The following is a 255,000-nucleotide window of genomic DNA, read 5'->3' on the forward strand; positions in this document are numbered from 1 at the left end:
AGAATCAATGTTATTTGTGTGTAATTCCAGGTACATCATATAGTTCTCAAAGTTTTTTTATATTTAAATTCAGGAAACCCTGTATATTTAAAGGAATAGAAATTTTAACTTCTTACTTAGGAGTATCAAATAGTAGCGTTTCCTAAAAATTTATAATAAACATATTGTCAATCTTCCCAATTCTTAATTGAAAACGCACAAAGATCTATACATTAACGATACAAACTACGCGATTTTTGTTTTAATTGAATATATTTATAACATTTTTTCATTCGTTCTTATCAAGGAAAATCAATTAGAACTTTCCTCTTTCTTTCTTCATACGAATATAACTGTCTATACAACTGTTTATTAGTTGCAAATATTGCTGTCGATTTTGTGGTTACGAATGTTAGTGTACTCGATCGTATTAGCAATCGAGTACACTAATCTATAAGCTAAGATTGTACTACTTAACTAACTTAACATTGTATTATTTAATATTCAGGCGGCAACATCTTCCCAGTTTTGTTATCCCGCCGTGTTCAACACGTGACGCAATGTAAATTATAACGCACAACCTTGCCATTTATAAATCGGTAAACACCTTTTTATTTAACTCAGAAATGAGGGCGTTAGGACTTGAAATGGGTAGAGAGCACGAATAATCACGACATATGAAAACCGTTGCCCGATCTTTCTGTGGCTTCATTCTTTTAACAATCATGTTCCTATCAAACAGCACGTTGTCCCGCTGCTCAGCATCGGCTAATATAAGTACCCTACCGGGTATCAGACGCGAGCGGATTATTTCCAGCATTTCGAGTGTTTCCTTGGCATCCGTTTTTCCTGTTACATAAATCTGAAAAGAAAAATTTATTGCAGAAGTGTCAAGTATTTTCTCACAAAAGCACTGTTGCTAGTGACAGATAAGAAGCAGAGACATGCACCTGTGTTGGATGATGGTATTCGATCAGTGCTAACATCATTTGTGGACATGCAGCCGGACAGCTCACAAGTTTGTTGCCAAACGCGCACAAGAGTTTTTCAGCTTTATTCCTGAGATCGTCACGATCTAAGTAAATCGCTAAGCGCAGCAGATTGGAACATGCGACTGAATTACTGGACGGCAACGCACCGTCATCAGCTGCAATCAAGAATATTAAACACGATTAGAAAGTTTTGAAGAGCTATATATCAATACTACGATAATAGATATGTAGATAATAGATAGATATTCAACAAACAATATTATTTCGAATGTGACAATCTTAAATTTGCGATAAAGATATTTAACAATTTAAATTATGAACTAAAATTATTGGAAGAGCAGCCAAACATACAATCTTTTGTCCGTGTAAGTATCGGGGACTCCTCGGCCATAGCGAAGTACCCGCCGTCCTGCGAGTCCCAGAACAATCGATCTTGAATATTTTGTAGCTCTTCAGCAAACTCGACCCAATGTGGATTAAAAGTAGCCTCGTACAAGTCGAGTAATCCCTTCACGAAGAATGCATAATCCTCATGGAAGCCAAATATCGGGGTGCTCCTATAAATCGTATCATAGATTTCGCATCGTAATACAAATTGATACAGAAATAAGACAATATTTACCTCTGTACAATTTTGTCGTCTCTTCTGCGGTAACAGCTACGAAGTAATATACGTTTCTTTTTGTCAAACAGATATTTTTCCACAAATGTGGCAGCTTCAGTGGCTGCTTCAACATATGTCTTATTTTTTACAGCTATTCCAGCACGCGCAAGACCACTTATCATAAGACCTATAAATAGATCACAAATTAGATGTTGCAAAAACGTGTTAGACGTACGTCATGACACCCTTCACGGCGTAATTACACAAGCTTCACTCATTTAAAATTCATTACCGTTCCATGCTGTGACCATCTTGTCGTCCAGTTGAGGCCACGGTCTATGTGTTCTGTCTTCAAACAATATAGTACAAGCTTCCTTGAGATGTTTTTGTGTCTCTTCTACGCTAAGCTTAAAATGACTAGCAGTATCTTCAATTCCTGCCTGCATCGAAAATACATTTTTGCCTGTAAGCTCGCCGTGAGGATCCTGCATTGCAGAATAATCGCATTTACAAATTTTGTTTTACATTCCTTGTTTTATATTTTCGATTATAAAACATACTTGTGGGCTTTCTACATTTCCCTCCTTTCGCACTGAGAAGTGTCGGCAGATAAGGTCAAAATATGTAACATTGTCCTTACCAGGTACTTTCTCTTTTTTCAATAGAGTTTTAAGTCTATCATAGGTCCAAACATAAAATGCGCCTTCCCGTTTCGCTGTGGCGTCGGACGTAGGTAGCGAATCCGCATCCTCTGCACTGAAGAAACCACCTTCCTGAATAATGTACATGCTGTAAATATTTTATATCCTCCCACGTTTGTTGCTATGTGCAACACGTTTGATTTCAAAAAGTCTAAGCGAGGAAAAATATTTCTTGTAAGTTGGAATAAGCATTGTATCTGGGGCAAACATTTAACATAGCACTAATCGAATAAATAAAAAGTAGTATAATACCATGTGTTGCAGAATACGTAGGACGTACGTCGCGATGTCGTCTACGATATCGGAATAAAAAGAATCTTTCGTGATGAGGTAAGCGTCGGCGTAGCATTGTATTAATTGAGCTTGATCATAAAGCATTTTCTCAAAATGAGGCACTTTCCATCGAGCATCCACAGTGTACCGGTGAAATCCCTAAAAGATAAACAAATTTAAACTATTTAATTTTTTTCTCATGTTGTAATAGCAGAAACGAAAATATAAGTCCTACTTTTCCTATGTGATCGTGAATTCCACCGTAAGACATTTTCTTCAAGGTATTCAGACATGCATTTAAAGTCATCTCAACCAACATGGAAGAGGTGCTTAAAACGTGCATACTGAGAAGAAAATTCAAATTGCTCGGTTCAGGAAATTTCGGTGAGTTCGGGTTAAGAGCGGACGAACTGCCAAATCCACCGTATTCCGAATCGTATATGTTCATTAGAACGTGAGCGCACAAGAAAGCGCTATCAATCGTGGGAACTCCGTCGTCCTGTATCGCAAAATCAATAAATAAAATACAATATTAAAATAATTTAAAGTTTTTAAATAGTATTTGCTCACTTTTATATCCTCTCTGCTCGTTGCTAATTCCTTTAAACGTTCTGATATAGTAGTGGCAGATTTGACTATTTTGTCTTTTCCATCTGCCCACTGGAATAAAAGAAATTATTTACATACCTAATTTTGTTCTACAACACGAAAATCAATTTAATTCCTACAATTATATAAAAATAAATTAAATATAAATTTTAAATATAAATATTTCAGATAAAAGTATCGTGTATTATGTGCATATACCTCCTTCACAATTCGTGTCAAATACAACGTAAACATTGCAGAACTGAAATAGGTTCCACCTGTTATCGGCATTAAATCCGGTGTCAGGAAAATACTTAGTGGCCAACCACCATGACCTCTCAATCTCTATCAAATGTAGATATCTTTGTCAGTATATTCATCAAAGTTAATATATTATATAATTATTAAGCATTTATAACAAACTTGTGTTCGCTTAGCTTATTCTTACAATACCAAGTATATATATATACACACACACACACACACACGCGCGCGCGCGCAAATTAATAAACGAATATGTATTTCGCGTAATACGAGGCAATAAATTTGACACTTGCCTGAATAAACATCATGCACATCATGTCGATATCGGGCCTTTCTTCTCTATCCACCTTGATATTAACATAGTGCTCATTCATGATTTTTGCGATTTCTTCATTCTTAAACGACTCCTTTTCCATCACGTGGCACCAGTGACACGTAGAATACCCGATCGACACAAAAATTATCTTATTTTCCTTCTTTGCCTTTTCCAGAGCTTCGTCACACCACGGATACCAGTCCACAGGATTTGTCGCATGTTGCAATAAATACGGCGACCTCTCCGAACCCAAACGATTTGTCTTCACTTCAGGCTTCTCTTTCTCGCTGTCCTGTCGAGATGTTGACGGCACCTTGACGGACGACAGAAAAGGCGGCGCAGTGTGGTAACTTAATCTGGATTTTTAAAAATATTTGTTAATAAAGCTTTAAACTTTAATTTTTTTCAAATAGTGATTAATATACTAACAAAAATAATAAATACAATAAATTAAATAATTGCATGCATGTATAATTGTCTTACTTCTTCATTTTGCACTCAACAATGGGGAGTAGAACACTTTCAGCGAGATAAAAATTTTTCCGATAATTGTTTATTCCTGTACTGTACTGTTCCTTGGACAGCTTACATATGCAGCGAATTATTGTTGACGAATTACATCTTCCCGAAATCATAACACGTTTCACACAGAGAATACACACAGGAAGAATAAATCTGCATAATAAATATCAAACATTATTAGATAAACAGTAATATAATAGCGTTTGTTCATTTACAGAATGCAGGCGATATTAAGTAACTTTTCAATAAACAGAGAGAATTTAGAAGAAAAATTCTAATTTACATTTACATTCAATAAAAATTTAAGCAAAAAGTTCTTCCTTTTTATAAAATTGTCTAACCAGCAATTTTTTGTTTAAAGTCTTTTAATTGAAAATCAAATGCTACAGAGTACATTTTTTTATTGTATTAGTCTTCCAATAAAATATAATGATAATATGTTTAGTATGCAATTTTCATGTTGATTAATAGTCAGCTGTCAGATACAGTTCGCTTATGTATCAGTCAACTTAACTGTATTTAGTGACTGCATGATAATTAATCAACGCACTTAAAAAAAATATTCATGAGATGAATAAAAAACACTATCTACCACATGTCAAATTGTATATTACCTAATATCAGTTATTTTTATTAATTAATGATACTAATATTAACTAATGACACTTTTTATGAATATAAAAAAAGTAAGTCAATTAAGTAGATTGGATTCCATTTCCTATTTCCGATTTTTTCTCTTTTTCATGATTTTACATATCTCCATAAATTATTACAATATATTGCTATTCAACAACTTCAACAAAATAAATGCAAAAACGCATATTTATTATGGCAGAAAGATGCAAAAATTTATTTTATTTTTACAACATTCGAAAATCGACTTAAAATTACAATATTTTTAATCTTTGCATTGTGTGAATATATTAAAATTAATATACATGTATAAAATTACATGTATATAAGAATAATTTGTGTATATTAATTTTACACACAGATATTAATATACAAGTACAAAATTAAGGTACATGAATTATTCATATACATTTGAAATAAATAGCTTGAGTAATGCATTCTCGAGCACATACAGAGTGGCTCATTTCGATATTTATTTCATTTAAAAAGGTACATCGAATTTAAAACTTTCGAATTGGAAGTAAAAACGTATCAAAGATCCATCGAGAGGTAAGTGCTTTATAAGATATGATGGTCGCAGAGGCCGCGGCAGAAAGTCAATGTATTTAGAAGTACCCGCGAGGAGAGCGGAGGTCAAAATTCGCGGGGGCACCCGGTATAAGGTGCAAGTACAAAAATATGGCGGAACTACGTTCTACGAGCGGTTATCGCGCGACAGATCGATACTCGCGGGACGATATTCGGATGATCGCGAAAATCGCTCGAAGTCGCGTGCACCTTGCAACAAGCGTTTGGCCAGCCTTTCAACGGCAACGATTAGATAAGAACATGCGATAACGGCGACACGCGTTACATACGGGGACTCGTGAGCATCCGGTCCAGGCAGATGGAGATTCGTCGCAGTCCTCAAAAAATTCTCCTAATTCACTCGTCGATTTGCGAGAGGGCGCGGCGATTGTCGGAGTAATTGCCGCACGCTTGACAACATGCGTCGGACGGAACTGTCGGTAGCTCGGCGGTTCTCGCGACACGCACGTGGTCTAGTCACGTCACCCGTCACGTCACGTGAACAGGCACATTACGACACCCGCCGTGCCACGAAGTGGTATATAGAAAAATGTAAACGAGAGATACGTAAATGATTTTTCAGAAAAAAAGTAGAATGTTAAAAACCAGTAATAAATCTGCAATTATAGAATTTTTTAGAACTCAGCCATGTTCTTGAAAATATCAAATTCTTGAATTTTGAATGGAAATTAATCAATTAAGCAATAACAATAATATAAGCAGTAGCAAATAAAAGATGTTAATTTCTTTACTGTCTATGCTTTACTGTTAACTGTTTTTCTACATCATTAACTCGTGCAAACAGGGATCATGAATGAGAAAATGTCTTCCTATTCTATTATTAATACCTAATAATAATAATGTAGTGAGTAATAATAAAGAGAAATTATATTGATAGTTCAATGGAATATGTCTATTATATTTTTCTACTTCTAATATAAATTAATTTCAATTTCAGTTTATTAACACTTTACTTTCTCTAGTTCTTTAGTTCTAACTTTAGTTCTAAGAATTAAAAAAAGGACAAAGAATAAATTTAACTGATTGTGAGATCTACATTTAGTCTACATTGATAGAAAGAGCAACTTTAAATTTTGTGTTTAGTTAATCTAATTCTTTTTTTTAATTGGTAATTAGTTCAATCCTAAAGGAAAAATTTATACTTGTATATAATTCTTTGCCTCTAATCTTTTATCTATATACGTTAGGTGACAAAACATTTATAACAAAACTCTCTATGTTATTAAAATAATATTGCTAACTCAATCGCTGATTAACAGATACAACACATCCTTTCGCTTTAAATAATCTTAATGTTAATAGCTTATGATGTAATAGCGTGTGTTATAAAAATATTGAATATCTTTAATACGTCAACGTTGTAAGACGCAATAAATGAACAAATGCAGCGCCAATTGGCGAGACTCAAGTGAACAGAAGGAGAGAGATATCATATTTCTTTAAAAACTCAATATTTTCAATATATTCTCGATACTTTCTCTCTCTCTCTCTCTCTCTAAATATCTCGTTCATCATTTCGAGTACGAGATGCAAAAAGATGAAAACATACAAAAATACGATCCTCTTACCTGACATAACATTAACATTTTAATCGGTAGGATCCACATGTTGGAAACTACGGCTACGTCTCGCGATTAACAGATCAATAAGCATCAATGATCTAAAAGGCCTATGCCACGTGCAACTGCAGCTGTCATGCACTATTTACGTTTCAGGAGGATCCACAAACGTGGGCCAACGTGAACAAACGTGGATAAACCGCTCGCCGTAAACTCCACCGCCGTCCTGTCGACCGATCGATAGACATCTATAACCGTGCGTTCCGAAAAACATTCTTTTGCGTCATTCCTTTGCACTATTATGGCTCTGGCACACTAGACGCGATAAGCGACGAGCGATAAGCGACGAGCGATGAGCGATATCCAATAAGAGTTCTGCTTTTTCCAACATGGCGATGAAATGTTCGAAAATGTAGAGCTCTCATTGGATATCGCTTGTCGCTTATCGCGTCTAGTGTGCGAGAGCCATTATGGCTCCAGCAGCCAGCGCGATTCTGTCGCGCGCGACGCGCGATGTCCAATGAGCGACCGCCTTTCCGCTCATCTCTGTACGCCCATAAATTTATCCTAACTTAACTAATTCAGCAATCTGATTGGTGATGTCCGTTTCGATCTATGCGCATCTGGGACTCACTCTACGCTTTGGTGCATGTATCAGACGATCGCCAAAAATCGCCTAATATGATCAAATATTAGGAAATAATACTGATTATAATTTTAAAAATAGTTTAAAATTTCTTAGATCCAATATTTCAAAAATTTTAAAAATTGCCGAATTTTAAAGAATTCTAAAGTTGTAAATTCAAAGGTTTTATTATTATTTCAGGAACTGATTTCAAAGAAAATTTAAAAATTCTATGTTTTTTTCTGAAAAGAGAGATTTAAAAACAAAGAACCAACGTTTGTGAATAGAGGCCAGTCTCACCTCGGCTGCGTTCCGTTTCAACGCATGATGCGCATTATGCATTATTCGTCCTTGTTTAACGTTTGACAAACAAGGATGAACGATATGCATCATGCGTGAAACGGAACGCACTCCTACTCAATTGTTAAATATTTTGGTAAAAAAACTTAATTGCTCAAGTATTCATATCCCTTTGGTTTAGCGATAGCCTAATGTATGCTTGGCATTCTTTTTTTTCTTTTACAAGCAAATTAAAATTTCCATAGATGTTCAGAAGAAATCTTCCCTCCCATGGGTACGACCTTGTCGTGGTGGGAGGGCTCAGTACCCCCCGAGGGCTTGAATGCTTGTGGGGGAAGCTAACTGTACCCATTGCACTTATTAGGAATTGGTTTTTATTCCTGCACTGCTGCACTAGTGCAATAAGTAAGAATGAGAAAAAATATATTTGTCTTATTCTAACTTATTGTACCAGTGCAGCAGTGCAGAAATAAAAAACAAACCTATTACACGTCGTCGATCGTAAAATTGTGGTTCGTCGCGCCGCGTTAACGCGGTTCGGGAGTGCCGACCGATTGAATTGAAAACGAACCGTAGCCGGTTTGTCGCGTCGCGCGTTTACTTCGAGAGTGCCGAAGGCATTTTCATCCTTTAACAAAAGGATTAAGGCATCCTTTAACAAAAGGACTTTTTTACAATTAATTAGTCCTCGCGCGATTGTAACTTCAATAATCGCGAGTGTTTTTCACGAGTGTCTTGTGACAAGAAAGAACAGACTGTTCTGAGAGGAGGAGGAGGTCCAGGAAGGGCATCGGGCATCAGCGGAGCAACCTCGGGGTAAATATTTTTTATTTGCACAAATAATTTTTATTATTTATTTATTTTAATATATATAATATAATATTTAATATATAAATTATAAAATTTTCAAAAATATTCATTATTTTAAGCACTGTTTTAATTTGAATCTTATATTTGTGTGTTACAGTATCATCGCAGCTTCGTGGCCGAATAACTCCGCTCGTTGCGCATCGGATCGGTGAGTGACAATTTTTTTTATTGAACAACGAATCTATGAAATTTATATTAAATGTTTCTTTATGTATTATAAATAGTATATAAATGCGATTTTTCATAGATTCGTTGTTCCAAATGTTTTTTGTTTGCATTTTTTCGTAGTGATATACTCGATTGTGTTACCCGGTAAATTTTTTTGGTCATTTTTATTAAAACGAGTATAAATGTATATATTTAAATTATCTGGCTGTCATGCAGCTAGAATGAATTTGGCCAGGATCAACGAAAGGTGAGTCCAATCTGGTCAGAAGAAAGAAAAAGAAATATTAAAAGTTGAGTGTTAAAAATTAACGTAGGTAGGTAGGGATACGGGTAGGTAGGGATGTGTGAATAGTTAATGAATAAATTGAAATAAACGGGTAGGCAGGAAAATCTCTAATTTTAAGTTTTGGCGGCTATTCTTTAATTCCTAGCAGTTACGAAAGAATGGGGAATTTATTTTTCGACGTTGATAGCCCTGGTTCGGGAATTTTCTCGTTTCTCGTCGTAAACGCAAAATCTCAAATATCAATTTAGTGTTCGAATTGAGTTAGCTGCTTCTTGCTTCTGTCCGATCCGACACTTTCCAAACAATGCGATAGATCGTCGCGGAACGCTTTTCGTTCATTCACATCGGCAATTTCGCCAGAGGAAATTCGGGGAGGAGAATATATCGTGATAACCGACAAGAATGGCGGCTGTACACCGGGAAGCGATACAAAAACAGATTCAACAGGACTGGGCTAACCGCGAATACATAGAAGTGATCACTGGCAGTATTAAAAAGATCACGGACTTTCTTAATTCTTTCGGTAATTCGCCATTAAATCCTTCAATCTCGAATTAAGGTCTGGTCTACAATACATGGAGTAAGCAAGGAGTAAGAAGTAAAAGTAATGCAAGGTCTACTGCTCGGTCTACAATGTCAGTAGGAGTAATGGAGTAAGGAGTAAGAGTAACAATTAACCAATTAAAAACCGGGAGTAAACGAAATGGGCAAATCTCATTTCATATTTCTTACTTCTTACTCCTACTCCATTACTCTTGCTGATATTGTAGGCCGCGTGAGCATAAGAGTAAGAAGTAAGAAATATGAAATGAGATTTGCCCATTTCGTTTACTCTCGGTTTTTAATTGATCAATTGTTACTCTTACTCCTTACTTCGTTACTTCTGCTGATATTGTAGACCTTGCATAAAGTAATTTCCTTCTGCGCTGTGATTAACCGAGTGCTAAGAAAAGCAGGAGTAGGGGTAAGACAAAATGAAAATTATTTTGCTTACGCCTTTACGCCAGTTTTCTTACACTGGATTAACCCTTTTACGCCTAGTCGTACTTCTCACTCCATGCTTACTCCAGCTATTGTAGACCAGGCCTAATACTTTTATCTTTATGTTTTGTGTACAATAATATCATTTTTTTTCAGACATGTCCTGCAGGTCAAGAATAGCAGTCCTTAATGAAAAGCTCACGACTCTTGAACGAAGGATAGAGTACCTTGAAGCATGTGTGAGTGAGAGTATTTTCATTATTTATGTGTTAATTATTCCATAGATAGTAATCTGTTCTTATCGTACATAGAGCACTTCTCTTGGATACATTTTTGTTTTTTTTCCATTCTTTACTTTATATCGATAGTTTCATAATAATGTTTGTTTGCTTGACAGGTCACAAAGGGCGAAACACTGACGTAATACTTCCATGTGTAATACAACATCTTTTTACAATCCTTTTTATTTCCTGCACTATAATCTAATAAATACATGATAAAAGCGAAAGCTATGTATTTCATATCTTCTTGTATCATCGATTATACAATAAGACTTGACCCCATTTAACTTGTACATATCAATGGTACTAATCTTTTTTCTTTTCTGTACATGAAATATCTTTATTCCCAGGGTCTACGTCCCCTAGGATCCTTAACAAGGGTAAAGTCCCAAGGGAAAGTGGTGAATTGTTGACGCACCCTTACATCCTTTTCACGTATTGGGAGAGGATTCCAGTTGTTCAAATCGCCATACTTCTTGATCGCGGACAACGCTAACAATATAACTGTAAATTGATAAGCGAATTTACCATCTTTCTGCCAACGATAGCAAATTCCACCTGTGGCTAATGCTGCAACAAGCAAACAAAATAAAATACGACAATTATTCCTATAAGTCTGATTTATAACTTCTGATGACAGTTCGATATTGTTATAGTGTCATATTGCGTACATATTATATGGCAAAAGATTTGCGTAACAACAATGTGACAATACTGAACTGTCGTCAAGAGTTACAGAATAGGCCTAATTCACTAATATAAGTTTATATAGGCTTTTCGTACAGGCTAGAATGTAACTGAGATAGCCGTCTTTCCCCCGGAGTTTCGTCGTCGTGTACGCCACGGAGGCAAAGGTGGCGCACATGGCAGTGACAGGTACTACCCAGTAGGACAGGCAATTTGCTGTACTCCAGAAGCCCGCTGTCTGAGAGAGGAGTATGGAATCGTATATGCCCACCCCGAGACTAGCGGCGAATCCATATTTCGTCAGTCCAACTATCTTTTCAAACGGCTGCTTGCCCTCCGGGGCATTGCTGTACTTCCAATTATTCCAAAAATATGTTATTAACATGGTTAAGGCTGAAAAACAGATGTGAGCGTGAGAATGCACCATACACAGTAAAGAATACAAAAAATTTTTTTATGTAAGGGGGGGGATTTTAAAGATGCTTCTGAGCATCGATATTTAACTTAGCAACTGTGTTTCAAAACTGACGAAATTGTCAGCAAACAGTTCATATGAATATTAAATTAATAAAATTATTTTTAGTGTCAAGATCCACTGTAGACCAAATATATGATCTTAACTTTATCTACATGTTTAAAACATTTATTGGTCAAAGAATTAACTTACTACTATTGTAAAAAAAAAATTTTTGGAAACTACAGGTCTACACAACATTTTTGTAGTCAGTCAAGAATTCTGCTAGATTTCCAGTATTTCAATTTTAATGACAATAAGCAAAATAGATTGACAACTACAATGTGTATGAAATGTACAAGTATCTACTAACAAAATTTGATTAATCGTCTGATTTAATTTACTGCTTACTAATGGCAATATCATGTTTGTGATAACAATTATGAGCACCAATCTATGATAGTAGATAATGTTCATTTTCACCAATGTAGATTAGCTTAAATTTGGATCAACTTCCTTTGTATTTCTAATTTTTAATTCTTTTCTAGAACTGGAAGATAAAGTTAAACTAAAGTCATAGTTAATTTACATTGGTGGAAATAGATGAGCCTTTGGCTCTAAGATCTGAGCTTTGATGTTAATTAGTCTAACTCCAAACTTTAAATTTGACAATCGAGATCTGATCAGGTCGTTTAAACCTCAGGGGTTAAAACTTGTGATTTAAAGCAGCATCGAGGAAAACACTTTTTACGAGGGGAAAAAATGACGCAGCTTAGAAATCGGAGCAAAAATAGAAGCTTGACTTATTGCTGCACTTACTATAAGTCGAAGTTTGGGCAACAATTAAAATTATTTGTTTAGATCTTGAGTGACAATAGCATCTTGTGAACTACATGCGTTTACGGCATATCTTTGTCGTAAATCGACAACGGCAAATGTGCGCGCGCGAGAGAGAGAGAGAGAGAAAAGCGTCAAATGCAAAAACGGAGATGTATATTCTAGTCAAGGGTATGACATAACATCAGTAGCTAAATGTATATATACATTTGTATACGCACCGCAAGTCGTAGGTCGAACCTCGCCGACTCAATTCGCCATAAAGCAAAAAGCAGGCAGTGGCACGTTGGCCAGCAGGTTATGTCACACCGTGATTGGAAGATACTTTAAATATATATTGTATATTGTAATGTGCGTGTGCGAGTTTCACACAGGTTTACTCGTTCCACTGTGCTTTAAAATAAATTTGCTGCTGCAGCTGCCAGTAAAAAGATGTACAGTTGGCAGTAGTGGAAATTACAGGCATTTTGTTTTTCTTACTATGGAATCAGCTGATAGGAAGAGGGCGATTTAAATTTGTAAATTGTTAATTGCAAAACTTATAAAACTGATCGTCCCTAATCCAATTTTTAACTAAAAAATTATTTATTAATTAAAAGTATTATATTTTACATAAATATATTATATATTTAATAATTTCCTGCGAAAATGGACAAGGAAATGTATGTATTATAATATGATTAGTTTAAAGTTTTGCCGTTGGCAATTCATAAATTAAATCGGAGATATCTATAAAGTTACAATAAGAGAAATAAATTTTTATTACTTGTATAAAAATAATGTTTATTTACAATATAAGATATATTTGATAAGTAAATGTTTCAACATTGACTAGATTCAAAAATATATCAATTCATGCCTGCCAACTGCAAAATTGAAATTTCTCCACGTGGAGGAACGAAGGACGGAATTCATTGTCAAAAGGGTATTTAGATCCCTGTCAATTATAATCGTTTAATAATTATAATTCGATTGTTGTGTTTACATAATCATTACGAAATGTTGCGCACGACTACAAGACAAATACAGGTGCATATTCGAATACGGTTTTATTAAAAGTTTTTAGCTTATACACAGCTTAAACTTTTAACCTGTCTGTTTCGTAAGCATTTCAATTTGTTGCTGTTTTTAGGGTATAACAATCGCTTCTTTACGGGCATTTAGCGCACAGGCGAGTACCAGTCAGCCCTCAGTGAATACTAACGTTCCAGGTCTCAGTGAGAATGTTGTCAAAATACCAAACACAAGTAAGATTAAACATGGTATTATTTTGTATTCACTGAAAGAGAGGTTTTAATTTAAACCTAAAATTTATTTAGCTGTAGGACCCAACGCCTCTAAGGATAAGGAATACAAAAATCCCGAGTACTTCTGCTATCACGTGGCTTCGTTTGGGGAAGCAGAAGTGGAATTGGCAAAGTACAGATTACCAGCACCATCTAATAAGAGACAGTAAATAAACGATAGAATGAAGACTCATGAATCATAGTACGAACGAAATAGTGAATTTAATAAGTTGGGAAAATGTACAAAAAGAGATGGCAATAACAAGCTGTGTGTTCAAAACTGTGTTACGTATTATTTAAGAAAAATATGTTTAATATATCATTTAGCTGCATGAGATCTCTCATTGTTTTCACTCCTAAAAATGAAAATGCGTTTTATTGGGTGTCATTGAGGATGCTACTTGTAAAATGTATGAAAACAAACATTGTGTAAAATTTTTTTCATTCTTATAAAAATTTTTCTTAGAATTCTTCCAAATTTAGATCAGTATTTTATTTTTTAAAGTACTATTAACGCACAAAAAGGGTATTAAATTTTTGTACATTTTTTATTTATTTTATGATTAAATGTTGTTTATGCTAGTAAAATGTAAAATATTGATGAGATACGATTTATAATTGGAACACATTAGAAGTAATGAGTGCTAGAATTCTAAGATATTCTAAGATTTTTAAGATTTTTTATTCCATAATTTCTGTTGAAATTTTATTATATCTGAAAAAAGGATATTTTTTTTACAGGATAAGGAATCTTAGAATATTTCAGAATTCACTTATTCAATTCGCATGAAAAATTTGAGGCAAAATTTTCGGCGGATTCGACGGACTTTCAGGGCGATCGTGAGATCTCGCTCGGCACTGGGAACTGCTATTTTAAAGCGTATATTTTATATACGAAACTATTAGCGACTTCCACTGGCACTAGCAGCACTGAGTGCTTAAAGTGTATATAACTCCCTCGTCGCAGATCGGAAGATCCCCCCTTCCCCCCCCCCCCCCGCGTCGTTTGTCACAGCTGACTCCGTAGAAACGTGGAAACCAACCATATGATTCTTTGCTCCGTGGTATAATGAGGCGAACGCGTATGTAACGATGCCGGGCATGTCACGACTCACGACACAAGTCGTGTAATGTCGACCAGGCCAGTATCCGTCGAGTGATACGCGAGGATCAAAGTACAACGAGGAAGGTCCGTGTACCTCCAATCACTCGGCTGACGTCGCCGTCGACCCGTCCATTCCTTTCTGCTCCAATTTTTCCTCCACCTGTGTTCTCTTCGTTTCCCTCTCCTTTGTCCCCTCTCCCCTTTTCCCAGCCGGAATTTTTCTCCCCCGCTCGCCGCGTGCCGACGGCCGCTGGCCGTTCGACGAGAACGAGATCCCGGGTCCATCTAGTCCGGTCGTGAGTGCTCGACTCGGAGTGCCAGGTTCAACATCGTTGTCGTTAACGTGAATCCGGGTGGTCGTTTTCTCTTTTCGCAGAGCACGAGAGTGTGTTCCAGCAACTCCGGGCCATGTCGTCCGTCGCGCGGAACCAGTTCCCGTGGGTGCTCGGCATCGCGCGGCGCCTTGCCGCCACCGCCACCGGCCACGCACACGTCGCACACATGGGCGTGCGCCGCGGGAACGCGGCGTGCTGGAGGTGAGACAGTAGCGTAAAATCATCCCCGTGACGTTCGATTATTTCGATCGAGCGAAAGACACTCGGAGTGTCAATCGAATGACTCTGTCAGAGGAGGGAACTAAAAGAATGCGTCTTAAACTGTCGCCCCGATGTTTCACAGGGAAAGCACGTAGGGAGTAAAAATAGCGAACGGCGAAAGAATTCGTCGCGAAGAAAGAACTTTTTTTTATATAAACAAGAATGAGAAATCCAATCGATGAAACACGGTTTTCTTCGAGAGGATCTTTTTATGTCAGTATAAACTTTGGGTGAATCATTAAATCAATTTTAAGAATTAGAAAAAGATTAAAATTGATAGGTAAAGTTAAGATCGCCTGTTTAGTAGTAAAATTAAGCTAAATATCAATGCTGAGAAGCAGCTTTAAAATTATCTTTTACCCGAAAAAAACTGTAAATAATTTATTGCAAAAAATAATACCTCAGGATTACTTTTTGCACTGAATTATTTAATTTTTTTTTTTTTTTTAGTAAGAAGAGATTTTAAAGATGCTTTTGCGCATTAATATTTAGTTTAGTAACTCTGAAAACTGACAAAATTGTCGGTGCGCAGTTTATATGAACTGAGAGTATTAAAGTAATACACAGAAAAAAATGCTGTTAATATCAATTAAATCAGTGTAATTGAAATTAATATTATTGAAGTAACATTAATATTAATGAACGAAAATCAGCAATAATTGTTTTAATAATCGTGACAGTTTAATAATATCAATGCTTTTGGAAAATTTGATGGAATGATCGATATATTTATATATCTCAATTACATGTTTTTTAATTATAATTGCATATGCAATTAATAGTTTTGTTTATCTGTAGTTGAATTCTATGTAATTCATATAATTATGTCTGTTGTCAATTCAACTATGTAAAATAATAAAAACAAATCAACGTAGTTGAGGGTACTTTAATTGATTCAAATGCATTATTTTCTTAATTTAAATACAATGTATTTAATTTGTATATTTTTTATATATTAGAACAAATTAAGAATTTGTCAGAGATGTTATATTGACTCCTTATTGCATTTATGTAAAATTATATCTTTAGAAGAAATGGAAATGTGTTTATCTTAATTACATATGGGCTTGATACAATCAACACATGTAATTATTAATGTTGTTGTGTACATGTAGACAAAAATATTATTAAGTACACGTTTTGATTGCATCAAGCGTATGTGTAATTATTATAAAATCTTTCTGTTCCCTGTAAATAAATTAATATATACGATTCAATAATATTGAAGTAAAATATATGATTCAAGTAATGCTGTCAACTTAATTACGTGAAATGATTAAAACAAAGCGCGGAAGAAAGCGAGATTTTGCCATCAATATAATACTAAACTGAAATATGTCAGTTTATAAAAGAGAATGAGAAGGACAGAATTATGAAAACTTTTATTTAAGAAAAATGTTTTAATTAAATTAAATTTATTTTAGATAAAGTAGAAAAAACTTATTGAAAGAAAAATTAACATTAATGCAAGCACATTTAGTGTTGAACCAATGCAATATTATTCTTTTATTAAAGCAAATTTTGTTTTTAATTGTGTGTAAAAATGTTTTTAAAACAATCACTTTTTTATTTTTAAGAATTAACGCTTAATTCAATCATATGTATAAATTATGCAAATATATAACTTATACATTTATTTATATATTTAATCAAATCAAATATAAGTTGGGATAAATTGCAACCAATGACAAATGAATTGCATGAATTATTTATTTAATTGGCAGCCCGCAATCACACCGTTTAATTGAAACAAGTTGCTTTTTCATTAATTTTACAACATTTTTTTTAGTATAGAAAAATGATATTCAGCACCAAGATTTGCTGCAAATCGAATGGGCAATCTTAACTTTATATTTAAAATATGTATTGGAGAATTAATTTACTGTTAAAATAAATGTTCACATTTGTATAAAAATAGAAAAAATGTTAGAAGTATAAAAAGAGTAAATCGATAAGGTTGATCTACGGTGGTAGAAATCAATGTTAATTAGTAACGGATTATCATAGATTTACTGCTTATTTTATTATTCATGCTCGCAAAAAGACCCATCGATAAGGATATGGTCGATAAAGTATTCAAAACTTTTCGATGGTTTTTAAATGTACATTCTTCTCTGATCAACGGCTAATCTTTATTATAAAACTGTCCTCAATTTTATGAGAAGAATCTTGCGAGAGAACACGCAATTTCAGCTTTGATCGAGAAGAATGATATTTCGTCATTAGCATCTCCAGAATGCATTGACATGTAAATCATTTATGACAGAAAAGGTTTGTATAATTTACAAGCCTCTCTCTCTCTCTCTCTCTCTCTCTTTGTATTTATATTTCGATTTCTATCGAATACACTTGCGAGAAAGCAAGAAGTCCCGCCCTAAACGGAAAGGTCATTTGCAAACATTTATCGAACACCTGCGTGCTGATCTCGTGTTGATTTTTCACGGCATTCGAGTCACGAACACAGATTGCCACAGACGTACGAGAATGAAACAGGACATCATTTTTACGATTCGTAAAATTCTGTAGAATAATTCCCCGTTGCGAGAGCATTCAGATTTTTAAAATTCTGTTCTATCCGCATCAACTCGCTCGTCGATTGATTTGAATAATTTTGCCTTACAACTGATCAATTAAAATTTCTTTGGCTACAAAATATTCAGTTAAAATTAATTAAGCTGATTTAAAATGCGGGTTCTTTGTTTGATAGCGATTGCCTAGATACTATTATATCTTGACCGTTTTAACGACAAATAATACGAATTATTGTGGAAATATATATGTATATAACGCTGCATATTGTATTAGAATAAGCAAATTGAATACAAAATTTATTTTATGAATACATCTACGATTAAGAATCAGAGGTCATTCTAGTAGGCAAGAATTGTAGTAATATTAAAATAATATTATTTTTTCACAACAAAATTATTTACAATATTTGGGAGAAGAGGGGGAAAACAGATGCTTGTTAGCATCATTATTATTATTAAATTGATTGTCAATTTAATGTTGTGATATTATTAATCTTATAAGTATTATATATATATATAGATATATATATTCAGAGTTCAATGAACTTTGAAAGATATATAAAATCGCACAAGTAAATATCAGCACAAAGATTGAGGCATATTCTATATTAATTGTTTTTTACATAATCAGTCCAGATTTTCTTATTTTAAATAATATATTGTTCAAACATTTTAAAAAGTTTATTTGATTTTTTTGAAACATATTATTGAAAACACATTACAAAAATTAGTGATCTCTTCAAGTGATCGAAGTTTGTTTATATTGATATTGTATGCAACAAATACATCAAATACAATATTACGTTATTGGATGTCGTTGTAATAACGTTGATAATAATGATTTTATATTTACTGTTTGTATGTGGCTCGAAATAAATTCAACGAATCAGGAATAAACTTTTACAAATTAGTCACTTGTAAAAATCAATTTAAAACTTGACAAAGAAAAAGTTCAAGTTTTTTCTTCAAATAGAACAAGTAGAACAAATTTTATAAACTTCTGTTAACTTCTCGATCTGATTCGCTTGCGTTGTTGCAAGTACATTTCCAGCACTTGCTACTTGCAAGACAGCCGCAATTAGATTTGTTTTACCGTTTGTTAATTGCAGTCGGTATTACATATGTATAATTAAGTATGATTGGTATTAAGTGCACATATGTAACGTAAATTTCTGGTAAACTAATGAAGCCTTCATGACTCAAGGTGATAACGATTGGCAAGTTATTTTCAAATAAAATGTATTTTTATATTAGGTTGCCCCATGTAAAAAGATACGTTGAATACCGCACATCGAAACGCATCTTGTTAGATCATTGATAAACTTGTTTACTCGAGGCTATTCTACGCTCGTGCATCCCACCAGAAACGGCGCTGCGCGTGATCCGCAACTTGCGCTCGCATTTATTATCGTGGTTATCACGTGGAACGTTGGTGCTGGATAAAGATAAGCCGATTTCTACGTTTACCTTTCCGCGTTATTCGCTTTTGTTAGCGCTCTTTCATCGTCCATGGCGAATAAGCGAAGCCTCTATTGACACTATTATCGCTCCTGGCTGTAGACTTCCGTACTTCCGACTATTAGGATTCCTGTTGAAAAAATTTTTCTTGAAATTTTTTTACAAATTGGAACGCCGTTTTTAGAAGATCTAAGAAATTTTCTAAAAATAAAATTATACAGAGAAATTATAAAAAATTACATCAAACATTTTGAGAGAAATTTTATAACTCGTAAAATTTTTTCCGCAAATTTTTAAACCTAATTTTTCTGAATTTTTACATAAACTTTAAAATTTTTCAGAATATTTTTGTATAATTTTAGGTTTTAAAAAGTGTTGCAAAATTTTTATTCACATCTTTTCACAGAATATTTTAAAATTTAATATCAAAAATTCTGAGAAATGACATAGATTTTTTCAATATTTTTCAAAAGTGTTTCAACTTGAATAAAAATTTTTCAATTTGAGAAAAATTTTTACCAAGGATAACGTGAGCAATATAGCAACAATATTGCAACATCTTGACATTGCAAAAACATTGCAAAATTGCTGCAACATTACCGGAATGTTTTATGCTGTATGAGTTCTTACGAGAGCTTCAGCAGCGGTCTTAAAAATATCCAAGCAATTATATCGAATGTACCTATGATGCTACTGTTTTTTCTCGTTGTATTGAATTATGATGTAAAAAATCGCGTGAATTGTTATCTTGCAATATAAATGGCTGATAATTTTTTTCCTCCTCTCTTATTTGTCTCCACGTTGAACATGCGCGGTAACAAAGAACAGTTTTAATGTAGCGTGAAGAGGAGACTGGTAATTTCGACGCTTTTGATTATAGTGCTGTTGTAATGAGGAAAAATAAAAATTTTGGAAAATAATTTTGATAGCATGTTAAATAATATTTTAGCTAAAACACGAAAATGTTTAATGTCCTCCAAGTTTTGTTTCGGTTTAGTCGTTTGAGATTACATACACAGCTGAATCCAACATTTTGATAAACGATGATAATAATTTTTTTCTATTAATGTATTCTAGTAATGTAATTATATTTAAAATAAGAATCGCTATATTATATACAATTTTATTAATATTCCTTTGCAAAAGATTTCTTAATCAGATTCGAATAGATCCGAACAGATCTTGCGGTGTTTTCAAAAAATAATTCAGTCTTTATTCTGTAAATAAATTTATTATTATTTATTCTAGTTATTTATTTCGACAAAAGTGTTTATTAGTCACTTGAATTTACAGGCAAACTATCTTTATGTATTCGAGATTTTATTTTAGAATTTTAATTAAGTGTATAAGATATTTATTTCGCAGAAATGTCAAACACAAAATTCTTTTTAAAAACAAGTTGATTTTGCATTTGTTCAATGCGACGACGTAAATTGTTAGTTATTAGTCTCTATTATAATCTCTTACTAGAGACTGATCACTAACAATTTATGTCGTCGCAATGAATAAACGCAAAATTGACTTGTTTTTAAAGAGAATTTTGTGGCCTTTATACTTAATTATTGTATATTATAACGTATATCGTATTGTCGTACGTCGTACAATATTATCATTCGAAATATATTGCGTATTATATTTCTTAAAGTGCAGCCTGTAATTGTTTATAACAGTCGAGCGTTAGCACGTGAATAGTTCCAATAGGTCGTTATTGCAAATGGACTCGATAATTATTTGTGCATGCAAATAAGCGTTTGTTACAGTTGACGAAAGTGTTACATTACACAGATCGCGCTCTGTTTATTCTTAGGCTTTAGTTTATTCCAGAGCATTTCATATTATTTTGATAAAGACATACGTCGGTAATTATCTTTTTCTATTGTGTGCACATTTAGAACGCGTGCCGTTCCGCTATCGGGATCTTACCGAGATCTTCGCGAAATAATCATGGTTACGAATCAAGTTTGAAAGCTCATTATTCTTATTCCACGATTCCCCTTGACATTGTTTACATTTAGAGGCGTAATGTATTCGCGCGTTGCGTGCGGCAATTAATTGTGACCTTCGCGAACACTTCCGCGCTTATTCGCGATCGCCGGTGCTGCTGTTGCATTTCCGCACCGTTTGAGAAACTCGGTACGTCGCATCGCACATTTCGAGTTAAACCGCTGTTTTATATAAATAAACCTACGGAAGTAAAGCTGTAAAATAAAAATCTAAATTAAGCCTCGTCTAATATGCAAATAAACTTTATTTTACCTGTGTATATTATTATTTCCCGTTCAATCTTCGTGCTTATTTGCGGTCACTGCGTTTTCGCATTTTGTTTTTCCGCTCATGTGAATGCACTCTAAATAATAAATCTGCGGAAGAGTGGATGTAAAATAAAAATCTCTAAATTTAACTTTGATTAATAAATTTTACCGTTTACTTCATCTATGTTGTTATTTCTTGATTAATAACTTATTAATTATTTTTCAAGATTAATCTTTCCCCAAATAAATGTGTCGATCGAGTTTAATAAACGTAACGTCTTGATGGACGGGAGGATATTTTGAACCCGAATGTTTCAATAATTTTAATTAGTAATAAAAATTTATATTGAATAGAAATTTGTTTTCTGACCTATTCTGCTGCGTCACGAGTTTCATCAATATTCGATTTTAAATACCAATTTTGAATTATTTTTGAATTATGACTGCATTGTCGCTTTAGCATGAAGTCTTCTCATATATTTGGATTTTTTATATGTTAATTTATTGTACAGGAAATAGCAGATTACAAAAGTTGGTTTAAATAAAAAATTATTTCAACATTTACATAATAATTGTACAAATGCTTTTTGCCAAGCACAAAAGACATGTAGATAACCACGCGTAATTGTTATTCTAATATATGCATATATGTATGTACGTATGTATGTATATATGTATATATTTTATATGTATAAAAGTAAAAAAAGATATTTTAAGTCCTTTCGCAAAGTTTTCTCTCTCTTTTTACAAGAAGTTTCTTGTAAGACAAGATAAAAGGCTGGGCAAAGTGAAAAATATTGAGTTTATTACAAAAAAAATTATAAATACGAATAAAATGTGAATTTTAAAAAGGAAACAGGATGGAAGATTAGCTTCATACTTTTTTCTGTTCTTTCTGTTACTTATTTGCGCTTGTATAAAAATAATCGTCACCATTGTTACTGTCATCTGATATTTACCGTAATATTTAATGTTTGTTACGTTTTTAGAACGTTGATGTGTAATGCGCGAATGGTTCATTCCGTGACACAGCCGACATGGTCAACAAGCAAGGAAGAAAGCCGAGAGATGATGGCAATATGGCCGGACGTTGTTCGCGATCTTACAGATGTGCCGAAGAATTTAAATATTCCGGACGTTACCAAATGGATGGCAAAAGTAAGTCGTTATATTGATAAAAATAATTACTAAAATGAAATATGAAATTAAAATTTATATATACAAATTGATCGGTTTAAAAAACGGCATTTAAAATCTCGTGATACGTTTGGGTAATATTAATGCAGGTGGTATAATAAAGATCTCATGACTAATCATAAAGTGGTGCCATGTTTTAGGAATTAAAGAAAGTCTGCAATTTTTACTTTCAAGATAATTTTTTCTTTAATCACTTATACCTCGGTCAACGATCGCCGCACAGAAAAAAAGACACATTTCAAGTCCTAGGACATACAGAAAAAATATTTTAAGCCTTGAATAATTTAAGGATACTTTTAACTTAAGAATATGTGGACATCTTTAAAGTCCCACGATTATTTTAAAAGTAGCCCCAAATCTTTAAAATAAAAGAAAATATGCTATTTTTACAGTCAGCTTCAAAATGGTTTTTAAACAATAGAAAATTTTTTTATTAAATAAGCAAATAAAGGATCTTAAATTAGAGGTTTTAGATTTTTGAATCTTTTATATCGTAATTTCTATACAACCATTTTTGACCACGTTACGAATGTTTAAATTTTAAATGCCGTTTTTTCTTTGATTGTTTATAACTTGTTCAAAAATAATCGTAAAAAATTTAAGGAAGCAAATTTTAAAGAGAAAAATCAAATTTACAAAAATTTTTTATCAGATTAAGTAAAAAAATTATTTTAGCCCATGGCTAAATTTTGATGCAAATTAAAGAAAATTGTGCTTTGTCTTAAAAAAATGGTTACGTCGCAAAATTCAGTTTTTAATCAAAAGATTAAAAAAGTATAGTTTAAGCTTTCAAATGCTCTTTGGTTTGTATTTCTACAATTATTTTTTGCGAACATGCAAAGATTTGAATATGACTTAAATTTTCTTCACATTTTGAGTGTACCGCTTTTTAGGGAATTAGGTGTATTTTACTAACAACAGAAAATCTGAAATAATAAAAAATTAAGCAACAAGTCATCAATTTGAATAAATACATAAACTGACATATCTTTTTGTTACACAGGTATTACAGTACAACGTTCCAGGAGGAAAGAAAATTCGCGCTTTAACGTTAGTTTATACTTATAAGCTATTGGCACCAAGTGATCAACTTACGGACGAAAACATTCGTCTAGTACGAATTTTAGCATGGTGTGTGGAATTGGTATGTAATTTTGTTTTTCTTTTCTTCATGATACCGATATTTCTTAATAAATTAATTCTAATTAATCAAACGCGAGATGTGATATTTTAATTTATAACATTTTAAATTAAAGATAATTTAATAATGTACAAGTTATTTGAAATAAAAACATATGTACTAAATATATTATAATGAATTATATACATAAATATCTTATAAATCTTAAATTATAAAAATACATTACGATTAACATGGAATATATGGATATTATGGATTATAATGTTGAGACAATAATTGTTACATAGATGCAAGCATATTTCATCGTAGTCGACGACATCCAAGACCGATCATTATTTCGCCGAGGTCAACCATGTTGGTACCGGTACAATGATATAGGTTTAATGGCACTCAATGATGGTATAATGTTAGAGAACGCTATATATTATCTCATTCGAAAACACTTTAAAGGAAAAGAATACTACGTTAATTTGTTAGAAATATTCCAAGATGTGAGTGAGGATATCTTTCTTCTAATACTTCATGCTAACTTGATTGTTCTTTTTTTTTTAATTGAGCAATTATAAAATTATTTTTATAGATTGTATTAAAGACAATAATGGGCCAATGTTTGGATATGCTTTCTACTAATTTTGGAAAGAAGCCAAATTTGAATCTGTTTACCATGAATCAGTATAATTCCATTGTTAAATGTAAAACATCATATTATAGCTTTCTGCTGCCAGTAATTTTAGCAATGCACCTAGTAAGTGTAACGTATAGATTTCTTTTAATCAAATGTAGTTTTTTGAAAAGATATCGCTTTGATCGAAAGTAAGTAAAAAATTTTCGAAATTTCTGTTAATTTCAACAAACTTTTTACTACTAATTTTGATTAATTTTTAAATTAGAAGTAAACGGTTTTTTAATTAGTCTCCTAAAATGATATTACCGGAAAAATATTGATATAATTATATATTTGATAAAATGTAAAACTATATATGATAAAACAAAAATGTTGAAAAATATATATAGCAAATTTCCACTGCACTTTTTATATACAAAAATTATTACACTTTTTAAATACAGTTAAATTTTTATTACTGAAAAATGTTGAAATTTCGATTTTTTACAAATTTGAAATTGACAACTTTTTAATATTAACCACGTCAAAATAATATTGTTTTAAAAAACTATTTTAAACTGAATTTATGCGCAAAAAGACAAATTTGTTTTAATGATAATAATATATTGTGACACATTACTTGTGTAGGCTGGAATAAAAGACCCAGAGATATTTAGGCAAGCAGAAACCATTTTATTAGAAATGGGACATTTATTTCAAGTCCAAGATGATTACTTATCTTGCTTTGGGGATTCAGAAGTCTGTGGAAAGGATAATACTGATATACAGGAAGGAAAATGTACGTGGTTAGTTGTTGTGGCTCTTCAACGCGCCACTCCGGAACAGCGTAAAATTTTAGAAGTGAGTATTGCTGATTAGGTGCATTTTAAATTTAAAACTTTCGGTCATTGAAATTTCCGGAAAGCCTTATTTATGAAAGAATTAATAGATGTATTATTTCATTACACTGTTGTATTAAACTTTCATTTTTCTTCTGTTTCTCTCCATGCAGGAATGTTACGGAGTTTCGGATCCAGAGAAAATAAAACGCGTGAAACAGCTCTTCATCGATCTGGGTTTACCGAACACATATTCCATTTATGAAGAAGAGACATATAATCTTTTAAATGTTCATATACAGCAAATATCACGCGGACTTCCACATAGCCTTTTTTTAAATTTATTAAGGAAGCTTTATCACAGAATATCATAAAATAATCGTGTATATTGAAGAAAAAATCTAATGCATTAATATTATATTAAATACGCTGAATTATTAAATTTAAATATTTAATAATGCAAAATAAGAAATATTCTGTTAATGTCCAAAAGTATGATATATTATTTGAAAGTAAAAAATAACAATGTATCTTTTATAAAATTTTATGTATTTTACAAGAAAATATTTTACTTCAAAAAAGTAATAAAAATTTTTAAAGAATTTTATATGAATTCTTAATTTACTTGTTAAGACCTCCAACGGTCTTATAAAAAAATTATTTTATAAAGTTAAAAAAGTATTAATTTTAATTATGTAAAAACTAATGTGATATAAACAAATTAATATATCCAGACAGCACACAGACTTCTTATAAAAAAATACTATTAGACTATTAGCCTATTGAAACTAATAGTGTGAAACAATAATATTACTATTAGTTCCAATAGTTTTCAGTAGTTTTTTGGCGAATAATCCAATAGTCCAATAGTACTTTATTTTTCATAAGGGACGTTTTAAAAACGTATTAAAAATGCACATGTTGGATGTTCCGTATTTAAAACATATAAATCAGATTCTCAAACATTTATAGAACGTTTTAAAGACGTCTCGTGTTACTTTTTTGAACATTTAAAATATGTCTATTTTAAGCACTGAACGAACAAAATTGGATCTTTCAATTATTTACAAAATTTTAATAAGGATAAGTGTATTATATGCGTAAGCAATTAATAAATTGCTAACAAATTTTCTATTTTTTTATGATCGAAACAAGTTCAATTTTAGCATGTTTACTTCTAAATATACAACAAATATTTTAAAACCAATTTTTAATTATTAAATAATCATATTAATAAGTTACATAATTGAAAAAACTCATGTTGTCATTGCTTTAACGTTTCAATATCAATAATAAAAAAGTGCAATAAAAATTAAGAATTCTATTTTAAAAATTGTATATTTTAATACAATTTTTATATTATTAATTAAGATTAAGTAGCGCGTCTATCCTTTTTGTTTATTTTTTATTTCATTTTATCAAGGCAACGGAGAGATGATACAGATTCGTGAGTTTGTCAAGATTTTGGGCCTGATCTAAGCCAATTTTCAAGAAAATATTTTTCTCATGCTTGCTATTATTTGCATTACACGTTAAAAAGTATTGACAATTATTTTACACAAGAAATTTTTGTAATGTACGTAAAATAAACATTTTAAAAATATCTAAATAAGACATATTATAAATGTTCAATAGTGTATGTTCTTAAAACATTTGTGTTACATATTAGAAGCATATATAGAATATTTGGATAAAATAAAGACCAAAATTATTGGAGGTGCAATAGATGGTTGTGTGTTGTCTGGATATAGGATATCCCAAAATTATATGTTGGATAAAAACTTTGAAAGGGTGTAGAGAATTGATAAACTATAATAAAAGTTTATTTTTGCTTCTTGTTTTGCCTTATTTTTATATCAGATATGTCAAAATTTTCATTGCGAGTTATGGAACAACCTGTACATACATGCATGAAACATTTCCTTAAAATTGCAGCAATGTTTTAACGTTGTTAGTTTTTAAATTGGCTAATTTCAGCGAAATATTACTGGACTTCTTTGCAATAATTTGATATAATTACGAAGAAAATGTTCAGGTTTTGAGATAATAAAATAAAGGTACTTCATTATTAAAAGGGCACATTATTGTTTCTAAAAAGCCGATCGATTAAGTTATTCAACTAATAAAGTGTTACATACTTGAAAACCATAGATGTTTTTTTATCAAAAAAGTAACTAGTTACAGTTACACGTTACCGATTAAAAAAAAAAACTCTTTGTAATTACAGTTCCTAAAGAAGTAACGAGTCGTTACTGTTTTAGTTTCTTTTAGGTGCTTTTTTCTTAAATAATTGTATGTATGTACATATATTATTCTAAATATAAGAAATAAGAAACTATATATATATATATATATATATATATATATATATATATATATAACATTTTATGCTTTACTAAATGTTGTATATTACATGCTTAATTATTACGTGCTTTATTATTTTATGTATACTAAATAAGAACTTTATAAAGGCAAAAGACTAAGTCATATATGTTACTGTTATCAGGATTTAATAAAATATAACGCTATTTCAGCTGTCTTACATTAATTTATACATTCACTTTGTCACAAATTTTTAATAAAAATTTTTATTTTTTTAAATAGAATTTGATAGTCAAATACTTCATTATTAAGATAATCTCTTTGTGGCGTCATAGAGGCACCGATGCTAAACATACGCTCCACAGACAGAGAACTCGGATTATCTGTGTTATAATTAATAAAAGTTTCTTAATTGTAGTGTAATCATTTAGCATTTCTATTAATACTGCAATTATTTGATTAAGAATCGATATAATTTCTTTTAGATGTAGACTTGATATTACCCAGTTGCTGATTAAGAATTTTACTTCATGTTTTCAAAAAAGTAACTATTAAAATAAATATTAAAGTAATTATCAAAAAATGTAACTAAATTAAGTTACAATTACAAGTGGGGAAAAGTAATGAGTTAAGTTATAATTACCGGAAAAAGTAAATATAACTTTCTTACAAGTAATTCGTTACTTTGCAACTCTGTTAAAAACAATAAAATAAAATAAAAATATAAGTGTATTCCTTTTTCTTTTTACTGCAGAGAGATGGCTTTGCCGATAACAATACATGGCCATTTTTAATCTTTGTTTCGATATAATTCCATTGCTGAATGCAAAACAACGTTTACTGAGCCAAAACTGTACATAAATGTAAAAAAATATTTATTGTACCAATAAAAATTTATTAATATTAGTCCAAAGAATTATTTTATTATCATGATCCTTTAAGCTTTATGTTAATAAATTCATGTTTACATTAATAAATTTATTTATGGCTAATAAAAATGTTCAATGTAATATATATATACTATTAAAAGAAGGTTTATTGTATCAATGAATTTTAAGTCAATAAACGTTATACATTAATGAGCAACAATTTTTTTTTAGTGTATATTCGTATTATTTATTTCTAGTGCCAGTAATTAAAACATTGCATTTAATAAGTGTACTTCAGTTCTTTTTACTAAAAAGAGTGATTTACCCAGTGAGAAATAGTACATCGAATCGACACTTTTAACTTACTTTTTATAAATTTTAGAATTACAATAAGATAAATAAATTAAAATTAATTTACGTTGGTAGAAACGAGCGTTTTTTTTTAATTTTTGGCATAAAGTCCAATTCATTCATAAACTGACATAAGCTGATGCGTATACTTTAATTCTGGAAAAGGATTTCCAAATCTGTAAAAAAAATGCATACAAAATGATCAAGTTTGTCGGGTACTTTAGCATCCCCAAGGGTAATTTTAAACACCTAAAGAATGGTTAAGCAATTAATTAATTTATAATATTCTAACCGACCGTAATATGTTAAACATATCAGTGAGTTATAAATCTGACCTATAACGGTCAGACATCGGATCTTAATAATGGATATGATTTTTTTCCCTATTAATTTTTTTTTAGCTTTTATTTTAAACTGTACAACGATTAAATATAGGGAGTATATATTACTAGCTTGGGAAACAAATCATTAATGAAAGATACAAAAATCTTTAACGCATCATATCAGATATAATATCGTTCGTATAGAATTGTTTGTGTATTATATAGCGTAAAAGGTTTTTAATTAAAGTAAAAGGTTAATAATTAAAGAAAAAAATTGAGGATTGAAAAATCATTAGGTTGTAACATCAACCAAGCGCAAAAATAAAAGTATAAATCATAAATAGAATTTGAAAAATATTCAGTAGATATACAAAACCATTGTATTTACCCACTCGGCATGTAATATTTCTAAAACATTTTATTTGAAATATTACACCTTTACAACAATATCATAGAAATATTTCATGACTGTTTCTGCAACATTTCTGCAATATTTCAATGTCCGTGATAATTTCAAATACAATCTTGCTGAAAGATTTCTGCAATATTTTGGTAATATTTCTGAAACATATCAATGTAAATTATTATAGAAACATTTTAGAAAATTTACATCTATTATAGCTTAATTTCTACAATCGGAAAAACGGTCACCTATCCAATTGTTAGCCGCCGTTAACGTTGCTTGACCTCGAAGATCGTACGCGGACTAACATTTTGTGATGATCCATGATGAGTACTTTAGGTTTACTGATACATATATATTATAGATCAGTTTAATAGATGTTAGAAGAATTTAAAAAATAAAAAATTCTGATTAATTTAGAAAATTTTTAAATATTTCTAAGTATTTTTAAGAGTTTTTGAGAATTGAAAAAAATGTTAACAAAAAATTAAAAGTTCTAAATTATTTCTACGATAATTTTGTAAGAGGAAAAAGACTATACATGTTTCAGCCAAGTAACAGTCGTATTTGTTAAAGTTAAAGCATGTTTAAATAAGGCAACGTTTCTTTATTTTTGTAGATAACACTTTTAGCTTTTTTTATTTGAAATTTTAATTTTACTTTGTAAAATATTCTGTGTGTTTTTTGCAAGTTAATGTAGATAATTACTAGACAAAACGTATCTAGCAAATATACGCGAGTTAAATTCTTTCTAGCGTTTGGCTAAGAAAAATAAGCTGAAAAAACTGGCCGAGTGTTAGACCCAAACTAGTTTACCACGGTCAAATTTTTACACGGAAAGCAATAGTCAAGCTTTATGTTGGAACTCACCCACCTGATGTAGCAGTCAGACTCAAAAAATAATAATTTGCCAGAATAATAATACTCCTCAATTGATTTAGTGAAGAGGATAAGTAGCATTAATAGAATAATATCCTGTACGTAGTTCCAAGTGGAGAATTAATAAAATGGCGGATTATTGTGCGTCGATTTCACTTCAGATTTAAGAAATATCTATATTTCTGTGATAAAGTTATAGTCTCGTAATATTGTAATATCAGGATGATAATACAAGCCGATTCTTTTCAATAAATAGATAATAATGTAGAAGACTATAGATATATAATAAATATAAAGTACGTTGGAATATGTAACTCAGAATTCACACGTCTGTATGGATCGGAAGTCGACGAGCGAATCTCCGGTACCGGGTCGTTTCATATGGTCGTATGACCCGTCCCCATTTCTTTCTGCTCCAATTTTTCCTCCTTCTGTGTTATCTTTGTTTCCCTCTCCTTTGTCACCCCTTTCTCACCCGGAATTTTTCTCCCCCGCTCGCCGCGTGCTGACGGTCGCTGGCCGTTCAACGAGAACGAGACCCCGGGTCCGTCTAGTCCGGTCGTGAGTGCTCGACTCGGAGTGCCAGGTTCAACATCGTTGTCGTCAACGTGAATCCGGGTGGTCGTTTTCTCTTTTCGCAGAGCACGAGAGTGTGTTCCAGTAACTCCGGGCTATGTCATCCGTCGCGCGGAACCAGTTTCTGTCGGCGATCGGCGTCGCGCGACGTCTTACCACCAACGCCGCCGTCGCCGCCACCGCCACCGGCCACGCACACGTCGGACACATGGGCGTGCGCCGCGGGAACGCGGCGTGCTGGAGGTGAGACAGTAGCGTGTAAAATCATCCCCGTGACGTTCCATCATTTCGATCGAGCAAAAGACACTCGGAGTGTCAATCGAATGCGTCTGTCAGAGGAGGGAACTGAAAGAATGCGTCTTAAACTGTCGCCCCGATGTTTCACAGGGAAAGCACGTAGGGAGTAAACATAGCAAACGACGAAAGAATTTGTCGCGAAGAAAGAACTTTTTTTTATATAAACAAGAATGTTTATATAAAATTAATTAATATGAAATTAATAGGTAAAGTTGAGATCGCCTGTTTAGTAGTAAAACTAAGCTAAATATCAATGCTGAGAAGCATCTTTAAAATTATCTTTTACCCGAAAGAAAATTGTAAATAATTTATTGCAAAAAATAATACCTCAGGATTACTTTTTGCACTGAATTATTTAGATTTTTTGAGTAAAGAGAGATTTTAAAGATGCTTTTGCGCATCAGTATTTAGCTTAGTAACTTTAAAATCTGATGAAATTGCACAGTTTATATGAACTGAGAGTATTAAAGTAATAGAAAAATGATATTCAACACCAAGATCTGCAGCGGATCTGCTGAACATCATTTTTCTATTACTTTAATACTCTCAGTTCATATAAACTGCGCACCGACAATTTTGTCTACAATAGCTAGAGTAAGTATGGAGTAAGAACACTAAGCTCAAAAGGGTTAATCCAGTGTAAGAAAGCTGGTGTAAGGGCGTGAGCGAAATAAATTATTTTTATTTTGTCTTATGGCTCTCGCACACTAGACGCGATAAGCGACGAGCGATGAGCGATATCCAATGAGAGCTTAAAATTTTCGAACATTTCATCGCCATTACTTTTATTTCTGCTTTTCTTAACGCTCGGTCAATCACAGCGCAGAAAGAAATTATTATCTTACTCTTACTTCTTACTCCATGCTTACTCCAGTTATTGTAGACCAGGCCTAATACTCTTAGTTCATATAAATTGCGCACCGACAATTTCGTCAGTTTTCTAAGTTACTAAGCTAAATATCATTGCGCAAAAACATCTTTAAAATCCCTCCTTATTATAAAAAAAAAACCCTGAATAATCCAGTGCAAAAAGTAATCCTGGCTAAGGTATTATTTTTTGCAGTAAATTATTAATAGTTTTTTTTGGGTAAAAGATAATTTTAAAGATGCTTCTCAGCATTAATATTTAGCTTAGTTTTATATATAGTTTAGCACCAAATCCGCTGCAGATCGAATGGGCAATCTTAACTTTATGTTTAAAATATGTATCGGAGAATTAATTTACTATTAAAATAAATGTTCTCATTTGTATGAAAATAGAAAAAATGTTAGAAGTAAAAAAAGAGTAAATCGATCAAGGTTGATCCATGCTGACAGAAATCAATATTAATAAGTAACGGATTATCATAGATTTACTGCTTATTTTATTATTCGTGGTCGCAAACAGATTTGTCGATAAGAATATGGTTAATAAAGTATTCAGAACTTTTTAATAGTTTTTAAATGTACATTCTTCTCCGATCAACGGCTAATTTTTATCATAAAACTCTTTTTTCACTTATAACCGACTAATTAAAATTACTTTAGCTACCAAATATTCAGTTAAAATTAATTAAATTGTTTGTTAAAACAGCTGATTTGAAATGCGGGCTCTTTGTTTGATAGCGCGCGATTGCCTACACACTTTTGATATCTTGAACGTTTTAGCGAAAAATAATACGAATTATTGGAAATGTATATGTATGAATTGTGCTGCATATTGTATTAGAATAAGCAAATTGGATACAAAATTTATTTTGTGAATACATCTACGATTAAAATTCAGAGGGCATATTCTAGTAAGCAAAAAACATTGTAGTAATATTAAAATAATATTATTTTTTCGCAACAAAATTACCCGCACAGCATTTTATATTTCAGATAGCCGATGCATAAAATTTAAAATGTTGCTATATGGCAGATACGTAGCAATACATATGAATCATGTACTAGATACATGTTTAATACCGGTGAATATCCGCGGTCTAGATACGTAATGTACGCTACGTATCAGATACATATGACAATATTTATTCGATACGTGTTAAACACGCGCAAATTATATGTATTTGATACGTACCTGTAATATTGCAAATACGCGTTTATATATAATGTTCTGTCATATATCCATACAGATATATAATATATTAAAAATAGTTTAAAGTAATAAAAATGATTTTATACTATTTATATTTTTAAAAGTGTTAGCATTTCGACATTCTTTTATACGTTCGGCCGATGGTCCAAAATCAGTCACATCACTGCTTGACAATTCTAGGAACAAATAATCTTTTTCCGTTTCTTCTTGTGTTAATCGTCTCTTATGCCTCGAATAAATATTACGATAAATAATAAGAAACATATTTATTGTGTAAAATTAAAAGTATGTGCACGTTGCGTTTCTTTTACACTTTTTTTCCAGTTATTCTAATAATTTAACAGTATACTTGAATTAACAACAGCAATATGTTAAAGTAACAAGCAAATATGTTAAATTTTAACATAAAAGTTTTAACCACGATATTTTATAACAAAAAAACACAAAATTTTCTACTGTGTAAGTATGTGCACATATGTAACGTAAATTTCTGATAAACTAATGAAGCCTTCATGAATCAAGGTGATGATAATGATTGGCAAATTATTTTCGAATAAAATGTATTTTTATACTAAGTTGCTTCATGTGAAAAGATACAGGAGGTACGTTGAATACCGCACATCGAAACGCATCTTGTTAGAGTTAGATTATTGATAAACTTGTTTATTCGAAGCTATTCTACACTCGCGCATCCTAACGGCGCCGGGCGTGATCCGCAACACGTGCTCGCATTTATTACCGTGGTTATCACGTGGAACGTTGGTGCTGGATAAAAATAAGCCGATTGTTACGTTTACCTTTCCGCGTTATTCGATTTTGTTAGCGCTCTTTCATCGTTCACAACGAATAAGCGAAGCTTCTATTGATGCTGATCAATTATTGCTCCTGCTCGTAAACTTCCGTACTTCCGATTATTAGAAAAATTTCCAATGAAAAAATTTTTCTTGGAATTTTCTTACAAATTGAAACGCTGTTTTTAGAAGATCTAAAAAATTTTCTAAAACATAAAATTATACAGAAATTCTAAAAAAATACCTCAAACAGTTGAAAGAAATTTTATAACTATATATAAAGATTTATATCTTAGAATATTTTAAAATTTAACTATAAAAAATTCTAAGAAATGACAGATTTTTTCAGTATTTTTTAAAAGTGTTCCAATTTAAATAAAAATTTTCCAATTTGAGAAAAATTTTTACCAAGGATAACGTGAGCAATATTGCAACAATATTGCAACATCTTGACAATGCAAAAACATTGCAAAATTGCTGCAACATTACCGGAATGTTTTGTGCTGTATGAGTTTTTACGAGAGTTTCAGCAGCGGTCTTAAAAATATCCAAGCACTTATATCGAATGTACCTTTGATGCCATTGTTTTTTCTCGTTGTATTGAATTATGATGCAAAAAATCGCGTGAATTGTTATCTTGCAATAATAAATGGTTGATCTTTTTTTTCCTCCGCTCCCATATGTCTCCATGTTGAACATGCGCAATAACAATTAAAGAATAGTTTTGACGTAGCGCGAAGAGGAGATTGGTAATTTCAACGCTTCTGATTATAGTGCTGTGTAGTGAAGAAAAAGAAGAATTTCAGAAAATAATTTTGATAGCATGTTAAATAATATTTTAGCTAAAACACGAAAATGTTTAATGTTTTCCAAGTTTCATTTCGGTTTAATCGTTCGAGTGTACACACACAGCTGAATCCAACATTTTGATAAACGATGGTAATAATTTTTTTCTATTAATATATTCTAGTAATGTAATTATATTTAAAATAAGAGTCACTATATTATATAAAAATTTTATTAATACTTTTCTACGAAAGATTTCTGAATCAGATTCGAATAGATCCGAACAGATCTTGCGGTGTTTTCAAAAAATAATTTAGTCTTTATTTTGTAAATAAATTTATTATTATTTATTCTAGTTATTTATTTCGACGAAAGTGTTTATTAGCCACTTGAATTTACAGGCAAACATCTTTATGTATTCGAGATTTTATTTTAGAATTTTAATTAAGTGTATAAGATATTTATTTCGCAGAAATGTCAAACACAAAATTCTTTTTAAAAACAAGTTGATTTTGCATTTGTTCAATGCAACGACGTAAATTGTTAGTTATCAGTCTCTAGTAAGAGATTGTAATAGAGACTGATAACTAACAATTTACGTTGTCGTATTGAACAAACGCAAAATTGACTTGTTTTTAAAGAGAATTTTGTGACCCTTATACTTAATTATTGTATATTATAACGTATATCGTATTATCGTACGTCGTACAATATTATCATTTGAAATATATTGCGTATTATATTTCTTAAAGTGTAGCCTGTAATTGTTTATAATAGTCAAGCGTTAGCACGTGAATAGTTTCAATAGGTCGTTATTGCAAATGGACTCGATAATTATTTGTGCATGCAAATAAGCGTTTGTTACAGCTGACGAATCGCAAAGTGTTACATTACACAGATCGCGCTCTGTTTATGCTTAAGCTTTAGTTTATTCCAAAGCATTTCATATTATTTTGATAAAGATATACGTCAGTAATTATCTTTTTCTATTGTGTGCACATTTAGTGAAGATTAGTTTTATACTTTTTTTTGTTCTTTTTGTTACTTATTCGCGCTTGTATAAAAATAATCGTCTCACCATTGTTACTGTCATCTGATATTTGCCGTAATATTAATGTTTGTGACGTTTTTAGAACGTTGATGTGTAATGCGCGAATGGTTCATTTCGTGACACAGCCGACATGGTCAACAAGCAAGGAAGAAAGCCGAGAGATGATGGCAGTATGGCCGGATGTTGTTCGCGATCTCACAGATGTACCAAAGAATTTAAATATTCCTGACGTTACCAAATGGATGGCAAAAGTAAGTCTTTATATTGATAAAAATAATTACTAAAATAAAATATGAAATTAGAATTTATATATACAAATTGACGGGGAGAGACCGGGAGAGACGGGGAGTGACAGGGAGAGACAGGGAGAGACGGAGAGAGACCGAGAGAGACGGGGAGAGACCGGGAAAGACGGGGAGAGACCGGGAGGGACCGGGTGAGATCGGGAGAGACGGGTAGAAATGGGGAGAGACGGGATGAGACGAGGAGAAACGGGTAGAGACCGAGAGAGACGGGGAGAGACCGGAAGAGACGGGGAGAGACCGGGAGAGACGAGGAGAACGGGTAGAGACCGGAGAGACCGGAAGAGACCGGGAGAGACGGGGAGAGACCGGGAAAGACGGGGAGAGACCGGGAGAGACCGGGAGAGACGGGTAGAGACCGGGAGAGACGGGGAGAGACGGGAGAGTCCGGGAGAGGCGAAGAATGTTTCTATTGTATTTAAATTAAGGTAATAAAAAAATAAAGATGGCTGTTCTTTTATTGAAAAAAAGGAACTTATTTAAAACACCAGTCTTTTGAATGGATTTCTAAATCTATGGCAGCTTTTAGAAAAAAAAGTTAGAAGTACGTAAATAAATAAATATTAGATTTATTAAAAATAGATAAATGCTTATTCAAAAATAAAATAAAAAGAGCAACAGTAAAGCAAGTCTCTTGAAAGTTAAACAACGAAAGCAAAGAAAATTTGAAAAAAACGTAGCATAAGAATAGAGAGCCACAGCAACGCGTGGCAGGGCATAGCTAGTTATAATATAAATATCAAATTTAAATAAAATTTTACTTATAGTGATGTTGTACAAATTAATAAAAATAAATAAAAATTTAAATTTACAGATATTAAAAAAAACATATTAATAAATAAAAATTAGTAAGATTTAAAAAATATTAATGTCGAGGATATTTTACTAACATAACTCAGTTCCTAAAAAAGCGGTACATTCAAATGTGAGAAAAATTTAGGTCATTTTCAAATCTTTGTATCTTCGCAAAAAATGATCGTGGAAATACAAAACAAAAACCATTTAACAGCTTAACTCTATAGTTTTTGAATCTTTTGATTAATAACTTTGAGTTGTGCAATATGACCTTTTTTTTTTTAAGACAAAGCACAAAAAAATGTTTAAAAATTTGCATCAAATTTGAACATATTCATTGACTAAAATAATTTTTTTTTACATAATCTGATAAAAAATTTTTGTAAAATAAACTCTACTCTTTAGCTTCTTTTTTTAATTTTTCTTACAACAATTTTTGACTGAGTTATAAACGATCAAAGAAAAAACGGTATTTGAGATCTCGTGATATGTTTTGGGTAATGACTGTGCGGCGATCAACGATCGCCGCACAGAAAAAAAGACACATTTCAAGTCCTAGGACATACGGAAAAAATATTCTAAGCCTTGAATAATTTAAGATTTAAGGATACTTTTAACTTAAAGAATACGTAGACATCTTTAAAGTCCTACGATTATTTTAAAAGTAGCGCCAAATCTTCAAATAAAAGAAAACATGTAATTTTTACAGTCAGCATCAAGACGGCTTTTAAGCAACAGAAAATTTTTTTATTAAATAAAGTAGAGGTTTTAGATTTTTGAATTTTTTATTGTAATTTCTCTGCAACTATTTTTATGCAACCAAGTTACGAATGTTTAAATTTTAAATGCCGTTTTTTCTTTGATCGTTTATAACTCAATCAAAAATAATGGTAAAAAATTTAAAGAAGCAAATTTTAAAGAGAAAAACGTAATTTACAAAAATGTTTTATCAGATTAAGTAAAAAAAAATTAGCCCATGGTACGTTAAAAATTGATACAAATCGTGCTTTGTCTTAAAAAAATGGTTACGTCGCAAAACTCAGTTTTTAATCAAAAGATTAAAAAAGTAGAGAGTTTAAGCTTTGAAATGCTTTTTGGTTTGCATTTCTACGATCATTTTTTGCAAACACGCAAAGATTTGAATATGACCTAAATTTTTCTCACATTTTGAGTGTACCGCTTTTTGAGAGACTGAGTGTATTTTACTAACAATAGAAAATCTAAAATAATGAAAAACAAAGCAAGTTATAAATTTGAATAAACACATAAACTGACATATCTTTTTGTTACACAGGTATTACAGTACAACGTCCCAGGAGGAAAGAAAATTCGCGCTTTAACGTTAGTTTATACTTATAAGCTATTGGCACCAAGTAATCAACTTACGGACGAAAACATTCGTCTAGTACGAATTTTAGCATGGTGTGTGGAATTGGTACGTAATTTTGTTTTTCTTTTCTTCATGATACCGATATTTCTCATAAATCAATTCGAAATAAGCCCATTTCTATCAATGTAAATTAACTTTAATCTCGGATTAACTTATTCTTTATCTCTTTCTAATTTTTGGAACTAGAAATAACAAGTAAATTAAACCGAGATTAAAGTTAATCTACGTTGGTAGAAACTGGCCTTAAAGGTTGTATTAAACGCGACATGTGACATTTTAATTTATAACACTTTAAATAAAAGATAATTTAATAATGTACAAGTTTTTTAAATTAAAAACGTATGTACTAAATATATTATTATAATTTATATACATAAATATGTTATAAATTTTAAATTATAAAAATATATTGCAATTAACATGGAATATATGAATATTATGGATTATAATGTTGAGACATTTATTGTTACACAGAAGCAAACATATTTGCTCGTGATGGACGACATCCAAGACCGATCATTACTTCGCCGAGGTCAACCATGTTGGTACCGGTACAATGATATAGGTTTAATGGCAGTCAATGATGGTATAATGTTAGAGAACGCTATATATTATCTCATTCGAAAACACTTTAAAGGAAAAGAATACTACGTTAATCTGTTAGAAATATTCCAAGATGTGAGTGAGGATATCTTTCTTCTAATACTTCATGCTAACTTGATTGTTCTTTTTTTTTATTGAGCAATTATAAAATTATTTTTACAGGTTGTATTAAAGACAATAATGGGCCAATGTTTGGATATGCTTTCTACTAATTTTGGAAAGAAGCCAAATTTGAATTTGTTTACGATGAATCAGTATAATTCTATTGTAAAGTATAAAACAGCACATGGTTTTCTGTTGCCAGTATTTTCAGCAATGCACCTAGTAAGTATAACGTATTGGTTTTTTTAAATCAGATGTAGTTTCTTGAAAAGAGATATCGCTTTGGTCAAAAGTAAGTAAAAAATTTTCGAAATCTCTGTTAATTTCAACAAACTTTTTACTACTAATTTCGATTAATTTTTAAATTAGAAGTAAATAGTTTTTGAATTAGTTTCTTAAAATGCTATTGGAAAAATATTGATATAATTATATATCTGATAAAATATAAAACTATATGATAAAACAAAAATTTTTTAAAATATAGCAAATTTTCACTACAATTTTTATATACAAAAATTATTACACTTTTTAAATAAAGTTAAATTTTTATTATTGAAAAATATTGAAATTTCGATTTTTTACAAATTTGAAATTGACAACTTTTTAATATTAACCATGTCAAAATAATATTATTTTAACAAAACTATTTTAAACTAAATTTATGCGCGAAAAGACAAATTTGTTTTAATGATAATGACATATTGTGACATAATACTTGATGTAGGCTGGAATAAAAGACCCAGAGATATTTAGGCAAGCAGAAACCATTTTATTAGAAATGGGACATTTATTTCAAGTCCAAGATGATTACTTATCTTGCTTCGGGGATTCAGAAGTCTGTGGCAAGGATAATACTGATATAGAGGAAGGAAAATGTACGTGGTTAGTTGTTGTGGCTCTTCAACAGCGCCACTTCGGAACAGCGTAAAATTTTAGAAGTAAGTGTTGCTGATTAGGTGCATTTTAAATTTAAAACTTTCAGCCATTGACGTGTTTTCGAAAGCCTTATTTATGGAAGAATTGATATATGTATTATTTCATTACACTGTTGTATTAAACTTTCATTTTTCTTCTGTTTCTCTTCATGCAGGAATGTTACGGAGTTTCGGATCCAGAGAAAATAAAACGCGTGAAACAGCTCTTCATCGATCTGGGTTTACCGAACACATATTCCATTTATGAAGAAGAGACATATAATCTTTTAAATGTTCATATACAGCAAATGTCACACGGAATTCCACATAGTATTTTTTTAAATTTATTAGGGAAGCTTTATCACAGAATATCTTAAAATAATCGTGTACATTGAAGAAAAATTTTAATGTAGTTAATATTATATTAAATATGCTGAAGCATTAAATTTAACGTATTTAATAATATAAAAAAAGAAATTCTGCTAATGTCCAAAAGTATGATATATTATTTAAAAGTAAAAAATATTAATGGATTTTTTATAAAATTTTATGTACATGAAAATATTTTACCCCGAAAAAGTAAATAAAAATTTTTAAAAAGTTAGATATAAATTCTTAATTTACTTATTAAGTCCTCCAATGGTTTTATAAAAAATTTTATTTTGTAAAGTTGAAATATATTAATTTTAATTATGTAAAAACGTGGTATAAACAAATTACAACTATACCCAGATAGCACACAGACGTTTTAAAAACGTATTAAAAATGTACATTTATGCTGGATATTCCGTACGTATTTAAAATATTCAAATCAGATTCTGAAACATTTATAACATTTTAAAGACGTCTTGTGTTACTTTTTTAGACATTTGAAATATGTCGATTTTAAGCACTGAACGGAATAAAATTAGATCTTTTAATCATTTAAAAAATTTTGATAAGGATAAGTATATTAATATATGCGTAAGCAATTAATAAATTACTTACAAATTAATTTCAAGTTGCATTAAAAACAATCACTATACACTTACGCCTATCTTATTTTTTTATTTTTTTATGATCGAAACAAGTCCAATTTTAGTTTGTTTACTTCTAAATATACAACAAATATTTTAAAACCAATTTCTAATTATTAAATAACCATATTAATAAGTTACACAATTGACGAGACTCATGTCGTTATTCCTTTAACGTTTCAATGTCAATAATAAAATGGTGCAATAAAAATTAAGAATTTTATTTAAAAAATTTTAGATATTAATACGATTTTTATATTATTAATTAAGATTAAGTGGCGCGTCTATTCTTTTTGTTTATTTCTATGTCGTTTTATCAAGGCAAAACACCGAAAAAACTGGGTGGTAATAGTTACTAAATATATTTAGTTGTAATTTTTAGTAAAATATTTGGTAATTATTACTACATTTGATAATAGTTACTACATCTTGGCAGTAATTGCTAAATCTTTCTTTGGCCATTTATTTGTTTATAGTTGAGTCAACCAAATGATTTAGTAAAATATCCAAAAAGAAATAAAATATTCAAATAAGACGTACTTTAAATGTCCAATAGTGTATGTTCTTAAAACGTTTGTATTACATACATGTTAGATGCATAGAATATTTGAATAAAATAAAAACCAAAATCGGAAGTGCATTGGATGGTTGTGTATTATCTGGATACAGGATATCCCAAAATTATATGTCGGACAAAAACTTTGAAAAGGTATAAAGAATTGATAAACTATAATAAAAGGTTATTTTTGTTTTCCGTTTTGCTTTATTTCTAGATTAAATATGTCAAAATTTTGATAAGCAAGTAATGGAACAATCTGTATGTACATACATACATGTATGAAATATTTCCTTAAAATTGCAGCAATGTTTTAACGTTGTCAGTTTTTAATTTAGTCATTGACCAATTTCAGCAAAATATTACTGGATTTCTTTGCAATAATTTGATATAATTACAAAAAAAATGTTCAGGTTTTGAGATAATAAAATAAAGGTAATTAATTATTAAAAGGGCACATTATCGTTTCTGAAAAGCCGATCGAGTTTAGAATAAGTTATTCAACTAATGAAGTGTTTTTGCACACTTGAAACCAGAGATGAGAAAGTTACTTTAACTAAAAATAACAAGTTACAGTTCCAGTCATTAAAAAAGTAACTACAGTTACAAGTTACCGATTTAAAAAAATAATTTATTGTATTACAGTTACTAATGAAGTAACGAGTCGTTACTTTTTTAGTTTCAGTTGCTTTTTTCTTAAATAATTGTATATTATTCTAAATATAAGAAATAAGAAACTAACATTTTATGCTTTACTAACTGTTGTATATTACGTGCTTAATTATTACGTGTTTTATTATTTTATGTACACTAAATAAGAACTTTATAAAGGCAAAAAACTAAGTCATATATGTTACTGTTATCAGGATTTAATAAAATATAACGCTATTTCAGCTGTCTTACATTAATTTATACATTCACTTTGTCACAAATTTTTAATAAAAATTTTTATTTTTTTAAATAGAATTTGATAGTCAAATACTTCATTATTAAGATAATCTCTTTGTGGCGTCATAGAGGCACCGATGCTAAACATACGCTCCACAGACAGAGAACTCGGATTATCTGTGTTATAATTAATAAAAGTTTCTTAATTGTAGTGTAATCATTTAGCATTTCTATTAATACTGCAATTATTTGATTAAGAATCGATATAATTTCTTTTAGATGTAGACTTGATATTACCCGGTTGCTGATTAAGAATTATAGTTCATGTTTCCAAAAAAATAATTATTAAAATAAATATTAAAGTAATTATCAAACAAATGTTACTAAATTAATTTACAATTACAAATAGAAAAAAGTAACGAGTTAAGTTATAATTACTGAAAAAGTAACTGTAACTACAACTTTCTTACAAGTAACCCGTTACTTGTCAACTCTGTTGAAAACAATAAAATAAAATAAAAATATAAGTGTACTTGTATCGACTTTTTTCCTGTTTATTGCAGAGAGATGGCTTTGCAGTAACAATACATGGCCATTTTTAATTTTTCGATTAATTCCATTGTTGAATGAAAAACAATGTATACTGAGCAAAAACTGTACATAAAGGCAAAAAAAATTTATTCTACTAATAAAAATTTATTAAAATTAGTATATTAAGAATTATATTATTATCATGATTCTTTAAGCTTTATATTAATAAATTCATGTTTACATTAATAAATTTATTTATGGCTAATAAATATGTTCAATGTAATATATATATATATATATATATATATATATATATATATATATATACTATTAAAAGAAGGTTGATTGTATTAATGAATTTTAAGTCAATAAATGTCATACATTGATGAACAACAATTTTTTTAGTGTATATTTGTATTATTTATTTTTAGTGCCAGTAATTAAAACATTGCATTTAATGAGTGTACTTCAATTCTTCTTTTCACTAAAAAAAGTGATTTGGTTTTATTGCTAATATCATTTAATAGCTGAAATAAAAAACAGATATTCGAGAAATCACAAAGACCGTCCTAGGCCCGTTTCTACTAACGTAGATTAATTTTAATATTGCTTTAACTTACTTTTTTAAATTTTAGAATTAGAATAAGAAAGATAAATTAAAATTAATTTACGTTGATAGAAACGAGCGTTTTTTTTATTCTCGGTATAAAGTCTAATTAATTCATAAGCTGATATTAATGCGTATACTTTAATTCTGGAAAAGGATTTCCAAATTTGTAAAAAAATACATATGAAATCTTGTTAGTGATATGCACATGAATGATTCTACATTATCGACTCCGATCAAGTTTGTCGGGCACTTTAGCATTTTCAAAGGTAATTTAAACACTTAAAGAATAATTAAGCAATTAATTAATTTGTACTAACAAGACAGTCTATAAATTGACTAAGAGTATGTCAAACTCGATAAATAAAAACAGATACATATTTATCTGATAGATAAGTTTATATTTCCTTTCTGCTACATTCAATATTAGTTTCGCAATAAATTTCGAAATCTCTTAAATAATTTAAATAACCTTCTATTGAAATCTTGCCTGAATAAGTAAGTTTTCAAAAATAACAAAAATGTTTAGAAATATGTTTTATGTAATTAATAAAGTATCGTCGTATATTATTTCAATGTAAAAACGCCAGTTTTAGTTAAAATTTAATGCGTAAAGTAATATTTTAGTTAAAAACAATTATTTAAAAAGTTTGAAGTTATTAGAATCATTATAATTATAATTCTTTGTAATTATTTTATACAAAACAATTTTTTTCATCTAACACAGAATATAGAAACACATTTAGTTTATACAAGCTTTTGAAAGTAATTATTTTTTTAGAAAAATATGCAGTTGTTATATAATAGAGAAGAATCATGTTTCATAAAATATTCAAATTTAATTATAAATAATAATTTTAAGCATTATAAAATCTATTGCATAATTTTAACTGCGCGATCTGCGTACATATATCATATATTCTGATTAAAAGTTATAATAATAAGACTAAGCCTTACCTTTTCTAACCGTTTCTAAATACATGTTGATATAAGAACATTTATTAAAATATTTTATTTTGTTTTTATAATTTAATATTTTTGTAATGACGCCGTAATATCTGTGGGTTACAAAGTGTTAATATTAGATTATTCATCCACTGATGAATTATATATAAGTATTATATGTAACACATATAAAAAGTTTCCACGTATATATGGTACAAGTTTTAAACAAATTTGTTGTCCACATATTCGATACTTCTTATACAAAAATTGTTTTAAAAAATTTTTTATATAAGAAGTATGGAATATGTAGACAACAAATTTGTTTAAAACTTGTACCATATATACGTGGAAACTTTTTATATGTGTTACATATAATACTTATATATAATTCATCAGTGGATGTATAATCTAATATTAACACTTTGTAATCTTGTAAAAGAAACATGATTCTTTGATAATAAAGATCGTACAAATGATAATTTGCCACTTGAGTTAAAAAAGTCTTTTAATATTTATGTGACAAACATGTTATCAAAGTACAGACTTTCTTCATAAAAAAGATGTTATATAAAAAGAACATACATATGTATTGTTATTCAATGTACTGAATATACATCAAAGCATAGAACAGATCTATGTTTAGTTCTCTTTCGTAGTTTCAACGTAGGTTCTGGAAAAGCTGACAAAATTTAATCATCAGGTATAAATAAATAAAATCAATAAAATTATTTGGTACAAAGTGTAAATATAAATAAGGTGTAAATATAAATTAAATAAACAAGGAAACTTTTTTAGTTCATAGATTTTTGTTATTAAATTGGTGGCTTTTATTTTATTTATAATGTAATTTTATTTATAATGTAACTAAATTATTGTTGCTTGTTATTTGTCAGATTTTTTAGCACATTGTAGCGTAAATGACTTATTCCATCACTCAAACAATGTGGTTAAAGGAAGGTGAAAAAATGATGGCAGTGTGGCCAGACATTGTTCGTGATATCAAAGAAGCGATTACAAATTTGGACATTTCCGATGTTCCTAAATGGATAGAAAAGGTAAAACATTATTGATTAAAATACTATTATTATGCAATAGGCATGCGGAACGTGAAAAAGAAATCAAAAATTGCAATTTATTCAGTAGATTGGTTTACATCATACAAATAGTTTACATTAAAATACATTCCTGTTAAATAAGTCAACATACCATAAAATAATCTTCATAAAACGTAAATTCCAAATAAATTATTGTAAAAATTTTAAGAAATCTAATAAAAAAAATAACAAAATAAGTAAATAAAAGCAATAATAATTTGTAAAAGAGAAAAAAATAACAATCGTTTGTTAACGATGTAAACTGAGCTTTGTATAACATAGGTATTAAATTATAATGTCCCCAATGGAAAGAAAATGCGTGGCTTAATATTAATTTGTACCTATAAGTCGCTGGTACCTAATGAACAATTGTTAGAGGATGATGTTCGTCGAGTACGCATTTTAGCATGGTGTGTAGAACTGGTACGTATCTTTGTTCTTTTCTTCTTTGTAATACTGATAGTTTTTATAAATTAATTCGAATTATAAAAACCGCGGGATGTGATATTTTAGTTTGTAACACTTTTAAATTAAAAATAATTTAATAATGTATAATTATATATAAATTATTTTAATTAAAAAAATATATATTAAATATATTATAATAAATTATATGTATAAATATATTATTAAATCAAAAATTATAAAAATTTATTGCGATTGTATTGTAATGGATTACAAGGATATTGTAGATTATAATCTTAAGACATTTATTATTACACAGATGCAAGCATTTTTCAACATATTAGACGACGTCCAAGACCAATCTTTAGTTCGTCGAGATCAACCATGTTGGTACCAATACAATGATATAAATGTAATGGCAATCAATGATGGTATGATGTTAGAGAGCACTATATATTATCTCATTCAAAAACACTTTAAAGGAAAAGAATACTACGTTAATCTGTTAGAAATATTCCAAGATGTGAGTGAGGAGGATATCTTCTAATATCTACTTCATGCTAACTTAATTGGTTGTTCTTTTCTTTTGAAATCGAGCAATTATAAAATTATTTTTACAGAGTGTATTGAAGACAATAATGGGCCAATGTTTAGATTTGGTCTCTGCTAATTTCGGAAAAAAGCCAAACTTGAATCTGTTTACGATGAATCAGTATAATTCCATTGTCGAATACAAAACAACGTATCATACCTTTCTATTGCCAGTAACCGCAGCAATGCACCTAGTGAGTGTAATGTACAGGTTTTTCTTGTTAGTAAGATGTAATTTCCCGAAAAGATTGTTTCGATCAAAAATAAATCGAAAATTTTGAAATTTCTATTAATTTTAATGAAGTTTTTACTACAATTTTGATTAATTAATTTGTAAGTATAAAGTACGTGAATCAGTTTTCCAAAATGATATTGGATAAATATTTATAATATTATATATATATAATAAAATATAAAATTATATATGATGAAACAAAAATATTGAAAATGAAAAACATAAAATTCCCATTACACTCTTTATATACAAAAATTTTTATTTCTTAAAATTGTTCAAATTTCAAGCTTTGACAAGTTTTAAATTGACAATCTTTAATATTAATGACGTCAAAATAATATTGTTTTAAAAAAACTTTGAACTGAATTTATACAAAAAAAATGCAATATATTCAATAAGATATGTTATTGCGGGCTGCCAATTACAGATATACTTAATACAATAATATATGTTATTGCAGTATCAACATTGTACTTGCATTAATAGCAAATATTATTGTATTGAGTATTTTATGTAGTTGGCAACCCGCAATCACATATGTTATTGGCTATATTACATTTTTTTGTATACGCGAAAAGACGAATTTGTTTTAATGACAATGATATATTATTTGATGTAGGCTGGAATAAAAGATCCAGAGATATTTAAGCAAGCAAAAACTATTTTATTAGAAATGGGACATTTGCTTCAAATCCAAAATGATTACTTATCTTGCTTCGGGGATTCAAAAGTCTGTGGTAAGGATAATACTGATATAGAGGAAGGAAAATGTACGTGGTTAGTTGTTGTGGCTCTTCAACGCGCTACTCCAGAACAGCGTAAAATTTTAGAAGTGAGTATTGCTAATTAGGTGCATTTTTAATTTAAAACTTACGGCCATTGAAATGTCCGGAAAGCCTTATTTATGGAAGAATTAATAGATGTATTATTTTATTACACTGTTGTATTAAACTTTTATTTTTCTTCTGTTTCTCTCCATGCAGGAATGTTACGGAGTTTCGGATCCAGAGAAAGTAAAACGCGTGAAACAGCTTTTCACTGATTTGGGTTTGCCGAATACATTTTCCATTTATGAAAAAGAGACATATAATCGTTTAAATGTTCATATACAGCAAATATCACACGAGCTTCCACATAGTCTTTTTTTAAATTTATCAGAGAAGCTTTATCACAGAATGTCATAAAATAATTGTGTATATTGAAGAAAAAATTTAATGTATTAACATTATAACAAATGTATATACAAATGTATTAATGTTATATTAAATATCCTGAAGTATTAAATTTAAGTTATTCGATAATATAAAATAAGAAGTGTTATGTCAATGTCCAAAAATATGATGTATTATTTCAGAGTAAAAAATATTAATAAATCTTTTATAAAATTTTATGTACACAAAAATATTTTACTCCGAAAAAGTAAATAAAAATTTTTTAAGAATTTAAGATGAATTCTTAATTTATTTATTAAGTCCTTTAACGGTCTTATAAAAAATTTTATTTTATGACGTGCAAAAATATTAATTTTTTTATTATGTAAAAACATGGTATGAACAAATTACAATTATACTTGGACAGCACGCAGATGTTTTAAAAATGTATTAAAAATGCACGTGCTGTATGTTTCGTACGTATTTAAAACATCCAAATCATATTCTTACACATTTATAGAACATTTTAAAGATGTCTTGTTTTTTGGACGTTATTTTTTTGGACATCTAAAATATGTCCATTTTAAGCACTAAACAAAATTGGATTTTTTGATCATTAAAAAAATTTTTAATAAAGATAAGTGTATATGTACGTAAGCACTTAATAAATTGCTAAGAAATTAATTTCAAGTTGCATTAAAAACAAACACTACACCTACACTTGTTTTATTTTTTATTTTTTTAATTTTCGAAACAAGTCCAATTTTAGACTGTTTGCTTTTTAAATATACAACAAATATTTTAAAATCAGTTTCTAATTATTAAATAACTATATTAATAAATTATACATTTGAAGAAACTCATGTCATCATTGCGTTTCAATGTCAATAATAAAAATGTGAAGTAAAAATTAAGAATTCCATTTAAAAAATTTTAGATTTTAATACAATCTTTATATTATTAATTAAGATTAAGAAACGCGTCTATCCTTTTTATTTATTTTTTATCTCACTTTATCAAGGCAACGGAGAGGTTCGTGAACTCGTAAAGATGTTGGAGCTGATGTAAACCAATTTTTAAGAAAATATTTTTCTTATATATGCTATTATTTTTATTAGACATTAAAAAATATTGGCAATTATTTTACACAAGAATTTGTTTTGTAACATACGTAAAATAAACGTCTTTAAAGTATCCAAGTATGAACATATTTTGAATATCCAATAATGTATGTTCTTAAAACATATGTATTACATACATATTACATACATAGGATATTTGGATAAAATAAAGACCAAATCGGAGGTCCATTAATGGATTTCCAACATTCAATTAGATGTTGTATGTTGTCTGGAGATACAGAGTATCTCAAAATTAAATGTCGGACAAAAACTTCGAGAGCGTATAGAGAATTGATAAACTATAAAAACATTATTTTTGCTTCTTGTGTTACTTTATTTCTAGATCAGATTCAAAATTTCGTTCGGGAATTGGATCAATCTGTACATACATGCATGAAACATTTCATTAAAATTGCAGCAATGTTGTAAAGTTGTCAGTTTTTAAATTGGTTTTTGACCAATTTCAACAAAATATTACTGGATTTCTTTGCGATAATTTGTTATAATTACGAAGAAAATGTGTTCAATTTTGAGATAATAAAATAAAGATAAGTAATTAGTATAAGTGCACATTATTGTTTCTAAAAAGCCGATCAAGTTTATTAGAACAAGTTATTGAACTAATGAAGTGTTGTTGCATACTTGAAAACCAGGGATGGAAAAGTTATTTTGTAAAAGTAACAAGTTACAGTTCCAGTTTTTTCATCAAAAAAGTAACTAGTTACAAATTATCAATTAAAAAAAATAAATTATTACAGTTATAGTTACTAAAAATGTAACGAGTCGTTACTTTTCAGTCTCTTACTCTTAATTATTTCTTAAATAATTGTACATTATTTTAAGTATAAGAAATAAGAAACTAACATTTTAGGCTTTACTAACTGTTGTATATTACGTGCTTAATTATGTGCTTTATTATTTTATGTACACTAAATAAAAACTTTGTAAAGGCAAAAGACTAAATCATATGTTACTGTTATCAGAATTTAATGAAATATTGTTTTACAATCATGTAGGGTTTTACAATCGGCTCAGTACTGCGCCAAAAGTAGTGAATACTGGTCGTCGGAGTTCGGGTACTGGTGTGGTACTGGAAACACTATTGGCGCAGTACTGGCGCAATGTTGGATGATAACTTGGGTCGAATATTGACAGACAGTACTGGTCCAGCCGTCGTAGCCAGTACTGCCCCAATACAAACATTATACGATTGCCCCGGTACTGAGCCACTACCGGTTGCCAAATTTTCAATATCGGCGCACTACTGGTAGCATTAACGGCTTAGTACTGGTCGCAGCATCGGATTACAACTAGTCTGGATGTCGGCAACCTATGCTGCCCGAAAATCAGAATTTTCGGGTCCGCAAGGTTGTAAGTTAAGTTACAGTTGCAGATAAAGAAAAGTAACAAGTTAAGTTATAGTTACCGAAAAAAGAAATTGTAACTGTAACTCCGTTACAAGTAACTCGTTACTTCCCAACTCTGTTGAAAAGAATTAAATAAAATAATAATATAAGCGTACGCGTATCGACCTTTAGTTTGCAGAGATTTGGCTTTGCAGTAACAATACATAACAATTTTTTATCTCCTTTTCGATTCTAATTCCATTGTCGAATGCAAAACTGTGCATATTTGTATTATTTATTTCTAGTGCCAGTAAAAACATCACTTTTAATAAGTGTACTTCAGTTTTTCTTTCCATAAAAAAAATAATTTAATTTTCTGAATAATAATTTACTAATATCATTTTTATGGCTGGAATGAAAAAGAGATGTTCAAGCAATCAAAGTCCATCCTAGGCCCGTTTCTACTAACGTAGATTAACTTTAATTTTAATTTAACTTACTCTTTATAAATTTTAGGAGTATAATAAAATAGGTAAATTAAAGTTAATTTACGTTGGTAGAAACGATCGTTAGATAAAGTTAGGACTAAAATTACAAGTTAGATAAAGTTAGGTCTAAAATACAAAGCCCAAGACCTTGTTTGTTTAGTCAATTCTTATTTGAAGACGTCTTAAGTAAAAATGTCTTAAAATGTTAATACGGCTGTATTATTGATTTATGACATATATCTTAAGAGGATCCAAAAGTCATCCATTTTATCAATATTTTTTAAAGAAACATTAAATTTATCAATGTTTGAATTGTCTTTATAGAATTACAAAATTTTTTTACAAATTTTACAAATTTTTTACAATTTTTACAAAATCTAAAAGAAAAAGATCGAGTTTACCTATATCAAAAACAAAACAAAGTTTTAATACGTAGAGGTGTCACTTGATGACAATATTTGATTAAGATACAAACTCTACGATATATATGTACAAAATAAAACCTTATTTCTCTAGGGATAACATAGGAACAATATCGTGCAATTTAAACAAAGATTAAAAGTTTAGAAAAAAGATTAGTTTTATAAATTTTTTATAATTGGTAATCCAGATATAGGGTAATAAAAAGAGCAGTCTGAAAAAGAATTTCTCATTCTCGGTATAAAGTTCAATTCATAAGCTGATATTAATACATATACTTTAATTCTAGAAAAAAATTTTTTAATCTAAAAAAAATACATACAAAATCTTGTTAGTGATATGCACTGCATATAAATGACTTTACAATATAGAGTCTACATTATCGATCCTAACCAAATTGACGGGCACTTTAGCATTCTCAAGAGTAATTTTAAACATCTAAAGAATAATTAATTATGCAATTAATCAATTAATAGAAATTAAGACAATCTGAAATATATGAATTGACTAATGGCGACTTCGGTTGGCTGCAACAGTGCGCATTAGTACGCCCTCGTTTAGTGTTTCGTATTCTGTTGGCTTGTATTCAGAATGGGAAAAACTAAATTGCACTAAACGAAGGCGCACTCAGTGCGCACTAATGCGCACTGGTGCATCCAACCGAATTCGCCTTAAGAGTATATCAACTCAAGAAGATTATTTAAATTACTTAGGGTATTTTAAAATTTTTAAAACATTAAAACTACTACTGATGTAGAAGAAAAGAAATTTAAACTTATATGTTAGGTAAATATGTATCTGTCTTTAAACGTTTAAGAAAAAAATGAAGATACACACATATGCTTATAGGCTCGATAGATAAGTTTACCAAAAAGTTGGAACAACCAAATATTAGAAATGTTAATTTTTGATTCTGAAGAAAGTAAGTATAAAATACTAGCTCTTTATTGAAGTAAGTATGTTTATTTCGATTACGAGAAGAATGTTTATTCTATTAAATAATAACAAACGGCAGATGTAAGAGGCTTTCTCGTGGTTTCTTCCAGGATTTATATTAGAAAAAATGTTTGTTGAAAGTATAATATCATAAATACAAAAAACAAATGGATTTTTTAATCGAGCACGTAGGCAACCTTTGCAAAATTTGTGTGCAAACGAAGCTGTAGACAACTGAAACCCACTCGTTAAAAAGTCTTTTAATATTTATATGACAAACCTGTTATCAAAGTACAGATTTTCTTCATAAAAAGATGTTATAAAAAGAACATACATATGTATTGTTATTCAATATACTGAATATATATTGAAGCATAGAACAAATCTAGGTTTAGTTCTGTTTCGTGCTTTCACATCCATCTTTATCTCTAAAAAAGCTGACAAAATTTAATCAGGTATATATCAATCCGAACAAAATTACCTTTTTAAAAAAAGGTAAAAAAGATGCCAAGTGTGTGTATGTGCGCCCTTAAGAAAAAAAATCTTACATTAAGTAAATTGTCTTACTGTTCTATTGTTTTATTGTCTGTTCTATACAAATAATGATATAAAGTAAATGCGCCAATTATAAGAATATTTATACAAAATTTATTTATTATAACTTTTTATTAAAATATTTAATAATAAACGTTAATGCTCTCTAGTGTTAAATTTATGTACTGGACATCAACGACGATGACGTATCTTAAATGAAAAATTCAAAATTCGGTCTTTGCGTCAAAATATCTCCACTCGTAGGGCATGTAGAGTAAACATAAAAACAGTTTTTTTTATACAAATCAAACTCAAACTTTCGATTGAGCCTAGTTATAACTCGATCGGTTTAGTCATTATTGAGATCTAATAATCTCAGGTGCTCGCAAGTCGCGTACTCGCGTATAATACACGGGGCTGTCTCGCGCTGCGCGTTCACTTGGCGCGAGACACTACTGTGTCTCTTAATAAATGTTTGGTACAAAACATTGAATAAGGTGTAAATATGAATTAAATGAACAAGGAAAGCTTTTTAGTTCACAGATTTTTGTTATTAAATTGTTGGCTTGTATTTTATTTATAATGTAATTTTATTTATAATGTAACTAAATTATTGTTACTTGTTATTTGTCAGATTTTTTAGCACATTGTAGCGTAAATGACTTATTCCACTCAAACAATGTGGTTGGAGGAAGGTGAAAAAATGATGGCAATGTGGCCAGACGTTGTTCGTGATATCAAAGAATCGATTACGGATTTGGACATTTTAGATGTTTCTAAATGGATGGAAAAGGTGAAACACTATTGATTAAATACTGTTACTATACAATAGACATGCAGATCGTCAAAAATTGCAATTAGTTCCATAGATTGATTTCCATCATAAACATATAGAGTTTACATTAACATACATTTTTGTGAAATAAGTAAACATAACATAAAATCGTAATAGACGTATATTTAAAATAACTTATTATAAAAATTTTAAGAAATCTAGAAAAAAAATTAATAAAATAAGTAAAGAAGAGTAATAATAATTTATAAAAATGAGAAAAACAATAAACGTTTTAATAATATTATATAAAAATCAATTTATAATATATATTGATAAAATAAAATAATAAACAACAAATTTGCATTAAGGATGTAAATTGAGCCTTGTATAACATAGGTATTAAATTATAATGTCCCCAATGGAAAGAAAATGCGTGGCTTAATATCAATTTATACCTATAAGTCGCTAGTACCTAATGAACAATTGTTAGAGGATGATGTTCGTCGAATACACATTTTAGCATGGTGTGTAGAACTGGTACGTACCTTTGTTCTTTTCTTCTTTGTAATACTGATAGTTTTTATAAATCAATTCGAATTATAAAAACCGCGGGATGTAATATTTTAGTTTGTAACACTTTTAAATTATAGATAATTTAATAATGTACAAGTTATTTTAAATAAAAACATATGTACTAAATATATTATAATGAATTATATACATAAATATCTTATAAATCTTAAATTATAAAAATACATTACAATTAACATGGAATATATGGATATTATGGATTATAATGTTGAGACAATAATTGTTACATAGATGCAAGCATATTTCATCATAGTCGACGACATCCAAGATCGATCATTACTTCGTCGAGGTCAACCATGTTGGTATCGGTACAATGATATAGGTTTAGGAGCAATCAACGATGGTTTGATATTAATGAGTGCTATGTTTTATCTTATTCAAAAATACTTTAAAGAAAAAGAATACTACGTTAATTTACTAGAAACCTTCCAAAATGTGAGAATACCTGTCTTTTGATATCTTATGCTAACTTGGTTGTTAACTTTTCTTTTTAAATTGAGTAATTATAAAATTATTCTAACAGATTATATGGAAGACAGTAATCGGTCAAAGTTTAGATTTGATTTCTACTAATTTTGGAAAGAAGCCAAATTTGAATCTGTTTACCATGGACCGGTATAATTCCCTTATTAAGTACAAAACAGCGTATTACTCCTTTTTGTTGCCAGCAACGGCAGCAATGCATATGGTAAATATAATATACAATCTCAATCAGATGTAGTTTTTTGAAAAAATATCGCTTTGATCAAAAATAAGTCAAAAATTCTCGAAATTTCTTGAATTTAATGGAATTTATAATACAATTTTGGTTAATTTTTAAGTTAGAAGTAAAAAGTTTCCAAAAAATAATATTGGAGAAATATTGATAAGATTATATATCTGATAAAATATAAAACTATATATGATAAAACAAAAATGTCGAAAAATATAGCAAATTTCCACTTTTTATGTACAAAAATTATTACACTTTTTAAATACAGTTAAATTTTTATTACTGAAAAAAATGTTGAAATTTCGATTTTTTACAAATTTGAAATTAACAATGCTCGTCAAACTTGATCGAGGTCAAAAATGTAGAGTTATTTGTGCACGTTATTAATAAAATTTTGTGTGTATTTCTTTTATAGATTTAGAAATCTTTTTTCAGAATTAAAGTTTATGTATTAATATTAGCTTATAAATTGAATTTCATACCAAGAATTTAAAAAATTTTGAAATCTTTCTCAATCTGAAAGCATAATATTCCTTAATGTTCACTCGTGTGCGGATCTGACTTGATTTATACGTACAAGGTGCACTTTTCGTATCAAGCACATTTTGTTACGAGTCCATGCCAGACGCCGACAATTAAAAAATTTTTCTTGATTTTTCGTATAAAATCTGCATACTGTTATTGTCTATATTTTAATTGTGGAGAAGGATTTTTATTTCTGTAAATGCAATAAAAAGTTGGACATTGGAACAAATTGTACAATTTTGTCGGTTTAAAAAACTACTTTAAACTGAATTTATGCGCAAAAAGAATTTTGTTTTAATGTGCAAAAGAGATTTGTTTTAATGATAATGATATATTGTGACATATTACTTGATATAGGCTGGAATAAAAGACCCAGAGATATTTAGGCAAGCAGAAACAATTTTACTAGAAATGGGACATTTATTTCAAGTCCAAGATGATTACTTATCTTGTTTCGCGGATTCAGAAATCTGCAAGGATAATACTGATATACAGGAAGGAAAATGTACGTGGTTAGTTGTTGTGGCTCTTCAACGCGCCACTCCGGAACAGCGTAAAATTTTAGAAGTGAGTATTTCTGATTAGATGCATTTTAAATTTAAATCTTTCGGCTATTGACGTGTCCAAAAAGCCTTATTTATTGAAAGAAATGAATAGATGTATTATTTCATTACACTGTTGTATTAAACCTTTTTTTTCTTCTGTTTCTCTCCATGCAGGAATGTTACGGAGTTTCGGAGCCAGAGAAAGTAAACCGCGTGAAACAGCTTTTCACCGATCTGGATTTGCCGAACATATATTCCATTTACGAAGAAGAGACATACAATCTTTTAAATGTTCATATACAGCAAATGTCACCCGGGCTTCCACATAGTCTTTTTTTTAATTTATTAGACAGGGTTTATCACAGAAAATCATAAAATAAAATAATCGTGTACATTGAAGAAAGAATTTGTGTCGGAATAAATATACAAAGAATAAGGAAAGTAATACTTAGTTTTAATCGGTAGAGAGGAAACAATTAAAAAAAAAAATACTTATTTAGAAGATGCTGTTGTCTGTTTTGTGTAATTTTTTAGAATATGTTGCGGGTAAAAGAGAAGCGAAATGAAAGAAAAATGAAGAAGGAAACAGAAGAAATAAATTTAAAAAAAAGACCGTCTTGCTCACGGTTTTTGACCGTGGTTTCCCGTGAGACAAAGGGCGAATGCCGAGACGGGGACAGAGGAGCCCATAGAGGGCGAAAGGGTCCACGGGAAGTTACTTCCCCCATGTCTGAAGATGAAGAAAGAAGGGAACAAAAAACAGCGAAATAGGAACTCTGGGAAGAGAGGAGAAAATAAAAGAAAATGGGTAAACGGAGAATGATTTGTTTTGGACAGAAGAAGCAAGAAGTTCTCAAGGAAAAAAAAGGAAAGGCATGTAAAAGCGAGGAAATAGGATTAAGAATAATAAAAAAGTTGTAGAAAGAAAAGAAGTTGGATTGTAAAGGTGGAATTAAATAAATAAAAAGGTAACTTGATTAGAAGTTAAAAACGTAGTTTAAAATTTATAAAGCGTGAACGTGTTAAAAAAAAAAGTATATATTTTAAAAAACAGAGAAAAGGTAAAGCAAGGATGTAAAAAATAAACCAAAAAAAGCAAATAAAAAACGTAAAAAAAGAGCCACAGCAATGCGTGGCAGGGCATAGCTAGTATATAATAAGAAGTGTTCTGAAAATGTCCAAAAGTATGTTATTTTAGAGTTAAAAATATTTATGAGTCTTTTATAAAGTTTTATGTACAGGAAAATATTTCACTCTGAGTTCAATAAAATTTTCTAAAGAATTTGGTATTTATCAATTCTCAATTTATTTATTAAGATCTTTAATAGTTTTGTAAATAAATTTGTTTTATAAAGTTGAAAGGTATTAATTTTAATCTCTTTCTAAAAAGAGATGTTATTAATTTTGTTGTCGCTTTTCCGTGATGCTAATTGGCTGTCTCGCTATCTCATTGTCAAGTGTGTTGTGACTTGCATCACTTCGTGTTATTTCCAGCTGTCAAACTATAAATTTTGATAGTTACGATTATCGTTACAATTTATTTTTAAAAGGTAAAATACAAAAAGTCAAATAGCGCGCGCAAAGCGCGCGTTTGTAGTGTTTGGTGATATAAATATGATATAAACAAATTTCAATTGTATATAGGGTATCTCAAAATTAAATGTCGCAAAAAAGCTTCGGGAACATGTAAAGAATTAATAAACTATGAATAAAGATTTATTTTTGCTTCTATGGAACTCGCTTCGCCCATAGCCAGGAAGAGTTGTGGAGTAAACTTGTTTCTGTAGCCATCTCTAACAACGTTTTCGGGCAGAACAAAATTTGAACATAAAAATTTGAAGATAGAGATAAATATTTTCTTTTTATAGACACAAACCCATAAAACTGAACAAAGAATTTATAGAAAAATAATATACGTAACTGAAATATGTATGTACTTTTGCTGAGTGTGAATTTTATTTCTGTTAAACAGTTCTTAACCCTTTGAGGCACAATGGTAGCTCAGGCTATTCTCTCTTTAAAATTATATGTTTATTTACTACAAGGGGCGTTATCTTAACTTTTACTTGTAAAAAAGCTTTAAGTAACTAGAGAAAGACGAGAAATACTAACCAAAAATTAAACATTAAATAATAAAGAAACAGAATCTTAACTTTCTTATATATTAATAAGATATATTGTGTTTTTAATAGTGTTTCTGCTCAAAATGATTTCACAATACCAAGAGCTTTCTTTCTTTAATTATAAACAAGATGTTATAATAAAAATCTAAAATAAATGTAGTGTTGCATAAATAAAAAAAGCATAAATAAAGAGCTACAATAGTATAAATTGTAGATATTTATATAATTGTTACACGATAGTTACACAAAGCAAAAACTTATCTTTAATATTTTAGATTCAGAAGAACATAATTTGAATAAAGTGTGATTACATGCTGTAAAAAGGAGATATTGAGCAGTTAACTAGCATAAATACATATCAACTTCCTGAACGATATATTAGCGTTATCTATGCAATTAATTGTGTAAAACTATTTGAAAATGGGTAAGTGGGTGAGTTATATTGGATACAGGTACCTTATTATGTTCCTTGAAATTATTAAAAATTTTAAATTATAATTTAGTTATAAAATATGTATATGTTGTATGTAAAAATATATGCCAATTATATTGTCAAAAATACTTATATTAGTATTAACCCTCCGCGACCAATCATTCTTTTTTTATAGCATCGTGGGCAATCTAAGTCTTTTATGACCAGACCGTTTTATTTATTTATATATTTGTTATTAGAATAATCTAAAAAAATTCTTATGTATTCTTCCAACGTTCTAGAATATTATCTAACAGTTTGCTTTTCGTTTTATTAAATTTTAATTCTTTTACAATAAGTTAAACAAATAAGGATTACACGTATGAAACAGCCTGTACCATAAAAGACCCAGATTGCCCGAGAAGAGTTAATTAAATGCACGCATCTGCTCTCGGGTTAAATTGCAAATTTCCCGAATTTACATAACAATTACGTTACTAATGTACTCGCTTTATTGTTCATAAAAATAAAATACATATGGATTATTATTTAATTTATTCAAGTATGTATACTGGAACAAAAAATGGAATTATGTTCAGTATCTACTCTTTTTGCGCCCTAATTTTTCTTATCTCCTAAATATGACATAATCAAATTTATGTTAGTGAGATATATAACATAGATTTAGTGCAAGTAATATAAAAGCATAGATACACTTGACATTTTTCTGTCAGCGTTACTTATTATTAAATCGTTGGATATATGCAATATCGCATTTTTATTAATAATATAATAGAATTCGTTGTTGTTACCTGTTATTAATAACTTTTCTAACATTTGTTGAAGATTTAAATAATTGGATTCTAACAAACAGGCTTATTTTGTGACTCAACAATATGAGCAAGGAAAGTCAGGAAATGATGGCAGTGTGGCCGGATTTTGTTTGTAATGTCATGGATGTGGTAAAGGAATTGAAGATATTAGAAATTGAAGATGTTACTAAATGGGTGGAAAAAGTAAATCATTATTAATTAAAATACATTATTCATTAATACTAATATAGAACATGAAAAATAATCAATTATATTTGGATCTACACTAAAATAAATTCCTTTAGAATAATTGTTTATTCGAGACAATGTAAAATACAATGTAATATAAAATATAATATACAATTCTATAATATATTGTAAATAATTAAAATAATTTAGCATAAAGTTTTACTAGTAACAAATAATGTTTTTAATAATACTGAGTAAACGTCAAAAATTACTAAGAGAAAATTATGTGAATAAATAAAAGCAGTCATATTTTATAGAATAAATTGTTAAGTATTTTAATAAAATATAAAAATTAATTTAAAATTGCATTAAAATAAAAAGCAATTATAATTTATAAATTTAATCTAGAATGCAGATTTTGATGCACTTTTGTGTAACACAGGTATTACAATATAATGTCCCAACAGGAAAAAGAATTCGTAGTTTAGCGTTCATTCAAACTTATAAATCTCTGGTACCTAATGATCAACTAACAGAAGAAAACATTTATTTAGTACGGATTTTAGCATGGGGTATTGAAGTGGTCTGTAACTCTGTTCTTTTTTTCTTAATTTGATATTGTCCATAAGTTAATTAAACATAAGAAGTAATTTAATATTTTATAGCATTTATTTAAATAAAATATAGTATAAAATAATTATAACAATATTAATGATCGATTATAATTATAAAGGTATAAAGGTATAAAGTCATCCATCATTATGTATGTATGTTATATATTTTATTTTGTATATGTATTGAGACGCATTTTTATTGTCTATAGTTGCAAGCCGCTTTTCTCATAATTGACGATGCCATGGATCGATCGCAAATCCGTCGAGGAAAACCATGCTGGTATAAATGTAATGACAAAACGTTTGCTAACGATGGTGTATTGCTGGAGAACATTACGTATTACATAATTCGAAAATACCTTGGCAAAAAAGAATGCTATTTCGATTTTATGGAAGTGTTTCAAAACGTAAGTAAAAATATTTTATGTATAAACATCCTTGAACATAAATGTCAACTTATCTTTAGCTTTCCTTTGTAATCGAATTATTATATATTTTGACAGACTATATTTGCAACAGTAATAGGCGAGTCTTTACAGTTTTGTTCGATCAATTTCGGCAAGAAACCAAATCTTGATCTATTTACCATAGATCGATATAATTCTATTATTAAGTATAAAGCAGCGTATTACACGTACTTTTTGCCTGTAATCGCAGCAATGCATTTAGTAAGTGCATTACAGTTTTCTTATACACGAAAAACTCTGCTTTAATCGATAACAATAATATATTGATCTTATTATTATTAATACAGGCCGGAATAAAGGATCCAGAAGTATTCAGGCAAGCAAAAACCATCTTATTAGAAATCGGACAATTGTTTCAAATCCAAGATGATTATTTAGATATTTTTGGAGATTCTGAAGTCTATCGCAAAGATGGTAATGATATACAGGAGGGACAATGCACGTGGCTAATTGTTACAGCACTGCAACGTGCTACTCCGGAACAGCGTAAAATTTTAGAAGTGAATATTATTGGTTAAATGTATTTTTATCAAATATTGTTATATCAATTTTTTTTTCTTTGTGTTTAAGCAGGAATGTTACGGAACTTCGGATTTGGAAAAAGTAAAACAAGTAAAACAGCTTTTTATAGATTTGGATTTGCCAAATGCTTATTTTATACATGAAAAAGAGAAATATAATATTATAATTGCACATATTCAGCAAACGTCATATGGGTTTTTACAAAAACTTTTATTCTATTTATTAGAGAACATGTATCGCAGGAAATCATAAAAGCGTTGTCTATATTGAACAAATTAATTACATTACTATATCTTATTATTAGATTTGAAAGGTAAAATAAAATAAATGATCTAATGTGTTCTATTCTAGAGTCCTAAAATATTACAATATAAAATGTCATGTTGATATTTTCACACACAAAGCGAGAAATATCAAGATTTTTAAATAAATTTTATGTATAAGGAAATATTCCATTTAATTAATAAAAGTTTTTTGAGGAACATTTGTTTTATCACTTCTTATCAAATTCTTCAAAATAAATAAATTTTGTTTTATAAAATAATAAATACTTTGTAAAGAAATATTAGCTATACCATATTAGTTAACCATAAAAACAAATTAGAACAAGTTCTTATATGACCTTTATATGATAAGAAATAATTAATTTATTATTATATAATTAACAGTAATTATATAATTGTAACGTATATGCATTAGCATACATTTATGTTATTGCATACAAGTTAATATATGCTAAAAAATATTTCACTTTTTTTATTTTAGAATAGATTTGTATTATAATAAAACAAATCTTATATTAATATGACGCCTTTCTCATATTTGTTTTGATATGTTTTATTTATTCAAAAAATAATAACTCAGACTTGATGAGTTTGACCCAACTGGCAGTTTTATTATTAATTAAAATATTAAGTACAACGTTTTGACCTCGTCATTAGGTCCTTCTCAGGTACAGAATTGACAAAATTTGCAAAGAAACGTTGCGGTCAATAAACTTGTGGTCTCAAGTCACGGATTATACACTGCGTGGACTAAATGGACAAATAATTAAATAAAATATAATTAAAAACTTATAAATAACTAAATAAAATATAAAAGGTTTAAAAACTATTTAAAAACGCTCAAGGACTTACAGGTTTCGTACATCAGGTGTTATCAAATCATAATATAAAAAACAAAACGTGTGAAAACTGGAATCAATATAAATTACGAGTGTAAAAAAGAGAAATATAATAATAGTCATTATATAAAGTACAACGTATGAAAATTGGAATCAATATATAAATTACAAGTATAAAAAAGAGAGAAAATAGATGATGATCTGCACATTTCTAGATACAAAAAGAGACTGTGAGATGTAGCGGGCCCGTGAAGGGTAAATGGACTAATAAGGATTATACAGATTTTATGATGTTATATATGGGATTCAAGTTCTCTGTATTTTTTATAAATTAAGACAGTTGGTATTGACCAACGTAAAAGGCGTTACAATCGTTGTACCTTATGTGATACACAACACAACATTTTTTATTTATTTGTACAATTTGGTATAATACATCTCGTAAACAAATAATACAGGCAAAACAGACATTTTGTGTATAAAAGTATTAGAAAATAAAATGTTCGAAGAAAAAATACTTCATACTTTATAGATATTTCATAATTTATATTTTAACATATTTTAAGTATATACACTACAAAAAGAAATAGGGACACTTTTCGTATACCGAAAATTTAGGCTATCTTCAAACCGCTGAAATTCAGCAAAAAGTTATCACAGAGATAAAATCCAAAAAACGTTTTAAACTTGAAACTTATTCTTTCAAACGCCGATTTCAGTTTTATTTTTTTCTACAAATATGGCACAATGATAAAGCTTATTAATACGTTAAAAAAAATTTTAATGCACTTTGCTGCGCTGCATCTGGTGTGAAAAAAAGAAATCGCGAGAAACAGCCATGACAGCGCTTGCGTAACAAATCGCGGGGTTTTTCTCTTTATCTTTGCTGTGACACACACACACACACACACACACACACACTTTTATGGCGCGCGCGCCATGCAAAATCTGACTGATAACCTCTACATGGTGCACATTGGGTAACGCTAATGCTGGCAGTAAACGTCATTTCAATAACGTAAGGTTGACTTCATAATTTGGTCAAAAAAGTGTAGGAAAATTTTTAAAAAAGCGTTGTAACCAATTTCAGCAATTCCAGAATGATAAACACATGGAATAAAAACCCCAGTTATAAATACTTACATTCATGGAATTTTATTTCATGAATGTTAGTGTTTATTATTGAGAGTAATCGTATTAGAAAACGTTGCTTTAACGAAGTAATTGGATTTTTCTTCACGACAATATATTAAATTAAATGAAAACTGTAAAATATACAATTTTTTATGTAATCTAAACGCGATGTGTTGTTAGAAAAAGTAAATCCATAATAGCATTTAATAGAAAAAAACAATAATAGCATTTGAAAGTGCAAACTTTTAGCGTTCTATCGTTTTTTCTGCGGGGTGCTATAGGTTGATTAATTCACGAGTAATAAACTATAAAAGTCAAAATTATCATTTTTTTTTCTTAAAATCTCAACAATTCGATTTAAAAAATCGCACAGCAACGATCACTCAAAATGAAGAGGAAAGATCTTGCTACACAAAATGGAAATAACAAAAATTCTTTATAATTTTTTTCACTCCAGATACAGCGCAGCAAAGTCGCATTACAAATTTTTATTTTAACGGATTAAGTTTCATTATGTTGCCATATTTGTAGAAAAAAAGATAACTAAAATCGGCAAAAAGCGTTAAAAAAAGTTAAGCACATGGAAAAGTTTTCTAACATCTAAAATAATAAAATCAGATTTTTAATAATAAAAGTATTTGTGACTCATATAGTAGTAAAAACAGAGAAACTTATGGATTTAAATTTAAAATAGAACTAAACATATAAACATAGAAAAAAATATTTAATTTTTTTATTGCATTCTTATATATTATACAATACTTTCTTTAACAAAAAACACACAAAATAATGTTATAATTTTGAAAAAATTTTAGCAAAATTTTAATAAAATATCTCGTAAAACTATTTTCCAGCATCTTATGTTTATATTTTTATAAACTATTTATAAAATTAAGAAAAAATAGTATTTTATTTAAAAAGAAGCGCAGTTTTATTTTTTTGGTACATATAATTGTAATTTAAAAAAATGATTTGTTGGAAAAGTTAGACATATATATATATACTATTCAATTTTTGTCTATATTATTTCTTTTCATCTTTAACGGAATAGATGTTAGAATCTAATTATCTTAATTGCATAATACACCTTTTTTATCATATGCAAAATAAGAATATGTTACATAAAAAACTAAAATTAGCATTTGCATGATCATCACATGAATTAATGTATAACTATTTTATTGATCATAAAAGAAACATACATATGTATTGTTATTCAACTGGGTACGTAGAATAAAGTAAGGAAATGGAACTATTTATGATTCTCTTTTTAAGTCTTCTACATTTTTTCTCTTTCAAAAAACCTAAAATGTTAATCCAACGCAATTAACATAAAGAATATAAATTTGACATTTCTTTTATTGTTTTTTGTTATAAAATCATTAGCTTTTATGTTTTATGATTCTTGAAGTTGCAATTTTGTGGATAAAATAAACCGTAATTGTAGCTTATATTTTTAAATAAATTTTATCCCATCAAGGATTTGTTTCTAAGTGCACGTAAATAATTATAAACTTTATTAAAGCTTTTGAAAAAAATTATATTTTAAAAAAATTTTCTTTAATTGTCATAACAAAAAGTTATAAGTTGTATTACAACAATTTTGTAAGAATAATTTTATACAAAATGTTTTACAAATGTTACGTATATCATCGATTTAGGGCATGTTTAATCTTGCTCTCTTTGCAATCCTACTGACAGCACGGTGCCATTATGTAAATTTCAATATTTGAGTTTATTGCACAATGCAGTCGCAATGTAATAATACACTAAATTTCATCAAAAAACAAAACAGAATACTTACTTTGGTGTTAATACATATATCAGCACATTTATGAGATAAATGTGTATAATAAGAAATATGCGAAAATTAGTTTGTATTGTAACTATAATTTGTTTCAGTCAGATGTACAGTGTATATAAAAAACCTGTATCCAATATGGCCATGTACTCAATTTGGCTCACCCCCCATTTCTAAATAGTTACACAACGAATTTTACAGAGAACACTAATATATCGTTTAAGGTCGATATAATGTACTTGTGCCAGTTAACCGGTCAATATCTACTTTCTGTGGCTTGTTATCACACTTTATTCAAATTGTGCACTTTTGAATCTAAAATTTTAGAGGTAAGGTTTTTGCTTTATATAACTATCATATAACAATTATAAATATCCGCAGTTTATAGTATTTGAGCTCTTTATTTATGTTTTTATATGCACCGCTTCTTTAATAACAAAAGAACATACATATGCATAGATATGTATTGTCATCCAATTAATAGATTGAGATATATATGTGTATATATATATACGTATGTATGTTACATCCAATATATATTGAATATGTCGAAGCAAAGAATGGATCAATCTTCAAAGAACTTTCCGTGTCTTCCATTCCTTCTTCTCAGAAGTTGAAAAATGTAATTAGGCAAATATAACAAAAAGTATAGAAAATAGAAATTTTACAGAAACAGTTTCAAAGCTTTATGTTATTAATGGCTAATGTGATTAACTAGAATTTTATTTATAAATTAATTAAATAATTGTTGCCCATTGTCAAAGTTTTAGAACGTTGTATTTCAATGAGAAAGAATGACTTCTTCCATAACTCAAACAATGTGGATCACAATGGAAAAAGAAATTCAGGAGTTGATGGCAGTGTGGCCGGATGTTGTTCACGATATTACGGAAGTGATTACAAATTTAAACATTCCTGATGTTGATAAATGGTTGGAAAAAGTAAGTCATTAATAAAATATTATACAATATTATATAGTAATCAATCCAAGCAAAATATAATTAAATTTTTTTTATGACATAATCAATTAATCCTAGAATAAATTCTTTTGAATAATTAAAGAATTATATATATAATGTAAAATAACTTAATGTAAAATAAACTATAAATAGTTTATATAAAATTTAAAATAAAAGATTTTACTGAAACCAATAACGTAAAAATTGATCAAAACAAATTATTGTAAAAATGTTAAAAAATCTAAAAGAAAAATATATAAGAATAGTGATATTTTATTTTAAATAACGCTAAGTGTTCAATAATACAAAAATAAACCGATAATGATTAAACTATATAAAACACAACAATATATATTAATCATAGATTTGCATTATATTAATATGTTTTTGCAAATATGCATGTTAATATATTTTTGCATATAAAACAGGTATTACAATATAATGTCCCAGGATCAAAGAAACTTTATACCTTATTATTAGTCTATGCTTATAAATCACTAATACCTAATGAACAACTGACAGAAGATAATATTCGCTTAGTACGAATTTTAGCATGGTGTATGGAAATGGTGCGTAATTCTATTTTTTTCCATAACTTGTAATAAATACTATTTATATTTTGTAAACTTTTTTATAAACAAATTCAATTTAATTAAATATGAAATAATAATGTAATTTAAGTTTAAGTCAAGGGTAGTATACTGTATAATGGCAGCAACTTTAATAGAAAACATAGAATATTGCGAATATAAATTGTAATATTGATACATTTTGAAATTATAATATTAAACATTTATTGTTACACAGACAATAGCCTATTTACTCATAATTGACGATATACTGGATCAATCGTCATTTCGTCGAGGCCAACCATGTTGGTATCGGTACAGTAATATTGGTTTAATGGCAGTCAATGACAGTTTGTTATTACAGAGCGCTGTGTATTACCTAATTCAAAAACATTTTAAAGGAAAAGAATGTTATATTAAATTAGTGGAAACATTTCAAGATGTAAGTAATTAAACAAATAAATAATAATAATTATTTATTTGTTTGATTTTTACAATTATTACAAAAAATTTGTTATTTTATTCCTTCTCTTCTTTCTCTTTATTTATTTTCCGCCATCTTTTTTGCTAAGTGTGTCTGTAGGTATACTCTATCTTTTTCTAATTCTTCCTTTATTTCTTAATTTCTTCTTTGCTCTTAATTATTACAATTACAAAATTTTTGATCTCCTTTCCATTATTTTTCCATTGTCTCCTCTCAACTTTCCTGATATTCTTTTATTTTATATTCTTTCAATATATGTTTTATTGTTTCTTCTGCTTTTCCGCACAGTCTACATCTTCTATTTTTTCTTTTTCCTAATATCTATTTGCTCTTGCTTCATTTGCCATCTTGTGCCTTGCTATTTTTATCACATCTTTCCTGATTAGATTATTATTATTCCTTAGGTGAAGTGAGTCAAAGCATTCTTTTATCTTATCTTAGAATTTAAAAAAGTAACGAAAAGTAACGATATTTTCAGCGTTACTTTTAAGTAATGCTGAAAATATCGTAAATGGTAACGCGTTACTTTTTAAAATCAGTAATGAATAACGGTAACAAATAACTTTTTACCGAAAATAGCGAAATAAATAACGATAACGCTTTACTTTAAAAAAATAACTTTTCCAATCCTGGTTTGTCCTTTTTTCTTTTTAATCAAACAATTATTTATAAAAATATTTTTACAGGCTACATTCAAAACACAAATAGGTCAGTGTTTAGATATGTATTCGACCAAATTCAACAAAAAGCCTAATAATTCAATAAATCTGAATCAATTTACAATAAATTATTATAGGTCAATTATCAAATATAAAACATATCTTTCGGTTGTATCAATAAACGCAGCAATGCATTTTGTAAGTTTACCTGTTCTTTTTACATAATTAAAATTGTTTATCTATAAAAATAACAATGCACTGTGATGTTATTTGATTGTAGGCTGGAATAAAGAATCCAGAGATGTTCAAGCAATCAAAAACCATTGTGTTAGAGACTGGATATTTATATCAAATTCAAGACGATTATTTAAGTTGCTTTGGAAATTTCGAAACTTTATTAAAAAATAGTACTGATATAGAAGAAGGAAAATGTACGTGGTTAGTTGTTACGGCTCTTCAACGCGTCACTCCAGAACAGCGTAAAATTTTAGAAGTAAATACTATTGATTATATTTTTTATGAAATGTTTTCGTCAAACATTGCCATATTAATTTATTGTTTCATTTTTTCTTTTTTTCTTCATACAGGAATGTTATGGAGTTTCAGATCCAGATAAAGTGAAACGTGTGAAACAGCTCTTCATTGATATAGATTTGCCGAACATTTATTTTACATACGAAAAAGAGATATATGATCAACTACGTGAACGAATCAGCAAATCATGTAAACTTTTACATAATCTTTTCTTCGGTTTTTTAGAAAAGATTTATCACAGGCAAAATTGCCATTTTTAAATTTCAATTCAAAAATATGTATTTTTTTTTTAAAGTCCAACATAGATTATTTTGAATAAAATAATCTATTTTCTTATGTTTACAAGTAAAAAATCCTTATTCTGATCAAAGCTCGCAAAAAAATAATAAATATTTTGCTGTTCTTTCTATGTCAGTGATACATAATAGAACATGCCATCATATAGCAAAAACATTTTTATATTTAACACACATCCGAATTTTTAAATATATTTTATTCGGTTTCTGTTTGCAAATAGCAGTACACATTAATATTCCTTCGTCACTATTGCATTTTATCGTAATACTTATATCATAATAAACTGTGTTTGATTTGACGTTCATCATATTTGTGAGCATTATTTGCCTTCGTTTAATTTTTGATAAATTTTATATCAAATATTACTATCTACGATAGTAACTACTATCTACGACGGACCATAAAATGAAATTTCAGAGAATTATACCATAAGTAGTGTGGCAATTAGATGTAAAATATAATAAAAATTTTAATAATTTCTACCTTTGTCCGCACTTACTTTTTACCATAATTCTATTTTTACTAATAAATGTTCTCCGTGTAATTTTTAATAAAAAGTAAAATTATACTTAAAATGTATTAATATTTTGATCTATCATATAGCAATCGCCATATAAAAGCACCTGAATTTTACTAAAAATAAAATATTTTGATAGGTGCAGTTTTTATATCTTTCATTATCTTTATAATATGCAGTTTTTATATCTTTATAATAGTTTTTATGTCTTTATAATATCTGCATATAAATAATATTTAAATTTTATAATTTTCTATTACATTATACATCATTTCTATTAAAAAATAAAATAATACCATAAACAGGTCAATATATTGAGCCAGAACAAATTTTTCCAATACATTATAATTTATTAAATAAACATTTCAGAGAAGGGTCCAACATAGATTATTTATGGTGGAATAATCTAATTTTTTATGTTCACACAAGTAAAGAATCTTTGTTCTGATTAAAGCTCGCAGAAAATGATAAATATTTTGTGATTTTCTCTATGTCAGTGATACATAATAGAATACGCCGTAATAAAAGAAACATTTTTAGATTTAATACACATCCAAATTTTTAAATCTATTTTGTTCAGTTTCTTCTTGCAAATAACAGTACACGTCAATATTTCTTCATTACTATTGCATTTTATCGTAATACTTAATTATATCGTAATATATAATTTGATTTCGCGTTTACCATGTTTGTAAGCATTACTTGTAAGCATTATTTGTCCTTGTTTAATTTTTGATACACGGATAAAATTTTTATCAAATATTATGACTATCTACAATAGTAACCTCAGACTATAAGATAAAATTTCAAAGAATTGTATCATAAATATAGTAGCAATTTGATAAAAAACAATACAAATTCTAATAATTTCTTCCTTGATTTGCGCTTATTATACTATTCACCATAGTAATTTTTAGTATTAAATGTTGTCTGTGTGTAATTTTCGATAAAAGATGAGACTCTGCTTAAAACGTATTTATATATATTTCTATCACAAATTAATAGCCGTTTAATAATAACTAAACTTTATTAAAAATAGAATACTTTGATAGGTTGCTTTTCGGTATGTATTTATAGTAAAAAATAGATTGTTTGGCTCGTATCATAGCTGTGACTAGTTTCAGTTTTACATGATGATATTGTAATATATACACAAACAAGATGTAAAAATTATCCAATAAAACTTATGTAGTCAGTTTGTGATGTTTTTAAACAAAAGACTCGATTATGAATACCACCTTAAACAAAAGCTAAAAATAAAAGTTTAATAACATAAATACAAACTGGAAAGTGTCAAATAGTATAATAGTTTTCATAATACTATTTTATATTTTATGATTTGTTTTCTCAACAACTCAGAAATAGCGTCTGAGAAAGTAGCATCTCCAAATTTAGCATACAGTTAAAGGGTTAATTGTGTTTATTGTGTTAATTGTTATATTTAATGATTTATGCATTTTACCTTGATTATGTTGTTGTGCAGACTTTATCTAAAACTAAAACTTTTTCAAAGTCAAGCTAATCCGAAGACGATTATACAACACAGCACTAAAAATGAAAGTTATCAAATAACGTAAAACTTTGATGATGTTATCAAATCTATTTGCGTTATTTGTACTTTTAACAATCAGCATCTTTATTTTCTCTCTCACGAACGCCTGAAGATATATTTTAAATGTAAAAATTTTGGGGATTGCAACGCGAACAGATTTGTAATCTATTTTCGCGGAAAAATAAATCGTACCTTACGCACAACAGCAATTTTATTTTAAATCGTACAACGAAGAAAGTATAAAAGAAAAATTATTAATATATAATATACAAACGTTCCGTTTTGTATACAAACAATTAAGAATTATTTAAAAAACTCCGAACTATTAATATATAAACAATATAAACAAAACAGTTTTAGAAAGCTGTAAACATATAAAATAATCTAATATTGTCAATAAATTATTATATTGTTTAAACTATGTTATTTGCAAAAGAAAATCATGTAAATCTTATTTTTGTTTTTGTAGACTTTATTTTAGCAAATTTTAAATGTATAGAAAAAATCTATAAAAAAAGTAAATGTATGAACTAGGTTTTTCTCTTTCTTTAAATATCTTAGCAGATTATATTTTCATCAGTATTTTATACACTACAGATTTTTTCTGATTTCTTTTTCTAATGTTCAGTTTTCGAGATAAAAAGAAAGACTACTTTAAAAATCTATGCCAATAATTATCCTTTTTTTATCCTAAAATGTCATATCGGGGTAATTTTGTGGCGCAATACAAATTTGATTTTATCTCCTAATTTAGCAGATAAAAAAATTAACTCTCGGGATACCGACCATAATTCAGTTTAAAGTCTTAAGAATCGAGAGAGACGCTAGCTGGAGACCGAACGTCATTAAATTCCGAGCAGTAAAAACATAAAGTGTAAAATGGGGTACGTTTATACTCCAATCTGATGTTTGCGTTTTGTTCGGATACCGCTTTTCGAAACACTGTTTTTCATGTTAACATTTCGTTCGGATGGGCACTTATTCTAGAAAAAGAGGTACGATGGCTGTGTTTGGGCAAGTTGCAACGTTCTTGTGTGTGAAAATCACAGGACAAAATATAATTTGACTTGGAGTCATGAAAATATTTTAATAATTTTCTTTTACCTGAATAATGTGTTCCATATTTAAAAAATAAACATTTTTTACAATTTTATAACAAATTTAAAAAAATTATGTTTCTTTTTTCTTTTTTCTCTAGTTATTGGTTTTTTCAACTTTTATTTGTCAAAATAATTATACTTTTTAAACAATACCTAAAATTCATTTTTTCCAAGTTCTAGATCTAATATCTTTTATTTTTTAGAAACTGTTTAGTTTTTTAAATTCTTTAAAATTAATGAAAATACGTTTTTTAAAAGATTTTATTTTTGTGATTTTTTTAAACTTTATTTCCTCTAATTAATTTGTGACGTGTTTAACGTTAATTAATATTATTGTGGATTGCACTATCGTCTTCGTCATGAAAAGATGAAAAGATTTATATAGCACAATATTGATTTCAGTTTATCTGTTCAACGCAGAACGTTTGGAAAAAATGAGGTACATTTTTAACTCAGTATTACGTTTTAGGTGGAAAGAAATAGGTATATTGTTTTAGAGTTAATAAAAAAAACATACATATGTATTGTTATTCATGAATTGAATATATATATTGGAACAGAGAATCATCAATCTTCAGAGTTATTCGTATCTTCTTTCCATTCTATTCCTCGAGAGTTGACGAAATTCAATCATTCAGAAACGAAAGCTACAAAAAATACAAATTGATATCCTGGTAAAAAATTTTTTATATAAAAATATACATAAATATATATAAATATATATAAAATATTCCACATTTGTTTATCTTAGTTTCTTTTTTTTTGTAAAATTGTTATTTAGTATAAAAAAACAATAATACTGAAGAAACAAAAATTATTTAAAAAGATCATTTTCGCATTATGTCTTTTACAAAAATCTAGGTATAAATGATAAGAAAAAATTGTCCATATATAATCATGCGATATTCTATGAATCAAAAATATATATTATTATATTACATATGAGCAATTTTTTCTTATTTCTTCAAATTTAACTTTTTGTAAAAGAAACGATGCAAAACGTCCTTTCAGTATAATTATTATTTATTTTATCTTAACTAAAAACTTTACAAAAAACTACTATAAACATATATAAATATATTTTATGTACATTTACATATGTATTTATATAAAAAATATTTTACCGGGATTTAACAAGGAAAGCTTTCCCTTTATCATTTTGTTGTTGATTGATTTATAATTTATCACAATTTTATTAATAATGTGATTAAATAATTGTTGCTTATTGATAAAATTTTAGAACAAAGAATGACAACGAAAATGGCTTCTTCCACAACTCAAACAATGTCTGCAACAATGGAAGAGGAAATTCAAGCATTGATGGCAATATGGCCGGACGTTTGTCGTGATATTTTAGAAGATGTTGAAAGTTTAAACATTCCTGATGTTAATAAATGGTTGAAAAAAGTAAGTCATTACTTATTAAAATATTATACAATTATCAATGTGGAAAGTAAAAAATAATTAAAACTTTTTATATAGATCTATTGATTGACATTAAAATAAATTCCTTATTCTACATAGAATAAATATAAATTAAGCATAATCTAAATTAATTTAATATAAAATTTCACAATAAACTATAAACAATTTGTATATTTTGTCTTTGAAAAGTCACGTAATTGAGCTTTTTTTTACAATACTGATTGATTTTTTTTTGTTTGTAACTCACATATTACTACAATAAATGCTGTTATAACAATTAATGCTGTTATAACAATCAGCTGTTATAACAATTAAACATTGCAATGTATGTGATTAAAATTATTTATATGACCATTTGACAATTGTGACATTTTAATGAATAATCAAGAAAAAATTTAAAATATTAATTAAAATATGAAAGAATATTGAAGTTAAGGTTTATATATGTAATAAAAATATATTTAACTTTTTTTTATATTTTTTAATATTTTGTAAAGTAATGTTTAAGGTATTACAATATTTGGAATTTAAAACATTTCTTTTAAATAAATCTTTTAACTTAATCTCTTAAATATCTGTTAGAAGATTGAGTATTAAAGAAATGACAGAAATTTTTTATCTTGCTTACATGCATCTCCAAACTTCTCCTACCAAATGTTTTGAGCCAAAATATATAAGTATGAGAATAATTTCTAGCAACAAACGATATAAAAAGTAATTTATTAATAATCAAGATCCAAAAGTATTTCATTTACCCCAATATCCGCGCAAACATGAATATGAAAAAGTAAACCTGCAATAATAGGTTAAAATAAAAAGCAACTAAATATATATTAAGAACAGATTTTTAAAAAGAGCAAATTAATGCAGTTTTTTTGCATGTAACACAGGTATTAGATTATAATGTCCCAACAACAAAAAAACTTCTTGGCTTATTATCAGTATATGCCTATAAGGCGCTGGTACCTAAAGAACAATTGACAGAAGATAATCTTCGTTTAGTACGGGTTATAGGATGGTGTGTGGAAATGGTACGTAACTCTGTTCTTCTTTTTATAATTTTTGATATTTTTCATAAACAAATTAATTAAACATCGTTAGATATAATTACTAAATACGAGATATATATAATATTTTAATTTATAGTATCTACTTGTAAGTCAAAAATAGCACACAGTATAATAATTTTAATTAAAAGTATAAAATGTTGCGACTATAAATAACAATATCGATACATTTTATTATAACATAGTCATTAGCCTATATGCTCTTGATCGATGACATGCTGGATCGGTCATTAATTCGCCGAGGCCGAGAATGTTGGTATCGATCTCATGGTTTAATGACAATCAACGATTCTTTCCTAATACAGAGCTGTATATATCATCTAATTAAAAAACACTTCAAGGGGAAAGAATGTTATATGAATTTAGTAGAAATGTTCCAATATGTAAGTAAAGATACGATATATGTAATTGTCAATATATCCTTCTTTTTGGTTTGGTCAATTATTTAGAAAAATCTTTTAGAACATATTTAAGACAGTATTGGGTCAGTGTTTAGATACGTATACGTCCAATATCAATAAGAAGCCTAATGGCTTACCAAATCTGGATTTATATACAATGACTCAATGTGATAACATTATTCAATTGAAAGCAGAACCTTTTACATTTGCTGTGCCTGTGCAAGCAGCAATGCATTTTGTAAGTTTGCTTTAGATTTTGTTTACACCAAAAACTGGTTTGCTTAAATAATAATAATAAATAACAATAAATTCAAAATTAGATTTGTAAGCCAGAATGACCAATTCTGGCACGATTTTAATAATAATAATAATAATAATAATAATAATAATAATAATAATAATAATAATAATAATAAGCTATGTAATAAATAATGATATTTCTTGATACTTGATTTATAGGCTGGAATAAAAGACCCAGAGATGTTCAAGCAATCAACAGACATCTTGTTAGACATGGCGCATTTATACCAAGTTCAAGATGATTTTTTAGGTATCTTTGGAAATTCCGACACTATGCGTAAAGATTGTACTGATATAGAAGAAGGAAAATGTACGTGGCTAATTGTTACGGCTCTTCAACGCGTTACTCCAGAACAGCGTAAAATTTTAGATGTAAAGCTAGATTAAATGCATTTTTGTTTTACTATTTCATAGACGTTGTTATATTAATTTATTTCTTTTTTTATTTTTCTCCACACACACACACACACACACACACACACACACACACACACACACACACACACAGGAATGTTATGGAGTTCCGGATCCAGAAAAAGTGAAACGCGTAAAACAACTCTTGATAGATCTGGACATACCAAGTGTTTTTTTTAAATACGAAGAAGATTCATATAATCAACTAAAAAAACGAATATACCAGATATCATGCGAACCTCTACGCAATCTTTTCTTACAGTTGTTAAAAAAGATTTATCGCAGACAGGATTGTCATATTTAATCATTATACCTATCTCAAGCATTTTTTATCCATATATATTTGAAACAAAAATGTTAAAAATGTAAAAATTTTTTGATGAAGTGTTTAACATAAATTATTTAGAGAAGTGATACGTTTCCGTATTTTTACATAAGTAAAAATTCTTTATTTTATATAAAATTAGCCAAAGGATATTTCTCTCTAGATGCGCCATGTCATTTATATGGCTAGCGATATAAATAACAGGTAAAGGACATTTTTAAATTTAAAATATGTTTTATACTATTTTTGCAAATATAACGGGATATGGGTTGATATTTCTATTATTCCTTATTAATATTGCATTGTAATGTTTACTTTAAACCCATATGACATATTCTGTATTATATAAAAAATAACACTATATTGATTACATAAAAAACCTAAAATTATAAGCAGCATTTATATAATAATCACATGAATTAGTAATAATTGTTTAATTGATCATAAAAGAAACATATATATGTATTGTTATATAGCAATGAAGAAATGGAGTTATCTACATTTTCTTTTTGAGATTTATTTCCACCTTTTCCTCTGAAAAAGACTTGATCAAAATCATTGTGATACAAAACATTGATCCAGTGCAAGTAACATACAATATATTAATTTTATACTTTTCTTTTATCGTTTCATGTTACTAATATCGTTAGATCATTTGTATCTTTTAAGATTTGTTAAAATTTTAAATAATTGATTTATAAGTAATGGCTTATTTTGTAATAAAAACTTTATAGGCAACAAAAGCAAGGAGAAATGTCAAGTAATGACAATGTGATAAAACATTGTTCGTGATATTGTGAAAACAACTAACAATTTGAACATTTTACATGTTACTAAATAAGTGAAGTCTTAATTGAGTAAAATACTATGTAAAACAGCCAATTTGAAATGTAAATTAAAAGATGATTATAATTAATTTAATAGCTTAATTAATCTACATTAGAAATAAATTAACGTCATGAAAGTCATCTTTTATAAAAATTTTATTATTTGTACGTTTATTGCATTTATACACGAATAAAAATTTATTGTATACATATATATTATATACATTATAATAGTCATTTAAAATAATGTTACATAGTTTTATATTTATCATTATATTTTTAAAGAAAAATATTTGTTATTAAGATTTTTCTATTTTTCTCTTCTTTCCAAATGGCTGATGTCTCTTTTCATTATTACGAATTTTCTTACGTACAATTGCTTTCAATTCGGGCCTTAAATTATTAAGTTGATGATTTGAAGTAGCTGTTGTGCCAAAAAATTTTATAGCCTCTGAAATAAATGTCTTTGTAATATCTGCATATAAATACAATAATATTCAAATTTTATAATTTTCTAATACTATTAAATTGTACCATTAAATCGTACATCACTGCTATTAAAAAACAGAGTATTCTCATATTGAAATAAACTATTCTTTTGTTGACTATTTTCTTTAGTCACATCAACTATGTGATTATCTACATCTGGTGCTTCATCTTCATGTATATTTTCATCATCAGATGAATCATACTTAAATGTATTGTTTACATTAAAATTAAATTTAAATTTTTGGACTTTATTATTTTCCACAAGGGATATAGCATTGTCCTTGGAATTTTCTAATATGAAAAGAATTAAGAAATTATTATATATGTCTTAATATAATACAATAAAGATATAAATGTAATATCTGCATTTTTTAAACAAATACCTGTGTCATTTTTTTCCTTCCCATGTGTTTTTAACAAACTAAATTTTTCTTTTGTTTTCAGGCTTTCTACTAAAGTGTCAGATACAGCATAATAAATATCTTTGGATACTTCCGGTACTGGAGGTGCAGATTTCTCAATTTCTGGCGTAGATTTATCATGTTTTTTTTTCTTAGTGTTTTTTTGTTTAGTTTCTGGCTGCACAGATTTTACTTCATATTCATCATGTCCATTTTCAGTTGGATCATATCGTATCATCAATCCCTGCCTGTAAACTCTGTTATTAAACATCCAAAATAATACATACAAGTTTTTGTTTAATTAAATATTCTTACTTAGCAGGTTTTGTTTCCTGGCTTTTTATGGTAAGTGGTGTTCCTAAAATGCTTTCCAAAATATCCAATTGCTTTTCTTTCTCTCTCTGCAAATTACATTCCTCATCTTCTATAACTTTACTTTTCTCAGTCTCACAATTGTCTTCTGTGAAACGTTCATCTAAAGTAAAACGCACATCATTGCCAAGAGTAGCCTGCAAGAATAAATTGTGTTAGTTATACATCAGTCTCTTAATCTTTCTTGATTAAAAAATAACTACGTACTTGTTTTTTCTTTGAAAAACTAACTTACATTGTAATTAGTTATAACATAAGTTCATATATTTTTTTATACTAAGCAACCATGCAGATACTTTCTAGAGATGTTAAAATATATAAATCATTAAAACATTTTTGTTGAAGTTAAGAATTAATAATTCTAGTCATAATATAATTTGTATAAAGAAGATACAAACATATGTACAAAATATTAACAGAAATAAAACATAAGTATCAAACGCTTACTTTTTTACTTTTCTTGACTTTAAATTCATCTTTATTCCATAAAGAATCCATTTCATTGTTGTCATCATCACTGTCAAACAATCTCTTTGTCTTTTCCTTTAATTTTGAGTTTTGTTGTGTATCAACATCATCAAATATAATTTTTTTATTTTTTGTAGTATTATCCTGAGAAAATAATAATCGCATCAATAAAAAAATATATATATTTCATACGTACATAAATTATTATAAAGAAATGTGACAGCTGTATAGTAATTTACCAAATTCCTTAATGCTTGCTGTATAACTTGTCCTTTTGCTTTAAATGCTTGTTTTCTCTCCTTCAAGGATCGCAAGCGTTTCTTCTCGGATTCGGTAATAACACTCATTTTTATAATCAAGAAAAAAAGATAGAAATGTCCATAACAAAACTAAAGTACCATAATTTCCTATAACCTTAATTGTCAAAAAATTGCTAACTTTGCGGAATATTGACTCAACTTGCAAATAAAAGTGCTACTATTACATGTTTTCGTTATTGAGATATAAAATTAATAATTAAAATCGTCGCTCAATATAAAAATTATTAGATATTATTAGATATTATTCTAAAGCTCAAATACACGTGAATAACACACACACAAAAGCAACATAGGGACGATTCTGGCGCTCTCTGCTCGGAAAGTTTATGAATGAACTATTGTCACGTGATAATAAGAAATTGCGCTAAATTTAAATCAAACCTACATCACTTTTAAATATGTATGCATAAAATAAAATCCATCATGTGGACAAAGTAAAAGATTTTTATCTTTACACTTAAATTATAAACAACGTTAAATTATAAACAAACTGGAAAGTGTCAAATGGTATAATAGTTTTCATAATACTGTTTTATATTTTATAATGATTTGTTTTCTCAACAATTCAGAAATAGCGTCTGAGAAAGTGGCATCTCCAAATTTAGCATACAGTTAAAGGATTAATTGTGTTTATTGTGTTAATTGTTATATTTAATGATTTATGCATTTTACCTTGATTATGTTGTTGTGCAGACTTTATCTAAAACTAAAACTTTTTCAAAGTCAAGCTTCTTCTTATCATTAATCCGAAGACGATTATACAACACGGCACTAAAAACGAAGGTTATCAAATGACGTAAAACTTTGATGATGTTATCAAATTTATTTGCGTTATTTGTACTTTTAACAATCAGCATCTTTATTTTCTCTCTTACGAACGCCTGAAGAAATATTTTAAATGTAAAAATTTGGGGGATTGCAACGCGAACAGATTTGTAATCTATTTTCGCGGAAAAATAAATCGTACCTTACGCACAATAGCAATTTTATTTTAAATCGTACAACGAAGAAAGTATAAAAGAAAAATTATTAATATGTAATATACAAACGTTCTGTTTTATATACAAACAATTAAAAATTATTTAAAAAACTCCGAACTATTAATATATAAACAATATAAACAAAACAGTTTTAGAAAGCTGTAAACATATAAAATAATCTAATATTGTCAATAAATTATTATATTGTTTAAATTATGTTATTTGCAAAAGAAAATTATGCAAATCTTATTTTTGTTTTTGAAGACTTTGTTTTAGCAAATTTTAAATATAGAAAAAATGTAGAAAAAAAGTAAATGTATGAACTAGGTTGTTACGTCCGGCAGACTCCACGATTTCCCTTCGTCAGAGGAACAAATAATTTTACAGAAGAAATTCCGTTTCAACGGTCTCCGATAATTTTTATGTGTCTAGGATTAGTCTGTTAGAAACGTAATAACAAACATAGATGGACGAAACGACCAAGTAGATAATTCCGACTCCTTTGAATATTGAGTCAACAAATAATAAATTCTGAAGATAGAAATTCAAAAAACAACCATGGGATCTAAGCAAAGTTTCACGTTTGCTCACAGAAAATGAGCAATAAAGTATCTAAACATAAGCAAAAAATAAATAACCGTTTCCTCCATCTGCAACCCATACCGTAGCGCGTCTAGCACAATAGAAAAAATTATTTATCTCTTAAACCCAAAGGGAAGATAACCTACGCGATAGGTCGGATCCCTTCGATAAAATTGAAAGAATGTGGGAGGAAACAGAGAAACTTTCGACAGATTACTTAACGTATGATTGGGCAAAAAGGAAAAACTATTTCTCCAATAAGAAAACTTAGAATTCACCCACCACACAATCCTGAAAAAGAATCCTACCAATTAGAATATTTGAACCACCTATCTCTGGATCCTCCCCTTGTAAGACTCTATATATATATAATACCAAATCTTGAAGGGAGTCAGTTGTTTTTTATACCAGTTAGTAATAGTAGGCAATAGTAGTCAGTAATGAAAGTACCAGTAATAAGAGTTTAGCAGTCAGTAATAGATAGTCAGTAATAGTAATGGAGAGTAAAGTTTTAGAGTTACGTTTTTAGAGTTAGTTAGTTAGTAATCATGTAGAATCAGTGCGCAAGTAGACTTTAGTGCCGTTCCATCCGGGCAAGAAATCTATTCGATTCCGACAAATTTGCTCGAGAACCAACAATGAGTAAGTCCCACAATCATAATTTCTTTGGTTTTTACGTTACTCATGGTAACATCTCCCTTCCATTTTAATTCTTTAAGACACCCTCCTATTATTTATAAATAATTCTCTCTTAGAGTTTTTTGTCCCCCTTCTTTACTCGGTTTGCGGATGCGAGCCCGGCAGCTCGAGAGTCCGACCGGTCGTTCCGGTGCGCGGATTCAGAGACGGTCATTCGAGAGTCCGACCGGCCGTTCCGGTGCGCGGATTCAGAGGCTGTTGCTCGAGAGTCCGACCGGGCGTTCCGGTATGCGAATTCCGCCCTTAGTGTTCGAAAGTCCAAACAACAATTCACGGTTTTAATTTTCAAGAGTCTGCACTTTCCTAACCTTCTCTCTCCGAATTACTTAAGATATAATGTAACTCACAAACAAAAAGCTGCCCATTAGTTTTACACTTCCGAAAGTTATATTAATAACCTTTGTGTTTTTTTTTTTTTTTATTAATAACCCTTTGTTAAACTTTTAAAACTTTTGTAAACTCAATCGAAAATCTATTTTTATAACCCTTTGCGTATTTTTAAACTTTGTAAACTCTTGCGAAATTTATTTAGAACCATTCTTATAATTTAATCTTTATAAATTCATAGCCAACAAATTATGTTAAATCACGACTTCAGCGCTTATTTGTATTTCTTTATATTTTCATTTTTATTTGTTATTAGAATAAATACTTTTGTTAATTTTATGTGAAACTTTATCATTTATTTTAATTAACAACGATCTCGTCTATCCCGAACAAAGACTGCACCTGGTCCGATCCCGAGTTAAAGCGATTCAATTCGTTGACTCGAAACTTGGACCGACGAACGTACGACTCGAAACGGGTTATAGCGGGCCTATCGGCACGTTGACCTATATTTTTGAGTCATAAAAAGTGCGTTCGACCCGAGGCACATACCCTCCTTAAACTGTGTGCCTACGGGAATTCTACACGTTTTGTTACGTTCTTCCCTGCCTTACCTGTTCTCCCTGAGATATCCTTCCTACCGAATAAAGAGTAAAATCCCATAAGGCTGGACGTAACAAGGTTTTTCTCTTTCTTTAAATATCTTAGCAGATTATATTTTTATTAGTATTTTATACAGCACAGATTTTTTCTGATGTCTTTTTCTAATGTTTAGTTTTCAAGGTAAAAGGAAAGACTACTTCAAAAATCTATGTCGATAATTATCCTTTTTTTACCCTAAAACGTCATATCGGGGTAATTTTGTGGCGCAACACAAATTTGATTTTATCTCCTAATTTAGCAGATAAAAGGATTGACTCGGGATACCGACCATAATTCAGTTTAAAGTCTTAAGAATCGAGAGAGAGAGCTAGCTGGAGACCGAACGTCATTAAATTCCGAGCAGTAAAAACATAAAGTGAAAATGGGGTACGTTTATACTTCAATCTGATGTTTGCGTTTTGTTCGGATACCGCTTTTCGAAACACTGTTTTTCATGTTAACGTTTCGTTCGGATGGGCACTTATTCTAGAAAAAGAGGTACGATGGCTGTGTTTGGGCAAGTTGCAACGTTCCTGTGTATGAAAATCACAGGACAAAATATAATTTGACTTAGAGTCATGAAAATATTTTAATAATTTTCTTTTACCTGAATAATGTGTTCCATATTTAAAAAATAAACATTTTTTACAATTTTATAACAAATTTAAAAAAAATTATATTTATTTTTTTTTTTTTTTCAGCTATTGGTTTTTTCAACTTTTAATTGTCAAAATAATTATACTTTTTAACAATACCTAAAATTCATTTTTTCCAAGTTCTAGATCTAATATCTTTTATTTTTTAAAATCTGTTCAGTTTTTAAATTCTTTAAAACTAATGAAAATACGTTTTTTACAAGATTTCATTTTTGTGATTTTTTCAAACTTTATTTTCTTTAATTAATTTGTGACGTGTTTAATGTTAATTAATATTATTGTGGATTGCACTATCGTCTTCGTCATAAAAAGATGAAGAAATTTTATAGCTCAATATTGATTTTAGTTTATCTGTTCAATGCAGAACGTTTGGAAAAAGTGAGGTACATTTTTAACTGAGTATTACGTTTTAAGTGGAAAGAATAGGTATATTGTTTTAGAGTTAATAAAAAAAACATACATATGTATTGTTATTCATGAATTGAATATATATATTGGAGCAGACAATCGATCAATCTTCAGAGTTATTCGTATCTTCTTTCCATTCTATTTCTCGAGAGTTGACGAAATTCAATTATTCAGAAACGAAAGATACAAAAAGTACAAATTGATATCCTGGTAAAACATTTTTTATATAAAAATATACATAAATATACATAAATATACAATATAAAATATTCCACATTTGTTTATCTTAGTTTCTTTTCTTTGTTAAATTGTTATTTAGTATAAAAAAATAATAATACTGAAGAAAAAAAAATTATTTAAAAAGATCATTTTCGCATTGCGTTTTTTACAAAAATCTAGGTATAAATGATAAGAAAAAATTGTCCATATATAATCATGCGATATTCTATGAATCAAAAATATATACATGATTATATTATATTCTACACAGCACACTTTATCCTGAAGCTATCCCCAGGTTATTGAGATATCCAATTAGACATATTGCAATCCTGTGGATGTCCTACGGTTATTGCGATATCCCTCGGATATCTGATAAATATTGCGATATCCTGTGCTATGTGGGATATGGGCAATTTTTTTCTTATTTTTTCAAATTTACCTTTTTGTAAAAGAAACGATGCAAAATGTCTTTTCAATATAACTATTATTTATTTTATCTTAACTAAAAACTTTACAAAAAACTACTATAAACGAATATAAATATATTTTATGTACATTTACATATATATTTATATAAAAAATATTTTACCGGGATTTAACAAGAAAAGCTTTCCCTTTATCATTTTGTTGTTGATTGATTTATAATTTATCACAATTATATTCATAATGTGATTAAATAATTGTTGCTTATTGTTAAAGTTTTAGAACAAAGAATGACAACGAAAATGGCTTCTTCCACAACTCAAACAATGTCTGCAACAATGGAAGAGGAAATTCAAGCATTGATGGCAATATGGCCGGACGTTTGTCGTGATATTTTAGAAGATGTTGAAAGTTTAAACATTCCTGATGTTAATAAATGGTTGAAAAAAGTAAGTCATTACTTATTAAAATATTATACAATTATCAATGTGGAAAGTAAAAAATAATTAAAACTTTTTATATAGATCTATTGATTGACATTAAAATAAATTCCTTATTCTACATAGAATAAATATAAATTAAGCATAATCTAAATTAATTTAATATAAAATTTCACAATAAACTATAAACAATTTGTATATTTTGTCTTTGAAAAGTCACGTAATTGAGCTTTTTTTTACAATACTGATTGATTTTTTTTTGTTTGTAACTCACATATTACTACAATAAATGTCAGCTGTTATACAATTAAACATTGCAATGTATGTGATTAAAATTATTAATATGAGCATTTGACAATTGTGACATTTTAATGAATAATCAAGGAAAAAGTTAAAATATTAATTAAAATTTGAAAGAATATTCAAGTTAAGGTTTATATATGTAATAAAAATATATTAAACTTTTTTTATATTTTTCAATATTTTGTAAAGTAATGTTTAAGGTATTACAATATTTAGAATTTAAAACATCTCTTTTAAATAAATCTTTCAACTTAATCTCTTAAATATCTGTTAGAAGATTGAGTATTAAAGAAATGACAGAAATTTTTTATCTTGCTTACATGCACCTCCAAACTTCTCCTACCAAATGTTTTGAGCCAAAATACATAAGTATGAGAATAATTTCTAGCAACAAATGACAAAAAAAGTAATTTATTAATAATCAAGATCCAAAAGTATTTTATTTACCCCAAAATATCCGCGCAAACATGAATATGAAAAAGTAAACCTGCAATAATAGGTTAAAATAAAAAGCAACTAAATATATATTAAGAATAGATTTTTAAAAAGAGCAAATTAATGCAGTTTTTTTGCATGTAACACAGGTATTAGAATATAATGTCCCAACAACAAAGAAACTTCTTGGCTTATTATCAGTATATGTCTATAAGGCGCTGGTACCTAAAGAACAATTGACAAAAGATAATCTTCGTTTAGTACGGGTTATAGGATGGTGTGTGGAAATGGTACGTAACTCTGTTCTTCTTTTTATAATTTTTGATATTTTTCATAAACAAATTAATTAAACATCGTTAAATATAATTACTAAATACGAGATATATATAATATTTTAATTTATAGTATTTACTTGTAAGTCAAAAATAGCACACTATATAATAATTTTAATTAAAAGTATAAAATGTTGCGACTATAAATAACAATATCGATACATTTTATTACATAGTCGTTAACCTATATGCTCTTAATCGATGACATGTTGGATCGGTCATTAATTCGCCGAGGCCGAGAATGTTGGTATCGATCTCATGGTTTAATGACAGTCAACGATTCTTTCCTAATACAGAGCTGTATATATCATCTAATTAAAAAACATTTCAAGGGGAAAGAATGTTATATGAATTTAGTAGAAATGTTCCAATATGTAAGTAAAGATACGATATATGTAATTGTCAGTATATCCTTCTTTTCGATTTGGTCAATTATTTAGAAAAATCTTTTAGAACACATTTAAGACAGCAATGGGTCAATGTTTAGATACGTATACGTCCAATATCAATAAGAAGCCTAATGGCTTACCAAATCTGGATTTATATACAATGACTCAATGTGATAACATTATTCAATTGAAAGCAGAACCTTTTACATTTGCTGTGCCTGTGCAAGCAGCAATGCATTTTGTAAGTTTACTTTAGATTTTGTTTACACCAAAAACTGGTTTGCTTAAATAATAATAAATAACAATAAATTCAAAATTAGATTTGTAAAATGACCAATTCTGGCATGATTTTAATAATAATAATAATAATAATAATAATAATAATAATAATAATAATAATAATAATAATAAGCTATATAATAATGATATTTCTTGATATTTAATTTATAGGCTGGAATAAAAGACCCAGATATGTTCAAGCAATCAACAGACATCTTGTTAGACATGGCGCATTTATACCAAGTTCAAGATGATTTTTTAGGTACCTTTGGAAATTCCGACACTATGCGTAAAGATTGTACTGATGTAGAAGAAGGAAAATGTACGTGGCTAATTGCTACGGCTCTTCAATGCGTTACTCCAGAACAGCGTAAAATTTTAGATGTAAAGATAGATTAAATGCATTTTTGTTTTACTATTTCCGTCATAGACGTTGTTATATTAATTTATTTCTTTTTTTATTTTTCTCCACACACACACACACACACACACACACACACACACACACACACACACACACACACACACACACACACACACACACACACACACACACACACACATATGTACGCACGCACAAACAGGAATGTTATGGAGTTCCGGATCTAGAAAAAGTGAAACGCGTGAAACAACTCTTCATAGATCTGGACATACCAAGTGTTTTTTTTAAATACGAAGAAGATTCATATAATAAACTAAAAAAACGAATACAGCAGATGTCTTACGAACCTCTACAGAATCTTTTCTTACAGTTGTTAAAAAAGATTTATCGCAGACAGGATTGTTATATCTAAACACTATACCTATTTCAAGCATTTTTTATCCAAATATATTTGAAACAAAAATGTTGAAAAAGTAGAAATTTTTTGGTGAAGTGTTTAACATAAATTATTTAGAGAAGTGATACGTTTCCGTATTTTTACATAAGTAAATATTCTTTATTTTATATAAAATTAGCCAAAGGATATTTCTCTCTAGATGCGCCATGTCATTTATATGGCTAGCAATATAAATAACAGATAAAGGACATTTTTAAATTTAACATATGTTTTATACTATTTTTGCAAATATAACGGGATATGGGTTGATATTTCTATTATTCCTTATTAACATTGCATTGTAATGTTTACCTTAAAGCCATATGACATATTCTGTATCATATAAAAAATAACACAATATTGATTACATAAAAAACCTAAAATTATAAGCAGCATTTATATAATAATCACATAAATTAGTAATAATTGTTTGATCATAAAAGAAACATATATATGTATTGTTATATAGCAATGAAGAAATAGTTATCTACAATTTTCTTTTTGAGATTTATTTCCACCTTTTCCTCTGAAAGACTTGATCAAAATCATTGCGATACAAAACATTGATCCAGTGCAAGTAACATACAATATATTAATTTTATACTTTTTTTTTATCGTTTCATGTTACTAATATCGTTAGATCATTTGTATCTTTTAAAATTTGTTAAAATTTTAAATAATTGATTTATAAGTAATGACTTATTTTATAATAAAAATTTTATAGGCAACAAAAGCAAGGAGAAATGTCAAGTAACGACAATGTGATAAAACATTGTTCGTGGAAACAACTAACAATTTCAACATTTTACATGTTACTAAATAAGTGAAGTCTTAATTGAGTAAAATACTATGTAAAACAGCCAATTTGAAATGTAAATTAAAAGATGATTATAATTAATTTAATAACTTAATTAATCTACATTAGAAATAAATTAACATTATGAAAGTCATTTTTTATAAAAATTTTATTATTTGTACGTTTATTGCATTTATACACGAATAAAAATTTATTGTATACATATATATTATATACATTATAATAGTCATTTAAAATAATGTTACATAGTTTTATATTTATCATTATATTTTTAAACTATGGCTATTTAAAGCAATAGAAAAATATTTGTTATTAGGATTTTTCTATTTTTCTCTTCTTTCCAAATGGCTGATGTCTCTTTTCATTATTACGAATTTTCTTACGTACAATTGCTTTCAATTCGGGTCTTAAATTATTAAGTTGATGATTTGAAGTAGCTGTTGTGCCAAAAAATTTTATAGCCTCTGAAATAAATGCTTTGTAATATCTGCATATAATTACATTAGTATTCAAATTTTATAATTTTCTAATACTATTAAATCGTACCATTAAATCGTACATCATTGCTATTAAAAAACAGAATATTCTCATAGTGAAATAAACTATTCTTTTGTTGACTATTTTCTTTAGTCACATCAACTATGTGATTATCTACATCTAGTGCTTCATCTTCATGTATATTTTCATCATCAGATGAATCATACTTAAATGTGTTTACATTAAAATTAAATTTAAATTTTTAGACTTTATTATTTTCCACAAGGGATATAGCATTGTCCTTGGAATTTTCTAATATAAAAAGAATTAAGAAATTATTATATATGTACTAATATAATACAATAAAGATATAAATGTAATATTTTTTAAACAAAGTATCTGTGTCATTTTTTTCCTTCCCATGTGTTTTTAACAAACTAAATTTTTCTTTTGTTTTCAGGCTTTCTACTAAAGTATCAGATACAGCATAATAAATATCTTTGGATACTTCCGGTACTGGAGGTGCAGATTTCTCAATTTCTGGTGTAGATTTATCATGTTTTTTTTCTTAGTGTTTTTTTGTTTAGTTTCTGGTTGCACAGATTTTACTTCATATTCATCATGTCCATTTTCAGTTGGATCATATCGTATCATCAATCCCTGCCTGTAAACTCTGTTATTAAACATCCAAAATAATACATACAAGTTTTTGTTTAATTAAATATTCTTACTTAGCAGGTTTTGTTTCCTGGCTTTTTATGGTAAGTGGTGTTCCTAAAATGCTTTCCAAAATATCCAATTGCTTTTCTTTCTCTCTCTGCAAATTACATTCCTCATCTTCTATAACTTTACTTTTCTCAGTCTCACAATTGTCTTCTGTGAAATGTTCATCTAAAGTAAAACGCACATCATTGCCAAGAGTAGCCTGCAAAAATAAATTGTGTTAGTTATACATCAGTCTCTTAATCTTTCTTGATTAAAAAATAACTACGTACTTGTTTTTTCTTTGAAAAACTAACTTACATTGTAATTAGTTATAACATAAGTTCATATATTTTTTTATACTAAGCAACCATGCAGATACTTTCTAGAGATGTTAAAATATATAAATCATTAAAACATTTTTGTTGAAGTTAAGAATTAATAATTCTAGTCATAATATAATTTGTATAAAGAAGATACAAACATATGTACAAAATATTAACAGAAATAAAACATAAGTATCAAACGCTTACTTTTTTACTTTTCTTGACTTTAAATTCATCTTTATTCCATAAAGAATCCATTTCATTGTTGTCATCATCACTGTCAAACAATCTCTTTGTCTTTTCCTTTAATTTTGAGTTTTGTTGTGTATCAACATCATCAAATATAATTTTTTTATTTTTTGTAGTATTATCCTGAGAAAATAATCGCATCAATAAAAAAATATATATATTTCATACATACATAAATTATTATAAAGAAATGTGACAGCTGTATAGTAATTTACCAAATTCCTTAATGCTTGCTGTATAACTTGTCCCTTTGCTTTAAATGCTTGTTTTCTTTCTTTCAAGGATCGCAAGCGTTTCTTCTCGGATTCGGTAATAACGCTCATTTTTATAATCAAGAAAAAAAGATAGAAATAACAAAACTAAAGTGCCATAATTTCCTATAACCTTAATTGTCAAAAAATTGCTAACTTTGCGGACTATTGACTCAACTTGCAAATAAAAGTGCTACTACTACATGTTTTCGTTATTGAGATATAAAATTAATAATTAAAATCGTCGCTCAATATAAAAATTATTAGATATTATTAGATATTATTCTAAAGCTCAAATACACGTGAATAACACACGCACACAAAAGACAACATAGGGACGATTCTGGCGCTCTTTGCTCGAAAAGTTTATGAATGAACTATTGTCACGTGATAACAAGAAATTGCGCTAAATTTAAATTAAACCTACATCACTTTTAAATATGTATGCATAAAATAAAATCCATCATGTGGACAAAGTAAAAGATTTTTATCTTTACACTTAAATTATAAACAACGTTTGAAATCGTAAAAATCTAAATGTTTTGACTTCGAGACATGACTTAACTTCGATCTAAATTATAAATAATTATAAATAATTGCTATTATTCATATTTATAATCAGTGGGCTAAATTAAGTAAATACAGAATTGTTTTAGTTATTCTTGTATTTTGCGTTCAAGTGACGATATTAAAGTCATTTCTTCGGCGTTGGTTTCCGAGTTCTTTTGTTGTAAATCGGAATTTGAGAGGTCTCTGTGATTCAGCTTTTCCGTTTCCGTTGCTTTTTTCACACTGACATCGTTCAGATCCTCGGAATCTTCATTTAATAATAAAGCATCGTCTGAAAAAAAAACAAATGTTTATTATATTTAGATCTAATTGTCATTTAATGGCAACTTTTTGTAACTCTTAATTATAATATGTAATAACAATTATTTATCAAACATCTATGTGTACATACTATAAAGAATATCTATGATATTCTCTTCTTTTTCGATCAGACGAATGTGCCCGTTATCAGCAAGAACGTCGAAACTTTTCACGATATTGGAGTTAAGATACAAAAGCCAGAATTGATTTCTTTTATGATTTAATTTGTTCGATAGCGTTTCAATACCCTGTCGTGAAAATCACATGTTTAAATAAATAAATCAATATCGTTTACAAATCGTTGAAAAAAATCAATTGGTGAACATTATCTTTAATACCTTAATTGAAGTGTAATCGAGACTAGTAAATTTCTCACAATTTAGAATCAACGGGACATCATTTTGAGCTAAATTCATTACTTTATCACAGAAGGAAGCTACTGCAGGATAATGAAGGCAGACGTCAGGTTTTAGCATTATGTATTTGTTTCCTAAGTGAGTCTGGAAAAGAATAAACAACCTTAATGTTTTTGTCATATACATGTGTAATATAATATATGTATATTACGTATTATGAAACAAAGTTAAAAATGTGCAGAAAATATAATTTAGATATGCATATAGAGTATATGAAGTATATAATTTTTATTATATAATAAATAATAAAAACTATATATTCTATATACCCTATATACATGTATAGATTTGGCAGCAGGTGGGAGAAAAAAAAGTAATTCTAGATGATAAAATAAGAAAAAAATTAACAACAACAAAATAACAATTAAAACTTTGTTTTTAATGCAATTTTTGCATGAATAAATATTTATATATTCAGAATTACAAAATCAAGAATAGCAAAATTTTTGTAAATAAGTTTCGTTTTTTTTTTATTATAAATGCTTAAACATTTATGCCACAGACACTTTTTACGTGTGTAATAAATATTTAAACATTTATAATTAAAAGACAATACCTCAATCATAGTTTTATTATTCTTAATTTTGGTCTTATTTAATTAATCATTTAAAATCGTTTTTAATATTTCTTTCTTCATCTGTTATCAAACAGCTTGTATTTTATACATTTACCTTGCAGGTGACTGTTTGAAGCGTCAGTTTCGCGGACAGCCGGATAAAGAGAATCAAATTAAAAAACACACCTAAAAGCAGTCCGATCTCAATGCCGATAAAAGTGGAGATTACAAGGGTTCCTATCGCCGCGACTGCATCCGTTTCTGCGAGAAAAGAAACGTAATTAATATTACGTAAGTCTCTTGCTTTATCTCTTTCAACTAATCTGTGTACAGAGTTGAGAAAGTTACTTCTTAATAGTAACGCGTTAGCGTTACTTTCGGTAAAAAGTTACCGTTACTCGTTACTGATTGTAAAAAGTAACACGTTACCGTTACTTAAAAGTAACACTGAAAATATCGTTACTTTTCGTTATTTTTTTAAAATTCTAAGATAAGATAAAAGAATGCTTTGAGAAAGAATGTAAAGTAAAAATAAAGTAGAAAGATATTTATCTCTAAATATTTTCAGGGTTGAGTAGTAATTAGTTAAAAAGCTAAAAGTTTAATTATAAAATTAAAAAGTTAATAACTTTTAATTTAATTTAGTTAATTTTAAATAATTTAATTTTTAATTTTAACGAGTTATTTTTGAAACGTATAAAGTTTAACTTATTAACTTCTTTTCTAAATTAGAAATTTTATCTGGGCGAAAGAAAAAAATTATAAAATAAAAATACATTGCTGCATGAAAACAATTTTTTTGTTATCATATAATTAATATTATACCTTCATTTACAAATAAAATATTAAATATATTTAATGATCGATATTATAATAATATTGGTAATTTGATTTTAATAAATTATATGGCTTTTTAATTAAATATAAATAAAGCTTCTCCAAATTAACTTTTACTTTAATTTAAGTTAAATTAATCTTAACTTTAGCTAAGTTTTTTGTTTAAGTAACTTTTGACTTAACTAAATTAATTTTATAATCCGTTAACTTTAATTTAATTGAGTAAAAAATATATTAATTTACCCAACTCTGAATATTTTTATTAATATTTTATAATTAATTTTTTTTGCAGTTTCTCGTGCCTAATAGCATAAACTATCGACTACTTTATAGATGATGGTACACAATTTCCACTGTTTCTAATGACATACTATAAATATACTAATCAAAAACAAAACATTTTTATTGTGTCACTAAATATTAAGGCTGTGTTCCAATGTTCACTGCCAATGCTGAAAATATATATGAAGTATATAAGAGTCATTGCTAGTACATTTTCATAACCGCGACCATAAGAAATTGAACAACGCGATTGATCAATTCGGTTGAACTATATAAGCAACGCGATTAAATGAAATCTTACAGTTATATAAATGCACGTGTAATGGCTATGACGTAATTAAACTATAGATTTTCAATACTAGTAGTGAATATTGAAACGCAGCCTAAAAAGTAACGATAAAATACCGATCAATTTCATTACCGTTACAAAAGAAAATGTAACGCTACTTTTTCGTTACAAATAAAAATAAGTAACGGCGTTGCTAGATTGTTACCAAAAAAAAGTAACGGTAACAGTAACAAGACGTTACAAGTAATGCGTTACATCCCAACCCTGTCTGTGTACACATGTGGGAACGTAATACTGACTGCTTCCTCTCCAGAGCATTTTTATGATCTTCAGGTCGATCATAAACAACACAGCGGTTATCAGCACTGCTGCAAGTGTCGCACGTGGAATGTAATAAAAATACGGCGTTAAGAAGCTCAGAGCCAGCAATGCCATAGTACCTGCGAAATATGCAATGTCATCCGTTATTTTTTTTCTCATGCCACGAGTGTCTCGTATCATCATACAATACTTTTCGCTGTCACATTACACGCCTGTCGTGCCGGGTAATTAGGATCATAAATTTCTTTTATAATGCACGAGATATTAAGAATGTTATGTAATAATAAATTATGATAAAATACAGTAATTTTTGATAGATATTCAACGTATCGCTTCATCTTGTCTGCCTTGCGTAGGAATAATGTTAGCAATTTTAAAGATATTTTGGCTATACAATACAAACTAAAAGTTATCGAAAGTTAAAAACTGATTCTCAGGTATATTTTCTTCTAATCAAGAACAAAAAATTTTGATAATTATCCGTATTTTGGTCTTGAAAGAACTAAACAATATAATACATAATTTAACTTACAAAGACTTATGCAATGTAAATGCTTATATTTTGCTATAATTTTGGATAAATAGCTTTTAAACAAATAAATCCAAAGCAGATCTAAGTAGATCCAAATAAATTTTTGCATATTTGTTAGAATTATTAATATATGTAAAAACATTGATTTAATTCTTAATACTTTCTCGTCAAATTTACAAATAAGTATCTATTATTTAAAAAATCAGATTCCTTTAAACTGATACAATTTATTTAATAAAACTATATAGTATTATAAAATACGATTTCACAGAAGAATCAAAAGCGCAAATAAAAAATTAAATAACTTTTAAACTAAGAGTATTGTATTTAAATTTTACACAGATATTCTAAAGAAATAATTGGGCAATTTATGAAATTATTATATTTTTGATAATACTTTGAAATGTGACATGTACATTCTTAAATCAATATTATTTAATTCTCTATTACCAGAATATAAACCGGCCATAGGCGTTTGCACCCCGCTGGCACTGCCGACACCACTTCGAGTAAATGCACCGCTGCTTGGGAGCGCCGACACGAAGCTGCCAAATATGTTGCAAAGACCGAGGGCCAACATTTCTTGCGTCGCATTAACGGAAGCGTTAGTTGCTGCAAGAAATTTATTTTTTACAGTCTCTCACTTATGTAAAAGGATCTCACTTATTTCTTTAGCAAAGTCTTTAGCAAATCTGATCCGAAAGAATCTAATTCATAGAAGAGATAACATCCAAGACATATATCTAATATTGTATTCGCACAATTTTTTTTCACTTACTCTTCTTCATTTTGCACGATATATTGTTTAACAAGATAAATTCTTAAAAATAAGAATATATGTTACATATTTTTAAAAAAATCTAATAAATTTAAATTAAATAGAATACAATCTAATAAAATTAGATTTTGTATAATGAAACAATATCATTAAATCTAATTCTATTATGACTACAATGATCTGATGTTTGATTCGAGATTAACATTATTGGAGATATTATGGAAATCAATACCAAACGCTTTAGCTATCGCTACGTTCACCAAGATGGATATCATAGGAAGTATCACTAGTCCTAATTCATAATGAGCACACATGTCGAAAAATGTATAAGTTTGATTTCCCACTTGTGATGAGAAAGGTGGTAGCGCTACATTGGGAAGGCCGGGTTTTATTTTTCCTGAAAGTTGAAGATGTCTATACGTATCTTTTATTTTGTGTATAATTAATTAATAAAAAAAATTTTCTTAACCGTTCGCATGCACACTTATTTTTTCAACCTTCGCATACACACTGGGTGGTTGCCACTCGTGGCAATTTTCAAACAGCTGTATCTTTTAGAATAATTATTATTTTAGAATATTTATACTAAAATTCGGAACAAATTTATGGATTAATGTTTACAAAAAGTATTTACATACTTTTGTTTTATTAAAATTTAAGAACTTTCATATTTTAAAAAACTATATTTTGCAATTAAAAAAATATTAGTTTTTCCAAGTTTTTGAGTTTTTTTCCGTTTATTACGGTACTTAAAGGGTACAGAGCGCTGAATTTTTATTTATAGGTGGTAACCACTACCCAGTGTGTATGTGAAGGATTAATGCTGCTTTAAATAAGATTTTAATAATTTTGCAGCAATTATTAAATGTAAATTATTTTGTTCAACCTTAGCTATTTGTCGCTTCAAAAATTATTGTATTGTTAAAATGTTCTCGCTTTTAGAGTTTAAAAATCAATTTCTTTTAATTTCAGATAATTTATACGTAGCAATAATGAGCCGGTATTCTTTTGACACGTTCATACGGATCTACAAGTAATTGCTAAAAATATCTTTTCTAATAAAAATATTTATAAAGAACATTCAAATATCAAAGAATAAATGTACCAAAGTTTTAAGTCCATAGTTTTTATAATTTTTTCTTAAAAATTCCTAAAGAGGAAGGCAATAAAAATATTACTGAAAGTGAGAATATCTCCTTAAACAATCGATTGTGAATAGTAATAATTAGTAGTTCCATACCTGAGAGTATAAACGGGACGGATCCTGTATTCGCTTCAAATTGATACGCTATAGTAGCTGTTATAAGTACAATGAGAGCGTTCCTACCAATGGAGAAGTACCAAAATATCTTTTTTATCTTATTATTTCTGGAAGCGTTTCGGTTGTTTCTTGTACAAGGATAATCGATGTCTTTCAGTTTCTAGAGACAGGGTATAATCTATATAATACTTCTATGATTGGTCAAAAATTAGCCGCTTTTAATAATTCCTACACTCACTCTAAAGATCAGAAGAAACACAATACTGAAAATCCCGAGTGCAAAATCGGCCGGCCGGATCTTATTAATGTTCTTAACTATTTTATATAGATTGTCTGCGACATTTTTCGACTTGATTCTTAAACCTAGAAGGCCCTGCAGCTGAGCAATTATTATAATGAGCGATCCAGCCGACAAGAAACCCGACGTGACCGGGACCGATATATAATTCACCAAGAATCCTGCAGGAAGGATGTCATTTATCAATTAAGTACTTAGTTATAGAAGTAAAGTGGTAAAAAGTTTTCGTGAGCGAAGAGATGATTAAAACTTGGCTGATTAGATAATTTCGGGATACAAGCCTAGATTTAACACGCCCATTAAAAATTGTACGCATCCAGCCAGAAAACTCAGAAGTATTACGAAATCCTGTGGCATATCTCGTGTGTATTGCAACGTTAAAAGAGCCATCAAGGACGACGGACCAATTGAGATTTCCTTGGTGGTTCCAAAGATAATGTATAGATAACCGCCCATAAAACACGAGTACAGACCATACTGCAAGTATTAATTGTCATATAATATCTTTAAGAACACAGAAAGATGCATTGTATTATCCGTAATATACAGATATAGAATTTGTATAATATTACAAAGATATATTTTAATTAGAACAATCTAGAGTTTAAGAAGGCAGTGAGGAATGCAAGAGCCCAATCTTTGAAGCACGAAAATCATAGAAATTAAAAATATATATATATGTACATAATTATTTATGTTTATAGTTGTTAAATAGATATCCGTTTATCTGTGTTTACAGTCTTAATTAACTCTTTCAGTCGCGCAATTATAAGAAAATACTTGTTGGTATAAAAAGTATGGTTCTTTGGGTTTTTAAGATTGCTGAATCTAAATCTATCATCAGATTTTAAAAAATCTCAAAAATCGTGAAAATCGTAGGTTATAATTTCTTTACAACAAAAAAATACTTCAACACGGAGAGAATTTTCTCTAAAAAATTGCCCTGTGATAATTGTGATCGAGACAACGTGAACCTCGAAGAATTTTGCTATGCTTTTAACAAAATTTACTAAAACTTTGCTAAATTTTATTAAAAATTTAATATTTTATTAAAAGCATAGTAAAATTCATCGAGATTCACGTTATTTCACAATTACCACGCTTTTCAGGGTAATTTTTAAAAGAAAATTCTCTCCGTAAAACTTTGCAAATCTAAGGGCGGATTCATATTCAGCGACCTCGAAAACATAAACTTATGTCAAAAAATACTATAATTAGAGGGTTTTTTCAATAATAAATTTAATTGAAAAAAAGCGACTGTTTTCGTCATAATTTGATTGTAACAAAAAAAACGCAATATTATATAACAATATAACTTTAAATATCTTATACTTAAGTGTTCTTATAATGTATAAACAAAGAAGAATCATAAAAATTGATGAATAATTCTCTGAAATACAATTTAAAAAATCAAGAAACACTAGGTGGTACATATGTATATGTACCACCTAGTGTTTCTTGATTTTTTAATTGTATTTCAGAGAATCATTGTGTCACATTTGTACCACTGTGACTGAAAGGGTTAAAACGATCGAGTAAAGGGAACGGCAAACGAGCTGTGATACCTGCGGAATCCGTTCAGCCAATACCGCGTAGGCCATGCTCTGAGGGATCACAGTCAGACCCAATGTGATGCCCGCTATGAGGTCCGACGTGGCCTTCAGCCAGGTGTATTGCGGTAGCCAACCAAGTATCGGTAGATATTTCGTTACCGTGTGCCGCAGTTTCCGTCTAGAAACCGGAATCGGCGGGCACTTCTCGTCATCGGACATCCTTGTCGCCGACGACGAAATGCAAGCGAGAGACTAACGAGAATCCGACGCAACAAACACCGTTTTGCGCGACTTCGCGACCGCGAGCGTGCCTTCCGACGTCGAATCAACGGCGTTCGTGTCGCGTCTATCCCTAAAAGCTCGCTGTAAAAATTCTCGCGAGATCTTATTAATTCTCGCCTCGTGTTATGCGCACTGTTGACAATCTGATAAAGATAATCGCACCACCACGGGCGCCAAGAACCTTGACGTTGAATTAACAATAGCTGACTTAACAATTACTACCACGTTTGCTGCCACGTTCTATGTTTGATGACGCAAGATACGTGGCTGATGCTGCGGTCCCTCCTTTTCTTCCTCTTTAATGCGCTAATCTCCTGAAATTGGGGAATACAGTCAACGTTAGACAGAGAAAAATCGTCTTTATTAGTCAAAAAGTTTTATTGCGTTTTCGCGTGAAGAACAGTGCCGTGGTACAATCGGTAGAGCGTAACGTGCGTAAATGCTCGCGATATATACGCACTCCGTCACTCGATACAGATAATAATTTAGATATATTTTGTTACACCGAAAACTTCTAACATTAAACGGTCAAAAATCTTTTAATCGGAAAATAGTCGCGCACATGGCGGGCGCGTTATCGCGCCATGCGCGTTTACGCATTTCGTTCTTATCTTTCACCATTCTGCGTAGAATGAAATATCACTGCTTCAATAATCTACAAAAAAAGTGTCAAATAAAGAAAAATGAAAATTAAAGTGGTGAAATGCTCTGCGGCGCCTCGCATAATCTAGCATTAAGGGGATGCTGGAGTAACGGTCACATTTGATCGGAGTCAATAAAGTAGAATCATTGGCGAGGCTGGAGAGATCGAACTCTTAGGACGGAATTCGTAGACCGATCTTAAGTTCAAGAATTGTCTTAAGTCTAGCCACGAGCACTTAAGACTTACTTAACCAATGAAATAACAGTATTAATCAAGATCGGTCTATGAATTCCATCCCTGAGGTCCTGCGCCGCTACTTACGAAACTAAAAATGTCGATAAACTCGATAATGTGATCATGTCGATAATATTAACATTCACAATTCCGATTTTTATGTTACGCCACTTTCTTTACGTCCAATATCATTTTAGGTCAGGACGTCACATATACTAACAATACATTGCATATATATTTTTAAATCTCTTTTTGTCTACGTCTAATAAAAGAGATAAAAATTACTCTTGGTTTAGTTTGTATTAAAATATGAATTAGTACATATACTGTTTATTTTAAAAAAAAAGTCTATATATATTGTTCTAATCAGATGCAGACCATGGATATATCTACATTTGTATGTAATATTAGAATTTCAATTATGTGAATTATAATGTATTCGTGTACACCCACGCGCACGCACATTATAATACATACTGTATAATTATACTCTTATAGCGTTTTAAGAAAATTATGTTTGTATGATAATCAGTAGCATTTTTTTCACAACAAATGTTCCTAATATTTTGTTATAAGCCAACTTATGCCCCTAGCAGTAAATAAAAAATAGTCTACTACAATCAGCTCTGGCATTTTCCTTATAAATAGCTAGCTCACGATTTATATCTCTGGCATTTTTCTTGCAAATAGCTAGCTTACGATAAACGCCTCTGATACTACTACTACTACTATTATTATTACTACTATTACTACTACCACTATTACTTAAAAAAAAGTAAATAACAAATTTTACATGTAATCTCGTTGTAATAATCTTATATGTTTATCCCTTTTTACAAATACAGATTAGGAGTATAACGTGCATCTATAAAATTTACAATTAAAACAAAATTATACAGTTGCAAACTTACAGGTTTGTCCAATCTCAGTGCGCAAGGGTCGTAAGTCGCGAGCTGAATGCACTGCACTTGGTTTTTACCTCTCCGCCCGCCACTGCTGTCTCGATAGAGTGAGTCGGAAAATAAACAACTAAATAGTGACAAAAATAGACAATGACAAAAATAGATAATGACAAAAAAAGTACAGACAGTTCTATCCTTTTTTGTTTATTCTCTGTCTCTATGAGTGAAACGGCGCGCGGCGAAGAGGTAAAAATGCGTGGCTCGGCGGCCGAGTCGTCTTCTTCTTCCTCTTCTTATACCCTTTGGCTTTCTATCCCTTCCGGAACACAGTGCCACGTTTTCAGTACACTAAGAGGGCATCAATCAAGGGGGTAAACTATGCCCTTAGTTGTTTCCTTGATCCTTCCTTGAATTAGTTTAAAACTCAAGATGGTGACGATCAGAGAATCTTCGTTATCAACCTACGAGGCAAGTCCCTTGGCAAAAACTCAACAAGCTTAAGTCACTAAGTAGCATTTCAAGATTCAAATTCGAAGATCACTATCGCTAATAAATATGACGATGGCTTTGGCAATTTTCCTAACTAAAACAGATAATAAATATTCAATAGGGGCCGAATCGTCGATTATCTACATGACGCGATGTCAGGGTGTGCTGAGATTTCGAGTGCACTTACACACACACACACGCGCGCGCGCGCGCACACGCACGCACACGCACGCACGCACACGCACACACGTCGCGCGCTCAGCTACGTTTGGTGTATCAAACGACAGTATTATTCTGTTTTTTCTCCTTTCCTCTTCAGCTCCGACTTCGAGGCGATTGCGGTATCTAAATATTTTTTAGTGTATGTTTATCGCGCGGACATCGCTGCGGCGATTATTATGATTGGTGCACGATTATAAAAATAATTATATACAATTTAGTCAATTGTAATAACAATTGTATAATAGGAAAAATAAAAAAATGGCTTCAGATTTAAATATTTTTTATAAATTGAAAATTAAGATGTTAATTAATTCTTAATAAAAAATAAAAATACAATAAAAGATTAGATGTTAAAGATTTCTTGTTGAGAAAATACAGATTTAATTATCAATTAAAAATTAATTTTAATTTTTAATTAGGCATTTATGTTAGATTTTATATTCGTGTCACGTGTTGCAAAATAATTATCACGTTTTATTGCACATAATAAAAAAAAATTGTTTTTTAGTAATAAAGTAACGTATTTATTGTTTTACTTTTATACTAGACAACATGCAGTTACGCGCATTTCATGTGCCTTATTTTTCGTTATTATACAGAATTGTAAATTCTTCTCCAGAATTAAAGTATAGACAATAACAAACCGCGCTAGATACAATTTTATTTGAAAAACAAAAAAAAAGAAAATTATACTTTTGTTATCGACTTTTGCAGTCGTGTTGTGATTTTCAAAGTCATGCGCGCGCGTGACTTTGAAAATCACAACACGACTGCAAAAGTCGATAACAAAAGTATAATTTTCTTTTTTTTTGTTTTTCAAATAAAATTGTATCTAACGCGGTTTGTTATTGTCTATGCTTTAAGGTGTACTTGCGTATGTGTGTATATGTATATCAAGCTTGCTAAATTTAGCTCGCAAACCCGTTTCCATTATATTTTACGTTCTCACAAGCAGTCAGAAATAAGCTACGAAATGAGAAAAACAGGGATACTCGTGAAAATCGGCTAAAAAATGCAAACCGGCCACAAGTCTAATTAGGTCGATAGATTATTCTATAATTCAATCTTCACCAAACATTTGACTACAGCACCACTTATCATACCACCCTGCAACTAAACTAATGCTCTGGTTTTATCCTGAAACCGCACTCACACGATTCTGCATTCACATATACATATGAAATTTTCAGACAAATTTTTCTCTTATACCAAAAGTTTCTAGCTGTTCTGAAAGCACATTATTATTCTTTTCTATAGTGACAAATGCATAACAGTTATTTTGTACGTATATAGAGAGTCCTCAAAACTTAGTGCTGCAGATGAAAGTCACGAGACAACTGTACAAAAGTTTAATTTTCTAATTTTTTCTTGTTTTTTAAATAAAATTATATCTAAAATTGAAATTTGTATTGGTTCGACCTTACTGGCCAGATTTATTCTTAAATCGATACACTATGGTTCGACCCTAGATTTGGGTCCTTATCAAGTGTGATAAATTAAGATTAATTCTTATAACTCACGCAATTTTTTATGACATGTACTCAGGTATGTCATCTATAAAGATAAATTAATTAACAACTTTTTATAGTCTAACTAACTATACGCAGTAACTTACATATGTGCAATAAATAATCTAATAAAACTTACAATTAGCGTGTGTCATATGCAACACAATTAGATTAACGGATATTATAATATTGTCCGCAGTCGTGTGACATGTCACAGTACGTTACAATAGTGAGGAGATAAAGCATACAATGTATTTTAATATACACGAAATGAAGGTCGCGAAAACAAAGCTAACAAATACTAAGCAATTTAACAAGATAAACGATTATACAGCTTTAATAACTTTATCATATATTACAGTCATATTTTCAGTGTCTCTTTGTAAGTTAATGATATGTTCATGTTTTTTAATAAAATACATTTCTGCTATTTCACGTTTCCTTGTAAATAGTTCATTATGCAAAATAGTGAGTTTAGACAACATCATATATCTCATAACCATGTTTTTAAATGGTCTAAACCTACTATTTTGCATAATAAACCGTTTACAAGGAAACGTGAAATAGCAGAGATGTATTTTATTAAAAAACACGAACATACCATTAACTTACAAAGAGACACTGAAAATATGACTGCGATATATGATAAAGTTATTAAGGCTGTATAATCGTTTATCTTGTCGAATTGCTTAGTATTTGTTAGCTTTGTTTTCGCGACCTTTCGTGTATATTAAATACATTGTATGCTTTATCTCCTCACTATTGTAACGTACTGCGTCTATAACAAACATGTCACACGACTGCGGACAATATTATAATATCCGTTAATCTAATTGTGTTCCATATGACACACGCTAATTGTAAGTTTTGTTAGATTATTTATTGCACATATGTAAGTTACTGCGTATAGTTAGTTAGACTATAAAAAGTTATCAATTAATTTATCTTTATAGATGACATACCTGGGCACATGCCATAAAAAATTGCGTGAGTTATAAGAATTAATCTTAATTTATCACACTTGATAAGGACCCAAATCTACGTTTGGAACGTAATGTATCGATTTGAGAATAAATCTGGCCAGTAAGGTCGAACCAATACTAATTTCAATTTTAATTGTTCACTGGCAAAGTAACGAACCACTATTACCTTAAAATTATATCTAGCTGGGTTTGTTATTGTCTATACTTTACTTTTGGAGAAGAATTTGCAATTCTATGAAATCAATTAAGAGCCAAGCTTGTCTGAAAATAATTAGCGTTCAATCGGTAAACAGACAACTCCACCATCCCCTTAATAATATACATATAATAATATTAAAGTGACAACAATATAATTAATTTCCATAAATAATAATAATAATATTTATAATAAATAGATGACCAACTTGATAGAATCTTTAAGTAAAAATCCACTTTGAACATGGAAGAAGCGCGTCCGATTTTATCTCGCACTTGTGGAACGTGACATTTTCGCAGACGGTCGAGATGGACATTTTAGCGCAACTTCTTGTTAACTTGTTCAATCTGCTCGTCGATCCTCTGGGAGGTACCCCTGAATTTGTTCGGTTCGGGTCCGATCATCTGTATCAGCTGTGGCACGTCTTGGCCGCTAATCTGTGTGAAACGCGCGAGGGACTTCATACATGTGTACAGCTGCTCCTCCGCAGGACTACCGTTGAAGTATTGTAGTAACGCCATTGTCAGTTCCACTGCGACGTCGTCAAACACCTACGGTTATTCATACATTACGTGAGGATATTTAAGAATCACGTCATATATCTTGCGTAAATAAGAAAAAATAGGAAATAGTCCAATTACTGACAGTGTTCCAAATACTTTAGAAATTTAAATGTTTCTTTGAATGTATAAGTTATAATATTACATGAAACTATATATATAATAAATATAAATATATATGTGTGTGTGTGTATATATATATATATATATAATTTTACTTGAATTTTTAAGAAGTCTACTTTTTTATTAAAAATAAAACTACAATCTTCTAATTAAAAAAAAACATTTAAAATCAAATTTTTAATATTTGAAACATTGTCAATAATTGGACAATTTACCTACCCTATGAATAAAGTTGCACGACGTTAAGTTAACAGTTACCAATTGCAGTCAATTTTTAATTTAATTAATTTAATCTCTTTCTCATAGTAACCTCATAGTAACTTTCTCATAGTAACAAATAACATACAAAGTTCTTTATTTTTTCATATGAAACATAGTGAAACAGATAATATTACATTAGATTCAAGGATTACTTCGGAACACGTCAAGACTTCTTCGTAATTCTCCATTCTGTAGTTTTAGTGATCATTAGCCTATGTATATATAATATATACACAAAATGTTATCGAACACTCACAGTGTTGAGAAATTAATCGCGATCGTCGCGCGTATGGCGTTACATATTAATACGCGTATGGCACGCAGGACACCGAGAACACGATTGACGACTTACCGCAGCGCACAGTTCGATCTAACATGGATTTGGATAGGTACCTTAGAAATGCTGCCTTTCGGTAAAAGTCGCCGCAGATTTTTGCTTTTGTTCATTTTCTGAAAAAACAGTATCCGATTTCTGGAAAGGTATCCGTCACACGCAGCGTTATCCGCTGCCACGCGATTAGAGAGCTTTCAGTTTTGTTTGTGCGCATGCAAACGAGCATCGAGCGAATCCTTTAAAAAGCCATTCTTTTCGATTAATGGCAAGTACGTGGGTTCCCTTTTATTTTCTTTTCGTTGCTCGTTCGTGAGAAATGGCTTACCAGGCGAGATGTCGACGATCGCGTTTAGTATTACCAGCGATTTACAGAGCTAATACTTTTTTTCTTTTTTATTAATAAAGGCAGCACTTCTTTTTCAGGACATAGTGCAAGCTTGTCCTTCTGCGACATCGGTCAGCATGAAAGCGGCATTACAAATAAAATCGCGCATCGAAGGACTATTCTAATCTTAGTCAATCTGTGTGTTTCACATCTTTTCTTCTACATAATAATTCTATTTAAAACTCGTAAATTTAACACAAGATCCATAAAACCAGAGAAAGATCCGTACTTAAAAACTATATTAGTTTTTAACTGTATTAGTTAGTAACTAATTATATACTAATTATATAACTATAAACATACAATAATTATATTATAGAATCGTAATCTTCGATGCCTTCGATACACGAAGTGCTTGTAGCGATGAGTTACGAGAGTGAAAGCAAAAAAATCGGCGAAAAATAAGTGAGAATGTTAATTGGACCGGAAGGATACAGACCACAGTTTTTACCTCCTTGCAGGCAAGGTTGTGGATGATGGCCGCGCCGCGGATCTGCAGGTCCTCCGAGTTTGAGAGCAAGGAATGCACCGCAACCTTGGTCGTCACCCTTATGTTGCTGATATTGCTGCTGACATTTTGATCCTGATGTTGCCACTCGGATATGTAGAGCAGCCATTCTGAGCTGCTGAGGTTCTCAAACATATTTGCCAACTGTGTTCGAAACAGTTAGAGCGTTGACGTTAAAGACTTTCAGAACAATAAAAGTACAAATATTATATATACAAATTTCTACCAATTTACAAAATTAGAAAATTATAACGTAAATCAATGTAAAATTATATTAAAATCACTGTTAATCTAATAATTTTACTTGTACTTACAAACTGTGCAAGAGGAAGTTGCTCTTCTAGCGGATGTCGATCGATGTCGTAGGCATAGCTCATGATGATGTGCTCTCGCCTGTCTTGATGCAGCAACAGAATCACATCGTCTTTTAGTGCGGCGACGGACAGCACGTTCAGTAATTTTACTCGCACGTCACTGTCTAACGATTTATCATAGAGAACTCGACCTAAAGACATTTAATTTAATCAAATTAGTTAACGTAACATATTATATATTAATATATTATGTGCCGTACTTTTAGAAATAGATGTCAAAACTCTTGCATATTTCTCCTAGCAAATATTTTTCTTCGTGTAATTTTTTAGAATTTCCATAGCTTCAAAATTTTTCAGATTTTTCATACAAATTCAAACATTTTTAAAAACTGCTGAAAAAGATTTACATTTTTTCTTAAATTCTTTATGTATATAAATTCTGAAATGTTCTAAGATTTCTAAAACTTTTTATTTTATAAATTCTGAAAAAGCTTAAAATTTTTTCAAAAATATTAAAATTTAAAATAAAACTAAATTCTTAAAAATAAAGTTTAAATTTAATCGAATAAATTATATAGGTCTATTTCCAGACTTTACAGACTTGAGAGCTATGCACTTGTATCATTTCAATAGCTTACCAACAAAGTTCAAGAAGTTGTCACCTAAAGCCCAGGATCCCTCGTCCTCCAACACGTATTGTCGCAGTTCATCCAGACACGTTTGCTCCTCGTCGTTTAACTTCCCCTTAAGAGCGCTTACCAAACCCTCGTATTCCGTTCGCACGTCTACCAGATCCTTGAACACTATTGGTGGATCTCGACGGCGCTTCTTCTCTTCTTGCTCGCGCTTCTCGTCCTCTTCCATTTGCATCACTCGCTCAGATGGCAGCATCTCCGCGGGCGCGTTCTCCCCATTGGCTCCCTGTTGTTGAGTTTCGCCGACCGCATCTGACATAAAGAATAAATACAAAAATTATTGTTTAAAATTTCGTAGGAGAGTTAACACAAAACTTTACGTACTCTCATTTTCTGCCATATTTGCGCAGCAATTGCTTGGTCCGGTACTGTTGCTGTCACTGCTGGTGGTTTCCTTGCTGCCCTTTTCTTTCTTCTCCTTTTTTTTCTTTTTCTTCTTTCGGTCTTTCTTCGCTAGCTTCTCGTTAATGACGTTCCTCCGTTCCTCTAACGCGATCGAATTCAACCTGCGAATATGTGCAAAATTTCTGTAAAGTACCCACGAAAGCATCTTAATTATCGCGCAAAACCTATACCTCGCTTCTTCAATAGCTGTATTTAAGAGTTGATATTCCGGCGAGGCTTCCCTCTGGAGTCTCGGTTCGACGAATCTCTGACCGACTGTGAATCCCGCACTCGCGCTATTACTTAATGTTTCTATCAACGGGCCTAAAGCTTGTCCAATAGGTCTGAAAATAAACATAATTCATATCAATTGAAAATTAAAATATATATTATTTTCCTCGTAATGAGAGGGTAATATTAAATATCAAATTGTGATAATTAATAAGACGTACGTTTGTAATATTTCCTCCGGTAAATCAAGGATAAACTTAGGAATGCCCTTGCCCACCAGGAAGTTACTAACTTCTTCAGTGAAGGAATTACAGTTGTGCTTGAAGAGGTGGTACGTGCCCGGTCTGAAAGAACAAAGTTGCTTGTTATAAAAAAAAAAGAAGACAAGACAAAAATAATCAATTCTCGATTAAATCCAGAAACCTGATGAAATAATGAAATTGTACAACAGAAAAGCCGAGTATGTAGTTTAAAAAAAAAATCAAATTCTCAGATAATAAATTCGAGCGCGTCTTACGCAGTGAAATTCTCTTCGTGAAAGAAGATTGCGGAAGCGACACGTGGTTCCTTCAATAAATTAACGAATAAATTTACCAAGGGGAAGAGAGACGACTCGAGAAGCGGTACGAGTCACGCTTTGCAGAGTAAGGAGGAAAATAAACGAAAATAAGTAAAGGGAGGCCGAAAAGCGATGCAAGCACACGATTTGCCTTCTCACACAATTTCAACTACAAAATGAAGACGCGGAAGCGATGAGAGCTGCGGACGAGGCAGCCTCTCGACACACTCGTACATGTCAGTCGGCAGTACTCACGCGAACGTGGAAGTCCCCAGGCCGTTTATGTATTCCAGGAAGACCGTGTAGGGTAGGTAGGTCTCGCCGAGCTTCTCGACTCTTTGAGGATCCCGTAGCTCAGTGCCGCCCTGAAACACAAAATGCCGGCGGATCGCCGTTAAAATCGCGCGTCCAGGAAAACCGCGTCGCGCCGTCAATGTCAATTTCGCGACAGCTGCGCTGATCCGGCGGCCAGTCTCGTTCGCCAGGGGGATAGAGAAGAAAGGAGAGCGAGAGAGTAAAAGAGAGAGAAAGAGAGAGAACGAGAAAGGTGGAGAACACACCCGCCTCCTCCTGGCATTAGTGGCCGCGTATAATTTTAGAACAACGACAAATCTCGCGCTTCCCTGCGAGAAACCGCCGAAAATAGATACTCGTTGGAGCCGCGACCTCTTCTAAAACGCAAAAGAAAGATTCCGGGCCGGCGGAAGTAAAGAGCAAAGGGGAGAAAACGGGAGGAAAGCATTTATTACGCGCTCCGAGAACAGGATTTCCCGAATAGATGGGAGGAAGTACGGATGCAAATTCTTGTGCCAAAGAACGGAGTCGGCGCGATATACATTTCACGCGAGAAAGTGAAATTTCAACGAACGAATAAGAAAATGATAGAAACAGATGGAAATGTTATCGAAATTTTACAGTAAAGTTATCATTTCAATCAAACACTTTTGAGCTACTGTAAAGAAATTATTTATTTATATTGTTTCTCAACTATATCTTAATGAATTACTAATCTAAACGTTTTTTTTTTTTCCTAAACAATTTGTAAAGTTATCTGATCTATTTAATCAATTTAAAAATTACAATTTGCTTTATATCTGTGTATATATGTGTAAGAAATATTAAAAATATTTATACATCCAAAGCATAAAAGTAAAGTTTTACACAATACATCATACGTAAACTGAAAACATGATAAAATAAAATTACAAAAACACGGTGAGGTAGATAAATGATAACATATCTGATATTTATGAACCAAGAACACAATATTATACAAAATTTATTAAATCCAATTTTATCGAATTTTTGATATGTGATTCTCGATGAAAATATAAAAGAAACCGACATGAAAATTAACAGATATGATTCGAAAGTTGAATAACACTAAATCAGCCGGTCAGTAAATTCGGTTAAACTTCATCGAGAAGCTAAGAATCTGTCTGCAAGTATCACAGCGGGTTACCGATAGTCTGTCGCAGTTTTCTAAGCAGAAGAGCCCTTCACTACAATTGCCGTCTCACAAATTTTAGAGTCTATTCCTTCACCTTCCCAAGCTCTAAAATCGCACTCGCTTCTCCTCTCTCTCTCTTTCTTTCTCTTCACTTCCGGCGGCTGCGGGGCGAAACCGGAAACGCGCGCCCGCGAAAACTTGCGAATCGGGGACGAGAACGGGCGTGAAAAGAAGTCGTCGCGGGACCGTTCTTCCTCGCTCTCCAGGGGATCGGGAAACGACTCGCACACGGACTGCCGATGCTCGGAGACGCCAACGGTGAACGAGACGCCGACGTTGAAGGATATTACGTGCATGGCGCGCGCGCACTTCCGAAATTGCGATTCGCTCGTCTGAAATCGTTGTCCGCCGAAGATGCCGTTCGGGGAAAAAAAGGGGTTGCTCGTTGAGAAAGAAACAGGGATGCCTGTGCGAGGCGAGATTTGTCGGACGAGTCTTGTGATCGATGAACGTGATCAATATAGTAGAGCTCGTAAATGGGGATGCCGATGTAACTCGAAAGAAAGAACATTCATTCTCTTCGCGAAAGGAATTTAACGCTAGATAAACCGGCATTTAATGCATATTTCATATTTTGTTTTTATTTTTAACTTCTTTACATATCTGTTATTATTTTTAATCTCTAAACAATTAATAATTAACCGAAAATAAAAACTCCGACAAAATTCACTTTAGTTGTTTTCATAATTTAATCTAAAACCCGTTATTCTGCCGGGTTGTCTGGTGTTAAGACAATTATTGGCGACGTCGTTAACACCTCGTTGTGTCGAGTTTTGCCAGGAAGAATTGATGCGATATGCAAAGAGGAGAAAGAGGTAGAGACATAAATTTTGGAGATGATAGTATTAATTTTTAATTAGATAGGTAACAAATTCACGCTTATAATTGATTATCAGCTGCGTTAATCGACGAATAAAGCGATTATTATCAATTGCAGCATTGCCGGTAAAGTCCATGCGAACGTACACAAGTGTATTATGTCGTAAATATCTCGAGAAGAATATCTTATATCTTAATAATACGTCCGCAGTATAATGCGGACAGTATAACACACGGTCGAATTTCATGGTGGGTTTCACGTGGGCGGAAATGAGTGTGTGCCGGTTACATCGGTTTTCACGGTGTCGCAAAGCGACGCATTACAATTACGCGTGTGCGCGCGCGCGCGTTAGTCACGTGCGTATTTTCGTCAGCGTGGTTAAAGGCAAGTGTACGTGCAACCGTTAATGATTTCATCGCGTTGCTTTTAGAACGCGCGTTTAAACGGTGTCGCGATTATTACTCCTCCGCGACACGGTTCGTCAACGGTGAGGGATCGCGCGCGGAAGATTTTATAATTCTGCAGTATACAGTTTTGGTACGATTCCAGCGTAATTTTAATACTCCGGGCGCCAGAAATAGCCGGCTCTTTCGGGTACCACCATCGAAAAAAAGGGAGGGGGGGAGGGAAGCGTTAAATACGTTTTCTAAATTCTGTTTAAAGAACGAGGACGAGTTGGTGACAGAAAATTTCGGCACTCATTTGCACGTTTAATTACATATTGGTCTGAGAGGCATACAAAAAAAAATCGCATTTCCATTGTCAAGGGGGATTTTAATCAATCGAATTACTCGAAAAGGATTTTTGCTCCGGTTGTATCTTAATCTCGGGTAATTTTCGTCGCTCACTCCGTACCTTCGAACATAGGAAAGTGAAATTCCTCCGACTCGGGTCAACGCGGGGAGGGGGATGAACTGTACCAAGGTAATCTCACTATCTAGCCCAGCGGAGGGATGATGGATCGACCGACCGCGATTACGACTGCACGGCTGCGGCGATTAGGGAAGCAACCACACCGGAGACGATCGGGGGATGAACATATTGTCGCATGCGGGATGTAAGCGCGGACTCACCTTACCTTCGCCTTACGTCGAGTCCGAGCGCGTGGAGCATGGGGAGAGCAGGAAAGAGAGTCTGGCCGCGGGGTAAGAAAGAAAGAAAGAAAGAAAGGAGGAAACGCAGAAGCGGAGAGCGGAGAGGAAAAGCGGCACGTGTGCGTGCACCACGCGCGCGCGCGCGTGCACCGGGGGATTATTTTCGGATTGGACCGCACCAAATTTAGTTCCCGCTCCCGTGTCTAGCGTATCGTATGGCTACCGCCGAGCGATGGCTCCGCTGCCACTCTACGACTAGATCTTCGGATGATCGGTCGTGACTTCGCGCGGGCGCACCGATGGATGGGTCCCCTGATAGATCAGCACCGAGAGCGCGACGGGAAGAGGCGGGATCGTCAATTCTCTCTCGGCGCTCGTTGATAGCGCGGCCATTGCTATTTATATTGCACTTGTCCCACGTTGTCGCGCGATGATCCCCTCGCGAGTGGCCGGCCTGAGATCATTAATATTGCTGCAGCAACATGTAAATGAGAAAGAGAGAGAGAGAGAGAGAGAGAGAGAGAGAGAGAAGGAGAAGCTTGTCGCATGGGTGTAGAGCTTAGCACTAGGAGAACTGGGAAATGTGGTGTTTATTCAGCAAACAGGAATGTCGCACCCCCGCGAGAGGAAGGGGAAGGCAGGACGTGGTGCTCTTACTAATAATGCGTTGTTGATACTGGCCGGTAGCCGCGATTGAGATGATCTATGTGACGCGCGGGAGGGATACTCACGAGGAGGAACGAAAGCACTCGGGCGGAGTATCGGGTACGCTGGCGCGATGGGGACCACCTGCGTGACTGAACGAGAAAAATCCCGCATTGTACTTTCAGCGTTTCACCCGGCGTTTCGCCGCGGTGCAGGCAGCGCTAAAGATTATTGCTCGACATTCCGCGATAGTGATAATTAGATTCGTCGGAGAATACTCACGGGTCGGACACTCTGGATACCGGCGGGCCCGTAGAAATACTCCCTGCCGTACGCGACTATAGCCGTGTGCCATATTCCGTCCAACTGGCGACCTACGAGCAAGAGGATCAGAGATTTAGCGACCATTATTTTTAAATGAGAAACAGAACTCGATTGTATAAAGTGGTACTTAATCCTAGGTAGGCGGGAAGAATTTTCTCTTAAAGATTGTGGTAATTGTGGGACAACGTAAACCTTGAAGAATTTTACTATACTTTTGACAAAATTTACTAAGATTTTAATGAAATTTGGCAAAATTTTGTAAATTTTACTATACTTCTAACCAAAATTTACTAAAACTTTGTCCAATTTTATTAAAATTTTACTAAATTTTAGTAAATTTTAATAACTTTTTTGTTAAAAGTATGGTAAAATTCTTCGAGGTTTACGGTTGTCTCACCATTACCACGATTTTCAGGGTAATTTTTAAGAGAAAATTCTCTCCGTGTATATTTTTAGTACCTTACGTAGACACCTAGGGATCTGTGAGACTCGAGAACTTCATTGTTTAATAACAATGTTTAATAATAATGATTAATAACATTGTTTAATAAAAATTTAATAACAAAAATCACAAAGTTTTGAAAAATCTCTCGGGTCCAACAGACTCATAGATGTCTACCTAGGGCTAACGTGAGTTTTATACGCGCACTATCAAGTATTTATATAATATTTTATTATATTTTTAACATCTTTGACATAAAAAAAATCTTTTATATTAGATAAGAGATAATTAATAAGATACCTGTACAATATGTGTGATACAAAACGTAGAAAAGAAATATTGACATAAATATATCGTACCGACTTATCGAGAGATATATTAGCGTTATCTGTGAAATTCATTGTGCAACTATTTGGAAATGAAAGTAAGTCAAAAATTGAGTATAGGTATCTTATTTAATAATTAATCACCAATCATAGGCTTTCACGTGTTAATACCAACAAGAATGATGTTAATCATACAATGACCCTTGTACAAATGTGCTGTTAGGGCCACTTGCACTAAACTCGGATTAACTAAATCGTTGATTAGTCCATTGGAATTTACACTAATCGTATTTGTCGTTAAGCAAAATTAACAAATGCGATTGGTCAATTCCAATGGACTAATCAACGATTAAGTTAATCAGAGTTTGGTGCAAGTAGCCCTTAGTATTTCTAATACTCAAAATAAAGTAATAATTACTGGCCAATTTAACACTGCCAAGTATAAAATTTTTATAAGGGAAATATCCAACCAGTGTAAATAATTTTAATTTAATAACAAAAGATGTCTTGTTACAACAGACATCTCTAAAATAAAAATTAAAACATCCTTCGCAGCGGAGGATCTGGCTCCAAGTTTTCTGACCCAGAAAGAACTCAGAATTTCAATGAAACATGAAAATTGATTCTATTTGTATCCCCGACGTGTTCCAACGAGGCAGCCTCGAGACAGGCTTAAATTCAGGCTTGCGAGATTTTGTTCAAGGACCGGCGAAGACGATAATAATTGTCGCGGCTCGTCCTCGCGTCAATTCGTCAGATTGGAACGCGAAGCTAGGGGGCCCGGATGAACCTCGAGCTTGCGTTCGCCTCCTTCGAGCCCAGTTCTGCACCGCGGAAATAGCTAAGTACATCCGCGTATGCGACACGAGAGCGTCGCCCCGCGATTCTCTCATTGCGCCTCTCTCGGGCCTCCCGGTGATGTCGAGACCTCGCAAGAAATAACCTGGCCGTTATAATTACTTCCAGAGCGAGCGGCGCGAGAGACCGTCGACGTTTACGCGGCGAATTTGAAGGGAGGCTCTCGGGCGGCTTTTGATCCAACGGCATATATATTTATAGAACGTAACTTTACGTAATGCAAATTTCCGATTCGGTGCCTTAACAAGTAACAACAATAATAACAATAATTGTTATTAAAAACTGCATTGACCGCCGGGACCTTCTTCAAATCGGATTGGAAACAATTGTCGAGCAATTAATTGACAATTACACTGGATTCGTTGTCGAAGCAATTAATTTATCCCGGGAGATAATCCCGACGTTCCTGTCGGTTTCACTTGACATTCGGGCTCGGGCCTGGGTCGACCGCGCCAATTCGAAATCCAGATCGAAGATTTCTCGTTGGAACGCACGCTGCACTCGACGCACTCGAAAATAGACGGGCGAGAGTGCCGGGAGGAACGTGTAACTTGGACGCACGTGGTTGCCTCGCGCTCTTTACGCCATCCGCATGGAATTCCGTACGGATTACGGGACGGCCCCGTTTCTGGCACTCCCTTCCGGCAACGCTTCCGCGTTAATCCCACGTTGCACACATGCGATTCTGCAGAAATTATCGCCGCGCATACCGCGCGTGTTTGCGCGTTCTTCTCCCACGATGCTACTCGTCCTTCGTGTCATTCGGCTCTAAATCCCCGAAAATTAATTTTCTAGCGTTTATATCGCAAACCCGAAAAAAAGATGCTATCCCGAGAAAAAAAAAATAGCTGCAGTAACCATATCACTATAATTTATAGTCGCTTTTTAATCCAACCATATTTTTATATTGTAGCTATCCAACAATATAAATTATAGTTTGTTTAAACTATATTAAAGTCCTTATAATCATAACATTGGTCTATGCAACTTGTAATGCGGTTTCCATAACCAAAGTAAAGATTTTTAATATAAGTTGTATCACAAAACAATCGCTATCAGCGATCCATCATAAGCATATGGTTTCATAATTATTATTACCAATATAATAATAATAATAATTGCTATGAAAATAATATTCCTGACTATAATTATTATACTATGTAATTATAGTCGCAAAAATCGCTTTTTTTCTCTCGGTGTACATGTGATAGCTAAATTTCACTTAATATAGCTAATAATTTAGATATCACGCATCATATTTTTGCTAACTAAAACTAATCTTTCTTTTCCGTGAATGTATACCTCTTGCCATGTTTTTTTTTTCAATTTTATTCCTGCACTATCACCCCCGAAAAACAACCCTGTCACTTCGGCGCATCTCTCGCGTCCCCGCGAGACGCATCGATTAATCCGTCACGAGGCTGACCGACACAACAATCACGACGTGTCGCTCTGAGTCATCGACGCCCAAAGTGTCGCCGATTCTCGCGACGGCTGTTTATATTTGAAACACCTTTAATCCGAAATCGTCCGTGCGTTCTGGCAAGAGTCGCAACGCCGAGAGAAGTGATAACGAGTCAATACGTTGACAGCGATTAACTTGTATAATAATCGTGCATGATTGGTAAGATCGAAAGAGACGAGATCAAAAATCGATTGATTTTAACTTAACTTTCACGCGAAGTTGAGTTTAAAGATGATCCATTATTATTTAAGGGCTCTATTACATGGAGATTTCAATTAGAGGCGCACTGATAGAAAAAAATAATTGCGGTAAAAATGTCACTATAATTTATAGTTACTTTTGAATCCAACCATATTGTTATAGTTATTCAACAATGTAAATTATAGTTGGTTTAAACTATATTGTAGTTCTCATAAACATAATATTGGTTTACGCAACTTACGATATGATTGCTATAATCAAAATGGAGATTTTAATATAGTTAGTTGTACCATAAAATAATCATTATAGGCATTTGCTGTAAATATATAGTTATTATTACCAATATTATAATAATAATTACTATAAAACTGATACTCCTAACTATAATTATTTTACTATGCATTTATGGTTACAACACATTTTTCTATCAGTGCGAATCGTCGATCTTCGAAAGTTTCGCAGAGTATTTCATTTTACTAACGTGTAGTTACGTTAATTCTTTTGTCTGTCACTTGCAACACAAGAGCAGGAGAACTGCAATCGTGTTCGTTTTCACGATTGGCGCATAACAAAGAAATACGCTTTGCACTACGTTATATCTTTAAATAACGTTCCGCCGGCTCAAGGTAATGGAGCTTAAAATTGCGCCCGATGAAAACGACGATGAAAACAGCATTCCATTTCGATAAATATTGTGAGCAATCGCTGGTCACGATGTCGTGACGCAGGCTTCGGTTCTTCAGGTCAATGACATTTTTCGGAAAAAAACTTATTTGTCCGCTGAACAGCATTTTAATAAGTAAATACTAATCAATAATATAGATATTGATATTTTCGGTACCATTTAATTAAGCTTAAAAAGCACATAGCTAAAAGCTAATAATATCTGCTTTAAAAAATAAAACACGATAATCGAATGTTTATATTTTCGTTCTAAAAGTGTACTCAGAAAAATCAAGTTAAAAAAATTAATACGAACGATATTTACGTAACAGTGTCATTCGTCAATGCCTTTCCTCATATGCTTACCAATAAGCAAGGACGACATCATTGCGGCCATTCCCTTGGTGAGATCATAAATGTATAGCTCTACTGTCGTCCTCATATCTTCCTCCTCCATCTTGCCCTGAAAAAGAAAATTAACATCTCTCATAAACCGTCAGAATTAATTGATTACGAGCTTAAGGTAATCGCTTCAAATAATATAATCGTCGAAATTGCCACGTCGTCCACACATGTTGCATCGCTCGGATTCAGGCCCGTGAAAAAAAATACATCCCGTACGACTCTCTGGTTTTTCCTGACATTTACGCGCGACGGAATCCGCGTTGCCTACGCCTCTTCGTGCACGTGAGAATTGACAAAACGACTCGGACGTTGTGCTCGACGACGTACCTTGCGACGTTGAGCACTGCCGTACGTAACGACTCGGGGGACGCAAATACACCGTTCTCGTCTCGGAGAGCCGTTGCTCTTCCGCACCCGTATGACCCGAGGCGTCTCTCTTTCTCTCCCTTTCTCTCTCGCTCGCTCGCTCGCTCTCAAAGAGACGGCGCCTTTCGTCCCGGCGTCTCGACGGGAAAACGAGACGGGAACGCCGGCTACGAGGTGTATATCAATATATCGTCCACGCGCGCGGAATCCTAATCGGCGTGGGTGAGAAAAAGTAGCCACGAGTATCCGAAAATAAGGATTTCGTTGTGGGGAAAAAATATCCGCCACCGTTCTTGCGCAGAAAAAGAAAAGATAATGCCGAATCAACAGCATCAATGCGCTTCAATTTTATTGTATTAATCCTATTATATTAGATATTAATTAAATCAATACGCCGTGCTTTTCTTTTACTGATTGAAATACAAAGTCGACGCAACATTACAAATGAATCAGCAGCACATGCTTGTGACGTCGAAGATTTTTTTTCTTCAATTTTTTTTTCCTCGGTACATAATGATGAATGATATAATCCGATGGCTGGCACTCTTGGTATCTAGGCTAAAACAATTTCACGAGAAGATAATGCAGGAAGTAATACTTACGCAGCTTTCTTTTTATCGTGTCTTCCCGACTGTGTGGCGAAGGCTTCTTCGATATTCGTACGGCCGGGCAACGGTCGGTTTCTCGTGGAGGATGGTCTGGTCCGAAGGAGTTTCACCGTGTGATAAAGCTGCAATGAATCAGCAATTTAGAAGCGCTCGCGTATAAAGGAGCTATAGCTATATAATTTTCACGCATGAATCGTTTGACGCGATTTAAATAATTCAAAAGGATGTTGCGAAATCTGAATTTCGTAAGAAGAAAACTGAATATCTTGTAGACGTCTAAGTGTAAGCGCACTTTGTTATCGTTCAGAAAAATAGATAACGAGCTCGATTTCTCAATTTATTTCTCAATTTGTTGGAAGTCCTTAATAATTTGCCCCTCGAAGCATATTCCTCTACCAATCTGGAAATTTCGAAAGAAATACACTGCTCGAGATTTTCAAATTTTACTTATTATGTAACCGCAACTTTTATCTGCCGCAAAATAAATTTTTCGAGGAGTAACCTGGTCTTTCAAACAGCACGGCACTTAAGATTAAAATACGAAAGTTACTCACACAAATATAATTATTAACACTTTGCAGCAAGCCCAGTGTCGAGTACGACTCGACATTGTTTTACATTGAACATGCTACATCGATTGCTATAGCGTTCACTTCCCGATTTATTTGCATTTTTAGGAGTGTTCCACTTCTGTCGACAGTCAATTATTGTTAATAAAATTCAAAAAATTCATTCGCCTATTGAGAATGAAGGAAGAGAAAAAATTCGGACGGCAACGAGTTAGAGCCAAGTTGTGGCGAAAGAGAGAAACCTGATGAAGACTTAATAAGAATAAATTATTTAAACCGGTAAAATAATAATAATAATAATAATAAAAGCTGGCGAGGCATAGGAAGAGAAGCGTCTACCTTTCTCTCATTGACGGCTTAACAGGTGGATCGATTATCGTGTACGACCTCCACGGGGGAAGATTGGTGGGGGGGGGGATGGACGGAGGCGAACCCCTGGCGGAACCCGTGAACGAATATCCTGGCCGACGGCGACGACGAGGAAGACGGAGCACTCGGCGCGCGCGTATAGGTCCCGAGCGGATCTCCCTCTCGCGCTAGATGACTACCGGCTAGCAAATGCAAACTGATCGCGGCGAAATCCTCACCGGAGTACGCGGCCTCCGCGCGGCGGGTTTGCCGCGCCGCGCCGCGCGGTAGTCGTTCTTGGCAGGAAGAAGAAACGGTAAGGTAAGAGGTAAGAGGGTCATAAAGCAGCGCGACTGCTCGCCGTCCGTCCCGTCCTCGAATTTGCACTGTCAGCGGATTTTCTCGTGGTCGCACGTCACGATTATCGCCTCCCGATTACGGCCGGTTTGGAGGAATCGTAGAAGGAATCGAGGCTGGCGTTAAAAGACGACGCTATTGTCGCTGAGTCACTCTTGAATGACGCAGACACTCGGCGTGAGAGAGAAATTGTCCCTCTCTCTTTTTCCTGGTACGCAGTTATTCTATTAAGGTCGCATACATAGTCTCCGCCGGTGGCTCTAGGTGTTTTTTCGACGTGCGATTTTAAGTATATGCTCCCCCCTGTGATTTCACAGTTATTCCGAAGCATAATGGACTTTGGCGTGAGACCCTCGTTGGCAGGCGTGTTTTGGAATACGCGCGCGCGTCAAAAATACACGTGATTCTCCGTTCCGGATGGGAGATGCGACGCGAATCGGGAGGATCTCATCAAACGCGTCATCAGAGCGAATATTATCTAAATGTGAAAATTTAAAATTACACCGCGGGAGACACGCCGCGATTTTTCGCAGTCGAAACGAGCGTGCGCCTTCTTAGAATTGGGGTAAAGTGTGGGCCAACTGTGGGAAAAGCGTCGCGAGAATTTGTCTTACGTTCGTCGGTGAAAAAAAATCACGAATATCTGGAATTTTCGAAAGATCGCCTTTGGACAGCTTAATTACGATGAAATTCATCGTTTGCCGACGAAAGATGTGCCAGCTTTTAAGTTTATTTATATCCGAGTACGATCACCTGGTAAAGTGGCGGCGATTGCCGGCACCGTGGCCATGACCACATAGTAATTCGCGATCGATTAGAAAAAAAAAACGCGTCTCTTATTCTTGCGACGATGCAAATTCCGTTTTGAATGTCCCGGCAGCTTTGCATCCTGCTGCAGGAACAAAGTTTCTCTCGGGGGAGAATGAGAAATGAGAAAAATTTCAATTACAAAGTAAATAATGTAAAAATGCATGATGAGGTCCTAAAAATCGTATAAGTATATAGAAAAATTTTCAAACTTTAGATTTGAATTTTATTAGATTTATTAATAATTTCCGTGCGGTAATAATAATAATAAATTATTTGCATATTATGTTAGTTCGTAATTAGTTCATTTGTTATTTTCGGGAAAAAGTCAGTTAAGACATTTTGAAGAATTAATTTAATCGACATATAAAATCGGTTTCACCGTTTCCGATTAATTTCTTTTAATCTTCCAATTAAATTTAAGAACTTAAGACTGGTATTATTTTGTTTTCCATGTTTGTTTGTTTTCTTTTTTTAGAAAAAATCTAAATTATGTAAAATATAACACTTACAATAAATAATTACATAATTTTTAAATAAAAATAATATAGAAATTAGGTAAAATAATGATTAGTTTCGAGTTTTGTCAAGTTTAATCGATCAAGCTAATCGTAGATGACGAAACCGGCTATCAATTGTTTCATACAAATACAAAAACTGTGTTCCCTTACAGCGCTTGTAAGCATCACTTGTCCTTGTTGTCCGTGTAATCGTGATAAACAACAAGAATGAAATGATGCTCACTGCGTTGTGAACACCAAATGGAACGCAGCCAAAATTTAATATCAAAGATACTAAGGACGGAATTCATAGACCGATCTTAAGTTCAAGAATCGTCTTAAGTCTAGCCACGAGCAGACTTACTTAAGACTTACTTAACCAATAAAATAACAGTATTGACTTCTCAAGATGGATCTTGAGACAAGACCGGTCTATGAATTCCGTCCTAAGGACCGGTTCGACAAACTCCGATTAACTTTAATCGTTAATTAAAGGCTTGTCAACGTAACAAAATACAATGGTAAACGAGTCAACGATTTAAAGTTAAATCGGAGTTCTGCGCCTAAATTCTACAATAAGAGATTTTGAAACGAGCGATTTTTTAAATGTAAATCAATCGCCGATTACGTTATTAAACGGAGTTTCACCCAAAACATCCCTAATCGCGATCTCACCGTGCATTCGGCATCGTCTCTCGGAGGGTGTCGTTCCGGGGAAAGCGAAGAGCCCCGAGGGTGCGCGCGCTCGGAAAAGCGCGACGCGGGCGCACAACACAACCCGAGATGTCTCGCGACTCGCGAGCGCCGTCGCGCCGCGCCGGACACGCTATATCGACGGCGCTACGCTCTTTCGAAAGTGCGCCAGGGGTCGGCGTCCGCTTATACCACGCCGTAGGGCAGGTTGCATAGTGCGCGGAGAGATCGTCGTCGCGAGAGAGGGAAGAGTGTTGTGTGTTTGCATGTGTATGTGTGTGTTTGTTCGTGTGCTTGCGAGTAGAGTCGTCTCGTCGTCCTTGTTTTGTCGTCTGTCGCGCGCACGATTATCAACGTTCGGACGGACAGGCGGGGAGAGAAGAGAGAGAGAGAGAGAGAGAGAAAAAAAAAACAGAGAGAGGCAGAATTTCAGAATCGCCAAGCGAAAAACTTACCAAGCGAGGACGATCCCCCCCTGGGAATTGGCGTGTATACAACGGCTCGATTCGACCAGTGTGTGTGGCAGGGACGCTGCTCGCCACCGCTGCTTGCTGTTGTTGACGCTGTCGTTAGCTGCTCGTCGAGATCTCTCGCGGGAGTCGGTTGTACCGTGTCGAGGAGCGTGACGACGGCGTATCGTGTCCTCACCGCGGGTGTTCTCGTTCGCGCGCGCGCGCGCTCAGCTGACTCCTATCATCATCATCATCATCATTATCGTCGTCGTCATTCCGCGTATACACGTACGTACAGTTTACGCGTCGCGAACGGGCAACGGTGCGGGAACTAAAGGGGCACGCTCCGACATCGATATTCGGTGATCATCGCTGCCACCGCCGTCGCGAGGAATCGCACGTCGATCGCCGAGAAGGAGCAAGAAGAAGAGTCGCACGATAAAGATAGAGAGAGAGAGAGAGAGAGAGAAAGAGAAAGAAATCGAGCGTGGAGGTTAGGTCAGCCCCACCGACGTTGACTCGACAGTTTTCCTCACTCGTCGGAGCGCGTCGTCGCGAGGGACGCCTAGGGACTTTGGCGCCGCCACACGCTCGCGCGCGGCCGTCGTACGACACAGCATATACTGAACAGCTGATGCACCACCGACACCGGCGAGATGTCAAATATCGTAAGTACAAGCGCGGCGGCCGGAACGTCTCGAGGATACGCGGATACTCCCGTGCGACCCGGCGAGCGAAAACCACGCTTCCCTTTCTCCTCTCATTTGCGCTCTCGTCCTCGTCGCGACGTGGCCGCGAAAAGAAAATTCCCAGGGAGATCCTACGGTCCGGACCCGTTCCCGCGGGGCCTCTCTTGCTTACGGTGGCCGTCTGGCCTCTGTTTTTTTTCGCCGCTGATTAATCTCGACTGCGAACGAGCGAAGCTCTTGCGACGTCTTTCGAGCCCTCCTCTCTCGTGACTTGACAGTTTCTCGGATGTAATTATATAATTTTTGTGGAGAAATCAAGAACTAGAAATTCCCCCTTGTGCTAGTCTTAATTGTTGCAACACACACGTTTGATGTAGAAACAGATGTACAAAAGCGACTAGAACATTCCTCCCTATCGCTTGGCTTTTAATTAGATTTTATTTATACATGATTTTATTTAGCTATGAAGAATCTCATCCTGTATATTACTCAGAAACTCACTTTTGTTAAAGAGATACAAATTTGTCTATTATATGCATTTGTTTACTTTCAGATTCTACGTGTGCAGTCTCCAGAGGGTACAAAACGCATAGAAGTACTACCTTCTGATACAATTTCTCGACTTTATGAAAAGGTATGACTCGCTAGTCTTTGCAAATATTGCATATTGTTGAACAATGTCAGTAATCTCTGATTACTTCTTGTCTAGGTGTATGAAGCCTTTGATTTAAATAGTTTTGGATTTAATCTCTGTAAGCAACGAAGTCAGAAGGAACCACTCACGTCTACACGAAGTAGAACAGTGTCTGGGATTGGTCTTTCTCATGGAGACATACTTTACCTTGTGCCAGCCAATGGCACCCAACTGTGGAGTGCTCCGTCGACCAGTAGTGCCTCCAGTAATACTTCTACAGGTATTTGATTTAATTGGTTTGCACGAATAGTTGGAACTGTAACATTTAAAACACAGGAATCTTTAATTGAAGTAATAGAATCACTACCATAGTCAATGAACAGATAAGAAATTGAACCAGAGTGTTAATAAACATATAAAATTCTCCAGTTTCAAATAAAAAATGATATTGTAAACAGATCTGCATAAAAATTAGGTCTAAAAAGTATTGATTAATTTGGAATTCATTATTTTAAAGTCTTATTATTTTTTAAAAATAAATATTTATTGATGATTATTCAGTAACTAGTGCAGTGATAGAATTCAAGTAGAGCATGCTATTGCTGAATATTTAAAATATTTTAAATTAATAAGCAAATTTATATCTAACTATAAACTGGACATGGAAAATTCTTATGGAATAAATATGTCGTTTTTTTTATTTGTCAGATGTCAGGTTTTTATATTGTTTTGTGTGACACAGAATCAGGTCCAATGGACACTGCAAACGGAATTACAAATCGATCGTCTGGTCCTTCGCGTTCTATGTCAAGTGTAGTCGAGAACGACATTGACGAACAATTATGGAAGCTGGATGGCAAGATTCAGCGTAAACGCGATGAGAAACTGTAAGTAATTTAAATAATATGCAAAGATGGTATCAAAGCAGGAAAGAAAACATTTTTTACAGTTGTCGGCACGCAGCGAGAGGTTGTTGCGTTCACTGTTCACCTCTCGAACCTTTTGACGAGATCTACCTGAAAGAACAAAATATCAAGCATCTATCCTTTCATTCGCATCTCAGGAAACTCACTGCCGGAGTTGATAGGTATGCACGAAATTTGTTGTGAAATGATTATAAACATTACAAGATATTCGACTGTATCTCGTATATGTATATATTTGTCGTAGGGGCAAGTTTATACAATTAGACGACATAAGCTGCCGTATAAAGACTGGCTGCAAGGACCATCCGCCGTGGCCGCGAGGAATCTGCAGCAAGTGCCAACCGAACTCAATCACTCTGAACCGCCAGACTTATCGGCACGTGGACAACGTCATGTTCGAAAATGCTAGTTTAGTAGAACGTTTTCTTAATTACTGGCGCAGCACTGGGCACCAACGTATCGGCTATCTGTACGGAAGATACGAAGTACATTCGGATGTTCCGCTAGGAATTAGAGCAGTCGTTGCGGCCATATATGAACCACCGCAGGTACACAGCGCTCGTACAATCTCTGACAAATTCTATAAACATACACTTTTGGTTAACGAGTATATTGAGATAACATTCGCGGTTATTTTTCTTTTGGTCAGGAAAGTACAAAAGACACGATAAGACTTTTGCCGGACGAGAGGGAAGCGTTAGTCGAAGAATTAGGCCGGACACTTAATCTGAGGAGAGTCGGATGGATTTTCACTGACCTCATAGCTGATGATGTCAAGAAGGGAACGGTAATTTGATACACTTTTATTCCTTGTTTAATTCATTCTTAATACCGGACTTGTACGTGCGGCGATTAACTTTGTCAATTTTTTATTCGATCAGGTCAAACATGTCCGCAATATAGAAAGCCATTTTCTATCCGCTCAAGAGTGCATTATGGCTGGGTACTTTCAAAACCGGTACCCAAACCCCTGCCGTTTCTCGCCTAACGGTTATTTCGGCTCAAAATTTGTAACTGTTTGCGTCACAGGTAAGTCGATCTTACATCGTAACACACATGTTTTGTTTCAACGGTATCAGGTTGATTAAAAATTTTGTTCCGTTCGTCACAGATCAATCAGGGCGCAAGTCACATAGGAAAATAAGAACAAATTTTTTGATCAATCTGATACACAATAATAATACACTATTTTCTTCAAATATTATGAAATCTCTGCTACAAACGCCACGCAACACTAATCATTAGATATATAAATATATCTTTCTTTGGAACACACATTACAGGTGATGATAAAAATCAAGTACACATGGAGGGCTATCAGGTGTCCAATCAATGTATGGCGTTAGTACGAGACGGCTGTTTGGTTCCTACAAAAGACGCACCGGAATTGGGCTATGTAATCGAGTCGACTGATAAGCAATACGTTCCGGATGTCTTCTATAAGGTAAGTTCAAACATGTCGACTTTATTTTCTATATTCTATTACGCTTTCTTGAACTTCACTTCGATCTAATAATACATGTATATCGAACGAGTGCCTTCGAATTTTTTCACATATGTCTATCGCAGCTTAATATTTATTGGAATTTACGCAATTCCGTCGCACAACTTAAGATATATAGATATAGGATACGAACAAATTATATAATATATGAAAGGAGAAGAATAGTTTATAACTCAAAATCAATTGATTAAAAGTACATTTAAGTTGGGGCAATAAACGTTCACCTCATACATGTATAATGAAATAATAAAATTCGTTTAAACGATGGTTGCTACGGTGTGATTACCGCGAACCTGAAAAAAAAAATCACGATCTTTGCGTTTTCAATGATCACCGCAACTCGAGAGCAGGGAGAATGAGAGAGAGAAAGAAGACAGAGAGTGGAAGTAAGAAAAAGGAAAGAGGTACGGAGGGAAATAATGGCGAGGTAGAAAGGCGAGGAAAAAACTTGTCCAAGTGTTTACAGCCGCTCAATCGTTTAATCGCACGCGAGGGGCCAGGTAAATCGGTCGGTCGTTAGAATCGATATTACAAGCTATGCGTTGTTACCTCATCACGTTCATAAAAATATACGTAGTTTATATATTTGTATATATATATATATATATATTTTTTTTATATATATATATACGCGCGCGCATAGGTATCTCTGTCTGTTTGTGTGTGTTATAAGTGTATTTTGTGTATATGTACGTGTACATAGGTGGGCCTGATTTTTTTTCACTCGCTTCAGTACAATATGTTCTTCTATTCTTCACGATTGCGTCTACGATTTCGTCTATGATTACTAAGAAATACAATTTGTCGGCGTCTTCTTCGTTCAAATCCGAAACGAGAGAATTTGTTCATTCATCCATCCGTTCGAACACACAATCATCTAACCCTCCCAACCCTATTACAGTCGTCGTGTATACAATATTGTACATGTGCAATCGACAGCAGAAATGCCTTCCGGGGTAAAGAGAATTACTCGCGCTGAATTTTCTCTAGATCTTAGCTGGCCAGCCAGCCAACTAGTTGGTCTCTCTTACTTAGAGAAGAGAGTGGGAGAGAAACTCATTGCAAGTTCGGCTTAGCTACACTCGGATAGCATTTCCGCCTTTGATCGTACAGGAGCGAGTTATTTATCCCTAAAGACGACGCACAACGTGACGCGTTTCGGATTGCGTCAATCATCGCGACGTCGATCATCGCGAGAGACGCGTTCTTCTTCTTTTTTTTTTAATCAGCTAATCAACAAGTGTTAAAACTTTCAAGTTCAACATCGAATGAGGCTTTTCTTCGAGAAGGCATGTCCGCGACGACGCGAGGGCGTGCAATTTCTGCTTATTACGCGTGAGTGTGCCTTGCTTTGCCTGTACGCGCGTGGAGATTACACGCACGCACGTGTGTTCGCGAGAGAGACGGAGAGATACGAATCCGCTCCCCGCGTACGCGCGCACGCGTGTGACATTGTATGTAACGATAATAACGCATGGGACTTTCTCATTACGAGGATTCAGACGAGTAGTTATAACGCAGTTACATTACATCGTAGTATTTTCGATATATAGCATCGAGGAATGATTCGTTTAATATATATTTATATATACGTTATATATATCCGCACATTTCTTGTTTCTTTCGTTCGCTTCCCGATTAGACGACACGAGGCTTACGAGTCTACATAGTAGGTATTTAGGCCTTGCATACATTTGCGACGTATTGAGATCTAATCTTAAATACAGATATAATCCATGACGGTGGTTCGCTAGTTCGCAAAGAACGAAAAGGGAAATGGGACTCGAGCCGCAAGTATCCGAGTAAGATTCTTCTTCGCAGGACGCGCGCGCGCGATGAATATCTCTTTTTTTCTTGTCCCTTTTAGCTCTTTTTCCTCGCACCCCCGGAATGGAACGGAACGACGCGCGATTGCCGTATCCGACGAACCATAAACTGCCCTCCTCCTACCGTGATTAACTATCCTCAATATATCCTCTTTCTCTCTCGGCTAAGATATTTCTAAACGAGGGGTTTGCGTTCATGGAATCGCGCGATTCACGACTTTTTAGCAGAAAGTCGCGAAGATCGCAAAGAAAATAAAAGAAGAATACAAGAATCGAAAGAGCCGAACGTTTTGCTCGTGCGCAGATTTGTCTCTTTCGTTCCTTTCGTAAATCGATCATACTCGCGTACACGACACACGATTCGGTTGCCTCCGACGACAGTACGCTACACTTCCCAAAATCTACGCGTGCTTTTTTCCCCCTTTTATTCGCTATCTACGATCTCTAAAATATTAGCTGCGCTCGCAGCCGGCCGGAGAACCGTCTGCCGCGATTCGCGCGGTATTTTCTCCATTATATCACGTTCAACGCGCAACACGTGTTCTATGAACTACAACGTCGTAGAAGAGTTAATGCCGATAATAGCCAAAATAAACGTCAGACCTCTCTCTCCCTAAAAACAAATACGTCGTATCAGCTAGAGAAGTCGTATCGATATCACGGTCGATCTCTGAGGTACGTATGTGTGTGTGTGTGTATGTATGTATGTATGATGTGTGTGCGTGTGTGTGTGTATGTATCTCGATTATCGTCGTTATTGTTAGCAGAATCTCGTATCGATTCCCAGTCAATAGCAAAATATGGATTTTTTTATCTCTTTTTCTTCTCGCACACGCCCATGTTTTAAAAATAGATTCGACATCTTTAGACGCTATTGTTAATAGTTAATAGTTAATTAAGTTGTATGACTCGTACAGAGCGTTTCGAGGATTCGCGGAGGAGCTAATAAACGCGTCGCGACGATGTCCCCGAGCGGACATACGCGCGCGGCGGATATAATAATAACAACAATAATCGTCTCCCGTCGTCGGACAATTACGTGTAACGCGCGATTTCTTTTTGCATAATTCTTTTTTTTTTTACGTATAGGTTTCTTTCGCAGCCCGCGAACGCGCGAGTCGGGGATACCGTGGCGACTTTCCTCCGGTTCTATCTAGAGCAGGAAAACGTGTTGTATACGGCATTATATATACGGAGTATATACTCATTTCTCGGAGATTAACCCCGCGTTGCAACGAACCGCGCGACAGCGACATCATAAACGTTACAATTTACCGCACTTCGTGATTAGAATATTCTTGGTAGGCTTGCCGGTTTGGTCGCCGAATGTAGATATCTTCTCCACGAGCTCTAATCCCTCGACCACGTGGCCGAAGATGCCGGTGAAGCCGCGCATCTCCTGCAGTATTATGCGAAATTGGGAGCCGACCATGCCAAGGTTGTCGTGCCGCTTTTGCGTCCGCCTCATGCCGACCGCGCCCCTAATCGCCGGGAACTTGGTGTCGTCCGGCATGAAGTAACCGTCCTCGAATATGCTGCGCCCGCCGCGGCCGTTGTTAAGCTCGAAGTCGCCCGTGATGACGGACTCGCCCTCCCAGCACTGGAATATCGTGCATCCTTTGTAACCGACACCGGCTTCTCCCGTTGACAGCACGTCGAAGTTCTTCACCATCTTCGGCGCCGCGTCCGGTCGCACCTCGATCACGATGCGCCCATGCGGCGAGCCGTTCACCTCGATGTTGAAGTAGTACAGGGGATACGAGCTGCCGGGACCCCGCGTCAACGACGCCGTTATCGCGTTGGACGGCGGTTGCGGGGACGAGTGGACGGTCACTAGACTACCGCCGCCGGCGCCACCGGTACCGACTGCGTCAGGCATGAACGTCGACTGTTGCTGCGGATGCAGCATAGCATTGGGCGGTGCAGGCGGTACGGGTTTGATGGACGGTGAACCGGGTGGAATGAGAAGTTGCTGGGGAGCCTGATTGAGCCCACCCGGTCCACCCGGTGGCGGTGGCGGTGGACCCTGATGAACGTGAACGGATGGTGCCTGTTGCGGCGGCGGTGGCATCATACTCGAATGGTGATACTCCATTGAACCGTTCTGCATGTGTTGCTGCTGCTGTTGCTGTTGCTGCTGCTTGCCAATGATGTGATGCGTGTACAACTGCGACATGCAATAATTTGCGAGGAACAAGATCGGATTATACGAGGCCGTATGATTCGACAAGCGACCGCCATTGCCCTGAGAGACGATCGGATCCCCCGTATGAATGCCCGCCACTGCCTGTTTTAGCAAGGTGAAGTCGAAGATCACTCCGGAGTTGCCGATGAGATCGTCCAGCTGGCACTGTACCATCATCTCCTGGTATTTAGACTGCAACCTTTGCTTCTCGTGAATTAGCTCCGTGTGTAGGGTGTGCACATCGGTTGGAGTCTCGCTCAACTGTAGGCTGATCTTCGCCTTACCCAAAGCCTCACGTGTGTCCGTTATCTCGGGAAAGTGGCTCCAGCCGTTTTGTAGATCCGTCTCGAGATGCGTTTTCAGCGTCACGCACGCCTCCAGTACCTTAATTAGAAATTCACGTTGCTGTCCGGCCAGTCTTTGAATCTCCGTCGACAGCTTATTCAGGGTGATCATTTCCAGCTGAACCTGCGAAAAACGTATGTTTTCCTCATCGTTAGCATCTCGTTCGTTTTGACACGAGAGAAGTAAAACCAAGTATGGTAGGGACCTACCTCCGATATGAGCTGTTCTTTGGCCTCGTTTTGCGACTTGATCTGATGACCTGGATGATCCTGATGGCTGGCGCATGCTCTACAAAGCGCCGTGCAACACGTCCCACACCATAATGCCAGCGGCATCCCGTGTGTGTGACAATTTTCGCTCTGCGAAAATATTTAAGCTTTATCGATCCACGAGGAGGAGAAACCACGCGTCCACGTGTTTACACGATAAACACGAAGGTTCACGACCTACCCGAGGGGAAGTGTCGTACAAGTGGAATACGAAAGTTTCTTGGGTCTCTAATTGGGGACATTACGCTCTCTCTCTCTCTCTCTTTTTCTTTCTTTCTTTCTTTCTTTCTTTAAGGAGCAAAACGCGTAACGATAGCGTGAACTGTTGAACGAAAACAGTCGTTCGCATTTGAAGAGAAACGAGGGTGACGACGCGCTCTTACGCAACATTATCCTATTATTGCTGGAATATTTACCGTTCCTTCTCGTACGGCTTCGCGCACCCGCGTCCTGCGTCCCACGTTCGGTTACACGCTCGATTACCCCCTCGTTCCTCTCGGCGAAAGCATGTCGTTCATCACGGTACGCGATGTATCATCGCGGCAACCGCGAATAATCTTTCGTCGCTCAAATCCCACGCGATTTTCATTTTACTCGAAATACGGAGATAACCTCGATGAAACGCACCCTCTGAATTTCAACGTAACTTCGCGTCGCGGAAATAACTCTATTCCGTATGACGTACTTCGCGTATCGAATAGCTAAAGATAGCAACAGGTCATCCTAGTTATGTCTGCATTTTGATTCCCGATTGCTCCAGTTTTTTATATATATATATATATATAAACTTGCCTGTATAGGTAAACACGTGTCTATTCTTTTTTTAAAATAAGGGCTGGTTGTTCCGACTTCTTGGTAAACTTATCTATCAGATAAGCATGTGTTTATCTTCTTTTTTTCTAACTAAATAAAGAATAGACATATATTTACCTAATAGATATGTTTACCAAGAAGTTGAAACAACCGGCCCTGAATGAAAACAGATAATTTAGGTTATCTGGCGGGCGAAGCTCTCCAATAAATTGGAACAATTGGGCCTTAATGCTTCGAATGAAAAGGATCTGGCGATAACGCTGTTACCTTTCTCTCCTTGTCTCCGACGGGCTTGCCGGACGTGTTGTTCGTCGTGATCTTGAGACGCGACAGGTTGTTGGTCAGGACGAGTAGAGCGGAGTGAGTCGGTAGAGCGTCCGGGCCCTGATCACCCAGGTCCGTCTGCTTCCAGCAGTGCGCGCAGAACAGGTCGCGTCCCTTCAACAGGCTGCTCGAGATGCACCGCAGGCAGAAGTAGTGCTTACAGCTGAGGAACTTGGGACACTGGTCCACGTCATTGTACTTCTGCTTGCAGCAGCCGCAGAGCGTCAGCTCCTCCAGGTCCGTTAGCACGCTCGGGTCCAGCATCTGGAAGCGCGACGTACGCATGTGTACACATACGAGCGTGCGTGCGTATCCTTCTCCTACCCCCTTTACAAGCGTACGCGTATGCAAAAACACACAGATACAAACACACATACATATATATATATATAAATACATGCATACACAAAGCCCAGAATCGCGCGAGAAAACAATAATTGAAATCAACGCAATAATAGAATTTCTATTGTTGGATCGCCCGGTCCGATCGATGGGATAAGAGATCAGAGATGAAATTTCGTTCATTCTATTACGCTCGCTCCCGGCATCCGTTCTATCCACCCCGTTTCCCCATTCACATCCCGCTCGGTTCACTCCCGGGAGAGGAGGGATTTACCTGTTTGAGCAACATCGCGCCACGAATTACGAAGTGTAGCGTCAGTTACGTGCCCCTGAAACAGACCGCGATGACGTTTAATTGCGCCGATGTGGCTTCTCGCCTCTAGGAAGGATGGATGGAGATATATATATATATAATCTAGTTATATGTGTGTCACGCGAAGCACTTTTTTCGTATATAATACACGCGGACGGGAACGCGGAGAATCGCACGCGCGCGCGAGCTTCGTCGCGCGTGTTGTCCGCGCAGGCACTGCCGATTCACGCGCAACGGAAGGAGACTCGCAAAAGGTCACGCCGTCAACCGTATGTAAACAAAACACTCGGTACCGTCCAACGTTCTCTCTCTCTCTCTCTCTCTGTACTTCTCAGTCGCTGCGCGCCGTGCTCTCTCTCTCTCTCTCACACTATTTTCTGCTCCTCTTTATATGCTCTCTACTATATATCGCACCGTCGCTTTTTACGGCGCGGAATCCCTCTCTCTAACATTATTACGATCACTACGTGATCACCACCTCCGTGCGCCGACGTACTCGACTCCCGTAGACTCGTCTGCCGTATTCCCGTCGTGGACTTTCCCGGTTTCAAGAACGCGCGGCGCGAAACCGCCGCCGTCGTCGCGACGGCCTATATTCCTTGACCCATATCGCACCTCGTGCGTCATCGAGTCATCGACGTTTTCCTTGTGTCTCTCTCTTTCTTTCTCTCTCTCTCTCTCTCTCTCTTTCTCTCTCATGCCTTCGCGCGGACAACGACAACGACGATGACGACGTCGACGTCGTTCAGCGGTACCGTTTACATCCTTACGTCGCGGCGACGGCTGGTTCACCCTCGTTCGCTCGCATTTTCCCTCTCTCTCTCTCTCTCTCTTTCTTTCGCGCGAGACTCGAATGCGCGATTCGAAGGAATCGATACGCCGTCGTCGTCGCCGCCGCACACGTGACGACGAGTAAACACGCTCGTCGTTCGCTCGCTCGCTCGCCTTGCCGCGCGAGGTTCGATTCACGTCCGGGATGGACGCGAGGCGGGAAAGCGACCGACGCGACGACGACGACGACTTGAGCTCGCCCGCGCGCTCGCCCTTAACCCTTCCCTCTCCGTGGCCCTCCCCTCCCTCCCACTGTCGCCCCCGCAGCGATTTACCTTGACCGTGCGCTCGCCCCGGATGATTTTTCGATAAGTACCGTGTGTGTCATGAATCAACACGTGATGACACGCCGCTGAAAAAAAGGAGTGATCGCGAGTTACACGCTTCTCGAAACGCTTTGCATTTCAGGCGCAATTGTCTCGCCGTCGAATCGTCATCCTTTATTTGTGCGTAAACGGAACGCCACGATTTTCGTAAAGCGACCCTCGACTTTCATTCATCGTAAACAAGAATCTGGGAAAGGAACGATATACGCCAATCGCTTTGAGCGACGTGATCATTGAAAACACCGGATCAATTCAAAGTGACACTTGAACATTTCTTATCTTCGTTTGATTGTTATTTCGGTATTTGAATCGATAGCAACGAGAACGTAGTCGAACAGGTCTCTCGACAGACGCTGGTCTTTAAACGCGTTCTTCAAAACCGAAAAGGGATTAGCTATAAGACACGGCGTTACATTGGAAACTCGGCGTCGACGATAATAAACGCTAATTAAATCTTACTTCCGGCGAAATGCTTTAACCTGAAAATATTGACCTTTGGACGGAACCATTCGGGTTGAGTCAATATCGTATATTTCGTATATCCAACCGAGAGCGTTCGATCGACCTTGATTTTCCTTCTCCGGCCCGTGATGGGGAAAAAAACCTCGTTCTTTTTCCGCACCCTAGCGCTAAGCTTTGGTTTTCTCTTTTCCTTCCTTCAGCGCGAAAAGAAAGAAAGGGGAAAGGCAAATCGTGCGAGAACTTCAATCCCGGGGAAGTGAAAAAGAACAAGCCTTGATATCTTGGGAAGATATTCACAGGAATCGATCTTTTCGAGGCGACACTTGTCAACGTGACGCACGGCTTTCCGTTTAGCTTCTCTCAGATCTACGGAAACGCCATGAATTGCGTAAACACGCGCGTAGATATGTAAACAAGAGACATTCTTCGAGGAACGACGATCTCCGCGGTACCAATCCCCGTAGCGAATTAATAACCAACACCGTACGCACGTTGTTTTTCGGTTACCTTCTTCACACACATATTGATTCACGAGTCAACTTTCATTACTTTTGCAAGTATAAAAAAATTTTTCAATGACTCTTACACAATGTACTTTAACATCTTTAGGAGATATTTAGTACGCTTGTTTATTCTTAAGGGCCGGTTGTCCCAACTTCTAAATAAACTTATGTATCAAGTAACCATGTGTCTTCTTTTTTTTTTTCTTAAATAAATAAAGACAGATGTATTTACTACTGAGGGGCAAGTTTACTAAGAAGTTGGTACAACCGGCACTCAAAAATTATACGCGAATATGTTACTAATTAGCCCTTGATTTTTCAAAGAAAAAAATTTGCAAAAGTATCGAATCGCGCGCGCAGAGCGTTAATTATATTTTTCCTCGTGAGACGAGGTTTTATAACTTTTATTTATAACAGACCCTTGCACTTGAGACTACCATGCCGCTGACGACGACGACGATGATGATGGACGCGTGCGGTCGAAACTTCCGAGTAAAAAGGGGGGTTAGGTGAACTCTCGGTATCCGGCGCGGTATCAGCGCGATAGATAAGTCATTATGCAACGAGAGGCCTCGAGAAGAGCCGCTGGCAAACTCGGCTCGGCTCAGCTCGGCTCGACTCGCTCGCGCGTGCATGTGAAACGGAGTAGACACACACACACACGGAGAGAGAGAGAGAGAGAGGAAACAAGAGAGAGAAAAAGAGAGATAGAGAGAGAGAAAGCGAATGAGAGAACACTGTGTTTCACCGGCGCATGCGCCGGAAATCCCGCCAAAACCATCGCGAGAAGATCCCTCGCGGAGCACGGGATTCGCCATTCCTCGAGCACGACGTCGCGCCTCTCGCGCGCGCGAAACGTAGAGGAGAAAGAGGGGAGGAAAGCGAGAGCGAGAGAGAGAAAGAGAGAGAGAGACGGGACCGCGGAGTTAGGGACGCCAAGGGGGAACGAGGACCTCGGATCGGAGGCGCCGGAGGACAGACGGGACGGGGGTGGAGGTGGAGGAGGGAAACGATATCGAGTGTTCGCGGGGCACTTCCTCGCGCACTTGCACGTCGCGTCTCGTAACCGTTTGCGATGAGGCAGAAGCCACCGCCGCCGCCGCCGCCGTCGGCGGCGGCGCCTTCGCGCGAGCTCGACACGCGTGTTACTCCTCGCCGGGTTTACCTATGCCAGCTGCCGACACAGCCCCGAGGTTCTCTGCGCCCGATCGCGACCCGCGGCGAGCCACGGCTCACGGTGAACACGCGGATCGAAAACCGCTCGCAGACTAACTGCGTGTCAGATGGATATTCCGCGCGCGGGAATGTTGTGCGCGCGCTCCGTCTCGCTCTTCCTCCTCCCCTCCCCTCCCTCCAGTCTCTGGACGTGCGCGCGCGCATGCTACGAATATACATTGTACACATATATACTTTCTCTTTCTCTCTCTCGCACATACACGCGACGTAACGCTCCGGCATGTCCCCCCCCCCTTCCCTACTGGTCTCGCGCGCGTCGATCTCCGTCTCCGTCTTCGCACAAGCATGCACGCACACACGTCACATACACACACACACATCCAGACGTTACGATTCTCTCCCGCTCATTCTCTCTCTCTCTTTCTTCTCTCCCTCTCTCTCGTCGTCTACACAGGCAGGATTCTGTGGCAAATGCTTCCGTACCGTGTATACGTCTCGCGAACGTCTCCCTGCCGCGCTATGGAGGCTGACCGTTGGCACTCTGCACTCGCGGCGCGTGCCGCGCCGATGCTCACTGTGCGATGTACGCTCGATCGTGCGATTCGGCTACTTTGATTTACATCGGGCCTGACGTCGCGCCGCGCGCGGCTCCGTTCGCACCGAACAACAACCACCAACACTACCACCACTATAGGAACCACCACCACCTCCGCCACTACCACCACCACCACCACCACCGCCGCCGCCGCCGCCACCGCCACCGTCGTCGCCGTTGTCGTTGTCGCCTTCGTCGTCGTTATCTCGTCGTTGTGAGATCTTTTCGCTGAACCGTTCATACGAGTTCCCTACTTTATTTCTCTCTTTATACTATAATCCGTATACTATCTCTCTATCTCTATTCCTCTACGTATGTCGTATGTGTATATATATATGTAATATGTATATATATATATATATACTTTTTTTGTACTTTACGCGTTACGTGTTTATACGTGTTTATCGAACGTCGTGAGTGTTACTGTGAATAACATAACGACGGCGTGCCGGTTTACGCGCGGTGTGGCCACGGGCCTCGGCTCATACGAACATAATGCCACATCATGATGTTTGGTTCACTAAACTAACCACTAGCATGGCGGCGACCGACCGACCGACCGACCGACCGACACACACCGCGGCGCGCGCTCGTCGCTCAACGCTTACGCCGCTTCTCGCCTCTCCCGCCTCCTTCCCCCTTCCCCCTTTTTTCCTCCTCGCCGCGCTTCACGACTCGGTCCTCCTCGTCTCGTTTCGCCGCTGTCCGCGCTTCCTCCTTCCTCCCCTCCTCTTCCTTTCCTACTTCGTATGCGATGGCCATACGTCGCTGTCGCTAACTAACCTCCCTTCCTCGCTCGCCGCTCGTCGCCACAGTCGTGATTGCGTTGTCGGCGCCGTGTCCGCGCGCGCGCGCGTTTCGTCCGCTCGGCGAGAGTCGGCGCTCGTCCGCGTGCGTGGCAAATGGTCACGCGACAACAGCGTCGCCAATCACGTGCGACGCGCGACCGGGGCGTCGCCAATCACGTGCGCGCGTCCTCGCGCCGCGCCGCGGCGGATCGTGAACTCACTTTTACGGCGGGAAACACAAAAGCTGTGAGGAGCGTCTGCTGAAGGATAATAATAGCGGGGTTGTCACACGCGATAATCTGCAATCTTTTTAGTACGTGATCTAATTTAATTATAGATAACTGGGAATTTAAATTAAATTGAATGCCAAACTTATTTAATAAAGAGCGCTGAAGAAGAGTGATTAAAAATTCAGCTGATTAAGTTTATAAATTGACAACTGTAAATGGACAATTTAACATTGATCGCGTTATTTAATTTTTCTTATTTATTTTCTACAAATATATTGTAATTTGTTCATGTAAAATATAAAAATTATTAATTTACTAATTAAAATTTAAATTGAGGATAATCAATTTTTCTGTGTGATTTCGTTATCTGCTAAAAAGTGTAGAGTGCAGTTTATTATAATGTGAATGTATTTTTTTCTTTTCAGGAGAAAGATACGTATGGAAACGAGGTAACGAGACTGGCGAGACCTTTACCAGTAGAATATTTATTGGTAGATGTACCTGCCTCGACCCCGCTCACTCCACAGTTCACTTTTTTTACGGATGATAATATCACTCCGTTTCCAGTTGAAAACAGGTATGCGAGCAAACATGTACACATATGTGAATGTCGATTATTGAGAAGTTGCTCATATTAATATAAACCTCCGTTTCAGGCAAGTCGATGGACAAGTTCAAGAATTTAATTCACTGTGCACCTACATGCAGCAATTTACCGGCGATCAATTTCTGGAGGCAACCTCCGACTTTCACTTGCTCCTCTTCATCGCTATCATGGATATGTATCCAATGAAGGTGCGGTTTCTCTTCAATTTTTGTGATCTTTACAGACAGACTTTATAGTGGCAATATTACAAGTATGTAATATTGCCCTATGATTTAGTAAAGAAAATATTTTCTTGTGTTATATATGGGACCAGAGATTGACTTGAGCCTTTCATTTAATAGACAGCTGTTGTATCACTAAGCTATTCAATGTCCCAATGATTATCAACAATTACTGACAATAAACATTTTTCTTTTACAGGACCACATGTTGCCATTGCTTGAAGCTATTCGCAACAAGGACAAGCAGAAAGCCCTGGAGTGGGCCCAATCGGAACACTGGGCGACGGTAGAGCAGCTCATATCCGTAACCTCGACATCGTCGCGCCCACCGCAAGCCCCGTCCTTCGGCAACAGCCCGAGGACGTTGCCGTCCGCGACCGCGGAGGGCGGGGCAGGTATAGGCATTGGTACCGAGCCAATAGCGAATCCGCCACCCGACCAAGCTCTCTGGACCTGTTCCCACTGCACTTTTCTCAATGCCGCGGACTTAGCAGTTTGCGAGATGTGCAATCTGCCAAGGTACTCGTAATAAACTGTCAGAAGCACTAACGGCGGAATTCAGTGTGTGTGTTTAAGGGGTGCTGTCTTTGAATCTACTACTTCGCTCCCGCAAGGATCTGACGCGATCTGATGTCCTCGCGGATATAACGATTGTTTTCTACGCATCTTTGGCCTTATTTATGAGTGAATAAAAAAAAAACGGAAAAACAGAACACATCACAAAAGTATTTTCCGACTGACATGTTCTCCCTCCCCATACCAGATTTCTTCCCGTAACGCATATAGTTTGTTATCTGCAGTCAATTTGCAACAATTGGAGTGGCCTAATAATAGATATTAATCCTAGAATGTCCTGCAAAGTTTTGACTCACAAATTGATTTCAATGTATATCAGAGGATAATTTATTATGAAATTTTATATGTTTGCAGAGAAGATGTTGAAGAGTATGACGAAGAGATGATGAGGGAATTGTTTTGATAACAGAATCAATGGGTTCAAGAGTTCAGTCGAGCCTAGCAATGCTACACAGTGTTAGAGATTTGTGTCAATAGTCATTAAATAACTTATGATCGCAGAACAGATTGTGTATACATCACTATTATTCTTGGGAGGTATATATGTATTATATTTCGCAAAAGACGATACCCAAAGAAACATTTGTTGAAACGCGAATGGAATGTAAAACGAGAAAGGGAACTGTAAGCATGTAGGCTGTTGAAACATATCCGTTTACTTAATATATTCATATTCCATAAATAAAGTTTCTTTCTTATCATTAGTAATAATTGACACAGATGTACAGACATCTTTCGCTACCATCTGCTCGTTGGGCCTTCCTATTTCGATAATACAAACTCCTTACAACTGATCCTCGAGACAACTGCATCAGTGAGACTGGAGATGCGCAATTCATCCTCGTCGATCTTATAAGTCTTTCTGATCAGATTCACGTCCGTGAACTTCTGCAGCCTTGAAATTGGTATGCTCTCCCCCTCGATATTGCTCGAGACCTCCTCTAGCATGGAGAGCTCCTCGCCAGGCTTGTGTATCAATATCGCCAAAATGTTTCTGTCATTGGTCCCAATACCAAACTCAGCCAGGGAACGAGATATGTTCTTCGACATGGAGAGGTAGAACAGAATCTCCGTGTACACGGTCCTCGTGATCAGTTGACCTCGCTTCGCGCTGAGGGCAGCCTTATTGGCGGCCACCACCGCCTGGAGGGCATCAACCACGAGGGAAGCCTTCATCATGCAACAGCGCAGCTGTCCGGCGACGAGCTTCTCGCGTATCTCCGGGGTGTTTGTGACCCCGGTAAACAGGCGCAGCGTGCAGTACAATCCGGTCTCCTGATCCAACTCGACGCTGCAATCATCCATATCGACTGTTCACAACGATTACCGTCGACAATTATGAATGAAACAACCAACGCTCGGATGATCAAGCTCCGGTAGAAAATGCGCGATCTGTGTACGCGTGTCGTGCTTCAACTGACAGGTGACAGGTCGCCTAGAAAACGCGTGCGGTTCTGAACGAAACGCAGCGCGTGGGCACGACGAAATAATACAAAAAAAAAAAGAATGTTGACTTTACGGCAGCGTAAAAGCTCCCATTGAGGAACACTTCGCCGTGCGCTAACGCCATCTGAGGAAACGGTGGCTAAAGCGAGAAGTAGTGAATAAAAAGCGGTTTATCTGAATGGTAAAGGAATGAAAGGCCCGGTAACGTCGAAAACAGAGAAATTCACAGCGTGAATCGAATAAAACATCGGGATAATTATTTTAACACATATAACTTATACATATATACTTTATTATTTAGTTCGTTTCATTTTTGGTCTGTTAATTTTCTTCGATAAATAAAAATTTAATATGATACGGTTAAAATTACAATAATACAGCACTTGTTTTTACAAATATATATATATATATTAATTTTTAAATATTAAAAATAAATAAACAAATATTGTACTATTTTCACGGTAATGAAAGAGTTATATAACTTAAATAAATTATTGTAATTGGCGCAAAATTTCAATGCTTTTTTTTTAGAAAAAAAGGGATTTAAACAATTTCTTTGTGGAAAAAATGGTAATTAGATGAAAAAGGATATTATATTATAAATATTAGACGTCTTGAAACTTGCCACTTTTCTAGAATATGTGATATATCATCTATCAAATGACTGATAATGTTACATAATATTATGGTTTTTGGTGCGTGAAATTTGTAAATTATTATGATTATCACATTTTTACACAATAACAAGGTTTGAAATAAAATTAATTTTCTTCATCGCTCATTATGACGGATGACACATCGCATGAGAGCATTTTAGAACAATTATTTGACTATGGTAAGTTTATTTCCTATATACATGACACAAAATGATATTAGAAACTTATCAGTTAAACACTTATTTTAAAATAGAATATCGTTTGTATCTTTATAATGCATTTATAAAAATCTTAGTCGACAATCTTTTTGTAAAAATTAAGGGGACAATTATTTTCAATTATTTGCACAGTACAATTAGGAGTAGAAAGAAGTTTGGAGAAATTAAAATCAGCGTGTCCTTCTGAAAAGAGAAAACAGAAAAAATCGTGTAAATCTCAGGAAACTGAAGAAGAAGATATAGGTCCTCCCTGTACAGAGCAACGGTCATACATACTTCCTAGTCAAATCTGTCCCAAAACATCTTCTTGCTGTTACATAAAAATGCAGGTACAAAACCAAAATTAAAACAATATCTTAATATTACCATGCTAAACTGATATTATCAGGAGGATGTAGACTTTTTATTATCGGATAATTCTCTGCGTTGTTATTATTCTATCTCTGAATTGCAATCGAATAAGTCCAAATCTTCTTTTCGTATTATATTTTCGATAAATATAGCTTATGATTAAAATTTATTATTATTCATGGAATTAATAAAAAAAAGTAAGAAAATTAAGAAAATTATTGAGTGAAAGTACACATAAAGTAAAAAAGATCAATTATTTATCATAAACATAAAATAAATTATTTTGTAACTGTTATAAATAATTATCTTAATTAAAACGTTGTATGTATTACTTTCAATTTTTTAATTCAAAACTAATCAGAAACTTTTACCATTTCCTGCAAAATGTTTGTGTACCGTCACTGATTAATTTTATTTTTTTCACCAAACTCTTGGCTGTAATAATAATAATTTATTAGGATCCTTATGCCCCGCGCTGTTGTGAGATTAAGCCGCAGCCACCTCCATGTCCTCCTAAATGTCGTCGTCCGCGGCCACGAGAACCAACCTGTGGCTGCGATCTTTGCAAAAAGGACGTCGATAATAAATGCTGTGGTCCGATGGTGGCTTTTCGCAGTGCGATCAACGATTTTTCCAAATATTTCGAGAAAGCATAGAAATTTGTTAGATTTAATCACCTCAAACAAGTTGTAAGTAAAAAGATACTCAAGCAATAAACATATATATCAAAATTTAAAAAAAAAGCATTTGTTGATTATAATAATTAATTACACCGAACTTAAATAAACTTAAATAAATTAACTTAACAAAACGGAAAGGTCTCGAAGGTATTTGTGTATTCTGCGCTAAGACATCAGCGTTCTCATGAATCGAAGCGGAATTATAACAATAAATTGCGCGCGCAGTTATACTTAGCTATTTAGGGGGAAGGTGTTTAAATTTGGGCGTTTCGTGCGCGTTTACTCAGAGCACACTCGTACTCGGCACACCAGCCAACGAGCAATCTTATCGGCGGTAATCGATTTAACGCGATCGAGCACCAGTTGCCCAGGACACGCCCGCTCCAGCCGTTCGAAGTGTCGAAGATCCCGTTGCTTGTACAATGTAAGTCAGATAATTAATAATAATATATTCCCAAATTGGGAGTCGTTCGTTCCTCCCCCCTCCTCCGTTCCCATGACCGTTCATTACCATTTTATGTCGTACTTTCCGTATAATGGAATGACTAATAGTGTAAAAGCTTGTGCATTTGTCATCCTCACTTGAGATAAGCCTGAAGTACTTTGAATGCGATAAAACCACAGTATGTTACACTGCACACACATTTAAGCTGAGTGTCAATCACAAACGAAACGCGTAATCAGGGGATAAATTCGAAACTTTTGTTTATTAAGTAGTAAAACTTATGTGCATTGGAGTCCTTGATTTTACGAAGGCGATCGACACCAGAGAAAAAAAATCGTTAACCAATGTTTCTCATAATTAATGTTCTGCGTGGACAAGGTATTTCTTTCTATTTAATAATAATGTAAAACGGAGAAATATATTTTTTTAAACCATATAGTTTAGCTACGTTTTTTTATCGTTCCATAAAACCCAGTAATAGCGAATTAAATCCATTAATTATTGCGGCAATAAATACGACACACACATAAAGTGGAACTTTCGTTTCTTTAACAAACTAATGTAGTTGACTCTAATTTATTAAATAATTTTACAGTTTTTTTTTCAATAATTTCCAAATTTAACGAATAAAAAAAACAATTTCTCACGATTTCAGGATGTCAGTGTTGACGATTATTCATACTTTACGTCGATATCATTCATTTCAATTCTAGCAAATTCTTATTAAAAGCCATTTTAATATTAGTAACAAATTATTATGCAACGCCAAATTTTAATAATATAATAAATCCCCGACAAATGTGGAAGCCATCGTCAAGTCAAATTAATTATTGTTAGGAGGAAGCTTGTGACAGTCTTTGCGTTCTTTTTTTTTATTTCTAACTTACCATAAATTCCTACTCGGCTCTCGCAGCGATTAGCCTGGAAAATTGCAAAGATAGTCTTGTGGTCTTATCGGATGAATCGGTTACTCATGATGAGTTCCGCTCGCCAACTCGACACCTGTTGATTTACGTGAAGGCACGCGCCTGCCCCTCTGCCGGCCGAGTCGCGCTCTCGATCGATCGTCGCTCGCCGCGACGGCGATACCTCGAACTGCGAGAGATCGCACGTGTGACATGACCGAGGAATCGACCTCGACGAATTGAATCGATTGACATGGTGGACGGCCGGACGTGAGTGCGAAGCGCAACAACGATCTACGAAACTGTATTCGCGCGTTCGAGTCCGAACAACACATTGAACCGGAAGCCACCGGTGCCAGAAGGGCTCGTGCTCCCTGCCTTTGCCGCCGAACGCCGATTGGTAAATTGACAAAGCAAATTTTGTTATATGTAACGATTTTGTCCCGCGACAACGCGCCGGTAATGCGCGTCATCACGTCTTTTCGGCTTGCGTGTGAATCATACCCATCACGAGGAAACGCATTGCGATTCTGGTGACGTCATTCAGATGTCAGTGTGCGGACGTATAATGTGTTAGCCGTATTGAATACTTGAGTTTTTAGGGGCTGAACAAATTGATAAGTTACGATTAAATAATTGTTATTATATGATCTGTATGTCGATAATATGATCTATATATGTATATGTAATTTTATCGTAACAGCTGTTAGTAGAAATATCCCATTTCGTTTGATTTTTGACATTAAAGCAGAGTATAAATTATCTTTTTCATTAGTACAAATACAATAAATTTTGATGTAAATAAATAAATAATATGGCACTCACTTCTCTTTTTCTTTTTAATATTTTTAATTTAATGTAGTAAACGATGTATTTAATATAATATAAAAAAAACTTTGTTGGAGAGAAATCTTTGTGAAATCTTAAAAGAATTTCAGAAATATAATTTTTGTCTCCAAAATAGTATAAAGATAATTAATTCTATTTAATTCTTTATTGATTATTTTGCGATCAATGTAAAATTCAAAAGAATAAAAAAAAATCTTTTTTCTACAATATGCTCTTATTAAAAGTATAAAATTTTAAATAAATAGAAATATTTTATGGCATTTTTCAAACAGTATTGTATTCAAAGTTATATTTACAAGTAATCAGCTACTCATATGTTTATAACATAAAAGGCCTTGAAACAGTTCAGAAATACGAACGCGTGTATTATGCACATATACAAGAAATGCAAACACAAAAGTGTAAAATAGTATTATCAAATATAATTGTTTTCGCATTTAATTAAAAGGAATAAATACGTTCATTGAAAATCAAATTTTCAGCGAGCAAGAGAAATCTGCTTATAAAATATTTTAAAACAATAATAAAAGTATAAAAGTCCAGAAATAATATAAATTTTTATAAATTAAGTTATATATAACTTTAGACTTTAATTAAGCAATGAAAATTAATTTTAAAAAATAAGACCACGGTTTTCTTCAAAATCACACGATTTATTTATCTTCGTCTATCATAAAGTTAAAAATCGTAAAAAAATACACTAATCGCCGCTTTCATTTTTTTTTCTTTTTTTTCTGGTAACCTTTCCTTTTTCTTCAGGTAGATTTGTGAAATTTTTGGATAATGTATATCTTAATATGCGGAAAAATGTTTCTATTCCTGGGCTATCTTAAAAAGTTAACGGTAATTTGTAGCAGGTAGCAGAAATAAACAATCCAATTCCTTCGAGTAATTCGATGACGCAACTGTCCTTACCGTGTAATGAAGAAAATATTTGGGTTTCTACACTTGTTTTTTTATATACAGTTATGTTTGCAGGTAAAATAAATTAACATCTTAAATTTATAAAAATGGTATACTTTAGTTTCAGAGTTCCCTTTAAGTTAGAATAAATAAGTCTTAAAGTTATAGATTTGCCTCGCTTATTTTCAATTAATTAAAGTAAATTAAAAAATACATTTTACTTAAAGTAATTTTTAATCCTCGGAGAAGAGAGAAAGGGACCCTGAATAATATCTGTATAATATAATTCTAAGATTAAGAAGTCTATCTATATTTTCAATATTGCGCCTATTCTCGAAATGTTTGCTTTCGCTTCATTCGTTCTTATGCCGTCGTCCTTATCGCAGGACTGCGATATTAACAGGTTATAACGTCTCAAGCTACAGGATAATCCCGTAGAAGAACCGGTTTTGCCACGTAATATATCTTTACGCGACTTTTTCCTGTTGGTCTCTTAGGAAGCATATTTTGTATGGCGGTGAATATAAACTTGGTTGTATCGTAAGATAGTAAATGTCGTAGCAACGTATTCCCGTGGCAAAAATAGCAGCGTAAAAATTCATTAATTTATGAATGAATAAGATTAAATGAATTTTCTCCATGAATGACGAATAATCACGTAGTAATCCAATGACAAATTCCAATATATCGAATAACTAATATTATCGAGAAAGAAAACTAATATTAATATGCATTAAAAACATATTAATATACATTTATCATAATAAAATAATTATTAATATGCCGAAAATAATGCTTATAATTTTAACGTAATATTATATTAATATTATATTAATATTTCAAAGATGAAAATTAAATATTTCGTTCTTTTAACCACTTTCTTAAACTTCGTATTTTTTTTTTAGTACCTACTCTTCTCTATTGATCTTTCCCGTGTCTCCTCTGCGCCATGAAGTCGTTAACGCAAGAATAATGCCAAAAATGCAGATAAAGAGCGCACCTGCACAAATGTTTGCACGATTATTCACGAGGATCAAAGCGGAGGGCAAGTGTTAGTACGTTTATGAATTTAGCCTTGCACTGGGCAACTGGTTTCCTAGAACTGGTTTCGTATCTCATATAGTAAAAATAAATTCTTCGCTCAGTAGGATCTCCCTAGTAAACCTTCAAAAAAGATACGAGATTTAATAATAATATTAAATAATAATACGATTTTCCATATACTGTAACCTCAAGATCGTGACAGCTGGCAGATGGAAAGAAGCAAAATAGATCCGTGTGCACGAAACGAACGTATTGGTGACTTGTATGTTTGTTTCTATCAGTGATTCACTTTAATCTTCGGTTCAACTTACGTTTTATCTCTTTCAGATGGTTTCCTTCTCCAATCTTTAGATTTTTTTTTCAATATTAGATGTAGAAAAAAACTTATTGAAAAACAAGTTGAACCGAGTGTTACGTCCAGCCTTATGGGATTTTACTCTTTATTCGGTAGGAAGGATATTTCAGGGAGAACAGGTAAGGCAGGGAAGAACGTAACAAAACGTATAGAATTCCCGTAGGCACACAGTTTAAGAGAGGGTATGTGCCTCGAGTCGAACGCACTTTTTATGACTCAAAAATATAGGTCAACGTGCCGATAGGCCCGCTATAACCCGTTTCGAGTCGTACGTTCGTCGGTCCAAGTTTCGAGTCAACGAATTGAATCGCTTTAACTCGGGATCAGACCAGGTGCAGTCTTTGTTCGGGATAGACGAGGTCGTTGTTAATTAAAATAAATGATAAAGTTTCACATAAAATTAACAAAAGTATTTATTCTAATAACAAATAAAAATGAAAATATAAAGAAATACAAATAAGCGCTGAAGTCGTGATTTAACATAATTTGTTGGCTATGAATTTATAAAGATTAAATTATAAGAATGGTTCTAAATAAATTTCGCAAGAGTTTACAATGTTTAAAAATACGCAAAGGGTTATAAAAATAGATTTTCGATTGAGTTTACAAAAGTTTTAAAAGTTTAACAAAGGGTTATTAATAAAATAAAAAAAAACACAAAGGTTATTAATATAAATTTCGGAAGTGTAAAACTAATGGGCAGCTTTTTGTTTGTGAGTTACATTATATCTTAAGTAATTCGGAGAGAGAAGGTTAGGAAAGTGCAGACTCTTGAAAATTAAAACCGTGAATTGTTGTTTGGACTCTCGAACACTAAGGGCGGAATTCGCATACCGGAACGCCCGGTCGGACTCTCGAGCAACAGCCTCTGAATCCGCGCACCGGAACGGCCGGTCGGACTCTCGAATGACCGTCTCTGAATCCGCGCACCGGAACGACCGGTCGGACTCTCGAGCTGCCGGGCTCGCATCCGCAAACCGAGTAAAGAAGGGGGACAAAAAACTCTAAGAGAGAATTATTTATAAATAATAGGAGGGTGTCTTAAAGAATTAAAATGGAAGGGAGATGTTACCATGAGTAACGTAAAAACCAAAGAAATTATGATTGTGGGACTTACTCATTGTTGGTTCTCGAGCAAATTTGTCGGAATCGAATAGATTTCTTGCCCGGATGGAACGGCACTAAAGTCTACTTGCGCACTGATTCTACATGATTACTAACTAACTAACTCTAAAAACGTAACTCTAAAACTTTACTCTCCATTACTATTACTGACTATCTATTACTGACTGCTAAACTCTTATTACTGGTACTTTCATTACTGACTACTATTGCCTACTATTACTAACTGGTATAAAAAACAACTGACTCCCTTCAAGATTTGGTATTATATATATATAGAGTCTTACAAGGGGAGGATCCAGAGATAGGTGGTTCAAATATTCTAATTGGTAGGATTCTTTTTCAGGATTGTGTGGTGGGTGAATTCTAAGTTTTCTTATTGGAGAAATAGTTTTTCCTTTTTGCCCAATCATACGTTAAGTAATCTGTCGAAAGTTTCTCTGTTTCCTCCCACATTCTTTCAATTTTATCGAAGGGATCCGACCTATCGCGTAGGTTATCTTCCCTTTGGGTTTAAGAGATAAATAATTTTTTCTATTGTGCTAGACGCGCTACGGTATGGGTTGCAGATGGAGGAAACGGTTATTTATTTTTTGCTTATGTTTAGATACTTTATTGCTCATTTTTTGTGAGCAAACGTGAAACTTTGCTTAGATCCCATGGTTGTTTTTTGAATTTCTATCTTCAGAATTTATTATTTGTTGACTCAATATTCAAAGGAGTCGGAATTATCTACTTGGTCGTTTCGTCCATCTATGTTTGTTATTACGTTTCTAACAGACTAATCCTAGACACATAAAAATTATCGGAGACCGTTGAAACGGAATTTCTTTTGTAAAATTATTTGTTCCTCTGACGAAGGGAAATCGTGGAGTCTGCCGGACGTAACACGAGATTAAAACCAATTTACATGGATGGACCTTAAGACAAAGTACATAATCCAACGTTCAAACTGAAATTTTGAGAAGTATAATCTCCAACTACTACAACTCTTCGTGAGAAAATAATTTCGGGGCGTTGTATTATAATTTTTCGTAATAATAAGAAGGATTATTTTCACGCTTAATTCCCGAGGAATAATAACCGGGAGGGTTTAATCTCCCCGGGAGACTTCCTTGCTTTCGCCATCCTTGAATCGACAGTCAGCTTTCCGCAGAGGAGATGCGAGGCAGGAGGCGATAATCGATCGTCGCGCGATTTTCGGATTTCTTTCTCTCTCTCTCTCTCTCTCTCTCTCTCTCTCTCTCTCTCTCTCTCTCTCTCTCTCTCTCTCTCTCTCTCTCTCTCTCTCTCTTTGTCGTCTTTCTCCCTATCTTCCCGTGATAAATCCGCGCGTTTGGTATTCATCGAACCGGGTGTGTGACGCGCGAGTTCCTCAGGGTCGCGATCGAGGATCGATTAAGCTTGCGGAGCAGCGGCGACCGAATCGAGCCGCACGAACGCGCGCGCTTCTTCCTCACGATTGGCCGTGCCGCCACGATCGTCGACGGACTTGTTTCTCTCGGCGGGGGTTTGGGTTTTCCTGAGCAGATACAGGCGATCGTTATTTTATGTTCGCTCGCCAGATCGTCCTCCGCAGTAAGCGTTCGGTATTCGTACGAGAGACGTGTTCATTGGACAAGATGCGTACACGTAAGTAGATTCGGCTGATCGGCAAAGAGGAGCCGGACCTGACGGCGGTTTTAACACGCTCGATTTATTTATTTATTTATTTTTTGCTCACGATTGAAACCGGACACGAGCAAAGCGATCGCTATTTTATGAATCTGCGAAATGCGCGAGACAAACATTAAAACTGATGGTTTTATTAATTTTGATGACTTCGGATCTCAAGGCTGTAGACGCGGAAAAGTGACATGTTTTTATTCGTGATATTTGTGATGTTTCCTTATATCCATTTCCAATCAACAGATTGAAAATAAATTTTTTTCAGTGAAAAACGATTGGAAGAATGTTTTGCATCGTAAAGATCGAGTCCAATCGTATTAAAACTGAGAAAACATACTTATAAAGATCTCTAGATTTGTTTTACATTCGTAAAAATATGTTTGTATAAACGTTTTTAAATTGGAAAAGTTCTTAATTGTATATTGTGTATGAAACTTTACATATCACTTTATCTTTTAGACTTTTATGTATATACATAAATATATAAAAGTAATTAACTGGTATGACAATTTGATTGTTCTGATTAGTTTATTTTAACTTGACAGTCACCTCTTTTATTGTTTCGTTTTTAATTCCCCTTATTTTAAAGTCAACGTTTGGAAATCGAAAGCTCTCGAGACTTCGAAAGATTATAGCTTTATCATTTATCTTATTTAACTTTTTATTTATCTTAATTACACTCTGAAAAAATTATATTAAAAATATATTTCAAATAAATAATTTAGGTATTTTAGTATTTATTTATTATAATATTAAATATTTCAATGTTTATTAAAAATTCAATTTTTTTTAAATAAAATATAGATCGTTTTAATGATAGAAGATATATATTAAAACATATACGTTTTCCATATACATATAATATTTATTTTTACAATTACATTTTCTCAAATTTCTGTTCAATCTAATTTGATATACGTTTATTAAAAAATTATCCCTTTATTGGTTAAGATTAGAGGACGCTTCAAAAGATTGAAAATACAAAAAGGAAATAGAATAAAACGGTAAAAGAGAATAAATCTAAAATTGAATTCGTAAATTAGATAGTTCGTTAATTCCTTTCGCGCCAACGAGCTCAAATAGACTTTGCGATACGATTGCCTTTGTAACCACGATAACCTCAAATACTCCCTCCGCGCTATTATCGGATACACAGGTCTCACCGAATATTTTTTTGATACAACGACGACGGCTTATCGATACGCACTGAATTGACGTATCGGCGATAATACTATCCAGCGAGTCGTAATTCTCGACTCGTGATGGTTTGCTCCAAGGTGATCCATGCCGGATACTATTCTCGCTCGGTGTGATTCATTTTCAGAGCTGCGTAGCATGAACTTTTCTTTCATTATCATTTGATTGGTATCGTTACATCAGAATTAACCAGATGTCTTACGTTTATAATACGCGATGTAGTTTGATTAGCTGCGTAGATCTGTACTGGATTCGAACGGTTTCCATATTGCATCGGGCTTGAGTTTTTATCACGGCGAAATAAGAGAAAAAAGAATTTAATAAATTCGAGAAGGAACAATATTATAGCTTTTCTATTATTGCTATTTTGAAATTCACTGCCAATTATGTTCATATAAATCTATGTTATGTTGTATATTCTGTGAAAGTTCACAGTGAATATATAAGAAACATAGAATATCATGGTTTTCTTGTGAATGCTAATTAATCATTGTTTTTTACATACGGTTTTCCCGCTCATTATTTTGCTCGTCGACTTACGTTGTTATTCAACGTTATTATTCATCCTTATAGCGTAAATATATGGAAATAAATAAGATAAAATTTGTTTTAAGAAATAAGATAACTTGCGATTCTTCGTGTTCTCTCTCTTGAATCACAAATACATTAATATTTTTATATTAATGTATTTGTGATTAATTATTTTTAATTATTTTCCACAATTTTGATATGATAATATTTATTTTACTTTATTATGCACAAAACATAACGAATCCTGTAAAATTTTAGCATTCACATCAAATTATTTTATTTCGCGCGAATTGTAATCTAAAATAGTCACATAAATTATAACTCGTACAAACTATCTCCATAAATTTGCAATCCACGACTACGCGACTTGTCTTATATTTTAATTTACATCAAAAGTTATTTAAAAAATTGTTTTCAACATAAAATGCTTTTGTAAAAATTCTGCAAAAATCTTATATGATTATAAAATAAAATTAATGATATCAAGAAAAGAAAAAGTTAAAGAACAAAGAAGAAACTTGAAATTCCAAAAAATTCCAAAATGTGAATAAAATTTAATTCTACTATGTTTATAAGAGAATTGACAATGCGATACGTCAATTATTAAGTTTCGATTATTTCGCCATTTCTATTAAAAATATTTCTCTTTTACAGCAAATTTTTTTCTTATTTCCTCTTGGAAAAACATGAAAATTATTACTACTACTGAGAAAGAAACCGTTGTACACCAAATAAGATTGTATCTTTGTTCGCTTATCCATTGCATACATTTAGTTTCGTCATACATGATTAGTTGTATGTATATAACGCGACGGTTACATTAGTGTTTTAATGGGTTTTTCCCGACAAGGCAGCAGGAAATATCTTCAGTTTAATGGTCTCGCGATATTCTCGTTTGTTATTCTTACTTTATCGTTAAATGCGGTGATATCTCGTGTCACATATTTTTCGATTAATTAATCCTTTACTTTAAATAATTCTGTGAATTAGATTATTATGTGCGCAATATTTTGTAATATTTTGTATATATTTAATGACGTTTAAATTATTTGACAGATTTGCAAACATCAAATTCTTAGAAAATTAAATTTCCGATTGGTTGATTTTACATTGCCAAAGTCTACGTGTGGCAGCATAAAAAAAAATAGAAAATAATAATTCTACGAAATGATTATTAATATCAGTTCTCTCAATCTCCGTAAAGTGATATTATTTTTAATGAATGATATTTTTAGAACAAGTCTTTTGTAAAATTTTAATTTTTCGTGCTTATATAATCTTCTCACGTCATATTTTTATATTTGGTATTTTGAAAAAACAAATTTTATAAAAAATATTTTATGTATTTATTACAAGCATAGCAATGTAACTTGATACAATTTATTTTTAATTTACTAAAATTGCTGCCGCAAGCAACAAGATTTTTTAATAACTTGAGAGATATTGATAAATATTATCGAACAAACATAACTTAACACATTGACATATTCTTTGCGCATGTTAACATATAACAGTACGCAAGCAGTATGTATTTTATATTCTTTTCCGCTATTGTTACGCAACAACATAATTATGTATAGAGTGTCCTAGGTTCATCATCCTCCTTTCAATGATCGAGAAGGCCAAAGAATGGTTATTCTCTTAACATTAAATATTATCAATTCATTTGAAGTAAAAACAACTGAGGAGACTAATGGATTTTAATTGGTACAAACTTCGAAAAAACAGACGGCAAAATATAACGTTTAATAACTTAAAAGAAGATTTATGAAACAATTTATGAAAATTTGTAGACATTAGAAAATGTGCATGTGTATTATAAAAAATTCCACTTGTCAAGATTATAATTCAAGCATTTAAGGAATTGATCTTCAAATTAAATTTTTAAAAAAGATTGAGACAAATGGAAAAAGAAAGACGGTGATCCTTCGATACTCTGTGGAAATATGGTGACTCGTATGGTGACAAACACCTCGATTAACAGTCGCGTTTATCGCTATTTATGTAATTGTCAAACTTTTGCCCTCTGTTAACTCGACAGAACTGGGGTCGCGTATATCTGTTGCATATTTTTCATTATCGCTACTAGTATCGCTGCCCGTATTCTTGTTTGTCGCGGCGTTTCTCGTACGTGTTTCTCTGAAAACTCGGGATTCGTAATCGACTTCCGATTTACTTACGTGGCTTGCGTAGTGATAATTATTCCGCCTTTGAAATTCCAAATTTAAATATTAATCGACGATCTAAATTAAAAAAAGAGAGAATGACGTCTGTGTTCCAAGTATGACTGGAACATATGATTTGTCGAAAACAAATTTATGTTATGCAATTAAAAGAGAAACGGAAAACGATGTTTGGTTTGAGTCATTCATTTTAAATTTTTACACACTTCGAGCTAAACTGAGCAATTATTTATATAAATATTATTTATGTAATCATTCATGGGTTATTCATATAGAAATTTTCTTTGTACTCTCATTTACTTCTAATTTAAAGGAAAAAATTAATTTAGTATCTATTATTTTGCAAATTAATAATAATGGTTAGGCTTATCACTTACGAATATCCATAATTATACACGTAATAATATAACACACTACGTAATTGGATATATATTAAAATCATAAATCATATAATCATAAAATTGCTATTTTCTATGAAAATTATGATGTGTTTAACGTATGTGTAAACATCAAATCAATATGATCTATATAAGAAGATTTAATAATATTAATAGAAAATAATCTTTGCTTCGCCAGTGAATGGGTAAAAAATCAAAAACAGATGAATCATTCAATTTGACTTAACTGGCCAGATATTAAACATAAAAATTATAACATGTAAATATTTTTACATTATTATTCTTAGATACCGTTACGCAATGGTCGCAAATACAAATGTGTATTAATCATCATCTTAACATGCACATATGATTCATTATGACAATTATTTAATTAAAAACAAGGTGATTATAAGGATGATAAAATCAACACGAAAAATATGGTATGGTTGAAAGATGCGCACAAAAATATTTACCTGAATAATTAATTATTAATTAAATTTTTTAATTGATGCAAAGTGAAAAGTAGTAATAATAAATGTTACAGAAACATTCTTTTTCAATGTTAGGATTGTTTTTTTAAATATTTATATTATTAAATAACTACAAGTCTTTGAAAATCCGGTTTTCATGTTTACCAGTTTTAAACTTATCTGTCGATAAACTTTAGTTCATAAAATGTCACTTCTTATTTGCGTTATTTGCATAAAAACATAGTATGTTATTGGTCTTTCAATCATTTCAATCTTCATATCACTTCTTAAAAGACCCGTATATTGTACAAGTACACAATACGTGTACGTACGATTTGTAGCGATATAGTAGTTTAATGTTCACCTTGGACGACATTTTATTTCGATTTGTATGCAACCTTCGAACGCAAGTGTTCAATTTTTGACAATAATTCTATAATACTCAAAGTGATGATCTTTGCAAACGTTATATTTTAACGACACGTACATTAAAATATCGAATTAGTCAAGAAAAGTTTATTTCTTTTTTAAAAAGTGTAAGCATAAATAAAGTACTTGAAAAATGTTATTGTATAAATATAATAATTGTTCAAATAAAGATAATAATTGAACCAGTAAGATAATAATTCTATAATTTTTTTATTACACAATTTTTCTGCAATAACAAAATTGCCAATAGGCAAATAAATTTCACAATAAATTTACTATCATAACTCTTTTCTTTTTGTTATAGTACAAAGAGGTCTTTTGGCATTTTGCCTGTTTGCATCCGTCATGTCTCAGCCAACTGGAAATGACTTGGCCGTTCAGGCTGTCTCTCAGGGCGCCCACTTATTCTCTACCAATTTTGTTAAGGTATGTTAATTAAATTTAAATATTTCTCAAGTTCTATTAGACTCTAATAAAGTAATAGTATCCTTTTTGTATTATTTATTAATTTAATATATTATATGTGGTTTTATCAATAAATTGCGAGAAAATAACTTTGTCCAAACCTATGTGACTAATTTTAACGTACCATTATAAATAATATTATGTAATTAAATTAAACTTGAATAAATAATCAAAGAGAACGTTTTTTTTTCAAATTAATTAATTTTCTGATATTCTGATATTCTTAATGAATAAAGCATTTATAGCGTTAATTTAGAAATAAAACAGCATTTATAATAGATAATTGTCTTCTTTTAGACTGTTGCAAAAGAACAAGAACAAAATTTAATATGCTCTCCCCTGAGTGCCCACATCGCACTGAGCATGGCAGCTGACGGCGCTGCCGGAACTACCGAGGCACAGTTCAAAGATGTTCTCAAGCTTCCAGCCACGAAAGCTCAGACTCTGGAAGGTTATCAGAATCTCATCGATAAATTGAATGTAATTATCGATAAAGCACAAATATTTCATAATAATTATTAAATTACATTATAATCTATTATCCATCGAGCTTTGCTCATATCTTGTGCTGTATTTTGTGACACTCGCGATTGACAATACAATATAATCGAAATATTAGATTAATGAAAAATTACATAAGATTTTTCTTACAGAACGTTGAAAACGTTACTTTGAAGCTTGCTAACAAGCTATTCCTCAACCAAGGCTTTCCAGTGAAACCTGAGTACAAGCAAGATCTTCAGACATACTATCGTTCCGACATTGAGTCGGTAAACTTTTCCGAACAGCAAAAAGCCGTGGATACCATCAATACCTGGTGCAAAGACAACACCAACAATCGCATCGATAACATCATTAGTGCCGGTAAAGAATAACCCGTGCTTTATATTCGCATGCACGCGTCTACTGTGCAATTCTATGATAACAGGAAAAAGTGATTTTCTTACTTTTCGAATTTGAAAATTTAACGTAATTTAAAACAACTAAATTACAAAGAATGTAGTAAATCATCAGAGCATTAAATACTTTCATTGTTTATAGATATTATATCTGTATAGTTAGATAAAGAATCGCTGATGGACTGATGCAAATTTTGAAAAATGCTTATGATAGTTTTTATTATCGATTACAGATGAGGTGAGTGGGGATACTGCACTGGTGCTCGCAAACGCAGTATACTTTAAGGGCAAATGGGCTCACGAGTTCGATCCTAAGGCTACTACAGACCGCCCGTTCCACATTGATGCCAATACCGTAAAGAATGTTCCAACTATGTTCAGGAAAGGCAACTACAAATACGTCGAACTGCCGGAATACGATGCTAAATGCATCGAGCTACCGTACGCGGTAATGTCGCTTTCGTAAATTTACTAAAAAAAGATCTAGTTGAACGTTCGTAATAACTTACTACTTTTCAGAAATATTTTTTCAAATCTCTCCGCGAATCTCTCTTTATGAGTTCAATTTTTATTACCGCAGAACAAAGAGATCAGCATGGTGATCATCCTACCCAATAAAATTGATGGTCTGAGTGCGCTGACTGACAAACTCGAGGAAGTTAGCACGGAATGCAGCACCCGTCTCACTCAAATTTACGAGCGTGAGGTACGAGTATACCTGCCCAGATTCAGGATTGAGAACAAATTGGACCTTGGAAATACATTGTCGCAAAAGGTACGGCAATATTGTTTCGTTGATAATTGATTAGCAAAATAAATGCGACATTGTATCTTACTCGTGATCTTACTGGCTGCAGATGGGTCTTTCTGAACCGTTCAGCAACGGAGCCAACTTTAATGGCATTTCCGACGCACCTTTGAAGATTGACAAAGTTGTGCAAAAAGCTTTCATCGAAGTTAACGAGGAGGGTAGCGAGGCAGCAGCCGTCACTGGTAAGTACACCTTGCTTATGTTCCTTGCACTTGATTGTCAAGCTAAAGGCAGGCGAAATATTATTTTGAAGTTCCAAACATGAGAAACAGTTATCTTCAAATATGAGAATAATACTCATGTCTATTACATCTAACTTTCTTTTAAATATTTTATTATATATATATGATTTGCATTATTTACTTTACTTTTTTATTACTTTATACAGTGTTTTGTATTTATAGTTTTGTAATTTATTTGAACAAAAATTGAAATATTTAATGTAATATTTATAATATAAAAAATTAATAGTAAAAGCGAAAGCAATATTGATTTCGTATCGAGAGCAAGATAATATTTCGCTTGATTTTATTTGGGATACATCGAGATTCTTTTTCGCTTCTGAGAAACTCCGAGAAGTTTCAGGAATTATTCGGATATGCCTGTGCATGTGCAACATTATGTTTATGTTTATTGTGTTAATCGTGTTACAAAATTCCAAATTGCTCGCTCTCGGAGTTTCCGCGGCACGGATGTATGTGACTTTGTACGCTGCCGTGATTTTAAGCTGAGTGTGATAGCTAAATGTTGCTCACATGCTTTTTACATTGACATATTGGCTAGTCTGCGCAATTGTACCTTTCATATTTTTCCATTCTTTTCTGTTTTGTCTTCCTTTATACCTTTATTTTTGCAAACATACTATTGCATTGTTAATAAATGCTTTATCACATGCCGCACCGCAACCGCACTGCAAGTTTGTTTATATTGCACATATTATGTCACATCGCACCTATTATGTTATTATTTCAGACAACGATGCAATAACGTATTGATAATTTATGTGATATATTGTTTCGATGACAATCAGAAATCTTATAATTAAAATTTTACGGTAATTAGAGCGTTCTAGTGTCGCGGCTATATACACTTGATGAATGCTCGTATTTAACTTAAACCTATGATATAATTAACATGATCGCCAATTATGACGATCACATAGCTTGTGTTCGTATCACCAAGCTTTATTTCGGAGAAATGATTGAAAAATTTTATTAGAAAACACAATATTCAAAATCTTGAAATCTTTAAACACATTGTTGCATTGAAATTGGACTTTATAAATTTTCGCAATTTATTTTTTATTATAAAATTTATAAAAGAAAATTGCGTGAGTGATTGGTGAAATAACAGAAGCTCAAAACTGTCGAATTGTGCAAAGTTAAATTGGACTTTTAACTCATCACGACGTTAAATCATCTTTGACAAATTTAGAATACGTGTTTACACAAGACATTATTGGGGAATTATGTGATTCACGGTTCACGACGATAAGGATACTTAATGCTGTGTTTGTGATAGCTACGCGAATACGAAACAAAATTAGCGCTGCAGTGAATAGCAAATAGAGTCCAATTCATTTTATTGGAACACGTTAACCATAATAACAACTTGGTTTAACGAAAGTTGCTTACAATGAGAAAAAAAGAGAGAGGAAAAGATGACAAATTCTCAAGAAGAAAAATCCTTCGAACCTTTTATAACTACTTCGTTATGAGAGGCATGAATAATAAGTAAGATTCTCTACACGATGCTTTATTCATCAATCGGACTACGAATCTACTACATGAATTATTTTGTAACATTGTAACAACAAAGTGGATCGCGCTTTTCCCCGATTCGACGCATCCGATAACAAAACTCGAATACATCTGATAAAATAGAATTGTTTAAAATCATTTTTATTCGATTAATGAGAAAAATGATGGAAAAAAATACAGGTGTAATGATAAACCCATGATATATCTTGGCTTGGACTATTAAAAAAATTAAACTATCTTTTAAAAGAAAAATACAAAACTAATATAACACAATTTTCATTGCTTGATTTACGACTCGCTCACTGATTCCATAAACTAACGATATATATTTCATAGCGGTACTAAAAATTCTTTCTTTTCCCTGCACTCTCAACTCTCTACGCTCTAATCAAGTCCTGGCATGAGGGCTAATACCCAATCAATAATACCTCGTGCGAGCATTTCACACGTATCTGACCATTTAAGAGCGCACCCAATCATTGAAACGGATAATTGATACAAGAAATAATCTTCTGGCAGGTATCTCTGTCAGACCTCTTTCGGGTACTTGGAAACCGGTGGAGCCTATTATACTTCAAGTCGATCATCCTTTCCTGGAGATCATTAAACTGAACGGCGTCACGTTATTTGTAGGGCAGGTCGTGTGGTAGTGATAATTTGATTATTTATACCTTTTCGCGTAACAGAAATTAGCAATTAGTGCCTTTTGTATGTTATTATGCGTGTGCAATATTTTTTTTTACTTATATATTTTTATTATACACTATTAATTCAACAATTTTCTAGCTGAAAATGACAATATTACACGACAACGCGTGCGATTAATAGTAAAGACGTGATTTATGATCAATGAAGTATATATATCTTTTATATAAAATATAGTATATCTGATGTATGGTATGTCGTGAAATGTATAACATGTAAACCATGACAATATTTGTATAGAATATTTGATAGAAATTAAATTTTTAAAAAATTTGTAGCGGCTCTTTTAAATTAGATGCGGTTAGATGTACAAATTCGAAAATTTGCGAATTTTGATAACGAATTTAAGAAGATGCACGATTATTATTCAAAAAGTCTTTCTTTTAATTTATGACACATGTTATGTGATATGTAATGAATTTTAATAGACTTTATTTTATATAATGTAAAATCATAACACATAAATGGATTGTCTAATTATATATAATTATATAATCTTTAATTATAATCATTCTAAAAAAATAAGATTCATATACGGATAATATGTAATCGTTAGCCATTTCAATGATTAAATGCATCGATAGGAACATTGTGCAAATATTGCACAATTATAGTATCATGTGACGAACATTTTTTAATACATAGTTACATTTGACGCTATAAGCCCTGTCAGGCAAAATGAGATAAATTTAAGTTTGAGATCAATATTTTACAATTATTTTAAAAAACTATCTTTATTCTCCTTATTTAAAATGTTGCTCTGCTTAATGTGTAATATTTTATGTTGCGATACATACATTATAATTTAGGAATAATCATGCATTTTTGTAAACATGTATTTGGATTCATTAAATTTCTATTTTATATACATAATACAGTTAAAATATTTTTTTAATTATTAAATACAAATAAACAAAATATAAAGAACTTGATAAGATAGTCTTAACTCGTTGTATTGACTTGTTTCTTAATATTTAATAATTATTAAATAATTTCTTTTCTAATTTTGCAAATATACCATATACTAAGATATTTTGCTATATCGTTTTCCATAAATACTATTTCTAAACAATTATTAATATTTTAGATCAATATTTTTCTACATCTATTTTTATTTACATAATTGCATATTATAGTTCAAAATTTCGTAATATAATTTAATAAATGTTGTCCCATTAGGATGATTACTTTTGCTTTTTTTATTTTTATAGCTTTATTGTTTTTTTATATGAGAATTTTTTAAGTTAATTTTTCCCATTTTTAATTATTTTTCATTGATTAATTTTGACGTACAATGCAATTTAAATAACGGAAATTCGAAGTGTATTTAAATCGGTTCAAAGGTACTATCCTTTATTAATTTTAACTTTTACGATAAAATAAAATTTCTTATCTATATATACAACATAAACTAATATAATTATAAAATTATTGATGTTAATAAATATTAATTAATATTAATGTCTCATGTTAAAAAAATGTTAAAAATAATTATGAAATATAGTATTAGTTTTTTTAAATATTAATTATATATAAAAAATATTTTTTTAATATTAATAGCACAATAAAAATAATAATATAATATTAATTTTTATACTGGTTCTTGACAATGTTTTTTTTTTAATTTGAGAATGTTTAAATTTAACTGAAAATGTTTTTTTCTTTGAAAATGAGAAATATTCAAGCCGCGCAATTAAATTGCCTGTTTAATCAATTTGAACCATCTAAAAGCACTTCTCCAAGATGCTTCTTTTGGTCAGTTTTTTAAATCTTATTGTAAAATATTACATAGTGGACTTAAAATTTTTCTGGTAGGCATCAGCAATCGAAGATTTCTACCCGATTTTGAGAATTTCGAAGCAAACAGGCCATTTTCGTTCGTAGTGCGATGGTCAAATGATTTCGAACTATTTCGAGGCTACGTGCATGAACCAAAATTAAGAAGTTAATGAGATGTGTCGTACGTGTGAACATCCTAAAAATGCAGTCGCAGCTAAATGATCTGTAAGATCCTCTATTAATTTGCTTATCTCATTTTCTCCTTTTCTCTCTTCTTTTTTTTTAATAACAATATTTATCATTTGCGATCATTATTTGCTGTAAATTTTTCTACTTTTTGTAAACGATTCGATTTCGATTATCTCGCAATTTCACGGCGACAGTTGTTTTCTTTTTTGAGGGAGGGCAGATAATAATTCAGTTACAGAATTTTTGTGATAAAAATATTGAATAAATTTGGTGCAAGCGTTATTAGTGCAATAATTAATATTACAACGAGAACGTTATAGGAAAAAGATATTTTCTTGAAAAGAACCAAGTCGAATTTATAGCGAAGCATGCAAAACGTACATTCGTGCAAGGATTGCATGCTAACGAAAAGGAACGATGTCATCAAGTATAATATCTTATTATAGGATATCTAATTATTTATTTTTTTTTCGCAGGAGTACAAATCGCGCTACTTAGTACGGGATATACGCCAATATTCGAAATAAATCGACCGTTTTATTATTATATTCATTATAACGGATCAGTTCGTTATAATGAAAGATTGTTCGTACCTTTGTTCAAGGGTCGTGTGATTTCATAAACGTGTCAAAGCACGCAGAAAGATTTTTTAAATTTATTATTTGACAGTTTTAATATTTATTAACAAACTTAAAAGCAACTCATAAAGCACTCTAGTTGGCAAGCTTGTTACTTTTGAATTTTTATTTTTATTTAGGTTCATTACATTTTTCTGTGAGAATTCTCTTAATAAATATTTATCATATTATTTTATGAGTGTTTTAATTGAACATTCTTATTTTTATCTCACTATAACTGATTGTAAAATGACAAACTGTTGACATTTAATGTATAATCGATCTTATTCTTATTTTCAAATAAAATATATATTGTTTATTGATAATTAATATACTTATTTTTTAAACTGTTTCTATCTAGTTAAAAAATTTGGTACAATATATATCATATAATATACAAACATTCATTACAAATGTGTGTATATTATATGATATATAAGTTCGAAAGCAGCTTAATTCGACAAAATTATTAAAGTTATTAAAGAATTTTTAGTGTTCGACCGACTATTATCGTGTTTATTACAATTAGAGGTGAATATGCATGTTAACAAATATGGATGTTATGTGCTTATATCTCAATTTATTCTTTGCAAATCTGTACAGTAGACATTATTATAATTATTTGACGGAATAATTAATACGAAATTAAGATATTTTGTTTGAAACGGCAGTTTTATTAAAATATATATTTGTGACACACAAGACAAAAAAGTCGAGTAATTAAATAATTAAATATAATTTAAAAATATAATCAAATAATTAAATATAATTTAAAAATAATAAAGCATATTAAATAAATATAATTAGTAATCTTTTATATTTTGTTCACAGTTGTAATTGTAAGTCCGGAGAGTCTGATAATTGAAGTACCCGACAAAACGTTCGACATAGATCGACCATTCTATTATTACATTCGTTACAACAAGGGGACATCATTACTCTCTGTAACTTTGTTCGATGGTCTTGTAAACAAACCAGAACCGTGAAAGATTTTATTTCATAAAAAAAATGCCGAATCAAAATAGCTGCTTCTGTTTCTCTTACCGACTTTGCCGTGCATTAGTCATGTAGTAACATAGATTTGTGTGTGTGTGGGTGTGTGTGTATGCGCGCGCGCATATATATATAATCTAAATTATCTTTTAATATGTAGGGTGGTTACGACAATCATTTGGCAGTATAGTTATTCGAATAAAAAGATATTACTTTCGACACAGCATATCTTCATGATTTGCATGCAAAATTTTAGATAAACAAAAGAATACATAATGTTTTTTTTTGTATTCTGTTCACAGAACTGACAATTAAGGTTACCAGCATAATGATTATCAATCCGTTAGAATTTAATGTTAATCGACCTTTTTATTATTATATTTGTCATAACGAGAAGACATCATTCATATCTTCGTTTGAGGGTTATGTGAATGTACCAGAAATATAAAAGATTTTACTCTATTAAAACTTACCGAATCAGGATATCTACATCTGTCTATTTTGCTCCTTTGCTATGTAGTTATTTTAATAGTAATTTTAATATTTGAATTTAATAATTAAAGAAGCACTAGAATTCGACGAAAATTGACGATTCATTATATCCCTTATATTAAGAAAATGTTATAATAAAAACGCTATATAGAAAGTTGTTTGTTTGTTCAAAGATCGTGTAATTTCGTAAACAAAGCATACAAAGATTTTTTCGAAATTTAATGTTTTATAAGTTTAATATTAATTAACATGAATCATAACATATATATTTGGCAAGTCTGTTATATAAATTAATTAATTAGTTAAATAATATGTATATTATATATAAGCTTAAATCAACATCAATAAAATATTTATACATTTGTAACAAGAAAAAAATTTGAATGCTTAATCAAATAAGTAACAAGCGATCTTTTATATTCTGTTCATAATTGGAAGAATTAGTTTCAAAGTTACAGTTGGGTATTAAACTAGAATTTTAGTGTTTGTCCGACTATTATCATATTTATTATAATTGGAAGTAGACATACATGTTAACAAATTCACATGCATGTTATTATGTGCTTATATTTCAATTTATTCTTTGCATAACACACACTGTACAATAGACATTAAGATAATTATTTGACAAAATAATTAATAAGAAATTAAACTATTTCGTTTAAAGCAGCAGTTTTCATTATTTTTAATAAAACATACATTTGTGACATAAAGTAAAAAGATCTCGAATAATTAAGAAACAAATATATAATACAAGCAATCTTTTATATTCTGTTCGCAGCTCTGATATTTGTGGCCGCCAGCGCTATAATTAGTGAACCGTTAGAATTTAATGTTAATAGGCCTTTTTATTATTATATTCGTCATAATGAGGAAACATCGTTCTTATCTTTGTTTGAGGGTTATGTAAATGCATCAGAAATATAAAAGACTTTTATTGTCCTATTATGTGGGAATTTTATGGGAATATAGACATTTGTATAATATTTTATCCTCCTATTTTTAAATAAAATGCATCATTTATTCTGTGGCAATTAATACGCTCATATTTTCTCCACCTAACGAGTTGAAAGAATTATTTGATAGAATAATTAAATAGAAATAATGCATATATATATATATATATATATATGTTTGAAGTACTGACAAAATATTTACACGTTCGTAAAAAAAATTAATCGATCATGTAACGAGTAATATGTCATATTTTCAATTATGGAAAATGAAACCAAAATCCTTATCATTAAAATAAATATTATGAAACTCTTAGTATTCAAGATGTAGACAAACTGTTATTTATATATTTATTATAACGGGGGGACAGCAATTTTGTCTTTATTCGAGGGCTACACGAAAGCACTGAGCATAAATATTACTCCATGAAACATTATTGATCTGAAATTACGAGTAAATTAACAATTAATGAAAACTCTGCCATATCAAATAGCTGGTTTTTTTTTGTTTTTTTTTTTTTTTGTTAAGATTCTTGTACGAGCAGAATGTTTTTAATTAGTTTATGATAACGTGATTTTAAAGTTTTGAATTTTTCTGAAATTATTATGAGCTAGAAAAAATCGTAGACTATATTTGTGTGAATGTAACATGTGTAATGCTTTTTACTTTGTGAAGTGTGTATGTCGGCGAATGCACATTTACGTTTACGTCCTTATATTTCAATTTATTCTCTGTATATTTACGTATAATAAACATTAAAATGTTTACCGAGATAGTCAAGAACAAATTAGGGAATTATTAGGTATATTTCGTTCAAAATTACCTTTATATTAACTTTTAACAAAATCATACATTTGTGATAGAAAGTAAAAAAGGCCTGGCATAATCAAACGAATATATGACGACCCATCTTTTATATTTTGTTTACAGTTGTGATGGAGCTTGACTTTTTGATTGCAACAATTGAAGTAGAGTTTGACGTAAATCGACCGTTCTATTATTATATTCATCATAACGAAGGAACATCTTTGTTTGAGGGCCGTGTGAACATACCAGAAATATTATAGATTTTACTCTGTGAAATTGTAAAAAATTATCGAATTGGAATATCTGCATCTGTCTGTTTCTGTTTCTTTTATCGCACTTTTATTTGTCACGCATCATTCATTTAATAACATACACGTTTGTGTATTTATGTTTTGAATCATCATTTATGTAGCTAGGTGGTTATGAGAAACATTTGGCAGTATAATCATTCAAATAAAAAGTTGTGATATTTGCTTTGGCAAAGCATACATTCGCCACGCAAATGAAATTTTAAGTGATTAAGAGAATACATAATGATTGTTTTTAATATTCTGTTTGCAGTTCTTATATTTGAGGCTGTCTGCTTAATAGATAGAGAATTCGTCATAGATCGGCCGTTTTATTATTATATTCGTCATAAGAAAGGGACATCCTTCGTATCATTGTTTGAGGGTTTTGTGAAAGTACCAGAAATATAAAAGATTTTACTTGAAAATAGCTGACTCAGAATATTGCATTTATCCACTTCTGTTTTTTTAATCAACTTTACACATTTAATAACATATGCAGTACTTTTTATTTATGTTCTAAATCATTTTTTACATATATACGTTGAAAAGATTATATTAGCAATGCAAATAGTATAAGTCCTAATTTCTTTACTGCTTTCTCACTTTCCTACACGTATATTCCATTTTAAGTAGTGTAACACTTATTAATGCATGAGGGAATGACGCAAAAGCAAAGTGTACATTCGTGTTTTGTACAAGCGAAGAAGGATCGATGGGAGTTTCTTGGACGGTCATATAACACGATTGATTTTTGTGTTTGCAGCTGTCGGAATCATGCTCACTTCTTATGTAATGCGACCGGAATTGGAATTTAATGTAAATCAGCCGTTCTACTATTACATTAAATATAACTCGCCGAGTGTAACTTTATTTAAAGGCCATGTGATCGAGCCGGAAGTCTAGGCGTTTGATAATTGGTAGTTCGTATGCCTCAAGTTGTGCTTCGGTTTAAAACGCACATGTTTATCGCTAAAAATTGCGAGTTCATTTTTGCACTCGCATACAAGCGTACATAATGCTTGTAATGAAAGAAATCAGTCTTATCATTACTGATAGAAATATTTTTTACAATGAAAATAATCTGTCTTTTTTTTTGCAATTGATTTGATGCAACAAAACTTCTTTTATCGTAAGAACGTTGAACAATCGGTTTTATTGGTTTTAATTTTGCTGTAAAAATGCGATAATTTTAATGATTCAAATATTACTGTACACTGAGAGCAAAATGTCGAAGTATTGAGAATCAAATATGTCTTGTGACGTTTTCTTCGATATTTATTTATTATAAAAAAATTTATTTGTGAAAACAAAGAATTGTTAATGCTTACTTAATAAATCTACTTTAATAAAAAAATTTAATGATTAATATTTATTTTTTTCAAATTTTTATATTCTGAAAAGAATTAAATTGTGTATATATAATTTTAATGAACCAAGAAAATAAAATTAAACTATCGCGAAACGTATAACAACTGAATTTTACTTTCTTGATTCATTAAAATATGATATTACAAGCAACACATACGTATGCGCATTTGAACAATAGGCATTAATTTTAAATTAAAATAATAAAAAATGTCATCATAAGTTTCTCTCTAATTTTTTAGTACTCTGTACAGCTTCTAGATCGATAAGATTTTCTTTCTGTGATATTTTTAACATGTAACGTGACACAGAATCAAATGTTTGTCACAATCTTTCAACTTTTTATTGCATAAAAGCTTTATGGTGTAGAAAAATTTGACATTGATCATGTTTTAACAACATCGCTTTGGTCGAGACTTCTAATAGTATGGAAAAATGTTTGTCGATCAGCACGTTTGTATGACTTGATTCTGTAATTTTTTTTATAGATATAACATTCTTCTATCTCTCCGGGAGCGCACGTCCTCTATTCAAGCCCCTAATTTTCGACGTAGACAGACCCTTCTACTACACCATTAAACGCAACGTAGCTCCGCTCTTCGTCGGATTTGTTGTCGAATCTTAATATTTTTTAAGATTGATCTACAATATAATATAATTCAATACACCATTTATTACTTATACAGTTTAATACGTAGTTCAACGCAATTCTCTCAGATCGTGCCGTATTGAGAAGAAAAAATGAGTTTCTATTCAAACAAATCGATCTTTGGAGATCAAGAGAATGAAATAATACCTGAAATTTATATTCACGTAACAGCGTTAAGACACTGGAATGAATAATAATTTCTCTTTCGTTAACTTCATTTAACATTCGCTTGCACAGATCAACTATCGATTTGTTTGAATCTTTTTTTATTCCGCGTTTCTCTCTGTTATATTCCTTAAATTTTTATTTCATAAGAAATCACTAATAAAATACTAAGCACTTCAAATCTGGCGTCATAGTTTAATTTTAAATATTTCAGTTTTATTCTAAATATTTCCCGTCATTGATCCACATCATTTGTATGATGGTTTAAGCGCTTACTTTTGTGCGTTATGTCCGATGCTTTTTTGACAGATAGCTCTTTTTATTAATTTTTTATTTTACAAGGATTTTTCAATGGAAACATTGTAGTCAAACTTTGTATACAGTGGATGTACAGATAATGCTTTAACAAAATCGCTTCTAATAACATGCGAAAATGTTTGTAGATTAGCACGTCTGTACTTAGTACTGTCACTTTTTTATAGATGTAATAAACATATTAGGAAGACCAGCTCCTCCATTAGTGCCGCTAATTTTCAACGCGGACAGACCCTTCTACTACACCATTAAACACAACGCAGCTCCGCTCTTCGTCGGATTCGTCGTTGAACCCTCTGCGAATCCCTAATTTTCTTTCGAGATTATACTACAATCGATATAATACAATTTAACATGACAGTTAATACAGTACAACTTAATACGTAATTCAACGCTCTCTTAAATTGCACCATATCGAAAATAAATAAATAAATTTTTATTCAAACAAATCGACACTGAAGATTGAGAAAGTAACATAAAAATTGTATTACTGGCTTCACATAACAGATAATACTGTTAATACATTTGGGAGTAAATAATTATATTTTTTGTCATTTTACATTCGTTTGCATAGGTAAACCATTGATTTTGTCTTTAGATCTTTTTTTATTGGGTGTTTCTTTATTGCTTTTATTCACTCCAAAAAATTTTTTGCTGATGACAGATTTCTTCAAGTCACAACCAAAATGTATCGCTAATTTTTGTATCTGCTAAAATTTTGATTGTCACGTATAGAATTTGCAAATTCTGCTTCTGTTAGATTGATTAAGTGTAATACATATACATATCATAGTATTTGCTAATCATTTATTTACCTTAGCTAATTTTTACACGTATATAATTTTTCTAGAAGTTGCTAGATTATTTTTTTGAGTGTTTGATAAAAAGTCACTAAAATACTAAGCCCTTGAGATCATTAGAGTTTTTCAGTTTCATTGTAAATATTTCTCGTTACATCATTTGTATGATAGTTTAAACGCTTGCTTTCAGCAAGTGTGCGTTATGTACGGTGCTTTTATGACGAATAGTTTTTTATTTATTAATTTTTTGTTTTGCAAAAATTTTCCAGTTCTCAAAAATAATATATATATATATTCAATCTTTGTAAGATACAGTGGGTGTATTGAAAAAATTACTAATCACTGACTAGTAGACTGAAATTATTCTTTCAGTCATAAATTCTATAAATAAATCTTTTCTTAACAATTTTAAAACAATTCTACTTTAATCTTTATTATTATATATAAAAATTGTAAATATAATTAGTAATAACACTATATGTTTACTAAAGCAGTCGTTTATTAAAAATAAGTCGTTTATTTAAATAATTCTATTTTTTATTTAATTTTTGGAATTTAATTTGCTATTATAATTTTCAATATTGAGTATTATCTAGTGACTATTAAAAGATGAATCGTATAGTTTTGAACAGATCTACATAAAATTTGCATTATGTAGTTGTTTCTTGTAACTCAAGAAAGAAAACATCCCGAGTATTATATCGATGATTTTGGCGAATCCGGAATTATCATGATGCACACGGTAATGCACACTAGATGTAGACTAGGCATCGCATTTTTCGTCTCATTATAACAGAGCGCATGCTGATGCCTTTGCCGTACCATCATTCTACGTCATTCCATTCTACGTCACGGAAGCAAATAAGGACTAATGAAAGAAACTAATCGCGATCTTTATCTCGTCGCGGTTTGCACGAACAATTCGATAATCTGTTTCCAGAAGTGGAGATCGAGATGCGCTGTCTGATCGAAAGGATCACCGAAACTGAATTGGAAATTGATCGTCCATTCCTTTATAGTATTGTCAGGATTCTTCAAGACCAGGAGAGCACAAACGGTGACACCGTGCCGCTGTTTACCGGAATAGTCACCATACCGGAATATTAACAATCGCAATGAATAAAATACGTGCTTGATTTATCACCTGTATATCTTAAAAAAGTAAGATTTTACGTCGCGAGTCATTTTAACGGCTTTTTTTTCAAATTTAATTAATTGCAATCATTAGTTAATCTTGCGTTTTGTTTCTTGAGTTTTTAAATTTTGAAATTTATAAATTGTATTTTATTTATTATAAATGATACAAAAAAGTTGATAAAAAATAGTAAATAGTTTTATTAATATTGATTTAAATAATCTGCATATTTTCTCATTTGTTTTTAATGTTGATTACATAAATACGTTAGTTTTAATATTACAAAGTTTAATTAATTATTAGTAATATTGTTGAAATTCGGAGAAACTTTATTTCCACTAAGCTTAATTAACAGATGATACATAACAACAAATAACAAAGTTATATTTGAACACTCTATCGTTTTATAGGAAAATTATTTTGCAAAGATGTAATTGCAAAATATTTTAATTAATATATCACAAATAAAAATTAATACAAATTGATATTTATGTTTTACAATAATATTTTTCTTTGAGTAAAATTATTTTAAGAGAGATAAAGTGTCCAAATATTATTTTATTCATCGTGTTTATAGACATAGATATAAAGAGTACCTGTATAAACAAAAACCAAAGGAATGAAAAGTATTTAATCTCTCTCTATTTTATATGCACATACATAATTTGATCGCATCTACTGTTATAAATAGTAGATAAGAATTATTAATATGTTAAACACCTTGAGCAAAACATATTAAAAGTAAGGCATTGAAATATATGGAAGTGATCTGATTATCAATCCACTTTTAATTTATCCCACCTAATAATCACATAAAGGAAAGATTTCAGATCAAAAATACATAAAATAAAAAACCGCGTTGCGAGATATCATATTTCACCAGGTTAGATATATCACACTGAGCTTTATGTCTATTAAATCTTTAAATGGCAAACTATTTGATATCCAATTACCGCGTACGATTTGTAAAGGAAACTGTTACGTCAATTTGTTTCAGATATAATACCTATACCTCCTAGTTTGCCAGAAGAAATACAAATCGACCATTCGTTCTTTTATGTCATCAGTGCAGTGCAATGTGATCGAAATGGATACCGCGTGGTGCAATTGTTTGTTGGACACATTACCGATTTATAAATATTTTCGGATTTATTTCCCGCCGAGAATGTTTCTTATTAGAAGAATTAGCGAATAAAATGTTTATAATGAAATTAGATTGCATATGTGGTCTGGTTTTCAATTTATTGTTTAACCTTTTTAAATTTATCGAATCAAACTTTCTAGTATAGTTGAAAAACTATTCAGCAGCTTATTAAGAAGTTACTTTTACACATCTTCAGAGTTCTCTCTCTCTCTCTCTCTCTCTCTCTCTCTCTCTCTCTCTCTCTCTCTCTCTCTCTCTCTCTCTCTCTCTCTCTCTCTCTCAACGACAATCTCAATGATCGACACAAAGTTGCAATAAAAAGTTGAGAATACGTTAAATATTCTACATTGAGTATTCTACCCTGATACGCATTATAATGTTTCTATTTTATTCTCTTCTAATTTTCTTACTTGCCACGCTGCGTCGGGACTTTATCTTTCCTCTTGCAGTAATGCGATGACAAATTAGCATTACATTTGCATGTTGGTTCTTCTATTCTATGAATTCGTGAGTGGACGAGTGAATGAGTCGTGTGTGATAATCAATCGTGTGTTTCAGCGGCCATTGTGGACAAAATCTCAATAATCTCGGAAAGATTGTCGATCGATCGTCCGTTCATGTATCGTATCGTCAAGCTAGACAAAAACTCCGGAGACACCAACGTCATCGCATTATTTAACGGAGTCGTTTATAATCCATAATGCAAATCGGTTGATGTGATCGTTTATCGGCACTCATTCTTCCGTTCTTAAAAAATATCATTTAAATATCATTATATATTTCAATATTTACACACACACACACACACACACACACACACACACACACACACACACACAGAAAGGTATATGCACTTTTTGTATTTTATTATACTGTAATAACGTTACAGTGATAACGTTAATTGCTACGTTTACGAAGCAAGTGTCTCAGACATTTGAATATCTGCTGGTATATGCATCCAATATTGTACTATTTTACGGATATATTACCAAATCTTATTTATTATTAACATATATCTGGTAAAACAAATCTATATGTATGCACTTATATACGTATAAATATTAATACAATACATGAACGATTGAATTTATCTTCAGTTGCAACATGATTTGCAGTTTACGTCTATATCAGTATTTCTGTTATTTCTGTTTATTTCTAAAAATAAGCTGAGTATTCTTCAGTGCTTGTATTCCTTTTGCTAGCTCTTATCGATTATTACTCTCGTAAGTTAACGATAAGCAAGATCAAAATATATTTAATGTGATTCACTTGTTTTTGATATAGTAAACAAAAAATTGCATTTATCTGCGATAACTTCTATTAAATACTACTATCTGTTGTTTTCGTACAGCTGTACAAAAAATTACAATAAAAACTCCGTTAGATTTACGTATTGTTATTACGTAATATTTAATTAATATTTTTCAGGGTCTCTTATTGTTTATGGGCTTGCCAAATGGCCAGTTTCAAATATCACAATGTTTTCGGTCGATCGACCATTCTGTTATGCCATTAAATCTATTGGTACATACAATGATATGCGAACACATAACATTGTACTATTCTTCGGATATATCGCCAAAGTTATTTTATTTTTTATTACGATTATTAACATATATCCGGTAAAACAAATCTATACACATTTTTATACGTATAAACATTAATACAATGCATGATGATTGCATTTAACTTCAGTTGCGACATGATTTGCAGCTTATGTCTATATCAATATTTCTATTATTTCTGTTATCTAAAAATGTTATCTACGTTGAGCATTCTTCAGACTTATGTTCACTTCTTATCGTCAATCGACGATATGAAAAATACGAATTTCTCAATGAAAGAATTTTTGCTGCAGCAGAAATCATGAAATCTGTCAATAATGTAGGGATAGTTATACGTGTGCCCTGCACACATACGTATATTCTTATTATGTAACATAAATTAAAAAAAAATAGATACATACAATTTACATATGATCTGCGGTGTGTGCATTGCATGTTATGTCCTTTTTTTGCACGTATAATATTTTGAATCTTGATTATACACATATGCATATGATTGAAACTTTTTTATTCTTTCGTTTTCTCTCGTCATCCGTGAATTGAATGTACAGCGAATCTTTCTGTATCTAATTGCAAAAATGTCTAAAAGCTTTCGGTTGATATACATTTTTTTTTTTAAATTTCGCTTAACATATGTCTCCTTTTCTGTTTTTTTATTACTTATTTGTTTATATTGTCACGAGAATAACAGCACGAACAAATTGATTGACGATATGTGTCTAACAACGCAAAAAGGAATTACAGATTTCCTGTCTCGATCAGCAATACTTTTCTTTCAGGGATTTTAATCGAACCATTGTCTTGGCGTCCCCAAGAGGAAATTTACATCAATCATCCGTTCTATTACTCGATCGTAAAAGTTGATAAAATTCAACAATCTGGAAATCCATACACTATAACATTGTTTTCTGGAATCGTTGCTAAGCCTAAGATATAATCTCCTAAAAATAATTATATCTCGAATATTGCGTCAACCTAATATTAAAATAATAATCTTTATTAATATACACATCTGGTTAGATGCTAGATTATTATATGTAACATAATCTTCATGTGTTTTATACGCAAAATTATATACATATTTCTATCACATTACTACTGTTGACATTTCATTTTTCTATGATAAATATGTGCTGTAAAATATTTTTATACATAACTTTTTTATACATAATCTTGCAAACAATACCTCTTTTTAAGTAAATTAACAAAGTTTTTTCTCTGTTTTTTATTATACTTAATTCTATTCTTTTTTAAACTTAATTCTCTGCTCGCAACATTAATCTACACACTCAGTTTTTTATACACACGCATGTATTATGCAATACGTATATAATATAGTATTGGAGAATAAATAAATAAATTTGAAACAAAGAATTGAGAATTATAAGATGTCTATGCATAATATATGTGTATATATTGAATAAAAATATGATGTAACAGTTACAGGAATAGTATTGAAAATTTCACCTCGAAGATCTGAAGAGTTTTTGGTTAATCGTCCATTCTTATATGCTATCGTGGCGGCACAAAGTGGCGATAAAACCAATAACTCGAATCCATTGACTTTATTCACTGGACGGATTTTCACGCCCGAGTCATCGAAATAAAGTAACTTTATTCGATAACGTATATGATACGTGTGTATGTAAGAATTATTAAAACAAAAACTAAAATAATATTTAATAATGCAAATTTAACTAACAATCTGTACCTATGTAAAATTGTGCATATATAATAAAAAATTTTTAAGATAATTATAGGTATACATAAGGAATATAAAGTTGGAATAAAAATTAATTGAAATAAATATAAATATTTTCTTCTTGTCACATATAAATTATAAAATCTTATTACATGAGAAAATAAAATTTTATTACTGTTTATTTAATTTTCTCGAAAAGCTTAAAGCTTAAAGATTAAACGTTAAAGGAGAAAATACTTTCTTCACAATCATTTTTGACACTCGTTGCGTTTTATATTGTAAGTACTTATAGTAGCGTTTTATGCTGCAAGATATTTAAGCAGCATTAAAAATGTCGCTTATTGTGTATTTTAATAATAAATACTTGATATTTGTTAATATTTTTTTGCGCATGATTAAGTAAACAAAAAACTTGCGGAAACTTATTTTATTACTGTTATTTTAAAATTAATTGTAATAAAATTCAGGAAATATGCCTCTCATATATATCTCTAAGGAATTTTTCTTTTTATTATAATTTTTATATCTATTTTCGCAATTCTATATTTTTAATCTCACTTTCTTTAAGTTCATGTTTATTCTACAAGCCGTGTCTGTTTATAATAGAAAATGTGTTTTTTCACTTGGGTTTTATTGTTTTATTATTTGGCAAGTATATATTTTTTTAATTTTATTCTATATGCATTTTATTTTCGCATATGCACTAAATGAAAATCAACGAGAATTTATTTTTATCGTGTATAAATATATGAATACTAATATGTTCCAGACACAAACTTGGCCTTCAAAATTATTCAGGAAAATCAAGACTTCATGATTGATCGTCCATTTGTCTATAAAATCAAATTAATCGGTTCCGAGGAAACGCCTAGTTTCTTATCGTATTTTGATGGATATGTTCTCGATCCGCAATAACATAGTAATAATAAAAACACCTTTTTATAAGGATTTCTAGTGATTTTTAACATAATGCTATTATGTTATATCATCATTATTAAATAGTGCTGTTAATGTGCCAATATTCTTGCGAGTGCTTTGTTCTGATAATTTTCTAATGATTTCACTAACAAAATTCTCGAAAATCTACTGTGAACTCGAATGCAGCACATTTGAGTGCATATAGTTTAGCGATTAATTTAAGCAATTAATTTAGTAATTAATTAAATTTCAAAAAAAAATAAACGAGAACGATTAAAGTCAATCAACATTAAACCAATTATAATCATCGTTATTAATATAGTATTAATATTTAATTATTATACAGGAGTCGAGGCGAACAAGTACAATCATATATAACATAATATAAGTATAATATATAATGTACCATAATAGCAGTAAAACATTCGTATCACACTGTGTGAGGTGGAGAAGGATTTTTAAAAAGCATTTAGCTATGGATTGCTGCTATAGTTGCTCTAGAATTGAAATTTGTTAATGCTGCATGTACACGAAAGCGTTTGTGAAAACATATTTGCTTTATGGGTGAAATCGTGTTATGGCTAAAAAAAAAAACGAACGCATCAACGATACCAGCAAGTACATATTACATCGCGTTTCAACGATTTGTTTCAGCAGTCATCACCTTTGCACGATCCGCACGGATATGGACCGGCACGAATGACTTTTTGATAGATCGTCCATTCGCGTATAGCATCATGAAACGTGTCGCAAACACGGAAACAAATGCCTTTGATAAAATTCCGATTTTCTGTGGACAATGCGTGCAGCCTGAATTTTGAAGAGGCGAGAGATCGGCGAGGGAAAGCTCTGCCTCGCCGTTCGTTTCTGCTAGCGAATACAATTTGCTGTAAACACCCTGTTAATATACATTGCGTCGTTTACCATTAATATTTACGGACGATGTGCAATATTCCTATACTCTGACATTATCTTGTGCGAAGGGTAACTAAAGAAAGAATCACGAGTTAACCATGAATAATTTGATTGCCTTCATTTTCATCCTCGAAGGCGTTCACGAGTCTCATCTAACAAAAATTAATTAATTTCAATTTAATGACAATAGTAATAAACCGCAGAGATAACATCAGTCTATTTTACACGGCATCTTGTCATTTGCCAATCATGAAAAACGCATCGCAGCTTGTATATACATATAATTTTGTATATAGAACAGTAAGACTTCGTGACTTTATTATGAAACGTGGCCACATCGATAACAGACGATCTTATAGCATAAATAAATATTTCAGTTCCAGTATTCCGGATATCGGGGGCACCGACATTTAAAGTGGATCGTGCGTTTTTCTTTTGCACCGTTAAGTCATACCCCGAAAATAACTTTGTAAATCTGTTCGTTGGACGCATTGTCGAACCTACTGAGTAATCATTTACAGACGTTACGTTTAAAGTGTTTATTTGAAAAGTATGAAGCTTAGTATAAATCTAGTAATTAAGAAAGCACAAACTCGATATGTATCTGAATGGTAATAAATGATAACGGCAACATATGCCTATGTGCTAATCGAGCTGAACGTTGTTCTCCAATTATTTATTATAATATATAATTAAGTTTTAGATATAGTATATATATATTTTTTTATGATAATCGGTATCCAACATTTTTATATTGTTGGCTTTCGTATCAATACGCAAATATAGAGAATTGATATAGTATTAGGCTTGTTCTAATTACAAAAACTTTACTGTTACATGTTAAAATCTTCTTCTCGTTTTTTATACAAGGAGAGCACTCACAAGCTATAGAGAATTTTTTAATAAATCTAGAGTAACTGAGATACAAAGTAAGAATGAGTGCCGCACATATATTGTAAAATCGTTAAAACTTTAAAATAAAATCGTACAAACAATTTAAACATGGAATTGTCCTATTTTAACATTTTTTTAATAAGGCAGTAATACAACTTGATTCTAAACTCAATTTAACTTTCTATCTTTTTTCAGTTCTAAGAATTAAAGAAAGATAAAAAAAAAGATGCAAATTAAATCAAGTTTAAAATTAAGTTACATTGATGCAAACGAGTTTAAGTGCTTCCAGATAAAAATATAAAACCATACTTGCAAATATTAATACTTGTCAAATATTTATCAAAATATCTACTAGAAAAGTAGTACGAGAGTTGTGCGATAGCTCGCATATTAAGTAACTGTAATAAAACTGTGAAACGGAAATGAAAAGTCAAGCAGTGTCGTTACAACGAAATCAAATAACATTATAAACGTTGTTTTGGTTATTAAATTTATTGTCGCGTACGTTTCAATATAATCCTTTAATTTTATAATGAATTCTTCCGTCTAATTAACTTTCTTTACATAGTATACTAACATTATGCACAAATGGAATAGAGCATGAAGGTAGCATATGAACGTATAACAATCAGCGTATAAGAGCAGCAATTTGGATTTCTTTATGCAATAGGAGACAAAAACTTGCCTGAAGCATGTAAGCTTGATACAAATGACGTCGCAAAAGTGAAAATAAAACCTTACAGGGATCGATAATTTGTTTCAGTAATCGAGATGGTGAATTATTCTCTTGTTATGACCGACCCCGAGGAGATTCGTATCGATCATCCGTTCCTCTATGGCATCATTAACTCAAAACCGCAAGAGGAATCCTTTATAAATCTGTTCAGTGGATACGTCAACAAATTCAATTAGTCGGATAATTAGAAATAAAATCATTTATAAAAATCACAAAAAAATCGATGTGAACTTACGAACGATTGCAGTAGTTAGCGATACAATCGCTGACCGTTGTTTCTTGCATCCTGATGCGAAGAAAGTTATATTGAGGCTCATACACTAAGAAAAAAAATGTTGTTAATTTGATTAAATTCTCCAACTACATTAAATTTTGTCTGTTCAAGTATTTATATATTTCAATTAACTATATGTATAAACTGTATACTTAAATTGAAATTCGTGCATTTAAGTTAAATGCATAAATTTAAGTTAAATGACAAAATTTTAATTTAGTTGGAAAATTTTGTCAACTCAACAATATTTTTTTCTCAGTATAATAATCATCACAATCGTTTCATTTTATAATTGAGCTTTTTGATTTTGTATCTCGACTTTTTGTCAGAGAATTAATAAAGGATCATTCAAAGTTGTGTTTTTCGATGCTTTAGAACTTTAGAACTACCCAAGCACATAAAGATCGCGCTAACAGAATTTTTTATAAAAATGTAAACAATATAATCATGATGTCTTCTCATCTTTAAAAATATTATGGATTATATGAGAATCGTAAGAATAATTGTAATTTATAATATTCCGATACGCTTTCTCGCGATCTTTTCCACAGAATTTCAAAAAGAGATAACAAATAATCTAATAGACGTCTATTAGATCCGATTTGTTATCTTTCAGACATCATTGTGCTATTTTAATTACTTCAGATATATTCCTCAAGACATTCATTTAATTGAAGTAGCGCAAGTTTTCAAGTCTAAGGATGCAACAATTGCCTCAGAGAGATGATTAATTTTATACGAATGTTATATGATCAAAAAAAATTTTTATAGATACTTTTAATAGTTTATGTTAAGATGTTGCACAGAATTACGGTTCTGATATGTAAAGATCTTGAGCAGAAAGATGAAGCAACTTCCCAAATGCTACGGAATCGACAGTTAATCTAATTATCAATACGATAACCTTCGCCATGCACTTCTCACACTGATACAAGCAGCTTTTTTTGTAGCTCACACTGTTTTTTTACTCAAGTTGTACTTAACGCACTACGCTTTATATGTTGTGTTATATGTATAAAGTATTAAAATATTATTCGTATTAAATATGTATTTCTTTGAGATTATTAAAACTGCAAGAAGATATATATATATAATATGTATAATAAATATAGTAAACATTATTTGTAATAAGAGATTATATTAAATACTGGCAAAGGAGATACGTCGACCTTATCTATGGATGAAAGAATTTTACAGGTAGATACTCATGATGAGATTCTCTCAATTATGATGATAATATTGCAGGTGTTGCGATACAAGCTTTTTCTTTGGTTTTCGAAGAGGAATTTGATGCAGATCATCCATTTGTGTACACTCTAGTAAAGAAGTCATCGAACGAAGAAACGGACGTTCACGAAGTGATACCGCTTTTCTCTGGACTTATTACTACGCCTAAATACTGAATTTCTCAAAAATGTTGTTGGAATTTAAACTACCTCACTAAGCGAATATAATGCTGAACGAAAAATGAGATTACTAAAGAAAGATATTTACGTAATTAACATAATTTTTGTACAGCTTGATAAATTTTTATGCACGTATATTATATAATATTTATCACATATATTCACAATTATTATTGCATTTGTAAGCAAAACAAATTTAATGAATAAAGATACTAATATTAAATACGGAATATATATTAATAATTACCGGTATATTAATAATTTTATTACAGTTAATAAACATCAGTCATTACTTAAGAATCAATCCTCTTCTTGCAGATTTTGCTTTATTGGTAAGATTTTAATTCCTCGTTAATATTACTTATTATCATTATTTATTATTAAAATCTTATTATTGCAACTATCATCTTTAAAATTTAAAATTTTTTCTTTGTAAAATACATAATTATTTCATCAAACAAAATATTTTATAGTACGATTTTTTCTTTGATGAAATTTTCCCGAGAATGTTTTTTTCATAATAAACGAAAATGGATAAGCAACATAAATTAAGTAAATGGGTAATATTCTTTATTAATCATAAGGCACTTGATTATAAATGAAATTCAATTTGCACATCATTAGATTGGCACATACATTGAAAGCGATAGGCGATAAACATTTTTGTTTCATTTGTTTCTTAGATATAAATTTTGCGATAAACATGTAATTACGATATCGCAGAATAACAAAATTGTATATATAAACTCGTAAGTCACAATATAAAAATACGAGATTGTTTCCATAAGAATTCTACTCATCTAAGAATATAATTAGTTCCCATTCTTGAATCTTGCGCGATACCCTCTTATGGAATTGCTTAATCAATGAATTTGCTCATAGATATGTGTAGCGGACGCATAGACTATATATCACACGAGTGATAAACATTGTATAATAAGATCTAAACAATGAAAACAATCGATAAAAAAAAGTCAACATATCATTGCACTGTATACTCGATTTAAAATCATTAAGTATGCGTATATTTCTATGGAATGTGTTATTCCTCAAAAATCTATATGATAATGACGTAATTAACTAAATTGTATCGCTAATATACTAAATTAGTTTAATCCTTAAATATTACATTAAGGTAAACGTCCCAGTGGCCGGGCATGTATCTATATCCAGACACTTACACAAAATTTATTATTATTAATCTCAAATACTTTTGTTACTATAATATTACAATATATTTAATTATAATCTTTAAATATTCAAGATTATAATTAAATTTGATTATTATTAAAAAAAGAAAATTTGAGATTAATATTAAGTTTTTGTGTGGAAGTGTTCGAATAGAGATACATGTCCGGCCACTGGGACGTTTACCTTAAATGAGATTCAACAAATAATTTTCAATTTTTTCTTCCACTTTATTTAAAAAAAAAGTGAAAAATATCAACACTGCCTGAGTGTATTCTCAAAATATTTGATTTTTAAGGCTTCAATATTAAGCCTGCTTGATAAAGACATAACTAATTTTGCCTGTAACTTTTTTCTCGTTAATATATTTAAGGATTAACAGAATTAAACATTAAGCCAGCATTATCGCCTAAGCTTTCAGATTCACTCTGCAATAAGCTACTACAAGACGATTACTTGTCTCATAATTATCAGAATATAACGTTGATTGAAAAACAATACACGTGTCATGAAATAACAAGTGATGAGGAACCTGACGCGCACATTTGAGCAATTGTTAAGGAAGACTGATCGCGCAAGTAAAAAAAATATATAAAAATATGTTTCTCTCTCCTTACCCTGCGCTTAACTTATTCTACAGTGGTTAGCTGCTGCTTTGCCAATTTTCACTGAATTAGCGGTTTCCGTCGACGCTGTGCCGTTCGATGTCAAAGAGCCTTTGCGCAACACGCAAGTCGGATGCAAACTGGTACTAGTGTCGAGATACTCGTCATCGTCCGAGTCTGTGTCTTTGTCCTTCGTCGATTTCTTCGACATCAGATCGTTCACATAACGCTCTATCAGGTTGCGATTTTGCGCACTTATCGCACTATTACCGTTACTCACCACGAAAGGCAGTAATGCTTCGTTCAGATCAGCGTTCTGACGATCGAGACACATTCGTTGTAGCTCGGCCAACGCCTCGTCCATGAAGCGAACATTGTTCTTGCGATCGTGTATCGGATTATCGACAAATCCCAATCCTCTAGGTGCTCCGCTGTTCGTCTGCGTCCTTGGTAGAGTCGCGCTTCTCTGGTCGTTGGCGATTAACATAGCGGTGGTAAAGCCCATCGGAAACTTGGATCCACCACGCGGATCGTTTTCTAACGGTCTACCACCGGAAACTGCTTCATTATGATTGCCTTGTTTCTGTCGCGCTACGTCATAATCCCTGACAAATCCTTGCGGTTCAGGAGGCGGAGGCGCGTTTGCCTTCGGGGCGGTGAAAGTCACGTTGTACTCGACGTTTTCGACGGCGTTTTGATTTACCGTTTGAACTGGAGGACAAGCTAAATTCTGCTGCTGGCTCGGTGGAACGGAATTCCGCCATCTCGCGCTGTTCATCACGAGTCGCGCGAGTTGCTGAATGGTTTGCCTCGGTGCCCCACCTTCGTTGTTGGCGTTCTCGGCAATATTATTGTTGAACGGTAATTTCGCCGGGGTTGACGTATCGCATGGCTGGCAACCCAAGTAATCGCGCCGAAGTGCCGCATTCAACTGGCGCATACGGTCATAGCTCTCGCCCTGTCCGGCCAGGAGATTATCCTGCCGTGCGTACTTCAGGATTTCCTTCCGTGAATTCCAGGTGCCGTGATATGGCGGATCCTGCTCGTAGATGCGACACTCAGTGTCCAAGAAAGCCGCGGTCAGCACCATGATGGGGGTGGGTTCGCGTTGTGTAAACAGTTTTCTGCGAGCGGTTAAAGTCTCGCCCATATTCAGTTCCAGCTGTGCGTTCTCTATCCTCTCTTCGAGTTCGCGTTCCGCCTCCAACAGTTTTGTCGTCTCGTAGATCAAACCGCGCATATCCATACGCAATCCGCCCATCTCCTTGACAATGCGTCTTTCCGCCGACGACTTCGTACGCGCATCGTTGTTGAAGACCGGCTGAAAGCCGAGTCGTTGCTGGGCCTTCACAAACGGCGACGTGGACACCGGACCTAATTTCGACCATATCGTGCCAAGCTTTCTGCCTCCTGGACTAACAGTGATCGGCGACACGACGCCAGGTCTCGTCAAAACGGGATTCTGATTGATTAATTCGATGTTCGAATTCGGTACGGTGCAAGGCACGCGACAGGGTTTCGGCGGAACCAGATCTAACTTGGGCGGAATCATTCCAGGCCTTGGTGGTGGATGCAAGGAAGTGATTACGGTTTCTGGCATCGGTGGCGGCGAAGGAGGCGTTTCGTTCTTATTAAGTACTGTGGCATGAACGACGTTCAATAAATGATCCAGTCTATTCTCGAGTCTATTCTGCCGATCTCTATCCACATCAAGGAACCGCGTCACCATGTCATTCTGCGCAGTCAAGATCTGAAAAATGGGAGCAGCATAAGAAAACTATATTATTTAGAAATATAAAATATATGTGTATTTATACATAATAAAATTGTGTGTGTATATATATATATATAATAAATTTATGTGTTTAATAAAAAGGAGCATTAGAGATAGGATCAAGTTTAACATACTTAAAAATCCGATTAAAATTCAACAAATTTAATTTTTTTTAATCCGAGTAATATTTAACAAATAATATTTTGTACATTGCATTTATCCTATCATTAATAAATATCCTACCTTATTGACGACTTCATTTTGAGAATTAATCGCGTTGAGTACGAGCTGCTCTAATTTCTGTGCTTTTTTCTTTCTAAATGGCGCGCTCGGCACTTCGTCTGTATTCACGGCGCTGTCCCGCGATTTGACACCATTTTCTGACGTAGGGGGTGAATCCTCCAACAAGAATTCCAGCAGCAGACTCTCGTCGTTACAAGTCGCATTGTTCGTGACGACGGTTGCGTCCGCCAGCACAGGATTGTCCACGGGTCGGCAGTATGTCTCGTTCAAATTGTGCGTCTTGTCGTCGCTCTTCGACAAGCAGAAGGCGTCGTTCAAGTTCTGCGATACATCTGGCGAGTAGTCCGGCGATCCATTCGACATAACATTTGCATTTGTATACGTTAAACGAGGTCCGGTATCTTGATATGATTGCCTGTACGTGGTCAGATTTTGCGTGTAAGCGGAGACTTTACGCGGCTCCTGCGGCATCGCCTGATTATTCGGGTATTGGAGCAGCTGATTCTGCTGGTGTACGATATTGTCCGCGATGGGATTCTGCATCATAACATTGTTCTGCATTGTCGTCATTCCGTTCGGCAAATACTGCTGCTGATTCATATTGCGCACGTTCTGTTGGAAGCCAAGCTGATTGCTCACTGGCACGCTCTGCCGCGGCAGCTGATTCCACCCGGTGTAATTTTGCTGCTGGATATTCTGATGCTGCTGCATGTTCTCCTGAATGATCTGATTCTGCACGTTCTGCACGGCGTTCTGGTAAGGGATATCCGCGTACGGCAAAGAAGCCAGCAAGTTCTGCCGATAGTCCGCCTCCCGTACCGGCTTCTCTATCGGATTCGTCTGCACTGCTCGACTGCCGATCTGAATGAAACGCTCGTTGCCAGTGTTGATGGCGACGTCTCTAGTAGGAGAGAAAACCCTGTATGGCTTGGCTATTATAGTTTCATTCGACTCGGGCGAATCTGGATACTCGTTTTCATCTGCGAAGAAAAAAAAAATCGTAAAATCATTGAATAGGCAAGATTCTTCCATGGGGAAAACAAAACGCCTTACATCCCATCGTCCACGTGGGGGACAGAGCCTCCGTTCGAAAGAGAGATCGCACGGGCTCCTGGACCTTCAGTCTCATCTGTAGGTTCTTGTTGGTCTTCACGTCCTTCGGCGGTGACTTCACAACTGCGTCTAATAATAAAAGTCAAGAAATAATGTCCAATACCCATACATTTCTCATCAATTAGTACATCAATTTCTACATTTAAAGACGTGATGCTTGACGAAATGCTGCAAAAGTAAAATCTAGGGAACACCTGAGTCTACTAGATGTCCTTCAGACATTTCTCACTCAATTTTGAGCAGTTTCCACTCACCCACGGTGTCCGTGCCAATGTTAATGTTGGCGTGGTCCAGCCGCTTGCCCCTGAGCACCCGGTCGATGGTCTCGTAGTACTGTTCCACGCCGGCACGGGTGCCCGCCCGCTTGGCCTCGCGATAGCATACAAGGACTTGCTTCATACGCGACCGGCACTGCTTGGCGGTGACGTTGTAGCCCTTCTTCTTCATGTAGCGGGCGACGCTTTCCCAAATCATTTGCGGCCGGGGCGCGTACTCGAGCTGCTTCTGCACCTGCCGGTCGGACCACACCGAGACGAGCAGCGCGGTGCTCTCAGGCGTCCACTTGTACTTAACGCCATCCCCGCTCGTCTCCGACATCGTTCGCGGCCGGATGTTCGTCGTACGCACTGCAACGAGATCAATCAGAACTGCAGCAGAGTTTGCGAAAGGACTCCGGTCCTCTTGCTCCTCCTTCCCTCCCCTCCTCCTGCCCTGTCTCCATTCTCTTCGTTTTATTTCGGTGTCACGTTACCGTCGCACGGACTTACCTCACGCCACGCGATGATCCTCGTGGGAATCAACAGGTCGCCGCCGATCGTCGTCGCAATAATCCCGGATAGTCGCGAGGATCCGCCTCGCGGCGCCGTCCGATTGCCCAACCAAACGCAGACACAGATGCGCACTTGCGCCGCCCGCGCGCGGAGCACTCTTGGCTTTCAGTTCGTGGCCGTGGCGGACTCGCTAACCGACAGTGATTCAAATTTTAAAGGGACTGTGACCAGTACGCGCGGGGGCCGCTCTTGGTGGGGGAGGAGATGCGGTCAGGAGCGTGAAACCGCGGACGCGACAAGACGCCGGGGGGGGCCGAGAATCGCTGCTGCCGTGTGGCGAGGGGATAAACTGGGATAAACGACATTTTCACATTACGGTTCTCGCGACTCTCCCGAAAGAGAAGAAAAAGAGGAAATTAAGATCTACATGAATCATGTGACCGTAGTTTATCGTTAGATCGTCCACTCGATGTGAGAGGAAAATAAATCGAGATCTGATAAATTAATTGCGGTACAAAGAACCTCGCTGTAAACTCTACATTTCATTTTCCGAGAATCAGAATCATCGTCACGCCAAACTGTGTGTCTTGCAGCTTGGGACACCGCCACATCAACCACATCAACTGACGCAATCGTGAAAACGTACATACACACGCGGACAGTCCGGGATTGGAATGTCTGGAATGCCTGGCCACTGAAGTTAGCTGCGTTCCGGGATTTCTATAGTGCATGTGATATAACTTCATATGGCCAGGCCGCGTGTGTATAAATTACTTAACTTTTCGGAATTGTAATAAAACGTATCGGGTTAACGATGAAAGAAAATTTGAAAAACGGGCCAAGACGAGAGTAAATCCGGCACTGCGTGGTGGGGTGGAATCCACGGGAGTCGGGGGCCCAAGGGGGACTTAACCGCGATGTCGAAAACGCGGTGCAACGTGCAAGTAGCGTCGCGTGAAGTGGGAGCAAGTGAGAGTGAGTGAAAGCAGCCGGCGAGACGACGGGAGAGGAATCCGTGCGCACGCGCACTTGCACGTCGTCCACTTCGCGCTCGACTGGAACGCAGGAACGTGGCTTTAATGACGCGGTGTGTAACAGGTGGTGCGTACGCGACAGGTGCTACTGCTTTACGCGCCCCACGGATTCGACGACCCCAACATGGGGCGATCGCAGGAGAGGAATAACGGGTTTCTTCTATTACTACGTTCGGCAAAGCAAATCTGAGACGTCGGAGTGCTCTCTTACCTCATTCTATCTTTGTTCAGTTTCAGTAAATAACAAAGACAGATGTGTCAACAGAGCTTCCAGAACGCCTCAGATTTGCTTTGCCGAACGCACCCAATAATTAGAATCTCTACAATCTGAAGCGACTCGATCTGCGATTAAATTTCGATTAACTTTTGTATCTGTCTTTTATACTGTTTCTCCTTATTTGATCACATAGAATTAAATTGACAAATTTAATCATAGTAAAAATATTTTTTTTTTGAGAAAACTTAGAATTTATTAATTTTTTTATCTTTCAACGTACGCGAGAAAGTATACAGCTATCAAATATATCGTACCAAGATAAATCATTGTACTTGTGTGTTATTTTGCTATTCAGAATTTGTTAGAAAGTATAATGTAATAAATAAGAAATATTTTCTATCGAGACACTCAGTGTTTTTCTATAAATTAATACTATTTTTTTCTTTAATGTGTATCAATTCCGAAACTATTCTTTTGTTGTAATTGAATTTTGTATCTTTGGAATTTCAGCATTTTCCCAATTTATGGCACGTTTGTAATAATTTATAATGTAAGAATTATTAGGCCTATATAATATATATAATATATATGTGTATATGTCGAGGTCTGTTACACAATGTAATCCTTTAATAAATATATTTTTTAATAAAACAAAATAATATTTTACGTATCAATCGAGAAGACTTCACCACCAACCGTCTTTTTTTATTTTGAGCGCATATATATAGCGTGTTCCGAAATAAATAATGCCTAAACACGCTTGTAATTTCGAACGGACATTTAGCGTTAAATTAGTGCTGTCAGTAATGTAAAATCGTAATGTAAAGCCTCGTCTACAGAAGTCGCAAACAGGCAGTTGCGACTTGCGACAGCCAATAAGCGCTTCTTATATGTTTAAAACATTTACCGGTCGGAAAATTAATTTACTATTATTAAAAATAAAGAATATTTCATTCATAATGTTTGTGGCAAAAATGGCAATAAATATGAAATAATATTTCGTTTCGAGATGAAACTAAAAGAATATCTTTTGTCATTTTTTCCGTAGATACTAATAATCAGTGACTGGCCATGAAAAAGTCATTTTCGATTGATCCGCCATTTTTCAGCTATTCTCGAATGAAAGAAAAAAATAATAAGAAAAATAAAAGGGAAAAAATAAGAAAGAAACTAATAATGTATGTATATCTTTTTTGCTTTTTTGTTGGATCCAAAGGTAAGACCCAATCACCTTCAATTGCTACTTAGCCGCTCAGTGAGCGGTTGCGCTCCTGAATGCACCCAATTGGTTTGTTCGCGTCACATGCCCCAACATGCTTCTATTCACCCCAACGCACTCCAATACGTTGATTCCGATGACGCCAACCTATTAGAATGCGTTGGAGTGAGTAGGAGCATGTCGGAGCATGGCGACGCGAACAAACCAAATGTTTCTATTGGTCTTTATTTTTCCGGAACTACATCCGCCATCTTGCGAAGCGCAAATACACGAGGCACGGAGTCAGCCAATCAGCTGCGCCGGCTGCGTGGATCGCCACGAGACGCATTTGGGAACGCTGAGAAAATCCAAGGTCGTCACTTGAAAAAGAGAAGGATCAATCGTCAACGGTCTGGCGGGAACGAACAGGAACTGATAGGGACTCACTACAGTTTATGGAAAGGGTCGTCACATGGATTTTGTTGTCTCGTTTTCCGGCATAAGGGATCGCTGAGCTCTACTCGCCGCTTGACGAACACCCTTCCCGACGATAGATCCTTCATGACGAGAGGGGATCGACGGCGGAATCTTGTGAACGCATCTTCAACAGCGGCGTCGCAGCGATAGGATGTTTGAACGGCATGCGATTTAGCACGATATACACACTCTCCGTTTAAATGCGCTGTTGAGTGACGTCGCGGAAAGCATGGAGAGTAACACGAAGACACGACGAAGGAAAGTGTCGGAGAAGACCGACGAGTGCCAAAGCAAACGTTCCAGGCTTGACGAGGATAACTATGAGAAACAAATCGAAGAGGTATACCTTGCACGCTAGTCACATCATAACAATTGTTCCAGCTAGTCGAAAAAGCATAAAATCAATTTACGGACCGTTAACCTTCATAAAACGTTATAACGCTTTCAATCTTGGGAAATTTATTGTTGTAAGACTACAAGAGACTACACTATTGCTGTAAGACTACTAATATACAATGTGCTCTTTGTCTTCTCTGTTTCTTCATAAAATTTGACTCTGAAAAAAGAGAAGAAACATGATTGTTGATAAAATAGTGCATGAAAAGCAAATAGTATCTAAAAACAATTAACGAGAAGCAAAAAGCATATTGGAGATTAATCTTGAGTTTGATATTAGAATGTAGAACTAGACTTATATTGATTTTGTGCCAAATTTTTATATAAACAAGGCAAGTTTTATTCAGGATTGTTAAAATTTTTGATAGATATTCTGAATGTGTTTAATAAATTACGATTGTCGTGTTTTCCAGACTGCTGGAAAAGTGAAAAAGATTCGTCTTTATAACTTTATGTGTCATGAAGCATTGGAAATAACGTTGAACAATAATGTTAATTTTATTGTGGGACGCAATGGCAGTGGCAAGAGTGCCATACTGACTGCATTAACTATAGGACTCGGTGCAAGAGCAAACGTTACGAGCAGAGGAACGTCAGTTAAAGGTTAAAAAATTACATTATCTATCTTTTATGTTGCACATGCATTATAACAATTTAATAATATATAAATGATTTTCTGTGACATTTTAGAATTTATAAAGAAGGGCAGGAACTCTGCTATTGTTGAGATAACTTTAGTTAATGAAGGAGACAGTGCATATAAGCCTGATGTTTATGGTGACACAATTACAGTTACACGTACTATTCGTACTAGTGGAACTAGCTCGACATATAAAATAAAAAATTGGAGAGGTATGCAAAATATAAATGTCATTTTTTAATGTTTCAAATAATTATTAACATCTATACTTATGGAAATTAATTGTATCATTTGCAGGAGAAATTATTTCTTCCAAACGAGATGAATTGGATAATATAATAACAATGATGAATATACAGATTGATAATCCAATATCTGTTTTGAATCAGGATGTTTCGAGAACATTTTTGGTTACCTCTAAGCCTGATGAAAAGTATAATCTTTTCATGAAAGCTACTTTTTTGGATGCCATTGAAAACAATTATAAAGAAGCTCTTAATATATGTGAAGAAGAGTATAGTAAATTAAAACACTATTCCGCGGTATGTCTGCTAAATTTTTTTTTTTATTGTAGATTATTTTCATCTTTAATTATATTTCAGACCTTGTCACAAGTAAAGGGAGAAATACAAAAATTAAAGGAAAGTATACGTAGATTAGAAGAAATGGATGAATCACGAGAAGAATTAAACAATCTCGAAAAAGAACTTCAATGGGCTGTGGTGAGTTTCCAGTTAGAAAAAAAATAGAAATACCAAAGTAACTTTTGAAATAACGTTTTATCATTTTAGGCGATTGCGGAGGAAACCAGGCTTAACAAACTACAAGAGACTGTAAAGATGTATGAAGATAATATGAACAAACTTCAAAATGTGCAATTATCTACAGAAACAAAGGATGCAGAAATTGACGAAAAAATCACGTAAGAATTAATTTGTAATTATAATTAATAAAAGACATTAATAAAATTTACTTTCTAAAAGCTATCATTAGTAATTAGTCAATTTTTTATGTATAATTATGGCTGTAAAAAATTGAGAATCGTTTTAAAACTTGTATATTTTTTATTTTATAGAGAAATAAAGACAAAAATTCAGCAGGCAGAACAGGAAGCAATAGATAGTCAAGAAGCTTATAAATGTGCAAAACAAAAATATCTTGCTGCAAATGAAGCATATGGTAGTAAACAGCGCGAATGTCGTTCTGCAACACATAAAATAAAACGATTAATAGACGATATTAATTTGCTACAGAAGGAAATTCAAAAAATAGAAAGGTAAGAGCATAATTTTTACAATATTTTCTTTTTTTATTTTTATTTAAAATATTAAAATATCTTGCATATTTTACAGTTCCAACGATGAAGAACACAACAATACAAAGGAAATGAAAGAGCGTCTGGCAAAGTTGGAAGAAAGATTGGATGAAATTGATGCCTCGTTACGCACCAAACAAACTGAATTAATGCATTTAGAAGCCGATAGAATGCGACTTATGCAAGAAGTAAATTTCGCTAAAAATGAAATGGAGAATTGTAACAGACATATAAGTAAGTTATCAATGACACATTGAGCTTGTAATAAGAGTAGCTGTACTTATGTAATGATCTCTCCCGCGCGCGCGTGTGTGTGTGTAAATACATTTTATTTTACGAAATTTAAATTAAAGGTAAGATCCAAAGCAACTTAAATGCAGTCGAGCAACAGTCGGATGATGCATTAAGTGTATTTGGGCCAAACATTCCGCGTCTATTGAAGAGAATCGACGAAGAGTACAGAAGAAAGCGATTCCAAAAAAAACCACGTGGTCCTATTGGTATATAAATTATTAAGTTATTTTTAAATTAATTCAAATTACTTTCAATTAGTATATTAAGTTATATGATTTTGTTAGGTGCTTTCATAAAAATGAAGGACGCTGCTTGGGCACCAGCGGTGGAACATTTTCTAGGTAAAAACTTTCTTAACTCGTTCTGCGTGGATAACAATCAAGATGCAAAGTTGTTGAACAGTATTATGAAGGAAATATTTTATAAAGGAAACACTCTCCAAATAATATCTAGTAAATTCTTTGACCAGGTAAGAGAAAACATCTTTAGTATTTCAATATTTTGAATTTGAAATATTTATTGAAAATAAAAAGTTAATATATTTGATATATAAATATTTAATATTTTCATTAAACTATTCAAATAAGCAAATGTAACAAGTAATTAAGTAATTAAGCCCAAATTGTAAAAATATTAATTTTAATTTTAGTAATATGCATAAATGGTCATTTGAATATTTTATAGGTACATGATGTTAGACGTCACTGCACACAGTCGCCGGACTATTCTAATCTCTTGGAAGCGATGGTTATAGAAGATCCTGTCATAGCTAATTGCTTGATTGATCAACGCGAAATTGAATGTGTTCTTCTTATACCAACAAATGATGAAGCCTGTGTGATAATGTCGGACGCGACCAAAGTGCCAAAAAATTGCAAGAGAGCGTTTAATTTACACGGTGACACATACTTTCCTGACCCAAATTATAGAACTTATGGTGGAAACTGTAATGCGCGCGCTAACTATCTTCAAGTTTCTACCATGGAAGCAATGCAGTAAGTACAACTTTGATTAATTTGGAATAAATTCTATTCGATATAATTTTATCCTGTATGCATAAAAAAATGTAATACAATTAATAATTTACGTTACTTTGTATACATTACATTACACATTTTCCATATAGAACGTTGAAGGAAGACCTTCAGGCAGCGGAAAACAAGAAGCAAGAAGCTGTTGCAGCGTACGACGCTGTTTGTGAGAGAGTAAACCGAACTAATTCTGAATTGAGTAATGTAAATGCGACAGTTCGGAAGTTAATGTCTTCGCAAAGTGAATGTACTAATTTGATTAATGAATTAAAAGATAAAATTGGATCGACCGAAGCCACTTCTGCTGACGTTTTTGTGAGTAATTATAATTTTTTCTTTAGAAAAGTAAACATTTTTCAGTATAAACAATATAGTTAATATTATAACTATTATTTACAGCGAAACGAAGCTGCAGAATTGGAAAAGAAATTAGCGCAGGAAAAAGCCACGGAAAAGCTTTTAGCTGAAAATTTGAAGGAACTTAAAAAAAATGTTGAATCTCTTGACACTGAAGTTAAGCGTTGCAGAGACTTAAGACATAATTTAGACACAGTAATTGATCCTCTTAAAGTATGTATACATTTTATATATCTGTAGAACAATATCTATAGAGTAATATTTGATATATTTTTTATTTCTGTCTTTAGGATCAAATAAAAGAATTTACAGGAGAAAAAGAAAAACATCGGAATGAGTGTCAGCGTGCCACTCGAAAGTTACAGGAAATTCGCCAAAATATGCAGTGCACAAAGGCGGAATTAGAAATACAAGAAAGAGCTACGAAGAAAGCAGTTTCCAACGCCACTGAACAATGTCCAAGGATAAATACTACCAGGTTAACATTATAAAATGACATATACAACTAAAAATTGTTATTTTACCAAACCATTAAACTGTAATTTTTATCTATATTTACTTATCTTACTGGTACATATATTGCTTTGACATTTACAGATCAAAACCTCAAATCAAAACTTTACTAACCGATTTACGCGCTAAGATTCGTGAGATAGAGAATCAATTCGGTTGTGCGGATGAATTACGGCTGCAATTGAAGGAGAAGGAAGCAAAGTATGGAACAAACATTGAGCTTACATCTCGATTGAAACAAAGTTGTAAAGTAAGTAAATAATGTGTATATATAATTTTCAGTACTCTGTTTATTTTACTCAAGGGAACATTTTGTGATACGTTCATTTATTTTATAGAAACACATTGAACGAGTGAAACAACGGCAGGAAATGTTTATCCAATTAAGAGATATGTACAGTGTTTGTGTGCAAAAGTGTTTTACCGATGTGCTTTCTTTAAGACAATATAAAGTACGTACATACATAATTATAGAAAAATATTTTTCTAATAATTTTTGTTATTCATATTTTTTATTTCTTTTTTATCTTAGGGCAAAGTGGTGATCGATCACACAAACAAAATGCTCAACTTACATGTAAGTGCACGAGACGAAAAGAGGAGCAACGATACCAGATCGCTTTCGGGAGGCGAACGATCTTACTCTACCGTCGCATTTATTTTGGCTCTCTGGGATTGTATTCAGTTACCTTTTTACTTTCTCGATGAATTCGATGTATTTATGGTACGCGGTTATACTTTTTAATTTTAGGCCTGTCCTTTTTCGCTGTACTGCTGCACTGATGCAATAAGTTAAAATGAGAAAAAATATATTTATCTTACTCTAACCTGTTGCAGCAGTACAGTGAAAAAGAACGAGCCACTTGTATTGCATTTGTATCGCAAAAAAGTAATCATTTGCTTTACTTATTTGTAGGACAAAGTAAACCGACGAGTGATAATGGATATCCTTTTGGATCACACTAGATTGCATTCTCAGAGCCAATTCACTTTTCTCACACCTCTAGACACGTCGCATATTCTTGCCGAAGATTACGTTACAATTCATCAGTAAGTAAAGTTCTTATCTAGAAAATATTAATTAAATTTTATTTCTGTTTAAATTAATGAGATTTTTAAATATTATAAAACATGTAATTACCAACTTAACAAGGGATATTGCATTACAATGTTTTAAATTAACTTTTTTTTAGATTACAAGCACCAGAGAGAAGAGGCCTGAGTCAGTGATTGTTCGAATTTTCCCCTTCTTTTTTTTGTTTAATGGTTTAATAATATTACGCTCATGTGTGTATATGTGTATTTTAAGTTTAAGCGCAATGTACGAAACTTATTTCCTAATGATAGACGAAAATAATTTATCTGTTGTGTATTGTTGAAAGGGAAAAACCCTTAAATATTTATATCTCACGTTTAAGGCACTAATTACAAATTTATTTTGTGTAGTCTGCTTTACATAAACGCGACGAAAGAATATATGTTTTTGTACACGCCATAGTTATTTCCTAGGAATTAAAATTATTGATTGCTTATTCGATTTATACGATATTCCGAGTTTTTTTTTCTTTTTTTTAAATCGAAACTGTAAAAGTGCCTTAATATAGAGTACCGTGTAGAAAATGTGATACATTTTCTCTTTTTATAATAAAAATGTTATTAAACTAATCGCAGCATGTTTTGATAATCCGTCTGAATTTCAAGTTCGATTCCTTTCCAGGTTCCCATCTCTCCAGCCTTATTTAGGTGCGCGATGGAATTATATCCGGATAAGCTAATCTGAGGATTCCAGAGGACTTCTCTCCGGGTTTGATTCATTACCAAAACAGGCAGGATATCCCGAGTAGCCAGAGGTAGGCGAGACACGGTTGTATCAAGATATCGCACGTCGCGGAGACCACGCCAGACCGGTAAGTGGATCAAGGTTCGCGCGGCATTGCACGAATCTGGTTCGGCCGGAGTTCCCGGCTATAACGCAACACACCTTTACGCATTACGCGCGTATTACATGCGATGCGCGCGTGAGTCGACTGGCCCGGTCGTCCGACGCCCGGTGCGTGTGTTGGCCAGCCGGACGACGAGGCGTGGTAACCGACGTTACGTAATCCGCGTGCTGGCACTTCGGTCGGAGAAAGTGCCCGGCGAGCGCTTGTGAATCGGTAATGCGGTAATGTGACGGAAAGGCGGGATAACACCGGTGGGCACGCGGTAGGCAGGTAGTACCTGACCTAATTTCGCTAATTGGGCCTGGTCGAATTCGAAGCGTTTCCTCGACGACTTTCGCGTTCGACTCTTTACCCGCCCTTTTAGCAAATTGGATAACGTATTACGTTACGTTTATGGTGATTACACAGTGTTTAAAATTTCGAGCGTATACGTCGAATTACGTAATTTCATGGCATGTCATTCGTAAGAACAGCATTCGATTTTAATTTAAAACTGTCGAATGACGCGGTTTTTATATTCGAGTTCGATTGCCGCGCGTATATACAAATCAGTTTGATAAGAAGGAGGCATTGTGACTCTTCGTGTTTTTCAACAGGTCTAAACTCGCAATAACGATGATAATTAGGAAGAAGCAATAATTACGAATAAAAAACGAGTCGGTGAAAAAAGTTATGATTATTCAAACATTCAGGACACAAAACGTTCCAGGTCTTATTCTAAATGATTGAAAAATTGTACACACAGCGAGAGAAAGATGGCGAAGAAAGCGGAAGATACTTTTCTCCCATCAGTGAAAAAATGAATTATATATTAAAGATATAAATGCTATTTCTAAGAAACGCTGCTACTAATTCTGCAATTTAAATCTCTCTCTAGGTTTTTCTCAAGAGTCCAAGTCTTAATTACTGAAGACGAAGATACAATTGAAGATAGGCGTAGATAATCCCATACGACTTATATACTTGCTACGAGATTTATTCGTTAAGTATCATTCCTAAGTGGTGGTCAGGTCACACAGTTCAGTGGAGGTAGGCAGCGGGGGCGGCGTAGGAGAAGGCAGCGGGGGCGGCGACCTTGGCTAACTGCGCGGCGTAAGCGATGGGTGCAGCCGGTGCGGCATAGGCGATGGGAGCGTGGGCGATGGGGGCGGCGAACTTGGCGATCGGGGCGGCAGCGTAGGCCAGAGGGGCGGCGTGTGCCACAGGAGCGGCGATCTTGGCGACCGGGGCGGCGGCGTAGGCGAGGGGTGCGGGCGCGACGGGAGCGACGGCTTTGACGGCGACGGCGGCGGGTTCTTTGCGCACCACGGCGTTGAATCCGTTGACCGGGTCGGCGGTGTAGTCGACGATGCGCCTGGTGCCGTCGGCCTCCAAGAGGGAGTAGCTACCCTGAACGAGGTCGCCGTCGCGGGTCTCCTGCTGGCTCTTGGCGTCGCCGGTCAGGCTGTCGTGCACGTCGTAGGCATAGCTGTACTGTGGATGCGGGTCGAAGTCGGCGTCGACGGCCTTAGCTACTACGGCCTTGGCGAGGGGGGCGGCGACGACCGCGGGGGCCGCGGCGTAGGCCAGGGGGGCGGCGGGCGCGATTACACCGGCGTTGGCGGCGGCGATCAGGACGGCGAAAGCGACAAACTGGGGAAAAAGATAGTGATAAATTGAAGAGATTGCATATAATAAAAAAAATATATAGAAATATAGAATAAGAGTTTGTACAATAGTGCACAACTAAAGAGAAAAATGTTAACTGATCAAAGTTTTAAAAATTTAAACCCCCACTTATGATAAAATGAAGATTACTTGTTAATAAAGTTTTAGTTCAAATTTCAGTACGATGCGAACGATAATTAGCCCGATGCAAAGGCACGAAAAAACGACTCGCGAACAAAGCGTGAAAGTTGTTGCGGAATTTACCAGGAAACATGCCACGTTAAACGCTTCACTTTTAGTCCCGCAAATATCGTTAACGTTGCTCCTTAATCTTGGTCTGCCTTAATGGAGTGATATCGCAGGAAAGGCGATACTACGCGCGCGCACCGTTCCATTTTTATTCTCTATAATCGTAATGCGTAAATTATGCAGAACCCAAAATCCCGGATCAACAAAACCGTCACGAGGAACTTTATCGGCAAGGATTATCAAGGATTATCGGCCGAACGTAATGTTCCCGGCGCGGACTCTAAAGGACGTGATACCTTGAAGGCCATTGTTGCTCGGGTGATAGACAGTTCGCTCGATCTTGCGAGTCTGATGCGAATGATACCAATGGATGGATGGTTTTCGGCTTTTATATCACTCTGCCCGGGGCCCGGGAGGCCCACAACGCACCACACCACATTGCTGCCGCCGTGCACTTACACATATCAGGTCGTACCCGTTCACTGATGTAACTCGGTGACGGTATGTACCTTCGACGGCCAACCGATTCGCGGTCGCGAAGAGCGCAAAATTGAGCAAGAAATCGGACCACGCCCAATGAGAGCGACGAGTTCGGGACCGAATCCCCCTGCTCTTGCATCTCGAAGAGCCAACGAACACCGGTCGTCGTCGTCGTCGTCGTCGGGGACTAGGCCACGTCCTTGCCACAAGTTACCTGATCCTCCTCTCCGCTCCATCCGCCTGCTCCATCGAGGGTTATTACGGAGGCATTTATTCTCTTTCACTCTTTATCAAAATTTTTTCTTCCTTTTTTCTTCTCACGCAAGATTGCCTTTGTGAACTTGATGAACTTTGTCGGTGGATCACCAATTTGCCGATTCGTTAATTTGCATTGTAGAACAGAGTGATGTAGATTAATGTAATGATAATGGAGAAGTAATTGTATATGAAAATGATATACTCGTGCGCGCACTGATACTGATTATCTGTTCATGGTCGTTAAGACCTTGTAATACTTATATATTTCTTATATTTCAAGACTTTCCAAGCAGCCAAAAAAGGCATATTTAAATTTATTTATTTTTCATTTTCAAGGATTGTACGTTCTCATGCCTGAAACGAAATTCTCCCAGCAGCCATGCAGTAATATCAATTTTCGGACCCGATAATTTTTAAGCTTTTAAGCATGACTTTTAATTACGTAAATGTACGAATATGATCAAATCTCACTTTTTTATATCATTCTGGAGTCTAGTGTCATTATTCTTTCTACTCATAATGTGTCTACTCATAATAAATAGTTTAACTTTCTTTTCTCCTCTTCATGGAGACTCTCTTTATAAAGTCTATCAAGATTTGCTGTATAGACTTCTTGTCTGTAGACTTTCTTTGAACTTATTTGCCGTATTATTCTCCTTATACTTTTCTGAACTTATCTTTGATCGGTGACTTTAATGCCGCGCGTTTCTTAAGGGAGTTCCTCTGCTCAAGCCCGGCACAGCAAGTGATACAGGGGTTTAAATAATGAAAAATATTCAAATGACCATTTTGTTGCCTACTTTTTTTGTTGTATATGGTCTAAAGTTAATAATAGTAAATATAAGAAAAAATTCGGTTATAAAGTATTACTTTCATTACTGAAATAATTTTTTTTTATTGCGAATAAACATTCTTCACTATTATAACACCTTAGATAACTAAATACAACAATTTTAAATTATACATATTATATCACTAGACACATTTACTACACTTACGTGCTGTATTATTTCGGTTATTGTAAACTGTTTTTATCTTATCAATTATTTCACTCAAACGAGCAAGTGCATTATTTCAAAAATTTAATAGTACTTTTCTGGACAGCTAAGATGTATCGTTGTAAAACTGACATCTGTTTATTACTTCTAAGTTTAATACGACAATAAAAACTGAAAAATCCTGAAAATTCATTGATTCCCATAAAAGCCCATGCTAATAAAATATTTAATATCTAAAATCTAAATAACTAGCTAGTTCAGCTTTCTGAAATTTTCACAGTCCATTTATATCACTAATTGGAACTTCTCTACAAAGTTTTATGAAAATCTGTTTATTTTATTTTAACAGCGGAACTCCCTTAATTCTCTACTACTCGCTCGGCTTTGGTATTCCAATTTACATTGAAGTTCCTATATTGCGGAATTAATTTTTGTAATTGTCGCGTTTGCTTAGAAATTTGAATATATTACCTTTGTAAGATAATTACTTTAATTAATAAGTAGAGTTTACAATATTAGCTATTTCGATAATCAAAATCCATTACCGTCGATAATATTCCAACGCGTGTTTATAATTAAATTTTTTTTTAATTCTAATTAATTCTCTTCAATTAAAAAGTTTATTTTCTCCAGCATTGTATTGAATATATTGATGTATGTTATCTGTATATACATTTTTCTAGCAATTATATAACCTTTCAAGATTATATAATTATATAATCCAGCATATTATAATCCGAATTACTTAACAATTGTAACTTATTTTGACATTACATCATAATTAGGGGTTTTAAATGAAAATTATATTGCGTTAGTAAACAAAATTAATCTTTTAGTGTTTCTATTTAATAATTTTCCGTCTTAATTATCTGTTACCATTGTCCTCGTAACACGGAACGCAATTTAATCGATGTGACAATTGCACAGGTACTATGCAATAGAGGCTGACGCGATGCTACTTGCATCAACTTGCGTGAGCAACAGCAGCGTGTCGATCGGTACTCAAGCCAGAAGTTAATGGATACGCAAACCGCCTGCCCGGGTATCACCAACCCAAATAATTATGCGAAACCGTTTCGAAACCGTCTCGTGTAATTTTAAGGCCTGCTGGATTGTAATCTCTCCTGGATCGCGAAATGCACGTTCAACGTGTGTACGTAACGAGAGCGAACTTCACTCAAAAGTGATAATAATTCTCTCAATATAGAAATCGGAACGCACTAGAAAAAATTTACACGATTGTCACGTACAATTGATTTTAATTTAAGAATGTTACGAACGAATTGCAAACTTTAGATTGTGGTGAACTTATAAGAATTTATACCGATTTTAATATTTATCGAAGAAAGATATGTGTATTGAGATCTCTATTATTTATTTGATACGTGTTATCTTTCTTTGATGAATAAAATTACTATAAATTCCTATATATGTTATATGTATGGTATATATAAAATGTTTATTAAAAAAATATAAATTTATTTTAGTCCGTTTTACAATATATTAATATATGGAATTGTGTTTACGTAGCGCGACATTTGTTGCATTTTTTGATGCTGAGGCGGATGAAAGACACGCGTGTCTTTCCATGTTAAGAGAAACGAAGGTTAATATTAATATACGATAAATAAGACATATATTCGGCCGCGATGTGCGCGGCGCGAAGGAAAATTACAGCAGAACTCGTCCTGATAATTGACACGCGTCACAGGAATCCGAATCAAATCGTTTTTCCTCGCCCAAGAAGGCGAGCTTGATTTTAATGTCCGGGTCATCTGGTATATAATTTATTGTCGATTCACTGCCATGCACTTACTTCCTGCCGTGGCCTTCGATCGTTCCCATAATCAGCCGAATCAAAGTCGACAGGTCCTTTTTTCTCTCTGTTTTTTCTTTTTACTCCGTACAAATTTATGTTTGTTTCTCTTAATTATTCCCTACGTGAAGAAATATTCGAGTACATGCTTTCAAAGTACAAGGGCGGTGACATTGTTGTTGCTAATTATCCTAATATGGTGACAAAATTACTCAGGTGCGTATCATGGAATCAATTGAACTCTTTAATGAGCATTTTTTTTTTAACGAGAAATTCAAGCGACAAAGAATAATTTAATTAATTAAAATCTGTTTGTTTTTTACTTGCAATATAAATTAAAATATATTTAAAAACTAGTCGTAAGGAGGTGCAGAACACTCAAAATTTCCAGCGGTCTCTTCTCCGTGACGATTGCGTGACCACGAGATCGCGTGTACATCCGTTATTTTCGGAGCACTTTGTGCAACCGTCAGGCCTCTCGAGATCCCGGTCTCCCGTGGGGCGATTTGCTTCGCGTTAGATTGCGGACTGATTGATCGAAATACCGATTTCATCGGATCTCGTGGGCAGTGGACCAAGCGGCGGAGCGAGTGACAAAAACTGAACGACGGTGACGAACGAAATCTCGAGCCCCGATCGGCACGAGGCTGGCTCGATAATGCCCTGCGGCTCTGCGGTCGATCGACGGGGCCCGCGTCGCCGATATTCGGTCGAATCGGCCCACCTATTTCTTCCTTATGAAAGTGCTCCACTTCTCTCTTTCTCTTCGACGTTGTTAGATAATGTGACGCAACCGAGCGCGAGGCCCGGTCTGTCGCGACACATTTGGCAGAGACGTGAATCGAAATGGCTCGAAAGTTTCGCGACGGTGACGAATGGTGCTCGTGATTTTCGTTTTCTCGTCACCGTTTTCGTTGCTTGGGGGGGAAGGGGAGGAAATTTGAATATCCCAGAACAATTCACTGAGAAAAATATTCATTGATATTTAATCGAAAAAAAAAACCAATGTTATAGTAACAAACGGATATATATCCGATGAAAGTTGTATATCTAATGAGAAATTGGATCAAACATCTTTCTCTTTCATCGAATAATCATGATTGAATCATATATTTACCGACAGAATTTTATTTGTAACAAAATTAACCATCGAATACATTATTTAATAAGTAAATCCGTCAGACATGCTTTTCCAGTGTTGATAATTATCACATAATTATGAGGAAACTAATATTCTTTAGATATATATATATCAGAAGACTATAATATAAATATAATATAAAAAGTACAAAATACACTAATCTATATTGTATTTTTATGAGATAAAAAAAATATATATGTAGCGCTTGAAAATGTTAATTTTAAGATAATAAAAATCACGGAATTTACATTCTTAATTAGTAGATGTTATACTCTACTAACATATTTAAAAGATTTATTTATATATAAACGGAGAATATTCGAGAATCGCAAACTGTAACTTGAAATACGGATGCGAAAATTGCGAAGGCAAGACGTGATGATATTTCTTAAAATATTCTCAACAATCTTTATTGTGTCTACTGTTAGTTTAAGAACCATTAAAATCACATTTCTAAGCATAATAATATTATGTGATCAATCTGTCATTCGTAGATATGTTTATAATATCAATTCCCATCTCGATAGTTTGGATTTCTTAAAGTTTATTTTTTGCCGCGCCTAATGACGCAAAACTTCTATCATCTCATCACGTTGAAGAGAAGTCTATATTATAATTTTCTAATCCATTCTCGATTAATACCTCGCGAGAAATCGTTTCACTCAAGGACTGCGTATGAAAAGCTGAGTTTGGCGTGGTCAGTAATACACGCAGCCAAACGGGTGTGTTGCACAATTACACGAAACAATTACACCGATATATATTTAAAAAAAACGAATTGACTTGAAATATGTCGCAAGAGATAAACGTGAAACTGTAAATAAATATATGCGACTGGCCTTCTCTTGATTTTTTAAAATTGCTTTCTTTATTTGCTTCATAAAATGGAAAAATCAATCTACTAAAAAGCCGTAATACTCTTTTCTTTTATCAAAGAGAACAAATGCTTAATTTTATTTAAATAATAATGCAATAATAGTTAGAATTATTTAATGATAGAACTTCTAAATGTGAAAGAAAAAGAAATATTAAATATTATTTTTACTATTTACATATTATATCCTAGCATTGCTATAAGTTGTTTATTGTCATTGTATTAATTGTTTATTTGATGTGGTTTAAATACACCAAAAACTTTATATACATTGAGAAAAAGATATCATTAAAAAACTTATTTTACTGAAATATCTCTTTAAATATAGCGAAATGAAAGTTCAGTCTTAACAAATAAACCAATTAATAAGAAAAATAAGATTTCACAGAAATGTAATACTTATTTCGTCATCACAATCAAATTTTTTAATAACCAAGTTTTTAATACATAAATAAACAAATATATATATATATATATATATATATATATATATGAAGAAAACATTACACAAGTAACATTTGTTTGCTGATATTTCTTTTCTTAATGTAAGCTTCTTAAATAGTTAATAAGACATGTTTTAAAAAACGTGAGTTTCTCTTTGTCTCATTCGCATTATGTCTTGAAACATAAAGGAAATCGGTGCCGCTGTAATAAGTACACCGAAGTCAAATTGTTTCGGGCCACTTCCGCGTCTTTGCCTAAAAAAATTGCTCGCCGCGATAAATCCTTCCAAGTGTCCGCGAACAATCGGGGGCGACGGGGGTGCGCGATCGCGAGTGTGCCGGCCAAGTTCAAGTGCGGTCGGCCGTCAACGCCGGCGAACTTTCAAAGTCCATCCAGGCACCAGGACCGACCAGGTGGGGATCCATACGGTGGTAGACCGGATCACCGGGTATATAAAGCGGTCGCGATCAACACCGCACATCATCAGTCTCGCTTTGGTCGATTCAAACCAACCAAATCTACTCAAGAATGGCGTTCAAGGTGGGTAGAGGATCGGCAAAACGCCGGGTCCATTAGACCGTGTTTGAGGTCTGGTGGACACGGTCGTACACTTGAGGGCAGGTTTACCTCATGGGATTCGTTTATTGGCCAATAAAATTTGCGAGTGAATATCGATTGAAATTGATTCTCTTGGTAAATTTTCAAGTGTACATAAAAACTCGGCCCGGCATTGATTTGATATTGTTAACAAAAGTCTTTTTATAATTGTTAGATCGCGAACAGTAGACTTACTAGTATTCTTTTGCAGTTGCTCGCTTTTGCCGCCCTCGTGGCTATCGCCAACGCCGGTGTTCTCGCACCTGCCGCATCCTTGGCTTACGCCGCGGGCCCCGCGGTCGTCGCCGCCCCCGTCGCCAAGGCCGTCGACGCCGACTACGACCCGCATCCTCAGTACAGCTACGCCTACGACGTGCACGACAGCCTGACCGGCGACGCCAAGAGCCAGCAGGAGACCCGCGACGGCGACCTCGTTCAGGGTAGCTACTCCCTCTTGGAGGCCGACGGCACCAGGCGCATCGTCGACTACACCGCTGACCCAGTCAACGGATTCAACGCCGTAGTCCGCAAGGAGCCTGCCGCCGTTGCCGTGAAGGCCGTTGCCCCAGTCGCCGCCGCCCCCATCGCACACGCCGCACCCCTCGCCTACGCCGCCCCGGTCGCCAAGATCGCCGCACCTGTAGCACACGCTGCCCCTCTGGCCTACGCCGCCGCCCCGATCGCCAAGCTCGCCGCACCGGCCGTCGCGGCTGCTCCTCTCGCCTACGCCGCTCCCTTTGCCAAACTGGCCAGCCCTATCGCGGCTGCACCCCTCGCTTACAGCGCGTCTCTAGCTAAACTTGCACCCGCTGCATCTCTCGCCTACGCCGCGCCCGCTGCACCTCTCGCCTACGCCGCGCACGCCGCACCCCTTGCCTATGCCGCGCAATACCACCCTGCGCAATATGCGTACGCGGCGCACGCAGCCCCCATCGCCAAGATCGCTGCCGCACCAGCCTACTCCTACGCCGCCCCAGCTGCCTACATCCACTAATCATGTTGACCGCGCCAATCACATTGTCGACTCAATCCGAACTTATTTATTTTTATAACATGTATATGTCTTTCTATGTGACTGATTAAAGAAATTACACACATATCTAGGACTATTTGTTTGCGCGAGACCTCGCCAATTGGTTCCTGTTGTATTAATATATGTACTGACACTAATAGATGTACATATATATGTGTTATAGTTAACATTTACTATAAATAAGTATGTAGTATGTAATGCTGTATATATCATACTTACTATACTGGACGTACAATATTAGGTATTGTGGACATTTGCAAAAAATTAAAAATAAACAGAAAAAAATATCAGTTTTCGGTTTTCAGTATGATACACGAAAACGTTAAATGATAAGGAATGTTTACGCAACGTGTATTATTGTAATCAATTAAAAAGACAAAGACAAGGATTAAAAGACAAAAAAAAACTTGCGACATTAATAACAAGTTTTATCCGAGACTGCAACTATTTAACGCACAAAATAAAGGACGTTGTCTAATTAAAAGTGGAAATATGACTAATTTGTACAATAACTGATGGAAAGTGTAACGAGGGAGATCACCTTGATCTGATATTGATTTTAGCCATCTTAAGCAAGCTTAATTGATTTTATTACATTGATTAATTTTATTGCATTTATAACGATCGCTTCGATCATTATATCTCTCACGTGATACCGGTTTTATTCGAAGGACCACACGTTTATTTCAATATATTGCGATACGCCATATTCAAAATGTCTTATTTTAATTTTCAATTTCTCAAATCTTTAAAGTTCTTTATGCCAGCAAAAATATCATAGAAAAAAAGTACTTAATATTTAAGAAAAATATCTAAAATTTAAATTTAGTTACGCACTTTATATTATCTACATTCTTTTGTCTTTTTCTTTTTTTATAATAATCTCTACAACCACTGTTAAAATTTGTAAGTTGCAGTAAAGTTACACGGAGAGAATTTTTTCTTAAAATTTACCCTCAAAATCTGGTAATTAGGGATAATGTGTGACCTCGAGGAATTTTACCATACTCTTTAGTAAATTTTACTATACTTTTAGTAAATTTTACTAAAAAGTGTAGTAAAATTCCTCGACTTAACACATTATCCTACAATTACCAGATTTTGAGGGTAAATTTTAAGAGAAAATTCTCCGTGTATTATTATATATCTTATAAATTAAAAAAAAAGAAATTTAAATAAAGTGTTTCTTTTGAGACACTAACTATTCCTCACCTACCAAACAGATAACGTTGTATCAGTGAGAAAAAAACTTACGTGTCATTCTTTATTTAAGCTTTAATTCTGTTACTATTTTGGAATTTCCGAGAAAAGAATGGCGAAATGATTAAAGCGATCAAAATCTAGATATCGAGCGATTACCACACGTGATATGTGCTAATCGCGTGCGTCATATGCGACATTCTAGCTCGCGATTGCAATTCGTATTGTTCTGTGTCGTCATGCTAATATAAATTCACGACACGATGTCGAAACTCGACTCGCCGCTGCCGTTTGCGCCGAATCTATTTCGCATCGTTTCGTGCGCTCTGATACAGCTCTTGCGATTCGGAATTTAAGTATCGAGAGCCCAGTCCCCGTGGCGATGTTTACGGTGTGCGACGTTAAACACAAATTTACGGATTATAAAGCGCGCGGACAGGACACTCTTAACTCGAGAGAGCAGAAATCCACCTCGTAAGAACTTGTCATCTTATTACCCGTTTCAATTTTCAGTTATATAACTTACAACTTGACGCAAATTTGCGCTTTTGTCACGTCGCAAATTATTACACAGAAAAAAAAAATGTTGAATCAACAACATCTGTGTTAAAATTTATTTTATTAATTCTACTATATTATTAACCCTAGGTAGACACCTATATTTTTGATATTTTACGTAGACATCTATGGATCTATGAGAACTTTATTGTTTAATAACAATGCTTTATAAAAATTTTTTTTAAAAATGACAGAGTTTTGAAAAATCTCTCGAATCCCAGAGACCTATAGGTGTCTAGCTAGACTTAATTAGATTAGTATGCCATGCTTTTCTTTTACAAATTGAAATAAAAATTCAACAATCTTTTCTTCTCAGTGTTCCTTATGTCTTCGCGAGGAAACTTTTATGCGATTTAAAAATATTTCAAGTTCCCTAAATTACTTATCATAGGAATCAATTTTAATAGTTGAATCGCAACGATCGTCATTCCCTAAAATGAAGAGGGAAATGGAAACTTCGAGGTTTCGAATGATCTGCCTCTCGATTCTGTTGGACTGTTGTGGCGGCTAATAGCAATGTCGCGTCTTCCCGAACGGGCCGCACGTGCCCTTGACGCATGGGGTAAACTTTCGCGCGTAATACCGTGGCGTTCGGCGTCACGTTATTTCTGGCGTTCTGGCCAGAATTGACCCACTTTCTCCGCTTTTCGCCTCGTCCTTTCTCGAACGCCTATACCTCCCCGGCGCGCGCGCGCAAGGATCGCCGGCGCGGAGACGGAGCCTCCACTTTTGTTCGCCGGTCTCGATCGCCGTCCGACGATTGCAAAAGTGCCGTTGCATCGCCTAAGAACCGCGGGCATGACAATGTGGAAAGACACCGATTTTGCGAATGCAATGTCGCGTCCCGCCGCGCCGCCGCCGCCGCCGCGATGACTCGCGTTAATTCGTCTCTTGGCATTTGAACCGGACGCGCGTTCTGCCGAATATAACTCTACCACACGACTACACTCGCCCAATTAGCGATCACAATGGCGCTCGGTTTTACTTCGAGCAGTTTTACATAACTCAAAGTGTCATTTTATCCGACCGAAGCTGATAATCGCTGAAAAATTATAATTAATATTCTGTAATTGATATAATATCTCGTTACCCCCTCACGCAGCTGATTATATTGGGTCATTTCATCGAAATCCCATTCAATGCCGCGAAGCGTCGAAGTAGCTTCTCGAGGACCGCTCGCAAAATTCGCGCGTCGAAACGTACAAGGGAGCGGAGAGGAGGAGGAGGAGGAGGAGGAGGAGGAATGATCCGCGTGCATGTTGCCGAAAATACGAGCTCGTTCGCACGGCGGTGCCGAATCCATTTGCCGTGGGAGAAAGGCGTCCAAATTCCACCGGGTCTCGATTTAAATCGCGTTGCGTAAACAGGGCGGACCGCGCTTTTCGGGAAGCGCGGCGTGCGTTCGCTTTGTTTCTCTCGCGGGCACCGAGAGCCGAAATCCACGGAAATGATCGATCGCGTGGCCGAAACTGCGTGATGTCGCAATCGAAACGCCGCCCGTAATAATAACGGCCTTGATACTTAAGGCTGTCGCTCTCACACGCACGCTTTAGACTACTTATACCGGTATCATATACCAAATTCATTAATAACACCAGGGCCATTTTGTTCATCGAGAGCCGTAGGGTCTCTAGTAGTTTCTCAAGGTTCGAGCGGGCGGCTCTCACTTTTTTTCGCTTTTCATCCGGATCTAGGCCTCTCAGCTCCAGTCACCAGTTCATTGCGACCTGTTGAATAATGCAATTGAACTGCATCGTAGATAGATGGATTGCCTTAAATCTCAGAGTGAAAAGTCACCAGTTTATTGCGATCTATTGAATAATACAATTGAATTGCACCGTAGATGGATGACGGCTTTAAATCTCAGAGTGAAAAATCACCTGTCTATAGGATTGAACGTTTATTCTTATCAAAGTGGGAAAGTGCTTGAAAACTTGCGCGAGCTCTATTTTCAAAGGTTCAAAGTGAACGCGTTTTACGAGATTCGGGGAGTACAATTCATGAAAAGATCTTTTTCTTTTTCTCATTGGATTATACCCTCTTTGTGCACTTAACGTAGAGTCGAAACTAAAAGGGATACGCACGAAATCAGTTAAACCGTAATTAAATGTAACTGAGACTGGTGAAACCGGTCATTAGAGATGCAAATCCGAGATCGTATTACGGCCCACGTACACCAATATCGCGTAACCTTCCTTCACGAAGGCGAGTCGACATGGTTTTCAATTAATATTTATTGGCCCGATCTTGCTCTCACCTCGTATCTCACTTAATCTTCGCGATTTCTCATTGGCGTGACTTCTTGGTCCCGTAATAAGTGGCTACGCACGGGGAGAAATGAACCAGCGGGTAAGATAAAGCGACATTTAAAAGTAAGGATATCGCGTTACCAATGGGAAAGGGGGAGCGGGGAGAACGTATTGCGAAATTATCGATCATTAAGCCGAGAGACTCGTCGAAGGCGTCCTTAATGACGCGAATGACCTGCAGAGATGTCTTTGGATTTAAGATATTTTTGGATGCCGGTAGGGAAATTTAAAAGCGTACCGCTCACGGCGCACATATAATAATCACATTTTACCATAAAATATTTTTAATGCAATAATAATAATGCCACGTTTAATCCGTGACATCTGCTTCTCGCCTCTTACGCGCGCACGATGTTTCACTTTGCCTCCCTCCCCATTTTTTATCCTTTTTGCCCGACGATTTAGCTGACGCTCGCCTGCGAATTAATCACGAATTGGACCGTCTTGACGAGCGTAACATTTGCCTCGTTTAAATGCACTTTTAAGCGCATCGGTGACAAATGATGGGGTCAAAGAGAGAGAGAGAGAGGGAGAGAGAGAGATTCTCGATTTAAATCGTGGATCTTACGGCAGTTCGCAGCTTCTTACAGCAGATTTTTCAACGAGTATAATGATTTCAACAAAATCTCGGTGTCTATTAGGTGTCCATCGGCACATTTACTCGACTCCCTTTTCGTTTTCGTTGATAACCTTGATTTTAACCATGCGTGAGCGTGGCTGAGTGATAAAAAGGCGCGTAACCTTAATCGGTTAGCTCGAATGTTCCTCGTACGTGCGGGATCTTTCATTCGTATACCGTCGAAAATATCCGTTTAAAGCAGACGGTACACTATACGCCTGACCGTTCATTTAATTCGATTCGAACCTCGCGAGATTCGTTGCAATTAAACGTCGGACGTTAATTTTTAATCAGCCGCGCCCTTAATAAATCGCACACTTAATAAATGTCGTAATGCAAAAGAGATTTAATTTAATTTATCCGCGTTGGATAAATATTTCGAGGCGGCTTCGTAGCTCCCTTGCATTTGGAGAAAGAGAGGGAGAGGGGAGAAAAAGACGATCTCATTTAAATTGTGATATTTTTTTGTTAGTTTAATTAAAAAACGGAATCGTATTAAAATCGCTAACGATTTGTATCGGTTGATTACTTTAATTTCTGGGCGCGCCTTCCCTTCGTAACGTAACAAAGTGATAATTTGACGCGCGGAGAATTGTAACGAAGATAAATAATTGTTCGTGGCGAAGTGATGACCGCGGTGCGCGAATGCACCGCTCGTTTAATTCGTCAAATTAAACGTACTCCGGTCACGACGACGGCAGGCAGTTGCAGCTACCGCGAACGCGCTATACGTGCGCGCTTTGCAAATCGGCGGCCGCCGACGACGTTTAAAGCGATTCGCAATTTCGCGCGCGGCGTCAAACGGTCCTGCGTAATTACCGTAATTAATCTCACGCCTTATACGCGATATAAATTGACACACTCGGGCGCGGCGGGCACGGCGCCAGTTTCTTGTAACGCGGCTGTATTCCCTTATTAAAAATGTAATACCGGCCAGTAATTATTACTTTTGAATATTAAAACTGTGATTTTGTTATTTAAAATAAGTATTAATTACCGGCCAATTTAATACTGCTCGGTATTACATTTTTATAAGAGTTCGTCGCTGCGGAAGAACATATAATACGTTTTGTTTGAATTATCAGATTTTAATTTAAATCGACGGAGTAAAAATTCAATGAAAGCAACCCCCGAGCAAGAAACTGGCCGTTGTACAAAGGGGTGAGAGGGGAGACAGGTCAACTGTCAAAGGTGAGATAGCTGCTAATAATAATCGAAACGACAGGTAACGTCTCGCGCTCGGCTTTCGCCCGCGGCGTCTATTCGCTGATTCCGGAGACCGGTCTCTCTCTCTCTCTCTCTCTCTCTTTCTCTTTCTCTGTCAAAAGTGGACCGGTCTTTCGTGCGCACGTAATACGGGGCGCGCGCGATTACGAGGTGCCGCATAGTGACATTGGGCGCGGTTCTTTTGACGGCCGTGGCGGCTGCAGTCGCGTTTTGCCGTACGGCGGTGAAAGTCGATCCGCGAATCACCTCCACTTCCCTCCTCCCGCGCCCCTCCTTCGTTCGTTCCGCTGCACTCCGTTCGCTAGCGCGAGGAGGATGGCAGAGAGGAGGAGGGAGAACGACATTGCTTTTCGTGGGCCGTTGTAATCCGCATTACGTGTTACCGTTTTCTTGAAACTTCTGCCTCATTCGCGGAATATCGCCGACGCGTGGGCTCCTGGGCGCCGACGTACCCCGGCAGGCTACCGCGCTCGCGCAATCTCTCGCCGTAAACAACGTTTGAATGCCAATTAATTTTTATTACCTCAAAATTTGTTTTGCATTAATTGCCGCGCGCTTTGTTACGCGCCTACGGGTGCTTGCATCATGTAACGTAAAAAAAAGAGGCGCGCACGATAATATACGTTCTCATGTAGAAATTATCTTGACGAGATTACTATTGTTTTCTTTTAACGAGATATTTCCGTCATTCTTTTGTTGCGAGTTATACGAGACCGTTTTTCATGCCCATGCGTAAAGATGCTCGAAGAAATTATATTCCGTATTTTTGCCTTTCCTGCTTTGTATTCTTATTTTTTGTACCCGCCCTAACACGTTGGCGATAAATACAACATAATTTTATAATTGTTCACAAGAAAGCAACATACTTTCATTTTATTTCATTATATCAACAGTTTTCGCGTTAGAGAAACTGTTGCAGTAGTAGATGTCGCTCATTGAGCAGACGTCTGGCGCGGCAGCAGTTACTTGCCTGGCTCGCGTTGACCTTTACTACTTGCTTCGTGAAAAGTGAAATATTAGAGGAATAAGAGTACTTTTACGATATTAAAGAAATTCTATATATTAATATATAAATTACGCCAGTAATAAAAAATACGTGGATTTCTTTTGACTAAAAAAAAGTTTTTACTTTCACCGAAAAAAACTCAAATATTACGCATATAATTCCCTCACGTAAAAAACATTTCGTACGAAAATTGATACAATTTCGATATGTCACGATTGCGTATAAAAATACCCTTTTCAAGAAAGGTCAGCGGCAATAATGACGTATTATAAGAAGACAAGAGATCTTTTTATTGCAAGATACCCATCACAAGTTCGCCAATGAAGACATCCCAGAAATGGAAGGACGGCAATAATCATGTTTCAACGATTACACGGACTAATGCTCGGGATGATAAGCTCCTTCTCGTACCGTTTATAATAAAATGCGTCGCGCGTAACCGAAGGTCGCGTTACGTGCACGCGTGTATACGTTACATATGCGCGGCGTGTTTCTTGCGTAAACCCGACGACAGGGGCCCGGGGGCCCGGTGCGCGTAACAACAGGCCCGGGGAATTACGTAACGCACGATGGATTGGGCGGCGATCAAACAGCCGACCGACTCCGCGATCGATTCGCGACGTGCGTCGGTGGCATTGATCGACGCACGTCCAAAACTCGTCGCTCTTATTTACTCGTGCCTCGGGTCCCACCTGACAACGTAATACGTGGTTTTTGTTGTGACACGCGTACGCCCTGCGTAACAGATTGCGACCAGCGACCTCTTGTTATTTCAACATTCCAGTTGCATTTTGTTGTTTAGATAAATGTCCCACGTAACAATGCAGAGCCGGGATTATCTAGTTTTTGTAAGGATTTATTTATTACATTAAAGTGATCTAATTAACTAAAATATGAAACATTATTATATTAATACATGAAAATTATTAACGTCAAAATGCAAACTCAGTTGTGCGACAAAAATTTATATTTTTCTTAACATAACTTTCTATAACATTTAAAATAATTTGCCTTATAGATATTCTTAATTATTTAAAGATTACAATTAAATTTTAGTATAAAAGTTATTTAATTCGGTTCAGAGTCATTACGGGACAATTACCTTACTTGGAAAAGAAACGAGATGAATGGCATTTATGAGTAACTCATGTGGCAAACAATTTATTTAGTTTTTGTCATCAATAATCCTAACAAATAACAGGTCGAGGTAGATATAAACGGACGGTACAGTTTACGTCGAGGTGACGGCGGGGGTGTAAGCCAGGCCGTTGAGGGGCGCGGCGTAGGCAAAGGGCGAGGAGTACGTGACGCTATACGCGGCGTAGGGGTAGGGGGTGGACGGATACGTGGTGATCGCTCTCGCAGCAGCGGGAAGACCGACCAATCGAGCGCTCGCGATTCGTCCGGCCGTTTGTCCGATGATCCGCGCAGGTTGTTGCGCGGTTCGTTGCTCCTGCTGCTGTTGCTGTTGCTGCTGGATCTGCAATCTCGACGTCCGTCTCTGTTGATCCTGTAGCTGTCGCAGTTGTTGCTCCTGCTGCTGTTGCTGTTGCTGCTGGATCTGCAATCTCGACGTCCGTCTCTGTTGATCCTGTAGCTGTTGCAGTTGTTGCTCCTGCTGTTGCAGCTGTTGCAGCTGCTGACGCTGGATCTCTTGCTCGCGTGTCGTCGGTCCCGCTCTCAAGGGGCCGGACCGGGTGTCGAGTACCTCGACGTCGGAATCGGGACCGACGGCGGGGATTGACGGCGCCGCCGGGACGGCGGCGGCGCCGGGTGCGAGACCGGCGACCGGCGTCAGCGCGGCGGCCGGCCCGAACGGTAACACCGGCGTCGCCGCCGCGACGGCGGCGATCGCCGGTTCCCTGCTGACGATCGCGTTGAAGCCGTTGATCGGGTCCGCGGTGTACTCGACGATGCGGCGCGTGCCGTCGGCCTCGATCAGGCTGTAGCTGCCGCGCACGACGTCGCCGTTCCGGGTCTCGTATTGGGTCTTGGAGTCGCCGGTCACCGCGTCCTGCACGTCGTACGCGAAGCTGTACTGCGGCGCCGGGTCGAACTCCTCCAGCTTCGCCAGGGGCACCGCCACCGCCGCCGTCGTCGCCGCCGGCACCACCGCCCCTCGGACGAGCACCGCCAGTCCCAGGAGGAAGAAGAGCTGAAAATTGACGTGTCAGTCTCGTCAGCTTAACGCTCCAGTTACCTTATTGAATCTCTCGGGGACTTTGACACTTCGGCATACGACGGAGATTTGGGCAACTAAGAACCGCGGATTTTTCGTTTTCACAGCCGTTTAAGAGGAGCGTCGAAAAGAAGCGATTCTGCACTTTCCCTTAGCAGCTTCTCGCCCTTACCGTATCGGTCATGTTTGCACGAGATAGGACCGCCAGAAGAGGACTGATGCCTCGGGGTAAGATCGTCCGTACTTTTATACGTCGTCGCATTCGTGTCATCCGACGGCGATGATGCTCCCTGCAGCCACCTACACCCCCACCTAATCACTACTTCTGTCGCCTTCCCTCGTATACGTCTTCCTCTCTTGGGAGCCGTGCGCGGTGACCTCCGCGATGATCATTGCGATGTACAGGGAGTCCGACCCGGCGGTTGTACCAATGTATACGGCGCGCTTATGTTTCTTCATATCACCACCGCTCGTACACGCGACTTGGATGCCAATACGCCCGAAGGCTCGAGGTCTCGAGGTCGTTCGACGAAATCAGGAAACCGCGTAGCCCCCCAATGACGCTGCTCTTCTTTCCCCCCTTGCCTTTCTGACTCTCGATAGAACAGTTACGCGTGTTTAGGAAAAATAATGCGTACAAAGTCTTAGAAGTCTTAGAAGCAGATGATGTAACGTGTAACGCATATATCCAAAGAAAAAACATATATATTGCAAATTTCAGTAAATTTCAGATGTGACATCTCGAGGGAGAAATGCCATAACTGCAGAATAAACTACAATTTAAAGACGTTGTAATTTCTGAATGATATTTAATTAAAGTCAATTAAAATGGCATGTTACTTTACCATATTTTCGATGTACAGTAACGTTTTTTTTATCACAATTATCTTATAATATTTCTCTAAGGGAAAGAAGTTTTTTTTTAGTGCCGGTCTTGTTTGAAAAAAAATAGACAAATGCGTTGCCTAAGCCTGGTGTGAGTGAGCAATTGATAACCGAAATACACGCAATCATATGCAATGCACGTATGTGCGCGCGTGACGTGTGTCAATATATCGAATAGTCTATCAAGGCCGTTCGACGAAAGCACATTCATCCCGCAATCGGTTGAATTCTATTATACATTCAGTGAGAGTGACGATGAGCTCTGCACGCTGGAACAACATAATCGACTCTTACTATTGCGTTGATTACTCATGTAATCAGTCGTTACTTTACTTTACAATCCTCATTGCACATGTCTTGTTAATAAATATACACCTGTATAAGTTACAAGCTGCTGAATGTATCAAACATCATATTACAATTAAAAATTTGCGAATGTTAAGATTTTTGAAAATTTAATATTTTCTGAAAATTTGATATAAAGATTAAGACTGTTTGATTCCAAAATCTATACGTGAAATTACTTCAAATAATCAATTCTGAAATCAATGCAATATGCATTTTATTTTAATAAATTACATAATCTAAAAAAATTACTAGTGTAGAAAAAGTCAAACGCAAAAGATCGAGATCACTTTCATTTATTTTTTGTTTAATAGAATGTAGAGATCAGTTTTTTTTTAATTTATCGATCGATCAATCGCATTATAACGCAAATACAACTTTGCTCTGTAAAAAAGTGAATTAAAAATCTTGCCCTATATTTTAGAAAATTAATTAGTTGCTCTCAAGACAAGTTCAAATGTATAATAGGTATAAAATTATTTAAGATCATAAATACGTTATGTTTTTACGATGAGAAAGCAATGAGCTTTTTTTGAAGAAATTTTTTTTTAAATGTATTCATTAATATCAAATGTTACAAATCTTTTATTTGAAGGATTTTTTCTGTCCATATTATTATTTTGAGATTATATTTATATATCATTAATATTAATTTAAAAATAAAATAGACCTGATTAGCTTCAAGGAATTGTTTCGCTCTTTAAATCTCTAAAGCATTAAATGCAATTTAAAAAAAAGAATATCTTAAATATTTCTACGTAATATATAAAACGTATAAATATCGCAGTACATATGACATATTCCATATAAAATTATCATTAAATTTTTTTATGTTTCACGTTATGTGTATATCTGACGATCTGTTAACTTTCACAATTACATTCACAAAATGAGCTCAGAGTTTACGCCGGAGTTTTGTGTCCCCGAAATCCCATTTACGTGGTTTATGTGCCATTACATAACTCAATGGCTTTATCCGCATGACATTAATTGGTCCATTGTACGCAAACTTAATTGTTTCGCACAAACTCATAAAAAAATTGCGAAAATATGATACGCTCGGCGCGTTAGCGGTCCAAGAACGCAAGGAAAGATCAACAGTGTAATCTTTTACAGCGAAGAGTTATGCCAGAATAAAATTAATCCGCACACAGTTTGTAAAAAAAGTCTTTAATAAAAATCAATACGTTAACGAAATTCGTGCAGCAGCACCGATATACATTATGTATAGCGTGACTAGTTTTCGTCCGGGATCATCGTGGACAATCGTTATCACATTCCTCAGGGCTGATAAACCAGTGGCGGCGGCGCGACGACTGGTTTCACTATCGCCAGGGGTTCCCGACGGACCACGGCGTTAAATCCGTTCACGGGGTCGGCTGTGTACTCGACGATTCGCCTGGTGCCGTCGGCCTCGATGAGGCTGTAGCTGCCGTGGACGATGTCACCTTCCCTGCTTTCGTGCTGGCTCTTCGCGTCGCCGGTCAGCGTATCCTGGACATCGTAGGCGTAAGTGTACTGAGGATAAGGATCGTAACCTGTGGTGTCAACCGCGGCGACTGGAAGACCCGGTGCAGCCAGGGTGGCCGGAATGGCCGGTACACTTAGGCCAGTTGGAACAGCTGGGATCGCCGCGCCTCTGCATACCGCGAGCACCGCTGCAGCCGAGATTATTAACTGTAATATTCAATGTAATTAATAATCTTTCTAATATTTGTAAACTAATGAAGAGTTTAGTAAAGAATACATTTTTCTACTATTACTTTTTATTATATCTAATTTCGCGTGTCAAAATTTTATATGCATTTTTATATACAGGCTGCTTTCGGTATTTCGATCAGTGACTCGTTTAAGTGATTTTAAACATTAAGAAACTATAGTATGTTAATGAAAATATATCGTTTTCTATTTAAAAAAAGAACGTTGACGATCTTGAAATCTTGAAATACGGTTTACAAAACGAACAATTTCTTTTCTATTCGATATTCTTTTCATATCACTAAAACGGAAACTCTGAACGAGTTGTAAAATAACGTTGAAAATGTACGTATTTCATAACAAAAAGACCGTTCAAAAACTATTTCAAGCTTACGATCGATTAAATGGATTTCAAAATTTTGATTCCCTTGGTCGTACCTTGATTGCCATCTTTCCGGTCAATATGTTCCGGTTCGGCGGATCGTGTAAACGTGTCGCAAGCAGGACTGACGTTCCGACAAGCATTGTCAAACGTATTTATAGCGGCAACGGGGTGGTCAGCGGGCCGCCCGGCCGCATCCCCCGTTGCATCGCAAGCAGCCTTCGAAGTAGCGTAAGTACGTGATGCCACGACCGAAGTTTCGCTCTCGATTTATGACTTGCCGATATACATGTATGCGCGCGTCCGGAGGAAGAAAGTCGAGAGAGCGCCGAATTAGCCAGTTTATTAAATTTCTCACGGCATCGCTTACCATTCACGAAATGTTCGCCCGGGAGCCCGCGTCGACCGCCATATCACGCATCCACGGAATGTTAATTTTATCGCGTAAACGCTACGGGCAAGTAAATATATCGTCCCTCTTTTTATCTCGCGCACGAAATCGAATTTGAGCTCGCCTTTTCTTTCTCCATGAAAATTATAACGACGTGAGGCGCGTATGCCGCTATAAATGTCGTTAAGAGAACCAGTTTCGGAACATTGTGTAGATTTCGACGGAGGGGAGGGGGGGAGGGGGTATACGTACGTTATGGTATATGTGAGCCGTGCCGCAATTTCAACGAGAGATTTTCGAAAGCGGGTTTAAAGATAAAAAACGACGCGTGTGATTTAACGCCGCAGCGCCCGCGCCGGGCGTATTTTTCGAGATCGCGAAGATTACGCGCGAGGCGTGAGCGAACGAGATGAACGCGGCCAATAATTCTCCTATGCAACAGCGGCCGGTGCTTTCACCCTTGCGTAATTCCGGCGGTTTTGGAATTGTGTACCGACTGTAAATGTAACGCTTCCGCTACGTTCGAGAGGTGACGGACCGAGAATATCAAATGTATGGAGGATGATTCATTTTTGAAGGAGAGTTATTTCACCTTCGAATGTGAAAACGCTCGCCCTTATAGAAATGCAATACGCGTAATTGGCCGATGATTAATTTTGTACTGTTTGGATATTAAAGGCATTGTTGTTAGTGGTTTTAATGTTCAAAATAAGTTATTAATCATACTGGCCAATTCAATGCAGTATTATTAAATTTTTATAAATATTCGTTTCTGCGACGGAAATTAAAGTTCTAGCTAGCGCGAATCCAGAAGGAAGAAATAACGTGTCAAATAAAGCAATAAACTCCACGATATATGTTTTTGTAATAATGTTAATATAAAAAGTAATAAATATAAAAAGTGAAATCATACATAATTCAAAATGATCTTTGTACTTTCTTAACGATATTTTTAAGTAAACTCATACTACAATAATTCCGCAAGCTCAAAAAATTTACAAAATTTGAATTTTGTTCTTTTTAATTAGTTAATTCATTATTAATTTATTAATTTTATTTTTTATTATTATTTTGTGTCTCTCGTTTTCTTTCTGAATCAATTGCTTGAAAAAAAATTTGCGTCTTTTCTCTTAAAATTTTTTGAATTCCAACTCCATCTTTGCGTCTTAAAGAATGTAATGCACCGGAGGATATTCACAGTTCGTTAGACGCGTGAATCATCTCCGTCTCGTTTCTTCTTCCTTCATAAATAAAAATGAGTCATTCGGTGCGTACAATTAAGGAGGACGAGCACCGATCATGACCGTGAAACGAGTTCGCAAACCGCTTTTGCTTACGCAATGTAATATCACTGATGCTTCTTCATCTCGTCCTTTTTCTGCCGCATCTTGAAAAAGAATTCTGCACGGATTTGTGTAATTAATGGTACATGTTGTACAATACAAAGTCAAGTCAAACATTTGTTATATTGTAAAGTATTCGGAACCATACATGCTTTACAAGTATAAATATTTAAAAGAAAAAATAATTAACTCTAAAATGAAATCTGTAAAATCTAAAATCTAATCTAATTGTAAAATAAATTAACATAGTATGTCGTAAATTATATATGCACTTTTTCTGTGGAAGCTTTAAAAAAGAATATAAAAAAACTGTTTCCTCATAAAAATTTTAATATTATATTAGCACTGGCGCTCGTGATAAATAATGCATTATGTTCACATGACATTTTTATTCATTCAATTATTAAAACAATTAAGATTATTTACTTAAATATAAATGGGTAATCTGTATCTTATCGATAAACACATTAAAACGTCGTATACATCGCATAGATCTCGTGCAAGACAAAGTCCGCTCTTTATAAACTGAACGTTTTCTTTTTTCTTCCCAAATTTAATTTTCGTTTAAATATTTGTCTTACTGTAAGAAAGTAGAGTAATGCAGTTATAAAAAACAAACCTAATATGTATCTTGAATTCACAAACTCGATAGTTTTATTTCGTGATAATATGAGCGCTGCATATGACGTGAGTAACACAAGCGAGCAATACGTATGATGTATTACAAAGAGATAATCGTTTTAAATAAACTCATTGTTATCTAATATTGTTTCTATCTCTACGACGCCAGAAAATAAAATCATCTTAATCGACGCACGATTTGTTTATCTCAGAATACTGTTCAATGTTTAACTCAAAATGTCATGTATATACAATTTATCGGTTCAATTAAGTTAAAAAGATCACAAATCAATATAACAATACATACATTATACATGATATATGTAAGATTTTTTGTTTACAGAGTGTTCCAAAATTCGCGAATTAAAATACTATAATAATAAAATTCTATAAAAGTTAAATAAAAAGTTAGCAGTAAATTTTTATTTCAAACTATGTATATATTTATAATATATTTGAAATACAATACTATATACAGTTTGAAATATAAGAGTTTAAAACTAGCTAATTGCCCTTTTAAATAGATATTTAGGTAGTTTAGTCACCTATTTATAAATCACGTGTGTGGTATTAATAACTATGAGATAAAATTAAACATCTGTGATTGACCAGTCTTAAAACATTTGTATTTCAAAAACTACTGCTTGAAATAAAAATTTACATGTAAATTTTTTGTTTAATTTTCCGAGAACTTTCTTATCATACTAGTTTACGAATTTTGAAACACTGTACATCGCCAGGTGCCAAATCTAATAGTAACATAGTATCTAATAATTTTTATTTCTCGATGCGAATTATATAAAAAAATATATAAAATAGATCATATACAGAATCGTCCTTTCATTATTTCATATTGTTCGAACATTAAATAATTGAGAAACTTGATAGAGTTATCAGTGATGTTAATGTTTCTTTGTCAATCTGTTTAAAGCATGATTCAACATAGTAAATTTACACAAATATTTTATATACAAGCAATCTTTGCATACAGTTTCTCTCATACACTAGCCAAACATTGCAAGCTCAGCCGAATGATACAGAAATTGTTGTATCAGCAGTGTGCTAAAATTAAATTCCTAATAACAAATTTTTATAAAACGGAACATATTTTTCTCATACTGTTTATGGCCATGTAATCTTCTGGCGTTTTTTCATTGACAATTCCTGAAAGATTCAAATATATCCTTTACAATACACACATTATCATTTCTTCTTCTTCTTCTTCTTATTATTATTATTATTATTATTATTATTATTATTACTTAGTGTATTGTAATGTTATAAAATATCACTGTTCAATAGAAACAGTTTGTTTATTTTATTCTACAATTTGTAAAATACAAAAATCTTATCCACAAATCTTATCCGTAGAATAAGAAACCTTGAGTTTTATCTAATCTTACCTTATCTACAGATTTAGCTAAACTACAAAAAATTATGATATGAATACCTCTCTCTGTTCCTCGCAGCTGCGTTTGTAAATTCCATTGCATTCAACTTCTACTTTTGACACAGAGCACAATCGAGTCTTCTTGTTTACTGGTTTCTGATCGTTAAAGGAAGATTTTAATTTATCTGTGTGAGAAAAAGACATTGTCCTCTTGTTTCCTCTGTTCAAGTCTGTTAAGTTGGATGTACTGTTATCACTGAAAGAAAGGCATATTAAGGCATATTCAATGTTAATAAAGCAATGCAATACAATAAATGCATTCTGTTAATAAGATATTTTTCAATCAATAAAAAACTTACCTTACAGTGGCAGACTTTTGTGATATTACATCTACTATACTCGAACTTCTGCTATTTCCACGCTGACGCTGAGGCAAGGGCAATGCAATTTGCTTATACATTTCTAACAGCTCACTTCTACATAGTTTCTCGAATTTGTGGCTCTCAATGCAACTCTATAATGATAGAGAATACAGCAATTAAGACAATGCAAAATATACCTGACACTTGCCATGTTTTTGAAATTACAACATGCAACAAATAATCAATAACAACTGACACACTATGTGACTCCTATCTTTTCCATTTTCTAGATGTTTAGAGTATGTTATCTTGGTTTGTAAATTTATGTGTAATATGTAGTTCATAAATTTATAAGATGTATGTTAATGGATGACGTTTAACCTATACCGCATATCTGTTGACGCTCTAAATAATTTAAATAAACAAATAATTAACAAACAAATAACCGAACTATTTCCTAGTAAAAGTGGAGGCGGTAAGAAACCGGGAAGAGTCGTGGGCGAGCAAAGGGGAGTTTGTAAACACGCCTAACCTATGCGGTGACTTACGTTCCTCAGGATCTCACGAAGCTGGTCCTGTGACAGCGACTCCGGGTGCGTGAGCACGTACGTATCCAGTCTTGACATTCTCATCTGCGCTTCCTCGTCGCGTCGAAAGAAGAAACCGCAGACGGCCTGACGGACATCTCAAACACAAAAGCGAGGCGCAGTTAGATCTCTGCCGTTATCGGACCGTCCATATCATCACCTGCTATAGAACGTACGTGTCACACACGTATACATACCTACGGGAAAATCCGACAGGACAAATCCGCCAGGAATTTCCGAATAATCATCAATCATATAATTACAATTTATGAAGGAAGTAGTGATAACGTGTGATTCACAATCGGCATACGTACATCGCGCGTTTCGAGAAAATGTCAAAATAAACGTGATTTTTAAACTTTTTAAACATTTTATATGCGGTCGCTTTTGTTCTCAAAAAGAATGTAAATTGCTTTGTCTTCCAGGTGAGTCAGTAATGTAAAAACTTAAGATATCCGAACTATTTCAGGAATATTATTAATTATCTAAAGTACAAAATGATCATATATATATATTTTGTGTGTTAGAATATGCGATAAATAAAGATCGCAATATATAGAGGATTTTTAGTGCCTGCAGTTTTTAAAATTGTGCTTATTTTCGGGGATTCAATTTTTTTTTATTTGCATTCGAGACAAACTTTAGGAATTCTTAGAAACATGAATTTGAATTACAGTTATTTCTTCGCTGATTATATTCTCCTGATATCTCGTTTATTTTTTTAGGATTAATTGTACATATATTTTTATAGTTTAAAATTCCAGATTTCAATTCTGAAAATTCTTGAAATTGCAATTTATAATTACTATCTTCTCTTAACTGATTCTGTTATCCGGTTGATACTTTATCGTCAATTTATTTATGAATTAAGTTTTTTGATAATTAATATTGATAATTATAATTATATATAGATAAAATATTTGGTGCCGGTAGTCGATAAAAGCACAATCGATTTACCAAACATTACTAATTAAAAAATCTGCATGATTTTGTTTTCTAGCTATTATTTTCGGCAAATTATATACATTTTTATATAAAATATATTATTTGTACTTAATAATTAAATAATTTTTTAGTTAAAATATAATTAAAATATTAGATTAGAATTAATGCAGTTTTATATTTTCAGTTAATTTTTTTTATATTATTAGTCAAAAAATTAATAAAACTATTTCTATTTATTACAACACAGTATTGTTCTTTCCAACTCTCTGAATTCTTATTACAGTTCACCTTTTTTTTCTCTATGTTGAAAAGAATTAACAATCCACAATTCCATATGGCTACGGATGCTGCAGTTGGCTGCAGTGCGCACACGTGCGCGAGACAGAGCTATGCACACATTTAAAAATGGCGCTCTTCAGCCGTGCCAATTCGAATGCCCTTTCGTTGTTAAATTATTGTTATTGCAAAAAGTTCGCAATGAGCACGAGATTAAAATCGCGTAGTCACACCTTAGTGTCGTCGACCGGTCAATACAGGAATAATAAACTAAGTGAGTCACTTGAGGTTATACGTACTGAAGGTACCTATATAACCTATAAGTTTATATATCAAATAATATTAGATTTTGGGAGTAATTTATTGGCCTAAACGTAATTATTTTGGATGTAGCATGAATTAATAATCTTTTAAATTAATTTTTCTTTTATATCACGCGTATTAATATCTTTTTACGCTAGTAAGATTTGTATTTCGGCAATTTTACAGGTACAGAATCTACACTCGAGGCTGAAATCTTTAAGAGGAGAGATGAAGCGTGTCGAAGCTTATTAATACAAGTTTACTCGTACAAGTCACACAACGATCTTCACAGCTATTGTTCGCAATTTGGTGACATCTTGAGTATGCATCACTATCAAATAAATAATCAACATGTATGTTGTTTAATATTTATCCAGAACATGCAACATTAATACATTAAATATCATTGTAAAGTGATCATATTATGATTAATTTTAGAATTATATCTTGGTCGAGTTTAAAAACAAAATGTCAGTAGACAATGTTATGTTGTCTGCTTCCTTTGTTAATGAAGACATTATTCCTATGAAATCGTCGGTATTATGGTTTCGTAAAGGACAAGGTGTTGCCATAAAGAAAAAGAATCAAAAGATACCTCTGTCTGTGGAGAATGGTTGTTCTTTGCCTACTGAGAACGATATTGCAAAAACATTACATAATACGAAATCGGTAAGCTTATTATATTTATAATAAAGTAAAGATCTTTTGATCAAAGTAGATCTTGATGCCTAATAATATTTGTGTAAATATTTACAATTTCCAGTTTATTATATTTATATTATGAAGTTGAACATTTTTATTATGTAAAATTAATATTATTGTAAAATCAATATATTTATTAATATTATACAATCTGAAGTAATTTAGCCTTATAAAACTTGTAATTTTTGTTCTGCAGATATCAGGGCAGATAGTACTTCTCTACGAGACATTAAAATTAACCGATTTAGAAGTAAGACTGCGATTTCACATTGCTGATCACTTAGAGCAATACTTTTCTAGGATATTTCAAAACCTGAAGGTTCTGCCATTTGGCTCCTCTCTAAATGGTTTTGGAAGGAAAAGGTGTGATCTTGATTTAGTACTTGTTCCCGCTGAAATTGACAAAGTAAATATATGAATTATTTTTGAATTAATTAAATGCTTACGTACTTAATACCAATGGATTATAACATTTGTAGCAAAATACCACGAATAGATTAGTATTTCACACAAAGTCCATGAGACATAGCGACAGAAGTGATACGAAAGAGTTTTTGGGAATACTTGCAAAAAGTATGTATCACTTCATCCCAGGAGTTCATAATGTAAGAAAGATCCTGGAGGCTCGGGTACCTATAATCAAATTCCGCTATGATTACACGGATACTGAATGTGATTTAAGTGCAACAAATATGTAAGTTAAAACATATTTTAATTTTATGTATATTTGATGTAGTTTTTTCTTTATATTTTACAAAATAAAACTTACAGAAAACGTTTCCTTTTAGGACTGCTGTATATATGACCGAATTATTAAATTTATATGGAGAGATAGATTGGCGGGTAAGACCACTTGTTATAGCAATACGGGTATGGGCAAAGAGTCAGAAAATAACATCCGACGCACCAGGACCGTGGATAACAAACTTTCCTCTTACATTACTAGTGCTATTTTACTTGCAACAGAAAAAGATATTGCCGTCCTTGAAAATGTTAAAGTCGTGTGCAAGTAAGTAGTATATATCGTAGATAAGAGGATTATAATAGCATACATAAAGTTAGTAAATTACATCTTCCCTTTTGTAGCACGTAATGACATTCGGTGTGCGAAGGATGGCATTGATTGCACCTTCCTGCGAGATATCAATAAATTGCCGATCGATTACAAGTATTATGGGTCAAATCAGGACAGTTTGGAAACGCTTCTGTACGGCTTCTTTGAGTATTATTCAACGTTCGATTTTCATACGAATGGGATATGCATCCGCGAAGGTGCGCAGATTCGAAAGCCGTCCCGTTTGCCACTCCATATTGTTAATCCCTTAGAAACGACGTTGAACGTCTCAAAAAATGTAAATATCTACGAGTTGAATCGTATAGTTTCCAAGTCGCACGAGGCGATTTACATGTTGGAGACTGCTGATAAGTCCAAAAGTAACAATTGGGGTATCATGCCTTTGTTAAATATAAATCTGAAAAAATTAAATAGGTTAGAAGAACAGATCGAATATTTGGAAAATCAAGATGAAATTTCCGACAAGTTCGAAGTTAATATTGGTGAGACAAAGACAGAGACAGTATGATAGATAGCCGGACAAGAGTAGCGCCAAAATTTGTATTTTATCTCTGCAGAAATACATACACTGTATATATTTATTGCACGTGAGATTTTCCATTTTATACCAATGATTTGGTATTACGATGACGCCAGAAAAATAAAGACGGTTTATCCGACAAGAAGGAAGATAGAAAAAACAAATTTTTTATTGCGGTCGATTGTATGTACTATACTATGAATACGTGAAAATAAAAAAGAAATGTACATAAAATCGACTATTGCGTATAAAAATGAATTATTATTACTTAAATAAATATGTGTATATAAAATATCATAATCAGTTATCAGATTAATTAAAAATTATTGTATAGCTGCCGCTGTACTATGCATTCTGAAAAGTTGTCGAACGTCGGAGGCTAAAATGTTCTTCCAAATTTCATCCCTTCAGGCTTCTTTACAATCTGTAAAATTCAACAAGTAGGATACCGAATATGCATGCATCTATTTTTTTTTATACACATACATATAATCACGAATACTTGCTTTAAAACTTAAACGAACGACAATGAGGCTCACGTGTTGCCTTCGATAGATGAGGTTGCGTCAAATCAAGGATATATGAATCGAGGATATTATTATAACTTGTATATATTTTACTATTCCACCAATTCGACATTTCTCATACATGCTTTTACGTGTATACGCTCGCTATAATTAGAACATTCATTGTAACCCTGTTGAAGATTACAAGTTCTCGCTCGTAGTTAAATTCGAAACAACGATTAACGATCGCATTGACTTTCACAAGGTGGAGCTGATTCCTCGTAATATACCGATTTATCCTTGCATCTCTCATGTTCGGAGTAATATTACCGTTACGTTACAGTCGAAAATTGCGAGAAAGACGAGCCCGTACGACGACGCCGCGTTCGCAGCATATTGTAGGGCAATCGCCGGTTTTTTTTTTTTAATGTTTATTGATGTGACTGGCGATTACGAGTAACCGCTCGAATTAGGCTATTCTTCGCGAATCGAGTATCGTCGATTAAATTCGTAATACGTATATCGCGACTGGCAGTGTTGTTTACTAGCTAAATATTACCGTTTTTATTACTCGACCGATCGAATTGCGCGATGTACTTTACTGGACTATGCATCCGACCCGTTGACGTTCAAGGGAAGAATCTCGTATGTACGGGGGGAGGGGGGGAATAAAGTGAGAATAAATCCACATATTTTACAACGGGGAAACAAGATGTGTGAATTTTTTTGTAATAAACTGAAAGATAATGCGCTCAGAACAAAACGAACTTGTCTGTAAGAGTTTAAATTGCAACGTCAACCGCGGTTCTTTTGCAATTATTGTACATTGCACACGCGCGTTTATTTTGTTCGAAAAATGTTTTATCTTCGCGCTATCCCTAATCAAGGCTCTACGTGTACCAACCGCGTCGTTTTGCGATAGGTCAACAACATACGATCGAGTAGCGGACATAATGCATGTGACCGTACTCTCTTTCTCTTACATATCTCTTTCTGGATTTACAGTGGCAGGGATACCGATCCTCGGCGTTTTCATCATCGAATGCAATTAAATCGTTATAAAAAACTTCGGACACAATACAAATGTCAAAAATGTTGGAATAATGCAAACATCGTTTGCGTTTGATCATAATATCAAAGAAATCTCTCGAAAAGTAATATAAAGACGGCACTTGTCGAAGATGCCTATCGATAACAAAGATTTCCGATTTTCCATTATCGCGCAGAATATAGACCTTTCTTCGTGATCGTTATCATATTTATATATTTATCGTTATTATTATTGTTATTATATACTAGTAGTGTCCAAAATTTTCGAAAAACCGATAATATCGGCTCCCACAACAATACGCTTCCGTTGCTAATAAATAACATGTATACTTAAGCCACTTGGGGCACGGCATTTAGTCTTTTGATCATTCTCATTTTCCTTTTCGTTTTCTATCTATACGCAATAGGTTCGCGGATATCTATTCGATATCCACGGACAATGTATATTCTTACGTAATTGTTGCGCGCGAGGAGGGGTTGCGAAAGGACTGAGAACGACGAAAAGCGTCTCAATTCGTTTTGCTCTTACGATGATGACGATGATGATGTAAGTGATGGTGTCGTAGCTGAGAGCGCGTCTCCTGCACGGCCGCCACCAAGGTGCGTACCGCTTCCTCGTGGCCCTCGAAGCTGTCTGCTTTCTTCAACTGGCCGAGGGACGACGCCCCCGCGGCCGTACCTTCGTTACCGGCGCCACGCTTGCTCTTGGGCCGCGGGAAGGTCTCCCAGGAGCGCTGCTTCTGCACGAGAGATGACGGTGTCCGTGATCCGATCAAATAGACCAGAGTTTTCCGGGGGTCCTGCACGATGGATTGTTGACCTACCGTCCCGTCGGCGATGCTCGATCGCCTGCTGTTGCCGGAGCCGGTCGTGCTCAGGCTGTCGCAGCTGGCGCGCCGTCGTCTCCTCGCGTCCGCCTTTCCATCGCCGTAGAACAGCTCCTCGGAATCGCTGGCCGGGTAGATCTTAGCGATTTTGCTGCTCGGAATCGCTCGTATCTGATCGTCGGTTGGGATCGCGTGCACCTGCGCCTGCACACGTTTCTTCGCTTCGCCCATGCTCGAGGCCTCCGAGATTCGTTGATACTCGCCGTCATCGCCTGCTGGAAGCACGGGACTCTTTTTAAAAGAACGGTCTCGTCCTCTTCGAACACAACAGAGGGTGCACAAAAGGGTGTTTGCTGCGAGACGACGACGACGACGAGACACTTAACTTCGTGAAAGGTATAAATGTGCGATAGGTGTGTTACATGTGTGGGTCGACGTATATCTTTCTTTAATGTACATAATATATTTACATATATTGCATATGTAAGGAGCGTATGCGACGAACGGTGGAGTAACTTTACGTATTCGGCTGTCGGATGTTTATGTCGCCTCTAAGTCTAAACCCGAAATTTCATCCCGGACTACAAAGGAAGACCTGCGTGTCATAATGTATCAGTATGTTTGCGCACGTTTGCGACGGTCCTTCGCAATTCTTTCGCAATTCTTACCAATGTGAGACTGCGGCTGTTGCGAGTCGGTGCATCTCTCCGCCTGATCGAGCGCCTCGGCGGAAGTGTCGCCAGTGCCGCCTTTCAGGGAGCGATATAACGACCGCATCTTGCTGCCGGACGAGTGCCCGGGTGGCGTCTTCGGCTTCGAGCCGTCCGGCGACTTGCGCGAACGTCGACTCTGACTGCGATCGCGGCCATCCTCCCTGCCTGGCGACTTCTTGCGATCGTCCTTCTGCGTTCTGGCCTTCTCGATCAATTGGCTGAGCACGCCTCGTTTCGGATCGGTCGATTTGGCCGTACCGTATACGACTATGTTGCCGCTCGAGTCTAAAACGGCGCCGACACCGCCGGACGGCGTGCGACATCGCGTCGGGATCTCCTTCGTCTCTGAACGATTAAATTGCGTATTAAATTAAACAGAAATATTTGACCGCTATCTTTTTATTCAATAGCAAATTGCAGATCTAAGGCACGCACACGATGCACACGACTCTCGTTCTCACCTTTCATGTATAATGCATTATCGGCACTCGTGGTAGTGCTGCGTGGATGACGATGATCCTTCGTCGGTGCTTGAGCCTGTGGATGCACCGGCGGTGGCTCCTGCATCTGCAAGCGTGCCAAATGATCCAGCAATGCTTGCAGATGCTGATTATCAACCGCATCCGCCGCGGCTGTGCTTATCTCCCCCGCGCCGATACCTATCGAGAATGACTTGACGAAGGGCTCCAGGTGCTGAGCGAGCACTTGCAGTTTCTTCACCTCGCTCTTCAGGGACAGTATGTCATTCATCTGAACAATAGACGCAAGCGTGAAAATAAAAGATAAATATATATAAAAGACACATGTAGAGAATCCAATTCTTAGCTATGGCTACCTGAGAGTGGAAGATCTCTTTTTCCACGTGAATTCTACACATCTGCTCCTCCCAGAGCGCGTCGAAGATGTTTCTCAGTCGCTCCAGCTCCATCTGATGATGCTCCAATTGCTGCTCAAGCACACGGCAGTCTCTCGCCACGTGATCGTAGCGCGAACCCAGCGGCGGAGTATTCGCTCGCTTCAAGACAGAAACGTCCCGCTGCAGCTCGCCCAGTCGCTCTCTCACCGTTATCAACTGCTGGCTCAGTTCCTTTAACTGGGTGTCGAAGGTTCGACAATGATTGGAGAATGGTCCGCCGTCAGATCCGCTCTTCGGGGGCGGGAGTCTCTGAGTAGTCTTGTTACTCTATTGCGAAAACATTCCTGGTGTAAAATGCGGCAAATGGTACATATTGACGTGATATATAATCACGTTCTGCGCTGCGATCATCACGATTACGACTCGAAATTGATTTTGCTGAAGGATCAACTGATGTATTCTACTTTTAAAAAATATAAGCCGTTAGATATAAAATCTTGTGAACAGACATGGAAATACATGCAAAAATAAAGGATCAATGTGATTTTTGGCTCTGCTCGCGCGTACCTGAAGTACTTGTGGCTCCGGCTGGCCTATCGTGTGACCGCCGATCATCTGATCGTACAGGGATTCAGCGGGCATTTTCGGGGTCTGCACTTGGGTTATGTAAGGATGCAGAGCGCGTGCGAAGTCGGCTCGATAATTGGTCTTGATGTGAGCAGCGAGCAGCGGTGGCCGCGACGGATGACCTAGCTGGGCGACGCGGCTCAGCCGCTCCAGCATCGGGTGCGCCAGCTCGAGGAACTGATACTTGGTCGCGCCAGTGGTGAACGCGGTGCACAGCATCAGATGCATTTGCAGCACAGGTAACGCACCACCGAGTGCGAGCAACTGCGTGCGCACCATACGCTCCTTAGTGTCGAATTGACGCTGCAGCTCGGCGAGGACGTACGCGTGTGTCTTGTTGATCGCCTCCTGCATCCCCTGGCAGAAGGCGGTCAACGCGCGCTTTTCGGACTCGAGGCTGTGCCGCAGTTCGTCCAGTTGCGACTTGAGCGCCAGCACGCCGTCCTTAATCCCAGCCTGGAGCTCGCAGATCGAGTTCACTGCGCGCTCCATCTTCTTCGAGGCCTGCTGCCAAGCGCTCTCGATGTCTATGCAGTGCACCCGCGCGTCCGGGGGCGTGTCGCGAAAGCATGTGGCGCACAGCATACACTTGGCACTCTGGCTGAACATTATATACTGCTCGCCGTGGCTCGGACAACGGCGTTGGGTGTCTTTCGTGCACTTGCTCATGTGCACCACCTCATGGGTGGAGAACATCTTTGCGCGATGGGTGTGTTCCCTGCAGTGAGTGCAAAGCGCTTGTCCTGTAAAATAATGTATATTCCTTTTACATTCTACGTGTAATTTGAGTACTGATTAAAAGACATCGCCTTAGAAAACGTACCGCATGTTGTACAGAAAAACATAGTAGACTTGTCACGCTTGTCACAATTGGCACATGGTGGATTTTCAGAATTTGCCAGTTCCACCAGTTGGCGTATTAGTTGATCGGCAGGTGGTAGTTGCGTTCCATCTTTCAACTGTGTTTGTTGCCTATGCAGATTACATAGAATATTAATGTAGTCATTTAGAATTAAATAAGATAAATGAGAAAGATAGATCGAATAAGCGACAATTGTAGTATATAACATTATAATATAAAAATATTGCGGAAACGTTTTCATTATTGGAATTTCTTGGAATCGGCTTAGAGAATACTGAAAATCAATCGTTAAATTAATGATATCCACAAAAGATGAAGCAAATGGCACACATGCACAAATTTAAACAAATCCGAATTTAATATCCAAGAAATGTGCATGTAGTACGTGAACTGCTGAAAAAAATTGTGTCACATGTTATCTACCCGCAGATGGGACACTTGATCGTCCCGTCGATGTGAGGACCGTGTATGCACCGGGCGCAAAAGGTATGGAAGCAGGAGAGCAGGCAGGGCTCGTTGTAGTAATTGTGACAAACACCGCAGGTGAGGGGATTTCTGGGCCCGCCGCCCGGCACGCCCGTCGTGCCGTCATCGCCGACCCCGTCGACCACCGCCGTGCCCGAGCTCGCCATCGCCGTCGTCGTTCCAACCACGCGCGCGCGGACGACACGCGCCTACCGCCTCACTTCACGACACCGTTCCCTGTTCCATGCCGCTGCCGCGTGCACCCCTCTGTGGAAGAGAACGAAAACGATTTATCGTCAGGACGCTGCGCGCGTGTGACTTACCGCGGAACGACATGGACAAAGCGGCGTCCAGGCGACCGAGAACCGACCACACGAACTTTTTAGAACTGTGTCTTTTACCCTCTTAGATCGTCGGCCTGCCTGCGCCGAGAAAATGATTACCCCGACCGAAGAGGGTGGTTTAACGGAGCGAGCTGCTGCTCGCTCTGACGTAGCGCGACGCGCTTTCGCGGTGACCAACCCCGTCTCTTTGCGCAACCGACGATCGGAGCACTGACGTCATCGAGGCGCCCACCGTCCCCGATCTCATCCTCGCCACCCTCGCCACTCCTGCGCGTACACACATACGATGAGCCATGGAAACGGCGCGTGTACGTATACTGTCGTCATACACGAGTGTATATGTGTGAGTGTACGTGCAGAGATTCGCGCGGTCGACCCGGCTCTCTCGCCCTCACCCTCTCGCTTCCATCCGCTCATTCCGCGGCCAGCACCACCCCCGCACATGTATTTACACATATACACGTGCACGCTCAGCTATATACCGAGGACGTAAACTTGGGTATTGGTGCAGAAGGGTGCAGGCGAACGCCCGCCAAATAGGGTGGAGGGCAACATCTAAAAAGGAAACACATTAATCGCGCGACTCCTAAGACGAAGATCTTTTTTTGCAAGTACTAAATTTTCCTCGCCGTTAGATACTTGCGTGTAAATCTCTCTGGTTTTCTTAGTGTCGACGATCCATCTCCTTTCTCCGTTACGGAATCTTCGAAATAAACTAGTAGAATCCGCAGAGGATCACGTATCTGGGGCGAGAGATCTGATCACTGCAAAGTCGTATTATGACACATGTATTTTGGAGATGTTCCTTCGTCTTCTTTCTGTTTCTACCGAGCCATGGGTTCCTCGGTAGAAATAATGATTTTGATACTACAGCCACTGCAAAGAAAGGTAGGATACAACGAGGATGCAATAGAAACAAATTTTAGAGAATTTTATATGTAATTTAACAGTTTATCTACGTCGGTAATTAAGTAGGTATAATAAAATAATTGCATAATCAAATTCTTTTCCACCATTCATGAATAAATTGATTTATTAATCAAATTATTAATCAAGCTTTATTAATCCGAAAGCTATACGATGTAAGACCTTTTAATGTGAATTATACCCAAAAGCGTTTCTTGAACGGGTCACCGAACGCCGATTCTTTGACTGTCTCACATTCTACTGTTCGATACAACTTCTTTTTATATTGAACCATCGGTGCGTGTAGACCCGATTGCAGCTAGCTGCAGGTAGAACGAATCGGGCGGATCCCTTCCGCCCATCCTTGCACGAGTGCATTTTGGTCTTCAAATTTTGATCATCCGCTTAATAATTATCTTTTCATTTGTCTCTCGATTCAAATTTACTCCATTTGAGTTGATTCTAATCATTCAATTATTCTCCAATTAAAGAGATTCGATATTCCATGATATTTATTTACATCATCACTCGACTCCTTCATGCCTCTGAGAAAAGTATATTAATTAATTAAGTAGCGCCCAAACCGATAACTGCAACAAAAATTTTCTCCTTAAAATTGAAATTAAAAAGGAAGAGATACATTTCAGTCTTCTCTCGTTTATGCCATTGTACATTTTCCTATTACGACATATCTCGGTAAAAATAGGTCCTCCTGCGTTTTATTTCAATCCTCATAAGCATCCATGGAAGATTCAGACGATCTGGAATTTATCAGCGTCGCGAATTTTTCTATTCATTGGTTTACGGTGATCAGTTCACGGCGCGGCGCGTTTCTATTATCGTCGGCGATTAGAGGTTTAATGCAAGATCTATAATATCAGTAGGAGTAATAGAGTAAAGAGTAAGAGTAACAATTGACCAATTAAAAATCGGGAGTAAACGAAATAGGCAAATCTCATTTCATATTTCTTCTTACTCCTACTCCATTACTCCTGCTGACATTATAGACCTTGCATAACCGCAGAAGCATCCCATTTCTTCTTTTTTCTTATACTATGCCTGCAACTATTACATGGAACTTTAATATATTAAAGTTATATAGGAGATGAATAGAATTAAGTTTATGTGTAATGTAAGTTTATGTGTAAATGTAAGAACTTCCAATCTATTGCTTATTAATTAAAAGGTATAATTAAAAGATATGATTTTAATTTCAAATTATCAAACTTTTTAAAAGAAGCGTAACTTCTCAAAATAAAGCAGAACTTTGTAAAGTTAATCATCTAATTATGTAATTTGTTCTTCACCCTTTTTAAGAAAAATTTCTCTGCTTTGATTTTTTTAATTTACTTTTGATTTATGGGCCTTATAAAAATTATTTAAAAAAATTGATATAAAAGATTACAACAAAAAAATAATTAAAAATAATTATTCTTAAGTTTAAAAATAATTTAATGCTAAAAATTTTTACCAGAATTTTTAAATTTTCTGTGTAATTTTATAATTTAATTATTAGAAAATATCTCACATTTTTTATATAAACTAGAACACTTTTAAGAAATGTTGAAAAAGTCTACATCTTTTTTGGAGTTCTTCATATATGAATTCTGAAATATTCTGTAAAATTTTTTAAATTTCTCATTGTACAATTTCAATAAAATACTTTCAACTTTTACAGGTTTTACAAGAAATTAAAGAATAAGAAATTTTTGGAATCTTAAATTTCTTACAATATTTCAGAATTCATATGTGAAATATATATGATAAATTCTAAAAAAAGAAGACAAACTTGTCAACATTTCTGAAGTGTCTTCAACTTGTATAAAAATTCTGAAAAAAATTTTCATCAGGGTTGTATTACAAATTTAGAATTTAAGAAGATAAGAGATTAATTGTTTTCAAGTGTTTGTCGTCCATTTTTCAAAATATAATTTTACCAGTAAGATTTATAAGAAAAGCTTTTCATCTTCGGTGAGGTTTCCATCAGTCATTACTCCATAAAAAAATAAATAAACCATTTTCTCCTAAAGCGATAAAGTCGAATGAAAAATCTGTTCACGATGGAAACTGATAAAATTATTTCTTTTTCTTCTTCTTTCTAACCCCAAAATAGATATTTTTGGATACATTATTCAAAACAACTTGAAGTCTGTCAATGGTCAAGGCCTCGATAAAAAAATCGCAATCGGTAGGAGTCGAATGGTCAGCCAATCACGATCGAGAATTCCGATCATGTGATTGGTCGATTCGCATGCTGTCTGCTGTCACCTAGCGTCTAACGTCTACAATCCAGAGTGATTCGGAGGCATGGAGGATTTATAGTTTACGCGTCGTTTTCAATTTTGCATAATTGCGTTATAAATTCGTCCTGTGATAGTGCCTAAATATGCCGTCTCGCGGGGAGGACATCCTCAAAGGCTTTCAAGTGTATCCTTTTATTTGAGAATTAATTTAAGTGAAGATTACTGTCAGTAATCGATCGCCTGACAGTTTGTAGGTTAGAACGAAGTGTAGTTTAAATACAAACAAATCTGTCACTTATCCTTTGCAACAATCTTGTATTTTTCTCCTCTTTTTTTCTATTGCTTCTCGATGTCTTAATTAAATTATAAACCTATTTTATTTTAAGTGTTAAAGATATAATAGCATGACCGCAAAGGACAGATCTTCAAAATATTGATTTAATCATTGGATTTATGTAAATGGATGTTTCCTTAATTACAATTCCATTAGTAATTGGATGAATCTACGCGACGCCGACAGCGGAAAGATTCTTTGGCAAGGCAATGAAGACTTGTAAGTAGTAATCTAACTTTCTAAATGCTTCCATTGAAGTATGAGACTGAATCCTTGATCTCTTATTTGATTTACAGATCTGTACCTGATGTAGAGCACGAGGCACGAGTACCAAAGAAGATCCTACGATGTCGCGCGGTGTCGAGGGAGATAAACTTCAGCTCCGCAGAACCAATGGAGAGGTTTCGCCTGGAGCAAAAAGTACTGTTCAAGGGGCGTTGCCTGGAGGAATGGTTCTTTGAGTTTGGATTTGTCATTCCGAACAGCACCAACACATGGCAGAGTTTGATCCAAGCGGCGCCGGAAAGTCAAATGATGCCAGCGAACGTGTTGAAGTAAGTGGAAATGTATCCATAGAGAGTCCTATTCTTGAACAATATATATGCAAAATCCTATGTAAATATATGTAACTGTATGTAAGTATATGTTTACTGTAGAATAATGTAATGTTTGAGAATAGGACTTTTGGTATTTCTCTTCAAGTATTTTTCCCACTGGTCTATGGATTAATTGTTGTGTTTCCCTTTATGAACAGCGGCAACGTTGTAATAGAAACGAAATTCTTCGACGATGATCTCTTAGTGTCCACCAGTCGAGTCCGTCTTTTCTACGTCTGAGGTGATTTCCAAACGGTCCTAACAATCGTACGTAATCACGGGACCAATCGGCATGAGACGGAAACTATATATAGCAATGGAACAATCGCACGTGTGAAAAACTTACAAACTGATCGGTTTGCGTCCCTTATCGGACGGACACTTCTTATGCTAGCCATACGATTGTAATCTCAGAATTTTTGAGAAATATACATAATTAGAGAAATTCTCTAACGCAAACAAATCGATATCAAAATTGTAAGATCTTTTCTCAAGCAATAGTATTTTTCAATGCCTAATATTTAGCATACGTTTTTTCACTCTTGATAACATGAAGAATGTGACCTGCACTGTTGAAGCACATAATTTATTTATTATTTGTTAAGTATGAATATATGCAATAAGTTTTGTACATATTGTAATACACTACACACTCTCTCTGTGAGTGCAATAAAGTTTTAAGAAAAAGTTACATTTTATGTGCATTATTTTTTTATTTTTATAATAAATACTAGTGATATTTGTAGCGTCAATGAAGCTCTTAAAGCGCTGAACATTTTCTCGGTAAAAAAATGTTACATTTTTAGTCTCAAAGAATCGAGGAAAGAATTGTCCGCTGGCATAAAAATACAATTACAAAATTGCAAATTTGCAAAGTCGACTCTTCGTAAAATTGACGAGAGATCTACAAGTTTCTTCATCGCACGGTCGTACTATAACGGCCGTGCGCTATTGATTAGTGGTGTACAAGCAACACATTTTTTAGGCTTCACCACACCCCTTGAGGGAGTTCACTTTAAGTATACTGTGTCCCCTGCTTCGCCTATACGCGTTGTACAAGTGTAAGGAAAGGGAAAAAAAAGTTCTTCCGAAGACGGAAGACGAGAAAAAGCGTCGAGAAGTCAGCTCGCGCGGTCAGTTCTTGAATGCGAACAAACTTCCCGAATTCAACTTAACTTCAACGCGCGTATCTCTTTGCGCGCGATTAATTCAATTATACTCGACTATCGTCGACTACTTCTCTCAGGGAAGATCTCGTGGGATGGATCTAAACGAGGAGGACGAGAGTGGAAACGAGAGTTGCGGCAGACAGCTATTTCTGGTCGGCGCGCCACCGCGCGATCCACTGGTGTCAGCCGGTGCGATCGTGGCGTCGTCGAGCGTCCCTGGTGACGACATTGTCAGCCAGGGCGATGATCTGCAAACGACCGCTCTGACCGGTCTGATCGGTGGCGCGCAATCCACCTCCGTATGCTTCCCTACGAAATTCAGTAAGTGTACAACGTATGCATGCAGTATGCCAACCCGGTCCTGATTTAATTAACCGCCTCTGCCTCCGGTGTCCCAAGTTGGGGTAGAATGTCACTCAATTAAGTTATTGCTAAGTGCATTAAGTGCGGATTCGCAGTCAACCCTTTTTCTTAAATAGAGTTAGCAGTAATCAGTTTAACAGTTATGGAGTGTCGTAAAATCCGAGCAGTGAGTGAATTCTATTCCGACGTCCTTATCCCGCAGCAGCATCGTGTATCAACGAGATGATTCTCTCGCGAGGATATTGTCAGACGAATAAACTACGTGCGTCTTCTTGTAGCGTATGATTTCTCGACTAGTCCCGAGAGTGAGAGACCACCTTATGTTATCGGCAAAAGGAAGCAGCGCAGATACCGCACCACATTTTCAAATTTCCAGCTGGAGGAGTTGGAGCGTGCTTTTCAGAAGACTCATTACCCTGATGTGTTCTTTCGGGAGGAACTCGCAGTTCGTATTCAATTGACGGAGGCTAGAGTACAAGTAATTTCTGCATGTCTCCCTAATAGCATTCGTAGTATTTTACACTTTGTATTTGGGGTATCTAGTTGAAGAAAAAGAATTTGCGTCACTATAAATTTCCTCGCGTACAGGTATGGTTCCAAAACCGTAGAGCGAAATGGCGCAAGCAGGAGAAGCAGTGCAAGATCGCAACTCACATGACGTCGTCGCATTTACCGCCAACAGATTGTCAAGAAATGCAGCAGCAACATCAGTCGCAACATTCAGATCACTTGTTACTGGAATCACCGTACAGTCCTACATACCTCGGCATGGAATGGGCCGGTTTTTCCACCAGCACAGACAGCGCGCCGTCTATTATCGTGAATAATATGAACAAGCCAACGGAGACGGAAACTGACAATAATCCGCTACTCGACCCCGAATTGCTGCAATTGAAGCCTCCACGTTCCTAATAATATTAAAAGTACATGTAGCATAACATTCCATGTCTTCTGACAAGTTACGCGATTTATCAAGTATAATAACTATTTGCAATACAGTTTTAATCAGAGAACATATTTTGTGCGCGTAAAGCATGAGAATTCGAAGGTTGCTGCTTATCGAATAAAATTTTTATGACGAGATTTTAACATTAATGATTGTATTTTCATGTAATCATTAACGATATTATATGTCACTTAGGATGAGACCACACGGGGCCTTATATAAATGATCTATTTACTGTTGAGAAGCTCGTATCGCATTCTCAGATTATAAAGATGGGCGTATACATTTTGTAAAAGGAAAGATGTGTATATAGAATGTTCAATTTCTCAAACAAATATATTCTATTAAAGAAGAAAAATAATAAATTTGTATTGCGTAAAAAATTACTTTTTACGAGATTACTTGTCACTCCAATATAAAATAGTAACGTCAACTTTATTCAGTGTGCAGTATGTTACAAGTCAGTAAATTATTTATTTATTAATTGATTGATCCTAGGAGCAAATAAGCAATCTAAGATGCTTTTTCTGACATCTTTCAAGTGTCTGTACTGAGAAATGTCTGTTTTCACTGGCGGTTTTCTTTTTCTTCAGATCTTTGAATACTTCGAAATAATTATCTTCGAAAATTTCAATAATTATTAAAGATAAGCAACCGATTAGTTTCGTCGGAGCCTCGCCAACTGTCAAAACTATAGAACACTTTCTCAGGATGCATCTCAAGTGAAATAAATTAGTGACAGAGATTAAAAGGTTACGCAATGTATGAGTACTCGTCCGCACTATTTGGCGCACGTTCGATATACTGTTTGTCTATCAGGGTTTCAATGCACTTCTTAATCATTCCGATAGAAGGTGCAAAAGTAACTTTTGATTGACTCAGCACCTGAAAGATGACAGAATTACATTAGACACCAGCTGCGCAAGACGATTATCGTGTGACTTTAAACTAAATTCACGAAACTATCAACTCACCTCCTGTATGAGCTGATTGTGTCTCAATACCTTACGACTCTTCATAATACGAACTATAGCCGCCTGCAGGAACATCTTTCTGTCTTCATCTACACTGCGATGCGTGGCTTCCGCATCCTGCGGCGCGTCTCGCTGCAGTACGCCCGTTACACGAAACTTGGTTCTTTTGTTCGAGTAATTGAAATTGAGCGTGAGGACAGTATCTTCCTGTAATTCGCCGTCGTCGGACTTGTTGAGGATTTTACAGTCTACGAGACTGGCGGCATGCTTGACCAACTGGTCGTGCGATAGACGTAACGAAGTGGCCGCCTCCTTGCACGGTATCGCGTCGCATTGCTCGAAGAGTAACAGTAACGCCATTTGATACGTTTGCACAGTGACTAAATACGGTTTCTTCAAGTAGTTGAACTTAAGCTCACCCTGACTCAGATGGTGCAGCCACGTGAGCTTTCGGCCACTAAACTGCATGTGGTAAAACGACTCAAAAGCTTGGATGGATTTCTCCAGCTCCTGTGGAATATGAAACGGGCCAGGCGACGGTGGTAACCCAAGCGGCCAAGCGCCGGCTTGCAACACTTTGACCGCGAAACCGGTACCCAATTGATTCTCACCCTCGCCCTCCCGCAAGGTTGCCGTGAACTTCGCGTTGAGATCTGCAGAGACAGACATGTCTGTAAACATGCGATGAAGCTTGTTCGTAAATTCGTAACCACATGCCCGTTTCAGATCGTCGATCATCATCTCCTCGGCATCCATCGACTGTGACTGCTGATGTATCAGTCGTTTCGCCAGCATACGCGAATAGAATTTCTGGAACACGTCCTTATCGTCCACGTACTTGAACACAATTATCGAACGTTTCAATTTATTTTCGATTTCACTTTCGGAGGCAGTTCTTGGAGATTTCTTCAGTAGAGTGTCGCAATATTTCGCCAACTAAATAAAAGATACATATTACGTTATAAGAAACTGTATCCTAAGTTGAAATTATAGTTTCTAAACAACTTACCAATTCCGGAGCTCGGACAGGTGTTTTCGGAGAGGATCTGTAATTCACGATCGCGGAACAAGCTTTATCGAGAGCACCTACGAAACTTTGATCTGAATTGAATACTTCCTTAATCATTTCTGAATATTTAGAATGTACATTTAACATATTCTCCACAAACTGTATGTACACCTAAAATTAGAAATTCAGTTTTTTTATAAAAAAATGTTTATAAATATGTATTTTTCTTTTCATTCAATTATACTCACATTTTCTCCACACAAAGGTCCAATTTCCTGTAGTCCTTGTAACTTAATGTGACGGGTGAGATGTTGCACGAGTGGATCTAAGCCTCCTGGAAGAGACCTTAGTAATGGATAAAGAAGAGCCAAATCTCGTCTGCGTTCATTTTTTATCATTATTTCAGCCTCTGAATGAAGTAAATCTACATATGCAGCTACCATTTTATCCTCACAGCATGCTTTAACCTGTAACAAACGTTGCCATTGTTTATCGTAACTCAAATTACTTTTAAAACATGTAGGAAAAACGATAACGTACTTTTGCTACAGAACTCTTATGAAGGAACTTGTAAGCTCGTGCCTCTTCTTGAGCGAGTCTCCACGTTACTTTTTCTATGTAACGCGTCACATCCGAAAATTGTAGCAACACTGTTGCTTCTGCTGTATAAAAGTCTCCACTAGCCTTTAAAAAAGGCTCCTCGAAAATTTCTTGATACAACTAAAAAGAAAAAGGAACAAAATTTAATTCACCAAATAATTCTCTGAAAAAATAAAGAGACCTTTCTTCGCTCACAAAAGCAAAAATCTATAACTTATGTAACTTATTGGTGTTATTACGTTTAATTGGCCTTTCATCTTGTGCTCTTCAACTCGAACGAAACTTGCTATGACCCCACAAATAACGTCAGTCGGTGCCAGTAATGTCATATCTCTGTCAGCATTGATACACGTGAGCAGAAGAGAGACAAGTTTATCCTTGAGCGGTATTATCATCTTCTTCTTCCAAATGTCCAGGCCCAGCTCACCAATCTCCATTTGCTCCTGGCACTCTTCCTCCCTATTGTGCAAACTTGTGCCATAGATGAGCTCTGCCTCAGAGAGCTTCTGCTTTTTGATGTGTTGTTGATTGAGATACAAGTATAAGCTGTGCAGGTAGTAAATGCCCTGCGAGTATTCTGTCCAGGCGCGATAATATGCCGGGAGCAGATCCCACTTGTCCTCATATGAATTGACCTCTATCAGCAGATGGTCAACATGATTAACCAGAAACCTCTTTGTCTCGTCGTACAGACGATCCGCTAATGGCTCGGGATATGCAACGCATAGAGAATAGACATCACTGCAATCATAACATACATACACTTAGCACTCAAGACACTTCTTTCTGCGCCAGATGTAAAAAAAATGACTCAAAGATCTTGTACCTAAATCTGTCGTTCCATATAGCACGAGGGATGTTTGCCAACGTGATCACACCCTTAATAGTCTCTTGCAGTACATGCCATGTCTGATTAAAATCCACCCTCTTGGGTTTCAGTGACATCCTTTCCACTGGTAACACTCGATCACAATGCTACGACTACTGAATCCTCAGGGGAGCGTACACTCGCTGTACACTAAAAACCTGCAAAACAGCAAAGTCATTCGTATGACTTATTTACATATGGAATCTACCATCATATATTTGTAGCACGTGTACGTAGATGCGTGATATGTAGATAGACTCGACTTGCACAAGAATCAAAGGACCAGGAGTCGGCTATGTTTCAAAATAAAACGGGAGCGCATCCCAAATCGAACAATCCCCTGAAAGTGTAAGGACAGAGAGAACTGACGGGCCGTTTACATTGACTTTTGTTTGTATGTTTGCACATCGTCGGTTTAAAAATAACGTAAAAGTAAAATACACCACACACGCGCGCACATCTCATCACGGCCGCGTTCTAAATATCTCCCCCGCGCTCTCCGCCACGGAGGCAAGGTGACGCATTCTCTCTCTCTCTCTCTTTCTCTTCTCCTCGCGAGAATTCTCAAACTCTTAAATGACCTCGGTAAGTCGCACGTAAACAGCCAACCCGTTCACAGGGCCTGGTCGAATCTAATGGCGCGTGGCCGTCACGCCGCCCCTGGAGTGCGTGCGTGCGATGCCACGCGCGTTGCGAAATATCGATTCGAACAAAGGGGGACAACGCGTTTCGTTTTTTCTTCCACTTAGGAAGGGGACGTGGCGGGGAGTCAAGGAAGTTCGATCTCTCTCTCTCTCTCTCTTTCGCGCGCGTGGGACTATATCACACGCGTGTGCCCGTCATTGAAGGAGAGGAGGAGAGGGACAGAGGTACCACACAGCTGACTGGCTGGACAAATTCAGATGGACCGCGTGCCGTGGCCGACCTAACCAAAGAATCCCCCAGCGCGAGAGAAACGCGCCCCTTCCCCGATGACGATGACGACGACGGGCTGACGAAACGTACCGGGCCGTTTATTTTTGGGGCGGGGACGCGAGTCGTCATTCGCTGCGGGACGATGCATGATACTCGCGGCGACACGCCGAGCGCATCTTTCGTCGTCGTGGCCCCCACGACGACCTGCGAATCTCGCCCGCGCTGTTGAGTGCTGTTTCCACGCTTCTCCGTTTCCGCCTGTGTGTCCGTCCACGCGCGCTCTCGTGTCACCGACGTCGCTCGATCTCCTTGTCCTTCTCCGCCTGCTGCGTTGCAGCTGATCGCAGGCTTCGTTCGAACTGAAATTCGGAGTACAGCGGACTAGCGGAGAGTACGCGCGCGGGGCTCGTGGTGGTGCTTTCTCCCGTCCCCCCCGTTGCCTCCCGTGCTCCGCGCGCATTGAATCCTCAATAACATAGCGCGCCCTCTTCGCGCGCAAGCGTGTGCGCCGCGTGGATCTCATTCGCCCTCGTAGCCCTCGTACGTGTGCGTCAGCCATTGACCGTGCGATATGTAGGTCACGTGCATTGAGGGGGAAAGCAGTTGTCAATTCGACTAAATTTTATCTTATTTGATTAAATTTTCTTTATGCGTTTATAACGTAGGGTGCGATCCGTTCGACGCTGCGCTTCGGAGCACTCTTCGATTAGTCAATTTATAAAATTCTTCGTTCTAATTGGTCAATCAAGTAGTTCGAAGCATTAATTTTCTATGGCATCAAATAGCGTCTATAAATACATAAAACATTTTTAGTGAAAGGTCGAGTATTTATATATGTTTAAAAATTATCATATATAAATTGAAACAATAAAACATTAAACGTTGAACTTTCATTTCAAGATATATTTAATTGAAATATCTAAATATTTGAACTAAAAAAGTTTAGTCAAATTGAAAAGCACGTATAATAAATTAATTTATGTATTACTCCCAAATTTTTCTACAAAAAATCTCTTTTTTTTATATATTTTTTGAAAATAAATTTCCAATACATTTATGAATATTTACGATAAAATGTTTTATGCGTCTGAGAAGAAAATCGGTTGTTTTTCTTTTATTTTTAGAAAGAAATGCGCATTATTTTTTTTCTAGCCTTTCGATTTATTCTCGTTATTTTCCTCCCTTCTTCTACTTGAGCGCATGATTACGTGTACGCTTCTATGTTGTTTATAACTCGTGGTCGTGACTCGCATTTCTTCCGACGCGTCTCGGCTGACTGCCCGTAGCTGACGTTTCTATTGTAAAGTGTCTATTGCAAAGTGTCAGATATTTGGAGGAGAAGATGGTGAGTGTTTATCTGTTAAAAAGTATTCCTCGCGTTCCGTTTTGCATTGTCCCGTGATGGACTTTCTCACTTGATCGCGGAAAAATAGGCGGGAGATTGATTGCTCCCGCGATCAGAAGAGGTTACGTTGCCACCTTCTGTATCGATGACAACGCACGTTTGCAACGGGCTATCGCGCCACATCTCCTCGTATTTCGATGCGTTTTTCAAATATATGTCTTTCTCTTTTCTCCGTAGAGCATCCTCGCGTACAATGGCGGTGCCGTGATAGCCATGAAGGGCAAGAATTGCGTGGCCATCGCGGCCGATCGCAGATTCGGCATACAGGCCCAGACGATAATGTGCGACTTCCAAAAGATCTACGAGATGGGACCGCATCTATATGTCAGTCTACCCGGCCTCGCCACCGACACCCAGACCGTTATGGAGAGGCTGCGGTTCCGTCTAAACTTGTATGAGCTCAAGGAGAACCGGAGGATCAATCCAAAAACATTCACCGCCATGATCTCGAATCTTCTCTACGAGAGGAGATTTGGCCCGTATTTTGTCGAGCCTATAGTCGCTGGACTGGATCCAGTCACGTTTGAGCCATTCATCTGCAATATGGACCTGATAGGCTCAAGAAACATGGCTGAGGACTTTGTGGTAGGTGGCACATGTACGGAGCAACTTTACGGCATGTGTGAGTCATTGTATGAGAAAAATCTGGGACCTGAGGAGTTATTCGAGACTGTTAGTCAAGCTTTAGTCAATGCATTTGATCGGGATGCGATATCTGGATGGGGAGCTGTTGTTTATATTATGTAAGTATCTTGACAGAATGACGACGCACCTGTTTTTTATATATTAATATTTAATAACATTGCGCGAATTAAATGTTTGTGCTTTTTTATTCTTTTCAGAGAAAAGGACAAGGTCACAAAAAGGACTGTCAAAACGCGAATGGATTAAACAGGTGTGCTTTTTATATCAATATATGTGGTAAAAGTCTCATAATTATTGTTGTAACTAAGGCTAAGAAATGTAAACAAAAACCTATGAATAGCTTTAAATTAATTAAACCCCTGATGTTAGTTTTAATGTTTTAAAACGTTTTAATTGCGTTTGTTATGTCGCTCTCGAACAATTTTTTTTTTTTGACAATTTTTTCAACTAATTAAAAAAATTTATTCAAAATTAGATAAAACATGAACGAAGAATGTCTATAATTTTGTTTCATTAGCGTTTTGTTGAAAAGGCATGTGCGATATGTAATTACGCGAATATTTGTGTTTATATTTTTTAATCACGAGAGGCGACATCTGCAAGATATTGCAGTATTGCTATCATCAATCTCTTCGGATAATACAGTAGTTTATGTTGTCTGGTGAAGGCAGATTACCAGTCAAGCAATTAACATTTTTTGTTCGCGAATTGCCTACGTGATGTCGCTGCTAGTATTTTAAATGTCTTGCATTATTCAGGATTTTCGATCAACTCCAATTAACTTAGAAATCAACAGATTAAATTTATAAATTGCTAACTGCAAAATTTACAACTAATGTATTTTGTTATATTATCCATTTTCTGTAAATTATAATTTATACATGTACTTTATAATACTTTCAATTAATAATTTTTTAATTAGGATAATTAGGGATAATTAGTTTCAATAGTTATGCGGCAATTTATAAATTTAATACTGACTTTTTTTAAGTTAGAGACTGGTCGGAGTTGGTGAAATTGCTTTTCAATATTTAGGAATTTTTTTAGGAAAGTGGATATTTAAAAAAATGTTCTTTTTCTTTTATTTATTATTCTTTAAACTGGTTTTCTAGTTCTTAAAATAAAAAATATGAATACATCTGACCATGATCTTAGAGATTTCCCAATGAAGACTGAATGTAAAATATTATTTTAATCAAAACATTTATAGCAATTGTAGGAACCAGTAAATAAATAAATGGCGTTAAAAATGTTTGATTTTTACTTTATTTTTTTTATATTTTTGAGCCTTGAAGATAAAAAAAAATAAAATTATTACAATAATTCTTGTTTCGACGATTCTACTTGTAATCTATTCGAAAGTATTTTATTTATAATCTATAAAATAATAATGATGTTTGAATTTTTAATCTTTAATTCAGTAAGATCCGGAATTAGTCATAAATCGTGCAGAGATCAAATGTATCTATTGTCAATACATTATCATACTATATCTTTTTCATTAAAAAATAGGAAATTAATATTTAAACAACAATAAATAAAAGGACAAATTAAAAAATTCATCCATTTTTCCAAAAAATTCCTAAATGCCTCTTTAAAAAATTAGCACAACAAAGTAAATAATTTCTTTAAAGTAAAACTTTTTAGAAACGCATTAACCGTAGTAGAAGAGCATGAGATAAGGTGGACGCGAATACGAAAAAGGAACGCAATTTCGTCGAGGTATGATAAGGTAAAAATGAAACGTCCATTCGATTTTGATAAGAAGATGGATATTAAGGAATCGAATTACTGAGGCGCCTTAATACTTGTCTATCAACTGTTAGGTGACAAATTTTAAGCTTTTTTACGCCCGACGAACATAGGGGTTCGGTTGGCACGTGGCCGCGAGGAAACGATGCAAGGTTGCGTCCAGTAAGCGGACTTTCGGCAGGAACGCAGAAAGGGGGCACCTTGCGCCAGCTGTTCGACGTTCTTGTAGCCTGGAAAAGTCCGAGTCATTGGGCTTCGCTCTTCTTCTCTTCTCTTTGTCTCTTGTTTGATTAAAGATCGTCCCTGTACACGTAACGTGTACCGTTCTTCAGAGCCGCGAATAAGGAGTTATATGAAAAATCATTTAGACAAATTTATTATCCTAACCGTAACTTCCTTACGTTACGTGACTTCTACTTTGCATATTTCTAATATTTATATATTAATTATTAAGTATACTTCAGTTCCATAAAATTGCGTGCCGACATGGTTTGTGACGCAATCATAAATCGAAGGTAAAAAGTTATATCTTAAATCAATTTGAGATTTTTTAAAGCTGCTTATAGCATCGTTATGAAATCTAACGATCAAATTAATTTTGAGATACATATTATTTTTAGCTTTAGTTTATAATTGCGACAAATCAAGTTGCAACAATTCAAGTCCGACAAGTCACATCGATACGTCTGAAAAATATATTTAATAATTGATATTGAAATATTATTAAGCACCAAGATTTGCTTTGAAATAGTACCTTCTCTTATTTCTCGTATTACTCGGTCTAATATTCAACTTATCATTGATTATGTACGATTATTAATTATACGGCGATAAAATGTTAACTTTTCCTTGAATTGAAGAACAAGAAGGTAATGGAGGAATCGTCCAACGTAAACTCATTTATGGGATTCGAGTGAATACGATACAATGCTACCACGCTCCTTATCGATCTGGGTAGCACGTGCCCGACCATAAGCGGGTGCAAATGAGTGGGCATAAAAATAAGTGTCGTGCACGGAGTCATACTGACGTACCTTCCTTCTTCCTTTCTCCTGAGACGCGGTTAAATAGGGAGACAGCTGAAGACGCTCGTGCATCATGCCTGATGCAATATCGCGCGTACCGAATTGTACGTGCACATTGCGTGCACATAGATTTATGCGTGTGCAAATGAACACGGCGCGAGCTTCTACAGATCGTTAAGTTTTTAAAATACTTTTACAATTTCATGCCGAGATGTAGTTTTATCTTTCGTAAATAAAAATCCGAACGCAATGGAATACAAGGCGCAACGTTATGAAACTTCATCAATTTCGTATCAAGCAATCAAGAACATTTAAAATGATTGCTTGATACCGAGTCCTCAAAATTGGGACCGAAGATCGAAAATTAATGTGAAAATCTTGATAGTACAGTTTTTAGTTTTATAAAAATTAATTTACACAGGGATCTGATAAGGTCTCAAGTTCTAACAAAAATAATCTTATATTGAGAGTTAAACGTTTGGAAAACGTGTGATGTTTTCAGATTGTTAATACTTCAACAACTACACAAACATTTCTCACTTATATGCATTTGGCTTATCAAGTTTCTCGCAATGCGAAAGATTTTATTATTAGATCCAGAAACTACAGATTGCATTTTTAATTCATTGATTAATCAATTACTTATAAATACAATTTTGTTACATGAAAGTTGCACAGTGTTCAATGCGATCAATCGATGAATTAAAAAAAAAAAACTCACCTTGTATCACAGCTTGGAAGACGCACGTATGCGACATAAGCGTCATTTGCAGACCGGTGGCAGAGAGTGCCGTGCATTTAAACCGGATCGGATATAAACACGAATTACTTATTATCATACACTTGGCCCAGTTTTTGAGTTGCGCGCACGTCGGGGTTGTCTGCGCAATTTTCAGGCCGACGATCGCCGTCTGCACGCACGCACGTGATGTATGTGCGTATGTATATACGAGTACATTGCACGCGTAACGGGCGCAACCTGTGCGGACGGAGGGCACCGTCAGTTTTCCTCGCTTCTGTGAGCATATCTGATCAATCGGCGGAAGTGGGTGACGCGCGGACTCGGCACGAGCTTCACGAAACTGGGTCTCGCGGAATCACTGGGGTGACGCAAGTGCGCTTTTGATATGAAACCGGTTTAATGCTGCTCGAGAATCAGTTTTATCAATCATCTCGGGCCCAGAGTTTTTGTCGAAATTCTACAAAGCTCTGTGACTTTGCCAAGTCAGAATTCCGATGAGTGAGATTTTGCCTTGCATGCACGAAGCTAATTTGTTGCTAATTGGACATTCGAAGCTTATTTTATGTTACAAATTTACCAGATATTATAATTTTTTAGGGAAAACTCGGTTGGAAGTGAAAACCCTTGTCAGTGCAACACTTGTTTCAAATTCTTTTGAAAGATGTATTTAAATAAAATTTCAACAAAACACTGTGCGATTTCACTTTATCTCTACATGCATCTCTTGAAGCATTTAATTAAAAAACACAATTATAAATATTTTTTAAATTATTTTATACGTTATCGGCTAAGTGTAAAGTTATCGAATCAAGATAATCAATTATCGAATTAAAATAACCATCGTATTACAGTCTGAATTATGTTTTCATTTTCAGATCTGCATGTTTTTTTATACGAGGATTTAATTATATTTTGCATTTGCGGTGTAAGCTTAATGTTAGACGAGAAGAAAGTTTTTTTTATGTGGATTTGAGGAATTTTTTTTTAGTGGAAAAAAATGTGCATTATAAATATCGAATAATTACCTACATATATCTCAACTCTATTTACTATGTATGTGTGTATGCTTATTTGCATATAAAGCACATGCGCATTGCTCATAAATTCAGTATTCACATTTTTAACCTCCTCCCTCCACACCTTGCTCATTGCATTTAATATCGAATCAACCTTTTCTCGCTTAATTAACCGACGAATATTAACCGACTCTTTTTATGTCCGCGATAATTTTACGCGCCGTTTCGGCTACGGATGTAAAAACGGTAGCGTGACAGCGTTTGATTCATTCAATAATAATCGTGCAATCAGGTATTTCATACGAAGTCCTTTCAATTTAACTTCTCAAGACGCTCGTTAAGTTTAAAAAAAATAACTAGTAAACGTAGAGATTCTATAACAAGAGACACAAATGTGCTTCAAGTTTAGAATTCTAAATGTCAACTTACTCGCGTGATAAAAATTTATACGCAATTGCTAAAGATTGCTTCATACGTTTTCTATGTGTGCTTCTATGCAATTGTATGACAACTAATACAGCAGATATAATAGTAGTTTAACAGTAGGAAGGCACGATATGTGGAAGAAACTAATTAAATAAAATTAATTGAAATAATTAGTCCTGTTTTTACATATCGATCTGTGTTCTACTAGACATCTATTGCTGTATTAATGTGTCGAAATGTTACACTAAATGATTCACAGTTAAGAATTTAATGCGTTCTCGAATTATTTTGATACGCTAGCAGCCGTATATAGTCTGTCGTCCGTTGAAAGCAAATTTTATTTAGATCATGTACGCACTTCGGATATCAATGCGCGCGAATTTCGTTCAAGTTTCCATATGGGGATCCTTGAGAGCATCGCGTCGGTCCATTTTTCGGGCCCGACGAAACGGTAATGCCGAAGATTATATATTAAAGGAGATTGCTGCCGCCGCCTTCTCCGGTCGTAAAATGCATAAAGGTTCGAGAGTGTGTTATTATGATTTCCGAACTTCTCTTCTTCGGCAGCCGAGAGATTTCTCGACACTCGGTTACTTCCGTAACCAGCAACCGTCCCATTAAATGATATTCTTATTTCGGCGGGATTAATTGGCTTTCGGATGTGTGTACTGCCAAATTTCAATAATATTGAAATAAATCTTACAATAATTATAAGGCCACCAAATTATGTTATTACGTTGAAAATAATGATAATTGCATTTTATAAATGTAATGTTATGCGAAACGAGAGAGAAAAACAGACGGTTTATTCAAATGAAATACGCAATAATAGCTTTAATAATAATCTTGTAAAGTAAAAAATTATAAGAATCAATTTTTAAGAAAGATATGCATATTGTGCACTAAAACAAATGTACTAATACACATAAAACAGAAGATTTTTTAAAATTATATACAAGTAACATAATAATATTTTATAGTAGTCGACAATAACGCATAAAAAATTATCTAAACTTCTCTAAGAAGTTCAAAAAATAAACATCTTTGTATTATTATTGCATTATTGCGAGGGAACGTATGCGCTCGCGCGGTGCATAGCCGCGTTAGATGCAGGTGGTACTTTTGCAGTACCACCTGTGCAGTGCGTTTCGTATACATTTTTTCCGTTGCGGTCCCGCAGAAAGTGCCTTCAAACGAACGCTACGAGTGTCATCGGCAACAATACAGTATTTTATAGTTGCCACATTTGTTGGTTGCCTTCTGCGAGTGCGGCGTTCTTCTCGCCTTAATTGCAGACGCAATTAAATGTGAAATCATCGCGGCTACGATTGGCGGCTTATAATTTTTTTTTTCTGCGTTCGACGCGAGACGTCGTGCGGTCTGTGCCGTAAAAACCGCGATGCGAGTGGTAGTCGAGCTGGTAATCTGGCACACTTGGTGAAAAGCGGACTAATTTCCTTCATCGGGTGCCTCGCGATGACACAAACACGGAGCACCATCTGCTCAGGGACCTTTGCTTGCGTCACTACTAAATGCGCCGATTATTACAGAGGAAAGCGGGAGGTTTCCAATTATCCCAGATCAAGACCGAGACACTTTTTTTTTCTTCGTCGGCATCGTTTCTTCAAAACGAAACTTGCGGCGCGGCGAGTCTTGCGGGACCACCTGGATCAAAAGATTCAGGAGGACCAATCGTTTTTTTTTTTCAGCCGTTATCAGACTTGCCAAAATTGACGGGGAGATAAAAGAACAATTCATTGCGAATCGCTAAAGGATGTTACTAAAACGCTTTTAAATTATTTCGCCTATTGAAAAGATCGCTGTGGATATTGATGCGAGTATTGATTTGTTACGTGGGAACGTGCCGAATGCTAATGCCTTCGTGCCATATGTTAATTAATGACATATGGTGAACTGCCGAAGGTTTATACGGTATACAAACTTATTTTGGGACAGATTTTGCAAACAGGTAAAAAATTTTTTATATAAGAATATATATAAATATATATAATTACAAAATATATCCATATATGTTCATACATGTGTTTTTTTATAAAATTTTTGTTTGGTGTTAAAACAATAAGTCATACTAAAAGTACAAAAATTTAATTAAAAGAATCATTTTGCATTGCTTTTTTTAAACAACAATGTTAATTTATATCGGCATTTCTCTTGTTTTTAACTATCATTCTTTAAATTAAAATATATGATCGGGATTTTCCTTTGCACTTACAAAATCATCCTCGATGAATTCATTAGCGAAGAAGATACGCTAATTAAAAGTCCACCGACATTTCGATATTGACATTTTACAATGTCTGTTGCCGCTTTCTGTGCGTATTCGTACATTATGCACATGATACTCTCAAAACGCTTATACATACGATAAGAATTAATCGAGCTGGTTCCACGTTTCTTGAAAATTTCTGACGCTGAAAGTATTTATTCGTTAATACACGACTGTCTTAATGAAATTATTTTGAGTGTTTTTTTTTTTTACTCGATATTAGTGACCTCGTCGTATGCATACGTAGCCCACAGCAACGTACATGTGGGTTCATTTGCATAAGAACCGGAACACGTCGTCGTTCGAATGGGCCTAGATTACAAATGGGTTTCGACTAACTGTCTCGCGTTCACTCTCCCATAAAGATTTCATAAAGATTTGTCAAAAATCACGTAAACGAGAGTCACGTCACTCCATCTAGCATACACGTAGTAAGCGAGAAACATTAAAGTAACATTTAGAAATGTTGATTTCGTGTGCATATTTTAAACATTTTTGAAGTAATATAATAGATATTGTTTAAACATTTTAAAAAGATTATTTCATGCCTTTTCTCGAAGCATTGTTGAAATTCATAGTTGAAACGTTTTAAAAACATTATCTCCAAGTCAAAGTTTGTTCATATTGATGTTATACACAACGTTAAATATGACATATTTGAAAACGTGACATATTATTGAATATTATTTTAGTATCATGGTAATAATGATTTTATGCCTACCGAGTACACGTATATATTCGACTGCGAAGGGAAATTTTCATCTCCTTCCAAACGTAATTCTCGATCTAATCGCAGCTTGTTCTCCGCAGCTGTATCAACTGCTGGAAGAAAGCCGTTCAAATTAAACTTCCCGCGACACAGCCTCTAATGCTAATATATAGAAATTTATGCGTCTCCTCGAAAGTTATCTCGTAAATGCGGAAGGGAGGCATTAAATCGATCCAGAAGTATACAGAAACGAGCGTTTAGTTTTATCGGGACTGGACGGGACTGAATTAATGTACCACGGGATTGGTAAACAAAGATATGTAGCGTAAATGAGGAGTCTGATCGGCAATTATGTAAATTCTCTCTTACCTTTTAAGTCTTTGTAGCTCGATGTGATTTTTTTTACTGGTCGATCGTGAATGTGTGATTAAAAAATGTTGTACAGTGTTTCAATATTTTGCTGAATTCCAATATAAAAAATAAAATACTAAAAGTATTGGTTATATAGTTCGATTTTTTAAGATACTTTCTTTGATTTCAGAGAATTTTCTCATAAAAATTTCTCCCGAAAATCACGATAGTAATAGGATTTCATGTGTCTTTTTCTGATTTATTAATATGCCTGCCACAGACATTTGATATCTTCACACGGTAAAATATATTCAATCAAATCTTCTGTCACTGTAAATTTAGCAAGTAATTCATAAGTAAAACCAACGTTATTCAGAATTACCGTATCACGCATGTATCGTCATTTCGAAGCTGTGCGTCCGAGGACTCCGATAATACGGCGGAGTCATTCCGCCAGTGTCAGCCTGGACAGTCTTCTCTTCACCTGCGCAGCATATGGCGGCAGGATACGCAAGCCAAGGGATGTTCAGGGATGCCTATCAGAGGGGTAGATAGGTTTTTGGCCGCTGGTAGGGTGGTCGAGCGGGCCGCGCGATGCTCCGACGCTGGTTAATTTGTTGTTCATCCACGTGACCCACTGCTTTCGGGGGGCAATGCGTTCGGTGCCTACTTCCGGTACTTGACCCTTCTAGAGGGGGTCACGCACCGTTGGTCCTCCACCTCTGGGCTACCTGTCCCTCTTTCGCTTTCGCGTGTTGCCGTTCGGACCTCTCGTTCGAACCACGACGACGCTTCAATTCGCTGGAGCGTGCTAAACACCACCCAAATCCCTGGGGTGATTCACCCTCTGCTAACACGAACACGGGTGAATCTTCGGGCGATCTGGACGGCTGTTATTGTGGCAATGCTGTCGATGATTGCTTCGGTTCCCAGACGTATGCGTCGCTTAATGCGTACCTGCACTGACGCAATAATAATATCCCCGGTATCCCCGACCTTTGATGTAAAAAGAAAAATTGATTATTCCTAGCATTGATATTATATGTATTTTTATCAAAAAAAAAGGTCACTGCAATCGCTGAACAAAATCGCAAATGACTGTTTAAAAAGATATTAAAATAATAAAACTTTAAAATATAATAAATTGCTAATTAATTAATAGTATTTTAGATATAATTTTCATGGCAGATCTTTAGTAACTTTTAAAGATTTTATTAAAATATTATTTTTTACTTGAAAATATAATTATATTAGGTTATTTTTATTTGTTTAGTAACTCGTGCGGTGATACTATTGCCATTTAATCACTTATTTTATTTTAGAGAAAAATTCCACTAATACTGGAATACTACTTTTTATTAATATTATATAGTGCGATATTTAGTCTCTGAGAAATGAAGGAATGTCGCTCTAGAATTGGCGATCTTCTATATATTTTGATTATTTATTTGCTCAAATATTTATTTGAATATCAAAAATGTCAAGTAAATAAGTTATTAAAAATACGCCAAAAACTACAGATAAGAGATAAGAGACAAGATAAAGCTTTTGTAATAATATGATATACTTCTCGTTACGTATGCATCACATTTATTATAATGTTGTAAAATTGCCATCAAATGAGAACAAAAAATCGTCTTTACTCGTGCTCACGCGTTGAGATCTCGTATTTAAAAACCTACCAACGTACAAGATAAACGAGTCGGCATCACCTGCTTCCATTTTAATTTGTCACCACGTTGCCATCGTCAGAGAAGGTGAAGGGGTACCAGACTTTCTCTGTCTCTTTTTCCTCGATACATTACATCTCTCCATTAACATCTTTTCAAGGTTTCTTATTAATCGTTCGGTATACTGTACCGTTGAAGACTTAATGATAACGATTTGACAAAAGAAATTTCTGTTTAGAATTGATTACACAAATAATTTTGTGTAATCTTAATACGCATACGATGTTTTCCAGCGTTTGTTAATAAGAAATAGTTATCTTTAACATTAAATTTAATTCAAAACCAAAAACATGTAGATCCCTATTTTATATTAGAATAAAAAAATTAAAATAATTAAAAACTAAAGTTCAAAAATGTAAGAAGGTATAAAAAAATTTACATTTTTCTGAAATATTTGTAAAATACATTATTTAATACCTAGGTTTACACAGTTGGAGATAGTATCAAAACGGTAGCGTATAATTTTATTGCATCTGCTGACGAACGTTTTGATGATTATTCATTGAGAGAAAGTAGATTCGATGGAGTTGATAATATTATCGAAGTGAATGATTTATATTGTATAATTTTATAGTAATTATTGTATCATTCTTACATAAAAATGTTCTGTAAATCAATTTATATTGGTTTATTATCCAATATACAAACATCTATACATATTTTTGTATTTTAATTACAGAAGATAAGTTAAAATACAAATATATGTACTCAATTTGACTTTTGAAATACCTTTTATCGACGTCAATCACTGTCATGTTGCCATTATTTATATGTCAATGGAGAACGGTTCGTTTCTAAGTTTGCTATGTAGGAGCCTCCTTTTATTCTACACGGATCCAATTAATGTGCCACATGACGTTTCCGACGAACGGAAATCGGCGGCCGGTGAGCCGAGGGTAGAAAAATGGTCGAAAAGAAGAGGCACTCGCTCGGACATCAGCGGCCAGCAGGAGGGTCAAAGTTAATTGCTAATCACTAAATCCACCCTTACGGGAACGGTGTCGATCGCTAGCGTCTGTTGTTCCCTGCGATTTTTTTGAATCCGTGATGATCCCGTCGAGAGTGACTCATGTTTAAACAACGAAAAAAGTGTTCAATATAACGTGTAAAGTATAATTTTATTTAAAAAATTATATCCTGGACATATTTATATGATTATTAATTTGTAGCCACTAGAATCTTTCTAAACATTTTTTTTGCGGGGGGCAGGGGGGAAAGGCCGTAAAGATAAATTAGCACGGGATGTTGGTATCTCGAATAGTTTACGTAAAGTACACACGCGTGCCATGTGGCTAACGGAATTTCACACCTCGAGGGGATAGAGTCGATTTTCCGGGGATTAATTGGGGAGAACCGCATAAAGTTAAACGTTTCCGGTACGATGATTCTCAATCTAACGGTCTTTGAACGGTTTTCGAACTGTCTATCCCGTGACGTCAGACTTATCAAAAGTCATTCAACAATGACGCAATTGCAAGGGTACAAAGAAAAAAAAAACGTAATAATAATAATAATAATGAAAAATATCGCCGCTTACCGCGACAAATCGCTATTTATCAATAGCTCTTCTCTAAATAAATAATTAAATAATTACACTTATGTATAAAAGAGCATTTAATTTATTATATTAAAATGTTTTATTTCTGTTCCCAATTTTAAAATATTAAAAAGTTTAAAATTGTTAAAAATTTTAGTTTTAAATGTTTTCTGAAACACTGTTTGGGAAACACTATTTTAATTTTCAAATTAAAATATTTTTAGCTATTTAAGAAACGGAGACAGAAATAAAATTTTAATATCTTGGAATCAAACACTTTCTTTTCTGAGTGTAATTAATATTTAATAATAATGTATTATAGGAGACACGCGGAAGAAAAAGGGGATATGTCTGATATCTAGGAATGATCCGGACACAGATCATATTTCATAATTGACATAAAAAGAATGTGAGTATCTCCGTTGTTATGAGTTCCCATGCACGTGACCCACAGCAAATACCAAATGGTATATAAAACATCGGAGGAAACACGTGACCGGTTATATGGGGTTAGATGTAT

General features: G+C 34.3%; 31 protein-coding genes, 2 long non-coding RNA genes and 1 pseudogene across 85 annotated transcripts in view; 19 read left to right on the forward strand and 15 right to left on the reverse strand.

Moving 5' to 3' along the window:
- Positions 1-233: 233 nt before the first annotated feature.
- On the reverse strand, positions 234-7,265 carry LOC105833198 (spermatogenesis-associated protein 20). Of its 4 annotated transcripts, XM_036288284.1 has the most exons (14): positions 7,029-7,265; positions 5,730-5,912; positions 4,201-4,392; positions 3,695-4,073; positions 3,357-3,482; positions 3,120-3,209; positions 2,785-3,048; positions 2,529-2,708; positions 2,136-2,348; positions 1,868-2,060; positions 1,594-1,762; positions 1,323-1,528; positions 930-1,126; positions 569-841 (listed from the first exon to the last, which is right to left on the reverse strand). In XM_036288284.1, the coding sequence occupies exons 3-14, from the start codon at positions 4,350-4,352 to the stop codon at positions 569-571; spliced, it is 2,442 nt and encodes an 813-aa protein (XP_036144177.1). In that variant the 5' UTR covers positions 4,353-4,392; positions 5,730-5,912; positions 7,029-7,265. The 4 variants fall into 4 exon arrangements, with proteins under 4 accessions (XP_028045883.1, XP_036144177.1, XP_036144176.1 ...); XM_036288283.1 differs by lacking the exon at positions 5,730-5,912; XM_036288285.1 differs by lacking the exon at positions 5,730-5,912 and having other exon boundaries at positions 7,169-7,256.
- Positions 7,266-9,476: 2,211 nt separating this feature from the next.
- On the forward strand, positions 9,477-11,144 carry LOC105833204 (probable protein BRICK1-B). Its single transcript, XM_012674753.3, has 4 exons — positions 9,477-9,791; positions 10,406-10,488; positions 10,647-10,684; positions 10,881-11,144. Exons 1-3 carry the CDS (start codon positions 9,671-9,673, stop codon positions 10,671-10,673), a joined length of 231 nt encoding a protein of 76 aa, XP_012530207.1. The 5' UTR covers positions 9,477-9,670; the 3' UTR covers positions 10,674-10,684; positions 10,881-11,144.
- Positions 10,685-12,944, reverse strand: LOC105833202. 2 transcript variants are annotated; one of them, XM_012674749.3, is made up of 3 exons: positions 12,730-12,944; positions 11,314-11,610; positions 10,685-11,100 (listed from the first exon to the last, which is right to left on the reverse strand). In XM_012674749.3, the coding sequence occupies exons 2-3, from the start codon at positions 11,600-11,602 to the stop codon at positions 10,871-10,873; spliced, it is 519 nt and encodes a 172-aa protein (XP_012530203.1). In that variant the 5' UTR covers positions 11,603-11,610; positions 12,730-12,944; the 3' UTR covers positions 10,685-10,870. The 2 variants fall into 2 exon arrangements, with proteins under 2 accessions (XP_012530203.1, XP_012530204.1); XM_012674750.3 differs by lacking the exon at positions 12,730-12,944 and adding an exon at positions 12,491-12,667.
- Positions 12,945-13,395: 451 nt separating this feature from the next.
- LOC105833203 lies at positions 13,396-14,126 on the forward strand. The gene is made up of 3 exons (XM_012674752.3): positions 13,396-13,537; positions 13,641-13,755; positions 13,828-14,126. The coding sequence occupies exons 1-3, from the start codon at positions 13,508-13,510 to the stop codon at positions 13,962-13,964; spliced, it is 282 nt and encodes a 93-aa protein (XP_012530206.2). The 5' UTR covers positions 13,396-13,507; the 3' UTR covers positions 13,965-14,126.
- A 1,181-nt stretch (positions 14,127-15,307) lies between these two features.
- Positions 15,308-25,905, forward strand: LOC105837340 (farnesyl pyrophosphate synthase-like). Its single transcript, XM_036287928.1, has 7 exons — positions 15,308-15,435; positions 22,726-22,894; positions 23,937-24,077; positions 24,362-24,565; positions 24,655-24,819; positions 25,327-25,539; positions 25,691-25,905. The coding sequence occupies exons 1-7, from the start codon at positions 15,308-15,310 to the stop codon at positions 25,889-25,891; spliced, it is 1,221 nt and encodes a 406-aa protein (XP_036143821.1). The 3' UTR covers positions 25,892-25,905.
- Positions 25,906-30,251: 4,346 nt separating this feature from the next.
- Positions 30,252-48,428, forward strand: LOC105835223. Its single transcript, XM_036289079.1, is given in 14 exon segments — positions 30,252-31,483; positions 36,325-36,493; positions 38,634-38,774; positions 39,204-39,407; positions 39,495-39,656; positions 40,159-40,341; positions 40,343-40,372; positions 40,525-40,722; positions 45,809-45,946; positions 46,268-46,408; positions 46,710-46,913; positions 47,011-47,175; positions 47,836-48,048; positions 48,200-48,428. Coding segments are annotated over 14 exon segments (2,295 nt in total). The 5' UTR covers positions 30,252-31,337; the 3' UTR covers positions 48,401-48,428.
- Positions 48,429-53,038: 4,610 nt separating this feature from the next.
- Positions 53,039-57,301, forward strand: LOC105836102 (farnesyl pyrophosphate synthase). Its single transcript, XM_036287930.1, has 7 exons — positions 53,039-53,133; positions 53,847-54,005; positions 54,384-54,524; positions 54,810-55,013; positions 55,102-55,266; positions 56,173-56,382; positions 56,535-57,301. Exons 2-7 carry the CDS (start codon positions 53,871-53,873, stop codon positions 56,733-56,735), a joined length of 1,056 nt encoding a protein of 351 aa, XP_036143823.1. The 5' UTR covers positions 53,039-53,133; positions 53,847-53,870; the 3' UTR covers positions 56,736-57,301.
- Positions 57,302-58,667: 1,366 nt separating this feature from the next.
- LOC105829556 (farnesyl pyrophosphate synthase) lies at positions 58,668-63,299 on the forward strand. Of its 4 annotated transcripts, XM_036288742.1 has the most exons (7): positions 58,668-58,907; positions 59,770-59,911; positions 60,339-60,479; positions 60,720-60,917; positions 61,014-61,178; positions 61,265-61,477; positions 61,548-63,299. In XM_036288742.1, exons 2-7 carry the CDS (start codon positions 59,792-59,794, stop codon positions 61,749-61,751), a joined length of 1,041 nt encoding a protein of 346 aa, XP_036144635.1. In that variant the 5' UTR covers positions 58,668-58,907; positions 59,770-59,791; the 3' UTR covers positions 61,752-63,299. The 4 variants fall into 4 exon arrangements, with proteins under 4 accessions (XP_036144635.1, XP_036144636.1, XP_036144634.1 ...); XM_036288741.1 differs by lacking the exon at positions 58,668-58,907 and having other exon boundaries at positions 59,179-59,911; XM_028189522.2 differs by lacking the exon at positions 58,668-58,907 and having other exon boundaries at positions 59,180-59,911; positions 61,551-63,299.
- Positions 63,300-66,073: 2,774 nt separating this feature from the next.
- LOC105829557 (farnesyl pyrophosphate synthase) lies at positions 66,074-69,541 on the forward strand. Its single transcript, XM_012668524.3, has 7 exons — positions 66,074-66,179; positions 66,322-66,498; positions 66,945-67,085; positions 67,324-67,527; positions 68,256-68,426; positions 68,509-68,721; positions 68,816-69,541. Exons 2-7 carry the CDS (start codon positions 66,352-66,354, stop codon positions 69,020-69,022), a joined length of 1,083 nt encoding a protein of 360 aa, XP_012523978.1. The 5' UTR covers positions 66,074-66,179; positions 66,322-66,351; the 3' UTR covers positions 69,023-69,541.
- A 3,249-nt stretch (positions 69,542-72,790) lies between these two features.
- Positions 72,791-76,661, forward strand: LOC118646160 (farnesyl pyrophosphate synthase-like). Its single transcript, XM_036288516.1, has 7 exons — positions 72,791-72,902; positions 73,469-73,635; positions 74,544-74,684; positions 74,906-75,103; positions 75,183-75,359; positions 75,581-75,793; positions 75,930-76,661. Exons 2-7 carry the CDS (start codon positions 73,477-73,479, stop codon positions 76,137-76,139), a joined length of 1,098 nt encoding a protein of 365 aa, XP_036144409.1. The 5' UTR covers positions 72,791-72,902; positions 73,469-73,476; the 3' UTR covers positions 76,140-76,661.
- Positions 76,662-77,201: 540 nt separating this feature from the next.
- LOC105840810 (nucleolar protein 8) lies at positions 77,202-79,358 on the reverse strand. 2 transcript variants are annotated; one of them, XM_036288513.1, is made up of 6 exons: positions 78,957-79,358; positions 78,697-78,861; positions 78,193-78,386; positions 77,860-78,134; positions 77,522-77,767; positions 77,202-77,438 (listed from the first exon to the last, which is right to left on the reverse strand). In XM_036288513.1, the coding sequence occupies exons 1-6, from the start codon at positions 79,062-79,064 to the stop codon at positions 77,287-77,289; spliced, it is 1,140 nt and encodes a 379-aa protein (XP_036144406.1). In that variant the 5' UTR covers positions 79,065-79,358; the 3' UTR covers positions 77,202-77,286. The 2 variants fall into 2 exon arrangements, with proteins under 2 accessions (XP_036144406.1, XP_036144407.1); XM_036288514.1 differs by having other exon boundaries at positions 77,207-77,438; positions 77,860-78,125; positions 78,957-79,357.
- Positions 79,359-83,095: 3,737 nt separating this feature from the next.
- LOC118646161 (farnesyl pyrophosphate synthase-like) lies at positions 83,096-87,462 on the forward strand. The gene is made up of 7 exons (XM_036288517.1): positions 83,096-83,541; positions 84,253-84,425; positions 85,304-85,444; positions 85,663-85,860; positions 85,940-86,116; positions 86,326-86,538; positions 86,739-87,462. The coding sequence occupies exons 2-7, from the start codon at positions 84,267-84,269 to the stop codon at positions 86,946-86,948; spliced, it is 1,098 nt and encodes a 365-aa protein (XP_036144410.1). The 5' UTR covers positions 83,096-83,541; positions 84,253-84,266; the 3' UTR covers positions 86,949-87,462.
- Positions 87,463-88,101: 639 nt separating this feature from the next.
- On the reverse strand, positions 88,102-90,222 carry LOC118646159 (annotated as a pseudogene).
- A 172-nt stretch (positions 90,223-90,394) lies between these two features.
- Positions 90,395-102,113, reverse strand: LOC105840809 (sodium-independent sulfate anion transporter). Its single transcript, XM_036288509.1, has 11 exons — positions 97,800-102,113; positions 96,516-96,711; positions 96,175-96,395; positions 95,916-96,096; positions 94,908-95,072; positions 94,348-94,509; positions 93,344-93,484; positions 91,752-91,897; positions 91,003-91,164; positions 90,756-90,912; positions 90,395-90,635 (listed from the first exon to the last, which is right to left on the reverse strand). Exons 1-11 carry the CDS (start codon positions 98,004-98,006, stop codon positions 90,451-90,453), a joined length of 1,923 nt encoding a protein of 640 aa, XP_036144402.1. The 5' UTR covers positions 98,007-102,113; the 3' UTR covers positions 90,395-90,450.
- A 1,265-nt stretch (positions 102,114-103,378) lies between these two features.
- LOC105838228 lies at positions 103,379-121,195 on the reverse strand. 4 transcript variants are annotated; one of them, XM_012683642.3, is made up of 13 exons: positions 121,057-121,195; positions 117,322-117,449; positions 116,315-116,411; positions 111,952-112,043; positions 107,856-107,965; positions 107,263-107,385; positions 107,002-107,154; positions 106,751-106,932; positions 106,370-106,678; positions 105,732-105,922; positions 105,361-105,561; positions 104,584-104,640; positions 103,379-103,797 (listed from the first exon to the last, which is right to left on the reverse strand). In XM_012683642.3, the coding sequence occupies exons 3-13, from the start codon at positions 116,403-116,405 to the stop codon at positions 103,564-103,566; spliced, it is 1,743 nt and encodes a 580-aa protein (XP_012539096.2). In that variant the 5' UTR covers positions 116,406-116,411; positions 117,322-117,449; positions 121,057-121,195; the 3' UTR covers positions 103,379-103,563. The 4 variants fall into 4 exon arrangements, with proteins under 4 accessions (XP_012539096.2, XP_012539095.2, XP_028046474.2 ...); XM_012683641.3 differs by lacking the exon at positions 121,057-121,195 and adding an exon at positions 118,236-118,637; XM_028190673.2 differs by lacking the exon at positions 104,584-104,640.
- Positions 121,196-121,582: 387 nt separating this feature from the next.
- Positions 121,583-138,224, forward strand: LOC105838227 (nuclear protein localization protein 4 homolog). Its single transcript, XM_012683640.2, has 13 exons — positions 121,583-121,721; positions 122,296-122,376; positions 122,452-122,656; positions 123,119-123,263; positions 123,326-123,463; positions 123,547-123,850; positions 123,952-124,089; positions 124,184-124,331; positions 124,586-124,746; positions 136,560-136,711; positions 136,791-136,929; positions 137,162-137,481; positions 137,893-138,224. Exons 1-13 carry the CDS (start codon positions 121,710-121,712, stop codon positions 137,939-137,941), a joined length of 1,992 nt encoding a protein of 663 aa, XP_012539094.1. The 5' UTR covers positions 121,583-121,709; the 3' UTR covers positions 137,942-138,224.
- On the reverse strand, positions 124,767-136,215 carry LOC105838226. 8 transcript variants are annotated; one of them, XM_012683629.3, is made up of 5 exons: positions 135,005-136,215; positions 131,185-131,239; positions 130,512-130,895; positions 129,372-129,521; positions 124,767-129,285 (listed from the first exon to the last, which is right to left on the reverse strand). In XM_012683629.3, exons 2-5 carry the CDS (start codon positions 131,197-131,199, stop codon positions 127,897-127,899), a joined length of 1,938 nt encoding a protein of 645 aa, XP_012539083.1. In that variant the 5' UTR covers positions 131,200-131,239; positions 135,005-136,215; the 3' UTR covers positions 124,767-127,896. The 8 variants fall into 8 exon arrangements, with proteins under 8 accessions (XP_012539083.1, XP_012539087.1, XP_012539082.1 ...); XM_012683633.3 differs by having other exon boundaries at positions 130,512-130,832; positions 135,005-136,214; XM_012683628.3 differs by lacking the exon at positions 135,005-136,215 and adding an exon at positions 134,511-134,676.
- LOC105838230 (EKC/KEOPS complex subunit TPRKB-like) lies at positions 138,177-139,057 on the reverse strand. The gene has a single exon (XM_012683646.2). The coding sequence runs from the start codon at positions 138,841-138,843 to the stop codon at positions 138,301-138,303; it is 543 nt and encodes a 180-aa protein (XP_012539100.1). The 5' UTR covers positions 138,844-139,057; the 3' UTR covers positions 138,177-138,300.
- A 205-nt stretch (positions 139,058-139,262) lies between these two features.
- Positions 139,263-140,952, forward strand: LOC105838225 (sperm mitochondrial-associated cysteine-rich protein). The gene is made up of 3 exons (XM_012683626.3): positions 139,263-139,819; positions 139,991-140,187; positions 140,668-140,952. The coding sequence occupies exons 1-3, from the start codon at positions 139,768-139,770 to the stop codon at positions 140,863-140,865; spliced, it is 447 nt and encodes a 148-aa protein (XP_012539080.1). The 5' UTR covers positions 139,263-139,767; the 3' UTR covers positions 140,866-140,952.
- Positions 140,953-141,199: 247 nt separating this feature from the next.
- Positions 141,200-178,254, forward strand: LOC105838223 (antichymotrypsin-2). Of its 23 annotated transcripts, none has more exons than XM_036288511.1 (9): positions 142,497-142,639; positions 144,897-145,042; positions 153,675-153,796; positions 154,133-154,315; positions 154,489-154,699; positions 154,968-155,182; positions 155,315-155,509; positions 155,592-155,727; positions 174,544-175,457. In XM_036288511.1, exons 2-9 carry the CDS (start codon positions 144,964-144,966, stop codon positions 174,708-174,710), a joined length of 1,308 nt encoding a protein of 435 aa, XP_036144404.1. In that variant the 5' UTR covers positions 142,497-142,639; positions 144,897-144,963; the 3' UTR covers positions 174,711-175,457. The 23 variants fall into 23 exon arrangements, 22 of the variants coding, with proteins under 22 accessions (XP_028046479.1, XP_012539078.1, XP_028046478.1 ...); XR_004963725.1 differs by lacking the exons at positions 142,497-142,639; positions 144,897-145,042; positions 174,544-175,457 and adding exons at positions 147,988-148,144; positions 168,366-168,586; positions 173,741-174,138; XM_028190678.2 differs by lacking the exons at positions 142,497-142,639; positions 144,897-145,042 and adding an exon at positions 141,200-141,313.
- On the forward strand, positions 145,049-145,410 carry LOC118646162. The gene is made up of 2 exons (XR_004963726.1): positions 145,049-145,297; positions 145,363-145,410. It is a non-coding gene; the product is annotated as an uncharacterized LOC118646162 (long non-coding RNA).
- Positions 178,255-178,662: 408 nt separating the features above from the next.
- LOC105838236 lies at positions 178,663-183,896 on the reverse strand. Its single transcript, XM_012683654.3, has 5 exons — positions 183,805-183,896; positions 183,292-183,663; positions 182,978-183,106; positions 181,925-182,904; positions 178,663-181,657 (listed from the first exon to the last, which is right to left on the reverse strand). Exons 2-5 carry the CDS (start codon positions 183,632-183,634, stop codon positions 179,927-179,929), a joined length of 3,183 nt encoding a protein of 1,060 aa, XP_012539108.1. The 5' UTR covers positions 183,635-183,663; positions 183,805-183,896; the 3' UTR covers positions 178,663-179,926.
- Positions 183,897-186,656: 2,760 nt separating this feature from the next.
- Positions 186,657-194,062, forward strand: LOC105838235 (structural maintenance of chromosomes protein 6). 3 transcript variants are annotated; one of them, XR_003625773.2, is made up of 20 exons: positions 186,657-187,073; positions 187,543-187,732; positions 187,820-187,981; positions 188,067-188,311; positions 188,372-188,491; positions 188,561-188,691; positions 188,845-189,045; positions 189,122-189,318; positions 189,438-189,584; positions 189,663-189,847; positions 190,063-190,373; positions 190,505-190,724; positions 190,809-190,979; positions 191,057-191,244; positions 191,364-191,529; positions 191,618-191,731; positions 191,812-192,003; positions 192,196-192,329; positions 192,997-193,186; positions 193,819-194,062. XR_003625773.2 is itself a non-coding variant. In XM_028190603.2 (19 exons), the coding sequence occupies exons 1-19, from the start codon at positions 186,963-186,965 to the stop codon at positions 193,052-193,054; spliced, it is 3,243 nt and encodes a 1,080-aa protein (XP_028046404.1). In that variant the 5' UTR covers positions 186,657-186,962; the 3' UTR covers positions 193,055-194,062. The 3 variants fall into 3 exon arrangements, 2 of the variants coding, with proteins under 2 accessions (XP_028046404.1, XP_012539107.1); XM_028190603.2 differs by having other exon boundaries at positions 192,997-194,062; XM_012683653.3 differs by lacking the exons at positions 192,997-193,186; positions 193,819-194,062 and adding an exon at positions 192,473-192,944 and having other exon boundaries at positions 186,658-187,073.
- On the reverse strand, positions 193,880-196,689 carry LOC105838221 (larval cuticle protein A3A-like). The gene is made up of 2 exons (XM_036289094.1): positions 195,415-196,689; positions 193,880-194,854 (listed from the first exon to the last, which is right to left on the reverse strand). Exons 1-2 carry the CDS (start codon positions 195,424-195,426, stop codon positions 194,243-194,245), a joined length of 624 nt encoding a protein of 207 aa, XP_036144987.1. The 5' UTR covers positions 195,427-196,689; the 3' UTR covers positions 193,880-194,242.
- A 4,545-nt stretch (positions 196,690-201,234) lies between these two features.
- LOC105838237 (cuticle protein 21) lies at positions 201,235-202,825 on the forward strand. Its single transcript, XM_012683655.3, has 2 exons — positions 201,235-201,669; positions 201,938-202,825. The coding sequence occupies exons 1-2, from the start codon at positions 201,658-201,660 to the stop codon at positions 202,718-202,720; spliced, it is 795 nt and encodes a 264-aa protein (XP_012539109.1). The 5' UTR covers positions 201,235-201,657; the 3' UTR covers positions 202,721-202,825.
- Positions 202,826-210,811: 7,986 nt separating this feature from the next.
- LOC105830060 (protein bassoon) lies at positions 210,812-217,181 on the reverse strand. Its single transcript, XM_036289080.1, has 3 exons — positions 215,224-217,181; positions 214,376-214,764; positions 210,812-211,837 (listed from the first exon to the last, which is right to left on the reverse strand). Exons 1-3 carry the CDS (start codon positions 215,308-215,310, stop codon positions 210,910-210,912), a joined length of 1,404 nt encoding a protein of 467 aa, XP_036144973.1. The 5' UTR covers positions 215,311-217,181; the 3' UTR covers positions 210,812-210,909.
- Positions 217,182-217,275: 94 nt separating this feature from the next.
- On the reverse strand, positions 217,276-220,036 carry LOC105831201. Its single transcript, XM_012671186.3, has 4 exons — positions 219,823-220,036; positions 219,272-219,426; positions 218,973-219,168; positions 217,276-218,686 (listed from the first exon to the last, which is right to left on the reverse strand). Exons 1-4 carry the CDS (start codon positions 219,904-219,906, stop codon positions 218,645-218,647), a joined length of 477 nt encoding a protein of 158 aa, XP_012526640.1. The 5' UTR covers positions 219,907-220,036; the 3' UTR covers positions 217,276-218,644.
- Positions 219,910-223,976, forward strand: LOC105831162 (poly(A) RNA polymerase, mitochondrial). 4 transcript variants are annotated; one of them, XM_012671149.2, is made up of 8 exons: positions 219,910-220,033; positions 221,119-221,386; positions 221,572-221,738; positions 221,824-222,054; positions 222,284-222,493; positions 222,567-222,781; positions 222,876-223,096; positions 223,174-223,976. In XM_012671149.2, exons 2-8 carry the CDS (start codon positions 221,212-221,214, stop codon positions 223,668-223,670), a joined length of 1,716 nt encoding a protein of 571 aa, XP_012526603.1. In that variant the 5' UTR covers positions 219,910-220,033; positions 221,119-221,211; the 3' UTR covers positions 223,671-223,976. The 4 variants fall into 4 exon arrangements, with proteins under 4 accessions (XP_012526603.1, XP_012526586.1, XP_028046509.1 ...); XM_012671132.3 differs by lacking the exon at positions 219,910-220,033 and adding an exon at positions 220,150-220,286 and having other exon boundaries at positions 221,090-221,386; XM_028190708.2 differs by lacking the exon at positions 219,910-220,033 and adding an exon at positions 220,150-220,286 and having other exon boundaries at positions 221,090-221,356.
- Positions 223,977-224,277: 301 nt separating this feature from the next.
- Positions 224,278-230,088, reverse strand: LOC105831140 (RING finger protein 207). Of its 5 annotated transcripts, none has more exons than XM_036289095.1 (8): positions 229,968-230,088; positions 229,547-229,855; positions 229,085-229,233; positions 228,202-229,004; positions 227,614-227,961; positions 227,240-227,528; positions 226,734-227,123; positions 224,278-226,340 (listed from the first exon to the last, which is right to left on the reverse strand). In XM_036289095.1, exons 2-8 carry the CDS (start codon positions 229,753-229,755, stop codon positions 225,748-225,750), a joined length of 2,781 nt encoding a protein of 926 aa, XP_036144988.1. In that variant the 5' UTR covers positions 229,756-229,855; positions 229,968-230,088; the 3' UTR covers positions 224,278-225,747. The 5 variants fall into 5 exon arrangements, 4 of the variants coding, with proteins under 4 accessions (XP_036144988.1, XP_012526533.1, XP_012526543.1 ...); XM_012671079.3 differs by having other exon boundaries at positions 229,990-230,086; XM_012671089.3 differs by having other exon boundaries at positions 224,278-225,978; positions 226,063-226,340; positions 229,547-230,066.
- A 209-nt stretch (positions 230,089-230,297) lies between these two features.
- LOC105831210 (retinal rod rhodopsin-sensitive cGMP 3',5'-cyclic phosphodiesterase subunit delta) lies at positions 230,298-235,426 on the forward strand. Of its 2 annotated transcripts, XM_036289097.1 has the most exons (5): positions 230,298-230,820; positions 232,952-233,265; positions 233,572-233,634; positions 233,712-233,969; positions 235,258-235,426. In XM_036289097.1, exons 2-5 carry the CDS (start codon positions 233,225-233,227, stop codon positions 235,280-235,282), a joined length of 387 nt encoding a protein of 128 aa, XP_036144990.1. In that variant the 5' UTR covers positions 230,298-230,820; positions 232,952-233,224; the 3' UTR covers positions 235,283-235,426. The 2 variants fall into 2 exon arrangements, with proteins under 2 accessions (XP_036144990.1, XP_012526651.1); XM_012671197.3 differs by lacking the exons at positions 230,298-230,820; positions 235,258-235,426 and adding an exon at positions 234,170-234,702 and having other exon boundaries at positions 232,580-233,265.
- LOC105831186 (homeobox protein SMOX-3) lies at positions 235,369-236,854 on the forward strand. The gene is made up of 4 exons (XM_036289096.1): positions 235,369-235,501; positions 235,822-235,848; positions 235,920-236,021; positions 236,132-236,854. Exons 2-4 carry the CDS (start codon positions 235,825-235,827, stop codon positions 236,453-236,455), a joined length of 450 nt encoding a protein of 149 aa, XP_036144989.1. The 5' UTR covers positions 235,369-235,501; positions 235,822-235,824; the 3' UTR covers positions 236,456-236,854.
- A 51-nt stretch (positions 236,855-236,905) lies between these two features.
- On the reverse strand, positions 236,906-241,287 carry LOC105831150 (cullin-2). Of its 3 annotated transcripts, none has more exons than XM_012671100.3 (8): positions 240,946-241,287; positions 239,899-240,098; positions 239,312-239,813; positions 239,013-239,192; positions 238,721-238,939; positions 238,473-238,643; positions 237,464-238,399; positions 236,906-237,374 (listed from the first exon to the last, which is right to left on the reverse strand). In XM_012671100.3, the coding sequence occupies exons 2-8, from the start codon at positions 240,015-240,017 to the stop codon at positions 237,243-237,245; spliced, it is 2,259 nt and encodes a 752-aa protein (XP_012526554.1). In that variant the 5' UTR covers positions 240,018-240,098; positions 240,946-241,287; the 3' UTR covers positions 236,906-237,242. The 3 variants fall into 3 exon arrangements, with proteins under 3 accessions (XP_012526554.1, XP_012526572.1, XP_012526564.1); XM_012671118.3 differs by lacking the exon at positions 240,946-241,287 and adding an exon at positions 240,522-240,913; XM_012671110.3 differs by lacking the exon at positions 240,946-241,287 and adding an exon at positions 240,321-240,514.
- A 761-nt stretch (positions 241,288-242,048) lies between these two features.
- On the forward strand, positions 242,049-243,244 carry LOC105831219 (proteasome subunit beta type-3). The gene is made up of 3 exons (XM_012671209.3): positions 242,049-242,200; positions 242,438-243,003; positions 243,103-243,244. The coding sequence occupies exons 1-3, from the start codon at positions 242,198-242,200 to the stop codon at positions 243,149-243,151; spliced, it is 618 nt and encodes a 205-aa protein (XP_012526663.1). The 5' UTR covers positions 242,049-242,197; the 3' UTR covers positions 243,152-243,244.
- Positions 243,245-253,323: 10,079 nt separating this feature from the next.
- LOC105839813 overlaps positions 253,324-255,000 on the reverse strand; it is a 146,524-nt gene continuing 144,847 nt past the window's right edge. Inside the window, exon 5 of the long non-coding RNA XR_004963559.1 lies at positions 253,324-254,009. This is a non-coding gene — a long non-coding RNA (uncharacterized LOC105839813). The remainder of the gene's footprint in view (positions 254,010-255,000) is intronic.

Source organism: Monomorium pharaonis, chromosome 6 (assembly GCF_013373865.1).
Source record: "Monomorium pharaonis isolate MP-MQ-018 chromosome 6, ASM1337386v2, whole genome shotgun sequence".
NCBI lineage: Eukaryota > Metazoa > Arthropoda > Insecta > Hymenoptera > Formicidae > Monomorium > Monomorium pharaonis.

What these genes read in the sequence shown, in the direction of transcription:
- LOC105833198 (XM_028190082.2), bottom strand. Translation starts at nt 4,352, where the DNA reads ATGATTTCGGGAAGATGTAATTCGTCAACAATAATTCGCTGCATATGT. An exon ending in TGTGCATGATGTTTATTCAG is followed by an intron (nt 3,483 to 3,694) that starts GCAAGTGTCAAA and finishes TACATTTGATAG; the next exon opens with AGATTGAGAGGTCATGGTGG. An exon ending in GATGGTCACAGCATGGAACG is followed by an intron (nt 1,763 to 1,867) that starts GTAATGAATTTT and finishes ATCTATTTATAG; the next exon opens with GTCTTATGATAAGTGGTCTT.
- LOC105833204 (XM_012674753.3), top strand. Translation starts at nt 9,671, where the DNA reads ATGGCGGCTGTACACCGGGAAGCGATACAAAAACAGATTCAACAGGAC. An exon ending in GGACTTTCTTAATTCTTTCG is followed by an intron (nt 9,792 to 10,405) that starts GTAATTCGCCAT and finishes ATTTTTTTTCAG; the next exon opens with ACATGTCCTGCAGGTCAAGA. An exon ending in TAGAGTACCTTGAAGCATGT is followed by an intron (nt 10,489 to 10,646) that starts GTGAGTGAGAGT and finishes TTTGCTTGACAG; the next exon opens with GTCACAAAGGGCGAAACACT.
- LOC105833202 (XM_012674749.3), bottom strand. Translation starts at nt 11,602, where the DNA reads ATGTTAATAACATATTTTTGGAATAATTGGAAGTACAGCAATGCCCCG. An exon ending in TCTCAGTTACATTCTAGCCT is followed by an intron (nt 11,101 to 11,313) that starts GTACGAAAAGCC and finishes TGCTTGTTGCAG; the next exon opens with CATTAGCCACAGGTGGAATT.
- LOC105833203 (XM_012674752.3), top strand. Translation starts at nt 13,508, where the DNA reads ATGTTGCGCACGACTACAAGACAAATACAG. An exon ending in CGACTACAAGACAAATACAG is followed by an intron (nt 13,538 to 13,640) that starts GTGCATATTCGA and finishes TGCTGTTTTTAG; the next exon opens with GGTATAACAATCGCTTCTTT. An exon ending in TGTCAAAATACCAAACACAA is followed by an intron (nt 13,756 to 13,827) that starts GTAAGATTAAAC and finishes AAATTTATTTAG; the next exon opens with CTGTAGGACCCAACGCCTCT.
- LOC105837340 (XM_036287928.1), top strand. Translation starts at nt 15,308, where the DNA reads ATGTCGTCCGTCGCGCGGAACCAGTTCCCGTGGGTGCTCGGCATCGCG. An exon ending in TGTTAGAAATATTCCAAGAT is followed by an intron (nt 24,566 to 24,654) that starts GTGAGTGAGGAT and finishes TTATTTTTATAG; the next exon opens with ATTGTATTAAAGACAATAAT. An exon ending in TAATTTTAGCAATGCACCTA is followed by an intron (nt 24,820 to 25,326) that starts GTAAGTGTAACG and finishes TTACTTGTGTAG; the next exon opens with GCTGGAATAAAAGACCCAGA.
- LOC105836102 (XM_036287930.1), top strand. Translation starts at nt 53,871, where the DNA reads ATGACTTATTCCACTCAAACAATGTGGTTGGAGGAAGGTGAAAAAATG. An exon ending in CAACGGCAGCAATGCATATG is followed by an intron (nt 55,267 to 56,172) that starts GTAAATATAATA and finishes TACTTGATATAG; the next exon opens with GCTGGAATAAAAGACCCAGA. An exon ending in AACAGCGTAAAATTTTAGAA is followed by an intron (nt 56,383 to 56,534) that starts GTGAGTATTTCT and finishes CTCTCCATGCAG; the next exon opens with GAATGTTACGGAGTTTCGGA.
- LOC105829556 (XM_036288742.1), top strand. Translation starts at nt 59,792, where the DNA reads ATGAGCAAGGAAAGTCAGGAAATGATGGCAGTGTGGCCGGATTTTGTT. An exon ending in TTATGGAAGTGTTTCAAAAC is followed by an intron (nt 60,918 to 61,013) that starts GTAAGTAAAAAT and finishes ATATTTTGACAG; the next exon opens with ACTATATTTGCAACAGTAAT. An exon ending in TAATCGCAGCAATGCATTTA is followed by an intron (nt 61,179 to 61,264) that starts GTAAGTGCATTA and finishes TTATTAATACAG; the next exon opens with GCCGGAATAAAGGATCCAGA.
- LOC105829557 (XM_012668524.3), top strand. Translation starts at nt 66,352, where the DNA reads ATGACTTCTTCCATAACTCAAACAATGTGGATCACAATGGAAAAAGAA. An exon ending in TAGTGGAAACATTTCAAGAT is followed by an intron (nt 67,528 to 68,255) that starts GTAAGTAATTAA and finishes ATATTTTTACAG; the next exon opens with GCTACATTCAAAACACAAAT. An exon ending in TAAACGCAGCAATGCATTTT is followed by an intron (nt 68,427 to 68,508) that starts GTAAGTTTACCT and finishes ATTTGATTGTAG; the next exon opens with GCTGGAATAAAGAATCCAGA.
- LOC118646160 (XM_036288516.1), top strand. Translation starts at nt 73,477, where the DNA reads ATGACAACGAAAATGGCTTCTTCCACAACTCAAACAATGTCTGCAACA. An exon ending in TTAATAAATGGTTGAAAAAA is followed by an intron (nt 73,636 to 74,543) that starts GTAAGTCATTAC and finishes CATGTAACACAG; the next exon opens with GTATTAGATTATAATGTCCC. An exon ending in TAGGATGGTGTGTGGAAATG is followed by an intron (nt 74,685 to 74,905) that starts GTACGTAACTCT and finishes ATTATAACATAG; the next exon opens with TCATTAGCCTATATGCTCTT.
- LOC105840810 (XM_036288513.1), bottom strand. Translation starts at nt 79,064, where the DNA reads ATGAGTGTTATTACCGAATCCGAGAAGAAACGCTTGCGATCCTTGAAG. An exon ending in GAAGGAAAAAAATGACACAG is followed by an intron (nt 77,768 to 77,859) that starts GTATTTGTTTAA and finishes TTTTCATATTAG; the next exon opens with AAAATTCCAAGGACAATGCT. An exon ending in CAGTGATGTACGATTTAATG is followed by an intron (nt 77,439 to 77,521) that starts GTACAATTTAAT and finishes CATTTATTTCAG; the next exon opens with AGGCTATAAAATTTTTTGGC.
- LOC118646161 (XM_036288517.1), top strand. Translation starts at nt 84,267, where the DNA reads ATGACAACGAAAATGGCTTCTTCCACAACTCAAACAATGTCTGCAACA. An exon ending in TAGGATGGTGTGTGGAAATG is followed by an intron (nt 85,445 to 85,662) that starts GTACGTAACTCT and finishes TTTATTACATAG; the next exon opens with TCGTTAACCTATATGCTCTT. An exon ending in TAGTAGAAATGTTCCAATAT is followed by an intron (nt 85,861 to 85,939) that starts GTAAGTAAAGAT and finishes AAAATCTTTTAG; the next exon opens with AACACATTTAAGACAGCAAT.
- LOC105840809 (XM_036288509.1), bottom strand. Translation starts at nt 98,006, where the DNA reads ATGTCCGATGACGAGAAGTGCCCGCCGATTCCGGTTTCTAGACGGAAA. An exon ending in AATGGGCGTGTTAAATCTAG is followed by an intron (nt 96,396 to 96,515) that starts GCTTGTATCCCG and finishes TCCTTCCTGCAG; the next exon opens with GATTCTTGGTGAATTATATA. An exon ending in CGTCCCGTTTATACTCTCAG is followed by an intron (nt 95,073 to 95,915) that starts GTATGGAACTAC and finishes TTCAACTTTCAG; the next exon opens with GAAAAATAAAACCCGGCCTT.
- LOC105838228 (XM_012683642.3), bottom strand. Translation starts at nt 116,405, where the DNA reads ATGGAGGAGGAAGATATGAGGACGACAGTAGAGCTATACATTTATGAT. An exon ending in GATGTCGTCCTTGCTTATTG is followed by an intron (nt 112,044 to 116,314) that starts GTAAGCATATGA and finishes TCTTGCTCGTAG; the next exon opens with GTCGCCAGTTGGACGGAATA. An exon ending in AACTTCCTCTTGCACAGTTT is followed by an intron (nt 105,562 to 105,731) that starts GTAAGTACAAGT and finishes TTTCGAACACAG; the next exon opens with TTGGCAAATATGTTTGAGAA.
- LOC105838227 (XM_012683640.2), top strand. An exon ending in ATGATGTCAAGAAGGGAACG is followed by an intron (nt 124,090 to 124,183) that starts GTAATTTGATAC and finishes TTATTCGATCAG; the next exon opens with GTCAAACATGTCCGCAATAT. An exon ending in CCGTTTCCAGTTGAAAACAG is followed by an intron (nt 136,712 to 136,790) that starts GTATGCGAGCAA and finishes CCTCCGTTTCAG; the next exon opens with GCAAGTCGATGGACAAGTTC.
- LOC105838226 (XM_012683627.3), bottom strand. Translation starts at nt 134,163, where the DNA reads ATGGCGAATCCCGTGCTCCGCGAGGGATCTTCTCGCGATGGTTTTGGC. An exon ending in TCGGAGACAAGGAGAGAAAG is followed by an intron (nt 129,522 to 130,511) that starts GTAACAGCGTTA and finishes ATATTTTCGCAG; the next exon opens with AGCGAAAATTGTCACACACA. An exon ending in AAGAACAGCTCATATCGGAG is followed by an intron (nt 129,286 to 129,371) that starts GTAGGTCCCTAC and finishes CGTTTTTCGCAG; the next exon opens with GTTCAGCTGGAAATGATCAC.
- LOC105838230 (XM_012683646.2), bottom strand. Translation starts at nt 138,843, where the DNA reads ATGGATGATTGCAGCGTCGAGTTGGATCAGGAGACCGGATTGTACTGC.
- LOC105838225 (XM_012683626.3), top strand. Translation starts at nt 139,768, where the DNA reads ATGACGGATGACACATCGCATGAGAGCATTTTAGAACAATTATTTGAC. An exon ending in AGAACAATTATTTGACTATG is followed by an intron (nt 139,820 to 139,990) that starts GTAAGTTTATTT and finishes TTATTTGCACAG; the next exon opens with TACAATTAGGAGTAGAAAGA. An exon ending in GCTGTTACATAAAAATGCAG is followed by an intron (nt 140,188 to 140,667) that starts GTACAAAACCAA and finishes ATAATTTATTAG; the next exon opens with GATCCTTATGCCCCGCGCTG.
- LOC105838223 (XM_028190674.2), top strand. Translation starts at nt 148,063, where the DNA reads ATGTTCGCTCGCCAGATCGTCCTCCGCAGTAAGCGTTCGGTATTCGTA. An exon ending in TCTCTACCAATTTTGTTAAG is followed by an intron (nt 153,797 to 154,132) that starts GTATGTTAATTA and finishes GTCTTCTTTTAG; the next exon opens with ACTGTTGCAAAAGAACAAGA. An exon ending in ATCTCATCGATAAATTGAAT is followed by an intron (nt 154,316 to 154,488) that starts GTAATTATCGAT and finishes TTTTTCTTACAG; the next exon opens with AACGTTGAAAACGTTACTTT.
- LOC105838236 (XM_012683654.3), bottom strand. Translation starts at nt 183,634, where the DNA reads ATGTCGGAGACGAGCGGGGATGGCGTTAAGTACAAGTGGACGCCTGAG. An exon ending in CATTGGCACGGACACCGTGG is followed by an intron (nt 183,107 to 183,291) that starts GTGAGTGGAAAC and finishes TTTTATTATTAG; the next exon opens with ACGCAGTTGTGAAGTCACCG. An exon ending in CCCCACGTGGACGATGGGAT is followed by an intron (nt 182,905 to 182,977) that starts GTAAGGCGTTTT and finishes TTTTCTTCGCAG; the next exon opens with ATGAAAACGAGTATCCAGAT.
- LOC105838235 (XM_028190603.2), top strand. Translation starts at nt 186,963, where the DNA reads ATGGAGAGTAACACGAAGACACGACGAAGGAAAGTGTCGGAGAAGACC. An exon ending in TCTACCATGGAAGCAATGCA is followed by an intron (nt 190,374 to 190,504) that starts GTAAGTACAACT and finishes TTTTCCATATAG; the next exon opens with AACGTTGAAGGAAGACCTTC. An exon ending in GATTACGTTACAATTCATCA is followed by an intron (nt 192,330 to 192,996) that starts GTAAGTAAAGTT and finishes ATTCCTTTCCAG; the next exon opens with GTTCCCATCTCTCCAGCCTT.
- LOC105830060 (XM_036289080.1), bottom strand. Translation starts at nt 215,310, where the DNA reads ATGCTTGTCGGAACGTCAGTCCTGCTTGCGACACGTTTACACGATCCG. An exon ending in CCGGAAAGATGGCAATCAAG is followed by an intron (nt 214,765 to 215,223) that starts GTACGACCAAGG and finishes TGAATATTACAG; the next exon opens with TTAATAATCTCGGCTGCAGC. An exon ending in CCGCCGCCACTGGTTTATCA is followed by an intron (nt 211,838 to 214,375) that starts GCCCTGAGGAAT and finishes ACACGTCAATTT; the next exon opens with TCAGCTCTTCTTCCTCCTGG.
- LOC105831201 (XM_012671186.3), bottom strand. Translation starts at nt 219,906, where the DNA reads ATGAGAATGTCAAGACTGGATACGTACGTGCTCACGCACCCGGAGTCG. An exon ending in CAAAAGTCTGCCACTGTAAG is followed by an intron (nt 219,169 to 219,271) that starts GTAAGTTTTTTA and finishes CCTTTCTTTCAG; the next exon opens with TGATAACAGTACATCCAACT. An exon ending in GCTGCGAGGAACAGAGAGAG is followed by an intron (nt 218,687 to 218,972) that starts GTATTCATATCA and finishes TGAATCTTTCAG; the next exon opens with GAATTGTCAATGAAAAAACG.
- LOC105831162 (XM_012671149.2), top strand. Translation starts at nt 221,212, where the DNA reads ATGGCGCTCTTCAGCCGTGCCAATTCGAATGCCCTTTCGTTGTTAAAT. An exon ending in TGAGGTTATACGTACTGAAG is followed by an intron (nt 221,387 to 221,571) that starts GTACCTATATAA and finishes GCAATTTTACAG; the next exon opens with GTACAGAATCTACACTCGAG. An exon ending in CATTACATAATACGAAATCG is followed by an intron (nt 222,055 to 222,283) that starts GTAAGCTTATTA and finishes TTTGTTCTGCAG; the next exon opens with ATATCAGGGCAGATAGTACT.
- LOC105831140 (XM_036289095.1), bottom strand. Translation starts at nt 229,755, where the DNA reads ATGGCGAGCTCGGGCACGGCGGTGGTCGACGGGGTCGGCGATGACGGC. An exon ending in GTTTTTCTGTACAACATGCG is followed by an intron (nt 229,005 to 229,084) that starts GTACGTTTTCTA and finishes ATTATTTTACAG; the next exon opens with GACAAGCGCTTTGCACTCAC. An exon ending in TAATGCATTATACATGAAAG is followed by an intron (nt 227,124 to 227,239) that starts GTGAGAACGAGA and finishes TTAATCGTTCAG; the next exon opens with AGACGAAGGAGATCCCGACG.
- LOC105831210 (XM_012671197.3), top strand. Translation starts at nt 233,225, where the DNA reads ATGCCGTCTCGCGGGGAGGACATCCTCAAAGGCTTTCAAGT. An exon ending in TGGCAAGGCAATGAAGACTT is followed by an intron (nt 233,635 to 233,711) that starts GTAAGTAGTAAT and finishes TTTGATTTACAG; the next exon opens with ATCTGTACCTGATGTAGAGC. An exon ending in ATGCCAGCGAACGTGTTGAA is followed by an intron (nt 233,970 to 234,169) that starts GTAAGTGGAAAT and finishes CTTTATGAACAG; the next exon opens with CGGCAACGTTGTAATAGAAA.
- LOC105831186 (XM_036289096.1), top strand. Translation starts at nt 235,825, where the DNA reads ATGATTTCTCGACTAGTCCCGAGA. An exon ending in TTTCTCGACTAGTCCCGAGA is followed by an intron (nt 235,849 to 235,919) that starts GTGAGAGACCAC and finishes TCAAATTTCCAG; the next exon opens with CTGGAGGAGTTGGAGCGTGC. An exon ending in TGACGGAGGCTAGAGTACAA is followed by an intron (nt 236,022 to 236,131) that starts GTAATTTCTGCA and finishes CCTCGCGTACAG; the next exon opens with GTATGGTTCCAAAACCGTAG.
- LOC105831150 (XM_012671100.3), bottom strand. Translation starts at nt 240,017, where the DNA reads ATGTCACTGAAACCCAAGAGGGTGGATTTTAATCAGACATGGCATGTA. An exon ending in GACCTTTGTGTGGAGAAAAT is followed by an intron (nt 238,644 to 238,720) that starts GTGAGTATAATT and finishes TTCTAATTTTAG; the next exon opens with GTGTACATACAGTTTGTGGA. An exon ending in ACAATCAGCTCATACAGGAG is followed by an intron (nt 237,375 to 237,463) that starts GTGAGTTGATAG and finishes GTCATCTTTCAG; the next exon opens with GTGCTGAGTCAATCAAAAGT.
- LOC105831219 (XM_012671209.3), top strand. An exon ending in GGAGCTGTTGTTTATATTAT is followed by an intron (nt 243,004 to 243,102) that starts GTAAGTATCTTG and finishes TATTCTTTTCAG; the next exon opens with AGAAAAGGACAAGGTCACAA.